The following is a 288,358-nucleotide window of genomic DNA, read 5'->3' as shown; positions in this document are numbered from 1 at the left end:
CGTTCAGGCCGCCACCTTTCACTTTTTTTCTTTCCATGCTCTTCGTTTGCTTCGCCCTATTTATTTACTACGTGCTCGCTGCTTTCGGTTTGGCTTTGCGCGCCTTGTTATCTAAGCTTCCTTACCTTACCCGTCCACTCTTTCGCGTTGGCTTTGTATTTTTGTTTTTTTCGCAACCTTCTGCTCCCCTTATTCCTTTATCGTGCTTTTCAGATTCGTCGGGCGGCCTGCTGTCTCGGTCGCTTCGGTTCGTTCTCCTTTCTGGCGACCGCTGTATAGATTGCATAGACGTATCCGGGAGAGTGGAGTAAAAGCGAAGAAGAAATAAAGCACGCCCTCGGCAGAAGAAGGGAGGGGAGAGGGGGCTGCTCATAAGAAAGGGTGAAAAGGAATGAAGAAAGGAAAACATGGGAACGGTGTATAGAAAGAAAATCCGAGAAAACAGGAAAAGACAAGCGCGAATAGAGGGCGAAGAGTGCGCGCGAAACGAGAGTTCTTACATATAGCTACGTGTTTACCCCGCTAGGAGGCTTCGGAGGTGGGGAGCGGAGTGTGAGGACGTTCTTACACAGCCATAGGCTCTCACTTCTTGCTGAAATAAGTAAGGACGGAACGAAACGGGAGAGAACGGGAACTCACCTAGTGAACGGAAAGGCTCAAAGATGGCGGCGGCAGCGGCGAATTTCTTTCTCCCTTCCCCTCTCTCTCGGTTGGCTTGTTTGCCTCCTTTCAGAGCGCCACCACATTACCCTTCGTACTCCCTTGCTGCGTCCTCCCTCCTGTCTGTATATATACTCTCGTCCGGTTTTTGCTGACGGCCGCCGGCGGCGCACTCGAAGAGATATATAAACGCGTATGGATAGATCCTTCCACGCGCCGCCGCGCGACGTCGTCTAGTTGGATATATCCGCGTATATCTCTTGCGCACGCACTTCGCCTTCCCCTTTATTCTCCGTTGCTGCCGCCTCGTCCCTCCGTCTTTCATTTTCGTCCCTTTTTACTCCCCTTTTCGTTCCTTCTCTATGACTCCTATTCGTTCTCTCACTCCCCCTGCTCTTGTTTCTGGGATCCACCACCTCCCTTCTTGTTCCTTCGCTTTTCGTGTTTCCTTGTCATCTCCATCTTTCCTCTTATTCGCCTCCGCCGTAGCGGCTTGCTTTTTTGTGTTATCCCTTTTCTCGAGGGAGCGATTTCTTCGTGTTTTGCTTCCCCCGTTTCCTCCCCACCCTTCTTTTTTCTTTGCCGGAAGTTCCCGTCTTCGAACTCCGTCCCTCTCACCGTTCACCTATCTATCGTTTACTTTGTTCATTTTACTTTATTTCTCTTTTCCGCGCTGGCGCTGAAGAAGCGGATCAATACGAGCGAGGCCACCCCTTTCGGAAAATTGATATGATGTATTACTGGACCTTCCGAGCGGGAGGAATGCCTTGGTTGCAGTGACGGGAAGAAGGGTTGGGGCTCACAGCGAATTGGGGAGGACGTCCGAAGGTGCTCGGATGGTCAGACACTCTTTCGTTTGAGCGGCCGAGTAGGCGGTATTACTAATAATAAGGGATGCTATTTCCCCCGTACTACCTTCTGGCCTGAGAGGAACGCCATATATAGCGTGCTGGCGTCTTGGGTGACTTTTGTCCTCCTGGTGCTCTTCAGGCACCGGTGTTTTGCCGTTTTGTTTGTTTACATTGGGACTTGTGATGCAGCGCTCGGGGCGTTCAGTTGAAGTTGGCCCTAAAATGCATTTGCCATGACATTGGCTATATAGTGAAGAAAAGTGGTACCGCCATAAGAGATAACATGAAAGGGGAAAAAAGATGTTATGCTAAATTTTTTGTGTGTGAATTGCGGACTTTTGGTAGCATCAACGCCGCAATACCTGACAGGTATTATTTTAGCCGTGTACCATACTGGTTATTCTTGTTCAATTCATTATGTGCACGCATGTTTAAGGCCTCTTTAACTTGCACCGGAGTTCGGCACTGGGAACTGGCGTTCCATCAGCGGTGGCTGCTATAGACATTTTCCATTTCGGAGTCACGTTGCCGCGATACGTATCACCCTATAGTGATCGTCGCTATGTAGCCATTCAAACGACGAAATGAAATAATTATACAGTAATGACGTCTTTCTGGCGCGTTTTACGCCATTACCTAAGTGGGACATCGCTGGTCTCCGCAATGTTACCTTTCGGTGTACTGGCTGTAGTCAACCTCAGAAAATGACGTCACTGGTTCCACTTCTCACATCTGCGTCACCGTCGTTAGGGAAAAGCGCTAATTACGCTTCGACCATTTCATATTCGAAGACCGGTACATGAACACCTTAAATTTGTTACAAAATTCCACGCCACAGACCTCCATGTTGGTGAAGTTCTTGCTAGTAATGTGAAAAATACTGGGTGGCACTAGCATGAAGAGCAAAAGCATCGTCATAGTCTCAGTGTAAAGAACGTCCGCCCCACTTGGGACAAGTGATATACACAGAAGGAGCGTCGAGTATGGTAAATGCACCTTTGTCACAGCGGGTGGTGTAGGAATGGAGCAGGAACCTTACAATTTGGGTGACATCTGTCGAAGTTGCTCCTCATCCGTGTCAAGCACGTCGAGTTGTGACGCCAGAACACTGACAGTGCTGATCCTCGCATTGCCTACCGTGCAACAGTTTCCCCTGTTGCCACAGAATCGAAACGATTGACTTTCGAAATGGGCCAGTTGATCCAATCTTTTGTTTTGCCTGAATATTTGTCCGAATACGTGAACTGTGAGATCCACACCCTTAAAGTAAATAAGGGTGTAAATGTGTCGCTAACTCACAACCTTACACCTTTGTCGGGTTTGACACATATACACCCTTATTCACTTTTTGTGGTGTAATTTATTTTACCATGCAAAAACATTATTTAAAGGCACGGATATGCTATTGCGCCGTTTCCAGCATGTCATAAGGATTGGCTGGCGAAGTCGGGATATGTCATTCAGACGGCGCCAAAATTGCTGAAAGTTTGCCCTCCTGTATATTTCGGCAAGTCGAACAGCTGTTGCCGCAGAACATGCGCACAAGTGCGCGACGAGCAAGTGCTTTTTAACGCGATAGCGTTAGGGAGCCCGCGTTGCAGAACATCCGGCGTGCGGCGTCGTTTCGCCAAAAGGATGTTTGAGCCACCCATACCCAAGCCATCCATGTGACGTAAGAAATTTACTGAACCAGTCGAATTTGTGAAGCTAAAATACGCGGAAAAATCGTAAACTACGACATACACGCAACCTACAGTCAAGATAACTCTCGGATTGTAATTTGACTGTACAAGAAGACCTAATTCTGTTACGCAAAAACTCAAAGAAACCCCTTTTCAGGCGTTTCTACAGTTCACAGACCGACCGCGGCGTGCACTATTTGCGCGCGTCGGTGCGTGGGTGTCTCGGGGGCCACGGAGCGCCGCGCCCGGTTCCTTGCAATACCACCAGCTGGCGCTCGCCTTCGCCGCATCGCGGCCCACGCAAGAGGCCGCGTTTCTACCAGAAAGCCAGCCTTCGTGCGTAGCGTTTGCGGCCATCGTTTCCTGGTAAACGTTACGGTTACGTTACGCTCCAGTTGCGGGGAAGCGTGAGAAGCAGTCAGGGATATTTGAAGGCTATCGGGCATTCCACTCTTAAAAACGAAGCTTAAGCGTCCTCCAATTTTTTTCGTCTGTGCACACGAACAGTGCACCCGAACTGTTAACCAGTAACGGTTAGCCAAGATAGCGTGCGATGCACTCTGGTCTAGCGGCTACGGCATGGGATGATAGGACACGTTCTGTTCGTCGCGGCGGCCCCGTCGAAGCACGCCGTGTGCCGCATGACACGCTGACGAGACTGTGCGGCTCTAGACTGCATGCCTGCCAACCTTTACGATTCCATTGTAAAATGCGCGGAGGTAGAGGTTGCTATCGATTGTCATATTGACGCCAATTTCACGACCTTTCATTCGCGTCCTATTAGGCGCAATACTAAACTGACCCTAACAGAAAGCAAATGTACTGATTAGCAAGCTTCAGAGGCTGACGTGTAAACCCGCTCGGGTCTTTAGACCTATTGGCAGCAGCGCCACAAATAAAATGGCAGGTGACATTCTGGGCGCCGTTGCATATGAATAATTTACGAATAAATATAAGCATTTATGCGATGAAGATTCTTTTTGCGGCGAATATGGAGCAGCGTGCCTGTTCACAGCGTCCGTGCACAACTAAGTCGAGCGTTTCCTGTTTTTTTTTCATGACCAGTGTATACGTCCTGCGCAAAAAACAATTTTCGTTATATCTCGCCTAATTGTAGTATTTTATTTTTTGTCTTTAGTGGTATCGCCGGCGTATCGTAAATGAGTCGCACATCACACCCATCGCGCGGACTGTATCGGTGCCTTTTTCTGTAGGTTTCACAACGTTGAGCCAAACACGCCTACGACGCACGACTTTGCCACGGCGACTGCGATCCGCAAACAGAAGCGCTTCCTATGTCGCGGTTTCTCACGCGTGACGTCGTGACTGTTGTTGCAAATCTGCCGTGGCCCTTTTCATACGTATACACGACATTTCGACGTTTTGAAGATTGAATTTTGGAGTAGAAAACATCGAAATGCTCTGATGTTCGGAAGTGCTGAAATCACCTTTAGAGTGACGATTTCCCTACAGATCGGAAGCGAGATAACAGTTCAATGATACCAAATGCGGAGAGATTGACGTGAAGTACATTCCTTTAGGCAGCTACTCCGCGCTGAGGGAATGGTAAGAGGAAAAGGAAGAGTGACATGGTGGATGACGATGACGACAGGAGGAGTATGCAAAGCATGTAACAAGCAATTAGGTCTACTCAACACCTACAGTCTAGACCCGAATTCTGTAAGTCCAGATTGAGCATTGCCGTGGGCATGGGTTTTACACTACATGTGCTCTGCGACTGCACTCGGGGCGTGGAAAGGCGATGAAACTTGACTGATGACCTTGTTTCCTTCGGGAGCCCACCGTGGTAGGAAGACGCTACTTTAAGCCATTGGCGTGACGTTAAAGCTAGTCTTAAGGCCATCCAGGTCTGTCCCTTTAAGCTTCTTAAAAAAAAAAACGAATTGTAACGTCGATGGTAAGACACGTCAATGTGGGTAGCCTGGCTATATTTTTGTCAGAAATGGGCTCGAAGCAAAAATAATATACTCTGAAATATTGTTTTGTTTCCTTTGTTTTCAGCAGAAACGGACTGATTAAGGTTACTTCAACAACAGTTCACTGTTGCACTAGGTGCTAGCAAATGCGAAAATTAGTCACCGCTATTCGTGGATGCCAAACGAAAGACGTAGATTTCGCATGAGCGGCTGTCGCAGCTCAGTAAAACCGCATTGCAAAACGGCCTTGTGTGATACAGGTAACGCATACAGTAAACCGCTAAAAATGAAATGGAATGCATCAGCCAGCTTCTGGCAAAATAGGCGGCATTGCGGAATCATCAGAAGGCTGGCTTCGGCAGTCTTCAAAATGGCGCCGTTACCGTTAAAGCCCGGCAGGCGCTCAGCGGCGTCTACGACGCCGCGCCGCCGCGCTATGTAGGGAAGAGAGGGAGACGCCGAAGGGAGGAGAGGGAAGGAAAGGAGGCGACGACGACGGCCGGGACTCCTCGGGGAGGAAAATTGTGAGAGAGAGAGAAAACGGAGGGGGTGAAAACGCTCCCTAAACGGGAGAGAGGCGCGGAAAGGAACTCCCGGCAGAAACGGCAGCGCCTAGGGAGAGGTCTGCCAGACTACCGCGCATGGCGCAGGGAGGGCGAAAGCAATCGATTTAAAGAAGGAGAAACGGAGGAGAGTTCGAAAAATGAGGATGGGCCCGGGGAAAAATGGGGAGGACAGGCAAAAACGGAGGGGAGGATTTCTCTCTCTTTTTATTTCTTTCCTCCCGGCGCGGCTCCACCATCCCGTGTTGCTGGCACTGCGGCCGCTGCTGCTGCCTCGCAGGGAGACGCCTGTTTTATTGCGATCGCTGCTTATTCTTGTGTGTCTTTTTCGATATGGCGTACACCTCGCCCGCTTCCCCCGTTGGCAGGCTGCCCCTATATTTGTACCTAGCTCTTGTTTAGTTCTTCGCCTTCGCTGCGACTGCTTCCTTTGGTCGTTCTTGGAGAAATATCGAAGAAGAAACAAACGAGGTAGAAAAAATGGCGCGCGCGTAGGCTTTGGGGGTAAATGCTAAAACAAGAAAAAAAAACAGAGAAAAATTGTCGCGACAAAAAAATGACGCAGTAGAGACTGCGCGCACGCAACAACCTTTTGCCGTGTTGTTTTCCGTTTACTCCCTGCTCCGTCATCATTTTTGTGTGATCTGATACGGTCCTTTTTTGTTGTTCTTTCGTCCTGTTCTTGCGTGTTCAGTACATCGCGCCCCTTTTCCTCTCACGTCTACAGCCTTCTGGTTTGCTTGCGTTTATTTGGAAATTGCTTTCGGTCGATAAAATTCACTCGCCGCCACTGCGTTTTGCTTATCGTTTTTTTTTTAGCTTCGCTAACTTGAACTTTACATTGGCCTTTTTCAAATCGACCTCTGCGTATGTGGAGCACGAAGCGCAAGGCCGTCCGAAGGACTTCTCTCTCTCTCTTTTTTAAATGTCTGATAAGTTCAATTGTTTACTTTTATTTGACTTATGTCTGGAGAGCTTATTTTCTTTTTCGAAATGGGTTTGGGGCGTATCCCTGCTGCTCTGTGTCTTCGTTTTGTTTGTCGTGTCTCGTTGCTTGGAGATGATGTAAAGAAAGAAGCCGTGGAAGGAACTCGCGGTTGGTGGTGGAGGTCGCGAGGAACGCAGTTTGAGGTCCTATTCGGCATGAAAAAAAAAAGACTTTTCGAGCCAGCGTTTTCAATTTATATGGCTGGTATTCTATTGACTTGATTCTTTTCGTTTTTTTGAGACCGAAGAAGCGGTGTTCCTGCCAGTTTCTTTTGCCCCTCCGTGAGGCTTTTCCTTCTTTTCGCCATCCTCTTGCCTTTTTGGTGCTCCTTCTCGCGTGATGTGTTTTTATTTATTCTTTTACGTGTTCGGAGCCCCGTGTACCATCGCTTGCTACTTTGTTTTTACCGTTCACCTGGTTTCACGGGGATAGAACTAAGAGTCGAAAGGAGTGTACTTCAAGGCCGTGCTGTTGATTCCAGCTTTGAGGGGATCAGCATTAAGAGGTAAAAAGGCCAAAAAGAAAACACGTAAAGGTAGGATGGAGGAGGTGAATGAACCTTGCTTTCCAATCCGTACATGGAAATACATTTGACTGCTAAAGGAAAAAGAAAAGGGCGTCAGTGAAAGTTACGAGGAGCCGGAGCACATGGACAAGTTCGTAAAGTAAAACGACCTGAGCAGTGAAACGTGAGAAAGAACTCTGAAGGTTCCAAAATCAAAGATTCAGACACGAAGAAAAACCCGCCAACAAGAGGAAGAAGAGGTGAAAACTGAATAAAGAGCGAACGTGTTAGAAGACGGAAGCGCAGGCTGAGAGGAGTGGGGAAAAAAGGGGAGGATCGGGGAGAGGGGTTCCCGAGAGGGCTGTATCGATCGCTCGGAGAAAGGGCGCGTTTACTGAAAAATCGCGGCAGCGCCGGCGTCGCAGCAGGGCGCGCCGCCGTTTTGCGCAGAGTTCACATAAAGTGAAATTTTTTTACAAAAGCGTTTCGGGCGGCCTTCACGAGAGGGCGGTGGGGGGGGGAGGTGAGGAGACAGTGGTGTCTGGGAATGCGGAAGCCGGGAAATCCCTCCCATCTGCTCCGCCAGACGGCGTCGTTGTCGCGGACATCTCCAGCAGTCTCGTGGGTGGCGGCTACTACTGTTATGTGGATTTCTAGTTTTGCGGCTTTTTTTTCCCGCGCGAACTGAAAAACGACGCCTGCGGGTGCCAGACGCCTTCCCCGCGCATTTGAAGAAAGGGGAGCCGGGGGGAAAGCGGAAAGGGCTTACCGTAACTGTTAGTGGGAAAGAAAGGGGACTGGGGAAATCCCCGTTTGATTTTTTAGGGATGGTGTTCCCCTGGTACCGTGCCGCTCCGGGCGCCGCGTATTGAATTTTTTTATTGCAAACAGGTTTCTTTAAATTGTGGATTTTTTTCTCCCACTTTGATTTCTCTCTCTCTCCTGGTCGTCGTCTCGGCGGCGTCTTCCGGCTCGTCTGTCGGCGGAAGTGGGAGGAAGGTCGAGGTCGTTTTAAATTTAGGTGAAGGCACTTTGTGACGTCACTTTTGGAAAGGGAGGAGTGGGGCGCGCTATAGATTTGAGGGGCGGGGCGTTACGCGGCCCGGCGCCTTTTTAAGAAAAGGCTTTTCAGTGGCGGTGGCTCGCGTGCGGCGGTGTCGGCGGCTTCGACGACGTTTGAGCGGAGAGTTCAGGCGGGTGTAGAGAGGGTATTGTTGGCGCGCCCTGAGGGAAGCGCTGGCGCTGGCGTGCGTATCGATGTGTGGGCTCGCGCAACCTAGGTGACGGTGGCCCGACGCAATTTGAAATTCGAAGACGCGCCTCCCGTCTCCGCGTCGCGGTGTGAACGTTGATGCTTCCGCTTGTTTTTAGGTGCTTGAATTTGTGTCTGTGTGCATATATAATATATGTACTGAGGATGTGTGTTTGTGTGTGTGTGTTTGTGTGTGTGTCGGGGATTTTTGAATGGTTTGTAATTCCGCCAACTACGCTCATGATGAAGCTAGTATTGATCCTAATTAATACAATGGCGATAATTAACTTTAATCACGATTAAGAATGGCGCTGATTGCAGATGTCCCTATTCGATGAGTACAAGCTTTGTTTGGAACGCAAAGTTCATTTTCATGAGTTTTGCAGGTACTAAATATTTACGCCAGGACGCCAGGTACGCCAGGACGGCGTATTTGGCATATTGGCTGCTGCCGCACGGTACAGCTGGAATTTTCAGTCACTAATTAGCATCGACTGGCAGCACATTTGCTCGCATTTCTCATCAATTAGTGATTATATCCACCGCGGAAGACTTGTTGACTCAAGCTGAAAATTTTAATTCACTCACGGCATGCTTTACCACTATTGCACTTGCGATCGATCACTAGGACAGGCAAAAATGAACTGACTTGTAATACTGTGATAATGGTCCCGTGGCTGCACTCGGCTAGCCGTCACGAATCAAGAAAGCGCCCGCCATGCATTTGTCAGTTGTTTATGATTGTCTGTGAGTTTCGTGCCGTTTTGCTTTGGCCCGTTCTACGTCAACGTGCAGGCGGTGAGAGGAGACAAACTGCTACATTGAGAAATCTCGCGGCATCCACGTGCTCAGGCTTAACGAGCGGGCTTTCATCTTTTTTCGGTCGTCCTGTATTGGTGGCGACAGCATAACGAGTCGGAAATGCTTAGTTTGCGATCACCTTCGTCGCGTAACGACGATTACCCCGCGCCTCTCTCGTCCGGCGTCAACGCTCTCCTCCCGCTCCTTCGTGTCTACCATCGCGACTGCTGCTCCAAAACCGTGACCCGCGGCACGTTCCTCCACCATGCGGCGCTGTGAGACACGCCAAAGCAGGGGGCCTTTGCCGTGCGAAGAACGAACTGAACCGTTGTCGTCGTCGTCTCAGTAATAACAAGCTGCGCGCGCGAGCGTATACTGTCGGCCTTCGGCGAGACACACGCAGAAAGCGTGCGGCCGCAGTGGTGTCTCTGTCTGTCTAGTTGTTTCCTGCTTCCGCGCGATATGGCTTCCTGATTGGCGAGCACGGACGCTCGTGGAGACATCTCCTTCTGAAAGGAAAGAAATGATGAAAAAAAGAAGAGAAGAAACACCGAAAACGTGAGTGAGGAGAAACGTAGAGTACAGAAAAGAAAGGGGGCACCCCGAATGTAAAAGAAACCCAAAAAACAAAGAAACAAGCGAGAAGACAGACGTTCAGTCCAGACAGACGAACAACGAAGAGCAGACGAAGCCAGCGTGGTAGGAAGGAATATAACGAAAAGTGGGAGATAGTCCGTGCTCGAGATGAGAGATGTCCTCCTCTATTTTTGTTTTCACCTTCTTCTTTCCTTCTCTCGTTATCAAAGAGGGTAGAAACGGTGCAAAACCTAACGGGGGAATTGGGGAGGGGGGACGCGAGGGTGTACTAGGGAGAATAGGGGAGAGAAAGGCGGCAGAAATGAAAAGGGAGCGGCGAACCGAGGCTTCTTCGGCATCGAAGAAGGTGGGGGGAGTAGGGGAAACGCGTCCAATCAAAAAGCTCGGGAGCGCCACCGGCGAAACGCGAGGAAAATACAGATGCAGAGGGCCGGCGCGATACGTCGAGACCTTTAGCGGACCAGACTCGGGGGTGCAGGAAGAACATGCCAGGGAAAAAAGGACTGGGCTTTGGGGTACGAGTCGAGGAGTGGTGTGTATACCGCTAGTTGGAACAGGTTCTTCAGATCTGTAAGCTTTCTTTTTTTTCGTTGCTTTTTTTTGCTCTGCCATGACTGCTTTTGACCGTCCGAGGATCCGCGCATAACAATTTCACCGGGCGCGTTATTTCGCAGGGATGACCTCGCCAGCTCGCAGTGCGTCGAATGAACGCTACCCCGGGCGTTCGCAAGCTAACGCCCCCCAACGTTCGTGAACGCTGCTCGTGCTGTATATAATTCTCGGATTGGCTTTGCCATCCAGTATTATAGAGGAGGGAGGCTTTCTTCTTGCTCCCTTTTGACTGCCTTTTTTCCCTATCCACCCTGTTTCCCGTTTACCGCGCTATTTTTCTTTTGTGCCTGAACGCGTGCGAGGGGCACCGTTTCTTTGCGTTCTTTCATTTCTGCTTCGGCTCGGGCAGGACGGAGGCCGTTCTTCATTTCGTCGCTGCTTGGGTTTCTGGCCTTTGGCTTGGGATACGGCACACGCTGCTTTGATTTGGCTTGAGGCTGCGGCACTTTTCTTCTGCATGCCTCCTTCCCGTGGAGCTGCTCCGCTTCGCGTCTTTGCTGGCTTTCCTCTACGTTTCCTTTTTCTCCCCTTATTTTTTTCTTCAAGCCCTGTCTGGTGCCGCTTGTTTCGCGTCAGCAGCGAGAGACTGCCGCTTGCTTCGTTGTTTTGTGCTAGCTGCTATGAACAGCCGACTTCTCATACGACTGGGTTTCCTGGGCTACCCGCTTTTGCGCGCTATCTCACGGACAGCATCTGATTGCTTCATTGGTGGCAGACGTTTGTTTCAAGACCAGCCCGACTGAACTAACACGAGCAAAAGAAATAAGGAAATGCGACAAGATAGAATATGCTTTTTTTCTTTTTCTTGGCCTTTCGGAGTGATATCTTGGAGAAGTTGTTGCTGCGCCTTCTCTTCCTTTCGCGCGTGCTGCTTTTTTCTCTCCCAGTTCTGTCCTCGTCGCCTACTTAGCGAGCAGGATCGGCTTTCTTCAATCACACTCTCTGAAAACGAGGTTCACTGGATCCGCCAGGGTTCATCAGGGAGATGAATACCGGCCCCTCCGACCTTCCCGCTTTCCTGTCACTCGTTAGATTGAGATGGAAGCTGCGTCCCTTTGCATCGTGTTTCCTCGCTTCCCAATTTTTTCTTTGAGTGCGACTTCCCTAAACTGTCTTTATTTTTTGTCGTCTCTCCCATACGTGTTGGCTCGGTGTCTCTTTGCATCCCTTGTCGTGCTCGTTTATTCGGGAACTTCTCTTTTCGTCACTCTGGTGAGGCTTTTTGAAGTGTATATCGGAAGTCTATTATACATATCTTACAATCCCGGTCAACCCCGTCGTCTTATATTCACGTCATGGTGGCTGAATAAATGCGTGTGCCCACTATAGTATAGACACCACAGAAAAAAAAAGTTCAAATGCGACGCAGGTTGCATGCCTGCAGATTCAACTTAAACGTTTAAAATCAAGTTCATTTCCGGGAAACACTCTGGAAAGAAATGTGGACTAAGAGCTTAATCAACAGATTTGCCACTCCTATAAACCCCTATAATGGAGTAGCGCACAAACAGGAAAAAAGGCTTCGCGTGAAAAGCACGTTAACGGCTTCTTATTTACTTGAGTCACGATTGCTGTAGTCGACGGCCTAAATTTGAGTACAATCAGGCAACACTATCCGTATTAAGTAAGTTTAAGGACATCGAACAAGCAACAGTCGCCAAGTACACCATATCATCTCTAAGATTACGCAGAGATGCTCAGCTGGGATAGCAATAATATGGTACAAATTAAATAATAATCCGAACGAGATGACTGTGTCACAGGAAGATGCAGTCGTGAAGTGTCCGATCGAGGGAAGCCTCAGCATGGAGCCCACATTTCCACGAGCGTATTGACGTCACGTGCAAGAGACCAACCTCGAGTAACCGCGTTCCTGAAATACAGGTCCTTTCACCGCGTGACTTATCGCGGTGGTGTTTCAACTTTTGCAAGTCTGTCAGCTTAATGTCATCTCTTTCGCCGACTGCGCTTTGGTTTGTTTAATTTGGTGAAATGGCCTTAATTTCTTTCCTTTTCTGTATAAAAACAAAAAGTGGCTGCTACAAACCGCTTTGTTTTCCAATGAACTGCCTTAGTTAATATCCATTGGGGATTACTTTTTGCATTACCTTCATCGTGAACAATTGGGTATCTAAAGTCGAGATATATTTTGTAAGTCTGACCAACTATGTATGTATGTATGTATGTATGTATGTATGTATGTATGTATGTATGTATGTATGTATGTATGTATGTATGTATGTATGTATGTATGTATGTATGTATGTATGTATGTATGTATGTATGTATGTATGTATGTATGTATGTATGTATGTATTATGTATGTATGTTTGTTTGTTTGTATGTATGTATGTATGTATGTATGTATGTATGTATGTATGTATGTATGTATGTATGTATGTATGTATGTATGTATGTATGTATGTATGTATGTATGTATGTATGTGCGTACGCACTGACTGGCGGAAGTAGGGGCCGTTAAGAGAAGGAGCCATGAACTTTTTTTTGTCTGTATACCTGCACGGTCGTGGGCGTGTGTACGTCCTCTCCTTTCGGAACAGTTGTTCACCCTGGCTCTTTTATTCCTTCTTTATTCTTTCTTTCTTTCGCTCGAGTGCCCGTTGTCCAACGACTGGCCCTGGACGCCTGTTCGACGCGCTGCCTTTTCCGAGCCGACTGACACACGACGCATGACAGGGTGCAACGGCCGTTGAGGAAAAAAAAATCACGCTTGTGTACGTTTGTCAACCAGGAAGCGGAAGTGCTTTGACCGCTCGGCCACGCTCTCCCTAATCGGGATTCGACAGCGGGAGAGTGAGGGAGAAAAACTAAATATATACAGAGGATGAATATAGGGAAGAGTTATGTAAACGCAAACGTTACCGAATGTAACGAAAGCTCTGCCAGCACCAGCTCGCCCTCTTTATTTTCTTTCTTTTTTTTATGTGCACGTTACTGCAAACACGCACGCGCACAAGGGCGTCTTTTATATTTGCTTATGTTACTCGCACAGCGGCAGAACGGTGAAAGAGGTTGGTCGGGCGATAGGAACGCGTTTCCATGTCAAACGGGTTTCCTCGAAACAACGTCAGTGAGCGAAACGTCGTACGTCATGCCTCCTGCCAGCAGAGCCCGCTGGCGTTGGTATTAATTCATCACGCTGGATGGGGAGGTATGCAACGAAGCTAAAGCGACGTCGCTGTGGGGTTTCTCTGGGAGGGAAGCCACTGCACAAAGCGAGGTACATGTTTTGAAAGGTTGCTTGATGATACAATGAACGGGGTACCGACGAATGTCTGTCGGGCTACAACAACAACAACAACAAAATGGAACCTGCATGATGGTTGTGTACAGCAGCGGTAAAAGGGAGACGAAATTAGGGAAAATTAGACCCCGCTAGGGCTTTCGGCTGGACCACTACGCTCGCGATGCTCTGTGTGTTGAGGAAAGAGTGAAAGAGAAGAAAAAGACCAAGAACCAAAGCCTATGGGATGATCATTTTCAAGTTTTATGGAATAAAAAAAAATTCTATATTGCATGTAACATAATCATTATCCTCGAGGTAGATTTTTCAGAGAGGCAGACATTATTTGCACAAAAAATAGCAATATATATTCAGCCAAGTAATAAAACGTTTAACTTTTAAGTAATTAATTTGAGGCACACTTTGCCATTCGCGAATTGTAGCCTCCAAGTAATGTCTCAACAAGAGACCTTTGAGGAACTAAATAAATAAATAAATAAATAAATAAATAAATAAATAAATAAATAAATAAATAGGCGGTGAGTTTGCAAGCTGGTGTCCTGTTGGAATGAATTCCCACAATGACACCAGTTTGGTGATATGTGCCATCAACCTCACCGTAAAAATGTAGTGTTGTCTCACTTACTTCAATAAAACGCTCGTCTATGCTTTTAAGGACGAAAGTAACTGCAATGCCCATGTACTATCTCCCAAACTTCGGGAAATAATATCTCGCAACTGCTGTCATCCTGGAAATTCATTTCAAGTGGATACGTCTTGCAAACTTACTGGGTGCAATTCGTAAATTGCAATATGCGCCGTAAATAATATAAGTTCAGTAACTGATTTTTGTAAATTAGTTTAATGTGTTTCGATGCCTTCATGCTAGTAATGTCCTCCTCTTCCAGTGATCCAGCTGATGGACAAAAAGTATGGAATCTGCCACAGGTGATCTTTAAGTGTTTCGTAAAACTTAGAAATGATCATCCCGCATAGGAGTTCTAACAAAACCGCATAACATGAAAGCTATCGGCAGTGCCATGGTAAAGTAATTGAGGAATTCAGGCTAATATCCTCTAGTCGGCTTCGTCTTGTCTTGGTGAACTTAGAAGTCGCAAGTAGTAGGACGCAATGACGTTATTCCAAAACTCTTGGTCTCATACAGATCGGGCCATTTTCATGAAATGGCTTTATTAACGGTTATATTCATTACCAAAAAGAGGCGCAATACTACTCACCAGGATTTGGTCCCATTTCCGCTAATTTCGACTCACAAGCTCAAGAGTGTGCATTAGTGAGAATTGATTGATTCACTCCCTATCTATCAGTCGATCAATCGCGAAATTTGTTCTCGCTACCACTCCCATTCATTCTACCACTCACTCAGTGAATCACTCACTCCCCTTAATTACCGTTAGGAGTGGGCAGTACCGCAGCGACTACGTGACGTCATACATTGCAGCTCGTCTACTGGTAGTGCTCAGTAAAGCGGAGGTGGGATTACCAAGCCATAGTGCAACTTAAGTAGATTGTTCGCGTTGATACCGCGTTTGGCGCTTCTGTTTTATTGCCTATTTCGTCAAGATATATTCACGCTGAAGGCGAAGAAAAACAACATGGCGCCTTGTGCAACGAAAATCTTCCTGAAATGTAACGCTAGATACAATTCACAAAGCTGATGGAAGCTTATATGAGGCAATGTTCTTCTGGCATTATTATTATTATTATTATTATTATTATTATTATTATTATTATTATTATTATTATTATTATTATTATTATTATTATTATTATTGTGGTTGTTGTGTTTTCATCATCATCATCATCATCATTTCGACACCCTTTTTAGGCCAATCTTCAAAGTCGCTGAGCGCAATTGCGAATTTGGAAAAAAAAAAAACTCTTCTGTCGTCAGGTTCTTTATTTGCGTTCAACGACTCCTGGCTTTTCCTCGCTAATCCAAGCCCCTCGTTGCAGCCGATAATCTCGCTAACCTTTCGATAAGCAGGTAGCGCAAGATGCTATATGCTTGAGCGACGTTTCTCCGACCACGGTCGTTTTAGGAGTTGTCACCGCACTCCGCGTTATCGGAAAGGACGTCCACTTAAGCGAGGTTGCGCAACAACGCCGACGCTAGCGTCCTCAGTGTTCCGTCATGCTCCTCAGCAAATAAGACGGAATGGCACATTCGAGTTGTATAGGGTGTCCCGACTACCTTGCACCAAGATTGAAAAACATGCAAATGCCACGTAGTTAGACAGAGCCAAAATAATCCTGTTTACCGTCGCTTGGATATACTCAGATTATTATGTTTTTGTTGCATTCTGCCGAAATGCATAATTAGTCCTAATTAATTATAGAACTTCTGAAATATTATAATTAGATGAAAAGTGTCAATGAGAAAATTGTGAGCGATGTGGAAAGCTTCCGATAGAGCTTTCTGTTTCTAAATGCGTGCTACGTAAAATTGTTTTTCGGAGCGTGAAAGAGCCCCGTGAATACACGCAAAGCGCCTCGAGCGGCCAGACACGCGGCAATTATGCTCGTATTCGCGGACTTCTTTCACGCTCGGAGAAACACTTTTGTGTAGCACGCATTGAGCAGCAGAAAGCTGTACTAGGAGTTTTTCATGTCGCTCTACAAATTTCTCATTGACACTTTTCGTCTAATTATAATATTTCAGAAGTTCTATAATTAATTAGGACTAGTTATCCATTTGGGCAGAACGCAACAAAAAAACTTTTCACTTAAATATAATATTTCAGATGTCGAATAATCAACTAAGACTAATCATTTATAGTTAGGCGGAATGAAACAAAAGTAATCCGAGTATCTCCAAGCGACGGCAAACAACACTACCTTGGTTCTGTACAGCTATACGTGTCAGTCGCGTATATGTTCTTCTGAAAATCTTGGCGCGTGGTATAGTCGGGACACCCTGTAATGCCGTAAGGTTGGGGTGCGGCCATGCGAGACTAATCGCAGGTACGACGTCGTTGTCGCGCGTGAGGATTGAAACGTCGCAGCAGACGCTCGCGCAGACGACACCGCGAGCCTCCGAGACTAGCGCGGAGACGAGCCCGAAGGCTCTCCTTTAATGCGACCCACTCCGTCATCGTCGCGTGCATCTGGCATTCGTCTTTCCACCCGCGGCCGGCTTTTGCCGTTTCCCTCTGCCGTACCGACCGCCAGACATTCGCAGCAGGCTTCTTCTTTTGCTTTGTTTTGTCTTTCAGCAGGCCTCCCTTCTTATTTGTCCTCGTAGTTCTCATTGCTCTTGCGAATTTACGTCTTCTTCTCCTTCTCCTCGTTTTCTTTTTCTTTTAGAGCGTGTGATAGAAGTGGTCTGGGCAATTTAACTTTTCAACCGCACCCTCGTGTTGCCTTCTGCTCTCTAGCCTTTTCCGGTGATGAGAAGGAAGAAGAGGGGCGAAAGAATAAATAGAAGGAAAAGGAAGAAAAAAGAGAGAAACATTGAATGAAGGAAAGTGGCAAATGTATGCATAAAAGTCTTTATCTGCTTCTGAATGTCAGAGCTTTTAATGCGAAGCGTTGTGGAAATAGCTCCCTGGAGTGTTTTTCTTTCTTTTTTTTTTTCGTACGTGGGGCCGGGAAGCGTTAGTCGCTCTGCCTTATATATAGCGTAGTATTTTGACAGACAACATCGTTCCAGTGAGCGAAACCTTGGATCTGCGTCATCAAGCAACAAATCGCAACATAAAAACGTGCACGTATAATTAAGTTTCGTGGGTACTTATAAAAGTACACATACCTCTGAATGAAACAGCGCGTGATATTCAACAGCTTTGATTTTTTTTCATAAATTTGATACATTTGACCTATCCCGATCTTTGACCACTGCGTGTGTGTGTCACGTGGTATGTGTTCATTCACGTGCAATGCCCAGAATGTGTGTGCCGAAAACACACACACACACACACACACACACACACACACACACACACACACACACACACGCACGCACGCACGCACACACACACGCGCGCGCGCGCACACACACACACAAACACACACACACACACACACACACACACACACACACACACACACACACACACACACACACACACACACACACACACACACACACACACACACACACACACACACACACACACACACACACACACACACACACACACACACACACACACACACACACACACACACACACACACACACACACACACACACACACACACACACACACACACACACACACACACACACACACACACACACACACACACACACACACACACACACACACACACACACACACACACACACACACACACACACACACACACACACACACACACACACACACACACACACACACACACACACACACACACACACACACACACACACACACACACACAAGAAGTAAAGAATTTAAATTTACACGCGCGGGTGTTGCACTTCTCTATGCATATAGCTTTTGTTCACCATTATTCCTTCCACAAGCCTGTAAAACGCGCGAAACGTCGCTGCGTCAACGCTTCACGCCCTGTGCCCGCCTGATTCGGTGCGTGCGTTTTGGCACAATTCTTGGGAGAGCCACGATCCATAAACATTGTGTGCCATTACGCGTCGGAGGAAAAAAAATAAAAGAGGATTATAGACGTGGCATTTACGTGTTTGTAATTTAGCTAGCCGCCTCGCGGAAGCTTCACGTCACATAGATCCCGCAGTGCGCGTCAGATGTGCGTAATAAGTAAAGGCGTGGCCACACGAAACGTCAACGACGGGAGGAGCTCTATAGGTTAAACTTGATAAGATATGATTCGGTCTGCCCGATCAGCGACTGCGCCCCCCGCTGCCATCTTAACCACTTCCATGCCAATCTTCTTGGCACCGCTATGGTTAGACTCCAAAATTGGTAATCTTGTTTTCAGTTGCATCATCAGTGGCGAACTGATCAGTGGCTGCACCTGAGCGACTGCGACGCAGTAGCTTGATTAGGATGCTCCTGATACTTGAATCTTCGAGATTCTTGACAGTCACAAAAACGATTTGAGAACGATAATACGTCAGCACCCTTCTTCGGCGTTCTTTGAAAGATATCCGGGGAAAAAAGAAGAATTTCCCTGCAGTCTATGAAGCAATGTTGTGTCGTCTCTTCACGCGGACGCAACCTACCATTTGTTGACCATCGGACATAGCAACCTCTTGCCTGCAACCGTGTTCCAACTAGGGGGGTTGCTTTGTGCATTTTGAAGAGAAACGATTCAACGCCTGGCGGTCTTTGTAACGCTGGTCTTTGCAACAGCTTAGAGGAAAGGGCAAGAAAGATAGGAAGCAGGTAGGAAACCATAATGTGTTAGGGCTGCCCGCGCTCCTAACTTCCTACTATGTCGCTAACTCCGTTCCAGGCGCTCAAGTCTTCGTAATGTAGTTTATTTTAAAAAGGACACAGGAAACAACACTCAGTTACACCCCCTAAGCAAACAATATCTCGCGGATTAATGAAAAATGTAACTCTCAAGAATTCAGGTTCGGCCCCATTGGCATCCATCATGCGAGGTGTGATGCCTCCTCCTCCTTATTTCTGGGCTATAACCCCTGGCATCTTGTGGTTACTGGCATCCCCTAATATGTGACACTATAATACCTGAGAAAGCAAAAACAAAAAAGAGAACGAAAAAGAAAATAAAACCAGCTTGTCACTCCTGTACTGCGCCTCCGGAAAGCGGTAGATCTGGCCTCTTTGTGGACTCCGTTCAAAAATCCCCAAACGCAACCATACCTATTAAACGCGCCTTTCTGTTCGAACACGGAAACAACCGAAGCTGTTCTGCATCTCGCACGCTTCGACGACATCAACGGAAGTCGAATGCGTCGTTCAACGTACATCTGATCTGTGGTCGGGTGGCGTAGACCGACAGGCTGACAGATGTCACTGTCACCGTCTTTCACGACGCCTTTCTTCGTTTCATTTGCTCTGCACTTATTTTTCTTTCACGTAAGGCCGTTTCCTTTCATGGTACGAAGTCGCATCAGCTCCACACTCGAGTGGTTCAAGCCGGCGGCATGCCCTGAATGCTCGGCCTTTATGCGTGACACGAGCCACGCGAACGAGTAACTAACGCGTCTCCGTGCGCGGGTGGAACGCTGTGAATGGTTCACTTTATTTTTATTGAATCCGCTGGCGGAGCACTTAGGGACACTGTGCAGCGTAAATCTGAAGCCTTGTACTGACGCTCGCTCGTATTGGGCATGCCTGGTTCCGGCTCGACCGTTTTTGCGAAGATTTGTTTTCTGTTCGCGAGTGTAAGGTTGGGCAGACGATACGCTGTAGTCGAGAAAGAGCGACTCCAAGTTCGAAGTATGAATACTTTGTTTAGCGCAAAACGACAGACACAGGAAAGACGACCGGACAAGGCGGGGTCGGGTACATACCGCCTTGTCCGCGCCTTCGCGCCTTGTCCGCACATAGCGCCTTGTCCTGTCGTCTTTCTTGTGTCTGTCGTTTTGCGCTGAACAAAGTATTCATGGCTTCGCACCAACTAGCCCGCCAACGCATTGTGCTGAAGTTCGAAGCAGCTTTTAAATCTCAGAAGCGGGTGTCACTGCTCCAGGGGCAGAGAGAATGAAAATGGCAATGAGAGTCACATCGACGTGCGGAGTCACTGCTTCACTAAACGTAAACAAGTACGTATACGTTGTTAAGAGGAATCCCCTTTAGGCTAACGTTAGGGAATATCTCACTAGAAAGTCTGGAAATGCGCAGCCTTGCGGCAGATGGCGTGCGGAAGATGGTTTTTCTCTCTGCAAACCTGCATAGTGCATCGACAGCAGTTGCTCATGCATCATTAACTACGGCAGCCTCAAGAATAGAGCCAAGAAGACGTGCAGCTGTCTTCATGTACCCTCTAAAAATTTACCTAACTGCACACGGCTATCTTAGGAATGACGCACCTAAAGGGCGCTCTACATTGGTGTAGAACGTCCTCTATGACACGCTTGGCATGTGTTGTGAAACATGGAGAGAAAGAACACATGTGGGTGGTCTTCTTGCTTTCATCGAGAAGCAGTGGTTACTCTGCGACTGTGTCGTAAATAACACACGTTGAATAATGGTAATCTTTAACACACAGCCCTACAGAAGATATGCTATTACCCTGGGGTGATGAAGTGTTAATGATTGATGAGGCGCACGGTTTCCATAAAGTACACCGGCACAAGCCCATTGCGCGTATATTCGCGGTTGGATAATCTCGGGAAAAGGGTGTAGTTCTTACTTAAAAAAAAAAGGTCTGAAATGAAAAGTGCAGCTTTGAAACGTCTTACGAGTGGCGTCGGCGAAGTCATTCTGTACGTATTTTGCCGGAAACCCTACCCTACCCTGATGGTGACCTTTACGCCGCGAAGTCTTCCCCGCTGAGTCTGTCGTTTGCTTTATAGCTTGTCGGCTGTCACGGGAGTCGAACGCGCGACCTTGACGTCGACGGTAGGACAGCGACGCGGACTTACGGCGACATCGCACTTTGAGTTCGCGGCCACGACTGCGGTGACGGAAGGAGAGAGGCAGAAGAAAGGAAGCCGAGTGCAAGAAAGAAAAAAGACGCGCGCAGGAAACTCGCGCTGCGTGGCTGCGCAGTGTCACTTAGTTCGAGGAAGCGACAGCCAAGGAAGACGGATGGCCTCTTCGAAACGCCGCGCGCGGTGGAATATGACGAGAACCAAACGCAAGTGTAAAGGAGCGGGCCAAAGTGAAAAAAACTAAGAAAGAATTCCGTCGCCGATGTTACTTAAAGTCGACTGCACTGTGTTCCTCATAACCTTGCGCTTAAGCGGCGTGCGTTATGTTCTCGCTATCTGCGCTCTTTGGCTGATCTCAGTTTGTCGAGAGACGGGTGGTATACCAGAGTGCGTATAGCATGCGCTCCGTGAGATTCTTGTTTTGAAAGTTTCCACCCCCTCTTCCTTAATGGAGGGGACGACGAGATCGTATGGGCGCACCGGCGTGGAGGAGGGTGGGGAAATACGGTAAAGGGAACAGTAAAACAAAAGGAGTAGTTCCGCTTAAAAAGAAAAAAGAAGCGAGCGCGTAAGAACGCTCGCTTCTGGATGCCATGCTTGACGTCCATTTTTGAGAGATGAGTACAGTGACCCGCGCTTCGTGGCAGAGTGGTGGTTCCTTGGGCAGGCTTTGTTTCTTCTGCCGTTTGCTTCCTTGGTTTTCTTCCGTATGCAGGTTATGCAGTTCTTTAACGGATGGAGTAACGAGGCAACGCGATAGTCGCGGCCTGCGAATGCGTGCTGTGGTACAATGCAGGGGGCGCCATTTTATTTAACCGTCTTTTTCTTCACGAGTTGTTTCACCATTGTCCTCGTTATCTCACAAGTAAACGAAAGGACAAAGAATGGTGTGCTTGGCTTCCAAACCGCTTTATAAACACAAATCGCATCACCATTTATTTTAATAATGTCGTGTCTTCATGTTCCTGTCATTCGTACGGTAGTAACTATTGTAATAAATTTGCTTGAACTGCAAGCGTGCCTATATACGATTCCTCAACCAGTTAGTTGCTCAGCGGCAGTGGGAAAGTGCCAAACGTCCAAGACCTGAGGCGTAAGTAATTTTTTAGTATTCTTTTCAATACGCTCCTCGAATTGTGTTTCCTGCGCGGAAGCCTCTTCGCTGAATCTGAAAGCCAGAATGTATATTCTGAGCTTCGCCAGTGCCACAGCCTGTCTCACGCGCACTCCAACGGGCAGTTACAATGGCGCCTTTTGTCCGAGCTGTTATGGTAACGTGTTCATCAGAGCGGCAAAACGAGCGTGACCTTGTTGCTGTCGAAACAATGAAGCGTACGATCGTTCCGCGATGGGCACCCGAACGCACGCGCGAACACGTGGCGACAACGCTAAATCACACCGCTTCCTGCCGCAGAAGCAGCGTTCAATTCTGTAAGTTCCCAAGCTCCTCCCTGGGCGCGAACTGTTCCGTGGCTGATAAACGGGCTCCAACGGCGTAGCCTGTAAAGAAAACGAGAAACAAAGAAACGTCGTAGTGCAGCGTAGGGGAAAGCGCGGGAGCAAGCTTCCCTCTTATCGGCGCACCTTTAATTCCGGACACAGTGATTAAGGTCGAAGGGAGAAGAGGAACATGGTCGTGAGAGAACTCTGGTGTTGAACCCCTCTCGTAACGCGTCAGTGTATCTGTGCTGTGCTCGAATGAGCACCGTCGTGTGAGTGGTCCGCACACGCAGTCACTAGACTTTAGGAGCGTGCAGTTTACGGACGCATGCGCTCTTGCGCCTACATACTCGCTTCAGCGCCACCACCCGACAGCGGACGTCATAGGGGGGTCGTATAATACAGGGTGGACTAACAAACCAGCGCGCTGTGTGCTTACCACCGCTCCGGCACAAACGAAAGGTGTGCGGGAAGAGAAAGAAAAAGGAAGGGGGGGATGAAGGGGCGGGGGTGGAAGTGGGCTAGTGGGAGGTGGTCGGTACTCTACGGGCGGACTCGCCCGTTGAATAATGACTGACCGTTCGCGGAGGCGATATTTCAAACCACTTTCGCGGCGCCCACTCTCTCTCCGTTCGCATCCGGACGTCATACGCGCTCGCGCGCGCGCGTTATCTTTTGTGCCACTGGCTACCACTGCTCCCTAATACTCCGGGCACTTTTTTATCATCACGCTATATGCCGTTCCCTTTTCTTTTACCTTTATCTTTCTTTCCGTTCTTTTCCCCCCTGTAGATTTCGGGAGCCGTGTTGGTGCGGTAAGCAAACTGCTACAGAGCTGAGGGTACCGCTAGAAGGCGCAGTCGAGGGGAGTGGGGAAGCGTAGAGAGGGAGAGCGTGAGCTGGGTGCTCTTTGGACGTTGTCTGTACCTAGCGCAGCGCAGTTGTAGAGCAGAACGCCGGTTGCCACTGCTGCTGCTGCTGCTGTTCCTTACTGAACAGGGACAGCAGCGCAACTTCTGGCGCGCTCCAACAGCCTTTCCTCCCCACCGAAGTGCCGGTCGCGGGAGAAGCAATAATTTGGCCGCTTAGCGCCATAAATTTCCCGCCGTCGACTTCCTCCCCATCACCTCCTCTTCCCCTTTTCCCCATCTTTCTTTCTTTTTCGAGCTTTTGGTGTGTAGTTCTGGTTTCTCCGCGAGTTTCTTTTGGCTTGCCTGCGGCGTGTTTGCGTCTTTATTTTTTTTACGCCTCCCCGCTCGGTCTCCATCGTTCACTCCTTTATGGTCGCTTACGTGTTCTTCCGTTGAGAGATAGCCGAGCCTCGTCGCGCCGAGTTGCGTCGTTGGTCATTGCCTTCTCCTTCGGCGCGTGTGAGCGGGACGAGTGTCCAGGCGTGCTGCTGCCCCTTACAAAAAAATTGTTGAAAGGTTATTGAAATATCATTGGTCAACGTCAACAAATGACCTTGAAAGATCATTGGGGAATTGTTGAAACATCATTGAGGAAATTGTTGACAAGTGTTGATAATTGGCCCGCGACATTTTGTCGAAACATCATTGTGGCCTCTCAATTTGAAAGATCATTGGCATATCGTTGAAACGATGGTGTATTTCACTCTTGAAAGCCCATTGAAGCAGTGTTGAAGATGTGTTGTTTGTCGATGTTGAAAGCCCATTGGGGTATTGTTGAAATGTGTTCTTTGTCAATGTTGAAAGCCCATTGAAGCATTGTTGAAGCTCGAAATTGAAAGCCCATTGAGGTATTGTTGAAATTTGTTGTTTGTCGATGTTGAAAGCCCATTGAAGCATTGTTGAAGCTCAAAATTGAAAGCCCATTGGGGTATTGTTGAAATGTGCTGTTTGTCAATGTTGACAGCCCATTGAAGCATTGTTGCAGATGTGTTGAGTCTCAATTGAAAGCCCATGGAGGTATTGTTGAAATGTGTAGTTCGTCAATATTGAAACCCCATGGAAGAAATGTTGCAGATCTGTTGAACATCAACACAAATTACGGTGAAAGCCCTTTATGCCCCACTGGGTATTTAGCAGTTTAAACCTGCACTTACCTTAAAATACTGCTGAGCTATGTTGCATATAATTACCTTTGATGTCACGGTGGTATGTCTGCTGTGAGAGGATAGGGATAAAATTTAAATAGAGGCATTTTGTACCGCAGGCCTCTGTCACCTTGGGCTCAAAAGCATGCTCCTATATTGCCTGTAATAAACCATATTGTAAAACTGCTAGCAGTACTGTTATGCCACTTTTTTCAATTGTCAGAGTGAATGGTCCTCTGAAAAATCAAGAGTGCTGAACTGATGCAGACAAAAACCATTTTTCTAGGTGAACTGTTTATTTGTAACCACACATCTGTGTAAATGTACAACCATTTGTAGTTTGAGATCAGAAACTTCTTAAAAACTATCGCACAGTACAAACTTCCTGCAGCTTGACACCATAACAAAATTGAATACTGAAGATGTAGTCAGTGTGGCTCTCAAGTAAAACACATTTACCAAAAGAAATAAATTTTAAAAAATAAATGCCTAAATAAAAAAATGTACAAGCAGACTGACATGACTGTAAATAAGAACACTCAAAAAAGGTACTTGCTTTCTCTATTAGGTAGCCAGTGGTACTATAACCATGGCACAATTTGCTTGTGCCCACAGCACTCAACTGAGACCTGATATGCAGGGTGGTTATCTTTAAGTTTCATGGAACTGAAGACTGACTGTTGCAGCTAACATAATTCTAGATACAGAGTGACAAACATTACTTGCATGAGAAACAAGACACCATAGTCAGCTGATTAACAAAAACTCAGTTCCTAATAAAGTTTTTACGAATTGTAGCCGGTAATTTTACAAGGTGTATGCACTTAGAATGAATTTCCAGAATGACACTAGTAACGAGACACATGCCATCAAACTGGCTGTAGAAATGCACTGCTGTAGCACTTACTTTTTTTAACAAAACGCACTGTTATGCATCAAAGCACAAAAGTAACTGGAATGCCCATGTATTTCTCTCACATTTATGGAAAAATTTCGAAACTGGTGTCATCTTGGAAATTAATTTCAAGTGAATGTCTTGAAAACTCACTGGCTACAATTTGCAAACTGAAATATGTGTTGTGATGTTATAAGTGAATTAATAAATTTATGACAATCAGTTTAATGTTTTCATTTCTTGTGCTAGTAATGTCCACCTCTGAATAATCGAGCTCAAGAACAAGAATTATGCTACCTGGCAGACAACTTAAATATCTGTAAAACTGAAAAAGGATCACTGTACAATCCTTATATGTTGGTTGAATGGTGTGCGCCAATTTCAGTAAACCTTACATACTTTTGAAACATGGCAATCACAATAAGTGATGCTTATGGGAGCAGTTTATTATGCTGCATTGCTGTTGCATGATCCAGTTATGTTTTCTGCCATGATAACGTTCCTGCACAGGTAATTCCAAATCAAGCAACTTATTCATATTAACCGCTTCAGATTTTCATATGAAACAAGGACAGCTATTAGAGATGTGCTGGAATACAGCAAAATTGCTCCTTGTGCGAGTTCCATTTCAATTTTATTCGCTGCCACAAAAAATAACGAAAGAATTCAGAAGATATGGTTTTATGTAAACATGAAAGGCACATCATCGCCATTACTGGAGATGTTTCGTTGCATATTAAATTTAAGCCGACTTATACCTATTAATTTTACTCATGTATTTTAGATAGCAATAAACCATTTTTACAAAGTTATGTAAAATGCCGTTTTTACTGAACTCTAAAAATGGCACAGATGGACTTGCAGGTACACGATTCCATGCCGAATTGACAAGCATTTTTTTGACACCGCACATATATCTGAAACATTGCCACATGTTTACTAGAGTTCGAAGCTCGTTACCCACTTTATTTATTTTTGCCAGATATTTTGTAGCATTTTAGGTGACAGTTTAGTTTTACTGTTCAGCTGAGCTAGAGGACATCAAATGTCCTCTAGCTTTTCATTTTTTTTCAAATGCTTCAAATACTTTTTTTATTCATATGCACATTGTATTGATCGAGGCCTTCAAATGGTGTGCGTGGAAATACGGTGAAGTGATGAAACTGCCAAAATAGCCAATTTTTCAAATATTTGAATACTTCAATTGCTTTTGGCACCGGCAAAAATGAGTCAAATTGCAATCCGTTAGTTTTTTTTTTCGTCAGAAAAAATTCACAGGACAGAAATTAAATACAGTATGGTACCCCAGGTGACATAGTATAGCAGAAAAATATATGAAGCTCTGAAGGTTCAGTTGATCGCCTGTAAAAAAAAAAATTCTAATCTTTTGCAAGAAGCTTCATGTTCAAGGAAAAAACAGCCTTCGTAGTTGGCGAAAAAATGTGATACATTATTGGATAGCTCTACAAGTCTGCTTTGCATGTGTGAAGTTAAAAAAGGCATTTTTAAATGCGAGAAATTCTTTTTTGAAATTTTGTCAGCACCGACTTTTCTCTGAGGTGCACACAGCTTGCTGGCCGGGAATGCAGACGACAAAGTCGGCTTCGTATGCAACACGGATGACAAAGAAGCGGTGTTAGGGTCTGCATTTGATTGCCAAGGGACACATGCTCTAATGCAACGAGGCTTGTGTTTGGTGTGGGCCAGGCAAACCATACAGCCATTGCACATAAAATATCGATACGAGGTCTGTTAGAAGAGTATCCGACCTTTGGCTGAAGAAAAAAAACTGGCATAACTGAAGCGTTGGAAACTTAATCACCCTCAAAATAGTCTCCTTGGGAATCCAGCCATTCCTCCCAGCGGTGCTGCCATTGTTAGAAGCATTCCGAGAAGGCCTCTTTCCAAATGGACTTTAGCTCAGCTGTCGTTGCAGCCATAATGTCTTCTCTTGCCTGAAATCACGCTTGTTTCAATGGCCCCTTGATTTCGGGAAACAGCCAGAAGTTCAGGCCGCCATATCAGGAGAGCAAGGAGCCTGTCGAACTACAGGAGTCTGGTTTTTCGCCAAAAAAGTCTGAATCAAGTGCGAGAAAAGCATTGTCGTGATGGATGTGCCAATTTCCTGTTGACAACTTCGGTATCATGCTTCGGTAACATACAGCATCACATAGGCCATGGAGGACATCCCTGTAGTAGTCTTTAGTGATTGTTTGACCCTGTGGTGTGTATCCTTGGTGTACCACACTGCGGGAGTCAAAGAAAGCAGTCAGCAACACTTTGACGTTGCTGCACACTTAGCGGTCTTTGGTTGGCGACGTGGAATGCTTCCACTGTAACGACTGGGATTTGGTTTCCGGGTCGTAAACATACACCCAAGACTTGTCACAAGTGATTATGGTGTGGAATGCTTCCACTGTAACGACTGGGATTTGGTTTCCGGGTCGTAAACATACACCCAAGACTTGTCACAAGTGATTATGGTGTGGAATGCTTCCACTGTAACGACTGGGATTTGGTTTCCGGGTCGTAAACATACACCCAAGACTTGTCACAAGTGATTATGGTGTTCATGAAGTTGGGGTCACTGTTTGTGGAATCCAGCATGTCTGTGAGACTTCAACACGAAGTTGATTTTGCTCCACCATGAGCAGCTTGGGAACGAATTTCGGCGCAACTCTCTTCATGGCCAAATCTTCGGTGATAATGGAATGTGGATAAAATGTGCTGATGCCCACCTCTTCCGCAATTTCTTGGATAGTTACACTACGGTCCCGCATCACCACGGGGTTCACTTCGGCAATGACCTGGTCATTTCGGCATGTTGATGGCCGACTGGAGCGTGGCTCGCTCTCAACCGATGTGTGGCCGTCTTTATACTGGTTGTACCACTCCTTAATCTGTGTGCTGCTCATAGCATAGTCACCGAAAGCAGTCTGAATCTTCCGGATGGTTTCCACTTGGCTGTCGCCCAGTTTCTGGCAAAATTTGATGCAGTAGCACTGCTCCAGTCGCTCTGCCATTTTCCTTGCAATAAAAAACCGACGAGAGCACTGTACTACCTCATTCAAACGCTGCGTCTCAGCAATTCACGATATTGGCAGGTGGGAAAAAATTCGTGCATGCGCACAAACGTTCAAGGGCGGCTGATGAAAACGTGCTTGTTTCATATTCATCAGGTGTTCGCAAAAAAAGGTCGAATACTTTTCTAACAGACCTTGTACGTAATAAATATGTGAGGGAATCCTGCAGTGCTAAAAGATATGTTCCATGCAGTTTAGAAAAAGAAATATCAGCTATTATGTAGACAGTAAATCCAGAAAGAGCACTGATATTGTTCATACAAAGCATCTTAAAGGGCATGTCGCATTGCAATGCAACATAGAGGGAGCAGGACATTTTGTGCCCTGCTCCCTGAAGCCCAATGATGATGCAAGTAGAAAACACCTTCATAATTCAGACTGAAAACCTACATGAGTATGAACAAATTCTTGTGGTGTTGTTTGCTACCACTGTTTCAGAACTGGAACATGCTCATCTATGAAAGTCATATGTGCCATGTTCAGTCTGATGTGGTCAGACACCATTGGCGACCACTTTTTGCGTTCATGTTAAAAAAATACGAGTTGAGACTGCAGCAGCAGCGCTTGACGTCACCTGCTTTCGTAATGATAAAAAAGGCAGTCAGTTTGTTGAGTAGTTCCTGTGGCTAATATATTAACAACCTTTCCTTGCTAGATGACATGGCTTCATATATTTATGCTGTGTGTGTGATCCACAAATGAACATTATAAAAAATAATATATCGCACTTAAAGAATAATAACTTTTTGTTACTTGTCACATGCATAGCAGACATGTACGGCTGTGTAGTGATGGGTGACACATTTTTGTGCCAACCACCAAAGCTAATTTTTTACCTTCAACACGAAGCTTGCAAAAAATTTCAACTTTAGTTTTTTTAGCTGATCAACTGAACCTCCAAGCCTTGAAATATTTTGCAGCTATACCAAGTGAACCAGTCTGATTTTATATTCATTTTGTGCCTTCTGTATTTCCCTACGTTAGAAGAAAATTCAAACTTTGCAAATTTTGGCAGTCACCACTTCAGTCTCTTGACATGAACACCATCTGAATATCTGGATCATACAATTTCCCTTTCAGAAGAAACGTGTATCAGTGGCTTCTAGCTTAGCTGGGCAAGAACAATAAATTTTTGCCAAAATTCAAAAAAATTTTTGTGAAGGAAAATAAATGGGGAGCAAGAGTTCGAAGCTTCAACTATATCTGTGATGGCCAAAAAAACGCTGGTTGGTTGCCCTGTAATGACTTAAGAGTATGTATGAAAGCAAATTTTCTCGAACATTTTCTCGCTGTACCTACTCAAAATCAAGCAAACTTGAAATGGTTTGCCATAATGGAACAGTTCTTGAAAAAATTGTTGGGTGGTTTGGCATGAAATGATTTAAGATACTTAAAAAATATATTAATAAGGAAACACTATCCTTAATGGAACCATATCAAAAACTAACATAAAAATGTAGTGAACTATAACAAAGCACAGCACTTGTATTCTGGATTGAGCAATCCAATGTGGGCTTCTCAGGAGAGTAGCATAATTAACATAAATAATATTAACATAAAAATGTCAAGCCATAGAAAGGCACAACATTTGTATGCTCATATGAGAAATCCAAATTGGGTCCCTCAGGAGACTAACATAAAACATTAGAATGTCGAGAGTTACAAGAGCACAACACTTGTGTTTTGGTTTGAGCTGTCCAACTTGGGCTCTTCAGAGGTGAAGGGGCAGGGGCAGTTGCTTCAGGGGCAGGGTCCCATGCGAGAAGCGAGGCCAGAGTTCTTTACATAGGGCATGTTGGTACCAGGAAATTTGTGAAACGTGAAGCCTGCAAAAACAAGCCAGAACAAGTTTTAAACAGCAACTTCCACATGCAAAAGAATGGCATGCAATATGCCCTCGTTATAATGAAATTGATTTATGTATTTGTGTTGCTTTATTCCAATTTTCCACGGGTACAGCTTTACAGCATGACCATTTAAATTTATTTAGTGTGGCACAGGACTCCACTAAGTGTCAAATGCAGGAAAGAGCAAAGAGGAACAAAACACTGTAGCAATATAACTTTATGAATATCTTCAATGTCAAAGATGTGAACTTTGCTTGCTGAGAAAAAAATGGTGAAAAAAATTCATGTCGTTCATAAAGAACCCTGAACTGACAACTAAAATTATTTCTTGTAACTTCATAATTAAAATGTGCAGCACTTCACTGCTTTTCCATGCTCCTAATACAATAGTGTCATGTCACTAGAATTGAGTGTAGCTTCATTTGATGTTAGGTTTCCTGAGTTCACATGCAATCGGAACGTACTTCTCGCCTTACAATGACTTAGGACTTTCTACATTAAAGAAGACACTGCTTACAGCGAAGTATGTTTTCTGCCTCAACGACTGAATTACTGTTATAATGAGGATTCCGTGTAGTTGTGCATCAGGCTGCTTAGCATGACACATGCAGAATGTGACAGATACGAAGAAATGCTGTCTTTTAAGAGCCATATGCCATAGGACTGACTTCTTTAACCCTTTTAGAGTTCACTGCCAAACATCTGTGGCTGTGACAGAACGTTCTGAAAAAATTTGTCTTTTCAGAACAAAGTGTTGCCTAGCATCCCACTGGAGGTGCTGCAACCTTCTGAGACTTCTAGAAAATATTCTTATAGTGCTGTCGCTCCTTGGGCTTCTCCCAAACTGATCTTTCACTTAGCTCCTTGGTGTCTGTCATTGCACTAATTTGGGAGTGTTGCCACAAGTTTTTGTAAGTTTCATTACACAAAAAACTATGCTGCTTTATCCAGCATAAAAAATAAAACATGTAAAACTGCAAATACTGAAATGGTATTGCCACTTTATTGTTATTTAAAAACATTATTTACCAGTTTATTTTCTCGGAAAGTCGCCCTGAAGAACTTAAATCTGCATAAAAATATTAAGGATGCGCGAAAAGTGATTTTTGAGACTGAACCGAATAATGCCAGAAGCAAATCAAATATTGGATAGCTTCTGAATAATGAACAGCTGATATCACAATTAATGTAAGATGAGGTTCACATACTACTATTCTTAAAGTTAGCAAGTTTCTGTCATTGTTATGTTATGAAGAGCTGTTTATTAAAAACACAAATGGAGCAGCAAAAAGTTTCTTCACATGCACAGGACTCTTCAGTAAGCATAAATGATTGCTGTACAGCCTCTAAAGTATAGCTACTTTAGTAACGTAGCCTGGTCTGCTATTCTTACAAGTTCTTACGTTTTATGTCTATACTATGTTATTGGAGGTGAAAATTTACCGTACTTTGGCTCAAATTTCATGTTTTATTGGTGTTTCAAAATATTAGAATAATACTCACATTTACAAATAGTGACCATTCAAAGACTAAATTGAATAGGACACTATTCAATTCGAAAGTTTTGAGTATGTGCACACCACAAAAGATATATAACTCCTAAATTAGAGGCATATTTCTCCCCAAAATGTGATCCTCAACGGGCTAAACAAGAGCGACAGAAAAGCCCATTCATCTTTTTGATAAATTTAAGCCCATAATCTACTTGGCAATGGTTCATAACCCTGTTATAACCCTGTTAACAGGTAGGTGAAGTAAGGAAGCAGGAAACAATTCTAATAATTTCAGAATGGGAGTAGTGGACATGTCCGATGGTCTCTAAGAAGCTTTATACATTAGGCCCCAAGAGCCTATTCTCCATTTATTGAAGTATATGGGGAAAAGCCACATAATAATTTTTTCATATCTTAGAATACAAAGTGATAAAGTGCATGTTAATAAATACGAGTCATAGGTTAGGTGCTTAGAATAAGTAAGCATCCACTAAACATAGTACTGTTGACAGTGAAGCTGGCAACTCTGTCCCTGTTGTTTCTTTGATTGAAACTACCAGAAGAAAATTGCCACACCACTCAGGTTCCCTCTGCTGAAAGGTTTCGGTGTCGGATCACATGGACCTCCTTCAAGATGGGAGCAACTTTGATTTGATGTGGTCTGTTAAAATTGGTGAAACTACTGTTTCACATCTCAGAACATGGAGAGCTGTTTTGATTTCTGCAATTTGGTGAACGTGCTCCTGCTCGAGCTGAGCTGTAACCACACTTGAGCATAGCTTCTCCACAATTCGTGTATTAGAATAACACTTTCAGGCTACTTAACCATGTCCTCCATGCCAAAAGATTTGGAGCGTGCTTCACAGACTATTCCTTGCAATGACAGCCAAGTAGCACTGCTAATGCACAAATGCAGCTCATTTTATTTGGTGGAGATGCTAAAAACTTTCGGCAGTGAAGGCAGCTTTTAAATTTTAGAAGCATTTGAGTATGGCGGCATTAGGCACTTAAGATCATATGAACAGTCATTCCAAATGGTAGGCTATTGTAGCACACAACTGCACACACGGGCTACATGAAAGTCGTTTGTTATGCCAATGGCAAGTTCATAATTTTAGAAAAAAAATGTGAATGTAAAAATGCAACCGGAAAGGATATATGGTACTTGCCTATAACAGCACTGACCCTGATGGGGTCAAGAGCCTCTGTTGCCCCTTGGTGTTATTTCCAAAGCCCAAATGGCCCATGAGCTCCTCCTCTGTGAACACATGGTGAAGCAAGGCCCTTGCAAACTTTCCTGGTCCACCATGGCAGGCCATAGTAAGCTGGGCCAGGATAACCTTCTGAATGTGCACTCTTACAGCCTATGTGAACCTGCATGTTTAAGTAAATGTTAGCAAAACAGTTTTAAGCCTTTCAAGTACATTCACACAACAGCCCTACTGCAAATAAATTACAAAAGTACCTGTTGCAAATCTAGAACGCTAAACTTGACTTCTTACAAGCTTCTGATACTGTCTGGATGCCACATGTTTCAAAAAAACAATCCAGCACAAACAAGAATAATAAACCAAAGTATCCAAACATCTAGTACTTGAAAAAGGGGAGTACCAGCGAAACACAAATGACACGCACACAAGGAAACGGCATTAGACATGGACGGACATTGGGACGGACCAGCGTTTGTCCCTGTCTAACGCCTTTTCCATGTGTGCGCGTCCTTTGTTTTGCTGGTACCCCCCGTTTTCAAGTTCATCATGCACCAACTGGCCCAAGAGCTTGCGTTAATGCACATCTAGTACTATTTATTGTGATTACCATTCTTGGGATACTTCATATTTTCAGGTGTTTGTCTCGATTGTCCCATCCATTTGTGTGAATATGTAGCCCATGGTCTAATGGGGAGATCGGGCTGCTATGTTTAGGGAAGAGTTCAATATCAACCGTTGGAACAGCTTAGGTGACTGGGTATGCGACCCTGGGCATATGCCACTTTTCAACGAATCTCTTTCACGCTATCTTGAGCATATGCTGCTGCTTGTGTTGGCAAGCAGCATTAGGAGCTCGAAGTGGGACATGATTGTCGATCATTACTAAGATTACCACTACACATCACGTTCGCTTGCTGTGCTCCAGAAGTAATGCGAGATTCCACTCCACTGTATGAAATGTACATAAGCCGCAAGGACAGTAAATTAAATCTCAATAAAATTATTCTACACGCAACGCACAGGCTGCACAAGATCACGGAGTGAACTCAGAAGTTTGTGGACAGTCAGTTGATGTCCATGTCAGGGACCTCTAGGGAGACTCGGTCATTTCCTCGATGTGCATCATCGTGCCGTCACACATTGTATTACAATTCTGTCTCGTTGTACCACTAATAGTCATCACGTATCACAGAATTCAAAATATAAATAGACACTTATATCTACTGTTTATTTAATCTTTACGGAAAATACTTTGAGCATGAGTTTTTGCAGAGATCATGAATTCGACCGTTTAAAGGAGCACTAAAGTAAAATTAAATTAATTAAATTTCGGCGTTTTAAGTGCCAAAACGACAATCTGATGTTTAAGCTTGTTTCACATGCAAGCGATTCAGCGAATGGAGCGAACAGCGGCGCGGCGCTGCGAAGCTTTTCGCCAAGTTTCGTTTCACATGCATTGCCGCCGCGCATTTTCCGCTGCTGCGAATAGCAATGTTGCTGGCATAAAACACAGCACTTTCAGCCAGTTTCGGTAGTTTGCGACTACCAACATAAGCATTGCTTTGTCCCTGCCTCTCAAATTTTTATTTTATAAATACATATCCTGCGCTTAGCAATTTAACAATTCGTTGAAAAGCTCTCTTGGCATGTTGCCTGTACCACGCGTAGCAAGTAAATAAACATCGTCCTATGCGCAGGCTTTCCAGAACTAATCCTCCGCTGGTCAAGTGTCGAAGTGGGCCATTCGGAAGCAGTGCTGCCGCTCTGCCGCTGCAATGAAATTCCAACTTGCCCGAACCTTGCCGCTCCCGCCACCGCTTGAAACTGATTTCTGCGGCGCGGCGGCAGGATTTGCAAGCATTTTCGCTTGCATGTGAAACAGGCTTTAGGCACGCCATAGTGGGGAACTCTGGATTAATTTTTACCAAATCAGGCTGCAAGGTACATGGGCAGTTTTGGATTTCACCTCCATCAAAATGCGGTTGTTTGATCCTGTGACCTCGTGCTTAGCGGCGCTGTGCCAACACCCCTAAGCAACTATGGCAAGAAAGCACTAAAGAGAAAAATTATTTTAGATGTATCTGTAAATGACCTTTCTACAATTCAAGAGATTCACTCGTACCGTGACAAGAGGCTGAGTAAATTGTAAAAGCAGCTAGAGGAAAGATTGGTGGCAGAGCTGCCTTGAAGTTACCACACCCGCTTGCTATGACGTCATGGATTTTGATGATGTCTGTTCAGGTGCAGCAATTTTTTTTTACACATAAATATGTTCTTCATCGTATTCCAAAAACTTAACAACCGTCAGGAACTTTTACTGAAACAATACAACCCAAGTTTGTAAAAATACTTGAAATCCACGATGTGACAATGAGATGTCGGCACAAAGATTTTGGGGCGATACTCAGAAAATTGAACGTTGAGCTTTATTTTCTCCAATAATCAAGCAATTACCAAGAAATTTACAGAAATAGATATTTAAAATGATGCTTTATTTTAAATTCATTTAGGGTGTCATTAGTGTCCCCTTAATACAAAACAAGGAATGCACTTGGCTGCGTAATAGGTTAACATGCATCACTGGTTCTCATTAAGGCAGGATTATCAGTATAGCAAAGGGCATGCACTGGCTGCTCCAGAGGGGAGCCCTTCCACTTCCCCTCAACCTCCCAATTTCCAATTTATGAGCAGTGACACAATTTCTGTATCTTAACAAGACATAATGCCAAGATAGAGCATGTGGTGACCGGCACTTCGCACCATCCAGCTCGGCATCAATCTTTTTGGAATTTGGCCCTTGAAATGCAGAAAGCCCCGATCATTGCTCGTTCTTCAGCCAACTTTCTCAAAGGGTGCTGCTGTTCTGGTTTGATACCTCTAGCAGTGCACTGCTGTATGACATAGGTCATTATACCTTCGTTCTGGTAAAACTATAAAGATGTTCACTCATGTAGACCACTAACGTCCACACTAAGTTTCATGTCAGGCATATACACTGAAAAAGACACATTCTGCGTTTAATATGTTCACAAGTGACACTGAAATTCACTCCTAGTCCCGGTGCAGTTGTTAAGTCTTTCAGCTGAGTGCTTAAAGGCACCATGTCTCCTAATGAAGGCACTCTGCACCAATTGATCACTGGAGCAATTGCCTTGCAGTTGCATCAGCAATGTTGTTTTTTTTTCCTGCTTCCTGCAATACATTTTCACAGCATCACTGTATTTGATCATGGTGACGCTACAGAATGGATGACCAAAGAATTCACCTTTAGCGTTCCGGCTGGGGCGTCTACCAGCTCACTTTGAATCTGAAAAAAGATGTCAGTATTAAAACGTGAAGCCACGATGCAGCAAAAGCGACAATCAAAAGAGCTACATGGACCATTAGGCTGACATAAATGGACGGATACAAATGACTAGTCATCGAATACACGAAAGTGTGGCCGCTCTTGCCAATGGCAGTGTGAGCTTGTCAAATAATTTATTTCACATTCCTCTACTTATTTTAAAAATTATTTCCACGCATCTACTTAACTGTTATGGCCACATATTAAAGGCAGCTCCTTCATATAAAGCCACAGTGTTACATTCTTTTACTCCCCGTCTACCTGATGCTACTGACGTTTTGCTTACACTCAAAGAAAGAATTTCACAGACCTGCTCTTTCGACAAAGCATAATTCCAAGCTTGTGGCAAAGCGTCGTCATTTAGTTCACAACGATGCGCTCCCCTTTCAATCTGCTCACTGTGTAGTGCTCGGATTCAAAGCAAAAATGGCTTTTCGACATAACTAGCTACTTCTATGGTCACAAGAAACAATGCTAATTATTGATGTTTATGTTGCCGATAACATATACATGCCGCCTCGAAACACAGTGGGACGACAAGGCAGATATGCCAGGCATTTATCTCGTTCCTTTACTGATTTTAAAACTTTGTTACATCAATCAGTTACTAAAGTGCGAAAAGCTGAAATTTCACGCTGTTACATTTCTTTAATGTTCTATCCCAGTAAAGTAGGACCTGGAGTGCCATGAAATCTGCCTTTCCGTGAATGCAGAGCGCCTACGCGAAGCCGTTTGGGCGAAGCACTCGATGGCACCGAACGGTGAAGATAAAAAAAAGAAAGTTGAATGCGCGCTAACAGGTGGAAAACAAAACACACGCGGTTGGCAAGGCGTATAACTCGGCGATTTCGCAGCACTCTAGCATCACCCCTATTGTATGTCACGTATCGCATAGAATCGCATGTACACACTTGAAATTTTTTATTATTGCGAGACAGCCTCCTCTGTGTTTTCCGGTCGCGCGAACGTCGGCCGCACGGCGTGACAGATAGTGGCGTTGAAGCACCGCGGTGTCACTCGATCATGAAGGGAACAGCAGGGAACAGCGCAACAGAATACATTTTCGCTGATCCCACCGCCCCCCCCCCCCCCCCCTTTGTTGCTACAGCTCACTCACACGCCTTGTACTAGCGTGGCGCAAACGAAATATCTTCGATTACAGTACAGATCGGATGGTTTCACGTCGCATTATTATGCGCTCATTAATAAGGCTAACTCAATCGGTGCTCGAACACCGTATCAGAAATCATGGCGTACAACAGCCCTGTTTTAGCTGGCACCACATAGCTGCCTTACGTCACCACAAGCGGAGAGTAAAGTTAAACCAGGACAAAGCTCCACGTTATATATCACAAATCTGGTGCTGTACAACCAATTCTCGCAACGGAAGGATAGTGCTAGGAATGAAAACTAGAAAAGAGGCGCGCGGAAAACACGCACAGGCGCTAAACTCATTTCCGGGCATTACCGCGTCGCAATGGACGAACAAGGGGAATTCGAAACACTCAACTCACCGTTGATGTCGCTGAGTCGGAGGCGATCATGGCGATCTTCGAGGCAACAAGCCCATAAAAAGCGAGCAATACGCAGGAATATTCCAAAGATGTCACAGCGAAGCACACAAAGAACGCAGAAAAGCAGGAAGCTTTCAAGCGAACAGCGTACACGAACTCGCCGGAATGCTCCAAGCATCAACACCGCAAACGCGCAATCATACATGTACACTCATACAAATACACGCTTATATTATCATAAATTGTACCATTTGATAACAAATTCTGTGATGTCATGTTATTACAGAACAATTGTTGCGCTTTGCAAGTGTATGAAAATTTTTTGCTTCACTTCTTTGATGAACTACTTTCTTTAGCGCAGTAACGCGGTGCACCGGCCGGAGCTAATGGAGTGTGCGGGAAAAGGCGCCAAATTCAAACGTCGCAAACGCCGTGCTAATTTGTGCGCGCACAGTTTTCGTCGTTTGGATTAAAAAAAAAAAAGTAACGCGTGCTGCAACCATGCGGACTGAACTGTTGACCAGAAAAGTACAGAAACGTCGCTGTTTGTGCTTCTTATTTCGACGTCACAGCAAACTGCAGGCGGTCTGTCGTCCCATTCTTTTAAACATTTGTGTGTGTGCTTCTGCGCTGTGCGATTTGTCACCGAGAACGTATAGCAGCGCACATTCTGCTTGGTGGCTGAGCAGATTCCCAACACATTCGCCAGCACCCCGTCTACGTCACAGAAAAGAATTTGGCCTCCATGTGAAATATGAGCACGATGACATAGATATCAGCCAAGCTTTTCGTTTCGTTCTGTATCGTGCTAACGGGTAACATCTAAGCGATACGCACTCTGTAAAAACGATGTTCACTCCTTTATCCGCCGCACCCGCCGTGGTGGCATAGTGGCCTGAGGTGTTGCGCTAATAACCCGAGTGCTTGGGATCTAATGCCGGCCGGGGCGGCTGCATTTCGATGGAGGTGAAATGCAAGAACGTGCGTGTACTGCGCGTTCGGTGCAGGTTAAAGGACCCCAGATGGTGAAAATAAATATGGAGTTTCTTACTACGGTGCGGCTCATAATCAAAGCGTGGATCTGGCACGTCAAACCCCAGACTTGAATTTTGTTAACGTTCTCCGCCGCCTTGACCATATTTAACATGGAGGCATGCAATGCCGTTTCCTAACACACAGCCAGGGTACTGCCCCCTTATAATGGACGCCGATGGAAATGCAGGATGCGTCCAATCATCGGTTGTTTGTCACTGCTTGTAGGGACGTTTGTCTTCTCAAACTGCATATATATATATATATATATATATATATATATATATATATATATATATATATATATGTTTCTGCTAACTTTAGGCCGAGTGTAAACTCTATGCCCTCTATGACGACGCGACTAAATGCATGTTGCTCCCTTTGGTATGTAGCGTGTCGCGCTATTTCTATATATTGCTTAATTAGCTAATTAGTCAAGGATAATTAACCAACTTCTGAAGCAAGGAAGTTAGGAAAGAAATTCCAATTAGAAAGTTGCAGAGCAGTCGGCAACACGTCCGAATAAGCAGTTTCTGTCTTTCTATCTGTTAAGTATTAGTGTTTTTCAGCTTACTGCGGATGCTCGCGAAATACAAAAAGCACCACGTGACATGCCCGCCTGCGAGTCATGATTGCACTGCTCCTAAGCCTTCTGCGCACAAACGAAAACATACCATTTAACCGGTGTGAACACCCGTCTGCTTATCGCCATCATGAACCGCAGCGAGGTGGTGGTGGTAGAAGCAAGCACGTCGCTGGCGATCAATACTACAGCCAACGCCTTCGTCACTGCCCTGTCGCCTTTTAAGCGGCAACACACCCTGCTCGATGGTATGCTCGTTTGGAGCGCTGCACGCACGGCGCGCAAGCGGGTATGTCAGGTGATATTTTTTTGTTTTTCTCGGGCATCCGCAGTAAGCTGAAAAACACTAACACTTAATAGATAGAAAGTTAGAAATTTCCTAATCGGACGTTTTGCAAAGTGGTCTAGAACTTTCTAATTGGAATTTTTCGCCTAACTTTGTTCATTCAGAATGGCTAATTTTCTTGACTAATTAGCTACTTAGGAAAAATACAAGAATAGCGTGACACGTACAAGAGTGAGCAACGTGCATTTGGTCGCATCGTCTTATGGTGCATCGGCATATTTTTAAACTCTGAGTAAAGTTAGCTGAAACACGTGTATATACGTATATGGTTCAAGTAACGTGTAACAACACCCTGTATATATGCAATGGTGATCAAGTGATCAGTAAAGCAACATATATGTGCAAAAGACGCACACATACATATGTGCGTGTGTTTTTCACATGTACTTCGAAACTCAATATTGCTCGTGACTCAGTGTTATTCAACAATAAGTTAACAGCATTTAGTCAACGACTTTATTGTTGGAAACTACTCAACAATAGTTCAATACTCAATACTTTTCAACAATATGTCAAGAGAATTTAGTCAACGACTTTATTGTTGAAAACTACTCAACATTAGCTCAATAATACTCAATACTATTCAACAATATATCAACAGAATATAGTCAACGACTTTATTGTTGGAAACTACTCAACAATGGCTCAATAATACTCAATACTATTCAACAATATATCAAGAGAATTTAGTCAACGACTTTATTGTTGAAAATTACTCAACAATGGCTCAATAATACTCAATACTATTGAACACTATACCAACAGAATTTAGTCAACGACTTTTTTGTTGTGAACTGCCCAACAACTTTACTGTTGAATTAGTGCTCTGTGGTTTCAATAATTGTTGAGGTATTGTTGAAAGGCTATTGAGTCAACAGTTCGTCAACAATATCCCAACAACATTTCAACAGTCATTTTCATAAGGGGCTGCTGACGCCGCGGCTTCTCCGCCTCTTCGTCGCTGCTTCGTAGCGTTTGTTTTGTAACCAACTCGTGCTTTGTTCGTGCGCGCCTCTTTTGCCGGTAAGACAGTGCGAAATAGTGGTATTGGAAAGGCCCAAGAGGTTTAACGTATCATTTTTGAGAATCCGAAAGAGCCATACTTCAGGTGGCGTCCTTGTTTTCCTCAAAATTTGTGTTTTTTCGCTTTTAACGCCGCGTTCACAAACGAGGGAATCAAGGAAGAGCTTCGAGTCTAGCTGACGACGGCGGTTATTTCTAATGACATTCTCTTTGAAACAGGGTGGGAACAAATATTCATCTAGCCTTCTTGACCTAGTCAGGTTTTACGAAAACTATTGAAGTGCAGCTTTTTGCCCGTTTCTCCTTTATACGCTGTCTCTTCGTTGACAGCTCTATCGCTATTGTGCCCGACCCCTGATCCTTGTCTCCCCTGCTTCCTTTTTTTCCCCGAATGTAGCGCAGCGCTACCCGTTGATTGAAGGAGACGCCTCGCTTCAACGCTTCTCAGCGTTTGTTCAAACGGCGAGGATTGAGAAACAAAGCTTCATTTGCAGTGCACTCGCGCGGGCGTCGAATTGCCTGGTCAAGAAGTACTTGCTCAGCTGTATCGACGTTGAAATGTCACTGAAACGCAGCGACTACGAAATTAAGAGGGGCGGAGCTGCCGTCCACTTTCCTTCGAATTCGAAGGGGCTCTGCTTTTCTTCCAGGGCCATGTACACTGAGAGCCTAGCAAAACGGCGGGGTCAGGAGTCGGCGGCGTGGCGGTGAGGTCAGGAATCCTTCCTCGCTTCGACGCCGACCGCCATGTTTATGCCACCGGCCCGTGTGGTGTGCGAACAAACAGGTGAGCGTATGAGTACGTGCGAACTCAAGCATCGCACCTTGAAGGCGAAATAGCGGAGGGAAACGGCAAATAAAGTTTAACAAACACAGTGAACGAGGCTAAGGTGTTCGATAATAAACACATGATAGGAATATGCTATCGTTTAAAGCCATACACAGGGTGCCCCCGTAACTTGAGCTAATCTTGGGAAATATGCATATGCACTTAGGTCGACAGAACCACCGTAATGTTGTTTGCCGTCGCTTCGAGATACTCAGCTTATTTGTTGCGTTGTGCCCAATTACATAATTAGTATTGAATAAGTAATCAACTTCTCGAATATTATAATTTGATGAAAAGTGTCAATGAGAGAATTGTGGAGCAACATGAAGAGCTCCCCATATAGCTTTCTGTTTCTCAATACGTGCTATAAAAAAATGTTTTTGTAAGCATAAGAAAAGGCCGCGAATTTAAGCACAAATGCTGCGCGACTGGCCGCTTGAGGCAGTTTGAAAACAATTTGCCCTTGTTGGTTCAACCTAAGTAGAGTGAGATTAGGAGTGTGTAGAAACGTGTATAGGCGCAAGGCGATGCGAATGTACCGTGTCAAAATAAACGGTATCAAAACGGAGAAACAGGAGCGAAGCATTGCGGCGCTTAGCCGAAAGGGAAGCACGCGGCGCTTCCAGCTTTTTCCCTTCGAATCAGGGGAAAAGCGTTTCGCGGCTATGCCGGGGCACAGACGGGAAGGAGAAAATGCCTCCACGTCGGTGCTGATGAGTGCTCCAGCGCCCCGCGCGAAAGGGGTTGTCCAGCGGCGGCGGCTGCTGCCGCATGCTACTCGGACGCAAAGGGCCGGTCGGCAGCGGCTCATCCTTTATACAGGAAGCACCGACATTTGCTCGTTTGGCTCTAATAATGCTGTAGCGCGCTCTCGCTCTAGGCGCGGCCGTGAGCGCGACTGGTCGCTTTGACGCGATCTCCGAGCGCCACGCAACATAAAAGCGCACACAACACGCACACGTACGCGTGCAAGCACGTTTCCAAAGCGAACCCATCCTTTCCTTCCTGACCGTCGGCACTCCCCTTTTCCCTATTTCCCTCGATACGTTCGTGCTATACTTTTCGACTCTCTCCCCTTTCCCGCTTTCTTTTCGTCTTCCTGTTTAGACTTCCCCAGTTTTTCGTGACAACGGCTGCGACACAACACGCTTGCACTTTGCTATTTCGCCTTCTCTCTTTCTCGAGTCCGTGGTGTTCCCCATTTCCCCCACCGTGGCACCGTCGCTAGTATTCCCCAATATTCTCTCTTTCTCACTTTTCACCAAGCTGTTGTTTCCATCTGCAACAGTGTGCGCACACAACCCCATCTCCGGTGTCTGTCCACCCTCTATTCTCTCAATTTCTCTCTCACACCCCTTCTCTCTCTGTCTCATGGACTAATGCCCTTTCCCTTTAACCTTTATTTCTCTTTCCCGACTCCGCGTACAACTAGGCTTAGCTCGACTATCGCGTGACGCTCTTGCTTCCCGTGTTGTACCGCCTTCGCTTCCCTATTTTTACTTTTACATCTTTCGCTCTCCCGACGCGTCGCTTTCCCCATTTTCTCTGCACCCCTCTCTTCCTCGCGCTCGCTCGCGCTGCCTCCTGACGCCTCTGCCCATTTGAGTCTTATAGCTCATGTAAGCGCGCCCGTGTCTGCCGGCTGTGGACCCCATTAGGACACGCTTTCCTGGCTGCGACTTCTTTGCTTCGATTTTTGTTCTTCCGTTTACTTTCTTTTCCCTCTTTCCTTGCGTTTTCCCTAGCCGCATCACTTCGCGTCCGGCGCGCTTCTCCTCGTTTATCTTCCTTCTAGCAGTCCTCCCTCTCCTCCCCACTTCCCACTTTCTCCTTCCCGATGCGAAGGAAAATCGTTCTCCTTGTCCTCGTATAATGAACACACGGTCTCGCTTAGAATATTGCCCTTCCTCGTTTTCTTCTTGGAGCAGCGGCCCCTCTTCGCTCTGTTCGCGTGTGCGCGCTTGTGGAATTGACGCGGACGTGGTAAGGGGCAATGCTACGGCGTCCTTGGGGAGCTGGAGTCAGTCCTGAATCAGTCCTACCGTGATTGTTCCTTAAGGAGATACTGAAGAGCAGAATAACTTGAAATGTATCAGCGAATGAGGCTCCTGAAATACCCAAAATTGACCACGCTTACCGTGAAAGTAGGCTTGATGAGCCTATCAAGACGTTGGAATGAAAGGCGTATGACGTATTGGCGCCTTGAAGTGGCCGCATGCGCCATCCTGCTGTGACGTCACATTTCCTGCCTCGTGCTTGTGCCTGGTCAATTTTTGTTCGTGTAGATGGGGTAGTTCTTATTCTAAATTAAGGAAAGAGAAAGTGAAGCCAGACAGTTTAGAAAACCTTTGTTTAGAAAATACAAGAAGCTCTAAATTTGTAAGTACGGGCGCACACTGTCACTGCTTTGAAATATCTAACATTGTTGTCTGAGCTTCTGTTGCGTAATTTTACCGAGCACTTGATATATTCGCAGCTTTGTTTATTTTCAAATTTCATTGCTGTCGCTATAAATTGGAACAATATACGTTGACTGGGTACACTGAGAAGGCTTCTGACTAATATGTATATATATATATATATATATATATATATATATATATATATATATATATATATATATATATATATCGCTCTCTGTGTGATTTATCGCTGATCAAGCTCGCTCAAAAAAGTAAACAGTAACATAGTAGCCTATGCTGAAACAATTGCCATGTCAGTGCGCATTTGGGGGTCATCGCCACGAGACCGTCGGCGAATAGCGCGCAGGTGAAACCGGACCCAGCCACGTGCCTCAGGCGGCGTTAATCCCGGGATTAGCCGTCATTAAACGTGCCGCGTTGCTCCGCCTGGCTTCGCCAGAAAACACGTGGCCTGCTGGATAAGTACTTCGAACGCGCACATGCCCCGACAAGAAAAAAAGAAAGAAAAAAAATACAAGCGAACCTATGTTCTTCTGCTTATTCTCTACAGTTTCCTCCAACTCCGACATTATGACCTCCTTTCTGGTTCGTTTTCTTTTCCTAGCTGTTGTTTTCCTCCGCTTCACAGTAGACTCCGCACCGCCAGGGGGCGCGCGCGGATGAACTGAGGCGACATCTGGCGCACGTCGTGCAAACTAATGCCGGCCCGCTTTTGAGAGTCATCCCGCCTCGTAAGAAAGGTATATAAAGAAAACGGGGAAAACAGCAGTGGCGAACCTCCGAGTCTACAGCCCCATATATATATATTGGCCGCAGAGAAGAACGAGGGGCGGAGGTGGTCCAGAAGGCGGCGCATTTCCTGATGACCGGGCGGACTCAATTAGGTCTCGTTAGACTTAAGCCCAGGACCAGACGCGCGCGCGCGTACATATACAGTGCCCGTTCTCTGAGCTCGCTTTTGTTTTTGTGTGCGTATGCGGCGCCGTACGGGGGTGGCCTCTATAAGCACGGCATTCGCGTTCTTTAGGAACGCCTGTTTCGATTGTTGTCTTAGCGCATTTCGTTGCTGGCAAGGTGGCCGCTGAAGTACAGCACACAAAAGGAACAAACCGCGCATCGCTTCAAAGCGGAAGCCGCGGGCCCTCCGACTGTTGCCACTGGCCGTGTGCGTAGTGTAGGAAGAAGGGCTGGCATGGGGGCTGTGTAACGTGCGGCGAGGCGTGCGGTAGCCCGCGCTATTTTAATTGCAAACTACGCGCATGCTCGCCGAGGCCAAGATGGATCGCGCGTCAAAGGAGGAATATATACGCAAGAGGAGAGAAACGAATGGCTGGAAGGAACAGAGACGTTAAGGGCGTGGCTAGAACGATAGAGACGCTTCTTTGGGACGAGAGCATGGTGTGTACGGGCAAGAAGTGTTATGTACTTACAGGCCTTTTCATCTAGGTTTAAAACATACAGGCGTCGGGTTATAGCGCTTGCAGTGAACCAGCTGCCCGAAGCCCGTAATTTTCTTGAATTCTAGGAATTGGCGCCTTGCTGGTATTCGGCGTATAATCTGTCTGGTTATTCTTAGCTCAACTTTTTGCTTCTTTCTTCTTGTGCGGCTTACTTCAAGTAATTGTAGCTCGCCCAGTCAGCCTAGTGCGGTCGAGTTTTCGCTGTTGGATGAGCGCGCACGTAATTTGCTAATGTTGAAAGCCAGCAACGAAGACGCCCGAAAAATACGCCGAAGGGCAATCGTCCGGAGTGTTATTACGTCGCACATAAAAAATGTGATTTTTGGAGGCTGCCCCCGCACAACTAGACGTGTTACGCGGGGACTGCACTTGGCGATACTTTCATGGCGGCTTTGCGAGCGCGGGTAGAACGTTACATCAACATTTTGAGCTTGCCCGCCGTGGTTGCTTAGTGGCTTCGGTGTTGCGCTGCCAAGCGCAAGGTCGCGGGATCAAATCCCGGCCACGGCGGCCGCATTTCGGTGAGGGTGAAATGCAGAAAACACTCGTATATTCAGGTGCGCGTTGAAGAACCCCAGGTTTGCGAAATTAATCTGGAGACCCCCACTATTGCGTGCCTCATAATCAGATCGTGGTTTTGGTATGTAAAACGCCACAATTAAACATTGCGAGCTTCTTGTGTAATCAAAGTCAAGAAAGAGGCTGCAAAACGTCAACACGCTCACTCTAGTTACGTATTGCACGCTATATATGCCATGCACGCCCTATACGTATATGCACAAACACGTGTTCAAACACACTGGAGAAAAGATACTAAGACCCGCACTCGTCGGCATCTCGCTTCATTCATTCATTCATTCATTCATTCATTCATTCATTCATTCATTCATTCATTCATTCATTCATTCATTCATTCATTCATTCATTCATTCATTCATTCATTCATTTTTCAGCACGTGCACAAATGTTGGCGGCCCCCTTGCCAAGAAACACAGCTTAATACCTCCTATAGGAGTCGCTGGACGAACGCGGAACAGTCACAGCCTTGCATATGGGGTGTTTGTTTTTTAGCTGCACCAATTTTTAAAAAAACATTGCCTGTAGCAAATAGCACAATTCTAACCCTTAAGCTAAATTACTCGATAAGACGGCCACTACTTGTAATAGAAATGAAAGTGCTTAATAATAATTAGGGTAATTACACTATTAGCTGTCTTCATTAGTTACTTTACGGCAGTTATTTCAATCTACGAGTTGTACCTAGTGCACTTTGAAGGTATATCGACTTGGAACGAATTATGACGATTCCATCGGTTTTGAAATATTGGCCATCAAACTTGCGGTAAAATTGTACTGTTCTTCCTCTTCGTTTCTTACGCTGTTTTCTGGATTGATCTGCAAAAGTAACTGGAACGCCAGTGCATTTTGTTGGACCCTCTGAAAATTAATATGTCGAAAGTGGTGTAGTTCTGGGAATTCGCTTGAGGTGGATAAGCGCTGCGGGAAATCACCGGTTGCAACTTGTAAATTGAAATAACGCCGTAGATGAATTAATTAAAAAGGCTAACAATATAGTTCTTTAAATATTGAAATAAGCATTTTCATTTGTCGTAAAAGTAATGGCCACCTCATCGTGTAGTTCAGTTCAATAGTTGGAATTGTGCTATCGGCCATTGGTAACATTGAAAAACTTGGTGCAGCTAAAGAAATCAAATAAAGAACACCTGGTGTGTATTCACAAAGTACTAGCTGAATCATCGCATGTATATCCGCAAATCATAGACTATACTCACCATATTGCACCGGTGCACTGAACGGCTTATCAGAATGGGAGTTTACGCAGGGAACCCGCCGCGGTTGCTCAGTGGCTATGGTGTTGGGCTGCTGAGCACGAGGTCGCGGGATCGAGTCCCGGCCACGGCGGCCGCATTTCGATGGGGGCGAAATGCGAAAACACCCGTGCGCTTTCATTTAGGTGCACGTTAAAGAACCCCAGGTGGTCAAAATTTCCGCAGCCCTCCACTACGGCGTGCCTCATAATCAGAAAGTGGTTTTGGCACGGAAAACCCCATAAATTTTTAAATTTACGCAGGGATACGACGGTCTGCGTGTGAGTTCGTGGGCAACTGCTAAGGAATCTCCATTTTTTTAACTGGATGACTACTGACCCCTAGTCTCATTTTATCCTTCTGCAGGGAGTGTACGTAGTGTCAAACTCCGTCCACCCAGCTCTCGACATTACGAAGTATAGCCCAACAATGGCTCAAGAATGGAGCGGTAACAATTCGGCCGGCCACGCGTCTCCGTGGCTGCTTTTCTTTCTTTCGCCCGAAAGTCGTCCATTTCGCTCGCTGCTGAAACGCTAGTTCGACGCAAGGGCGGGCTAGGCGTCTCCTTTAACCTTCAATTATTACCCCGGCGTATTGACGGAGAACACGCGCACGCATTACAACCGCGATCGTCGTTTATGGTTGCGCAAGCACGCGACGGCGGCGGAGGCACGGCCTGCACCTCGCCGAGGGATAAGGTCCCGTGGTCGTTCCTGAGCGTTGCACCTTTCCAGGATTTGTGGATTAGCTTTCTTTCTGGCTTGCTGGCTTGCTTGCTTGCTTACTTTCATTTCTCTTAAGCACGCCGCTGTCAACGGGCGTTCGTTATGAGCCGCCCGTTGGCTCGTGCGGCTCGTGAGTGGCACGAGCAGGGGCCAGTGTTTGGCCAGCTGCGGCCGCCTCGAAAATTGGCACCGGTGGCCGTTTTGTTTCCTTTGTCGCCCCCGAAACCCGTAATTACTGACCTCTTGGCCGGCCGCCTGCGCACCCTGCCTACCGCTGGCCCCCTCGATCTTTTTTGCAAGAAGGAAATACTTGCCTCTTTTGTTTTTGTTTTGCTTCGTATGTTATACCTGTCGAAGCATCCAGCGAAATCATTTCGTTGTTTAGGCGTTATTCATTGAAGCGTTCCTCTTCTTTTTTTTCTGTCTTCATTTTTCCTCGCCTTGGCCTGCGCTTCCTGTGGTCAGGCTCGCGAATCCTGTCAAGCTGTAACTCTCGGGCCAGCTTTTCGTTAAGTCTACAGCTCATACAGCCTGCCATGCCAGGCGCCATACTACCGTGAAATACCGCACGTAGTACCCCTGCCCTGCTTCTCCTCTTTCTGTTGTTTTGACGCGTAATCTTTCCGTCTAGTATTATGTTCAGGTCCTCGAATGCTTTAGGTGTTTCTGTGCATTAGTTGATTCTTTTTTTATGTGACACAAAACGATACGTTTTGAGAGACGTACTCTAGGAGAAGATTCTTATCACTTCTTTGGCTTGCGGCCCCAAGGTTATACTTCTATTTGTACATTCGGGTTAGCATTACACGCGAAATCTTACGGTATTCTGTTTCCCGTGTGTACTCGCTGCCTGCGTGTACGACCATCCAGCTTCCCTTTCCTGTTCTACGTTGAGTACGATCGCCGTGATTCGCTTTTTCGCGTTGCAGGTTGTGTCCTTCATTGCCCGTACGTTGTTCTCTGTAGTTGCGGTACTTGATCTTGCATCTGCAGCCGCAAAGGTGGACACAAACAGCCGGCTCGCCGTTCATTCATTTTGCACGGGATAACTAGCTGCCGCTTTGACTGGACCTCGAGTGTCCTGTCTTCACGTAACCACTCCCCTGTACACACCTTCCTTCACCGCCTCTCCCTAACTCGTGCTCCAGCCGCCCACCCTTCCCCAGTGTTTACCTCATGCCTCCACCGCCTACCCTTATTCCTTCTTTTTTCCTGTTTTCCTTTTTTCCTGTTGGATCTCATGTCTTCCGATGTCCTGTTTCAACAAGCCCACCCCCAGCGTCTGGTATAGGTGAGACTCTCGGCTTAGCTATTATGTCTGCTTTGATCCTCTGTGAGAACGTAGCAGCGAATTGGGAAGTACGCTCGCATATACGTCGGCGCACGTGGTCGAAGCAGTTTGGACTCCGTAGTTTCCGGCTGTGACGACAGCAGCGGTCCAACCAGCCGCGGAGCTGACCACTTCCGACCCCCCGCTGGTGTGATGATGGGTCGGGGCGCAGGCATCTGGCTGAGAGATGGCGTACTACACACTCAGTTCGTGTCATTTGGCAGAGCGGCGGGTCTTAGTCGTTTGCCGACTGGAATCGATCTGGGGATCAAGAAACGTTCGGGAAACATCTGCGGGGAGTTCATATTGCATATTGTTTTCTTTGGTATCGCTCTGTTTTCATCTGTGTGGCTTGTGAACGCATAGAGGCTTGGGCGAGTTGCTAAGTCGTACCGAAAGTTGAGCATGGCGGAAGACAAGGACGAGAGTAAAAAACCGAATCACAGCGTGTTTTTTTTTTTTTTGCTATATAGACCTTCTCCAGGTGACGACGTCGTGCAGATAGCTATCTACCTCGAGTCTGCTGGTTTGGCATATGCGCGTGTTTCTATTGGTCGTCAGCCTTTTTATCGTCGTCCCACGATAACTAGCTAAGCCGCCGATTATTGTGGCCACGAATTGAGGTGACTCGAGGAGAAATAACAAGAATTGTTTTTTGATTTTTATTGTGCCCATATACGCCTCTTTTATACCGACATCATTGGTTTGTTGTTTACAAACGGGAAGTATGTTTGCGAGTGCGGCATCATTGGTTGTTGCTATCACCCTTTCATCGCGGGGCTCACCCACCATAGGTTAGGAGCCCCCCTCTTAAGCAGAATGTTCGGTCAGAATGTTCGGTCTTTCGTAATAATAGATGACAATGTGGCTACAGTCATCTTCTCCTGGTCCTGATCCGGGGCGAATTTTTCCTCAACTGCGAGGCGTTCTTTCTGAGAAACACGTATGGGTTTCCTGTCTGCTTCCGTGCTACAATTCGGGTGGATGACCATTTTTATCCTTTCATGATACTTCCTGCACCTGGCGCGATTCCCCACAACTGATTTGCCGTTAAATGTCATATGTTGAGCCCTTGATCCCATTGAAATGCAATATAGTTATTCTTTACCCATATCTTTCATCTTCATCCATTAACATTGTATAATTTATTTGTACTCTTGCCGCCTCCTTTTTTTTGTTATTCTCTGTATCCTCCCCTCAATCAATACTCCTTTGGAAGCCTGTGAGATAAGTTAATAAATAAAAATACCATAACGAGATCCGTGTATGGACACTGTCAACGTTAATAACGTTACAGCCAACTAGTGCAGAAACCTCGGTGTGGCGTCATGCACTTTCTTTTGTATTTTCTGGTTTACAAGTCTTGTTATCAAGGTAACATCACCTGCTTTGCTGTTTAGGAACCGTAATTTACCAATACAACCTAATGTTAATTTTAAATAAACAACTAAGTGGCAGTGCATGTGTCCTGTTTATTTGTTTGATTTATTTATTCATTATGACTACTTTAAAGAAGAGGTTGGTGCCTTTAGGTGGCACCGGCTAAGCCTCGCCCCATGACAAAATAAGTAAGTAAGTAAGTAAATAAATAAATAAATAAATAAATAAATAAATAAATAAATAAATAAATGCTGAAAACGCCGAAAAATACTGAACGCAGTCAAAGACCACGAGCACATACAAAGTTCTACGCACGCAAACTTGTCCAAGCACTTTAGAAACATGCCCAGTTCTATAAGTACACACAATTACTCTGAATCATCCGAGAACACGTACAGAAAGAAGTTCGGTTTAGCAGAGGAGCGGATCAACGCAAGTGCACGTAATTACGCATAACGTACCTCATAACTCCGCTTCCTTTGCCGCGACGATGGCCGCCATGTCGGTTGACATCCGCGTCCGCGTCCCGAGGTCAACGGTCTTCGCACCTGGCCCGTCAGAAGGGCCCGTCAAGTTGCGTTCCCGCCGCGCTGTGGACGCGTCGCGGTCCCGCCCCCGCTGTTCGACCTGCCGTAACCACCGGTTCTTGACGTCGACCACGCGCCGCCGCCTTGACAAGCAACACCTGGATGCACGAAAATCGAGCGTTGTTACTTTGCAGCCTCTTAAGTGGGCGGAATATCTTTTTTGTTTGGTCTCGTGTGCGTGCGCGGGGCGCGAGAAAGCGCGAGGTTTTCGGCACTCGCTTCGGCTCCCTTTGACGGATAGGCCTGAGTTTTCGGACAAACTTAGTTCGTGAAATAGCCTACAAGGGGCACTGAGTGCATCGCACTGAATACTGCTCAGCCAAGGCTCAGCACACGAGTCTATAATTTGCTCGTTGTTTCATTACTACCGCAAGGCATCGTGACATAGCGAAGTATGCATGGGCAAAGCAGAAACTTCGTACCACTAAACATGGTACAAACAATACGTAAATTAGCTGTCAGAACAGAATATAATTATTAGGTTACGCTTGGAGCATTTCGCATTCATTTTCAACAAACGTCTTGAGAACACAAAACTAGGCATGTGCGAATATTCGAAACTTTTGAATAACGAATCGAATAGCGCCCCATTCGATTCGCTTTTCTAAGAAAATAGTCACAATTCATAAATACGAATATCTTTCGAATAGTTTTCGAATATTGCAGAACGTCCACTGTGCTTGATCGAATATTAAATTCGAACGAAAATACGCTAAATTGCATCCGCGCCAACATAATATCGACGAAAAGCAAGATACTTTACGAGCAGGCTGAATCGGTCAAGGAGAGTGACTTTAACTACCACATCGGGATCTCTAACGTCATTGCAGCGCTCTTCGAAGAATCCTGTGCACTCAAAGAAACAGCTTGATTGTTCCTAATGCTACATTTTCACCTTTAATAAAGAACGCTTCATAAAGTACAATGTAATGGCAGAAACCATCTAACGTTATGGATATTAGAATGTGAACGTCGTTTTATTGAAGTGTCAAAAACGGCAGTTTGTTATTCGACAACTATGTGAAATGTATTCGATTCGTATTCTTTTGGTCTCAAAAATCACTATTTCCACGCCCCTAAGCAAAACCGGGTAACTCAATCCGACAAAGCCTTAACGATTGTTCAACGTCAGACATGTGACGTGTGTGCCAGTATCAAGGAGGAACGTGCGCGCAGAATAAATAGGCCTGTAAAGTTGGAAATTTCCGGTTGGCTCGGTTTAGGGTCAGGGCCACGTGACCAGCGAATTCTGCGCGGATCAGCGGGGCAGCGCGAGCGGCATCGAGACGCTAATCCGCATGAGTCATCAATCAGGCCGCGCCGCGATGCTTAATCCCGGTCGAGAGATTATCCAGGACGCGCGGAATCAAGGATAAATGACCAGTGGCGAACCACCGCTGGCATTTTGTTGCCAACAGCAGCGCTCTGCTTCACTAGTTGTACGGCGAAGCGCGAGGAGAGGCGAAGTCGGCGTACAGTGCATCGCACGGGTGCTAAATCCACGTTGAAATCCTCGTTGCCTTCCCTCAGAAATGACGTGGGAGCTGGAAACTCATATAAAGCACGGTTCCGGGCGTCGTGCGCCTTCGTAGCCCGACCGCGGCAAATTAATTGGCAGCGAGGATTCGGTCTGCGTGTTCTGCTATACGTAAGCCGCAAAAACGCGATGTTCGAGGAACGGAAATTGATTGTTCGATCGGAGGTATTTGTATTCGTTTGCAAGAGGATCGCTTGCCACTAGCCGCCATCGGAGTTGACCCAATATGCTGCCCTTTATTCTGAGTTTCTACGCGCGCGTTTTCCGTAGTCTGCGGGTAAGACTACCTGACGTTAGGCGCTACAGGTACCTGGCAATGCGACGTAAAGCGAGGCATCAGCAAATAGCCGGAGTACGTGTGCATGGGAAAGGATGGAGAAGTACAGTGAACATGGCGGCAGCGGGACCTGGGAGGGACGCAGGATGGTGATGGAATCTCAAGTTGGTTCATAAACCACGCCACCTGAGATCAGGCTCTGTAATGTGTGTTCTGCAGCTCCTACTGGGTGTGTCTCACAAACTTCCGCTACTTGTCAGGTGTTACGTCTAAAGAATAGGGTCTCCCACTGGTGTAAGCTACAGTACAGACACGGTTTTTGCTTGCGCCGGCAGTAGGTTATTGACCATCTGTCCGTGATGTTCGCTACAATGTGGAGTGCCTCATGGTGCGATGAATGCGATATGTCACTTAATGTCAGCAACAGTGTTCAGGTCACCTTTATCAGGAAGCGCTGGCGCTGTAACAATTATTATACTGTAAACGATGTTCTTATTGACAACGCGGTAGAATATAGATCTCTGGGTGCATTGTTTACTGCTGCTTTAAGATGGAGTAGGCACGTTGGCCACATTAGAAACAAAGCAATTGGGGGTGTTTAAGATATAATTTTAGCCGATTACCAAGGAAGCTTAAACAACTACTATATTTCATCCATGTGACCGGCGTAAAGAAAAAAAGTTAAGAAAAGAAAATTCACCTTGGCCGGCGTCTGTTTCCCGTTTTCGACGTTTGCTAGGATCCGCGGGCTGCTGAGGTCTGAAACTCAAGAAAGTGCAGAGCGGTTGTCGTTGGTGGATATGACAAGACGCTTAGTATGGCGGAAAGTAAAGAAGTGCTCAACTGGGAGAAATAGGAAGACCACCGTTGAAGTCTTCGATTAAAAATTTTCCGTGATGTCTGTTACTCTAAAACTGGAACCGATAGAAAGTTGTATTTTGAGCCGCCCACCTACGTCTCCCGAAGACGAGATCATGACTATAAAATACGCGAGATTCCTTTTAGAAATGGCGCCTTTCGCCGTTTTTTTTTTCTTTTTTAGTACGATCAATAAGGGATTCGAATGTTCTGTCACCCGATCTTATTAACATCACTTCTAATTATGATTTTTCCCCACGTTTTAGAAAAATGGCGTGTTTAATATTCCTAAATTGTACACCTCAACTCCCCGCCCCCCCCCCCTTCTGCTGTAGTACCTACAGTGGGGAAGCGGTTACCAAAAAAATAAATAAATAAATGCGAAGTGTCCCCTTCCGAGTTTACCGAAAAGAAGAAAAAAATGTTGAACCGCTCTTGAGTGTTGCAACATACGATTACTCGGTGGCAACAGCTACGACATGAACCACCCTAAACGTACTTTTTTTCTCTTGTAAGAATAGCGTTAAAAGCTATTCGCTTCGAAAATGAACACGAGTCTTTTCGGATTTCGCGCTCTAACCGCGACACTTTTGTGTATGTACACTTTTAACTACCGCACTCAATTTGTGAAAACAACTCAGAGTGGGGAAGCCACGCGCGAGGCAAGGCAGATTTTTCTCCGATTTACATATTCCGAAAGAGCGTTCTATCGTACGTCGATAACGCAGAAATTATGAAGCCATTGTACGCATTCGCCTCACATTTGCAGGGCACCTTACTGCGTTTCGTGCGTTGCTTGCTGTTGACGGATTCTGATTAGGATGGTGATCCTCCGAAACATGGCGCGCACCCACAATCGGCGATGGGCCGCAGATCGAGTAGTTGTGCGCGCATATAGTAATATCAGGAACGAATGAACCATTGGAAAAGATAAACCAGGAAACAAAAGGCTAGCGTGTAATTTACACTGACGTCATCTTCTTCCTCATGGCGGCTGCCATCGGTGCTACGGCAAAACTTGTGCACACGGCACGCTGTAACTTCCCTCACTGGCGCCACAATGTGGCCTGCAGAAAAGTTCCGCGTATGATCGCTAACTCGATTTGAACGGAAGGCAAGACAAGATAAAAGCGCGCGTGACAGGCAGCCATACAACTCGCAAAAGGCCAGAGGGATCGAGGCACATGGAAACAAGCGCGCTCGGAAACAAGCACAGTCCGTATACGGGGCCAGTAACGTCCCGGACCCAAAAGATCACGTCAGCCGACTGTCAAAACATTTGGCGTTCGCGAACTCGGCGAAGATCAGTTCCGCTGACGAAAGAACCTTCGCCGGGATTTGCCTTTTTCTCTTTCTCTTTATCTCTTCGTGTATAGCGCGAACGCGGGGTTTCTCACGCGAGCCCCAGTTTGCTGAGCATCGTAGATCGGGCCTTGTTGTTTGCCCAGTGCAGCTTTATTCTGACTCGTCGCCTTCGGAGTTCTTCCTTCGTCTCGTGGCCTGTTTTCCTTTTTTTTCCTTTTGACTTCTCAGACGTCGCTCGCTTGCTGCTGATTCATTCAGGTCGAGCAGTCTCTTGCTTTATGCTGCTGTGTTCCAGCGCTTTCCTCTGGACTTCGAGCTTGCTTTTGTTCCTCAGATATAAGTCGTGCATTGGTAGGTTTCGATCTTTCGCCCATTCCGCTTGTTTTGCATAAAGCTTCAATTTCTGGTTCGTTCTAGTTCCGGTTCGTTCGGTAAAGTTTCGATTACCCTCCGGGAAAGCCCAGTGGCTATGGCGCGTCGCTGATGAGCTCGAGTTGGTGGTTTGGTATTGCGCTCTAACCCAGAAGCAACTGATGCTGCGTTCGAGCGCGTTACCACCTGTAGTGCTGCCGAAGGAGGGGGGGGGGGGGGGTTGAGAACTCACTTGTCTACAGTTTCGCTCCTTTGACGTGTCATTCGCGGGATTAGCATTCATCTGTGAAATACCTCTTTTTTTAGACGAGTCAGGTTGAAGTTATTCGCTCCACCATATTGATGGAGTCAGCTTGTCAGAGTCGCTGGCGGCGGCGAAAAGAGCGATTCGTCTCAACAGGAACACGTTCTGACACTGAAGGATAGCTACTCGTCTATGTGTTTTTGTGATGGAAGACGGAATACAACGCTAAACCACGGGAACAAAAGCGCGGTGCCTGCACATTAGGAAAAGGGCACATGGGGAAGAGGCCAATGTTTGGGATCCAGATCCATTTGACAGTGTTTATTCGGCACGGAGGGACGTTTACCAAGTCGCAAGACAGCCAGGCAGTCAGTCCACGGTTCGGACCAGGGAGAGGAGCCAGTTTCGGCCTGGATCGGCGAACATGTCGCCTCCTTTGTGTTCGGTTTTGGCTGTGCCGCGGTGGGCAGGGATCGTATTTTCCCCCTTGAATCCGGTTCTCCGCTTCGTTCTTTTCTTTCTTTCTTTTCTTCTGCCGTCTTCGACTCGCAGTAGTTCCTTGGCTTTGACTTTGTCTCCTTGGCTGTGTGTCCCGAGCCGGCCTTCGTTCGCCCCAGTGTCAACACTATGATGAAATGTCGGGACTGGCCTGCGCGAGAAAGTCTCCGAGATCGAACGAAAACATGAGCCGTCGAGCGGACCGCGCTATAGCAGGAGCCGGCTGGGCACTAAAGCAAAAGCCTAGGAAACAATCGGAGAGAGAAGAATGGCACATAAAAAGAATACAGCGTTATGATCGGTCCTACTACGGGCGTTATTGCCCAAGCTATTAAGTCCCGGTGAACGCGGAATCAACTTATCGTGTATTTTATGTGCTTGGTGTTTTTTTTTCTGTGTGTGTGAGTTCACGTACACAACACTACGAATATTAGGATATTGGTCCGCTCCTGATAAGTACTTTAGCCTTCATAATGGACTGGCATCTCTATTCTCTGCAGGCAGTGGATCTATGCAAACATCGCGCGATTTCGGGTATTTTGACTTTTGTGACAGCCGCCCAACTTCAGCTCGACTCTTGCACACGTTGTTCGCCGTCACCCGAAGCTGCCTTTAAGTTTGGTTTTCAGTCGCGCCTTTACAATTGAGCATATTATTCAAGATAGTCGAAAAGCTCAAAACCACGTCTGGAAGGTTTCGCTGCTATAGGGGTGCCGATTTTAGTGCACGTTTTTCTCTCGGCATAACGCCAAATCAAATGCTACCGTCACTGGGTCACCTATTCTTTTTTATTTCTGTTTCTTGCTCTGCGCGATTACGCTCCCCGGTGTGGCTAATGCTCTTGGGGGTGTGCCAGTCCTATTTTGAGGCCGCAGCAAACGCCTCGACGGCAACGCCCCAAGCACTGGCGTCATTTTGCCCCCTTTCTGTTCGTCCTATTCGCGGCAGTGTACTTCTAGTTTGAATACCAAACACGCCGAAAACACATGTTACGCTACTCTTGTTTGGCTTGAACGAGGGAAACAGAGGGACTCGACATAAGCCGACTATATAAATCCAGCAAGATCTATATGTTCGGCTTAGATGTTTGGTTTCACAGCCGTAGGTTTGCTGATGACATTGCCCTTTTCAACAACACTACGGATGAATTGCAACAAATGATCGAGGACCTTAAACGAGAAAGTGCAAGACGGGGCTCAATATTGATATGCAGCAGACAAAGGTAACGTTCAATAGCCTGGCAATTAAACGAAAATTCATCATTTCTAGTCAGCCTCTAGAGTCTCTACAGGAATACGTTTTTCTGGGTCAGTTATTCGCAGGGGACCCTGACCATGCGAGGGATTTTTACAGAAGAATAAAAATGAATTCGATTGCATACGGCAGGCATTACCAAATGCTGACTGGGAGCTTACCATTGTGTAAAAGGAAAGTGTAGAGCATTGCATTATACCGCTGCTAACATATGAGTAGAAACTTGGAGGTTAACAAAGAAGCTCAAGCACAAGTTAAGGACTGCGCAATGATCGATGGAACAAAAAATGTTAAGCTTAATTTCAAGAAACAGGAAGGGAGCGGTGTGGATCAAAGAACATACAGGGATAGCTGGTATTCGAGCTGACAAATAGAAAAAGAAATGGTCTTTGGCAGGCCATGTAATGCGTAGGATGGATGACCGGTGGACCATTAGTGTTACAGAGTGGGTGCCAAGAGAAGCGCTGTCGAGGACGGCAGAAAACTAGGTAGGATGACGAAATTAGAAAATTTGCAGGTGCAAGTTGGAATCAGCTAGCGCAAGAAAGAGGTAAATAAAGATCGCTGGGAGAGTGCTTTGTCCTGCAGTGGAAATAAATATGACAAAGCCAACAGGATTTATATGCTTAGATTATATATTCGGCTTGCCATACAAGCTCGTTGCGTTTCCTGGCGACAACTTAAACCTACTATCCTTCGGAAAAGCGTTATCCGTCTCGAGAATTATGTGGCGCAGTGACTGCGCGAGGTTGTATAAAAATGAACTAGAACACTCTGCGTCCACCATCGAGCCATGCTTATGGAGAAGATTGAACTCCCTGCTACTGCTTATCTTGTAGAGGTACTCCTCCACGTCGAAGTTGTCTTTTTCCGCGCATCGCGCCTTCTTTTCTAATTTATACATTGCACTGAACTTTTCTCTACATTATGTATTGCATTCTCAGGTCTATATTTGTCCCCACCGTAATAGCTGGCCTCTTTTCTTCTTCTCCAGTGCTGAATAGCCGCCCAGAACTTTGATATAGAGAGGGACCTCTCGGTTCTTCCTTCGTAATTACTTCTTCCCGCGTTCCTCTTTTCCGCTGTGCATCAAGAATCTTGAAGCCAAACATCAAGACCGTAGCATCTCAGTTCGCCTGCGTATACGGAATGAACCCGAATGTTTACAATGATTATTCTCCGCCCTGAACAGACAAGGTTGCCACATACTGTTTCAACGTGTCTGTTCCTGCCGTCGTTTCCCCATTCAGCCAAGCACCGTCCTCGTTTTTTCCCGCTTCCTGCAGCTCCGACGTGGGACGGCTTTTTCGTTGGAGCGCCCTGGGCCTGCCGCTGGCGCATGTGCCAAGAAAGCAGCACTTAGTGACACCTCCCATGATGACCACGAGAAACGAGGAAAAAAAAGGGGGAGATATTTAGGCGAGTGGTGGAAAGTAGGGAGCGCGCTCCCTATTCTTATTTTTTTCCTTCCTTAATCGCATCAACGTTTTTCTTGGACGCCTAGGACAGGGTGTGTCCTGCGAGCCGACGTTTGCACACATTTTCTCCCTTTCTCCTCACGCTTTATCTTTCTGCCGTGTTACGACCCGCCTCTGTCGCCGACTAAACCCCTCCGACCCTAAAAGAGGAAGAAGACGCTTTGCTGGAGAAACGCGGAGGAGCATGTTTTGCTGCGAAAGTCTCCCCTTTCGCCTTATATCTTTTTCCCCAGCTTTTCTTCCCTGTCATTCTCTGTCGCGAGAGTCGCCTACAGGCGCGTCCGGCGGCGTGCTGGGGGACGTTAGCCACCCGCGCCGCCTCGTCTACGTCTTTCACCCCGCGTAGTCGTCCCTTTCGACGCATCCCGTGTTTCGCAAGTCCCTAAATGACTCCCTTACGCGCGCTCTATTTTTCACCCTCCCCATTTCTCCCTTCTTTATCCCTCTTCCCCCCTCCCCCCTCACAACTTCCTGTCCTTTTGACTCGGTCGTGCTTTTCGCGACAGTTTTCCCTGTCACGGTTTCGGTCTCTTTACGTTATTCTCTCCTTTCTTTTTCTTCTTCGCAACGTGTCTTGGCCAGCATTTACCTGCCTTTCCCTCTGCCACCGTGTCCTATCTTTTCTTTGTCATCTGGGTGGTCTAAGCTGACCTCTTTACGTGCGTGCCGTGCCAAGCTCAGAGGCCTTGTGGAGGCGAGGTTTGGCTGCTTGTCGGTGGTTGCGCCCTTTGCTGGTAATCTCTTCCTCGCGTGGCCCTGCCCCCTTGCTCCATCACTTCCCAAAAGAGATGAAGCATGCGGGAGGTTCGCACAACACAACCTGCGGCGCTGCTCCACTATCTAGTCACTTCCAAACATCCTGTGGAGACACTATGTAGATGTTTTATTGTTTGGTCCACTGATTCTTTTAAGACAATCTATTATATATATATATATATATATATATATATATATATATATATATATATATATATATATATATATATATATATATATATATATATATATATATATATATATATATATATATATATATATATATATATATATATATTGCGGTAGTCTTTCTGGGGACTTCAGCAGAGGGGTTTACAAAAAATACAATGCTAAACCAATTTCGCATTGATGCAAGTTATCAATAGACCTCGGAGGTTATTTCTCCTCTGAGCTCGTTTAATACGACGGCAGCTGGCTATTTCACTGTGGACGCCACCATCTTCCCAAGAACTCCTTTGCATGGATGAAGGAGACCAACTAAGAGGGACGTATTGCGCCATGGAACCAGCCTTGGCAAGTCAACTGTTCGTGAAGCCCTTCCCTTTGCTTTTTTGCCTCCAAAATTTATGTCCAGATGCGTGAGATACGTGACCTCTGAGACTCGGCACATAGATGATGGCTCGCACTGACGTCATTCTGAAGAACGATCGCGGGAAGAACCTGCCTCGGTTTACCTTCTCGCGTCGTCGTTGTGCAGGTTCTTCAGTGGTTCCGGCACAGGCGCCAGCGGCCTTCCGAGCGTGTTTCGATAACATTGACGAAGGTTAACCGCGAGAGTAAACATGACACCCTGATATCATCCTGGCCGCCACGTTGGCGAACCACCACTCTGATAATCTGCGTACGTGGACATCACGTGCAAGCTATCTTGGCCGTGTATGTTTGGTTCCCGCTGGTTTCTAATCGATAGGCACTTGTTCGGCTGCCGTGTCCCTACTCAGCCTGCCATAGAGTTTCGTACAGTTACGACAGGGAACTGTGGCGCTGGTCTCCACGGTAGCTGCAAGCAGGGCGCAGTTCAGACAGCATGGGAATGACGGGTAGAACACGGATTTGCCTGGAAGTACTGCGTTATAGATTATTGAACAAACATTATTGAAGTTGTCCCACGGCAAGATTCGAGCACAGGACCTCCAGCTCAGAAGCCCGATAATAGAGAATTTTAGTACGTCCGGTATTCCGGCAAGCGCTGGTAGTTTGCCGGATAAGCGGGGGCGTAAACGTGAGCGGCCAGATAGGTGTCTGCAGCTGGTGGTGCAAAGCTGAACCACATAAACACAGAGCCAATTACTATTAGGTGTGAACTCAGTTACGCCGCTGTCGAAAATTTACACCAGCAGTGAAGCAGGATATAGTAGGTTACTGCAATTTTGCCACTGTGTTTGCCTGGCTGAGCTCACTCGCGGCTGCACCGCTCCGGTCGCTCACGTTTGCGCTCCCGACCATCCGGCAATCCGCCCAAACCGCCCCCGTTTGCCGGAATACCGGACACGCTTAAAGTCCCTATTCAAACCATTACGCCACCGATGCATGGACAAGCGGAACCACTACAATTAGCAGCGGTTATGAGTGCTTGTAGAGTCTTATTACCTTCGGCATTAGGAAAAAGAAAAGTGTAAATTGCTTATAAATTTAGGCCAATTTAGGCCCAGGTAAAGCGTAACAAACGAAGCCACAAGAACGTGTGAAGCCCCAAGCATGAAAATCAGACGAATTCGTGTATCATTCCCGTGGCGACTGAACGTTCACAGCGCCGGAGCACCTTCGAGTAATTGTAGGGAACTCTGTGCTGCCGGCACAGCGCGACCACTAAAACCTACCGCGCACTTTGACGTGGCGATCACGTGTTGGCTCTACTTGTTTGGCATGCAGGAATGTTGTTTGGCTTCAGTCGTGTTGCGCGAGCTCCCTCCATGCTTCTTTTGAGATGAAGGAAGGAAGGAAATCAACTTTATTCAGTTCCTGCAGGCCATGAAAACTTTGGGCTCTCACGGAGTGGGCGTCTCCCACGACGGAACCGGGAGGTTGAGTTTCCTGGCGGCGTCGTGGACCTGCTGGACGGCCCAGAGTTGGGGAGCGAGTCCTTCGCTCCCCAACTTGCATGAAACGCATTGCATTGCATGAAACGCGTTGTCCTTCACGTCAGCAACAATGTTTGCTAGTGTCGTGGTCTCCAAAATACGATTCACGCTGAGATGTCGTTGCACTCTCTATCTGTGGCGCTTGAAACCTGCATCTGCGCTACCCTCTTAATTTTGATTTATCCATTTGTCATTTCAGAAATAATGATCGTCAACCTAAGGGAACGCCGCCGCACCCGGCGGGTGCGACCAGGTCCACATGAACAGCCAAACTTGGAACTGCGCGCAAGGTGAGTGAGTGAGTGAGTGAGTGAGTGAGTGAGTGAGTGAGTGAGTGAGTGAGTGAGTGAGTGAGTGAGTGAGTGAGTGAGTGAGTGAGTGAGTGAGTGAGTGAGTGAGTGAGTGAGTGAGTGAGTGAGTGAGTGAACGGCCAAGAGCTCTTGCCTCTCGGCGGCTTCCCTGGCCCGCTGGACGGTCCACTGTTGGTCTTCCAGGTTCGAGCTGAGCAACGCGGCCTGCCATCGCGCGCGGAGGCTGTCGATGGAGGCTTCGCTCTCAGTGTTCCCTATTAGTCCCTGGCATTCTCAAAGCATGTGTTCTAGCGTGGCTCTGGTGCCACACACTGTGCATCTATCTGTTGTGTATATGTCTGGATAAATAGCGGGCATTAGTATCGGACTCTTGTATGACTGCCCGCAGGGTTTCCTTCCTTCATTATTTATTTATTTATTTATTTATTTATTTATTTATTTATTTAATGAAGGCAACTTCAGAAGATTCGGCTGAAGATCCGACGCTGTTCTTCGGTAAAGCAAGCGCCTCGGTTCATACCAAGCCATGCCAAGTCGTGGCGGCGCGATCGCGAAGTTTCTGACCAGAAGAGCCGGCTTGCCGCCGCGTTTACTTCAAACAACCCTGTTGTCCCTGCGATGCCAGTGCTTCGGGTATACCAGCCAACTCCCAAAATTTCCGTTATGTTAAAGAATTTGCACAAGTGTTACGATTTTTCGACCGTTGCTTCAGGTTTTGCGAAAAACAAACACTGTTCGTGAAAACATCTCGCTCCTCAGTCTCCGAACATTCAGTTAGGAGCTTTCTGATGGTGGAACGACGCCTGTGTGTGTGTGTGTGTGTGTGTGTGTGTGTGTGTGTGTGTGTGTGTGTGTGTGTGTGTGTGTGTGTGTGTGTGTGTGTGTGTGTGTGTGTGTGTGTGTGTGTTTGTGTTTGTGTGTGTGTGTGTGTGCGCGCGCCCTTGCGAGTTCTACGAGTATTGATTCCTCGAGCGCTTTCCTTTGTGCAGGAAGCGCGTTTTGGTAAGTGTAAGCGATGAAAAAAAGACTTGGATCCTGCTGGTTTGCGACGGCTCGGGGAAGTGCGTGCTATATCAAGCTACTGTGCGGAGCTACCCTGGACATGAGGAGGCGCCTCTTCAGTGATCGGCACCAGCACCTCGTGGGTAAGTCGTAAGTGGGACACGTTCTAATGTCTCGTTGATTAGCTTTGAGCTAACGATTTAATAACGATAATTAAGGGGAGGGGCAGAACCCTGCACGCAACGTTTCGTGAAGCTATAGGCGATGGCAACAGCACGCAGGCCTAGAGAGGCTTGTTTCAGGACCAGCATTCAGATGTGAGCTGTGAATAGACTTGCGTGCAAGAGGGAGAGAGAGAGAGAGAGAGTGGAACACAGGAAGGCAGGGATGTTAACTAGTCAATAGTATGGTTGGCTACCCTACGCTGGGGGACGGGAGAAGGGCAAGAGAGAAGGGAGAGAGAAGGTGTAGATACGTGTGCGGACAGCACTTGAGTTAAAGCCGCTCGCGCAAACCAGAAGTTCGGAGAAAACACAAGAGTGCCTTCACTACCTTTTGAGCCGATGATCGGTCGGGACGGTGCTCTAGTATATTCTGTTCACTCAGAGGACTCAGAGAACTTACGTGCAAGCTGTTCACTTCTGATATGAACGTGAGGTGGGTATATTTTCATCGTTCCGCTAGTGAGCTCATTGCAATGCACTAGTATCAGATTTTATATGAGCGTCACAGACGGAGGCTGTGCATCTGAAATTCGACGTTGTGTGCGTTCTTGGTGATTTTGCCGGAGATGCTCCGAAAAGACCGGAATGTGTTACGTGTGTGTATAGCGACGGTGAGATGAGAGCCCAGCTGTATCTGAACACGGCGTTTAAAGAGAAAGAGTAAGGACACGAAAGGCAAGGAGGTCAACCAGACGAGCACGCGGTTTGCTACCTCACACTGGGTGGGGGCTAAAGGGAATAGAAAGAGGGAGAGAGGGAGCACTGAGTGCGTGTGGAAGGATGCCCACGGACACTATAAACGGTCTCTTAAACCGGTGCACTTCAAGTTAACGTAGCACTTGCGTTGTGTTGCTAGCAGTATGCCTACGCTTCAGGTGAATGATCCGCGTTCTTTGGGATGTGCTGCGCTCATGGGAAGGCGGGAAAGTTGAAATTAAATGACTGAGTAGTTTTTATGACACTGTTTTTCAAGCGCTTGCTAGAAAACGAAAGCAGAGAAAGAAAGTGCAGTACAGTGCGCACCAAAACATACGTGGCGCCGTAAGGTGGGAAAGGACTTTAACTTGATTATTTGCAACAAGGCAGCTAGGTAACAACTACGCCATGAGGCAATTCTCATAAATTATCTTAACGGCTCTTAAGGTCTTTTACGGTGCATGAAACTCTCACCGAGGTGCATATCTTGTAAGATATGCCTTTTCTGCTTGGTGTTGGTGGCGGTGGGGCCGCATTACGTGTTCCGTATCAAGTGGTAGCTACTGAACACTTCTGTATACACTATAAATTCTTTGCGTTCCTTCAGCTTAGCGCTCTCGCGTCTGATACTGATCAACCATGTAGCCTTTATGCACAGATTACAATTGTCTAGAAAAGCCAAATGGATATTTTTTTATGCGAAGCATATTACGAGGGCTCAACCCAGCTCCTCAGGCGCGGCGGTGACCATGAAATCACGTGACACCGTGACGTCACGACAGAGGAGAAGTGGCTTTGGCTCAACTCTTGCCAGACGGGCTGGGTGGGAATCGAACCAGGGTCTCCGGAGTGTGGGACGGAGACGCTACCACTGAGCCACGAGTACAACGCTTCAAAGCGGTACAAAAGCGCCTCTAGTGAATGCGGTGTTGCCTTAGAAACGCGCTGTTTCTAAGGCGTGCGTCTCTTGCTCAGGCGCACATTTCGTTGCCGCGCCGAACGCTGCTTTGCTCGACGCTCACCGCGTCCAATGCGGGGCGCGTAGTCGCTGCCCTGTAGCCCATTGTCTTACACCCCTTGGCGGGTCGACGGGAACGCTGTCGCGTTCCACTCTTGAAGGCGAAGAAGTAATGCATGAGTTGTTTCTTCGTCTAGCCGAACCAAATATAGCCAAGCAACAGCAGTTCACCAGGCTAAACAGTGGTTCAACAACTAAAATAAAGGCTAGTATGCTTCGCATCCTGGGCTTAACCTTACCTAAGCCACAGCCATTTTTTTATATCCGAAAGCATCAAATGGCCCATTACGTGAAAAAGCCTCACGTCTCTCATTCGTAGCACCGAAATTGCACCTAAGCGCCCATTGCCAGTGGCTGCGACGCCACATCAGGCGCGCAGCTCGACGGAGTTGCCATTGGCTGCGACACCATCACACGAGCGCGCCTGGACGAAGCAGAGCGTGTGAAAGGGGACACCTGCTGGGGCGTTAGCGTGAGGGGAGGGGGCATCGCCGCGACGCCACGTCACACTCGCTCACGGAAGCCTGTGTTATCCGCGCGTTCCTTGTCCGCGGAAGCTCTCGCCTGCCTTCTAAGTTCGCCTCCGTCAGGCCAAATCAAAGCGCGCCAAGCGCCTCAACGCGTTCGCTTGCCCGCGAGAAGTTCATAACTCGAAAGACCGCTCAGCGGCGTTCATTTGACCATTCAACGCTTTCACGTTCACAACGCATGCGTAGGTGACCTCGCATTTATTTTTGCTATTCTTCCTCTCGGTCCTCCTATGTGGCGGCTGCCGCACGAGGCTTGCGCGATGGCGCTGTCCAACCCTGGATTGGCTTGGAGCCTGGCTGGGGACTTGGCTTTGCCCATAGCCGGCTGGATGGCAATCCAGCCGCCGCAGTAGTGCGCCGTGTTAGCGCCCCGTGTATTTTGATTGATGAAGCGCAGCTGGCGTGATTGCACCGCCAACGCCGAGTCGGGGGCGAAGCGGCGCAGCGGTGCGCAAACGACGCAGTCTTCTCTCAAGTGGCCCCCCGTGCCTTGATTTCTGCGGCAGGCGATGAGGGGGGGGGGGGGGGGGGGAAGAGGCATATCCGAGAATTCCGATGACATATTGTCTCCGAGCATAAGTGAAGGAGTGCCGCGTTGTTTGTTTACTGGGTCCTCACTGTTCTGTCCCTTGTCTGCTGTGGATACTTCGTTACCCTTCGCTTTTGTGCCTCAAGTTTGGTATTCGACTATAAAATTATCCTATAGCGATCTGTTAAGAGGATACCAGTAGCCCAAATTTAGAGTTGCTTACGAAGCCGCTCCGAATTGCACACGTAAATCAGACATAGATGCACGTGCTGTCTTTAAAGGGCTCTTAAAGAGAAAACGTTTTTTAGCTGTATTGTAAATTTATCACGAGGGGGTGGGCTTGATCACGGCCGCATCGGCTGCATTCCAGTGGGGGTGGAATGCAAAAAAAAGAAGGTGGTGTTCCGCGCATTGGGTGTTCGTTAAGGAACCCTAGATGGCCAAAATTAATTCGAAGCCCTCCACCATACCGTGTCCTCCGTAACCTAATGTACAGTTTTGGGATGGTAAAGCCCACTATTTAATGAAGCGTCTCGTTAATTGTCTAATGTCTAATGTGATGTCTAATGTGAAGACCAGTGTCTCGCAGAACAGCAGGCCGTATTGACGTGGAATCGGCGCCAGCACGGTTTAGAATGACGTCGTCGATCTGCATACTGACTAATTTTTGTCATTATTCCGTCGCAAGCATTCGAACAGTGCCGCCGGCAGTTTCACATCGCTAACACGAAACCGCCTCTCGATATGCGACGAGCAGCAACGGTTATCAGCAGCTGCAGCTTTGAGTCACGCGTGGCGACGATCGTTTGCCGCGACGCAGCGCTTCTTCGGGCACGAAGGCCGAACAGTTGTGCTCCCTGCAGTGCCGGACATCGGACAAGAAGCTGACGTCGAACATTGTAGAACCCAAAAAGTTTGAGGTGTCCTGCTACGCCACCACCAGTCGGGTCTCTCTTTTGCAAGGCTCAAACCTACGATGTCTGACCCACATGGCGCGTTAACCCAGACGTTCTCTTGTTTGCGAAGCCTCAAGTCGCAGCGGTAGCGCCTTTGTTTTGCGATTGTCTGTGACCGTTGTTTGGAACTGTCGGTCCTCTGGAGTCGTTCGGTGAAGGCGACTCAGGTCGACGTCGCACTCGAGTCTGCCAGAGGACTGGTCGGAAATCAGCTGCGGAGTTTCGACACAGCGACAGCGTAAATGTGAATGAAAGCTATGTGCCTCGCTGTGAGGTCGAATTGTTTCAACGGTCAAGCGGCTAATTACAATTGGCAAATTGGGTGTATAATTCGCAAACCAGGTACGTTTCGTTTCGTTGCCTTTCAACACTAGGTCGACATATCGCGTGTATGTTCTCAGTATGTTTGTGTGTGTAAAGAAATTGCTTATATAGACGTTAGTTTTTTCGACAGTTCTTGAGTCATGCTACGCGATTATGTGTTTCGCGATGGTTCGTGCAAAATACCGAAGTACACCCGCGGACAACATTATCTGACAATGAAGCGCCACCTATACGGTGCGGAGCTTCTGCACATGCGTTAGCGCGCCAAATAGTCCGGTGGCGTTAAGGCAGCGCTTTTATTTTCTCGAATCAAACGCTGGATCGACGCAGCAGCCACGTGCGACGGTTAGGTTTTGCCCGAACGGTTTCAACGCTCAGTCGTGTGTTTTGTCTTTTTAGCTGTTGTGAATAGGGGTTTGTGTGTTCTCATTCCCAGCGTAAACTAATGCGGTAGAAAATGTTGAACGCTCTTCTCGCACGGAAGAGGTTTTTTTGAATAAGATTATGGCCAACGCTGCATACACACCACACATACTTGAGAAATGGCACCAACCCAGACAAGCTACGATTACGAACAACTATACCTGATGCACACATTGCCAGGAGTCGTGCAGAGCAGACATGCAACACCTCATTTGGAGCTGGGCAGCTTTCGCTAGGGACATCTAACATTAAACATTTACTACACGGAGATATTAAAACACTAGGAATTGGAATACAAACTAACCCTGAAACGAAGAAAGCTATTGCGACATATCGCAGACAAAGTGGCTTGTTTCGAATAGTGTAGAGGGGCTCGACCAGCCCATGCGAGAGCGGCGGAACTGAACATGCACCTGAGTCTGCATAAAGCGGAAGATCAAAGACTGCGATGATGTGCTTCAGCCAACAATCCGGGAACCCATATTCCTTTCCCACCTAATCCCCAACAGTGGCCTAAAGCCGTCGCCTTCCTAAAGTAAAGGCTTTATTCATTCATACTAAAAGAACTCTCTCTCTCTCTCTCTCTCTCTCTCTCTCTCTCTCTTATGCGCGCTCTGCTCCCGTAGCTTTCCCTTCATTGCCTCGGAAACCTGTCCGCGAGTGAAGTGCGCACGGACACATCTTGAAAATTTTCAACAAGTACTAAACGAATACTGGTGAAAGTCAGAGACAGGAAATGTCCGGGAACTATCGTAAGAATGCCAACCGCGTTAAAAGTTTTGAGCAAACGTCGAAGCATTGACAGCGATGGCCAGGTTTAGCGTTTCGCTAGGTCTTCTCGAGTGGTGTTCATAACTATACGCGGTTGCGACATGTCGCCGCGACGCAGCATGCAAGTGAGGAGGAGGAACAGCGCGCTGGTCAGCTACCAGGTGTCTCCCAACGGCTGGCGTGAGGAGTGTCACCAGTGGCGTAGAATGCGCCGCACCTGGATGGTGCACGAGGTGACACCGACTAGAGTGAGCGCCCAGTGAAATGTTAGCTAACGCTAGCTTGACGTTTACTGCTCGTTCCGCTGAGACCAATGGGTGCACAGGGCAGCTAGACAGTAACACAGTGCACTTATATAGTGTGCGTGCGCTCAATGATCATGCCAGCAGCAGAAGGGAGAACGCTGCCCAGGACTGCGATACCACCGAGGCGATTGAGCGTAGCGTCGACCACGCATTGTACATTCCCGTGGAAGCTGAATGGTATTAGCTAGAGTTACCCGTAGCAACTTTAGTGGGAGGAGGAGGGAAAGAGATAAGGAGAAGGCAGGGAGGTTAACCAGAATAACGTCCGGTTTGCTACCCTACACCGGGGGAATGGGAAAGGGGCAAACAAAGATAACAGGGAAAGATAGGAGGGAAGGAAAGAAGGACATTGCGGTGAGTTCGCTGACGTGTGTGGCCTTACAGAACCAGAACTTTAGTGAACTTTACAGAACTTTAGTGGGAAACTGTACGGTTAGCCAGTGACGTGGTCCAAACGCCGCGCTGCCTCCATGTACGTCTTCGGATTTGTCTTCGACTCGCGCGCCTTCGGCCTTTCTCGTCTACCGTCCAGCGTAATACTTCGGCCTCTCCTCCTCGCCCTCTACCGCTTTTGATCCGCGCTCGTGTTTTCGGGGGGGGGGGGGGGGGGGGGCTGTGAACGATGACCCAGATAGCGCGGGGAACCTCGGCATGAGACCTAGAAGACGAATGCGACGCAGTTTTGTTTCTGCCGTCCGCAGCTCCGCTTTTCCATCACGTCGGTCGACGGCAAGTGTCTTTCTTTTTTTCTCTCTCTGTATCTCTTTCTATGGTTCCTGTCTTCTGATAGAATCCGGCCTCGGTGACATGAATCTTCGCGATGGCTGACAAAATTGTCTCTCGCGCTAGCGTCAGCGGGAAAGAAATTACCCGGTCCTTCTCTCGGCTCCTTCGTATGACGGAAAGGTCACAATGGGAGATCCAGAGGTGCGTGCCCTCTTTCAATCTCGTTCCTCATTAAGTGGAACGTGTTTGCGAAAAATGTGTACCTATGTGGTCTACATGACCCTATGTGGAACGAATGTGTTTGATCGTCTGCTCTTAATTCCATCGAGGTCTTTTCCGCTTTTGCTGTATGTCACTCTTAACATCGTTGCAGTTAAGTTTCGCAAGTGCAGCACCTCAATTTCGTTCCAGATATTCATCAGCCTGTTGTTATGTCAACTGCAGGGCGAAGGTCTCTTCCAGCGATCACCAATTTCCCCTGCCTTGGGCAAGCTGATTCCAAGTTGTGCCTACGAATTTCCTCATTTCATCGCATGGCCCAATTCTTGGCCGTTCTGGACTAGGCTTCCTCCATTCCAGATTGATTCCACGAATGAAATAAAACGTATTTTCAAACATATTCAACTCGCCTTGGAAAACTTGCGTAGGATGAAATTAAATGTAAACGCGTTCCTAACAAAGGTCCAGCAGGCGTAAAAATGGTTTGCACGTGAGTGTCCGTACATATCGCTACCAAGTTTCCGGTGATCCGCCGTGGTGTCTTTGTCTACGGAGTTGTGCTGCTGAGCACGAAGTCGCAGGTTAGATTGCCAGCTGCGATAGCCGCATTTCTATGGGAGTGGAATGCCAAAAAAAAAAATAAGAACAGATAAACCGCTCGCGTGCGTATGTTTAGGCACACTTTGAACACCAGGTGGCCAAAATCACTTCGGATCCTGTCTGTTGTCTTTGGCTTTATGACAGAAAAGCAGGGAGGCCACAAACAGAGGCGTACAACAATAAGGTCCCCGATTGTGGTTCATAAAGTCACATTAGGCAAAAAATTGGCAGTGGCTTAGCTCGGCTATGCCAGGAAATACGTAGCGAAAGCTAAGGCATAGCGTGGTTAGCCTTGGTTAATCTTGATTGCAAGTCCAGGTTAGTCTGGTTGTCTAGCCATGTTGCGGCGTTTAGCCAGTCCTTCGTCGCGCTGCTCGTCTGTTTCCTGGGCGATTCGATTCCTCTTCATCTCGTTCCGATGTCGATTCCAGGCCTCCTCCTGCTTATCAGAACTGTCGCCGTCCATACTGCCGCCTCAACTGTGACTGCGGTGCACGCGAGCTCTCCTTTTCAATCTTCCGACTTGTTATCAGGCATGCGACGCAGCTGGCGAAGCGAGCGGAGGCGAGCGCAACGACTAGGAACGCGGTGTGACGTCATACCAAACGGTAAAAGCGGAAAGGCGCGGCGCAGCGCAATGGCGGAACGCCTGTGGCTCGGTGCTACTAGTGGCGCATGCGCAGTAGTGACTAGGGAGCGAGAGAGAGAAATATCCGCGGCGAGGCGCGTGTTGTGACGTCATGTGCCTCCTCGGGACACCGCCACGGCGAAATCGCAAGTTCGCGGCCAGTAAAGCTTTCGCTTTAAAAGACAGCTTGGTGGTGCAGACCACCCACCGCCCATATTCAAAGGGCACGCTCACACCATCTATGCAGCCATCCATCCCTCCACGCACTGCGTCCCTCATGACACATTGTGAAATTTTGGGACGGTAAAGGGACATTGAAGTGAGGAACAAGTTAAACTGCGTTAGTTTACTATCTACAGCATCTAAACATATCCAATTCTTACCGCGAAATCAGGGCTGGTAATCGAGTAATGACGGGTGGTGAGGCCTCTTTGAAGTTCCCGCACCATCTCGCCGTGATGTCATGAGATTCTGTCGGCGTCTGCGCAGGCCCAGTTATCGGAAGTCTTTATCGGTAAAGGTTACCCTATGTCCTATTGAAAAAGAAACAAAGACTGAACTTTGCAAGTATTTAGAACACCACGCCGACGCAAGTACGATAAAATGCGTGATCCCTAACGCCACACTGATGTAACGGGACGTGGCGTTTCCGAGCGAAATTAGAGAAACGGAAGTTTGATGTCAGTTTTCTCTACGAGTAGTCAACCTCATACCGCGAAATTAAGAAAAACAGACTTTTCAAAGAGTAGCTTAGTAGTCTAAACTAATAAAGTTTCTCTTCAATCCTTACAGAGTAAATAAATGTCTGGTCTCTAGAATTTTAATATCTGCTCTATAAGTTCACGACAAAGTTTGCTAGTTGGAAGTCTGGTGCTTGCCTTTGCAGGAGCTGTAAGCATGGCGGTCCAGCGAGCTTGGGATTGGTGGGTAGGACTTTCGTACTCCTGGCTTCAAACGACATTGTGCGTCTGAAAATTCGTCATATTAAACAAACTATCGAGTTTTGCATGCAAGAGTTTGCAATCATTTTACATGTGTCCAAAGTCTCATATACGGGTGGTGTTCAAAACAAGGTGACCGTGACGTGTTTCCGGCTTCTGCTAGCTGTTCCGCTTCTGGCAGAATACCGATGCATGGCCTTCGAGATTAGCTTCAGTTACTCCGAGGAACCCGTCGCTGGGGGTGCAATTAGGACACTACCCATTGCCTTTCGTCCTTAGAAAAATAAATGTACAGTCGCAAAGCGTTCGAAGCCAGGCGCATGAATACTAGACAATATCATGTCATCCTCATCATCATCACGATGACACGATATTGTCTATTATTCGTCTAGACAATATGTGCTACTCATCGTTCCCTTAGCAGCTCACAATAACAGCGTTAGAGTTCCATCTAGCAATTTTACTAGGAAACTGCTACCAACAAGCCCGGGATTGGTTACGTGTGGGTTTCGCGGGCGCCTGGCTTTAAATTACAACAGTCCATGTTTCTTCTCCAGGGGCTTATGAATCAAGCTCCGGCGTTGGGTGGGGTTTCATTCTTAAAAGGACCCCGACCTTCTTTTCAAGTCGCCCTCTCAAGAAGGCTACTTCGTATTTCCGGCCGGATCTCTACATTGGACGTTGAGCGAGGCAGTCCGAAGAATAACGATCGCAACGAGTCCATCAGCGGGTCAGTTCACGGACCGGGGGGAGGGAGAGAGAGAGAGATCGTTTCAGCATTCGGGGTGATTTGTCGACGAACTTCACTTGAGAAGTAACGTGCGAGACTCGGGGAGTGATCAATGGAGTCTGCGCCTTTCTTTCCCCTCTTTACGTGGCTGCTGATTCTGCTGTTTTCCTTTCGGAATCGTTCTCTCCTTGCCCAGTGTTCTTGCCTGAACACAAAGGGGACTCTTCTGGAACCCACCGTCGCGCGAAGATAAAGAAGAAATAAAAAAAAACGTGCAACGAAAACTGCATGAGAAGAAATAGCGAAGGGAGAATGATTTCGCGGTATCGATGTCGAGTCCGCGCGGGCCTGTCAGGAGCAGAGTCGTGTTCATATTTCATTGGGAACTTCTCGGGCGGGTGTCGGGCGTGGTGAACTCCTCCGCACTCCAAGGAGGCAGTCCTCTTCTTCGGTCGTCGCCGCTAGTTGATGATGAAGGAAGGGGGAAGAAAAAAAGATGGCCGTCATAGAGATGCTCGCTTATTTTATCTTCATCCGCGTGGCCAATGACGGCTTCTCCTTTTACGGGTTTCTGCCCCGCCAGCAAGCTCGGAGGCGACGACAGAAAGGGCTCGAGGGAGCTCGCTGACGAAGCATTCTGCTTGTTTGTTGCCAATAACTGCGCAGATAGAAAGAAATGGCGACGAACAGTAGGCTGTCAATGCAACGTGGCCACTTTGCGGACAGCATCAACGAGAACAAGGACAACGAAACTATAAAGACTGTTGGCATACAACGAAATCTGAAAGAACGAGCGATACAACGAGCGACAGCGCCTTGTCTGTCGTACATGTGTTCTTTCGTCCGCGTCTTCGCAGCGCTCATTTCATCAAGTATGCATAACCAACTCACCCACATCAAGCTTCTGCGACTTCAGATTTCTTCTACATTGGGTTCTTTCCTGTCTTCACAAGTTCAACCATGTCCCATCGCCACGTGCATCAACCTCATCGCAATCAAAAAGCGCCTTGTCTGTCGTACATGTGTTCTTTCGTCCGCGTCTTCGCAGCGCTCATTTCATCAAGTATGCATAACCAACTCACCCACATCAAGCTTCTGATACAATTTCGGGTCACCCTCGCACACTGGGCGGTTGACGTACCCTAACTTAACCCGAACAAAGCCGTACAAGGTGGATTAACATTAACAAACGCACTTTGTAAGGAACAAACATGGCGCACTTTGGCAAGTAGTCACTCTCGGATAGCACATTCAAGACACCGCAACCAGAAATCTGCAAGGAGTAGCTGGAAGTCGCAAAGCATTTTCGGTTTTGAGAACGACGGTGGTGGCTGTGCGTGCTTTGGCTGATAAATGGTAGCTTCAGGTTGAACGTGTCGAAGAACTCGCGCTGTCAAGGCGCACATAATAAGCGCCTTTTGTGACTTAGACGCCCGTATGACTTAAGCGCCTGATTTAAGCGCCTGATTTAAGCGCCTGACTTAAGCGCCATAAGCGCCTGTGTCGGTTGTCAGCGCCGCGTTCTGCCTTCCGCTGCAGGCATGAGCATTTGGTCGCGCGCCATGTGCTTATAGCACGCTAGCGTCAAAGATACTGATGGGCTAGTTGGTGAGCCATGATAGCGAACCAGCGCACTCACATCTGACACGTACATACGCGCATAGAAAGTGCGTGTGTATGTCCTTTCTATGTATGCGGGTACGTGTCAAATTAAGTGCTCTGCTTCAATACCACCTGGCGTGCCTGCTGAGCTGCTGTGTGTATGCTGTGCTCTGCGTGGTGCGGCCAGAAGACGTCAAGCCGACGTTTATCTAATATTTTCACGCGGCGCCAACTAACGCGGTCGGTTTCCCCTCCGTCTCATGTCGCGCACCATCGAGGATGGATGGATGGATAGATGGATGGATATTATGAGCGTCCCCTTTGGAACGGGGTGGTGGGTTGCGCCACTAAGCTCTTGTTATTATACTGCCTCATGTCCTACCTAGGTTAAAGAATAATTAAAAATAAACAATATCAACTCTCACAACCAAATTTTCTGATCCCCTATAGTGAACTGTGCTCTTGTACGTGTCCGTTTTTTTTTTGTCGTTTCCCTACTTTTCTTCCACCAATCCTCCAATTGCCTCTTACTATAATCCCTATTGCGGACATGTTTACTTTCCACTGCTCTCGCTGAACCCAAGGGCTTGAAGGAGGCCACTGGTGCCTAAATCGAGGGGCGGCGCCTACAAGGCCCCCTGGTGACACACCTCGTATTGCCTCTAAAAACTATTTTGTTGTTTTGCCAATTAACTAGACACTCCAAGCGAATTTTCGCCGTCGGCGTCGCTATGGGGGTTCCGAATATGTTTAGGTATATGTATGCTACTTGCTTATACATCCTGTATGTGCGGGTGGTGCTTCTACACTATTCGATCGCTAAAGTTGCTCATATCAGGTCTTACGTGTTTCACTGTATTCAAGAGCTTGAAGTAAGGCCTTGTGCAACCCGCGAAACGTTCTCTAACTGCTTTTCGGCGCCAAAATACGTATCGTAGTTAGGAGTAGTACTTTTGCATAAGTTGTTGAAAAACCTTGGGCTACAGTTTTTGTGCAAACGAAAAGTTCTTTTTGAGTACCAATCAAGCTACCATGGTTCCTATTACTTCGACTCAATTACAAGCGATCTTAAGTGGTGATCAATGAAGATTGAAAAGAGTAGCGAGGTAATGTTAAGAGAAAAAATATTAGCGCCATTCCGCTTTGTGAAGGGGGATGACTAGCGGAGCTGTATATATAGTGTTAAACATTTTAATAATAAATATGTTGAATGGAAATAAAATACACATACCACAATGAATTCACTTCTTTCATGATTTTTTGTTGTTTGGTTAAATTGCATACTTAATGCTTTTTTTTCTAATTTTTAACCTTCTTCTCTTTGCCTTTTTAGATTTATTATTTGGTCACGAAGCTAACTATCGCTTTTTGATCGCTATGACGTAGGGCCAGTATCTCTGTGGCGACACTGGAAAGGTTCTTGGCCAATGTAAGGTCTTTACACGACGAATGATGCGTCGTGACCACACTGATGTTTTTTTTAACAGTGAATGCCGATCCCTTCCAAGAGAAGCGCCACGAACTTCTACTATAGCAACCGAGATAGCTCAGTCAGATAACCCTGTAGGCTGCAAAGCCTCCTTATGGTGCAGAAGACCAGCCCAGAGGATCCTATATGTCTAAAGACTCACTTGAATTACCCGCGATAGACGCATTCGGGGTACGTACGGAGACAAGCCATGGGGACACACCCATCTGCCTACTGGCGGTTCTAGCTGCCTCATTCGCTGTCGCTATATAATTAGGAATATTATGCCTCTTAATTAGTTACGTCAAACGCGTCTGTCACCTAGACGGTGTCATCAGTCAAACATGGTTTGTACACTTCGCGCACGGGGACAGCCGTGCAATAAATGGTTACCAGAACAAGTCATGCGCTACATCGGGGGCCGAGCCATCGGCCATGACTTAGATGAACTGGAAGGACAAAGCTGTAGGTAATTTATGCTAGAAAGCTGTGCAAAGCTAGCGGAGCGCGACTTAACGCGTTAGGTATCAGTGTGTGTAGCACTATTTCCAAGCGGTTCTAACATCGTGGTACCGAGAAGCACGTAAGCAGGCGACCATGAAAGCGGCTAGGTGTACTAGACACTTTCGACAAGCTTGAACAACGCTTAAAACGAGTAGGGAAGGAAAGTATGGCAGTGCGGTTCGCCTCGCTCATTCGAGAACCACGAGCCACGTACGCATGGGGACACATCATGAATTCATCATGAATTTGTACATCAACATAGGCAAACAACTGTTGGGCCCATAGCCAAGGCTAGTGTGGGCCCATGTGGTATACATGCGTTTGTGCTGCGGCGATCAGGACAGTGATGAACAAATGTATATTGATTATACATAATTGTACAGGATGAGAAACAAGAGGGAAAAAAGAAAACATACATCAGTGCAACAATAGAATAGTGTTACAGAAAAAATATCACCACAAAGCAACATTCTTAACTAATTTTTGAGAAATATAATCTTTTTATGGAAAATAAAAAGTTACTGGCACTCTTCACTTCTATTGGTAAGGCGTTCCATATCTTTGTACCATGATACTGAATTAGTCTTTGACCGTATGTGTTTCGGGTAATTGGTAAATTGAAATTTATGTTAGTGGCGTGTCTAGTATTTCGTGTAGGAATCGCAAATATACTAAACGACAATGAGTGATTGCGACATATTATGTTATTCACTAAAATAGCAACTTTCATTTCGGAGGATAGGGTAAAGGGAAGTATTTTCAACCTGCAAAATAAATGACTGCTGGATTCGAATGGACAAGAAAACGTCATTATCCGCACCGCTCTCTTTTGTAAGCGCAAAATTGGATCCAAATATGTTTTAAATGTGGACGACCATGATTCGCAACAGTATGTCATATGACAATGAAAGAGAGAAAAGTAGATTATTTTCAGTACCGAAATATCAAAGCATGCCCTCGCCTTTAAGAGCCCATAACACGCTGACGCTAGCTTCGAACATACATTATCAATGTGTGGTTTCCCGTTTAAACTGCTGTCTAGTGTCACGCCCAGATATTTAATTGTGTTCACCTGTTCCAGAATGCTATTATCAAGATATATTTGCAGGGGTGCACTGTTAACATGACTGTGTCTAGAATGAAAAATCATGTAGTGAGTTTTAGCTTTGTTAAGTGTAAGTTTGTTTGCTCCAAACCACGATGAAACACAGATTAGTTCTTTATTAGCAATCTGTATGACTTCGTGAAGTGTTTTGCCTGTAAACACTAGTGCAGTATCGTCCGCGTACATGACAGCTTTGGCAGATGTGAGAATTGAAGGAAAATCGTTGACATACAAGGAAAATAAAATTGGTCCTAGGACAGAACCCTGTGGCACACCAGTTTTAACAAAAGAACATGAAGACGTAAAATTAGTAATTTTAACAAACTGCTGTCGGTTGGTTAAGTAACTAGCAAATGCATCTGCTTATGGATGTGTCCATAAGCAGATGGATTGTCGACTGAAAAACTGACACCGTTATAATGCAGCCGAATAAAGCAATAAAAACGGCCTGTTCCGCGTGAAAATATGATTGCGCATGAGCGCTAGCCTTCCGGATCTCCAATTTTTGGTTAATGATTCCCTGAAAGCCAACAGGGCAGCGCGCTTAAATTTTCATTCGCGCCAAATGTATTGGCTCGAGTTCAATCACTGTACATCCGGATGAACATATGAGATTCAAAAGTGAGATGAAATGGCTGGCGGCGTGTATGAGAGTGTTCACCTATATTTTCGCTTTAGTATATTGCTGCAAAACTATTAAAATGGTAGTACGGCCTTTAATGTCACACTTTAAGTATGCATGAAAGCACTTTAAGTAAGCACATGAAACTGAGTCTGAAGAAAATCGACGAGTACAAATAGTCGCGCCATCACGCTTGATTCGATCGGCTGCGCATCGGAGCTAGTGCAGTGTACCGCCTGCCGCTCCTGACATGAGCAATGTGCACACAAACACTGTGTCGCTCCTGCTGCGCAGCTGTGTACATACAGTGGCTTGAGCAGAACACAGTATACTTCCAGCTACAGAAGCCGACGGCTTTCCTTCAGTCTCATTTCGTGCACCATCCAGGTGCGATGCACGGAACTCTTCTGGTCACGCCAGCGTTAGGTGCCTATACTCTATTTCGGTAGTTTCATGCAGCACTGTGGAAGCCAGAGGACATTTTAGCCAATAGGAAGACCGAAGGTCCTTCGCGATGTTATCTGCGCCGCGTCGTCTGCTAGTCGTCTGCTCTGCCATCCTCCACGGTTGGTGGATTGACGCAATGAATGCTTTGGCAGTGTAACCATGGCCGCGTTTACTTGAAGGCGTCAGCGGGACTCCACCTCATCTACACGTTTTCTCCGTAGTTAATTGCAGCCTCCTTAGCCAGTAGTAAGGGGGAACGCCCTTATAAATGCCGCGTCGTACGTTAGGCGTCTATTTGGCGTTTGTCATGGTCATGGCGATGACACAAACGTTTTACATTTGCCACCATCATCATGTACCGTACTAAAGCGGAGTGAGTGAGTGAAGTAACTTTATTTTGGTCCAGAGAAGACGCAGGAGAGACCCCGCGCCACCCGGCTAGTCCCACGTAGGGACCGCCAAGCCGAGCTTGACGGCCCGATCGCGGGCACTCTGGACGGCCAGGGTTTGGTCGCTGAGTTCGGGGCTGCCCAAGAGCGCAGCCCACCTATCCTCGCTGAAGGAGGAGCCGATGGCTTCACACTCCCACAGCACATGGTCCAATGTTGCCCTTAGTCCACAGGCAGGGCAGTCCGCACTTGGATATCTTTCGGGGTATATGGCATGAAAAACCGCGAGGTTAGGGTACGCACGGGCTTGTAAAAGTCGAAGGGTAACCGCCTGCGCCCTACATAAGGCGGGGTGCGGGAGGGGGAAGACCCGTCTTGAGAGATAGTAGTGCGTGGTGATCTCATTAAACGTAAGCAAGGGTTCCCCGCGGGGCTGAGGAACTGCTGAGGCGGCGCGGTCAGTGAGTCCTCGCGCGGTCTCGTGTGCGCCCTCGTTAGGGTTAGAGGGAGAACCCTCAATCGACCCCAAGTGAGCGGGAAACCAAAATAGAGAATGCGGAGAGATACCTTTGGCGCTTTGGAGAATGCGGAGGGCCTGGGGGGAGACCATACCGGTTTGGTAGGCCTTAATGGCTGCCTTGGAATCACTATATATTGCCTCTCTGCGACCATCGAGCACAGCCAGCGCGATTGCAACCTGTTCGGCTACCACGGGCCTTGAAGTGCGTACCGTAGCGCAGCAAGTGAGCCTTGAATTGGAGTCTACGATGGAGACGGCGAATGCCTCTTGTTGGACATATGCCGCGGCATCCACGAAGCTTGCCTCAATGTGGTTATTCCGGACATGCTCGAGTAGAGCTCTACCCCTGGCCCGACGTCTGCCGACGTTGTTTGCGGGGTGCATATTGCGGGGCAGGGGCGCGATGTGCAGTTGAGACCTGATGTCGCTGGGAATCCGCATGGCGTCAGGGCACTGGTCGACAGGATTGAGGCCCATCTCGTCGAGTATCTTGCGGCCCGTCGGGGTGCCGGATAGCCTGAGCAGCTGTGAGTGCTCTTGGGCCTCGATAATCTCTTCGAGCGTGTTGTGGACTCCGAGCTGCAACAGGTTTTCGGTTTGGGTGCTTGCAGGCAAGCCGAGGGCAAGCTTAAAAACCTTTCTGATGAGTGAATTGAGCTTGTTCCTCTCAGCCACATGCCAATTATGCATGGCCGCCGAGTATGAAAGGTGGCAGAGAACAAAAGCATGTATAATGCGGATGAGATTTTCTTCCTTGATTCCCCGGTGCCTGTTGGCGATCCTCCGAATGAGGCCGAGAGCACTCTCCGTCTTGGCGGTGATCTTTCTGAGTGCGGTTCCATTGGAACCGTTGGATTCGATATACATCCCCAATATTCGGAGTGAGTCCACTCTAGGCACCGGAGACCCGTCACCAGTGAAAAGTCGTATTTCGCTTTCGGACGCCGGTTTCCAATCACGATGGCCGCCACCTCTGGGTCTTTTCTTGTAGAGAAGTAGCTCAGATTTTGATGGAGAACATCTGAGCCCAGTGGGGCGGAGGAAGCGCTCGGTGGCATCGATGGCGCTCTGCATGGCGGCTTCAACTTGACCGTCGCTCCCGCCGACGCACCAGATGGTGATGTCATCTGCGTAGATAGTATGGTTGATTCCTTGAATCTTCGCGAGCTCCTTAGAAAGCCCGATCATTGCGATGTTAAATAATGTTGGCGAGATGACTGAGCCCTGAGGCGTGCCGCGTGAACCGAGGGTGATCTCTTGCGAAAGGTATCCTTCGATCTTGAGCTTGGCAGTTCTCTGGCTGAGGAAGGATCGGACGAAGTCGTAGACCCTCTTCCCGAGCCCGAGGCCGGCAATAGACTGGAGAATGAACTCGTGTGAAATATTGTCGAATGCCTTCTGCAGGTCAAGTCCAAGGATGGCTCTGGTATCTCCCATGCTCCGGTCGATGATCTGATGCTTTATCAGCTTCATGGCGTCCTGTGTCGAGAGGCCGGCTCTGAAACCAATCATATTGTGGGTGTACATGTGATTGGCCTCGATGTGCACCTTGAGCCGGTTGAGCAGGGCATGCTCTGCAACCTTACCAACGCAGGACGTCAGGGAAATTGGTCTTAGATTCTCTATTCCTGGTGCTTTACCGGGTTTGGGGATGAGTACCGTGCAGGCCGCCTTCCACTGTACTAAAGCGGAGCAGTAAATTAATGTTGCAGTGAACCAATACGCCTTTATAGAGTACCGCATCGTAATCGCATTACTAGTGCTGGTGCTGTGGCGCCATTTGCTGGCTAAAAATGAAATCTCTTTTATGGCTTGGCATTATCTCTGTTATCCTAACAGCGCCAAAACAGCTTATCTTATCTATAACAACCAAACATGCCTGATACTTTGCACTCATTGAGCGATCACACTAAGTGATGGCTTATTCTACTATTTATTTCTTGCTTTCAGGGCAGGAAGGCAGTAACAAGTGCAAATTAGCATCGATTAATCATATCATTATAATAAAAACTTAGAGCGCTAAAAACACCCAAGGACGTAGAAGAAGAAACACACCACACGCGCTCGATTTCTTCTTCTACGTCCTTTGTGTTTTTAGCGCTCTAAGTTTTTATTATAACGCGCTACCAACTAGCCCACCTATCCATCCTTTTGTAATCATATGACGCCCAGAAGGCTTCATACATGACAGGAACTGCTGTGAGCGCTACCGGCTATCGAAAGTAGAATTTTGCATGAATACGCACCTGTGGCGATGAGCAAAACTTGAAAGATAAGTCCGCTCGTCGAAACGTCGGCTCCTGCTTTAATCTTGTTCTCGTTTTGCTGAGCGTCTTAAATTTCCATCTCCCGCATTCTCCTGTTTTCCCTCAACATCTCGGAGACGCACATGACACGTAAAAGGCTTCAGACAAGTCTTCACGAATAGGTGAAGTGAGTCTAACTTTCTGTCGCAGTTACATGGCATGCATTCAGGTTGAGTGGCATGACCAGGCACGTACCCAGGGGGGGGCCCGGGGGGGCCCGGGCCCCCCCCCGGAATCAAGTGACATACCCCCCCCCCCTCCCCACCTACGCCACCACTCCTCACACATTCCTAAAGCGCCACCAGATCAATGTTGAGACTTGACAGCTGTTCATCGGTCAGCATTATGCTGCCTTTTTCACTCCTTTTAGACGGCGGTAGTTATCGGCACCTCTTGTAATGTGAAGGACAAGTTTCTCATAGATTCCGCACCCGCGCGATTAACTCGAGATGCGTTCAGTTGTCACCATCTATTCAACGGTCACGCGCATAGCTGTTGCTTTTGTTAGTTCAACCCTCTTTGTTTAGGCTGATCCTGGGACCAGGAGAGGGATGCGGCTGTTACTCAGCTGGTCTGTACTCTCATGAAACGAGTTGCGGCCGGAGAAAACGCCAATTGCGTTTAACTTTTACCTTTGCGTCATTATTTTCTTGAGTTACGGCTCGCCGTGACGCCGGCAGATGCCCGGAACCATGTACACGTGATATGGGTTAGATAAGGTGGGAAATAAAATAATGTGAAAGAGCGTCCATCATTAAACCCTGCAATAACCCTTAAACGCATAAGAAAGATGACTGTCGCCCGTTACCTCGTCTGTTTTTCCCTAACTGTATAGCACTTTTCGTGCAAAATTGGCAACTGGAAACAAAAATCGCAAGGAGTTGAGAAATTAAGCGATATACTAAGGGAGAGAGCCAAAGCAACAACCAAACTGCAAGCAAAAGCGAATAATATAAAAAGTTAAGAGTTGTTTATGAGACTATTTATGGATCAACATCTTTTTATTGAAAAAGGAAGTAGAGAAAACGCCGCCGGAAGTGGAGAACAATTATTGTTTTGAATGACGCTTCTACAGTTATCGGTCGAACCGCCTCACGTAGCCACTTCTCTGCTGTGCTTATGTGGGTGTTTTTCTAACCTTTCGCGGTGAGTGCAGTACGCCTAGAATCGCAGAGTCCTGCGCTCTAAGCGGTTGTATGGGACTGGCGGCCGCACAGCGTTGCGCAATTCGCGGAACAGTCAAAACTGATCAACAAGGCGAAAATAACTGATACTCGAAACTATAACATGAGAAACACTGAAGAAGCCGTAAAAAATGAACGCAGCCTGAAATCAGTAAAAAAGAAACCTGGCATAGGACAAACCATGATGTATGCACTAAAAGATAAAAAGGGGGATATCATCGGCAATCTCGAAGATATAGTAAAAGCAGCAGAAAAATTCTAAGCTGACCTGTATACAGTACCAAGAGGAGTCACGATACCTCACTGAGAAACAGTAATGAACAGGATACAGAAACTCCTATTTGACAGAAACCAGATTTGAAACCCACAGAAACCCAGAAACCCACATTTGACAGCTTCTCCAGAGTATAAACACCTGGCATTTCCCTGGCATAGCGAATCTTGTTACACAAAGATGCTTGAGGTCTGCCTCACCAAATTACGCTGCCGCATTCCCTCCGTAAATTTCTATTTATACAGGTCGGGTTTGGTTCCCTCTACCCTTTGTTCTTTTTGTGAAGAGGAGGAGACGATACAGCACTTTGTTCTATCTTGCCGCCGCTTTGCTGCGTTAAGAAAAAGATTGTTGGAGATACCTTTTCGAAGAATTGACCTGGACTTGACAGAACCTGCAATTCTTTCGTTCGGGGCGTCCACTTTGGAATTCAGCCACAGGGATGCATGCTTCACTGTCAACATTCCTTACAGAATCTAAACGAATGCCCTGCTAAATTCTATTTTTTTATTACTTTTAAATTAATTATTCCTCATTCAACAGCACCTTCCTGATTTTATTTTAGTCGGTAATTCAACCCTATTCAATGCTATATTATATTCTATATTATTTTGGAATAATCCACCCATTTCTTGGCCAATCCCCCATCATGGGTAGGAGCCACACGTGCCACAGGCTACAACATCAACAAAGGAACAAGAGATCAGGATCGCCAGTCGGCCACTAGAGACTGTGAAGGGGCACGTTTACCTAGGTCAATTAATCACAGGCAACCCTGATCATGAGACATAAGTTCACAGAAGAATAAAAATAGGTTGGATCGCATACGGCAGACATTGCTAGCTCCTGACTGGAAGCTTACCATTATTATTGAAAAGTAAGGTGTGCAATCAGTGCATTTTGCCAGTGCTGACATATGGGGCAGAGACTTGAGAGCAAGTTAAGGACCGCGCAAAGAGCGATCGAACGAAGATTGCTAGGCATAACGTTAAGAGAGAGAAAGAGCAGTTTGGATTAGAGAGCGAACGGGTATAGACGATATTCTAATTTACATCAAGAGGAAAAAATGTAGCTGGGCAGGTCATGTAAAGCGCCGGTTAGATAACCGTTGGACCATTAGGGTTACAGAATGGTTACCAAGAGAAGGAAAAGTCAATCGAGGACGACAAAAGACTAGACGGAGCGATGAAATTAGGAAATTCGCGGGCGCTAGTTGGAATCGGTTGGCGCAGGACAGGGGTAATTGGAGATCGCATTGCAGGGAGAGGCCTTCATCCTGCAGTGGACATAAAACAGGCTGCTGCTGCTGCTGATGATGATGATGGTGGTGGTGGTGGTGGTGATGATGATGATGATGATGATGATGATGATGATGATGATGATGATGACGGAGGTGGTGGGCCCCCCCCGAAAAAAAATCCTGGGTACGTGCCTGGGCATGACCAAAGCAAAAGTCACCGTATAACGCAAGGTGTGTCCTATATGGAAAAAATTCTTTAAGATAATGTTATCGTAAGCACTTTCTTGATTGTTACAGCCACTATCAATGAATAAAATGGATTATTGAATGGCCTGGATGATTATGTTTTGGCTTGGTGCCAAACCAGGTCGATCACTTTTACCCGGGCGCAGGTTTGGCGTGCCATAGAAGGTAACGCGAGACCTGTGGCGACGCCGCCTTGAAATTTCCGCGCAAGCTGTCCTTGACGTCATACTACAAAGCTCAACCGAGTCTATAGCACTTGTCTTGTGAAAAAAGTTTGTCGCCATTAAAATAAAACATCACCCAGCTTTCTTCCGTTAATTTGCTATCTTTCTTTACTGGGGCAAACGTAAAATGAGTTTTCAAGATCAAATTTAATGTTTCTAGTCTGAATAACTGTTTATTCACCTACTATATAGTATATATCAGCGTTACTACATGCGTTATAATCACAACCGAAAGAGCAATCTTATAGTAAATTGCAAAACATTGCTCTTTTCCGCTTATCATTGCGAAAATCCTAGAAAAACAAAACGTACGTTTGTGACTGTGTTGACACTGCGTCTTACTAAACGCCTAATACTGGTCGAAACTAGCCCACAAACACATCTCTCTCATAGACATTATATCGCTTCGGGGTGTTGAATACAATCGGAATTTTTTTTTTCCGCTTGGGCCGGAAACGTTCCCATTTATCAAGTTTGTCATACTTGTCATCCACGTGTGTGTTGTTAGATACGGGCCTTTTTCCTGGCATCCTTCGAGTAACCAGATCACATCGAATCGCCGTCGCACCTAATTAATGTGCGCAGAAGGTCATCTAACACGTTCCCAAAGGGCAGCACGTCCAGACAAGTTGGCGACCTCCACCCACTTCGTGCGTCGCCCGTGGAGCTATTGTCCTACTGCTTGACTCTTACCTAACGTGAGACGGGAGCCTGTCACGGCTCCAGGTAATCTGGGTCCCAAGCGAAGTTGTTTTGCAGCTCTGAAAGGTCGCTCGAAAACATCCCGTCTCCTTCAGCTGAGTGCTTTCAGACAGGGATGCAACACCAAGGCAACACCGGCTGTAAGTCACCGTTAAGCCCTCGGAGCCACACCATCTGCCGATGTGACGGCAGTTGCAGACCAGGGGGGGTATTCTGCATGAGTCCACCTAGTGGACTGTCCATTTCGGCCGCTGCTGATTGGCTGAGGCCGCGCGGCTCTTCCTCTCTCGTGCAGCTGCATCCAATCAGCAGCGGTCGAAATGGACAGTCCACTAGGTGGACTCTTGCAGAATACCCCCTCTGGAGGCAATACCGGTGGCAAGTCATCCATCGCATCATGGAGCCATGGACCATCGTCCATGGAGCGACCCCCTGAGCCTAATGTGACTGCACTCGCACGGGCGCCTACCATTGGAGGAAAATGACAACTGAGCGGGCTCGACGATTGGCCGAAAATGACGTGACGAGACAAGGAGCAGAGAAGAGCATTCATTCCTTCATTCATCTCTTTCGGGCTTCTTGCCAAGGTTAACAGCGTCCGATTTGCTGCCGGCCATCACTGACTTTATGACTGTTAATTACTTCATGTTTTTACTGTAAATAATGTAAATAAACCGCCAGTTTTCTTCTCGAAATCTTCCTCAACGTCTGCCAACTCCCGCACTCAACGGCAAGATCCAATAACTGGTGGACAGTGGTGTGATTATCCTCCAGATTGAATAGTGTGCACATGAAGTGTGGTTTTCGAAGTCTAAATACTACTAATAAAGAGCGGCGTGTTAGGCGAATAACTTATTTTCTGTGTAGTGAATTATGGATAGGCTGGATCAAACATATTTAAACATATAAACATATTTACGTGCAGTACATCATACCTATTTAAATTTCATTGGGGATCCATAGCGTTGTGTTGCACTCCGTGTGTCGCTGATGCGTCGGTTTCTTCTAGTGCAACTGTGGATCGAAACGTTCCAAGCGTCTCAAGACGCTGGCTCGGTCATGAGAAAGGATGTTTTGTTCTATGCCGCTTGTCGAAGCATGCGTCTGTGGCGTTCGGCGCTATAGGCCAGATACGTACGAAAACGTGCCTGGAAATCGACAATAAAGCTTTGCTTTAAAAAGGGTCTTGCGCTAAAGTTGATTTTCAAGAGCGCGATGCCACGCTTTGGTGATGTTGAACATAGCGGAGGCGACCGGCCATTATGAAACGGCACTTAAAAACGAAAAGCTTTCTGAATACGGCCCCAGGTTCTTGCATTTTTATATTTTTTATGGGTAAAGGAGAGGTGTAAGTTTCACTTCGTTTGCTATTTATTAGGCGTTTCGAAACCTGCGTTCTTGCCCCCGCGATGTTCCCCGCTTCTCTCTCGCTGTGTCTTTCCTGTGGGAAGCGGAAGAGTCCAGAAAGAGATGGGGGCCCGCCCTTTAAGCTGCCGATTTGTATGCGGTACAAGCCGCGGCCCATCCTTTCGAGAAGGAGCCCCCATTTGTGTAAAAGGTCCCGGCCGGCGCGATTCCGTTGTTTCGGCACCCAACAGCCGAGGGTGCGAAGAGCTTTGAGAAGGGAAAGAATGAGTACGCGGCAAAGTGAAGATTTGGCTGGATGGCGTAGAGGAAGAAAGTGCCGTATAAGGAGTGCCGTAGGAAGCTGCGAAGAACGCGCGAATTCAGAGAAAACAAGGAATTGGAGCAGTCGGTTCCCGAGACTGAAAGAGGCTGGCGATCTGGAGAAGGCGTAGGGAAAGGAAGCAATGCTGATAATAGAAAGATGGAGCATGCGGATGAAGAGTGGGAAATAAGGACGGATGGGCCACCGTAAGCGACGCTACAGAGAACAGCGGAGAAGGAGGAAACGCAGCGTCAAAATGGGAAGCGGGAAAGCGGCGACACTGTACGACAATGGGGAAACATTGCTTCCCGATTTTTCTCTTCCCGTCTCTCCTAGCTCCCGCGTATCCCGCCGGTCCTTTTACACCATTCTCTCTATCCCTCGACACCCGTCGGCTTCTCAGGGAGCGGTCTGTACGCGTTCTCAGAGGGAACGAGAAAATGAGCCAGACATACGCGGACATGAGACGGGACAGAGACGCAACGCGGAAAGACAGGAACGACAGCCGAACGAAAAAGACCGAGATAGAAAGGAAGCGAGGACGGCCGCCACCGTTGGCCCAGACGCTCCGAGCGCACAGCCAAGCTGTCCGGTGGGCTCGCTCTCATATCTAGTATACCCAACGCGTGCGCGCTTCACTCGCGACAAACGCGTTCGAGGGAACGATGAAGGTTCCTTTTCCACTGCAGAGATGGACAAGACGAAGGAAAGCTGAAGCGGTCCTTTTCAGATAGACAGCGAGGAAAGAAACAAAGGCCACGGGACGGTAGGAACTGGACGCGTCCTTATATACAGTGTGTCGCAGTCGCTCTGCCGCCGACGTTCACGTCTCGCAGGGAAAGAGGAAGGAACGCGGGACGGACGACGTTCGCTCGATGAAAGTCGTCGTCTATGTCGTCCGTCCCTGCGTCATTATTCATAATAATCGCGTCGAACGTCGTCGCCGACGCCAGGAGACGGCGGGCCACCCACTCTCGGACACGCTTCTGTCGGTCGTGCCTCGGACGCGGCTTCGGCGCGGCGCCTCCGTGGAGGTTCGGAGAAAACGAGGGAGGTTGTGGACGCGACCGAACGTTCATAGCTGTGGGTGGCGCGCCCGACGTCTTTCTTTGCTACGACGCGCGAGCGGGCGTTCGTAACTGCGTCTCGATCCTGCGCGACGTTGTTGTCGTTGCTGTCGTTGCTGTCGATGCTGGGCCGAGGTGGCATGCAGGCCGCTTCGATTTCGATCGAGGAAGCGAGACGAGATTGTCGGCGTGGTGCCGGGTGTCTGTTCATTTGGACTCCTTTTGGCAGCGGCGAGGCGTTTTGTCTTCTGGTTGCGGGGAGTGGAACCCGAGTCTCGTCCCTCCGATATCTGCGGGTGTATATACACCATTCCAGATCAGACGGTGTGGTCGTTTGTTTGGTTGCGGTTCCTGCATCTAGCGTGCTTAGAAACGACCTGCGATGTTTCGTGCTCGCTTTCAGATGACTGGTTTCATTCAGGGCAGAAAGGTATAACCAGATATAGTCTCAAAGACCCTATACTGGAAACGACTCAAATGTTTGATCATTCCCGTAATAAATTGCAATTTCCGTAAGGTTAATAATTGGTTCAGTGCGTTAATAGTTATATCCGCCCCCGCTCCTGATACTATAATGTATTGCCGAAGAACAAAATAAAAGATTTCAGCGCACCATCTTTCAAAAATGTTTTTCGAGAGGGGCCCTAAGAGAAGCATTGCAAGAAGCTAAAACAAGCAGCAGCGAACATGCCCTAACGGTGAGGCCATTTCTTTCTGAACTGTGTACTCTATACACCGAGATTGCGTGCAACCTTATGCAGTGGCCATTAACAGAAAAAAAAGAAGAACACGGGCAAGTCTGCTAACCATCTTTCCGTTCCGATGTCTTGCTTTTCGCCCGCGCTGGACGACTCATTTAGTGTCTCACGCAATCGCCGCAATGCCGTCTTAACTGTGTAAATGGCATAACGGCTAAACCAGGGTGGTAAGCGTCGGTACAAGAACCATTAAGCTCGCTGGGCGTCAACATAAAAAAACTGTAACGACTACGACACAATGGGAAGCAGTGTAGATCTCTGTACCCAGCCGCTATCTCTACCTAGTTCCTCTCTGCGTCCCGTCTTTCTGTTTGTTTGTTTGTTTGTTTGTTTGTTTGTTTGTTTGTTTGTTTGTTTGTTCTATTTGTCACATCGTGACTCGTACGCCTCCGTTCCCCGCAACACATATCCCTGGCCAGACCTCCGCACTGGACGGCTACCGTTCATGGGCCTTGTGAGACTGGACGTCAATTTGCAGAACGAGGCAATCTCTGTGGGCAGTGAAGGCTACGTTAAGCGTAACAACAACACCTACGAAGCAGCGGCAGGACTGCAAGGCGAATGACTATAGACTGGCGCAGTGCCTGTATTGATGCTTCCGCGCAACCTTCGTCGCGAAGAAATGTCATCCCGTCTTCCCACCCGGAATCGATGGTTTATTCTTCCTTCTTTTATTTTGTTCTCTGGTTCTCTCTGTCTTCCCTCCTGGGCTCCGAAAAGAGTCCATTGGACCATCGGCCACGATCGTCTAGTGTTTGGTGCGTGTCGTTCGACGCCCCCTGGTGGCAAACTGACTCATCACTGTGTTGAAGTTACTACATTTACTCGAATCTAGGCGCCCGCATCTTGCGTAGTTGTTTCATCACGACAGCGCAAGTGAAAGTTGGGAAGGTTCTGAGATTTGAAGCAAATAGACAGAGAGGTGGAGTGAAAGAACTCACCTGGCGTGCATATCGCGGTGACAGAACGAGGCAGGGGTGCTTTAGCTTTTTTGCTGTCCCCTGATGAAGTGGTGATGGATGAAGTGGCATGGTGGTGAGGCTGAGGGCATGCCTATCTCTATGAAACGGCGCTCGTCCTAAATTAGTGAAGTGTCTCGTGTTGTGAAAGACAAAAACGTCAGCAGATAGATCACTGTCACAAAGTTCTATCAAGAAATATTTTTCTTAGGGTGAAAATATTCCTATTTATAGCTTGATAAAGACGGTGCTGCGGATGAGGAGGACGACGCCATCATCGTCAGTCCATCAGAAAAAAACGAACTGATGGAGCTAGTTTTGAGTTTTGTACTGCTGTTACAGTAAACATTGGCAACTTCTGACCGACCTTAAGAGAAGAGAAAGGAAGGTGTTTCATGAAATACAAAGGATTTTGCCGGCGTGCACTAAATGTAGGCGGGCAGTGCAGTAATTCCCATAAGGAAAGGGATTGGCCACAGAAAGGGCCTATAGGGAAATAAGGGTGGGAAAAGGCAAGAAAGTATGCAATCATGACAAGTACTGGTGAGGTAATGTTGATGGCGTAGAGGTAGGTAGGTTATAGCTTGTCAATTAAGTCAGTGTCTTGAGGAGACGCAAAAAAAAAAAATTCAATGCTCGACGTTGATTTGAAAGGGGCAAATAGATAAGATCTCATCTGCGTCCTGGATCTAGGGGATTTCGGAATCGGACCCCGTTGTACAGACATAACTTGTTCTTTCGTCTTTCTTTTTTTTATTCGTTAATTAAAACTTCAACAGATATGTTCGCAATGACTTCATTGATTCGACGTCCATTCGTCGAATCAGCGCGTGAGTGCTGTTGAGGAAATAATTTTGTTCGAGCTAACTTGATCGGCTTGGTCTTTGGTTGCGGGCCAGTTGCGTTTGTAGGCCGCTAGATGCTTCACTTCTAACCTTACTATGCTGACAATTTACTTTAGGGCTGTGTTTAATGATAGTTTAGTGGCTTGGGATGTCGGCTGGGTCGACTACACCTCCCCGAGTCACTCTGCCTAATTGCAGTTTTTCACTGCTACTTTACAGAGTTGCATTCACGCTTCAAGCTCTGGTGCGGTTGAATCGATACATTCACGCTCGCGGAGAGGTCGCATCAGAAAATTTCGCAACACGTTACCAAAACTGCCTCGTAAAATGCCTTCCCTGCAAAAAAATCTGCAAGAAATATGCTGCGCCCTCTTTGTTTGCTTTGTTTTTACAACAGCAAGAAGCAATAGCACGGAAATGTGATTCAGTAAATGATGTATGCCGTGGGCATTAAAAACAAAGAAATGCTACGAGTGAGCGCGCGCGTGATCAGTTCGTAGAAACAGCGACCGGGGTGACCCCATAAAAATGTGAAACAGAAGTAGTTTGTTAAAACGAAGAAAACCCATTAGGGATACCATTAAGACGACAAAAACAAAAAGAAAAAGACCCGAGCGGTGGGTGAACTTTGGGAGAAAAATGAGAGCCGTATTATAGGTGCGTCGGGCGGCGATGAAGACATCTCGTAATGAAGACTCGCTCGAAACACGGCAGCCCCGGACGCCCCCGGTCCGGGCCGCACGTTTCGAGTTCGCGTGTTTCGCCGGTGTCACCAGCTACGCCCCCCTCCCCCCTCTCTCCCCCTTCGGTGTACTACGCCTTCGCTTCCCTTCGGTTCGCTTCCCGTGTACGAGCACGTCGTACACAACAGGCGCTCGCTTGGCCGCTCTCAAAACGGAGGGTCGTGTGAACAAGAAGAAATGGGTGCATCCCCTGCCGTTATGGTACATACTCTACTTTCTATATTCTCATTTTTCTAACTGGTGCCGAACTTTCTTTTTTTTCTTCGGAGGTTTTGGTTTGAGGAGTTGTGCGCAAAGTACTATGAAAGAAAGAAAAAGGGTGACGATAAAAAAAAAATAATGACGAGGGATGGAAATAATAAAGACAGATTTGCAGCACTGCGCTGGTGGTTGCCGGGAAATGCAGATACAATGGATGAGCGTTGGCTGAGCCAATGACGTCGGTGCTGCAGGAAAAGCCGAGTCATCATTAAACTCTCATCAAAATTTAACGCTCCCACGTTGTGGAGCTGCTTGGATTTTAGGATGCGTGTAGCAGCGCCGCGTGGGGAATTTTGTGAAGCTTGGCTTGGTTGTTGTACCTGTTCTTTTTCTGCTCGACTTGCTTTGCCTTGCGTTGGTTTTGCTTTAGCGCGAATTGGACAGGAAATAAGACCACAGTACCGCCTTTCACGGCTTCGTACACAATCGTTTTTTATATCTAGTTCGCGGAGTTTGTCGACGAAGAGTTGAGAGACAGCAAACAATTGAAGGAGGGCACCATTCACCGAGTTACGTAGCTCAGTCAGGGGAATAAGGCAAAAAGCCCTCCATTTCCTCGGACTTCTTGTGCCTTTCATTCGCCACTTGGGCTTCCGCGTGGCATAACTTCAGAATGAAATTGAGTATAAACTCGTAGGCTCGTTTCATGTAGTTGTATACGGCGAAAGCCTGGTATAGGATGGATTGCCCATGTTGCATCGTTCGTAGTCTTCAGATTGGTCACTTCTCAACTTCACACCTGCCTGCCAGTGAAGACGCCAAAGACATGGAGATTGATCCCCCTCGACGTTACCCGCGTGACCGTGCACTATGTTTGTCTCCATGCAGAATTGGCCCTCTTTGCTGCGTCACTGCATCCATGCAGAGTCGGTACGCCGACTTGGGTGGGCCGTTGCTGTAGATACTGCAACAAGAGCCATAACACTACGAAATCAATTCAGGCGCTTTAAAACGTTCATATAATATGTCGACATACCGTAACTAGGATATTGTGTTAAGTAACTAAAACAAAGTTCTGAATTAGCAAGTCGGTCACTTTTACATTAAGAGAATTCAAAAAAAAGTTTTAGCAAGCCAGAGAAAATGAAAACTGTTACTCGTCTTCGTCACACGCTCGCTAGACAGCAGCGTAACCTGCATCGTTCCAGATTTCGATGCCGTCTCCTCGAAGCTTTCTTCATTGCGCTCTGTAGTTCAGGATTCGAATAGGACATAAGATGGCGACAGTCCGGCGAAGTCGGAGAAATAGCTGCCTCCGCCTATATTTGGAACAAACCCAAGAGCCTGCGGGAAAACGATGTTGACGCCACACCATATTTATTCTCCAAATTTCGTAGTCGTTAAACCTCTCGAAATGACAGATCCTGAATTAATTTGAAATCAGTAGTTGAACAACATCTCGCCTAGTCGGGAAGTAGATTCCTTTTAGAAACAGGAGAAAGCAGAACACCGGGCAACGTTTTGTCAGAGGGCTTCGACGTTTCGACTTCGCAAGGTTTCCCTGTTCACGAGGCTGCCGTGTTGAAGCCGAAACGTCGACCCAACCTTCATTTCTTTAATAAAGATGCAGACCTCAGCGCCGATGCCAGTTGCTGCCTCCTGTCCTCTTTCTTGGGCTGTTTATTTCGGCTTAAGTCATCCACCAACGAACCCAAATGTGCACGATTATGCTAACCTCAGTGTCCGCACGTCTCCCCAACTTTAAGGCTTCTTCTCGGCACCGTACGCGAAATAGTGTTCCCTTTCAACTGAAGTGCCCACTCTGCTTCGTAATAATGGAGGAAGGAAAAAGACTATGAAAAGACATGACGCTAGGCAGGTGGCCTCGAAGCCAACCTCCTTTGACGACGACGCCTACTTTCCACAGGGGCCCATCTGCGCCTTGACTCTTGATAAAGGAAATGAACCCTCCTTGGTTGCCGGACCTCAAAAAGCATTGTTTGGTTTGCGGTAGGCTATAGCGGCACCCTGTCACGATCGCTCTCTCCACCAGTTCCAAACCTCTCCGCTCTCTCTTCGCGCAACTCTCTTCGCGCTCGGGAGCTAGAAATTACCGCGTGGCTCTCAAGTGGTTTGCGGTTCCTTGCTATGAGCCTCGCCTTTACAATTTCGATGACTAGGCTTCAAAGTCATCACGGGGTGATCCCTCCGAGTCTCTTTTTCGTTCCTTCATGTTCATTAGTGTGGTCTCCGATACTGGGTAGTTCGCGGGTTAAACCTCGTGTTCTGAAACATCACTCCACTCGACATTCCGTGTAGACTCCGTGGATGGCTGGATGGATGGATGTCATGAGCATCCTCTTTGGAACGGGTCGGTGGGTTGCGCCACCAAGCTCTTGCTATTACACTGCATAATGTCCTACCCAGGTTAAAAAAAAAATACACTAACTCCCGCAGGCAAGTTTCCTGACCTCCTATTGTGAACTTTGCTTTTCTACTTTGCGCTGCCATCCAAGAAGTAGATGGCAGCGCCGCCTGTCGACTTGTGGGGTCACTGTGCTTCCGTTACGCGCCGGGATATTTCTGAGCGCAAGATTTGTAACCACGTCTTCTGCGGCGTCCAGTAGGGTGCACTGAAGCGAGGGCGCGCATCCTCTGCAATCGAGCAGTGGCGCTATTCTCCAATCAGAGCATCTGTTCAGCAATATGTGTGGAAGCAGCATAGGCTTGACCACGGTGTGAACATCTCTTAACCTTCTGTGAAGACTGCTAAAAAATAGGTGAAAGATTAGTAGCACAAGGAAACGGTGGTGGCATGAGACACCTCTGGTTTCAACAGTAGTTATTCGTATGATCGCCATCATGGAGTCGTGGAAGAGCTTCGAGTCGAACCCTCGACCTTAATAGCCTCGCAGCACCTCTGAGCGCGTTCAATTGGGAACTACAGTTTTACGATGCTAACTGCGGCATGCCAACGGCCAGAAAAACAGGCATTGTGCGTGAACTACATAGAAGACGCACAAAATTGAATTAATAATCGAAACCGAGCCCTGCAGTTGATGCGGTGCTGCAGCTGCAACCGCACAGGCCGGTAAGCCTCGCTGCGATACCCGTGGCGACGGCGCGTTACGTCGCATTTCGATGAGCCCTCCGCGACGCCCGCGTGTGCGCGCGTTCAGCCGTAAGCTCGCCGCGGAGGCGTGAACTGTGGCGCGCGCATTTTCCTACAGGGGGCGGTGCCGCATGCAAAGATGGCCGCCGAAGCGGCTCAGAGAGGCGCCTGCGGTCCGGACGCTGTCGCTTATATTATATAAACGTCGCCAGGTGCGAGGGCGACGAGTTTACTTTCTTTTTTTTTTTGCTCGCCCAGTTTTTGTTTTTCCACTTGCGCGCTTCACTTTACCCGCGCCAAGTATTTATGCTTCGCGTTGGTATATTTATTTTTTCTTTCGTTTCACTTCTATGCGGAGCGCGGTGGTGGCGCGTTCGAGCGAGCACGAACGAACGCACGCACGCACGCGCAGCGTTCGCGCCGTGTCGCAATGAACAGCGACGACTTTTCCATTTGGAAAATGAAAAGCCACTCCCCTGTCACCTTGCCTGCCTAACGCCCCCCTCCCCCCCCCCCCCCTTTTCTCTCAACCTCGCTTGTCTTTATATTCGACGCCGCCAACAGCAGCAGCCAGACCGCACACTCCGACGCGGTGCGAACGCGCGTTTTCATGTGTCATACCAGCATTTTTTTTTTTATAACCGGCACACACACACCCCCTGTCTACTTCATTTTTTGCTCTTCTCTCACCCTTTTATTTTTCACCTGGCTTCGCAGAGAGAGAGCGGAGTGCAAAGTATGAGCGGCTGGTTGATCGTAACATCTCTCTCCCCCCTTCCTCCCACATCCTTTGTCTCAGTTTATTACCGGGCGCCGGCTGTTCTATATCATCTTCATTTTGAAAGCGCCGCCTCATCGCGATGTTAGGGGGGTGAAGAAAAAAAGGCTGCTCCCGTCCGCGCTTTTTGGTAATGAAACGCGAGGGCGACGGCGAGGCGCGGATATAAAATGCGCCATTAAATCGAGAGCGAGCGAACCGGGACAGCAAAGGTTATGGAGAGGTGTACCGAGTTTTATAGAGTTTAATCCGCAACCGCTGAGGGACGGGGTTTTGCGATAGTGGGACTGCAACCGTGCGCGAATCTTTATTTTGTGCGCAGGACCTTTTCGTGGTGCGTACAGAGTTGTTATGGCGTTCTACTGCCGAGCTTCTCGCTAGCCGTTTTTTCCGGGCCCAAGGTAGTCAGTTCGACACCCGGTCGCAGAGGCCACATCCTGACGGAGGCGGAATGGAAAAATTTGCAGTTTTATCTGTGTGTCTTATTGTTAAAGGTTTTTAGATCATTGAAATTAGCTTGTTGCCCGAAGCTGCACTGCTGCCTCTGACATTATGCCACAGGACACAGACTACATGAGACTTCTGCGCTGAGTGGTACGCGCTCTACGTGGAAGACCGTGAAGACAACGCGTCTTAGTTTGTGTCGGTAAAGACGCAGGCTCAGAGCAGTTTCTAGCTGTCGGTGCGGTCTGCAAGGTGTTTGCAGGGACGGCAGAGGCATCTGGTGTTCAGTTCATGTGCCCCGTACTTCCACTTTTATGCTGCGAGTGGAGCGCATTGAAATAACCCCGAAACCAAACACTCTGTCGACACACCCCGCTACTCTTATGGTCCTACCGCTCATAGCTGAAGAACCTTCTGTGTTGTCTTTTGTTTTGTAGAAGGCTCATAGTAATACACAGGAACGCAATTTCAGTATGTGACCGTGAGTCTTACTTTGTACAGGTAATCTGTAATATCTCTTTTCTCATACCATCCCACCACTCCTTTTCTTTTTTCGGAGTCTTCGTTCTATTTGCGTGCTGCTCTTACAAACAGTTGGGCACTCTTTAACACCTGTTTTAGTAACATTTACATTAGTTTTGTCTGATTACAGAGCTAATGACGTAATCTAATTAAATCGTGAAAGGTCGTTCAATGAAGCCGGAACAGCCCTGTTGTAGGCACCATCAGCTAAGGCTGTTCATTTTATCGCTAGGCGCTGGTTGGGCCTCACAAATTAGAGTAAATGTAGCTGACGTCTCCAAGGGATTCACGATATCCTAATATGCACATTTATTAGACAAAGACATACTCTCGGAAACATTATCGTGTAGTTTAACGACCACTAATGAAAGTGGCGCAAGATGGCGGGCATTTTGAACGACCGTTGGTTCGGTACATGAAGTCAACCCACGCGCAGGGTCATCTAGAATCCGCTCATTCCACCCCTGACCTTCAAGACCGCATTCGGCCTGTCTTGCTGGACCTGACTCTGTTTCGGGCTTGACTTAGTGGTTATAAGGTCCTGCTGCTGAGTATAAGGTCCCGGGCTCGATTCCTGGCCACGGAGTTCATGTTCCCATGGTTGCAGAGCACAAGAAAAAAATTAGAGGTCCCCAGCTGGTCAAAATTATTCCGGAAACCTCTACTATGGCGTCTGCCATGGTTGCTCTCAAACGTAAAGGGTCACTGAAGATAAAGCAAAAGTTATGCACATCGAACTCGCATGTTGACATCTGAGAAGCGAAAGTTCATCTCACTCGATGACCGAGGAAACTCGCTGTCAAAACGCTGCAGTGAGGAAACACGGCAGCAGCAGCGAGCGAATCGACCTTCGTGTAACCACTGGCATCAACGCGAAGTACGCCGCGAAACACACAAGCGCAGCGCCGAGTCTGTACCCGTCGAAGATGGCTCTCGAGATACAGCGGCCCGGCCGGGCGCGCGCGGCAGCCGGAGAGCCCGGAGTGGAACGCACCCCTCCTCCGTATACGCACCTCCCGAAGCTTCGCGCGCGATTGAAGGCGACGCGCTTCCTTCCCGCTTTCCGCCGTTGCGTGCACGAGGTTGAGCCGCGATCACCGGCTCACTCTCACTCTCAGGCTTTCACTCGCACATACACCATACAGCGTGCGACGGCAATTTTGTCGCCCTTAAGAGTTTATGCGGAACATCACGGCGACACCGACGTCGACGGCAGAAATGCGATTGGAGTGTCCACATAATTGCTATCGCAATAAAAAAATGGCTGTGGCTTAGCTAAGGTTAAGCCCAGGATGCGAAGCATACTAGCCTTTATTTTAGTTGTTGAACCACTGTTTAGCCTGGTGAACTGCTGTTCCTTGGCTATATTTGGTTCGGCTAGACGAAGAAACAACTCTTGCAGGCGAGCGCACAAGCTGAGACCCGGCTATGTAGCTACGCGGCCGCAAGCGAGCGCACGAGTTGAGCCTCCGCTTTTGCAGCTGTTATGACGTCATATGGTAGCTACGCGGCCGCACGCGGCGCAGCAAGGAAGAGCGTGGTTGTGCGGCTAGTATGCTTCGCATGAAAGCCGCTGTTACTTCAAGAGCTGGCTGGGGTGGTGAGCTACAAAAGACGCAAAAGCGTGGGGTGGCTGGCGACGCCGCCGTGGACGGTGTCTCCCACTGGCCAACCGGGATGGCATGGGTGTCGGCGGCGTTTGCACGAGATCAATTCTTGTTATTGGTAACGATGGAATTCGCGTTATCTTAAAAAAGCCAAAAATGAACTCGGATAGTTTGGAGGAAATTTACCGCGCCACGGCGCTGCCCATGTAAGAGGAAATACTTCGAGATTTGTGACATCACATCGGTGTTCCGGCGTTGGGGCTTCGAAGCGAGATTTTAAAATAAGTATGGGTTTTGCCTTGACTTACTAATCAACCTCGTACAGCGAAAATATTGTGAACTGTTCTTACGGAATACCTAGTCATTCGAAAACCGATATAATGTTCCCTCTTCAGTTAGCCGTTAAGGTTATTCGTTCAATCTACCAGTGAGTCAACATACTCAATCGGTGGGCCGGTCGGTAGGGCGATCAGTCGGCGCTAGTCGGCGCTCTTGCTTTGTCTCGGCCTCCGGACGGCATCGCGCCAATGTAACCTCTTATCAGACGCACGAGCGACTTGTAAATGCGGCTTTGAAACCGCCACTATTGCTCCTATTCCTGGCGTGTTGCAGCGTATGCTTAATCTACCTGCCTTTCGTTTTTTATATGTATCTCTCTGTGCTCATCCTGATGGCTGTTACTATGCGTGATATTGCGATCGCTATCACTCGTTCCCTCCACTTTGGGACCAACTTCTACTCTCTCTCTCTCTCTCTCTCTCTCTCTCTCTCTCTCTCTCTCTCTCTCAAAAAAGTACTTCACTGTGCTTATCTGGCGTGTGACATAGCTGAGCCAGCCGAAACCTTTTGCACGTGTAAAAACAAATTTCGAGTAAAAACAAAACGACAGTACCAATATCAATAAAGAGCGCCGAGGAGAGTGCGGGAGGGCACGAACAAAATGCACCGGAGCGTTCAGCGAGAAGTTCAGTGAAACCCAGACGGTGGCGCGTCGGGTTGCAGGTATGAATACTAAATACCGGGCGCCGTCATTCTGTCACACCCTCCGCCGCATCGCCCTCTCCGTCTCCCGCTTATGCTTTCCGACTCAAACCAGTAGCGTGAAATAGAGTGAAAAAAAGAAGAACAGAAAAGATATATATAGTGAGCGCACATGCCAGTCTATACAGTTAGTCTGCGCAGACACGTTAACAAACTCGCGCGTCTGTGAAACTAAGCAACGCATTGGGTAAAAATTGATTTCGTTGAAACGTGCTCGCACTACGCGAGAAGAGAAACGTCGGGATGTAAAACGAAAGCGGAGGTGGGGGGGGGGGGTGTGAATGATTAAAGATGTAAACGAACCGCGAACGTATGGCGCGAACGACGGGCTTGGAAATAGGCGACGGGTGATTAAGAGTGCATAACCGCGCGCAGAGGCCGTTCAGTGGAGGAACGAAATAATAAATAAGCGAGGTGTGTGCAACCTCCTCTCCCTTTGACAGCCTTCTCTTCCCCTTTCTTTCCCCTCCGACTCTCACTGTACGGCTTGCCAAATAATGAAAGCGAAGGCTTGGGAGTAGGGAAGGAAGGGTCGAGCGTTGCCAGGGGAGAGAAAAGAAAAGAAAGAGAAAGAAATGCGTTAATGACTTGACGGCACGAGCGTCAATACTGGGCGTTCGCTTGACCGTCTAAAAGTGATGAGTCTGTTTGCGCCCACGCGCAGCTTTTTTATTTTTTTTGGTGGGGGGGGGGGTAGGGGGGAGCACGTGTATACTGCGGAGCTGGTGGTAATAACGCACTCGCGCGCGCACACAAACAGACTCGTCCATTTTGGCACATGGGGCGCGATCATTGTGACATGGTGTTGCCAGGCTATAGATGAGCACGAACGGGAGCCGCGCAAAGTGAGGCGAGCTTGCTGGTTGATGGTGCCGGCTCGCCTGTTGTGTGCGGCGCGTTGTGGTATCTCCGCTTGGCCCCTGGCCAGTTTTGCAGTGGTAGTATTATCCTATATGTCTTGATCAGGTGGATTGATTTCTGCCTTGAATTTCCGAGCTTCCTTTGATCCCCTCTCATGAAAAAAAAAGAAAGAGTTTTGCACGGCTGTCATGGTAGGAAGAGGTGTTGACACATAAAAGGTTTTGCAGATACAGCGCACATCCTGAAATCTGTGTAAAGTGAAAGTGGTTTTTGAAGTGAAAGCGGAAAGAGCTTGGGGCTGCTATGTTACGGGACTGGTGTTCGATTCCACCGTAGGGGACGTAATTCAATTTTTTTTTAAGTGTAAGCTATTTGGGAGGACAGCAGCACCAGCCACGGTTGGGAAAGTCCTTGTGGTTCGAAAAGAAAGCTCCACTTTGGTACGGTACTGGCTGCTACTTTCACACCAAGCGCGGTACGCAATAATAGTTCAATGAGTACCGGAGCATAGTAATATTCAAGGCCACAGACAAGCAAATCGCGCTGCAGTCACATCGCCGAGACATTATTATTTCCTTCTGACTATTAGGAAATGAACCGTGCTGCATTCTAAAATATATGTCGAGCTGTTTCCTAAAGGACGGTGTAGTGGCCGTCGGCAGAGTAACTGCGGCAAAGTCGTATAGGGGTAGTAGTTACACACTTCCTAGTTAACAGCGTTCAGCTTCCCACCCTAGCAGACGACAGGCGCCCCTAGTGGCATACCGCGGAACTACTCTGATTCCTGGGTGTGACGTCAATCCCAGAACTATGCGAAATGCGCTTAATTCGTGGACATTTGCGCAAGCCACTGGGATCGCCAGGAGTGGTACAGCTCAGATGAAAGCTATACCTGTTTTTTTTTTTCGTTGCCCCATGACGTGTTATTTGTTTTTCTAATACATATGTTTCTGCTGCAATGCATAGCGCTGCTTTTTACCAAGTGTTTTGTTATTTTGTTTCAGTGTTTATTTGGAAAATTGAAGATCTCTGCCTGTGTACTGCACTGCCAAGTTGATAAAGGGGGGCACGACCTCTGTTAAGCTTACGAGCATTTAGTCCCTTCTCCTTCTCTGTGCAAGAGAAAAATTTAAATTGAATTGAATTGAAAGTGTGCGCTCGAAATCCGACCCGGGTTCCTTGGGGACGTGTTCAGAACATGAGATGTCTCTTCTGAATCACACCGGATACGTAGCGGCAGTTCGGCGAGCCTCTGTGGTGTTTTCTGTGACTGGCATTGTGATCAGATGCGCTGAATGATCTGAGTGAGCTAGATATTAACAGTGCCGACCCGTATAGGACCCTGGAAAGGGATAGATGGAGATGGTGTAAAAAAGAAGAAAAGGGAGCGGTAGCCGTTTTCGCTATTCCTGTAACGCACTGCCCAGAAGGAAATTCAATTTCTCGGAAACTCAACTTGGTTGGCATATGCTCCGCTGTGGGCGTTTAGGTGGCGCTTCGCACACCTCCCTCAGGATAAACTGGTCGTCAGTCGAAATAAGAGATGATTAGAGCGTACCGGCGGAAGAAAAGCAGCGACAATATTGATAGAACTGGAATCATTGTAAGTGTTGCTAAAGGTATACAGTATTAGTGATAGAGGATTTAGATACGGAAGTACAGATCGGGAACAGATGGACAAAAGGCTAGCTAGGGATAAACGTAGTAAAACCAGATAAAGTCGAGCTGTCTAGGGGACTATTTGTCCGCGCCTCGTTTCAAAGAAGCTGCCAAGAAACATCATCATCAACATGAGTACGTCTGCCTCCCCCAACACCAAAATTGAACCGCATTACCTCCCTCGGTTTCCCTTCTCTACAAATCCCGATTTCCTCTTGACTCCTTGCTGGGGTTAGCAAACTGTGTGCACACTCGACACTCCCGCATTTCAAACTCTTTCTCTCCTTCAATGTGGGAAAATTCGGGAGAACAAACTGCGGCGCATTTCGGTGAGAAGTCTAAGGGAAGTTTTTTGGGGAGGGTACGGAGGAGCCGATTACGAGAGAGGAGGGAATGACTCGCGCGAGCACCACTGCGCTCTCAGAGGCAGCGCGTGGCCGCATGTGCAGCAACTGTAGCGAGGTTTGCGAAATATTTGATGAAGCTCTAACGAGAAGCGATGCTTCTTTGGAATGGTGCTGGCCTCGCGCCGCAGTAATTTTTCCGTGTTTCGCCGCCCTATACACGTGCGTGCGTTTCGACCTGTTCATCCTACGGTCTTAGGAAACAATCGCACACTCCTGTGTACTGCAAACCCCGTTTTTCGCGCATATTTTCGGTCACTCCGCGTCGTTAGATATTGCTTCGAATCGTTGAAAGGATAAAGCAGTAAGTGTAGCCGAAAGCGAAATTACTCACTGTAAATAGATTTACGTTTTAAGGGTGTTATCTGTCCACTTTAGGCCCTTACACCCGTAGGGGTGTAACGGTGGGAGTTGTAGACCGACTTGCATCCTCTAGGGTGTAGAACGATTTGCAGTATAAATGGCCTGACGAGCGCTAAGTCAACAACGACGAGGGCATCATTGCTCCGACACCACTGTTCCTAGGTCTAACTCCAGGGGGAGGGGGGGATTCTGTAACTGTCCACCTATAGTGGGCTGTCCGTTTCGGTGGCTGCTCATTGGATGCAGCTGTACGAGTGACAAGCGGCCCTAGCCAATGGACAGTCCACTAGGTGGACTCTTACAGAATACCTCCCCAGGTGTGCTATTCTCGAACGGTGATCGAATTCCGCCATCTTTATATTCCACGTACGACTAGCAGCTGACAGGGCGACTGCGGCCTCTTCGATTGCCTCAACAACGCCACCATAACGGAATTCGGCAACGTGACAGAATGTGGCTAACACTTCGTGAATGAGGACCAACATAGCGCAATTTCCAATGTGGCCAGAGGGGCGCCTCCTGCATGGGAGTATAAAATAAAGTTTAATTCTGGAGCACTATGTGGCGAAACCACGATCTACCTGCGAGACCCGCCGGTGAGGAGAGGAAGTGGGGGAAGAGAAGGACTCCGGCTTAATTTATGAGCACTTCGGTTCCTTCGGCGTGCGCCTAAATATGAGCACACTATGGCGTGCTTGGAATTCCGCACCCCGCCGGCATACGGCGCACGCGGATGGGATCGAACCCGCGTCCTCACTCTCGGCATCGCAACATCGTAGCCACCAAGCTAGAGCGATGAATCTACCCGCTACTTTGCGAGGAGTCGAGTGTTTCTGGTGGCTGTTATCCCTAGGGTTCGAATCAAGTCGGCGGTAAACCTGCAATCGACGCCACGGAAGTTTGAGAACGGTGATCCCCTATCAGAAAATCGACGTGTAATCTCAGGCCTGTATTACGCGGCGTCTTGCCCACTGATAAGACGATCTGAGCGCTGAAGTGATGCGGGAGGGGCAGTCTGTTTCGTCAACAACCGAATCGGCTGTTTTTGGCAAGTCGTTGTGTGCTTCCATCTGATTGCGTTTGAGTTCCCAGTGCAGACTTCCGTACTATATAAGGCGGTCGTTCCTTTCGCGTTGTTTTAGAGCCGTTGGGGTTAACGAGTTGTTAGCTTCTTTTTCGTGCCTTTCCTGCCAACTGCAAGCACGGCAGACGTCTCGGCGAAATGACGTCGTTTCCGGCGTCGCAACGCGGCGCGGCTGGGACGCCTGCACTCGACTGAGATCGAAGGCAACACGAACCGCCACAGTAAAAGAACGAATAATAATAAGAAAAAAAGGCAAACCAGTCAGTGCGAACCGCGCGGTTGCGGAAACAGTTGCAGCTCTGCTGGTCCAGCGCTCGGTTGCTGAATCTTTCTCGTTAACGGTACACGGTGGGAGCCACGTGGAGGCCTAAGGCGGGGGGAGTGGGTTGCGTGGGAAGGAGAGACGGTAAGAAATAGAAGAAGAGAAGCCTAGGGATGGAACCGGGAGGTGGCTAGACGTCTGTTTCAGTGGAAACGCCGCCTCATCCGCAACTCAGTTCGTTTGTGTTTTTTCGCGCGCTCCGAGCTGTACCCGGCACCAGCGGCTCAATTAATATCGGCACCGCCAGTATACTGGCTTTCGCTCTCCCTCAAGCGCGGACTCCCCCTCTCCGCGCGATAATTGTTTCAGTCGTCAACTTTCCAGCTTCGATTGTGGCTGGCTTTCCACTCTCGTCCACCGTTCTAGTAGCTTCGTTTGTTTTCTCTTTTGGCGCTCTTCTTTTCGCACCTTTCGACGCCTTCTGCAAGGAAGGCGTCGAGCTTCGCTGACTCGTGCGTTTCTCGCCATAACGAAGAAAATCGCGCGCGCAAAAAAGAAAATGCAATCCAAGTGCAGTGCGCGCGCGCGCTCTTTTGAAGCTCGTTAATGAGTTTCTGACTAAGTTTTGTCCCGATCATTAGGGCAACGCTTTGTTTCCGGATGCGGAAAGTTAAATACGAAGGGGGGGGCTAAACGTACTTGCCTGGCAGACGTACTACTTCTCTTGTTTTCCCAGCTTCCGGATCCCCGTTTTCCTGGTAGAATTTTTTTCTCCCCGTCGCGAAGGGAACGCGAGCGTTCAATTTTTCATCGGCACGAGGCGTTTCATGGGCGGCCGTCGCTGCGAAAATGCGCAAAAAGCGAAATCGCGCGCCGCATATCGGCACCCACCTCGTCCGCTCTTAATTTCCTCCTAATTACAGAGTACCGTCGGCGGTCCGCGGTGGCGGGCGTTTTGCTAATCTTTCGCGAACAAAAATACGAAAAGCAGACGCTCTGATGACCGTGAGAGTAACGGTCCGCTCTTTGACGAAGTTTTCCAGTCCGATTTGGAGCGATGCGTGCCGCGTTCTTCTTTTTTTTTTCTTAATGACTTGGGGCTGAATCGGTGACTACGCACTCGGGAGAGCGTAACGAAACATCGAATTCACTGCACACTCGATTATTGGCTGCCTTGCAGCGTGGAAACGTATAAGTTATCGCCGTGTACGAATCGCGTGGTGAAACAGGTGCAGCTAAGCCAAAAAGGTAAGAGGGTTGGGAAGCACGCTCACAACGATAATTGTGGCTGTTCATGGTGTTAGTGCATGCTAATGCAGTGAAAATTACAGTGAGCGTATGGCTAGAGGATGCAAGTACGTTAGCGCAAAAGTACGCAACACCTCGTTTTCAACTCGTGATTGCTCGGTGTCAGTACTAATACCCTGTCGGTGTTAATCCCTCAAATCTGCGCCGTCAGCTGCAGTTGCATCATGGCGCAGTCTTGAGACGTTGGAACGTTTCACGTATTAGTCCTGGCATCGAAGATGAGGTAAGTCGCAGTTACCAACTTTTGGTTAACTAAGTCTTCTTTATTAGGCGGATAAATGAAAATAATTTCTCTCACTCTCTCTCTCTCTCTGACGCCTTCCTTGTCATAATAAGCGCGGAAGACTTCGCTGAACAGTAACGAGGAGGCCTGGGGCTAAAAAGCCTCGTCGAGTATTTAGAAGGGCACACCTACGTTGTCCCTATAGGGCATTTAAGCGAGGATTGTCTTCGTTCTCGCTTCAAAACAACCTACTCGTAAGGAAAGACTTCTCACCAGTCCGCGCCAACTACATTCTTGTTGTTCCCTCAGCGCTGCGTCCAGAAGTAGTGCGTGCCCTACATGACGATCCGACCACTGGGTACCTCGGATTCTTCCGGACGCTGTCGAGGTTGCACAAAAAGTATTACTGGCCGCGCCTAACCGCCGATGTCACCCGTTACGTCAAGATATGTCGAGACTGTCAGCGACCCAAGACACCGCCGACAAGGCCAGCCGGATTACTACAGCCGATCGAGCCTCCCTGCCGACCAGTTCAGCAGATCGGGATGGACTTGTCGGGACCCTTTCTGACGTCAACATCAGGAAATAAGTGGATCGTCGTGGCGATGGACTACCTCACCCGCTTCGCTGAAACGAAAGCTCTGCCGAAAGGTAGCGTAGTCGAAGTGGCGAAATTCTTCGTCGAGAACATCCGGCTGCGACATGCATGGCGCCCCAGTAGTCTTCATCACCGACAGAGGAACGGCCTTTACAGCCGAGCTCGCCATTCTGCAATGCAGCCAGACAAGCCACAGGAGGACAACTGCCTACCACCCGCAGACGAGTGGTCTTACGGAGGGCCTGAATAAGACAGTCGCCGATGTGCTATAGCAATGTATACGCGCCGACGTCGAACGCGAGACCTGGGATGCCGTCCTGCCGTACGTAACCTTCGCTTACAACACGGCGGTGTAAGAAACAACACAGATCACGCCGTTCAGGCTTGTTTTCGACAGGATCCCGACGACGACTCTCGACGCCATGCTGCCGCACGTCGCCGACGAAGAGAATCTTGACGTTGCCACCTATCTCGAACACGCCGAAGAAGCCCGACAGCTCGCCCGCCTGCGGATCAAGAACCAGCAGAAGACCGACAGCCGACACTACAACCTTCGACAACGCTACGTCGAGTACTAGCCGGGCGACCGTGTTCGGATTTGGGCCACAATACGCCGATGAGGACTTAGCGAGAAGCTTTTACGCCGCTATTTCTGACCCTAGAAGATCATCCGACTCATTGGCGCACTCGGCTATGATGTCGTGCCAGACTTCATTTCTCTATCATAGCGGCGCCGCTCACGACCTGAAATAGTCCATGTTGTGCGACTTAAGCCATTCTACCAGCGGTAACGAACTTTGGGACTTTGCATAGTTGAACTTTGGACTTCCTTTTTTTTTTGTTAGACATTTACTTTGGGCTTTGTTTTTTTTTGTTGTTTTGCTACTTTAATAAGTCTTCTTTTGTTTTTTGCTCTCCTGTTTTAATTTGTAGCAGCGGGACGATGCTTTTTGATAAGGGGGCATAGGCACGTGTACCTGCTTATCTTACAGATGTTACAGATAACAGATGTTATTGCTCTGCGCAGAACGCGTCTGCATGTATCGGAAGTTTCTCGAATGGTGTCTATGTTTTTTTTTTTCCTGTTTTCTGTTGTCACCGAAGCTTCTGTAATCTGAGTGCGTTAGCGATGCGAAGTGTGTAGAACTCTCTGGAAGACACACAGGCGCCAGCGACTATTTCGGAACCTTCGATGGCTCATGCATAATAGCCGAAGCCCTTGACGGGCGGATCAGGTCTCGCAGATCGCCGACCGTGTTCGCCGCCATCGCTGTGCTCCAATCGTAACTTGCTTTTGTGGGCTCAAGCTTGCCCAATAAAAGTTTCGTCATTCACAGATTTGCCGCTGTGTTATTCGCGGTCACTATTACGTGATAACATATATTATGGCTAACTGCCGTAGCGCGCATTCTTTTATTTGACTTACGACAGCTTAATCTCGCATTTTCATTCATATCTTTATGGTACTACCGCCCATTTCATGGCCAACCTTCCGCTACGAGAGAATTTGTGCCATTGGGGAATGAATCATCATCAGCAGAATCAAAATAAAGCAAAAGGCGTGCTGACGCGATGGCCGTCTGGTCTGAAGGCCTTTCCCGGCGCGTATTCGACGACGCCTCCTTTGTTTCGTTGCGTGCTGAAAGCAAGGACTCCGACAGATCACGGACCACCTGCACGAACGAACATCTCCGTTCTTAATTGTTAGCCAGTTCAGTTCATTTCGAACGTTTAACGTTTACTCTGGTGGATACTAAATTTCTCTGCTGAAAATTTTATCGCACTGGGATGATGTGTCCCGGACGGCGGTTCGAATTGCCGCTGTGCTTTCTTTCTCTCTTTTTTTTAAGGCGAAACTTTCCTAACGAACCCTCCCGACCTTGGCTGAACGTGGCTTATGCCACTGCCTTGCCTAATACATCGCGCCCATATATATATATATATATATATATATATATATATATATATATATATATATATATAAAGTGTGTGTGTGTGTGTGAACATTATGAAGTGTCCAGTAGTTTAGGGGCACAAGCACCCGCCTGTGCGTCGGCCCTGGCGGTCGCGCCAAGAAAGAATTGACTCGCCATCGCGGCCGTGCGAAAATGGATGTCCAACGAAGCTGTTAAAAACCACCACTACAACTGCTAAGGGGGTTACGCAATGCTTTATGGCTTTAACGGTAATAACGGGAGTAGCGGTAATTTTGACAGTACGCCGCCGCTGGCCGTATTGCCGTCGTGATCCCTTCGCCACTCCTGGTATTCACGCTGCTCCTCGGGAGTCCTAGCTGTGCGTTGTCTACCCTTAGCCGCGCTACAACAACAGTGAAACCAGTTGCTAGGCTGGTTCATTTTATATACGAAAGGCTAGTGACGTCACTCCCCACGTCGCAAGCGGCCGCCGCCTCGGCGGCTTCGGCAACGGTAATCTTTACCGCGAAACGTATGCGAGGAGCGCTATGTGCTTCAATTTGTTACCAGGAGCGCCTTATGTCAAATATGTGGTTCGGGCGCTTGTTTTTTTGTTTGTCCTTTATTAGCACGAATGTCGTTCTGTATGTTCAATGCGTTGTCCCAAAGTATGTATACGCTTTTCGCTTCGCTTTGCCTGGAGCTTGAAGCCTGCTTCACCTCCCCCGTGGGTCGGCTCGGTTTTGCAATACCTTTGGGATAGGCCCACATTTTTTCTGCCCACGGACGATGCCACGAAGAAGGCCGACCCACGAGAGGCTTGCACTTTCGCTCTGAAAGAAAAGTACTCTAGTCCGATGGCCCAACCATTAGGCCCCAGCCGCATGCGTATACTTTTCGTGTGCCAACGCCGAGTAGCTCTTCGAGAGAATCGACGCGCGCGTTACTTCTCGTATCACGTGACCGTGAGAGAACAAATGCGCGCGCCAGTTTCCTTTCAGGCGCACGGGCTCTCGCGCGAGAGCTGTGTGCCGCCCAAGGAGGCACATGCCCTTGTAAGTGTTTTGGACGAGCTCAATTCGTCAACGCGATCTTCAATTTTGCTTTGCGCGAGGTCAGCTCGTCACCGGCTCTATATAAGCCTGTATTCAAAGTCATTTGGATGAACTAAGTACCCTTAGTTCTTCTAAACAGATGTGTCCAGTTCCAGCGTTATAAAACCGCCGTATTATCGTATTTTTGTTTTATTACGTAGATGTAACCGGTTTGTTTAGTGCCTCCAAGGCTGCGCAGATTCAGTATTGGTGTTCTACAACATGTATGGCAGCTATGTGGTCAGCACTGGAGGGTCGCGTTAATTGCGGTCTTTCTTTTATACTATCTCAATGACAGCAACTTGTCAGCGCTCAATAAAGGCTTCGTTTTTCGAACTGCGTTCTTCATGCGCCTCTTGGCAGATTTGGAACGATAGTGTCTGCCACTGATAGCTGGTGGTGGTGGTGGTGGTGGCGGTGGTGGCGCCCGAAGGTTTACATGCGGCAATCGGTGGTGGCGCTGTTTCACGTTCTTTGCCTCTTTGGCAGACGGCTGCGGGGGCGTTCGTCCCTGTATAGCCCAATGCGTCTCTGTAGTCGGGATTCGTTTCGTTTTGCCGATTTACCAGACCTTCGCCTATACATCGACTCCCGAACTGCGCAGGATGTGCAAAATTAGTTGTCGTAAGCTGAACAGACATTGCGTGAGTGCTGTCGAAACAGCCCTTTGGAGAGAAACATTAAATCAGTTTTGAGCGATAAAGTACTCTTTCAAAACTCCCTTGTCGTATATTTTCCCGTGAGAGGTTGATTACTAAAATGTGGAATGGACGCCAAACTTTCCGTTTCTTGAATTCCGTGGCGGTGCCCCAGCGCCGATACGTCAGCGTAGCGTTGAGAATTTTAAGTATATAGTTCTTGTATTTGCGCCGTTGTGGCACTATAAATGTTCTCGAAATTTGAGAATTAACTACAATTTTTGGTTCATGTACAATGCAATATATTTTATATTTACTGATCGAAGGGTAACTAGGCCTGCGCAGACGCTGTTGTAATCACGGACGTCATGGCTAACTGGTGCTCGAACTTGAAGGCTGCGTTGCGCCCGTCTTTCCCTTTAGCATATTATGCGAAGCATATTACGAGGGCTCAACCCAGCTCCTCAGGCGCGGCGGTGACCATGAAATCACGTGACACCGTGACGTCACGACAGAGGAGAAGTGGCTTTGGCTCAACTCTTGCAAGACGGGCTGGGTGGGAATCGAACCAGGGTCTCCGGAGTGTGGGACGGAGACGCTACCACTGAGCCACGAGTACAACGCTTCAAAGCGGTACAAAAGCGCCTCTAGTGAATGCGGTGTTGCCTTAGAAACGCGCTGTTTCTAAGGCGTGCGTCTCTTGCTCAGGCGCACATTTCGTTGCCGCGCCGAACGCTGCTTTGCTCGACGCTCACCGCGTCCAATGCGGGGCGCGTAGTCGCTGCCCTGTAGCCCATTGTCTTACACCCCTTGGCGGGTCGACGGGAACGCTGTCGCGTTCCACTCTTGAAGGCGAAGAAGTAATGCATGAGTTGTTTCTTCGTCTAGCCGAACCAAATATAGCCAAGCAACAGCAGTTCACCAGGCTAAACAGTGGTTCAACAACTAAAATAAAGGCTAGTATGCTTCGCATCCTGGGCTTAACCTTACCTAAGCCACAGCCATTTTTTTCTGGCTTATCAGATGTACTTTCGCGGTAAAAGTTGCGCCTGTAGTGCTTTTTAAGAAGTAATTTAATAATACAGCTCCACTCAACCTTTTCTTCTTAGTATCTCCTGAAGGGCGTATGGTATAGTTTCGAAGCCCGTAATGCATTAAATATGTTCTAGAGACCTTGAAGAGTGGGCTCGCTCTGCGGCAGGTGGCGGAAAATTGTTCAGTTATTTCAAACAGCCTTCATTTAAACTTAGCAGTTTTCTGCCGCAAAGATTACCGTCGGCAAACGATTGCACCTCGAAAGTTATGTTCTTACATCTAAAATTAAAAATATAAGAAAAACCTTGCAGGTACTAACCGGTCCCCTATCAGCTGACGATGTTCTTGTTGCGTGGTTACAGATGGTTTGCATAGATCTGGCATCAATAATAAACAGCTGAATGCTGGTATGGTTGTTTTTCATGTCTGTTCTCGGCGTTCTCCATCACTTGCTTGCGTTGCCACATTATCAAAGTACAGTGCGCGTCACACTTGTGTAGAGCGCGGGAACGGCTGCCGCCGAGGCGCTCCGGAGGCAGCCAGCGACGTCTAACGGTAGTGGCTGGGCCCGAGATTAGATATGTCCGCCGCTGCGCGCCCAGACAGTTCTTATCTCGAAACCAGCAGCTACCGTTAGACTTTGCTGGCTTCTGAGATCCTCGGAAGTCGCCGTTCCCGCGCTCTACACAAGTGTGACGCGCACTGTACATATACACTCCATGCTTTCACACGCAGGCGGTTTGAAGCCTCACCTACTGAAAAGGGTGAAACGCTACCGAGAAGAAATCAATTCATATTATTTTTGCTGTACTTTCAGTTTTAATTTCGATTTATTTGACAAGCGACGACTGTAAGAATTTTTTTCATGGCGTACGTAACATGATCACTAAACGCGATGACATTTATAGCAATACCTGACCACAAAACCGACTTGGGGCGCTTTTAACGGGAAGCTATTCCAAACTATGTTAAGCTATTGCAACTGTAAAGCTATTCCAATCAGCCTCCACGACTGGTGAAACATTTTTCGGGCCACCCCACTGCGCCTGTCTGTCATACGACGTCACCAAAATCGCGAAAACTCCTCATCTGATATGACGTGTACACTCTGATTATACATAATTAGAGTGAACAAAAAAATTATTATTTCTGATTTACACCTTTTTTGCCATTAACACTCCGCTATCGATCAAAACATTTCAGGCTTCTCCCATTTCGCCTCCATGTCACGCGAGGTCACAAAACTGCGAGAACTGGCAACGTCAAAGTGACGTGTCGGCATCAAAGATGCATTATATGCTAAACAACACTGATTTTTTTAGTAAGCTGGATACTGCCCCTTTTCGAAAGGAATTATAGATTTCGGCATGCTGGCTACGCGGGCCGTCGGGTACCATGTATTTATTTTCGCGCGGCAGTATAGCGTTGTCAAGTTGGTTCGGCACGTCTACGACATTTCCCTGCGCACTCTTCGCTGAGGTTCGGTTTTAGCGGCCCTTTTAGTCTTCCGTTGCACGCCGCCACGATTTTCGACCAGCCACTGCAAGCTAAGCGAAGGGAAGCGGGCCAATCGCAGACGCCGGCAACGCCATGCTGGCTACTCGGAGCCGTCGGGGACCATGTATTTATTAGCGTATAACAAACATTTTCGCGCGGCCGCATAGTGTTGTCAAGTTCGTTCGGCACGTTTACGACATTTATCTGCGTTCTCTTCGCTGAGGTTTGGTCTTAGCGGCACTTTTAACCTTCCGTTGCACGCCGCCGCGATTTTCGACCAGCCACCGCGAGCTAAGCGAGGGGATGCGGGTCAATCGCAGACGCCGGCAACGCCCTCTTCTTCCGGTTGTCCACTCTCACTGCTCCAGCTCGACCCTACAAAACCCTCTCCACTGCTGCGTGCTCCTCTCCTCTTACCAGCCAATTAGATTTTAAAAAACTGTGATGACATGCAATGCTATTCGTTGTCAGAGCAAACGAAAGTGACCTCCCATAAACGAGACGAGCGTTTGATTGGTTGTTTGAAACAACGCTGCGGGTCACGGCCGAATGCTAACGTTGGCAGTTACGTAAATTTGACGTCAGGAGTTTGAAATAAAAAAAAACAGATTGGAATAGGTTTACTATGTTATGGGGCCCATGATTTACGTTATTTTTTTTTCTCGGCAGTATACGTCTGATAAGAAACCACCATAAGGCTGACGTAGACGGTCAATCGTACCGTAGTAACGGTATTCTGTCAATTGTACACGTTTCTGCGGCCAGCTTTCTGTGCAGCATCGTCATACAGCGCTAAAATTGTCGTGCGAGATCCACCAATTGATGCGCGAGGAACTACAATTGGTCGAGCTGCGTTATTGTGGAGAAGCTCGTTTTGATAGGAGCATTTTATGTAGTACACCCCTGCATCGAGACAGCTACTGAGACGCATGGAACGTATAGCATTTGGAGGCGAACAGCCGCTGAAAAGAAACGGTTTGTCAAAATCATGGCGATCCCAGTGGCTTTAACGTATTCTCGTGTCATTTCTGCGGCTTGTTTGACATTTCATGCGGGAACTCCGAACCGCGCAGCCAGCGCCTCGTACTGGTAAATACCAACACCAGGGACGACGGCGCTCCTTGTAGCTTGTTGCTGACGAATACACAGATTGGAGAAACACCAGCTGCACGTTTACCCTACGAAGGGTTCGCCCCCTCGAATGAAACAAACGTACTTGCCTTGTGCCGTGTTTGGTTGCCTTACCTTTTGTGTCGCTTCCATCCGCCATTGAGGTTACCTCCAGATGAGTGTCGTCGGCGGTGTTGCAAGTTCGGAAAATGGAACAGCTGCTCCTGCCGTGGATCCCGTTATCGAACGAGCATCTCTGGTGATACTTTACGTTTTTTTGGTGTGCGAGGAATGAAATCCTAAGCCTGAAGCCAACGTTTTTAACCCGGTGGCGCGTCTTCGTCTTGGTGCTAACGATCTTAGTCACCTTGCCACCTCTTGGGCCTTCGCTTACGTACTGCTCCATGCTTTCGTTTTCCTTAATATTCACGTGAATTGTCACTGTTTGGGACGCAATATACAAGTGGGCGAAAGGATGGATGGACAATTATGCTTGCTTCCAGTTACCTTGCTTTACTTTATAATGAAAAAACAAAGATCTTGGGTTTTACGCGCCAGGATTCTGGATTGATTTTGACTTGACCGCCAGGGCTTCTTTACCTTGCACCCAATGAACGGTACACGGGCGTTTTTTGCATTTCGCCCACGCTTACCTTATTTCACTTTGCCGTCCACGTGTGCTATTAGCGCCTCAAACATTGACAGCTATGCTCCAACTTAGCCCAACATTGCACTTGGGCGATGTGAACTTCGTGCCTTGGTCGGATTACAACTATACGCAGTGTAACGTCCAGAGGAGCGCTTCCTGACAATCAGTGTGTTCGAGAACATGAAATTAACGCTGATGAGAGGTTTGTCATTCCTCCTGTCAAAACCTCGCTTCTGCTGGCTCAGTGAATAATCGCGCAGTGAAATTTGTATTCTTGAACGTGCGCCATTCGACGTAGGATTCCATCGCGTGCGCATTGTCTTTTTGTGTAGTCTGGTACTGGAAACACCGCGCTGTGGAGGCTACTGTCAGAATCAGTGTGCCCTGTTTTTAGCAGTGCTCTGTGCTATCTTGCGTGTCGTTCCCGTGCTGCCGTAAGCTACGCCTATAGGAAGACGTACTTTGAACGTCAGCCACCTGTTACGATTTCAAAGCGTCCCTTAAGTGCCCGCAGTCAACGCCAGGCGACTGTGCTACAGAGTGCAGTGTGTGTATTAAGTCAAAGATTGAGTAGTTGGTGGAGGTTCTTAGTCATAACAATATTACAGTTTTTTCTATCTCGGGGGCTATCCGGTCATTGTGGCAGCGCTGATAATGATGTCGCTGGGACGCGGACGAAAGCAACTGTCTGGCCTGCCGACGATGGAGCGCCGACATTTATTTTCCATCTGTCTCGAGTAAAACAAGAGAAAGAAACCTTGTTGGCCAGCTTACTGACACGGCGACGCTGAAGTCGATCAGGGTTCACATTTGAGCTTGTTGGTGTGTCGTTGCGGCATGCCCTAACGTGTGAGTAAGACGTCATTCTCACTTGCAAAGAAGGAAATGCATTTTTCGCGCATGCTTAAGCAGGACACCAATGTTAGAGTGACGATTGTTCTTTTTATTGTTGGCATTTTTTTTTCTTCCTTTTAGCATTTATTCCTTAACTTGGTATGTGCACGTGTTGCGTCACGTAAATTGTGGGATGTATTTTTTCGAAATACATCGCAGGGTTACCGGAATTGCGCAGTGTCTTCTGAGGGACGCTGTGTCGGGGGGACTCCGGGATAATTTTGACTCCCTCGGTTTCTTTAGCGCGCAGCGGAAGCACGGTACACGAGCGAACTTTTGCATTCCACACCCTACAGTTCGCTTTCTATGTATTGAAGAAAAAGAATATATAAATTTCATGTATTTCCGTTTCATACATATTAAGATTTCATTGTGGAACACCGCTCTATTTACGCAAGCATAAAATGTTTTCGAAAGTTTTCCGCTTGTAATTGGACCCTAACTGGTGCGGTATAAGAGTGTACGTGGGGGATCTCCAATGTTCGATCCATATAGTCTGATGATTTGGGATCTGTGCGGGCTCGCTGAGCAGATCATGCGAAACGGCAAGTGAATTCCGCGTTTCTGTTGTTCGAAATGGTTGTTCCTAGTTTGGTTGGCCTAGTTCTGTTTGAGCCTAAATAAGGCGTATTCCTGCTGTGGGACGTCGTCTTCATGTCTCGCGCAGCCAAGTTCAAGTTTATTTGCTTACGGGTTGCTTAACACACAGATACAGAGTTATGTTGTCGCCTTCATTTTTTTTTTCCTGCTTCGCATGCGTTCATACCTGCTGCAGTGTTGTAGTAGTACTAGAAGTAAACTTCAACGACTTACCTTTTCTTAAAGTTCCTTTGTAAGCAAGGCGCATTCCCCTCCTTTGCATGAAATTCTCGGCGCATTGCCAGTCTAATCTAGAGCAGTATGACTGCTGGTTTGAGGCACATCGGGAGGAAACGTTGGCGTAGTTTGGTTTATTATTCGCCTCTCCAATGACCTTTCTGGGTCTTCTAAAATGGTTGGCACAGTGAATATTGTTTGGTTTGGTTTGCAGCGAGTCTCCTTTCATGTCGCTGTGTTCTTTCTTTTTCGTTTTCGTCAAACACAACACATTGCTGTATGTCACACTTTTTTATTTGACTTCAAGAACACAAGTATGGAACACTAGGCGTCAAGTTCATGGGGGGGGGGGGAATTCGGGTACTTGGGAAAGAGGCTCGGTCGAAAGCGTCTTTGTCGCGAAAGAAACAGTCCACACTGTTAGGCATACAATCAGAATCAACGTGTAGCGCCTGCCCACTTTCCTTCTCTGCCTTTTCTCCTCCTCGCAATCCTCTCTGTCTCGGCAAGCACAATGGTCTTCAGATGCCACCTCACCAACGGCACCTCCCGTTTTCTTATCTTTCGGGCTTCTCGCCTTCACTGACGCTTTATCAGCAACAGCGAACAAATAAATAAATAAAAAAAGAGTAAATGCAACGTGGTGAGGTGACAAGTTAAATGGCGGCTGACCCATTCTGTGTTGCCGAGAGAGGACGCAAAAAAGCAAACGACCAGCCACGATCTCGCTTCCACAAAAAGCGGGATCAGCTCGTTGCAAGCGGACTGCATCTGTTTGGGCAAAGAAAGCAATGCTCGGAGACACACCCATGTGCACACACCTTTCCCGGATTCTTTGTCCGTGTGTAGCCACGTAGGACTGAGGCTTAGAACCAGAACAAGTGGGATCGGTGAACCCTCCTCTTCTGAGACAGTTATTCACACAGCATAGAAGCTTCCCGAGGGCTTATAACGCTCCTCAATGCCATTTGCACTTTTGTTATTCCGGTTCAGAGGTTCCTTTTTTTTTTTTCAAGGTTAAGGGCTTGCGGTGTAGTGGCAGCGTTTTACAACACGTGATGGTGGGCAGAACAAGGGTATGGTTGAACAAACACAGTCATCAAAATGCAACGTTATGTTATTTCACTGATATTTCTTCTTATTTTGATTTACAAAAAGCCATCGGAGGAGAGACTCCGAGGTTGAACAGACACGTTTTGCGACACTCGACGCAAGGCAAAAACACAAGTACTTTGGTAATAACTAGCTCTCGGACAAAGAAAAACAAAAAAAATGTTTCACAAAGAGTCTACACCGCAGAGGGGAAGGTGCCAGGAAGACAGACATTCCCTGGCAGCCAAAAGTTAACGTTTACGGTGCGGCTCTAAAGCGGCAATGCTTCAGTGAATCACAATTCATAGACAAGACATAGAGCGTGAATCGTTCAGTGAGTGAGAGATCAGTGGTACAAATGAGGAAAAAGAGAATCACTGCCTAACATTGCAGTTAGGACAACAGGTAAAGCCTGAATGTTCCCGTTTGCGTCCTTACGTCGGGAGGAACTGTTTAGGTGGCAACGCAATAAGGCGAGACACACGTCGAACACTTTTTGTTTTATTCAACTCTCGGTGAAGACAAATACAGCCGCGTTTTCGAGATCGCTTTCCGACGTTACACGACACGGACACTGATCTGGCGTCGAGATTTGTCTGTAAAACTGCTGACGCGCGTCTTATGAGCGAATGGGTGGGGGGCGATGAAACACGAAGTTAATATAGTCAGCTGGCTCTGCGGTTGACGCTCCGTAATTACGTTTGCTATGCTGACGTCATGCCTCTCGGTCGACGTCGCGACTTACATTCACTGGGGGATGCGACGGACAAAAGGGAAGTGAAGTTATCTTACAGAGGCGGGAAAACGTTTCTGAGTGTCTCGTGTGGTGCGCTTCTAGGTATTTTTTTTTCATGTCTGTCTGTGGTTTTGGTGTTTTTTGTCTGTGTGTATGTGTGCTGGCGTGTTCAGACTTGCGACAGAATCGCGTTTACGGTTCAAGCTTTTCAGTGGACTAGAGGGTCGGGTAGGGTTTTACACGCGGGTGCAAACGGCGATTCAAAACTTGAGGGTGAAAAAGAAAGTTAGAACTGTGCATCGTTCTCAAGCATTTTAGTTTTATACTTGTAATAGTGTAACACAGCGCGTGCTTCCTGAAGTGTGCAGTGCTCATACATTTCGCAGTAACAATGCGTGGCTCTCCTTAGCCACGCTTAAACTTTGTACTTAAAAGCACTGCGTCAAAATCGAAGCGATGTGACGTGGAAAATAAAGCCTTAACGAGAAACATCGTACGAGTTGAAGGGTGGTGAACAGGCAGGTAGGGTAACGCCGGTCACTCAAGCGGGTCTTGGCACTTCTGTTGCCTCAGACGGAGGGTGAGATACACTATGTACAGTTTATACAGACCCGCAAAAGCGCCGGCGGCAAGTTTGGATGGGAGGGCAGGCGTAGCTTTTACTTTGTAGGGGACTGTTGCAGTCTAACATCTCAGCGTAGAACCGAATAACCATGTAACGCCAGAATTCCGACGTAATTTACTTTCGATTCAAGGAAGCCTTCTGCTTTGAAAGCATCATTGCGGTGCCCAGTGGAAGCGGCTGTGAGCAGTAGCGTTCGCTTGTTCCTCTAAGTGAAGTGTACTTCTGGATAACGAGGAATTATCGGGCGCCTCATTTAAGTCCGCTCAGGACTGAGCAGCGGCTTCGGCACGCAAGTGTGTCTAGTTCCCCGAATCGCCGCAGCGGTGAGCCAAGGCGCTGCGACCAGTAGCGACGCTCCTCGTCGCCTTGAGGCAATGCGAGTCAAGCACGCGTGCCATGCCGTCTGCTGCTGCGTCACGCTCTCCTTGCGCGACGTTATAGCAGCACGTTAGGCTTAGAGATACCGCGGTACGCTGTCCACGAGCTCTCGCCCGGTGTGGTTTGCAAGCACGGTAAAAGGCAGGCGGAGTCTCGTCTTGCCCGCCCCCTCCTCGCATGGCTCTCAAGCCTGTGTGGCCGGTTCATGATGGAAACGCAGCAGACTCGCTAAAACTCCCAACACTGTACAGTATTTACAGATTTCCAACTGCTGCTCTTCGGGGAAGCTTGACATTGCCTTTTAGATTGGGTAGGCGAGGTCCCTGCTGGGTAAACCAAGTTTGGGTGAAGAAGCACGAAAGAATGAACATAATGCTTTCTAACTCGGGGGTGCATGCGGGAGTGGGGCTGTGTGTAGTAAACAGCAGGCACCAGAGTCAATCCGTGACTGAAAAGCTTGAACCGATAAGTTTTTGTGTTTGCTCTGTCAGCTCATTACTCCTGTCATGCGCTTTTAAATGGCAGGAAGAATATTTTTGTCCACAATCTTTTTTTTTTAGTTTCGCACTTTCCAATCCTTGCTGGGATGTCTCAATATTTGAAACGAGACGAAGGCTTTAACTATCACATTTTTATTTGAATTGTTCGCTCGATTTCGTACATTGTGCGCTTGATGGTTTAAAATTTTAATCGGTTTGCTTTAAGTACTTAACAGTGCTTTCATTAAACTGCTTCTATGTTTCTTTCTTTAGTCGTAGTGTTTGATGCTGCTGTCATTGTATTTTCTCAGAACTGCGTATTCTGTCGCGATGATACGTCTGTGTGATTCTGTTTGCGCGTGTTTTGGTCGTACAGCTGTTTAACTCCTGCCGCTGCGTGTCTTTTATTATTTTTTTCATTTGCTTCCAGAGAACTAGGTTCCCCTGCGTACGAAAAAGAAAAGACGGCAAAAAACGTCACGCTGCACTTTTCGCGCTGGCCGCAGGGTCGTTTATAGCTTGGCACGCAATGCCTACTGCGCATGCGCCGACCCTACTACCGTATACACAAGTTATGTCACAAATCGCCATTTTTTTTTATTATTCCTATACATTAGCGTGAGCAGGCAGAACGTTGGCGTGAGGGATGTTGGGTCGGTCAAGGCGAACGGAAGAAATGACGTCAGAGGTGTGGAGCCCGCGCACTTACACTATACTGCCACGACTTCTCTACGCGGAGAAAGTTTTACAAGGGCGGCTCTTAGAAAATCGTTGTATAGTTGCTCCTATAGCTCTTTAGTGACGTGGCCTGCGAACCTCGGCGTCCATGCTCCGGGAAAAGGGCCTGCGTGAATCACTTTCTACAGACTGTTATGCTGAGCACAGCTGACGTAGAAAGGAGCGGACGACCCGTACTACGACACTTGCGTTGGTGACGTCATCAACCGATTCGGACATGTACAAGCGTCGCGCCTGTGCACCCAGAGCCGTACAGAGTTATGACTTGCTCACTCCTAAGGGGCTGCATTGCCGATCGATTCACTTCCTAGGGTCGCATTCACTTCACGTTGGCCTCCAGCGCTACACTCTGCTGGAGAGACCGGCAGTGCCGTCAACGCGAAGCGAGCAGTATGAGCCGTGAATGTAACGCCGGTGGGATGTGTGCCATTCCTTTCGTCACACCCACTTCCGCTCGCTCATTCAATCGACTCGCACTGTACGGGACACCACCGGAAGTGACCGATCGAGGGTAACGCCCCCCGAGTAAGAGGTACATACAGCACGCCTATACAATGTAGTGCGCAATATCTCGTCAACGTATGAGATTCGGTGCAGTCAGTTGCAAGGGCCCGACGAATTTGACTCCGCTCCACCTCTGCCGCCTAAACTAAAGAGTGACGTCACGAACAAAATGAGTCGTGGAGAAGGTTGGGAGCACGGTATTCTTTCACGCGCGGCAGGGGAGGTAACACTGATAGTTCTGGTTGTCTCTGTTCTTATGGAGTGCGGTTTCGTTAGAAACGACAGAAAGGCGGGAAAAAAGGGGCTTTTTTGCTTGGAAGGACAAGGGAACACTTGGGAGGATAGATAACTTTTGATTTTTTTGTTTTCTTTGTTCGCCCAGGAGCGCCGCTGGTGCGGGCCTCTAGCCGCCACAATATCACCCGTATGGAACGTCAAAGAGTACCTGTTCCAAATTTGGTGGCGGCGCCCACACCGGGGGCCTTGGAAAGCAGCTCCCGGCGTACAACCGAAGAAAGGCATGTATTTATCCTCTCTTTCCTTTCTCTATATATTTATATAGTATATGTCTTATGTATATAAAAAACACATTCCCCTTCATCGCGAAATGGTTAAACAGACATTCACACGACGTACAATCTTTCTGGTTAGGTAACTGTGTGCTTATTTTTTTTTTCTTCTTAACTTAGCTCTAAGCGCCTCCTCGTTTCGCCTAATGAAACAGTCCGGTCCCATGCTTCGGCGTAGTCGGCGTCTTTTTTTTTTTTTTTCAAGAGATCTGAAGCATAACGATGCTGCATTTCAAATCGACCGATTGCGCCGAACCATACGCTTGCCGTGTAGTCAGTTCCAGCTTCAGTGTTATTCACTTGTTTCTGACGGCTGACGCTATCGGACCAACTTGATTTCCATACCTTGTTTTACGGTTAACCTCGAGCGGTACCGTAAATCAACGGCTCTTTACTCCAAACCATCAAACAGTTCGAGCGATCCAGGCGCTCTTGGATGGCACCTCGAGTCTGTGTGCGCCGCGAAATGTTGCCAGCAGCAGGGGACCAGACAGTTCGTGAAAGAGGGCGGCGTGAACGTGTACGAATGAATGCGAAGCGACGGGAGAAGAGACCACCGTGTGCCTTTTTTTTTTTCCCGAGTGGCGCCAATCTCGTGGCCTCGCGAGAAATTAAACACCGAAACCGTGTAAAATAACGGCTACAAGACGCGACACATCAACTACATCGACTGTACAAATTCACGGAATACTTGTTCCTTTTTCTTTTCGTCTTTTTTTTTTTCCTTGCTTGCTTGCTTGCTTTATCTCATTCTTAACCCCCTGAGTAGGTTTCGATGGCGGTGCACTGTGTGTTAACCTTAGTATCTCTGTCTACTTTCACTCCTGAAATGAATGGTCGGTTAAATAAATCAATAATGCATTCCCCTTCTTTTCGCTACGTGTATGTGTGTTTTTTACAGACAAGTGGGTTAATTCCTGAGTAGGTACTTTTGACATACTTTAGCACCGGATTTTACTCGCTGTCGCAAAAACTCGGTCACGTGACAGAATACAATTCAACAGCTAAATGTGAACAGAAGACAGGGCCGTGGTTATGTCAGGTCTTCTTTAAACCACCTGTAAGCAGTCGTTTCATCTCGTCAAGTTTTTGCTCTTGAAAAGTTTTAACGCAAACGCAACGCTTCTAACATGACCCAAAATTATTCACGTTGATTCGATATCTCAAGCAAGCCCGTGAGTGCATGACGCAGCCTCGACACAGTACCATGAATTGCAAATAATTATGCAATTTAGTATTCGAGGAAACATCGTTACTGAGTTGCTTTGTGCAAGTGATCACAAATGCTACGCCTCCTTTTCTTTCTGGAAAAGAAAAAAAAAGAGATGACTTCAATTTTTGGACTGGTCAGCTCGATGAAAATGAGAATCGAGCAATTTCTAACAATTTTTCCTTTATGGACTGCGCTCGAGTTCTGTTCTCGCATTTGCGGGCAGGCTTCAGAGTGACCTTGGGTCACGTTCTCTGTGCGCGAGCTGCGCACAGAGAACGTCATAAAACGCACGAATAAAATCATCGTTCAATAGCACCTCTGGAGACACGTTTCAACACTGTATGAGCGAGGAAAAACATGCGAAAAAATGGAATGAGGCGGGCAGCAAGAAGACTACCGACACCTTTCTTCTTGATTGGTCCTGGCCTTTCCACGCAGCGATGCTGGCAGAGGAAATGCATAGCTCTTTGTTTTTCACAGCATTTGAGTTTCCATTTCCACTGCCAACACAGCGATAATGATTTTGGTTCGGAGCACACGACATTTTTTTTTTCCTATTTTGTTATCCGTGCTCGGTAAGATCAATGAGAGAAAAAAAAAAAGAACACACACTGGAATGAGTGAAACATGTTACACGTGTTGGTTTGAGAAAAGTGGCGTCTGGCAGCGTGGACTTCTGATAAGAAAAGTTCTTGATCTCGACAGACTGCCCCGGATATAAGAAACGGTTGATGTGATGGAAATGACAGTTACTTCTGGTAGATCACGTGTGGCAAACATGTACAGTTGTCCACAAAACATTACGGGACACTGCTTCCACGGAAACTATGTTCTTTCTCTGACTAGGAATGGGCGATATTATATTAATTAATAATTAAGATATTAATTAATTAATATAATAGACGCTTGGAAGTAGAACTCGAACTTTCAAGTTCAACTTCAAATTTTGTTTAAAATTGAATTCGAAGAAATTTTGAATGCGGATGTTAATTAGAACTTTGAATTCACGGTTGTGGGTGTTCGGGCCCCGCCGGAATTCAGCCTTCTCGCTTATCATGTGTCCCGCAAACGTTTGCGGACAACTGTGCGTAGTTTCGAGTTGCAAATGTGTATGCTTACACATAAAATCTCAGTGCGTAAAATCTCAGTTTATACGTTAAGTTCTCGCCATCGGTTTCCGAGGGAGGCTTACAGAAGCACACGCTGCCATATCACCGTCAACGTACTGCACAGCAACCTAAGTGGAACAGTGGTTTGCCAAACACATTTGCTCTTTCTAAGAGCGACGAAGTTTTGATTTCACACTCATTTGAAACAAACAGTAATGAGAACAACACATATGCCCACGTAGTAGCAAACGAAGGTCGTCTTGATTTACTACGATATACGAAGATTTTTAATTTTGAGGATTAACAATGATTCGACCTTCTCATAACATTCATTCACGTGTTTTCTTTTCCGGAACGAAAACACGAGCTTATTTCCTTACGTAAACATGTATGTAAAGGTTGGAGACTGCTCTTCTATTTTGATTTTCAATGTCACTAGTTCAAAAACGAAAACAAGCACCAAAGCGCGAACACAACAGACACAGAACCTCACATTCATCGTTATACAATTCAAGACTAAACGAAGCATACATGTTACCGTCAGTTCAGCCAACTATAGAACACTTTCGCATTTGTTCAGAGAATACTGGTTAATACACGTGCACACACACAAACACACAAGCCTCGCGGCGAACCGGGACAGAACCTGACTTTCCCGTTACCGCGGCGTTTGGAAACCGCCACTCGTAAGGGTCTTGTTTTGATTTTACATCGTCTTCCTTTCTTTTTTTTAAACTGTGGCAACCACAACATGCACTTCCTTCTGCTCCTCCCGAAAGCTTGTGTTTAAATGTGAAGTTAAAATCTCGCTAACAGCGGCAGCAGCCCAGCTCACGCGCTTGCTTTGCTGCCTTACCATCGTGTTATCTACGAACAGCACAATCGACATCGACACACTCGCCTATAAAGAGTGGAAGAAGGAGCAGACATAAGAAGCTCTTTCGGAGAGGAGTGAGATAATAGGCGGGGATTCGAACCCCGAGTTGGCTCGCCCGTAACCAACCACGTGGCCAAGAATCTCTCACTCTTGAGAGAGAGGGAGCGCAACGTTTTTCAGTAAAGTGTGTAGTGCGTCTCCGGCACCGCGTCGGGTGTCGGCGGAATTTCAGCGAGCAGCGTAAGCCGGCCACCCGGGGCGAACGTCTCATGGATTCAACTCGCGTTGCATGTGCGGTTAAGTGACGCTCTTCGTCAGTGCACCGTGGAATGCAAACTTTGCCTTTTTGCCTCCTCCCGCCATTGTTTGAAGGTTGGAGAGGCAGAGACTGTGGCTCGAAGAAAAAGCAAGGAAAAAAGAAAAGAACAAGGGGCACGATGGCCTCCTCAGTGCAGTACGGTCTCGTTTTGCTCCCCTACGGCGCGTGACGTCATATAGTTTTACCAACCGGTCGATCGTGCGCGTCGGTTGGCGCGTTCTGTGAGCGTTGTCCAGCGGCAGCACACTGGACGCTTCGGAGAAAGCGCGGGTTCTCGGACGTTTTTTTTTTTTTTTGTATCGGCGGATCGCCGCCGCCCTATTCAGTGAGAAAGCAGACGCCTTAAGTATACTAACTCTTAACGTCGTCGCTCGGGCAGAAGAATATGCGTAACGTGTTGACGAACTTTCCAACGAGTACGACACACATTCAAGTAAATTAGCATCAATATTCGGCACCCTTCATGTAGTTTCAGAGCACTTACAAAGATTTGTATTGCAGCTTTTGGTATGGTATTGTAGCAATGGACAGTGTGTACAAAACATGGGGGTGTGGGGGGGGGGGGGGGAGGGCGTATATGTAGAATACGTGGGAGGTGTTGATGTCTTGGAAGTGTTGATGTCAACACGATAGCGAGTGTTCATTCACAGTGCGCGTCTCACGTCACAAGGCAGCAAGCGCATTTCTCTTTTCGAGCTCCGTAGTTCGGGTTTATAGGGTGATAACTACTCATTCCGTTCTGTTAATGTCTAAACAAGAGCGTACGTTTGTCGTTCGAGATATTAAGCACATTGTGTGATCCTTGCAGCGCCTGGCGTTGAAGTGCGGAAAGCAAAGAAAAAAAAGAACGAAGGGTTAGCGAAAGCAGGATGTACGCGCTCTTCATTCTCCGTTCTTACTCTGTTTCTTTTTTTTTTCCCCGCGCTTCAGTGCTTCGCCCTGCACAAGTCACACTACGAACGTAGACCAACTTGCCAACATAGCTATTCTTATCCACTGTTGAGCACCAAATCGGATCCCAGTGTTGTCGCTTCGCCGAAGCACTTGTCTTTATTTTAGGTTTCTTTGTGTATTTGACTGTTTAACTTCACAGTTAATCCTATTATTGTGGCAATTTCCCTGTCAGTGTCTTGCCCGTATGTTTCCTAGACACTTTTGCAAATCTGTTCCATCATTCTAACGTGCGTGCTTTATGACGATCGCATCCTTTAACAGCGCATTCTTCCGTGCCGGTCAATGCTGGTGGCTGTTCTCAACGCCATCGTACGGCTCCACCAAAACGTCACGGACGTCGGGCAAGCGCCGCATTCCGCCACTTCTCCACGAAAACGTCCCGGCGTTATCGATCGAGGGCCACTGATTTCAGACAAAAGCTCTCAAACTGTCGCCTTCTCGCGAGACAGCAAAAGTTAAACAGAAGAGAGAAAGGGAGACAAGGCAACAACACCTCCTCGTCACCGCCTCAACTCCGCCACGCGTCGCCTCCGAGCCGCCATCATCAAAGGCGAACGGCCGTTCGTGATGTCACCGGTTCTTATTTCTCTTCTTCTTTACTTCCGGTTAGGAACCGAGAACGTCAGCTTTTCGTGTCGAACTAAGAAGAGAGCGCGAGAGGGTGGACGCCGCAAAAGTAGCGGCCGAAAATGGCGAGGGGCTCTGACCAGTGGGCAAAACTGCAGAACGAAGAGAAAAGGAAAAGGAGAAAGACAAGTGGCATAAAGGTATATGAACACACACATAGATGTCTAGATGGATAAGGGGGGGAGTGCTTTTTGCGTTAGAAGCTTGTGCGCGCCGTGGAGAGTGAAAGAGGGAGAGTGGGAGTCGTGCAGAGACAAAATGGCGGACGTCCAGTCTACTCCCTCCTCCCCATCTTCCCTGGCTCCCTAAGCTTGTTCCGATGTGCCGAGCCAGCCGGTCGGGTGGATGGAGGGGGCAGGCCCGGCGGCTCGAACTGTATCTATAAATATAAAAGTTATCGATTTTTACATTGGGCAGCGGGAGAGAGGAAACAGACGAGGGGTTCTTCCTTTTTATTTTTCCTCCCCTCCCTCCTCGGAAGGAGAAACGAGGGAAGAGGGGAGAATGATGAACGGGGAGAGGGGTGGCAAGAACGAAAAATGAAAAGGAAAAGAAAGGCCAGTAAGGAAGCGACGGAGACTTCGCGCTGAGAAGGGATGACGGCAGAGGAGAGAAAGAAAAAAAATAAGCTACGGAGTGCGGCAAAAGGATAAGGAAGATATATCTGGAAAGGGAGGGAAAAAAGTAAGGAATGAAGGAGAAATGAAAAAAATGGGGAGAGGAAAGGATGACGAGATGGGGAGAGGAAACTGACCAATGGCGATTCAGAAGCGCCGCGATCCGAGGTGGTCAGCGTAGAGGGGGAGGGCGAAGGGGACTCTGGGAGGTAAGGAGCCCGACCGCACGCTCCGACGTCACAGCTTTCGGGGCGGCGGTGGCGGAGTCCACTTTGGCGGAAATGTTTTCGGCTGCGTAAGGATGAAAATGCGCGCCTGTTGGGCAGTGCGCGCCGTGTGTCTGTGCGTGTGTCTGTCGGTGAGCGTGCGCGCGCAAGGCGGCTCTCTCTCCCTCCTCGCTGGCTGTCTCTTCCCGATATTTTGCTCTCGCCTATCCTCATTGGCGCTCTTTCTCAATTTTCGTTCTTCTCTCTTCCCCATTTTCCTCCCCTTCCACCCTAGCTGCGTTCTTCGGGAATGCGGTGGTGGTGGCGGCGGCTGCTGCTGCTGCGGCTCTCGCCGATGTAGCGCTCCCGTTTTTGGCGATGTGGCGGCGTACGCCCTTTCTTTGGCTGCTGCGTCGTCGCTGCCTTCTCTTGGGCGTCCCCGGTCTATTTCGCGTTTCCTTCCCCTCGTCGGTGTTGCCATAGCTCGCGCCTCTCGAGTGACCGGCTGGTACGGAGGAGAGGGAGAAAAAAAAGAAGGGGAGGTGGAAGCGAAAGAAGCGAGTGGGGGACCGTCTCCTAAGCGACAGCTGCTGGGTTAAAATTCCCTGGCCTCTCGGATTGCAGCACCGTTCCTAACATGGCTCGGCTTCCACGCGGATTTACGCCGCGAAATCTTGCGATTTTTCAGCTCGGACCCCAAGTTAGAGGGACGGCATGTGCCTTCCCACTAGGGGTGTGCGGATGTTCAAAACTTTCGAATGACGAATCGAATAGCGTTCTTTTCTATCCGGTCTGCGAACAGCGATCATTCGCACTAGAAAGGCCCTGTGCGTGCCAAGAAACCACTGGTTTGCTCCTAATTCTCCATTCGTGCGTTTTATAAACAACGCGTCATAACGTGCTGTGTAATGATAGGAAATCGCTCACATGAGAAACACTGCAATGTGAACATCGTTTTATAGTAATCCTAATAACGGTTCTTCATTATTCGTAAACTATAGGAAAAATATTCGACATTCGATTCGCCTATGGCCCTATTCGATTAGTGCTCGACTCGGTCTGAAAAACCTGTATTCGAACACCCCTACTTCCCAGTGACCGTGGTCAATATCGTTTAATGTTTACTAACTTTAATGTTTTGGACTAGTAGAGCACGGCATCTGTACTTTTTTGCCCGAGGCAAGCATCCCTTGATTCGCGAAATGCAATTCCAAAATGTTGGTTAATCGACTGGAAGCAACAGCAGCATTCAAACAAATGAACAAGTACAGCCACATTGCTTTTAACTTGAAAGCACGGTTCAAGCCTGAGTATCAATTTTCGAAGCCTGCGTCAAGCTTTTCGAATAAAAAGAAAAACAGGAAATTGTTATTGCCTTTCATATTTCTGCGGCGGCTTTTCTGTTTTGTCAGATTGGCGATTCAAGCCGAATTACCAATAAAGCCAATGCCGCTTTCAAGCACGAACGTGCTTCTGTTTGTTCCACACAGACGCATACTTTTGGCTTCATCGAGCGGGTTCTAGAGTCGAGCGGAAGTAACCAAAGACGCTCGTTGTAGGGATAAACACAACGAGAGAGAGAGAGAGAGAAAAAAAGGAAGAACGAGGAAATTAGCGTATATAGCCGATGTAGCCGTGCACTTCTCGCTCTATGGGCGCAGTAAATCGAAAGAAACGCGTTTCTCTCCTGATGGCACGCTCACTATCGAAAGGCTTACGCACGCTACGGGACGGTGGCGTTCTCGGCGCGGTGTAGCCCACGCCGATGGGCTCTGGCGCACGCACGCACGCACGCACGCGAAATCCAGGAAAGCGCCGAGAAAGTGGGCAGCGGGCACTGATGGCAGTTAGTGCAAGACGCCCCCCACCCCAAACGAGGACTCGTTTAGTGGCGAGAAAACGAGCCCCAGAGGCGGGGTGGCAGAGAGCGCTGCGTTCGCCTTCACTGTTTGGGTTTGTTTTCTTTCTTGCTTTTTTTGTCGTCCTTGTTTCGTTCGTTTGCTTTAGCTGTCGTTTAGCACTTTTGCGTTGTCGGGCTTTATAGGCGAATGGGAGTGACGTCACTTGGCGCTCGCGGTGTGTTCGAAGTATCGTAGAATTTAGTTTTTTTTTGTGTGTGTGTGACGCGTTTAAGTGTAACGAGGTGACAGGGCTATGGGCTTCTGCGTGTGCGACGTATAGTCGGGGCCTACGCTGGTGCCTTATGGGATTAGGAAACAGACATGCAGCTTGAAACAAGAAATATGCGAATAATAAAAGACCTTTAGATGTATGTCAGACTTTGAGGAAACATATATTTTAGTGCTTTTCTTATTTTGAATCGCAGGTGACTAGCACGCATTTGGTTGCGAACTGGCGAGTGTCTGAAATATTTGACTTGTTTTTATCTTTGAGTTATTTAACAAGTGAGCGTTGTGGAAAAGCCAGCGACATAATTTACTTGTTCCCAACGTATCCCCCCATGTATAGTAAATAAACAAATCAGCTCAAAACCTAAAGGGTCTTCCACTGAATGGTTTACTAGGAAAGAAAAGAAGAAACTAGATATGATATTTAGCAGGTATATTCATCGGGTCCAGCGCTGATGTAATCGACTCAACAGCATCAAGTTTCACTAGCGCCTAAATTCTCGTGCCGCGCTGAGTATTTTTGTGCTGTCATTTCCTGACTGCTGAGTGCTTTTGTGAGTCTCTCTGTGTGTGTGTGGGTCGTTTAATACCAACCGTCTGTAGTGTTGCAATCATAATTTTCCCGAAATTCAGTTCGCAACAGGAATGAACATTCACCCTTGAGTTCGGCGTCTTCTGAACTGCATTGTTCTGCTGAGGCAGTGCGTGACATTTCTTTTCTATTGGCTATTATTTCCCACGTTTCACGCATTCTATTTCGAAACCAAGAAGGCGTTATCTTCATGCGAAAACAATGTACGAGTCCTAAAACAACACAATTGTGAAATCTCACGGGCAATCGAAAAACTCATCAGTAAGCTCCCTCCAAGCAACCCTACAGTGGCGTACACACACAGGGGCTACATAGCCAGGCGCCGCTCTTTCTACAACAGTTAGCATCGCCGACAAATTCTACGCTCCTTAGGTACGAACTGTTCGCGCTTGCTTAAGCGGGAACCCCTTCTCTCACCATTATGGCTTCGTGGCTCTCAGCGAAGCAATAAAAAGAAATAATTTCGCCAGTCGAGCTGTTCAGCGTTACGCCTAACGCTTTAGCCGGCCATCGCCGAAGAGCTCGAGCAGCGAAGAGCCCGCACGCGCTGGTTTCGCCGCACGGCACCACCGACTCCGGCTCCAGGCACAAGTGGCAGCATTTCGTATAGCTGCGCTATGGCCCGCCGTGTATATACGCGCGAGATGACTACCAACTCTCTCTCTCTCTTGACGCTTGGCGAACGAGCGAGGCTCGAAGAAGTAAAGGGGGTGGGGTGGGAGAGGTTGGGGAGGGGGAGGGGGGAAGGAAACCGTTCCCGCACTTCTCTGCGTGCAGTCGCCGTCGTTGGCCCCGAAGCCCCGATCAACGCCCTCGTCGTACCGCGTGGCCCGGCGTCTGGCACCCCGGGTGACGTTTACGACGATGTCCTCGACGCTTTACGATCTCTCTCGGGGTCTTCTGCGCTGCGCGTGCCACGCTCGCTGCCTTGAGACCCTCTCCCCCATCCTCTTCCTCCTCCCCTTGCCTTTGCTCTCTTCGCTCCAGTTGCCCTATCAGAGAAATCCCCGCCGCGCCTTGTCGAACGCGTGTGGCTGCCGCCGAGGGCGATGACGAAACAACCCCCCCACCTCCTCCTCCAAATGGTCTGCCTTCCTCGTTAATTATGTTCCTTCTCTGTTTCTTCCATGCCTCAAGAGGTACCGGCGGAGAATGCGTGTTTCTCCATGCGACTTCCAATGTTTCTCAAACTAGGAGAGACAAGCTAATTTGAACTTAAGCGCCAAAAGCGCTGACGTCAAACGAAAATGTGTCAAGAAAATAAATCGGGTTTTCCTTAAAACTTTTCGCGCAAAGGGCAACATGGGTTGGCTGTGCGTTTTTACGATGCGCAGCCTATTTTGAAGCATGAACGAATAATTTTAGAAGGCGCACCAAAATGTTCTTTGTGCCGTACTGAATGAGCCCATTTACCGTAAATTTTGTTTAATTACGTCACCTCTGCTGGCCTAGACCTAAACTTCGGTAACTTGTTATTTTCTGCTTGCGTATCTTGTGTTTGTGTGCGTACTATGTATGAATCTGGAGTAGCAGGCTAGCCGTATGGCTACGCAAACGTCTCCAGCGTCCATTTAGAAATGTATACATTTTTTTCTCTTTCTCCGTCGCTCTCTCTCTGCATAGTTGCGGAGTGGAAGATGACTGTTAATAGCCGCAGGCGCACCCAGTCTTGCGCGAACTGCCAGCAATCGCTGCACCTATGCGCCATTTATCGAGTACTGTGAAAATCGAAGCCCGTTACAAGAAACACTTATCTACTGGTGTAGATAAATGCTGGCAAAGCATATAACGACAAAGTGTAGCGCAGTGAAGCATAGTGTAGATAAACACTCGTGAAGCATAGAAACTGGTGCGGTGTATTATCGTTGCCCACTGCACCCTTCGTGAGCAAAGTCGGGATCGAATGGGGCTCCTTCCCTTTCGTGCTTCGCTCATCGAATCCTGCCGTTGTCAGCTCGTCCCGTCTATAGTAGCTGTCATCGCGAAACGATGACAACGCACGCTATTATTTTTTTCTCTTCGGTAACGCATTCAACGTGTCTTGTACTGCCGAGTTCTGTGCGTTTGTCTTGCCGACGACACTTCCTCCAGTAGAGGTTGATTTAATTGTTACCGAGCGCTGCTCTTATTTGTTTGAATCAGCACTCAGACGTACATGGGTAGAGGACAGTGCCATCGTGAGTTCAGAGTGTCGTGCGAAACTTTTTTTTTTCCTGGAACCGACGGGGATGAACAGCCGACATCGTTCCCAGGCTTTTCATCAGCCTTATGACAGGTCGCGGCTGAGTTGCTTTTTTACTGGTTACTTGGTGAATTGGTACAGGCGTTTCCGAGCTGTGCACAATGCTAGTGGTCGTTTCAATCTTTACGCCAGCGAACGCTCGCTCTTGTCTTCCTGGTAGCTGAGCCAGAAGTTGGGCAGGGCGCATAAGACAGTTGGTATGATTTGCTGACGTTAGCGTCGCTGATCTCACGTAGCTCCGCATGTTCGGTGCTGCTTGGTGTTTGTTCGGTATATGCAGCATGGAGATTTGCAATTTGAACCGAAGCGATATACTTTAGAATCAAAATACGGCTCAGTATCACGCAATACGTGATTGGCACGTGCTATACGCTTCGTTATTTTTGCGCAGAAGCTTTTTTTTTCTAAGGCAGACCAGCTATCTTTGTTACGTCCTTCGCTTCCCCACTTTAATGTCCTTAACGTTGCAGTCTGTTTTGGCGTTGATTACCTAGGCAGACGGTTGGTTGTCTTTAGACCTATTCTCGCAACTAAAGTAGCTGCTGCGCCATAGTTTCCCTTTGGTCCAAGCCTACATCTTTTCCCTTGCTTGCTGTCTATTTATGTACGAGCATTCTTTCATGCTTAACTGTCATGCATAATAGCTATGCATTTTTTTTTCAGAAAGTATCGCCACATTTCTCGGTTAGGAGGCACAAGTAATCAAAGGGTACTTGATAGCGTTTATGCAGCAGCTTTTTGTAACCAGCACCTGCGACAATCTGTTCCCCGGTCTCCCACAGAAAAAAATTCTTGACGCGAGTATGAGCAGTCATCCAGCACTGTACACATACAAATAGGCCTGCCATGCGGGCATCCAGAGAGCCTGCACAGTGGAGACGCCACTTTGATATATATATATATATATATATATATATATATATATATATATATATATATATATATATATATATGAGAGAAGCAGAGAGAGACTATCTGGGAAGAGAGGACGCCTGCGAGCTAAGGCTTTCGCAAAAGTGAGCCGGTAACGAAAAGCTTGCTTTGCCGCAGAGACACCCATAGCGTGGAGAAGCTACCTTCCTGTGTCATCGAGGCGCTTTCATTACCTACATTTTGGGCGTGGTTTTTCAGGGCGGAATGCAAAAACGCGAATTGTTTAATGGGGCCGCTGTGTTTGCCAAACCGCTCCCGCGGCTAAGATTATTTGCTTTTTCACAGCGAAACATAATTTTTCTGCCTCCACGTTCGCTAAGTCTAATTTATTGCCCTGTCATCATGTGCGACTCGGGAAAAATGGGATCACAGGGAAAAAAAAAAACGCGTAAAGTCAAAGCAGATGCGAAGATAAAAAATTAAGTCAGCAGATACGGGCCGTGCTCTCCGGGGCGAGCCATAATAATAACCCAGCACGAACCTCTATATCGTTATTATCTATTTTCAAAGTTTGCCGATGATTTATCTCTACGCACTGGCCCTACTTCGCACGAATACGATCCACCGTGTTTCCGATTGGTTTGAACACCTTATGCCTTATCTGTCTTCCTTTTATTTCGGCCGGGCGCGTCTGTTGTTATCCCACACCCCCGGTCGCATAAATCTCCGCAGTGGCGGCTCGACAATCGCCGTGGTACCGAAATTTTAGACGAATATTGCGTGTCCGACGGTAATTTATGGCCGGGCCCGGCGTCCGGTCGTAATACATATACGCTACCCATGCCGGGCGTTGCGGACGCGATGTATCCCTAAGTGATCCCTCTTTTTTTTCTCCTTTTTTTTCAGTTATTATCGCGACTGTTCTCGTTTCACTGCGCTTGCGGTGGCGCTCAATTTCCAGGGGTTTTTTTTTTCTTTTCTTTTTTGCCATCGTGTGGGTTAAATGTCTAAGCAAGTGTGTTTGGAGTAACCTTGAATAAAGTTGTTTCCATCCATTTGGAGTAACCTCGCTGTCTGGCAAAATGGAACTCGAGCTTTGTTGACTTGGTTACTTGAGACGCGAATAGATTAATCGCGATGAAAGAAACCGCCGTCTAGCCCGGATAAGATTTACTCTGTTATACCTTCAATTTCTCTTCTTTGACGACTGCAAATTTATCGGCCGTTCTGGCGTATCTAGTGACTTGGGGGCACGTTTACTGTAAGAGGAACCTAAGACGCCACAAATAATGATCGCAAAAAAAAATGGGAAGTAACACGGTTTTATCGGTAGGAAATTTCCGGAATGGTAGATTACGCGTTTTGGTACTTATAGCTTGTGTTGTCTCAAACATCGTCTCGAACTGCTTTTCCTACTCACCAATTTCACCAGGTTGTTTTCTTTACAGCACTGGTTTCAGGTAGCGTCAACTAGAAAAGGACGTAAGCTGCAACTGACGCTGGAAAGTGCAATGCTGCCGCTGTTCAATATCTAAGGTGCGATTCACCAAGAGCAAAAGCACGGTTTACTGCTAAAATATTATGCGCTGCGTTTCCCTCGCTATAATTTGTAATAAGTTTGCTCTGAAATATTTTGCGGAATCGTTACTCAATACTGCTTAACTGCCTAATACTTCGCTACGTAACGTTATCTGTAAAATACCAGGAGTCAGTTGTAAGTGCGGTTAAATAAGCTGTGAATTCTCGGTGTAATATGTGCGCATAATGGTGTCGGAAGAGCTGGCGCGTTTGGATCTCCATCTCTTGTTATGCAAACTCAAGTAGGCAAGTCTCGGGCTCGAACTTGACAGCTTTCGCCGGTGCGATGCGTGCGTGCTGTCGCAGTTTAACGTGCTGCTTGATGTGACGTCACGTGTAAGATCACGTGTAACGTGACCCGTAAGCTTGGAACAAAGGCTGCCTTCTTATTACTATCGGCGTGTCGGGTGGCTAAAGGCAAGTCAGATGAAGAACTTGCCAATTATTTTCATCATAACTAAAGCCTACGTTGTTCGTGGTGAACAGAAATGTAGCTCTCTTCGCTTCACCCCGCAGTTGTCGGTGGACAGTGGTCAGCGGCGGCCACAGTGCATGACGCAGCGGGATTTGAGAGGAGTTAGTCAGCTCGATTCGAGGAAACGGGAGCGGACCGCGCGTTGAATCACGTAAAAAATGGGCCCCGTCGAGGAATGGCGAACGCTTGAACGAGACAAGTGCGACCCCGAATGTAACAGCGAAAAGTCAATGAAAAAAAAAACAATAATAGACGCCGCTTTGATGAAAGTGGACACGAGATGACCACGCCGAATGAGGGGCGAGATAGGCACACAGTGAAGGAGCGGCGCGAGGAGGGGAAATGAGGCACATATACGTCTCCATTTTCAGAGGGTATAACTCAAACCGGGAGAAACGACTTTGAACGCGCGACGGAAAAACAAAAGTAAAGGGAAATCTGACGGGGCATTCTAAAAATGCCGGGAGGGTTAATGGGAGCAGGACATTCATATTGACGAGGCACGAAAAAAAAAGAGAGAGAGAGAGAGAAAGAACTAAGCTAAACGGGAGAAAAAGAAAATGTTACTGATGTCGAGAGATTAGGTGGCCAGCGCTTAGGAGAAGCCTGATGAACGACGCGTGTGGTCGCCACTGGATTCGAACGTAAGGCACGCGCACGGGCGCGTGTTAGGGCGAGTTTGGAGCAGTTGACTGACCAGCACCGGACTCGGACACAGAATTTGACAGCGGCGAGTATTAGGGGAGAGGGGAGAGGAGGGGTTGTCGCCGGGGTCGCGTGATGCGGAAGAGCGCAGGGAGAGGTAGGAGGGAAGGGGGGGGGGGGGGCTTGCAAGTGTGATTTGTGTGCTCCGTTCGGTGGTCCCGACAAGAGGTCCTCGCCAGCGGACTGGACAGTGGGCAGCGTCGCAGCAGCGCGGCGACTGATTTATTTGTGACGCGATAAAATGTGCGCGCGCGCTCTTTGCGCTCATTGTGCCGGACACGACGACGTCACTGTGCATGTCCGGAGGGGCTTCCGATTCATTTGGCAACGATTGGAATGGCCACAGATGTCGGACGCTTTAGGACGTCCATGACTCCCGCGTTCGTCTAGCCGGGATCGGAAAGAAGATAAAAATGCAGAAAAGTGAAGCGGCCGCGTTGCTGCCTTCGGTATCGCTGCTCCGGCAGCAGCAGCTGACGGTTTAACTGGGAACCTGCGTCACTTTAAGCAGAAGCGGCGCCTTTGTTCTCTTTACTCGCCTGTCGTGTAACACCGTGTTCAAACGGCAGTGACAAATGTTGCTTGCCAGCGCCACCTTGCGTGTAGATCGCTCGCCGGTAATGGTAACGTGAACCAAGGCTGGATAACCTGCTGTTTGAATGTATTTTGCTGTTAAGTTCTTTCTCTCTGGCATTTATTCTTTCTTGACTTGTTTAATATTGTTTTCGAAATGAACGAGGCTCAGTGTGCAACGTGGCAGATTTTTGTAGATGGCAATTTCTAGCTCTTCAGATTAGCCAGTGATCCCACTCAGACGAGCCTCGTCAGTTGTTCCGCCCGAGGCCCTCGTTAAGGAAGTTCGCCCAACAGCTTCGTCTTCACCCTGCAACCACACACGCAATACATTAGTTCAGGAGAAATCACGCGGTAGTTTATCGTTTGCTCCGATTCCCCTCTAAGCATATGTCCGCTGCCGACGGCTACCGGCGACTCGTCTGTGTTGCCGACTCCTTAAGCCGCCTCCCAGTTTTCCTTTTTCTTCTTCTTCTTCTTCGGATAACCAGCAATTATCTACTTCCACTGATCAGCGATAAGTGCGCAAACGGCCCGCCCTCTATCACCGGCGCCTCCTCGCTTCTCCTGCGAGATAAGGCCGGCCGAAGCGGCGTCATTTTCGCTACATTTCGCTTACCCCCACGTCCGCCCACTACGTTTCTGTTGCCGCTTCTGTCGCCGCCGCTGCTGCCGCCGTCGTACTTCGATCTCGGCTTCTCGTCTCGCGTTCCGGTCGCAAATGGAATCATTTGCAGGAGGCCAAGAAGAATTTCGTGGAGTCATTTCTGCCCTCTCCCTAGTCTCGTCCCTCTGAACGCACCTTCTTTCTCTCCTTTTCTTTTTTTTTTCACGTTCTTTCATTCGTCTTCGCCTCTTACGCCATCGTCTGCCCAGCTCTCCTCTTCCTCCTCTCTCCTTCCTCCTCTCTCCTTCCTCCTCGCGCTCCGCTGACCATTCGCGCTCTCTAAGCGGACCCTCCCATCCCTAACCCGCGTTCTACATGCGATCAGTGCTAATTGTCCCTCCGATTCGGCCTGAGTGGCCGCGCGCTCCGGCATTAAGCCTATTAGCCAGGCTGCACGGAGCGCGGGAAAGGGGAGGGGGAGAGGAGGCGCGGAGCGCGTTACCTTCTCCCCTCTCTCTTTCTCTCCATCGAGACGCACTTAAGGGCGCGTTCGATGCAGGAGGCGAATCCAAGAAGTGCCCGGCGTGTCCCGCCTGGCTTCCGTCCTCGCCCGTCGCTGGTCGAGCTAGACTAGGCCGCGCGTATACAGTCAACGCTTGCAGTAGGAAAAAGATGAATTCAGAATCTATGTATTTTGTCCGTGGGCACCTTGTGGGGGTGGCTTTGCCTTTTTACGGATTTGTCCTTTTGGATTTTTAAGGGTACTTAAAGGGTACTTTTGGATTTTAAGGGTACAAATAAGGGTACTCGCGCACTTGCACAGTTCTTGAAGGGCACAGGCCTGAGTGACCATTTATATTTCTCTTGTGTATACTCCCGCGTGTACGCAGGGTTCACTATCTCCATCTTTTGCTTTTTCTTTTCGCGCCTCCCTTTACCCCCGGTTTGTGGGGTAGCAAACAGGACGCGTATTGTGATCGCATCCATGCCTTTCCGATCCTAGCTTCCTCTCTCTGGCTTTACTTTTTTGTTGTTGTTGTTGTTCCATTGGAAGCACTATAATCCGTATACTGTCCACGGTCAAAATATAATGAGCACTCGCACAAGCACTAGGTTGGAACAGCAGCAAGCATATAACTGTCCCTTTCTAGCAACGAACAGCAAAGTGGGAGGATGGTCAGGTTGTTGTGCACTGTCTATATTGCCTATAGGTAATAGTTGTTGGCTACAGGTAAACGGTGGCTATAGTGGTCTGTTATGACGCATAAACCACCGAATGTATTACAGAGAAAAAAAGAAAGCATAGGCGAGCTAGGTGGTGTGTGACGTAAAGAATATCGAACGGACGTAAGCGATGCATGATTTTCTTTTGATCAGTTGGTAGGTTTCCTTTAATGAACCGGATGCGTTGTTGACTTGCAGGGGCTAATGTCTGCCCTGCAGACGTGGCGGTTGTTAATGCCCCTGCAATCTTTATCGCATTATTTTCTCTTAGACTGTGCTTACGGAACCTTCGTTATCCGAATGTATCGAAGCACTTGCAAGGCAGAGAGAGCTCTTCTGTTCAGTGTTTATCCTAGCTGCCGTGCTGTGCATTTTGTCACGAGTGTGGTGTGTTCTGTCAACCGAACTGTCTTCTTTTTCCTTCTTTTTCATTTCTTTGTTTAATTCTGTATAAATCTGTATACAAGAGATGTAAGCTCATAAGTCAGCTGGCTGTACATACTGACAATAAATGCTTTACCTCTGTAGATGTATGCGAAAACGTGGAGTAAACGGAATCAATCGATAAACATAGAGGATACGTACGTATAATGCTGAAATACGCAGGTAGATTAGCTTGGATATTTTGCTTCGCTAAAGTCAACGGGCCAAAGTTGCCGGGTGTCCATGTCTATCTATCGTACGACCGCCATGTAACACATCCCGATCAACAAACTTCGTGACCAAGTTCTGACTCGTGGTGCTACGTACTAGCACGCGATAACGGCCGCTTATGTCATGTGATGATGAATTAAAGCTTCCGGGTGTGCAGCCCGCCAAAAATAAATAAATAAGAAAATAAAGGAGCAAACACCAGTCGGCCCTTGTCGAGAATGACCATGTGGCCCTCCTCCGAACCCATTCCTTTTTCTTTCTTTTCTATAGAGTCCACATGGAACTTCAGAAACTGCAGGCCTAGACCAAAAAGTTTGAATTGCACGCGACCGCAGCACACTTCCGTCTCGCTTATATCCAAGGCGGTGGCTAAATCGATGCCGCCGTCTTCTCTCCGTGCCATTCGCGCTACGCCTATCGCTGTCAAATGCCACGCGACTCATCTCCGCAGCGCTGAGTCACAATTCAAATCGAGCCTTTCCTCGGGCGCCTCGGACCAATAGCGCGTAATTCTTCTCAGCCGCGAATGCATTCAACAGCTGACGACATCTTTATAACCGCGGCAGCAGGAACTTCGCATTTCATTCGCGGCGAGGGGGGAGGGGGGGGGGGAGGGATCGTAATTTCCGCTGTAGGCGCCGACGCGACATGTCCGTCGTCTATAGGTGCGGACCCCGAGAACAACTTCCCGCTTAATGCGTCTCATAAATTTCGGTTTCTCTTCGCTTGCTTTGCTTTTGTAATGTCCACTCGGTCTTCTGCGTGTGTATGGGGGGGGGGGAGAGATTGTAGTGGAGGGGAAACAGAATTCGTGTCGTTCCGTATGCCACGAGAGGTGTTAAAGTGTCGCGAAATTCTAGCGATAGGTTAGTGAGACGAAGAAACAAGCGACTTATTTCTTGTGTGTGTGTGTGAAGGGGAGGGGGTGGGGGACTTAAGAAGAGAGAACGGTTATTGAATTTAAGGGGGAGGATGTTTGCAGGGAAGTACTCAGAAACACAACGGTTGGAGATGGTAGAGACCAGACAACAATCGTCCATTGTCGACCGGCGCACCGACGGCGTCGGTAGAGCGACGCCTCGTTCTCTTTGCTTTTACCGCAGAGAAGCGCCTGCGGCGTCAGTAGCTGAAGCGGCGGCAGACAGTCGCGCTAGTCGCGAAGCGAAAACTAAGAATAATAGTGATAGAAAAAAAAAGCGATAATGCTAATAACAATAACGGGCGGGAGGAGGGCGCAATAAATAAGCCCGTCACAATGCGCCGTAAATCTCGCCGAGGAAGACCGGACCGGCGCCCGTCGGCTTCGGCTTCGTCTCGCGCGGTGACGTCGCCAGTCGATTTTGCATCGCCGCCGTGAGTGTGCCGGAATATAGGCTCCCGCGCGAGTTGTTGGCCTGTTTGGGTTTTGAGTGTTTCTTGTTTATTGTATTTACATTTCGGTTGAGTGTTTGTTGGAGTGCCTTGCGTATACCACTGGTGGTGTGTGTGTGTGTGTGTGTGTGTGTGTGTGTGTGTGTGTGTGTGTGTGTGCGCGTGTATTCGACTCCGGTCGACCCTCGTGTGTGCGTTTAGGCATTTCTCTCTCTCTCTCTCTCTCTCTCTCTCTCTCTCGTCTTTTCTTCTTTTTTTATTTATTTTTTGAGTTTTTTACCACGCGCCTTTCCATTCTGAGCCCGCACTAAGCATTTCCTGTTTCGCGCTTCGCCTTGTTGCGCGAACTGCTCAGGCTTGACGCCTTGCGGTTTGTGTTCTTTCTTTTTTTTTTCGGTCGAACTCTCGTCTTTTACATTTGTCTATTTCCCGCGGGAAGATTTAGTGAGCCTCACTTTGTTCGTGTGGGACAGCAGGGTGAATGATTCACGTCCGACTCTCTCGATTCCGTTTTTCTTTCGACCGACGCTCTCGGAATACACGGGCGTTTCCACAAGTAGCTCGCCGCGCCAAAGTACCGCGAGTTGTCTTTTCCGGGCCTGTCACTTGATCGATGGCAGCGAAGGATTCGAATTTAGAAAGGGCATGTAACTCATAACGCATCGACAGCAAAGTGGCATCTGCTAGGAGGTAATTGTTGAGAACGAGAAATTGTCATAGCTTGCACAGACGTGCTCCCATCGCTCCAGTTTCGCGGCTCAGTGAAAATTTCTTTGATTGAAAATCCGCACTCGAGCTCGAAGTTGTACGTTTGTTCAATGTGTACAAAACTAACGCTACCTAAGCGAGCGTGCTTATCCGGCCGGGACAGGCATCAACGTGTTAGCCGCATATTTGCGAGGGCTGCTTTTCGGTGCTAAATCAGTTAAGTTCAGTTTATTGTCCTTAAAGACCCCTCGAGGGGGTATTAAGTAAGGCTATTACATATCAGATAAATAAAAGGGAAATGCCGTCTTGGGACGTGCTCGTTAATTACCAGTTTCTTCAACGCTATTAAAGAAAAAGTTACACCTTCAACAGAAGCATTGCCACTGTTACCCAAGGAGCGTTGGTGTCTGATATCTTTTTCTCTTTTGAACGATCCAATGCGTGGTAATGGATTACGCGAAGCATTCAAGGCGTTTTATTCAGGCAGATATTTACAGTGACCTTGACCTGTGCAGCAATTCTAGATGTTCTTAGCATCTATCTGGGGACGAATCTCCTTTTTCAAATTGATCGAATAAGGCTCCTTCGGCATAGTAAATGCCAGAGACAATTCGAATGCAGCGCGTATTTCATATACATATTGCATATGTTTGTAATGGTCACCAACTACAACCACAAAATCCTTAGAAATATTGATCGCGCATCGTGGGTCTGGCGTCGTGCGAGGGTAAAGCTGACAGCTTTAGACGAAGCGGACGGCAGTTTTTCGGTTGCTGATTTATGTAGCTGGAACGTTAACGCGTTCTGCACTTTAAAGAAAAGAAAAAAAAAGAACTCCCAATTTAGAAGTCTTGGTAGCGCGGAGGCCGGGCCAGCTGAAGCAATCTGCGTGAACGTCATGCCTGACCAGTCGAATGGAGTTCGTTTTTGCATGCCGTAAATCTAAATGAGTTACTCCACTCGCGCGCAATGTAAATGCCAAAGGAGAACGGAATTAAAACGATGTTCAGTACGTTTGGTTTTGTTTCGAATGCTACTTGCGCCGTCAAACTGTGACAGCTCCGACGCGTCAGGGAATAGCTAAGAAGTACGCGCGAACCTTCGTCCCTTCTGTGCTTATGAGCTCTTGTACCGATTTTTTTTTTTTTTTGCTTTTCTCGTCGAGTTATTTATGGCTGACTTGTGTTCAGTTGGCAGTAAAATGTCCGTTCGGGTGCGAATCTTGATTGTTGCTTGGCGAGCCGGAAGGGCTGTAGAATTTTAATGGCAGTCTTCCTCTTTGCATGTTAGACACTTGCACGATACAACGCGGTATAATCATGATTAGGTGAAAGACGCGTGTGCCATAAAGAATTTGACGTTTATTTTTTTTTCTCTTCGTGTTGAAGCCAGCTGACGACTGCCGCGACGTCTCCAATATTCATGTCAGGAGTACTGAAATATAGAACACGCAATTTTCCTAGGCACTTGGGAGCCCTCTATATGGCGCTTATTTTTGGCGGCTGGTAAAAGGAGACGTGTACACTAAATAATCGTGTCGTTACCCATCGTATTAGGTGTGATAAGGATGCGTATAATGCGGTTTCATATTGCTGCTCTCGCAGAACAATATTAACACGCACTCCTGTTAACGTTAATCTTCCTTATTCTTGTCAGGACGCCGCCGCTGTCCCTGCTTCGTTGCCCACGCAGCTGATTTCCGGCACCAGCAGTTGCCAATGTCATTCCATCCTTTCCCTTCAACTTTCTTTTTTTTTTTCTTGCCGTGCTTTCATCCTACGTTTTCTGCTTGTTACCTAACCCAACCCGCGCGGGGTTGTGTTACACCCCCAAAGATCCACAACCACAACTCGGTGAGCTGTGGATACCACCAAATACAATCCGACGTGTACAGAATTTGAATCTCAAAAGCCGGATTATTTCGGCTGCTCGCGCTTACAAGCACCGACGAAAAAATGGTGAACATCCGCCCCGAGCACCGCCCACACCCTCCCACGCACGAACGGATTCTTGCATTTGTGGGGACACCGGGAACGAAATTTGGAGGTCGGCCTGCGTAACGCAGGCGAACGGCTTTTTGCGTTTTAATCCCCTTCGTAAACCCGAAATACAGCGAGGAAATGACAAAGCAGTGCTCCCGTTACACACACAGGCTCCCGTTACAGGGGTTAACCACAAATCCTCTCTATACCCAACAACCGACTATTGTAGTCCTACGTCACACGATCGTGCCACCCCTATACCACCCTTTTTTTTTTCTCTTTCTGTTTTTCCTCTTTTTTTCTTTTTGCAGAACTTTACGCACAATTTACAGCAGGGCGAATACCAGACACCCTTTGTGGGCCATGCACTATAGCCTTATATTTTTCGTTTCGTGTTTGTTTTGGTAGGCTGTTTCGTGCGTGTGACGCCATGTTGCAGGAACCGCCAACGCTGGTGGTGGGAGCGACCGCTAAACACCTCGGTTACGTAATGCAGACGGCTACTTTGGAACCAATAAGCCGAACTGCAAAGAGTAAAAACAAGAGACGAAAAAAAGTGAAAAAAGGGGTGCTGGGGAGCCGTCGGCGGGCCGTGGAGAACCTCTCGAGAGTGACGCCGACGGCAGCCGCCGCCACGTTAGGCTTAGCGAGGGAAGCGGATCGCCACCCTGTGCCCACCGTTCCGATTTAACGTCACTTGCCCCGCGCATATTTCAGTTCTTCGTCCACCCCCCCCCCCCCCCCCCCCCCCCCACCGCGTTGATTCCGTTCTGCCGCCGTACAGCTCCTGGTTTTAGTAAACCGAAATCTGGACGCGAGCGAAGGCCCAATATTCTGACATACCACAGTGTGTACGCATCGGACGGGGTTGTAACGCGGTGATATATTTTCTCCCCGTAGGCGGAAAAAATGTCACTCCTAGTTATAACAGCGGGTACGCTTCGTAAATGACCAGAGCTTGGTTTCCCCGCCACCCTGTAGCTATAAAGGAAAAAAAGGAATAGTAAGACGAGAAGAATATTAGCAGGGTAATAAGGTAGTAGATAGAAATACAAAGAAAACGAGCAACGTAAAGGGCAATGTTAAAGCACGTAACAAAAGAAAACCGGATACTTCGTGGGGCGGCGTCGTTTTGGAGGTAGCGGAGGGGGCATGTAATAATCCCCGCCATGTGCGGGGGCGTTCGGTGGGTTTCTTTTTACGGCGCTACGGTGGTGAGGGAAGCGACTGAAGGACAAACACAACGACGGGAACAAAAAGCATAGTTTACGCGGGTTCAAGTAATGCGTAGTTTTCATCTTTTTTTTTTTCATTTTGTCTCTGTGCGCGCGTATGTGCGTGCCTGTAATACCCCGTCGTCCCCGTTCCCCGTCTCGCTACTCCAGGATCACACCACAAAAATGGGCAATACGCTCTGTTTCTTATTTGTGTTCTTCTTGCGTTTTGTGTTCAAGCCCTTTTCTTTTCTTTTTACTTTCTTTGTTTTTTTTTTTTTTCCCTGCTTGAGTGGTTGCGGGAGATTGGAGAAGACATCGCTTGGCCTGTTGGGGTGGAGGCATTTTAGGTGTCGTCTGGAACGATAAACAGCCATTCCGGCTATTTGAAATATGGAGCTGCTGATTTTAGAGCGAAGAAAATAGGGGAGCAAGATGATTAGAGAGAGAGAGAGAAGGGAAGACGGAAAGGCAGGGAGGTTAACTAGACTGAGTCCAGTTTGCTACCTACGCGTGGGGAGGGGAATGGGGAGTGAAAGAGAAAGAGAGAGAACTTAAGTGTAGGTTGTCTATAGTCGGGCACTCAAGTCCGTCGCCTTAAGGTAGCGAAAAAGCGCTCTAACTGCTTTTTGGGCCAATGAGCTGTGAGGCCAGGCTCCCAAGATCTTCGCTTCCGTGAATGGCCTGTCATCCAGTCTATTTAATGCACACTGGAGAGTCTCACGTTGATTATCGAAGCGAGAACAGTGGCACAGAAGGTGGCTGATGGTCTCTTCACACTTGCACTTAGCGCACATTGGTGAATCCGCCATTCCAATGCGGTAGCTGTAGGAGTTGGTGAATGCTACTCCTACCCACAGCCGACACAGCAGTGTTGCGTCACGTCGTGGAAGGTTCGCTGGTAATGTAAGTTTTAGTGATGGGTCGAGACTGTGTAAACGACACTTAGAGTTCTGTGGTGTATGCCAGCAACCTAATGTGATTGCACGAGCAAGACTGCGAAGCTCTCTTGCAGCGTCGACTCTGGATAAAGGTATAAGGACTGTCGGTGAGCCAGCCTGGGCACGTCGGGCAGCGTCATCGGCGAGGTGATTACCAACGATGCCACAGTGTCCCGGCAGCCACTGAAATATGATGTCATGTCCTCGTTCAGATGCGCAATGGCAGGTTTCGTTGATTTGTGACACCAGCTGTTCATAATTGCCACGTCGTAAGCTTCGCAAGCTCTGGAGGGCTGCTTTCGAGTCACAAAATATTGCCCATTTGTTGGGCGGTTCTTTTTCAATGTATTCGACAGCAGCGCGAAGAGCGGCCAGTTCAGAACCTGTAGATGTCGTTACGTGAGAAGTTTTGAACTTGATGACGACCGATTGAGATGGTAGAACAACGGCGCCCGTAGAATTTTCGGACACGGAACCATCCGTGTAAACATGAATTCGGTTAGCATATGAAAAATGTAGAAGTTCCAATGTGGTCTGCTTGAGAGCCGCGGTGGGCAGGCTAGCTTTCTTCACTATTCCTGGAACAGCAAGGTACACAGGAGGCTTCTTCAAGCACCACATAGGGGATGGCGTTCTTGTTGCGGGTGAGTGCCTCAAAGACAAAGAGTGCCGGTTAGCCGCAATCGATCTGGAGAACGCTGCCTTGGGTCTTTTCTCAGGCAAGTGAGCGAGATGGTGGTCAGGGACTCTGGATATATGGCGAACATGCGCCCGGAGTGTGTCGATATCTATATATGTCCTTATTAGGTTGTCTCTCGCGAGGGCAATTGTTGCCACGGTTGAAGCATTTCGAGGTAGCCCCAGACATGTTCGAAGGGCTTGGCCTTGAATGCTCTGTAGGACATGGATGCTAGTTTTCTTAGCATTGGACAGCACTGGTGTGCTGTATCGCAAGTATCCTAGGAAGAGCGTCCTGTATAGTTGAAGCATAGATGCCACGGATGTGCCCCACGTTTTACCGGCAAGAAACCTTAGTATATGGGAGATAGAAGTAAGCCTCTTCTTCAAGTATGAGATGTGGGGGCTCCATGAAAGGTCTCTGTCTATAATAACGCCTAGGAATCGGTGAGTTTTTGCGTACGAAATTGGTTGGTGGTCAATAGAAATGGGGTACCAGGTCATGGGCTTGTGGGTAAAGGCGACTAAGGCGCACTTCTCGGTCGAAATGCTTAGGCCTTGCGCACGCAGGTACGATGATGTTAGAGTCACTGCTTTTTGGAGCCGTGCACGCACCTGGAGACGTGTAACTGCCGAGGCCCATATGCATACGTCGTCAGCATATATCGAGAGGTTTACTGTATGCGGTAGAACGTCGGCAAGGAAGATGATTAGGTTGTCTCAAGCAAAGATGGCCTTCCCTTCCCCTTTTGAAGTAAGACCCCTCGTTTCCCTTTCTCCCGTGTAACAAGAAAGAAAGTAAAAAAGAAAATGAAGCGAAGGAGGTTGTAACAAAGAAACCAACCAGACGCTTGTACTTAAGAGGAAGCTTTAGCTCGGGCCCAACTCCGACGCGGCCTATTCAAATACATGTAAAAACGCAAAAACGTTTTTCTGAGATAACCCTTGGACTGATTTTAATGAAATTTGTTGCATTTGAGAGAGAAAGTTAAATTCTAGTGACTGTTGGAAGCGGAATTTTGATTTAGGGCTTGAATTTTGTTAAAAGGATTTTCAAAAATTCAGGCATTTGAAAAAAATAGAAGAACGAAGTTTACAAGCTAATAGCTCTGCATCAAGAACCGATATCTCGATTCTGTAAACGGCATCCATTAGACCATTCAAAGCGGACAAATTTGATATGTCAGTTTACATCTTACGTGAATTAGTTGCGTTGCTTACAAAGGTTCTGCAAAAGTTGTAATTACACATCACTCCATTTTTTTAGGTTCATGTGTAACATATCAATTTTGTCCGCTTTAGATGTGCTATCAGGTACAATTCACAGAATTGCGATATCATTTTTTCTTGCTGAGTTACAGAATTGTAAACTTGATAGTTTTGTTTTCTGAAAATTTGCAATTTTCGCCAAATTTTTATAAAAATTTGACGACCTAAATCGAAAATTCGAAACCAACAGTCACTAGATTTTAGGCTTTTCTTTCAAATGCAGCAAACCCCGTCAAATTTGGTGCAGTGGTTGCCGAGAAAAACGAATTCTCCTTTTACATGTATTTAGATAGGAGCACCCGAGCTAAAGCTTCCTCTTAAAGGACAGCAGCGCCACAAAAAATGAAGCAGAAACGCATATGACGTAGACGGAAAACAACCTTCTGATGAGTCCCTCTTTACTTAAAGCAACTTTCTTTCTGCGTAAAGAAAAACGAGTAAAAACACAAATAGAGAAAGGAAAAGAATATGGCGTTAAGAACTTGCTCCAGATGGCGGTCAGAAATGTGCACTAGTTAGAAGGACAAACAACAACGAAAAGAAAATGGTAAAGAAGCACGTGATCCCGGTGGTGGGTCGACTTTCTTTCGGTGAGGCGAAGCCACGCGTGACAGAAAGAGATAAAAAAAAATTGTAAGCGACAAAAGTGTAGAGAGGAGAGAGACTGCGGAGAATGCCCGTCAGTAGAAAATAGACGCCGCGGCTCCCGCTTCTAAAACGCGTGTACTGGGGGAAACACGAGTTTGGGGGGGGAGGCTGCCGTCGCCCGCGGACGGGGACCTCAAACCCCTCCAAGAGAAGGGGGGGAGGGAGGGGGGGTGCAGACTCGGTCGCTCGACGGGGCAACAAACAAACAAACAAAAACAAAGCGCAGGTGGAGGCGCTACGCGATTCAAGAAGCGGAGAAAGGCTCCCAAGTTCTCTTCTTCTCCCGTCTCTTTCCGTTTTGTCTTTCTTTTTTTTTTCGGGAGGGGGGGGGGGGGGGTGTACCGGCCCGTGGCGCATACGCGCGCACGCGGGCCGCACGCGTATGGCGCACGGGGGTCCAGGGGCACGCGACCGCCGCAGGGCGAACGGGACGGATGGCTGACGACCGTCGTGTGCCGGTGCTCGGAAAGCATTTCCGGGAAGCTCGAGGACGATGCGGCGTCGTCGTCCCCCATCCCATTCCGTGCTTCTTCCCTCCGCGCCTCCGCTTTTCTTCCTGCAGCTCAGAGACATTACGAAGCGCATATATGCAGTCCATGAGAGCGGCTTGTTGGGCTAGTTGGTACATGGTTATGCTAGGAGAATGCCAGCAAACTTTAGAGTAGGAAAAAATCGAGTGGCAGACATAGACGTTCGCCCTCCTTCCTGTCTCTTTGTCTATGTCTGCCTCTCGATTTTTTCCTACTCTAAAGTTTGCTGGCATTCTCCTAGCATAAGCATATATGCAGGGGGAGGTGCGGGGGGGGGGGGGGTGTCGCCAAGCGGCGGCTGGAGATCTCTGCTCACAAGTCGCCCGCGACTTTTTCTCGGCTGTGTGCCGGCCGGTGCATTGCTTAGTGTTAATCGAAACACGGCAGACGTTCACCGGGCAGATGGAGACATTAAACCGTGAACGGTAGTCAAACGAGTGATGTCTCTGGAGAGAACGTTTCGACTTGGGGAGTCTGTCGGACAAGTCTCCCCTGGTCATAAACTCGGTCCTGTGTAAGGTGTCAATGTGATTCGCGTTACCTGACGTTCGTAAAATTTACGCGGCCAGCTTGCTAGCTCCTTTCTACGGTGCTTATACGCCTTACAATCCGCTTGTTCCTTCGATAACGTCAGTCGATTGGAGAATTCGGAACATCTTGAGGGATATGTTAGCGTCAATAATCTCGTTTTTTTTTCTTTTTTTTTTTTTGGTGAGAGAGACAAAGGGAGGGCGGGGGTGAAGGAAGGACAAATAGGCATCTTTGCCACAATGCCCTAGCTGTGTTCACTGGCGCGACCTACTGTCGGCGTGCGCTGTTTTCGAACAAAGACGGGGCTTTTTCTGCGAGCTCACTGGCGTGTCACGTGTTGCGTCGTTTATGCTTCGGCTTCAGCGGCTCTGCTTTCCCAGAAAAGGCCACCGCGAACGTTGGGTGCGAGCGCCTTGCGGAGGAGGAAAAAAAAATCGGGTCTCGGCGGCATTCGCCACTATTCCTAGCCGGAGTATTTACACGCGGTCCGGGGAGCGTTCCGCAGTCGCGTCTTTTGGGACGGTTACGCTTTCAATGTCAGGGGCGTAGGACGCTGGGAGAGAAGGCGTAGGAAGATTCTGGATGAGGATACACGGGGGAGGGTGATGGCCGTTATGATCTGCGGGGCGTTTGTGCGCTGCCAGGAAACTGTTACGAGGAGTTCGCCATTCGCTCCGCTAGCAAATAAGACCAGAATACACGGCGCGGAGGTCTGGTAGAGTGCAGTTTATGTGGCGCGCGGCGGGGTGGTTTCTATTTCGGGGTCGTTCCAAAAGTCGGCCGAAAAGCTCCAGCGGCAAAACGTCGTGTCACCGGCGCCTGTTCCGTCTCTTTTACGTGCGGCTCGTGGCACTTCGGGTGCTTTCGCTAAACTCTCACTCAGCGTATCCCTCAGCTTGTCCTTGTGCTGTTATATAGCGCAGAGAGCAACAACTGTGCGAAATACTTGAATCAAACTCGGGCAAGATCGGTCGTTTGGTTTCGTTTTGCTGTGTTCCTATGTCTTTATTACTCGATGCGATGAATCGACTTGTCCTTTTTTGTTTGTTATTTCTATTTATTCTGTTTGTACGTCACCTGTGACCTCTCGCACGATCACGGAGGTGGTTGTGCGGGTGTTAGTAATTACAATTTATCAATAGTTCTCAAAGAAAGCCAGTGATAATCACAGCGTCATGTGTGACACCGGCATTACAAGGGGCGGTTAGTTTCTCTAACCGTTCAGTACACATCGTCTTTTTTTTTCTTTTTTCTTTCTCTTTTTTTCTTACTTTTTTTTTAACGCAGGGCTGAGTGAGCACTACCTAGTGTTTGGAAGTCTAAGTAGCCTAACCTAGCTTACGAACCTTATTACATGCTTAGGATAATAAGAGTGGCAAGAACTTTGTCAGAGTGCATCTCAGGGCGACCGTGAAGCGTAACAAAGAACGCCATCGTGAGGACAGACTTTGGTCTGACTGAGGTGTATAACAATTACGCCTGTAATTTCTTGTGAGCAACAGCAATTGGCGAATGAACAATATTTTTCCAACACGAGCAATAGCATATTAAACATAAGCTAATAGATTTGACGTTGGGAAAAACGATAGATAGCACAACTGACCAGTTACACGATAAATTTTGAAGCGAATAATACCGAAGAAGTTCATCTTAACAGGTATGTCCATTCGTAGTGCAACGTTCCTGCTGCCGTCTCATCTTTCACTGAGAGCCGGGGCAGATAGAATGCGGCGCATTCACGGCAAGTCGGTAAGGCGGGATCGACGGGGCCGCTTTTGATGGGGGCCCACGAGAGTCGATTCCCTAAGCGTCGCCCCGGAGGTGCAGCTCGCACGCGAGGTCAAAAAAAAAATGCGGGGGCGTTTTTTCCTTAAAGTCTACAACACAGGGTGCGCTCAAGAAAGGGCGCCGAGAAAGGGAACCAGTATGAAGGGGGACGAAGGGGGGGCGTGTCTATAATCGCGGGGCTTCGTTGTTCAAAAACCGCGTGGCACTCGTGGGGAGGGGTGGGAGGGGGTGCAGGCGAAGGACTTCAGCTCTCGACCCCCACACCATGCGCGCGTCGTTCTCCCTCCTACTGTTCTACCGCTCCAATTTTCTGTCTTTCGTTCTTTCTTTTCGGCTTGTTTACGTCTTCTCCCACTCTTTTTTTTTTTTGCGTCCTTTAGCTCTTGCTATACGGTCCCGATCCCCCAACGCGAAGAACCCCGGGGTCTCGCGTCCCCCCCTCCCGCTCTCCTTGCTTCACACTAAACTGCCTTCACCCTGCATCCCCCTCGAAGCGCGTGGCAGACGGAGTAAACACGACCGTGCCGGCAGACAGCTACCAGACGGGAACGAGGAGAAGGGGGAAAGGTTAAAGGGAAATTACGCCCCCTTCTCCTCTCCTTTCCTTCTTGCGGGGGGGGGGGGGGGCTCCTATTCCTCCTTTCCCGCCTCCTCGCCCGTCCGCCCGCTTGCTCGCCTGCGCGTGGACAAGCTCTCTCACTCTCCGAAGAAGTCTCGCTATGAGAGAGAAAGAAAGAGCACGCGGTACGTGGCAAAAAAAGTAAAGCGGGCCAAAAAAAGAAAGACGCGGTCTTCTTCCTCTGTGTGTGCCACGAGCGAACGAGGAAGGAGAAGCAAAAGGGAGTCTTTTGTGTTTGTGGGTGCGTCTGTGTGTCTGCGCGCTCGCGCACGTCTCTGAAGTGCGGGAATCGCGATAGAAGGAACACTCGCGCCGCGATGGAAGAGAAGAAGTTGCGTAATCCGGGAGAGGAGAGGATATCGAAAGGGCCGCCAGTAAGGCACGGCACGCGCTCGTGAGGCAGGCGGGAAGGGAGGCGGTGAAGGTTAGAGGAGAGCGAGGCAGCTTGGGGAACCACCCCCTCGCCGGCTTCTCGCAACCTCTTCCTGCAACCCCCTCGCTGGCTCCCCGGTCTTTGCAAAACAAGGAGCAGGAATTTTGGAAAGCCACCCCCTCCGACTCTGTCAACTCTGAGAACGTCCTCCCCTCGTCAGGGTTGCCGAATTTCCCCGCTCGGGCTTCTTTTCTTTTTGCTATCATCTTTACTTTTTCGTCTCTGCTCTCTTGATCTGATCGCTGGCGAATCTCTTCTCCTTGCTTCTTCTGAGCGTCGACCGTTTTCTCTGGTTTCTTCGTTTCTGACTGTTCCCTCGAATTCTAACGTTGGCGACTGGACTCTCTTGCGCCCTGGCACTACTGGCATGCACTCCCGCTCTCGTCGCTTTTTCTCGTGGGGTCTAGTCGTGGGTGGTTGTTGCCGGCCAGGAGAGAGAGAGATAGAGAGAGAGAGGGGCAGCAGGGGCTCGAGTGTGCCACTGCAAATCGAAGAAGACCAGAGATATTTGGATCTCCCGCTCCTTTCTCTTGCAGATGCGTTCATTTCGCCAACGCCCGCTCTTTCTCTGCTGCTTGCCCTCTTTTCGCTTGAAACGGCGGAAAGCGTAAACAGTAGGAAGCATCTCTTGATGAAGACAAAGAGGACGAGAGGTTTGGGTGGAGCGGAGGTGGGGGGGGGGGGTGAATTGTTGGGTTTTGGCGCGCCAGAGGGGGGTGGGGGGAGGCGGAAATGGTTGAGGCTGCTGAGTGAAATGAATGCACGGGCAGATAGAAAGAAAGAGAGGGGGTGAGAGGTTTTGGCCGATTGGCGAGTGAAGTGCAAGCCCGAGTTGGCGGAGGATATTGGCCCCACATACCCCCCCCTCCTTCGAGCAGTGAGAGACCTCGGGCTGTTATTCCTCATTCCGCGGGGTCCAGCGAAAGCAAAATATACTGTTCCCCCTACGCAATGGGCAGGATGCGGGGAATCGAAAAACGGGTGCACATTTTAAGCCAGACTAATCGAAAGCGCGGCCGTGTGCAGTGTCTAGAAACTTCGGGTTAGTGGAACTCGAAACTACGCTTCGGTTAAGCGAAGTTTCGTTTATGCGAAATACCGAGTGTCACTCATAAAGTGCCAGCTTGAAGTAACAGCGCACCTTTTTTTTTTCTTTTTGCTAAACATGTTGCGTGCTTGCTGCAGAATTATTTGCAATATGACGGTGAATAATGTTAAACGGCAGTGCCCCCCTGCTTTGCAGTAGTCCTTAATGTGCGCTTCTGAGTCTAACTTCTGCTAAGATGATTTACCGTGTAATAACTAGCTCAGCATACACATTAAAGTCGGCAATCATTGGCGTTCGTAACTGCGAAAGCAGTTCCCGTAGAATTCTTGTTAAAGAAAATACTGAATAGAGCTTTTTTCGGTTATTCTAAACGATGTAATCACAGTACAGGCAGAGCACCATCCAACACTGGGCACGCTGTTCCGTTTATCCGGAAGCTTCGTTTATCCGGAGTTTAGTGTAAAAATAGGAGAAGAGAAAGAGAGAGAAAGAGATAACCGGGGCGCGCACGCGTTCTAGCTCTCGTAGACCTGGGCGACCAACGAGAATATGGAAGGACGGTAGGAAAAGCGAGGCGATCGTAGCTAAGTCTGGTAGTATGTGAGGAGGGAAAATGGGCCCCACGAAGTATAAACCCGGCGCTGTCTGAGAGCCTTCGTTATGGATGTCTAGAACTGCGGCTCGTTTCACGGCCGCGGAATGCCGGAGCGCTGCGCCAATGCAGGCCTTGTCGCGAGCTCGCCCCCCGGCCCTCACGGTAAACGGAACGTCGAATGCGAGTCCAAACACGCCAGCGCACGCGCGCGCAATCGCGGGCCGAAACCCTGAGCGCGTCCAGATGCCTCGACTTACCCCAGCGCGGCTCTTGTAGGGGGCGCTGCGGTAAAATCGTCCGAGCACCGCTACTCGGTTGCCGAGGATACGAAGTAGGCCAGATTTGGCGTCCACCACTACTCCTGTCTTAGAGATGTTCAGCCCACGGTGTACCGCGCAAGAGTGACAGACTGTAACTAACGATGTGTGTGCCGTGTTATGTGCTCCCTATCTCTTCTCCCCATCTTTTATCCCCCCCCCCATCCCGCTCCCATGTGTAGGGTAGCAAACTGGTTAAGCTAAACTGGTTAACCTCCCTGCCTTCTTTCTCCACTTTTTCCTTCCTTCCTTCAGCCCACGGCAGAGAGAGAGAGAGTAGAATGCAGAGAGGTTAACCAGAGGTAGTTCCGGTTGGCTACCCTGCACGGGGGATTTTACGGGACCCGGGTTCCGCAACAAATGTGAATTTTTGCTCTGCACTAAGGAGCAGGGGCGCATATTCTTTAAGTTATTAAAAAAAGAAAGAGTGAGACGCGTTTCTTGCACGTAAAAGGATGGCAGTTAGTATAGAAGTCGAACAATACTTTCAGTAAACGCTCGTTGTATAGCGAAATCGCTTAATTCGAAATGTCGCCTTTTTGGAACTGTTTCACTTTTCTCGCGTTACTACAACTCGACTGTAACACTTACGCTTTGAACGAATTACTGCCTATAACGATTTCCTGTCCTGGTGAGTTCGTTACAATGAGAGTGTATAAGCTGTCCCGATTTCATACTGAAGCTGGGCTCGAAATGTCGGAACAGGCGTCGTCGACGTTATCGTGACGTCATGAGATGGAGGCAATTTGCAGGCGCCGTAAAGCAGTAAGGGCAAGTACGATGGCATTGATAAATAAATTAAAAAACAAAACACAAATGCCCTGCGATTCTAGATGGGTGGAGAAGCGAACCAGTTTGCAGAAACAAGTATTACGGCAAATTATTTCGGATGCTCGGACACTTGACAACAGTTATTTCTAAGGTATAGAGCGTTCGAAAGTTAACAATGTCATGTCAGTACTCCCTTAAGGCATGGCGCTTTTATGTTTTATAGCATTGTGCAGGTGACGAGAACAATTGCAGATTGAAACTTTGAATCCGAGACTTTGATTTCGCTGGAATTCAACGTTTTAGAAAATCCTGTATCGAGCAAACGTTTGTAGGCGGCTTTGCGCTATAATTGATTGATGTTGCTCCAAAAATCCAAACGGTAACACGATTCAGGAAGCGTATCTAACAGCTCGCTTTGCTTCCAAATCAAATTAGTTTTGAACCAAACCAATGGTACATTGTGAAACAAGTTACACCCTTAAAAGTGAATAAGGCTGTAAATGTGTTTTTGAGGAGAGTCCTAGACAGAGTTACACCGTAATTCACTTTTGAGCGTGTAAATTATTTTACAGTGTAAACTGTTATCGTCTGTGTGCTTGTGCTGAAGTTAGCCTGTGGCATGGCATTACCGATTGATTATGTTTAAAGTTATTTCAATTCTGGAAATAAAGTCTTTTCGTAGTTGTGCTTTCTGTGCAAAGCGGAGTGATTTTAGTAGACAGTTTTAGTAGATAACCCCAAGTTAGGGGTCGGAAACCACCCGGTGTTCAAGAGAATGCAAGGGGAACACAAAAGTAGGCGAAAAACGCACAATGGGGGTGTCTGGCCTTTTGCGCACGCTAACTCTAAAGCTCCCAACTGAAAGGGAGAAGTGATCGTCGTCCGTTGCGTTGGTCCTTCCGCTACATATCTTTGCTTGGCTTTCAGCTTTCGCAGCAAAACAAAGATAGGGCAAGGAGAAGGTTTAACAAAATATCAACATCAAATGCAAAAAAGAAAAGAAGTAAAGCCTCTTTCACAGGGAGCACTCTTTCTATGGCACTTTCAGATACAGCGTCGCCCGTTGGGATGAATCATCGGCTGGTCAGTACCGCTTTGAAGAAACGAAAACTAAAAGTGGCAGAGCGTAAAACCGATCGCAGCCCCAGCCGCCTGCCTGGATTGCGGGAAAAAAGGGGTTCCTTTCTATGTGCGGTTCTCCCCGAAGCCAACCCCGCGTTCTGACCGGCCTCGCCAGCACTGCATGACACAAAGATGGTGCCAGCGGTTGTTGTTGCGGAAAGGAGGAAGTCAGGGGAGAGAGAGAAAGGGGGGGGGAGCGTATGAATTATGAAAGCCGTGGGAGATCTGACAACACAAACCAAATTTTGGCATTTTCTCCTGTCCTTCTCTTACACTTGCTCGGAGTGCCACACACTTATATCCAACACACCTATGATATCGTTTAATTCATGTGGATCCTGTCTGTTTGAATTTACAGACCTCCTTGAATTCGCGGTGCAAGTTACTTCGATTGCGTGGGGACATTTGTTGGTCAGCCGATGCTTGCACAATGTCACGTTTGATGGAGAAGCTGCTATTATTTATTGTTGTGCGCTGCGCGCGGTTGGAAGGCTTTCGGTTACGTCAAGCTTGGCCCATCCACTCGTGAAAGTTCCAAGATGTTTGCAGTTGAAACCATTAATTCAATATCAACGGGCACAGCTGCTTGTTATTGTCTGTTGCGACTTCATCTCGTCCTTGCTTAAGAGTAGGCAGACGTCGTCTGCCTTTCAGCCGGCTGCTTCCCTTCCCTACTGGTGAAATCCGTAAACTCCGTATGTCCTGTATCCGTAATCCTACGTGGTCATATGAGACCCGGTATGAAAACCTGTATGTTGTCGTATGGGACCATCTGATCATATAAGATCATAATAAATGGCATAGAGGTATTTTGCAATGGGGTTCTTTTTCTTTCTGTCCGAAGTAAAAGTTCAAATATACCACTGGCCCAACCGGGCGTTCGTTTTAGTTCGCTCGAAGCCGTTGACGCGTCCTGATGATTGGTGTTTTAAAATACTCGGCTGCGTCGATCAAAATTTTCTTCAAGGTGTTAAAACGTACAGTCGGTTTGCTTAAAGGCTGTCTTTGACTGTTTGCTTTTGCGTACTGTAGAGTTGTTTCTTTGTTTCGTTGTTGTAGATTTAGCGGATGTCGCAAGCGCGCAAAGCGTACAGATTGCAAGCGAGCGACGGGAAGTGGGAAGGGAGGTAGGGGTTCAGGGGGCGTAGAGGAGGCTGTCAGTAGTCCAGTTTCGACCGGATGTCTGAATGACATGTAATGATCTCTAAGCGAGCGGGGGAAAAAAATGGAGGGAGCGGCTGGATGTGTTCGAAGGGTAGGGTTGTTCCAATCTCCTCCATCAGCGCAGAGTGGGCAGCGCAGTGGTAACTTTCTCTCGCTTGGAAGGGCTAGAAATGAGCGGTCCAGCGTAAAGGACCTGAAAGGGGTGGGTGGGAACAGCGGATGCTGAAAAGGGGGCGCTCGGGAAAGTACGGGTAGGAGTTACGGCTCGAGATAAGGAAAAAAGGAAAAACAGGGCTATAGTCTGTAAGGCTGACGTCATTCATTACAGCGACCGGGAAAGCGTGAAAAAGTGTGCGCTGGGTGATGTAGAGATATATGCGCTGCGTGATGGTGCAATTCTTCAGCACGCGTTGTAGAGCGATGCCGCACGGCGACTGGCCGTAGTGAAATTGGAGACATTGCGCAAGAAAAGGCAGACCCGGAGGTCCTGGAGTGAGTCAACAACAGTGTTTCGTTAATATTGGAACAATAGTGTTTCGTTACGCTCGCTTATCTTTTATCGTGGAATGAGACGAAATGTGTTCGTTCGCCCCATAACTGGTATTCAAAGGTTAGTACTTATTCATACTCCATGTCCTCGAAGCGCCGGTGATCACTGACGCCAACCAGTCATTTCCCTTAGCTTTTTAGGTTGTAGGGAGAAAGTTTAGGTGCTGCACTTAAGCTTATATATATATAATAACATATCAACATGTGCGCATGTATTAAAGAAAAAGAAATATCTACGACAGGACTGGAAGGTTTGCCAAAACTCAGTCGGCGAAATTCCAAGGCATATTTGGCAACGCGTTAGCTGCAAATTCCCCAAAAGGCAAGGGAGCTCGCAGGAAATGCCAACGCACTCCCTAAGAAGCGACACGCTTGCGAGAACGCGAAGCTGTGCGAGCAGCAACCGTAACTTTAATTAGGAGCCTCGTTCGCCTCCGAACAGACTCGGTAAAAGGCTGTTTTGCTACGGGCGCGCGCGCGCTACTACATACCAGCGGATTTCCTCGTCCGTCGTCTCGCATGTTTCGCGGAAATGCGAGAGATGTCAGTCGATGAGGAAAGGGACGGGGAAAGGGGGAGAAGGCGAAGCGGTGGGGAAAAGTGGAAGCGCGTACGTAGGGAAGTCGGGGGCGTGGGGATGAGACGATTTCGCTGCCAGCGAGAGCGGCAACGCTGCCGCTGTATCTTGTCATTACGGATCGAGCTTTTCCGGCCGGCACATTCTTCCCGTAAGGACGCAAAAAAGGTAGGGCTGGAAAGCAACATAAGACGTTGGGGGAAAGGGGAAAGAATAAAAAGGGAACTCAAAGCGGCGGACGCAGAAGCGAAGCGAAGAAGCAGGGGCTCTTGAGGGAGAAGAGAGGGCCGAAGTGGTGGGGATGGGCTAGCGAGCTAGAGCTCTTTGTGATTGGCTGTTATTGGACGCGCGGAGATCCAATTACAAGGGAAGAAGTGGGAGAAAAGGATGAAGGAAGAAAAAAAAAGAGGGAGCTGGCTACACGACGATGTTGCGAGAGGAGGGCACGAGGGGAGGGGGGGGGGGGTGAAGTGGTATAGCTCGTCCGGTGGACGCGTATATAGCAGGCCGTGCCGTTGGAGCCGTCAAAGTTTCTCCTTGTCGGCGCGATAGGAGCCGGCCCCTGAAGGACGGACGGCCTGTAGCCGATCCGAGAGACAAGTCAAGCCGAGCCCACCACCACCAGCGTTGCTGCTGCTGCTGCTGCTACCCCGCCATCTGGCCTTTCTTTTCCCTCTTCGCGCGAAAGGCTCTTATCCAAGCACGATGGGTCCGGACGGAAACATAAGGAAAATAACTCTCCCGCCGACGACGATGCGGCTTGCTGCCGGAGAGAAGCCTCCGCTCTCGCCCTTTCTCGCCCACTCTCGCGCGCACACACGCGCTCGAGCGCGGGGTGGCACGCACTTGCAAGCCATTCCCTCGTTCTCGTCGGAACGAGATCGAACGAGAACCGAGACAGCGCGGGGGGGGGGGGGGGGTAGCTGGAAGGAATAAGCCGCGATGCAGTGGTAGATGTTGGCAAAGAACGAGCTGGCAGTCAGAAGAAGTGAGCGGATAAGAAAATGAGAGGAGTAGAAAGAAAGAAAAAAAAAAGGAAGAAGAAGACGCCCTCCTCACCAAGCGGGTAGTTTCTGCGCAACGTGGAAAACACGCCGTTGCCTCGGGATCAGAGGCATCATCCCTCGGTGACACATTGATTCATCCGCATGTCAGTCTGCACCCTGCGAGCGAGCATGCGAGCTGCTGCTGCTGTGGCTCTTGCAGCTTCGCGGTGCCGTGCTGCCTCTGTTGCTAGGATGATTAATATTACAATTGGGACGGGGTCACCCGATCGCGTGTTTTGAGATATGCCATCCCTGTGACGCCAATCCTTTTTTTCCTGCTATCTATCTGCGAGCAGTGCATTGTTTTCTGGTTTGTATTTTTGTTTGCCCTTGTTTTGTTTTTTTCCCCCGTTACCCTTTCTGGGTTTCATCCGTAATGCAACCATATTTATTTACTTATTTTCTTTCGGGAGTGCTTGTCCTGTTGTCATCGTCCTGCAATGGCCGCGTACTTTCATCGGCCAGAAGCCTCTGCCTGTCCTTTCGTTTGCTTCTTACCGATCATCGCGTCTGGATGCAGCTACTCTCTTAATGAATTAATAATACATTTCCTTTCGATACCTACTCTAATTTGTAGCTTGTATGCCACATCATCTTTAGTCCAGAGGTGAATGCACTCTGCTTATTTTATGCGCTTTGTATTCGTTATTATATTTTACGAAGCTAGAGCATTTTCTTTTTCTCTGATGTTTTTCTCGCAACTTTTATTACCAATATGTTGACGGGCGGAGTCGTTCAAGATAATTTAGACAGAGAAAGATCGAAGAAAAGGAAAATATGTGGAGGTTAACCAGATGATATCCGCAGTCAGCTACCCTCCGCGCTGGGAAAAAGAAATAGGAATAGAAGTGGTAATTGAAAACGAAACGAAATATAGGAAAGAAGAAGATGCCTGCGTGGGCGCTGCCCCACATATAGCATCTACCCAAATAATGCAAAACATCTTCCTTATAATATATTAAACGGCTTATTACAGGACCATTTATTGGGTTTATCTATAAGTACGGTCATTGCGACAGACGCCTCACAGTGTGAAGAAAAATCTGGAATTGGCATTTTCTCTCCCGCTCTAAACTGGTCATTTGCAATCAGGATTCCGGACTTTTATTCCGTATTTTTGGCTGAATTTCTAGCTGTAGTCCTAGCCATACGCAAACTAAATTTGTCAACATCGGCGGTAGTAATTATAGCAGATTCTTTATCCTTATGTTCCTCGCTAACAGCAAATGGTGTCACTAACCTTTTACGTACATTTCATTTTCTAGTACCTGCCCACATAAATTTAATTAGATTGCTTTGGGTGCCTGGACATAAAGGATTAGTCATGAATGAAATGGCTGACAGTCTCGCGAGAGCGGCCCTCAGTGGCCCTGTATTACCATTACTTCCTACCATAGTTTACCTGACGACTACTAGATTCAGGAGATATACAATTACTCAAGACTTTTTGAACCCAGCTGTAGCAAATTTTTCCGAGTATCGACACCTCCTATTCCCTTGGCCTAAAAATTCCTTTCACACAAGAAAAACTGAAGTCATCTTTACCCAATTACGTTGTCGAATACCAAAATTAAACTTTTATCGTCACAGGGCTGGTCTGGTGCCCTCCCCTCTGTGCCCAGTCTGTGGAGAAGATGAAACAATCGATCATTTTTTCATATTCTGCCGCCGTTTCACTTCTTTAAGAAAAAATCTAGAATCAAGATTTACACAGCTTGGTTTGAGCTTTTCAATTATAAATATCCTTTCTCTAGGAGCCTCCTCTCTTGGACAGTGCCACAGGGATATTTGCTCAACCGTGGAGGATTTTATAAATGCTACGAAGAGGTTGTCTTGAATTCTTAAACATTTTATTTTTGTTATTTTCCTCCAGTTAGCTTTACCATTTTCAGTTTTTTAATAAAGATAGCCTAATTTCATCCAAATCTTGGCCAATCCCCCACAGTGGGTGTGCGCCATCGCTCAAGGAATACCATATCATACCATATAGCAAACACGTCAGATCCAAGTCGCACTGTTCACACTTTGCATTTGCTGTTGAACAACGAGACGTTGGCCATTGGCCGGTTCGCTGCCGTGCTGTTCTTGCGGTTTGTATTGATGTTTATTGATTTGTATTTTGTTTTTGCTCCACTCAGCTCTTACTACTTTTCGTCAGCTTGGGCATCGTTTTGTGCTGGGTTGGCAGATTTTCGGATAGAGAGAGAGAGACAGAGAGAGAGAGGAAACACTTTAACGGTACGCAGTCGCACCGGGCCACTGCCTGCGGGGGGCCCCGGCCGCGGGTAGAGCCCCCAGTCCAGGACCCCACAAGGCGTAACCGCACGACTCCCCTGACCCGGTCAAGCTGGTCCCCTGAATCTACGCTGGACAGCAAAGATTTCCGGCAGCAACGCCCAATAACTAACGCCGTCTAACGCAGGTAAACAGCTGACGGAGAGCTGGAACGCCGCCACTCCGGCGTTAACTATGCGCCGACGCTTTAGCGGCGGTCGTCCGGAAGCGCGGAAGTCTGCGAAGCCCGCGGCTCGGCTTCGAGCCGCTCGTCCAGCCGCGAAGGAAGCCACTCACTTCCGCGGAAGCCAAGACGGACCGCGGGCGCGACGCCACTCGTCTTGGTTAGGTGGGCGTTTACGGCGCGTCGGCGCGGCCCCTTTACGAGCGCGTAACCCGTCGCACTTAGCGCTCACTTAGCGCGCTGCTTTCCCCTCCCCCCCTCTCTCTTTCTTTCTCGGAACGAAGGAGAACGGGGCGTCGTTCTTGCTCCAAGCCGAAGAGCGGCCGGCGCTGCAGCTAAGGGCCAATTTACGCTCGAGCCGCCCAAAGCCGCAAGCCGCACCGCACGTGTGCGGTCGCGCGAAAGATTGCACGTATCAAACACTTGTGCAAAAATTTCGGTTTACAATGTGTAAGGTATACACTGTGCACACAGTGTAAATGGTAATTTGCGCACAAGTGCTGGATACGTGCAATTTTTCGCGCGACCGCACGCGTGCAGTGCGGCTGGCGGCGATGGGCGGCTCGAGCGTAAATCGGCCCTAAGTAGGCCGCTCTTCTTGGCCGGCCGGAACGGCAATGCGCTTATACTACGTACTGCGACCCTCCTCCTCCTCGTCCAACTCCTCCTCTTGCTCGACTTTGCGCATACCGCCGGCACAGACTGTGCACCGCACGCTGCCCGCGTGCCGCCTACTGCGGTGTCGTTCTGTCTCGCCAGTCTCTCTCTGGGTTTTCGTCCAATCGCAGAGAACCCTCTTCTGCCGCCGAATTGACCTGGGCCGGTATTCGTCAAAAGGAAAAAAAAAAAGAAGGAAAGAAAGTTCTGCGTTAGGTAAGCGCCTTTCCTCGTATTCGTACAAGAATGCTGGACTGCAAGGCCAACGCCGCCTGGGTGTCCTGTAAATGCTGGGAAATGCCGCGTGTTATACAGGCGTCCCGGCAAATTCTCACGCTCTGTTGTAGAATTTGATGGCACACCGTCTGACGTAAGAAAGCGTGCCAACAAATTCTACAACATAGCTTTTCCCATTCCGTTCTATCGTCACTGGCCGACGTTCAGGTGCCCGTTCTTCGTGACAGCGGTCGGCGTGAAAAGGCTATCTCAGACAGCACTTGCAACATTTACGGACACGGCTACAGTGTTTGCTTTTGCCCAGTAAACGTCTTCGAGGGGAGAGTGGATACGTACCAATTCCTATTTGGAAATCAATCAATCTTAAGATGAATAAAATGAAGTCAGTCTTCAAGTAATTACTGCAACTGACCGTTGCTCAAAGGTTCATTGATAAAGCTATACAAGTTTCGAGCTAATTCCACGGAACGACGAAAAAAACCGAACGTAACAGAAACGTGCATGCGGTATAGGGTCCTGGATGCGGTACGGTCCAGTAGTTGACAGTTGAGATCGACGTTTTATAGAAATCAATATTCCTTCGTTTCCTTTTTCCTTCTCTTCCGTCTTTGCAAACCACTGCGCAAACATTTCCTGTACAAATCGGATAAAATGGCGCGCCTCTGTCGCACCACGTGACAAGAATTGTTTGCGAAGGTCGCTTTTAATAATATCCGTCGGTAGGGGGAGGGGCGGTAAGGCAGAGGAGGCAACGGTCAGTCATTGTGCCACCGGAGCTTGCCGTGCAGGAAGCTTCTGGCGACGGTCAGCCTCTCGAAGCCGTGCCCGCCGCACGCCCCCTCGCTGTCCGCGTGATCCACGTTGAAGGCGGCCAGGCAGAAGGACCAGTGCGGCTGGGCGGACAGGGACAGCGCCAGCTTGGCCGTGCGCAGCTTCTGGGCCAGGGTGTCGACGTCGTCGAACGTGTCCAACAGCTTGTCCTCGATGCGATTGACCAGCACGCCTTCGCCGGCGACCTTTAGCGTCCGTTCGGCGACGTCGATGGACGTGAGGTTGTGGCCCTCCGCGACGCCGGTGCCGTTGCCGCAGACGTCGCCGTACGCGACGGCCGAAGCGCTCACGCATTCGGCGCCCAGCTCCTCACCCTTGGAGGGGGCCCTCTTTAGCGAGAACCGGTGGACGCTGAGCGCGATCGAGAGGCAGATGTCGGTGGTGAGACTGGGCTGCCGAAAGTGCAGCGCCGTGTCGATTGCCGCCACGCCGTCCTGCGTGGCGGCGTGGACGTTATTGGCGCACTGACATGGACATGGACATGGACATGGATTGGACATGGCGTGGACGTTATTGTAGCACTGACGTCTCAACTCCTAGTACGGTTCTCTGGCTTGCATATCGCCTTAAAAGTTTTTTTTTTACTTCTCGACTAAAAGGAACTACGCACACTTTGCCTGATTGACCCGTATACCAACAAGCGAAATAAAAAAAGAAATGAACGTGCTTCGCTATACACTACTGCATCGCGGCAGTTAAAACGGGTTGGAATACGACAGCCGTCAGAAATTGCTGGCTTACAATGCTGCTTATCTCGTTTCCCTTACTGCGAAGTAACAATACTTCTGGTTCTTTTTTTAGTGATTTGGTGCTCAGAATAGCGGCGCTTTGCACTTTGTTGTCTCTAGGTGGCACGACAGTTAGCAAGTCCACTCCCTGCGGCGATGCTCTTTCGCCAGTCACCGTGCCCAGATTCTAAACTTGGAGATGTGACGACTGGTACGAGTTAAGCACTGCCTCCGAGATGGTGATGACGCGTCACTCGATCTCGGACGCTATATAGGACTGAAAGATCTCCCGATATAAACAGCTGCCTCGCCTTACGCGACCGCGAACCAATTCACCTGCATCGTCTTGTCCTCCTCTTTGACCTGCTCGAACCTCGGCGACGGGAACCTGACCCAGCACTGCCCTTTTGCGCTGTCGTTCTGCGCCGGCAGGTCGAAGTGCGCCCGGTAGACGAGCACGTGGGCGTGGTCCAGTATGGCGGCGTGCCAGTGCCAGAACTCGACGCCGTGCGTGCCGGTGTCGAAGTCGACGCGGATTCCGTAGACCAGCGCCACCCGTTTGCCCTTGGACAGCTGCTGCCTCGCCGTCGAGTTTAGCGCTGCGGCGAACGTCGCGTACGAGGCGTTGCTGACGCCGCCGTCCTGGCGAGCGTCGAGCATTCCCAACGCTGTGATCCCCTTGTCGTCGACCGCCTTTCGGACGAACGCGCCGAGCTGTCGTTCGTCGACTGGCAGCAGCGAATCGGAGAACGAGTAGCCGAATCTGCCGAAGGAAGGCGAATGGAACGCATGCGTTTCTGCCCAAGTATTGCCCCCCTAAAATGTATTTTTTTATTTAGTTTCGTCACAATTTCTATATTTATGAACATACATAACAGACTTAATATAGTAATCAGGGTTGTTACCAAAAAAAAAGAAATATATACATTAAAGGGCCATACAACAAAAGGAATGAATGCGCAGCTTCTCAGGAGGAGCGACGAATGGAGCGAAAGTGATTGCGCGTTGGTGGACCTGAAACAAGGTACGAATGACAGATCTTCGCGGTGAGTGAGCGAAATTTGAGTAATATAAAGGAGTTGTTCAAATGTGATATGCCATGACGTGCCTAAAGTAAGAGATTATCTAAGCAGTCAGGTTCCAAAACTAGTACTAAGCTTTAAAAAGATTCACTGGATGACAGGACCGTATACGAAAAATACATTAGGAAAACTAAATTACTCTGTTACCTGCATATTGAGGAAGTGACCTAAGTCGAATTGAAGTGAACGCGACGTGGTGCAAACTGAAAGTAACTAACCTGACCGAACGTTACTTAGTCGAAACGTGCTAAGTGTACCAATTTTGGCTCGTTTCAAACGGCTGCTAGCCGCACGCCCACACGGGTACAATCACGAACCCGTTATGCACACTCGTAGGTCGAGAGTTCGCTTAGGACGTTATACCGCGTATCATTACTAAGCTTACTGCAGCCGTAGACATATGCGTCCGCTAGAAAAGATGCGGCGACCGTTGGCACGAGCGAAGCCAGGCAAAAACAAAATGGCGAACCTGGTTTTGACGGCCGTGCTCGCGCGGGTCCACAGAGCTCGCAGGTTGTCCGACGCCCCCTCGTCGAAGTCGGCGCCGAGCGACTCCACGTGCGTGTACAAGACCAGGTCGCACAGGCCGTCCGGCGGCAGCGACTCCGGCGAGGCGACACTGCGGCGTTCTCCCAGCGTGCAAACCAGGAGCTGCGGCCCGTAGCCGTGCCACGAGCGGCCGCCCCGGTAGATGGCCGTCTGGAGCGGGTCGTCGTCTGCCTGCCGTCCCGTCGCCTTGGGAACGCGGCCGTACGCCGAGTTGAACATGGCGACGACGATCAGGACGACGACGACGACCACCGTGGCGAACGCGGCGATCTCGATCAGCCTGCCCCTGTTGCCTCCGGGAACGGTGCCGTCGGACGAGGCGGGCAGGTGCGGCGCGACCGCAGCGCCGCCCGCGGCGCTCGGTTCAGCCTTGAGGTCGCGTCTGCTGCGCGCCTCGGCCTTGGGCCGCTCGGCGCTCGGCTTTCCGCCGACGTGCTTGCCTCTCCTTGTCGATGCGTCGCACTCGGCGCGGATCTCGGGTCCTGTGCGCTCGACGCTCGCCGTCTTCCCGGCGCGCTCGGCTCCCGTCTCGGAGGCAGCACGCTCGGCGTCCGGCGCCGCCGCGTGTTGGTGACTCGCGCTGGCCGCCTCCTGGTCGCCGCCGCGCGATGCCCTGGACGCTGTCTTCGCCCCGTGCTCGGCGTTGGCTTCCGCGGCGCCGTGATCGCTCGGCGGTTCCGTCGTGGCGTGCTCGACGCTCTTGGCTTCCCCGCCGGCGTGGGGCGCCTTCGAATCGGTCTTTGCTGGCCCCTCGCTCATGACTGCGTTGCCGCGTCAGCAGGAGCGAAGTGTGGTTCGTCGAGACGGGCGAAACGAAGGCTGGAAGGCTGGAGGCGCGTGCAGAACGGGGCGTGGGCACGCGATACGCGAGGGCGAGCTGGTGGTGATGATGATGATGATGATGATGATGATGATGTCCTTGATGAGTTTGGCGCTTACCCACTCGCGGGGATTGGCCAAGAGTCGGGCAGACTTTGCTTATGTGTTTAGAAAATGGAGGTAAAAATCTACAATTTTGTTACATGAATTTAGGCGAGGGAAAATCGAAACGGTTCAGTAGATTGTCATGCTACGTAGACGAAAAAAATAATTATCTTTCTAGCGAGAGACCGAAGGAACGCGCGACCCTCAACGCAGCTGATGCACGTGGCCGTTTTGCTGCCACTGAATTACCTCGGTGGTTGAAAGAACGGGTGTACGGAAGTTGGAAGGACGCTAATCTCAATGTGACCGAAAGGAATCACTAAGTAATAAGGTAACCTAAGGAGTAATGGGGTGGGGGTAAATGGAATGAACGAATGCAAGAACAGCCCGCCTTTCAAAAGCAAGAAAAAGAAAGAAAGAAAGGGAACACGAAAGATACTTGGTGAAAAGCAAGGAGAGAAACGGAGAAAATAAGTACCACACGCTTTGTCCATGAGTATGAAAAGTCACAATATTGGAAAGGCCCAATATTGGCAAAAAGATATATAAATAAATAAATAATGAAAGAAAGAAAGAAAGAACACGCGAGTTCGCAGCGCGTGCTCCATTGCCGACGTATACTGGTACTGGCCGACGTATACTTCCTCGTGGCGCATAAACGCACTCCTGACCAATTTCCACAGTGTACGTACAGACGATCTCGCAAGAAAGTACACAAGCCTCTTTTAGCGCTTAATATAACTGCGGACGTGCATGTTGTTACTGCTCCCGTTGCATGCGATGTCAATCGGTTAGCGGAGTCAAATTCAGAAGCGTTAATTTTTTAATTTAATCCCGTTGGAGTTGGTGATTTGAGCGAGTTGGGTTTTCGCGGTGAGCTTGTGTTGGCGCTGACGGACACAGACGAGCGCTTCGTTTGTTTTGTGCCCCGTTTATTAAGTGTCTGTCGGCTCCAACACAAGTTCTTCATGGACCCTTAATCTCGTTCCACTTGAGCTATGCTAAGTGAAACGTATTTTTGAAAAAAAAAATTTTGATGATCCTATGTTGAATAAATGTTTTTTTGAGCGTCAGCTCTTCAGTTTGGTGAATATTCATTCTATCTGCTTACTATGCGTCGTTCTTCCACTAAGTAAACGCGAGTTATTCGTAAGAACGTTCCACTCACTCTGTGGGAAGCTACGTGGAGCGAGCCTAAGAATTTACATATCGCGTTTCTACGCCTGAACCTCACCGCTTTCGGTTGAACAACAGCATAACCCCCCTATGCAGAAATGCAACTTAAGTTGAAGCCCATGCTTGACTTGATCCGAGTGACGCCTATCGGGAACGCGCCGAAGGAAACGCAGTGAGCGTCTTTTGGCACGTTAACGCCAGGCGTCATCTAAATCAAGTCAAGCATGTGCTTCGACTTAAGTTGCATTTCTGCATACGGGGGTAAGAGCGCCCGACTTTTCCGCGAAGTGGCCAGCTAAACACAACACAATGATAAACGGCATAGCCGGTCTACCCGGGAAAAGTCCCGGGTTATCTTTCCAAGAAGTAAGCATGGACTGTCTTAACTCTGAGCGTCGCCGATTTTTCCTTCGCTTGGGTCCAATAGGGATGAGAAATTGTTGCGGTGATGGCGCATCAATGAACAATGATCTACGGGTCCTCGCGTTTCGTCGTGTCCTTCACGACGGTTGAAGCTTCCGAAAATCGCCATCTTTATTATCCTTGGCGGCGGTTGACATTCGCGCGTGTTGGCGTTGAGCGATGCCACGCGAAACGAGAGACAAAAAAAAATTACAAAAGTACGAAAGCGAAAGTCGGCAATCTCAGAGCGCTGTAGCTTCGGTATACTGACGGGGATGTCTTAGAATAATGATCTTTTTTTTTTTCTCTTCCCGCCGGAAACCCGAAACCACGAGGCGCGGAAGCATCGTCAATGGTGTGGAAGTGCCGAACGTCGTCTCTTTCCTACGTCGCCTGTACGTATACCGCTGTTCGCGCTCTCCCAGCGCCCGCCACTCTGTCGTCACCCTATGGAGTTCTCTTAGCTCTCCTCGTGTTTTTTTCTCTCTTTTTTTGTATTTTTGTTCCCTTGCACTGCGGGCTGTCTCCGCTTGTCTACTATCTTTCTGACAGCTTGCTTTCTTTTTCTCTTTCTTGGGAGTCCGGACGTAATTCGAAGCCGCGCCGGTCAGCGGTGGTCACGCGACGTTTCTCGCCGGTCACTCAGACAGACCTCGTATCGTGTGCAGCCAGCCTCAGGCGCCGTCACGAGTGTGCCGAAAATGACAACGTCATAGATGGGATTGTCAGTGGAAGAAGAAGTGTCAGAGGACGTCGCATTTCGAGCGTAGGCGAGAAAGAAAGAAAGAAAGAAAGAAAGAAAGAAAGAAAGAAAGAAAGAAAGAAAGAAAGAAAGAAAGAAAGAAAGAAAGAAAGAAAGAAAGAAAGAAAGAACCTCATGGTTACTCGGCAAAAGACAGAAGTCGGGATACTCTGAAACGTCTTTTTTTGAAACGTGGTATCTCAAGCGCAAATGCAGAAACGGGAAGTGGGCTTGGAGGTTGTAAACATTGTTTTGTGGCCAGGCAGAGCACTGCGCGATGAAGAGCACTGCGCCACATTAAGAAGCCAGCCGCTCAAACGCACTGTTATTTCTTCCGTGTAACCTCAGTCACCTTCTCGTATTAGCATTTTCTGTTTCGCGTTTTACAATATGTTAACAGCCAATAACTAGTTCCGCTTAGCGCAGTAAGATGCCGGTAGCGCATCTCACTTTCTGCTCGACGCAAAAGCCGCCGCTGGGCGCCGACTGTATTGCAGATATCACCCCCCCCCCTCTCCCCATCGTAGTAAGACAACTCCAGTAAAGTTGCTGTAGTTGTAAAGTGATGAGAATGTAAGTTCAATGAAATTTTGACATCGTTCCGTGTAGACCAAGGGGCGCTAGGAAAAGTTGATGCAGTATTCTAACTATGCAATTGGGAACTATTGGGAACTAACTTAGCAATGTGAGCAACATTGTGATGCTTGCACTCATTTCCTCATGCATGTATCCTCAGCGCATCACGAACAGCTGTCGGTAAAAATTGAAATTTGTCCAGTATTTGGCAACGGTCCTAGCCAAAGGTTTTATTTGATGACGAGAGTGCGGAAATGATTAATTCAAGGCGTTCGTCATTTTATTTTATGAAACGTCATTCGTCATGCAACCAAGATCGATACGCGCAAGTCAAACCTCGTGTAGGTGACGCAAAAGATCGAAATATCCCCCCCCCCCCACCGCCCCACGTGATCTAACTGTGAAGGGTTAGCAGAGCTTGCAGCTTTTCGACTTTCTCTTAACACGTGGGCAGCGTACAGTATGTGTCCATGTTGAGTGAACATCGCTACAACAAAGCGCTAACGAACGCGTTCCCAGAAACGCCGTGAAATAGGTTAAAAATAAAACGGAACAAATTCCGTGTGACGGGAACACGATCTTGGAAACTCTCCCTCCTCCGACTCGTCGTCTGTCGCGTGCCGTCTGGTCTTTTGTGCTCGCATTTTATTTTTCTCTCTGGGTTGCCGCAGCGCCTTGGGTAGAAGCGGGAAGTTTCCCGACGGAACGAGAATAGAGAAGGGGGGACGCGCGGGTATTCAACCTTTCTTCGGCCACTCCATTCCGGAAGTAGGAAGTCTGTTTCCGCGTTAGCACTACCCCCCTTCTGGCTCCCTCTTCCGTCTCCCACTCCTCCCTGCTTTCTTCCTAACCGTGACAAAACACCCGCTTTCACCTTCGGACGCGCCGCCACGGCGCTGTTGTTGACTTTAGCCTCATCCACCCAAGCCGACTTCGCGGATGACGACTTTCTATTTCCGAAACCGCTTTTGGGGAAGCGGGCGCAGGATGCGATTCGACTTCCGGGTTGCCCCCACGTGCCACCGGTGTACCGTCTCCGAAGGGGACCGCCACCCGGCTTTTTGAAAATCTGACGCGGCTCTCAACGCAAGCGAAGGGAGGCGTAGGGCCGGCCGCTGTGGAAGCGCTAAGAATCCGAGCACCGAATGACAGACAAAAAAAAAAAAGGAAGAGAGGAAGCCAGTCGTAGGTTATTTCAAAGCTGCAAGGTGCGCGAACTTTTCCTCACGCGACTACTAGTGTCAGGTTCAGCGGGGAGGGAGAATACATGAAATTGCTAGAAAAAAAGGGGGGGTGGGTGGCACACAAATACCTTTTCTCACCCCCCTCCCTTATTTTTTCTTCGCTTTTGTCAAATAAACCGGAAATGTCTGCTTGGGTTATATTCGGAACTGCTCTCAAATAAGCAAACACACACACAAGTGCTGAGACGGAGAGGGGAGTTGATCGAAGAAGAAAATAAACCACAGGGACACCCTGCTCCCTAGCGTCCCTCGTCAGCCAGCCTCCCTTGAAGCCGCGGTCACTTGCTAGGAGCGTGTTTGCGAATTGTCCTTCATGCTTTTCTTTTTCTTTTCACGCTACCTCAGGTATTTATCGCTTTTCTTTACCATTTATTTTTTCATGTTTGCTTTCCACTCTGGAGTTTTGGATTCATTACTGGTTTATTTCTTTAAGAAAAGCTTATTTGGAGTAAGGCACTGGCGGGGTGCAGGGGACAGTGGAACTCTTGAGGAGGAGGCGGAAGCTACTTCCGGGATGGCGCGTGGGCCCTTAGTTCCGTATTTAGAACTCCGGTCGGTCGCGGAGGCGGTGGAGGGGGGTGGGGAGGTTGCACGGAGAGATGGACATTTGGTGCGCTTATTTTAAAGAAAGAGAGGGAAAGAATTGGGGGAACACAGGCCGGGAGGGAGTCAGACGGACAATTTCTTTTTTTATTATTTTCTTTTTTCATATTTTTTTCTCTTCTACCTTATGTCGGTGAAGGGGAAACGTCGTCTGGGGGGGAGTGAGTCGGAAAAAAAAAAAAGTGGCCTTGCGACGGGCGCCCGACCGAAACTGAAAGTAAATGGAAAAGAAAGAAAGTGTGACCGAGAAAATGAGCTGCGTTCGACGGCACCGGAAGTGGGCGAGAGAGAGCGCAAAGAGAGCGGAGTGAAAGGACGATTGCGTCACCTGCCGTCGCTTCCTCGCGTGCTGTTCGCGTGCCCGGCACGTGTTCAACTTGGGACGACGAAATCGTTCAGCGTCCGCCATCCCTGCCTGCATCTACCGCGGCGATTTCTTTTTAAATTAAAAAAAAATTTTTTTTGCAAGCGTGGAATGGCCTTTGTTCCATCCTAACCGTCTCGGACCCAACAAAAGCCCAATGGAAACGATACTTTTTTGTAGTCTGTTCGTGTCAGCAATGTCACGCTATTTCAGGTTTGTTCAGGTAAAAACCTTATTTTTGGTTAGCTAAATAGAAGCCGTGAGGCGATTTGTACAGCATATTCTTTTTTTTTATCCGGGATTGCAATGTAATCTGATATGATGACCTCATTTTAAAGTAGCGTAAATTTCCACGCATTACCTGCAGCAACATGATAGCTAAACCATTGCCGCATGCATCCGGCTTCAATTAAGAGTACGTTTTTTTTCGCTTGTCGCTAATGATCTCATTTTGAAAAAAGAAAAGAAGTCCAAAGTCACGAGGTTGGACAGCGAGCTTGAGGAGGCTATAGCGGACGTCTAATATTCTTCGTTTTTCTCATATCTCAACTTTGAATTGTGCCCGGAAACTGCGGAGCTGTGAGGTCGAGGATTTCAAAGCACTTTGCGAGTTTGGGGCGCACCTTTGTGGGAAAAAAAAAGGGGGGGGGGAAGAAGAAAAATACAGAAAAGAAATTTAAGAACTAGTTGGTATGAGCTCTTGGTTCGTTTGGAAGGCTATGTAAAGCATCGTTTTGATTAAACTATTAAGTAGTCTCTCACAGTGGCCGTCAAAATCCATGACGTCACAGGAGCTAGTGACGCCATGACGTCACTGGAGCTAGGTGGCGGCGCCCTTGTGTTTCGTTTATCCTATACTTCTTTTCAGGCTTGCAAAGCCTCCGCTTACGGCATGACTGACATTCTCGCCAGTGAACGAAGTGTAGTTTACCGCTAGAAGCTTAGCCTATAATATCGTTAGAACCTCTTCAAGAGGCTTCTTTACTTGTTTCTACCGATGCTGCAGTAGCCTCAATAGACAGGTGTCCTTAATGAGTTGTCCCACTGGTGTACACCATTATTCATGCCCGATTTCGCTGCACCGTTATGGGAAACCGTAGTGGGATACGGCAATTAATCGAACTCTCTAGAAGCGTTTCCGCGAACCGATCCCTGATGTTTCCAAACAGAGGAAGCGCCCGAACAACAGGTTCCGCGGTCGGCCGGCAGGAATTACAAAGAGCCGCGAAACATTTAGTGGCTTACCGCCTATCACGAATCGAAGGTCAGTCGGCTCCCACGGCGGCGGAGTTTGTGATTATATACGCGGACCCAGTATTCGAAAAGCGCTTTGATTGCGAGCCCTCTCTCTGGCAGCATCCCAGTAGTGAGAGAAGAGAGTGAGAGAGAGAAGGAGATTCTCGATGATGGGAAGGAAAGGTTAGAAATAAAAGGAAGCCGACATGGCGGGAAAGGGTACGGGTATGTAGTTGTGGAGAGAAAAAAAAAATGGGGGTCTCAGTAATTTCGATGCCCGAAGGACGCCCTGTGTGTGCCAGTACGGGACAGAAAATGGCTCTACGAAAGCCGTCTATTACGTCGGGCGACGCAACGAAATGAGACGACGAGAGGAAGACGAGGCTGACGTTGGGAGTACCGTCACATCTCGCGTATAGTGTACGTACTGGAGAATACATCGGACGATGACGAAGAAAGGTAAAACGTAAATAAGCGCTGATCCTTCTACCTGTCCTCATGCAGCGTTGCGGGTCGTGAGGTCATAAACAAGCAATTAGCCAAATTATTTAGCAGCGGGAGGTTTTGTTCTTGATTTCGACCCGTCGAGTGTGCTTTTTTTCTATAGTACTCGTGTACCACAGTTTTTAGGTGTTCTCTGTGTTTCTTTGCGGCTGCTGGCGGGGGGACGGGGGGGGGGGTTGCGGAGAGGGTAGGAAGGTAGAGCGTTTCGCGCTATCCATAACCAAGTTAACAATGCGAACGAGGCCAAAAGCTGCAGTTAACAAGGAATGCACGGGAAAGTGACGGCGAGTGGAGGAAGGCAATGACCAATCTTTTAAAAGGTATGATGTTATCTAGCTCATTCTCTAGTCTAGCTTTTGTCAAAAGTTTCAGTGAAACAGTAACAAAGCGCGCGCAACTTGAAATGTGTACGCCATCTTGCTCGTGCTACATCGTGTTTTTTTATATTTTTTTTAGTCCTATTACGTACGGATAACTTCACGATATACATCGCAGTTCCGATTTGGCCGATAGTGTTTTTATTCGGCATGTCGTATTACGCGCGAGATTCCGCGGTATCTGGCGGGCGAGCGCGCGCGCGCGTTTTTTTATTCGAAGCGAGCGAGGAAGGGCGCCGCTCTCTCTCAGTATATGCGTTTCACCCTGGAAGCGTTCGACCTTTCGGCGTTCGATAGGAGGCGAGGGAGGCCATTGTTTTCGGCCGAAGGCTGCCGACGCTCGGTCACGATCCGCCCGGAGGCTGTGTGGCTATTCGAGCCGCGGTGATGACGGCACTTGCAGCGCGGGTGGCAATTATATTTCCAAACCCCAGCGTTTATTTATTTACCTTTATTTTTTTCTAAATGCGCTGGCCCCGTGCGAACGGTAGAAAAATACGATATGAGAAAGACGGAGAGAGAGAGAGAGAGAGAGAGAGAGAGAGAGAGAGAGAGAAAGGCAAAGGAAAGACAGGGAGGTCAACCAGAGATTATCTCCGGTTGGCTACCCTGTTCTGGGGGAAGGGAAAGGGGACGCAATAGGTGAGAAAGAAAGAAGGATAAAAAGAAAAGGAAAAAAAAACCTAAGCACACACACGCAAAAGAAGAAAGGCGGAGAAAAGAATGGAGGACCTACGGCCCGGGCAAGGATGCGAGTTTTGTAGCAAGGTCGAGACGTTTCAGCTTTCCGTCCGAGCGGGGTCTGGTATTGTGTGTGCGCGCGTGTGCGTATGCGTGTGCGTTAATCGGATGCAGCGGCCCACAGTTGTCACGGGTTGAAAGCGACGGTGGTTATTTGGCAGGTGTGACAATATGTCGCTTTCCAGTGGGAGTAGGTCGCGGTTCTTCCTTTCTAATTGAAGACCTTATCATTGTTATCTTATCGTGATTATCTTACTTATCGCTCGCGACAGTGATTCGCGAGGCGTTTGTAGTACCAACGTCTATTCTGTTGCGGTGCCTTCTCCGCCAGTTGAGCAAGACGCACTTGCCTAATTAAGGACACATTATTACGTTGTCCTTCCAGCTTGAAACTTGATATGAACGATAGTCTCATCGGCATGTCTTTAATTTGTTGCCTTGGTTGACCCCTGTTGGTCACTTCTGGTGTCACTGAGGTTGCCTTGTCATTTTTGTGCAGAGCTAAGCCCGCGACGCGGTCGCAATTATTTGTACGTGACGTACACACGATGTTAGTCAGTGTGGACTCCTTTGCAGACTAAGCTCAGTGATATTAAAGCCCACGAAACGGCTTTTGATATACATCATACATTTCGGAATGCCCCTTTCCAACCAACCCATAGAAATTACTTTTGCTTTTTCTTCGCGTCCCCTCTTATAGGGAGGCCAGCCCAACTTGCAGTATAACAGGAACCAAATGCACCCGACTTGAAATGTCTGTGTCATTCGTCTATTGGCTTCTCACTCGGTCATTTGAAGGCTATCCTCGGCCCATGGCCTGACACTGCAATTTCAATGCGTGCAACAAAAGTATTGTTGAACTTCCTGCAGGACACCAAGCTCGACGAGCGTCTCTAGCGAGGCAACTGTCTCGTGTACATAAGCACTCGCCACTTCTCTTATCATCATCATCCATCCCAATACTTTCAGTCCCCTTCCCTCTTCCCCAGTGCAGAGTAGCAGACTAGGGCGCACTAGCTCAGGTCGACTTCTCTGTCTTTCCTATCAATAAATTCTATTCATTCATTGATTTGAAGGCGGCGCCATAGGTGTTAATGGTCTGCCTTCGCAGCGCCGTGACGCAACGCAACGATGACTTAAGCTACAACCGACTGCCCTTCGCTACAGAAGGGTCGAGCACGCAAGCGCGACGCCCGAGTGCTTTAGGCGGTGCACTCGTTTCTCTGCTGGAGCAACAAACAAAACGAAAGCTAACGGAGAAAGGCTCGTCGGGCCAAGTGACTCGATCGAGAGCGCTTACGACACCCAGGCCTACGCGTCCGGCAACGTTCGAGCAACGCTGAATCCCGGAGAGACCGGCTGCTCTTCCAACGCGTCGAACCTCAAGAAGGATGCCGAAGGATTGGACGCGAAACAGATTGGTAGTGGCAGCTCGCTCGGCTGACGGCAGCGAGCCAAAGAAAACCGGGATGGTGGCGGCGATATGAAAGGGTGGTGGTGGGGAGGTGGGGCGAGCACGGGAGAGTGAAGTCCGCGTTGAGACTAAAGCGTAGGCGGCACAAGAGCGAGGGAATGGAGTGTGATTGGAGACGGGAAGAAGTCCGGTGGCAGCCGGAGGAAGTCGCATCAAAACGCATTTGTCACTTGCCTCGTTCTCCCCGGCCCTGCTTGTTCGGACACCCCTCGCTCATCTTTTCTCCTTTGAGGGCTCCGATTTTGCGCTTTCCTGCCCATCGACTTCTGTCGGTAAATGCGCTGACTGTGTTCTGTCCTTTGGTTTGTTTGGGTGAAACTATCGCTGTCTCGGCAATGAACGGATATCCATATAATTTTTCGTTCCATCTCAGGAACGCCTGCAGAATTGATATCGCGACGTGGCCTTGCTTCTTGAATGTTGTCCCTTGTAATTGCGTTTTCCTTCTTTTCGCGATCTTTCGGGGAAAGAGGTTGCGGAATTCGGTTGCGGATATATATTTTTTTGTTATCTTAATAACGTCGTAAGAACTAAGATCGTTACCTGACCGTGCCCCTTGTGCTTTTCCCTTCTCGCAGCGCCTCGATCACCATCCCTCTCGCATGCCATTCGCGTCTCTTCTAGATTTCCCATTTTCTTCCGTAACGAATTCGCTATCAATGTCTTTTTCTCGTCCCCTTCTCTACACTAGGTAACTTTCCCGTAACGCGACGTCAGCGGCAGCATTCAATTCAGCCCACGGGCCTTAATCATTCACCTCGGACCTGAGTGATGTTAAAGGAGAGAATCACTGGTCTCGGCTTAGTCCGTACAGTCAGCCCGCCGTTCCTCCTTCGTCTCTAAATGCGTTCTATTTGACAATGCCTGGACATCTCCGACTTCAACGTTGAGTTTCAACAGCGTTAAGCGTGGGAGCACCAGCTATGCCGGATGCGACAAAAGGGATTGGGGAAGTATCGAACGAGCTGAGAAGACTACGTAACCAGACTTGCCGTTGGGCGAGTCAATGAAGGAAATGGTGAAGGGTGAAAAGGGGGGGGGAGGCAAGTCGAGTGGAATTGTTTTACGACGTGTCAATGCCGCGTCGCGCGTCCGCCGCTAGCGCTCGAGTGGCGCTGTTTGTTTTCTCTCGCCGTTTGTTCTCGCCTGTTGGCGCCATCGATCGCGGCGAATCTTCCCCATTGACGTCGTTCTTCGTCCTGCTGCTGTTACTGGTGCTGTTTATTTTTTCTAGTGTACTTTTTTGTCTTCGTTTGTTGTCCGCCTAGCGTCGCCTGCCTTTCTCTAGAGTCTCTTCCGTTTCTCCTTGTGTTTGTAGTTCATCGAATCAAACTCGGCGTCCGCTCGTTGCCCCCTCCCCCCCCCCCCCCCCCTCCGAGAGTCAACGAGGACACCGCGGGAAGTTGCTCATGTGTGTGTGTTTAAGTACGTCGCGTGGCGTGTGCCAGCTCTCATGCCTCTCTCTCTCTCTCTCTCTCTCTCGTCTGAGAGCCCCGGTCGACTTCGCAATTCATGTACGTAGCGTTGTTGTGTGATGGCTGCAGTGCGGGGGTGTGAAGGAGAAGATTGCGAGGGCGTGTGACAGCTTTTGGTCGACGAGGACGTGGACAACGACGGGAAGACGGTCTTTCTTTCTTTTTTTTTTTCAAGTTGAGAGAGGGCCGCCGATCGCTTCCTGCTGCTGAGCGCCAATATTTACAATTTTCGCGTCTTATTATTTGTTCAGTTGTTGTGTCCTATGCTTGCTTGTATTTTGCTTTTTGTCTGTTCTTTTTTTGTTTGTCCAGTCGTTCGCTTAGGTTGATTGACGTCACACTTTTTGGTGTATGTGAGTCATCAACCCCATCTCGAATTGAATTGTTCCGATTTCACTGTATTCTGTTCCAGATGGTACCAACGGACTCCCGAGTAAAGCAAACTGCTAAAATTGTGACGTGTGCTACCATTAAGCGTTCTAATCTATACTTCACTCTCTGATTGAAGATTAAAACGCGTCTCCTGGTACGTGGAGTTGAATTGTGGGGCTTAAGGTTTGGACAGTACAGATTACAGATGTTCTGTTGGTTCCCAAGTTGAATTGACACTTAGCTAAACAGGAAATACCTTGTAAACAATAGTGTTCTATACTTGTGAGCTCTCATCGTTTTTCTTTTTCTTTTTTTTCTCATCTCGCAACCGTTTCTTGCCGAGTGGTGTGACGGATTGCGATTGCCCGTTTAACTTAACTTTCTATATCAGTTGCGCTAGTTACGTAGTGTTCAATTAAATATTGCAATGCCCTTATTGAACTCATAGTTTCGCTTTCCCTTCTCTCCCCTCCCCCGTTTCACCCCTTTCCCCGCGTTTTTCGTTGTACTGTGTCGTTCCCTTCATCGTAGGACCCTGCCTCATTTCAAATCTCGTCGGCGAGCAGTCCAGATTTCGCGACTCGGCCGAGTCGTCGCGAGGGCAGACCGCCACGGGACGCGTCACTGTTCAATCTCAGCTCGCGGCGCGTCAAGCGTAAGGAGAAGGCGGCGTGCGGCGGCGGCAACAGGATGGCGGATTTGATGGTTTCCTCAATTGTCTCTCGGCACTGTTAGCAGCGGCAACCGGAGGTCTCCCTCCCAACGAAGCCCACTGGCCTCCTAACTTAATTCGCTCCTCTCGCAACTGCCGTTTAGTGCCGCGTTTTGCGTCCTTTGTGAGTTCGTGTTTTGCCCTTGGGCACCCGTTGAGGCCTCGTTGAAACGATTTGTCGTCTGCTTGCCGGATCTTCTCGGAACGTCTGTCTTCTGCCTCGAGTGAACGCGCACGAGCGTTGAGGGAGTGTGCCGCGGCGTCGGTCGCGATGCGTGTGATGTAAATTTGTCCCCGTGTCGTGACTGTCAACCACTGTCGTCGCGCGACTCGTGGCGTTGTTTCTGGCCCCCACATATGTGCTGTGCGGCAAAGCTACAGGCGTGAAACGTCGGGCTACTTCGGGAGCGCTGTTTTTCTTGAAGTATGTTAAACCAACTCGCCCACATCAAGCTTCTGCTTGAGGAGCTTTAGATATCGGTACCCGAGGTGGTTCAATGTGCTCCAAAACCTAAACGAAAGCCCGGATGTACTGCCGATAGCGTTCCCTAGATACGGGTGACTTCTTTCCAAAGCTCCCCGCTGACAAGCCCAGCGCTTCTTTGATGAAATGTTCTGCAAAAGGTTTTGCTCATTTGGTGCAAAGGTGTCTACTCTTATCATATCTAATCTAACTCTTACGTGACGCCTCCGGACCCATGAGAAACGAATAAATGAAATAAACTAAGGGTCAACGAAAGAAACAAAAAGAAGTATACCATGCCTGGATCTATACAGGTACCCAGATGTTGGTTAGGTTGAACAAGCGTTGCTGGATGGTCAAATATTACTATGCCAAGTTTTTGGAATTCTAGACTCGCACTGCATCGACTTAATTACGCGCTAATTAACGAAAAACAACGTTCACGTGTTTATGAAATTATTACCGACGAGCTGCCTCGATTGGTGCATGCTAGTTAATGCTGTTTTTCCACACATTCTAATACGTTTTGCTAGGAGATGAGATGTTAGATTTTTTTTCTGAAAACGAGGTAGCGTTCCGAGAACTTAATGCACTCTATCGTTAATTTTATGTTTATGTATATTTACTCAAGTTCTTACGGCGTCGGTAAAGTTGAGCGCAGGCTTACAGAAGCGTTCGCTAAAAATTCCAGTGCACCCTGTTGCCGGAGCCGCTTTTGGGATGTTCCAAAGCCGTGCCGTGTAATTTTCACTCATGTTTAGGTTCGCTAACTTTCGCGCTAGCCCGTGAATCGCTCGGCCCTAATTCCTCAAAGTCCCCGCATTAGGTAAGAACGGCAAGTTAGCTTCTTATTATTATTTGATTCCAGCGTAATCACCCTGCATCTTCGCTTTCCCTTCAGCGCGTTTCTTTTTTCTTTCTTTGACAGTTCTTCAAATGCACTACACGTTGCAGTTGTTCGTAGGCGGTCCTATTTCGCGTGTTGTCATTAGCGTTGGCCTCGTAAAAATCCGCGACGGCTATTTGCGAGTTCTTCTTGAGCCTCTGTGTCCTGTGGGTAATTTGAGTTCGCGCTCATTACCCACATTTTGGCTCGCCTTTCGTGGACTGATCTAAACCCCCCTGTAGTTCTAATGAGCGGTACGCGAAGTTCGTTCTTGTTTTGATTAATCGTTCTCGAAGTCGCAGTCGCTGCACGCCGTTTGATAATTGTTGCTAACGATGTAACCGAGCTCGTTACGTGCGAGTTGGAAGGGCGCCGCGGCGTGATAACAGCGACAAAAAATAAATAAAAAGTAAGGTCGAATTAACGCGGGATTACTTGGTCGCAGTGCTTTCTTTCGGACGGTTGGGAAATGTATCGCGTGTCTTATATTTCCTCGTCCATATATCATTCCGTGTATGCACACGTAGTAGTGAGCAAGAAATTAGCGTCGTAACGTTTCCCCACACTCTCATCTTGTCTCCACCTGTACAAAGTGCAAAGTCATCTCTCTCTCTCTCTCTCTCTCTCTCTCTCTCTCTCTCTCTCTCTCTCTCTCTCTCTCTCTCTTCGATAATGATTCGGTACTATGATCTTGCCATTGGCGAGATTCGGAAGGTACATTCGCATGAGTACGCAACTTATTTCGAACACTTCAAAATGGCGTCGCTCTCAGAGAATGTTCCTTGTTAGGACGCAGGGTCATGTGCTAAAACTGAAGATAAATTTCTGTCACAGTTTTGCAGAGCCCAGACGACAGCAGTCGTACGGGAACGGCTTCAGGTGACGCCGAATAAGAAGTGCTCGACCACGCGCGATTGTTAAAGGTGTAGCCTTTGAGCGGATCTTGCCTCCGGCTCCGAGCACGCTTCCTTACAGCAACGTTCATCCCGGTGTAGTGACGGCCATTTCATGGTAAAATATCATTACGGCGAGAGTCCTTGCTATTTGTGGTGGTGTTTGGCGTGCATCGGAAGCACGGGCATCATCCATTGGTTTATTATTACTTTTTCCAGGTCCAGCGGTATTTTTGCCGAGTAATTCTAATTCTTCACAGCACTTTCACCCATGCAGGATTACACGGTGTTGTCTCTTCTGCGTTCGTCCCTCGCTTCTTTCCTGCTTTTATTAGGTGATCATGAAATAGAGTAGCAGGAAGCACATGCATGTGCTTCCAGTTTCCTCACCTGGTCACAAAGCTAAATCTACCCATCTAACGAATATGTGCAGAAGTGTGAACTGACCTTGGCCTTGGTAAAGTGTTTTCGGACCATGAAATAGGGTAGCAGGAAGCACGTGCATACGCTTCCAGCTTCTCCCCCTGGTCACTAAGCTAAATCTATCCATTTAACGAATATGTGCAGGAGTGTGAACTGCCCTTGGCCTTGGTAAAGTGTTTTCGGACCCTGCTTCTCTAGCGATACGAACGGTGCTTTTCTTTTTAAAGTTAGTTTCCTCGTTTCTTACGCGTGGGTTTCGTTTTCTTTCGCTCATTCAGCCGAGTTTTGAAACGTGTGCGAGAAAGGTTTCGTTCAAGATGAATCAACAGGAGGTGAAAGCACTCGAGAAAGAAGGAGAGAGAGAGTGAGGGGAGCGAGGGAGGTCACGTGTTGCGTCTAGGGGCGTGAGCTTCAATTTGTAGCGCGCTACAGAAGACCGCTGCGGTGCACGCAGGTGGAGTTTAGGAAGTTTGCCACTTGGGATTTCGCTTTTATCTCGCCGCCCAAGTTTCGGATTTAGTTTTGTCATTTCTTCCTTTTCCTTTTTTTTCTTTTCTCTTTTAAGATGCGTACGAGACGCTGAGCGAGCTTTTGATAGAACTTAGCGCCTCACTGTTTACATCGTCTTCTCCTCTGGAAGTTCATTCATTCATTAAGTTTTGTTGCTGCTTTCTTCTTTTTTTTTCGAGGTCAGCCGCAGCCACTGCTATCTTGGCGTCGTGAATCAGCCTGAAAGGGGTGTGCGCGCTTACTTTTTGATTGCCGTATACACTCGCGTATAACGACCCCCACTTCTTCTCATTTTTCTTTTTTTTTCCTAGTTTTGACGGGGTGTGGCCCTTCCGTAAGAGCGAGCCATTTCGTTTTAGCTTAATTTTTCTTCCGGCTGTGCGCAATACACGGGATGCAGAGCGAACACTATTCTCCCAATGACTTTATTTGTTGGAACATAAACGGCCACGCAAACTGGTTCAAGTCTACTGCTCCCTGCTGTCGCTGTCGCCGCTGATCGGGGTCCGTTGGGCAGCGCACTCGTGGACACAGTCTTCCTTCGTGCCATCCGTGACGTTAGCTTTGCCTCGTTCTTCAAAGCTTTTCACAGCAACGTCCGAAAACACTGAGTACCACGTGCTCAGAATCAAAATGCAGACCAGGTGCGGCGACGCCCTTACCTTATACTTTGTTGTTGTTGTTGTTGTTGTTGTCAGGGTTCGGGCTCCCAAGTTAGCAAGGTGCCGCTCTTACGTGAGTGCGGCCCGTACTCGCGTGTATAAGGTATATTTGTCTTTCTTTCGCGTCTGTATTTTTACTTTCTGTCCTCGCGTTCACTCCGGTGGTCTTTCGTCAGCCCTGCGTGACTAGGCATTTAGCATCTGCAAAGAGGGCGTTAAATAAATAAACAAAAGGAGTGGAACAGTCGGTTGGGGAGGAGAGAGCCGGGTGGAGGTGGGGGGGGGGGGGCAGGGAGTCGGCGCCCTCCTCTTCTCCTCCGAATTGAAAGTCTCGAGAGTGGAAGAAACTCGGTGAATGGTTGTTCACAAGGGTCTCGGAAAAAGAAAAAAAAAACGTAGTCGCTACGCCGAAAACTGAAAGAGAGCCGACGTTGGCGTCGTGATTAAATTTTACGTTTTTTTATCTTTTCTTTGCATAATAATTACCGCGTTTTACCTGCTCTTAGGCGTCATTTTTGTTTCACTCTTACTTGGCCGTTTTGAACAGTTGCGAAAACGTGACGAAGCGAGCGGTGCGTTTTTGCCGCGTGTGAGCTTGGAATATGCAAGCTAAGGGAAGAATCGCTAGCTTGCTACGAAGATGGTGGTGTGTGTGTGTGTGTGTGTGTGTGTGTGTGTGTGTGTGTGTGTGTGTGTGTGTGTGTGTGTGTGTGCGTGTGCGCGTGCGTGTGTGTGTGTGTGTGTGCGCGCGTGCGTGCGTGCGTGTGCGTGTGTGCGCGCTGGGTAAGGCTGGTTGGAAAGTGGGGCGGGGGGAGGGAAAGGGCCTTCTGGCGCTTGTATACCGCGTCTATTCTTCCTGATGCTGTTTGTTTTTGTTTTCTTCTTTGTTTTGTTTTTCCGCAAGCGACAGAAAGTAATCTTCTTCTCGAGTGAGCACATAATGCTCAGTGTAAATAGCGAAAAAAAATTGCATGAAGTTTGTTTTATGTTGGGATCATGTAGTTTTGCTTCAAGTTGCAGAAAATGACATTTCAGTAAGATATCAACGTTACCGTTCGTTATCATATTTCCTCTCTTTTTTTTAAATATAGTAAACCTTGCCCACTAGTTCCTTTTTAACCTTCATAACTTGATACAGAACCAAACACAAATTACAGAGCGTGTTGTAGCCACGGGAATGCTGCATTTGCAAATTTCGTTTGACTTACTCCTGCGTTGCGTGCACACCTGCATTGCACTTGTGCTTTGCGGAGCTGCGTGCTTTCTGAAACTCGTCATCAGTAAAGGAGACTAAAGCCCAGCCAGAAATCTTGCCGAGAAGACTCGCTGTAACTAAAGGGCGTGTTCCCCTGCGATTTATTCGGTGAAGTATAGAAATTGTCGGCGAGAAAGCTTGTGAAATTTGCGAGAACGTCAATCATTGCGAGGACTTGAAAGAAAGCGCGGCGCGAAAATTTCGGCTAATCATAACGTGAGTTAGGAGTCTTTCGTCGTTAGAAGTTAAAACCCTTTGACTCATTGTGTTATTTGAGTCGCCGTAAAATCAAAGTTTCTCGTTTCACTCCCGATTTTCATGTCACCTTTCTCGATTACGGTAGCCCAAGCAAAGCTTGCAAACACGCTATGCAAATTCCTGCTAAGAGAGAAACATAAATCGTATTCCAGCACTGGTTGCAATTTGTTTCCTTTAAGTTCATTCATGCTAACTTCTAAAGTAGTAGATCTGTTTGCATACCTGCATTTACTTGTGAAATACTTGGTCTGCTTCATTCTTCAAACAAACAAAAGATACGTTGAATGTATAGACGTTTGTTTAGGGCAATCTAGATTAAACCCCTAATTAGGTACTTCCCGACCGCGTCATTACGGAAAATACAGATAACCTACGTTCAGTCCATTGTCTGCGCATATCCAGACCGTTAGATTAAAGCCAGGCGTGTTTTTAGTGAAGCCTCACGTGCGTACGTAGGACACGGAAGAAAGTTCGTCAACGCTTATTTCATTCCAGCCGAATCCGCCGTTATTGAAATGCGCAAGCCAGATGCATCCAAAAGAGCACACGCGCTCAGAGATGAGAGTCCACTGAGGGCTGCCGTGGATACATCGACTCGATCCTTCACGTGCGAGCAGCTCGAAAACCGACTTGGCACCCAACTTCACTTTGAGAACGGTATATCACATTTGGGCATCGGCTTCTAACTCCACGCGGAGGCGAAGGACTGTAGCCGAGAGATCACCAAGACAGGCAACCCGTAAGGACAGTTCATGACTATAGACACACATTTTTTTTCCCCCGGTATTAATCGGCGACGTCACGATACAGTCTTATAGGGGGCAAATAATCTAAAGCAGGCTAAGTTTTGTTTGCCTGCTCACAGGTGAAACTTGATGTGTTTCATCAGTGTCAAAACTTATTCTTTTTTTTTAGAGAGAGATTCTAATCGCGGTACGTCTTCTGCTCGGTGACGACTTTTCGCTGGAAAGTGTAGCGAGCTGTGCGGTAAGCAAAATCTTTCTGGATTGGCGTGTGCAAGTGCTGCTGCCACCTGTCAAGTCGCTTTACTCTGTTTCTTCGTACAACAACGTCTAAAGAAAACAGCACGGAGGAAGGGTCTCACACGCACAAGCACGGCATTATATTTTTTTAAAGTCTTTCTCACAGTCACACACGCACACACCAAGAAACATGTCTAAACGTTTAAGGCAATGTTGTAGTCGCTCCTGAGAGCCTTCAACGTTTATCAAAAATAAGTTACTTTTTTTCTCGACGTCCTGCAGTTTTCTTGTACTCTGGGTCGTGCGCGCGCGCGTTAAGGGTTCGCCTCGGCGAACGAGAAAAATAAAGAAACACATCACTCGCGCTATGTATCCTTTCACTCCACAAAAGAGAAAATAAAAGAAAAGCAAACCGAAGAACAGGCGCCATACACACGAACTTCTGCTACTTGCTGCAGCTTCTACGCTGTGAACGGTGCGCGTTATGTCGTCTGCTTCCTGGCCTTCGTGAGAAGCGAAAACTGGTATACGCACTTGCTGAGCAAACAATCGCAAACGGCAGCAAAACACGCGTTGAGCGGTTTTGAATAGTTTTTTTTATTATTCTTAGGCACGCCACGGTGAAGCCTGCCTCGTTGCTTCGTGTATAGCTCGAGCAACGACACCTGTCGGCAGGAATCACCGACCTCCTCTTCTCGGTGTGTGGACTGCGAAGCGCTAAAGAAAAGCACGTGCCGACGACGCCACGACTTGAGTAAATAAGCCTCGCCGGCGACCGCTACGGTTGCGGCGCACAACGGCTTCCAAGTTGCGGTGGTTTCCACACAGTGCGGCGCTGCGGTGCCTAGTGGCGCGTAGGGGAGCAAAACGGCGTCGAATCTCGTGGATTCGCAATTGTTTACGCCCATGATGGGCGTCAGCCCTGGAACGTCAGTGCTACTTCGGCACATTGACTACAGATCATTGTTCTGATGCGCTGTTTCGGAACATTTGTGAACGCATTAGGCCTAACATGTAGCGCTAGGCCTAACGTGTAGCGCTAGGCCTAAAACTCATTCGGTTGTCATACGTACACATTTCAAAATTGTGATTGTGCAAAATAATAATTCAGATCTTCCCGTGTGTGAACGAGCACTGAAATTTTAGAAAACGCCCATTAATTGAGATAAAAATGTTAGCCTTTGCTTCCCTTTTTTTTGTTTCACTCGTTACTTCAGAAAACTTACCGAGAAGCAAAAGAGGCACCGTTATTTTACCTCTGTATACCACCGAGCAGCAATCTTTTTGAATGGTCGGCGAATTGAACACTGACTTACCTTTTTTCTCCGTGCTGCATTTTAAACTGGAAGTACATAACACTTCGAAGCTTCCAGCGATGAATAGGTTTTACTATCGTGCGACGATTAAGCGTGTATGTTCAAGCCACAGTCTCGTTTACCTCGTAACGAGTATATCGCGACGTTCGAGCCGGGCGGGCGGCTTACCAGGACGAGAGTCTGCGGTGTAATATTTTGGTCCTCTGGGTTCGACTCCCGTCCCGCCCGAGACCCTGCCGACAGCCGGGGGTTCGAATCCCGTTTGCGTGCTGAGTTCCACCGTCGTTTCGTAGCGTAGTTGTCTCGCATCTCATCGTGTCGCCTTTGCTTTTGACGACTCGAGCTACAGATTGTGCTTTCGCTCTTCCGTCATCGAAAGCTGCATGTTTTCCACTGGCATTATTAGGCCAGTAGTATGTGAAGTGGCTTACGCTAGACGTTGTAGCATTGTTTAAGACAATGATATTGTTCGCATCTTCTTAATTTAACGTCTTCTTATTTTTGTTTTTTAGGTCTCGCGCTCAATGATGAGCTAAACTCGCCGGGAACTTAATTGTCCATCAGCCTTGAAGCATTAGGGCTAACCTCTAAACCAGCAGCAGTAAAAGATCTATATTGCATCAATAATATATTACCTTTTCTGTGAGACTAGGCGCAATTATTCAATTAGCCAGCGTCCTGACGGCCATTACCTGAACAAAAAAAGATAACAGGCTAGTCTTTGTAGTAGTACAATAGTATTTAACTCAGCTAGTTTGTTCAAAGGTAAGACAAGTACGAGCAGCTGAACCGAAAAACTACTAAAACAAAGGATTAAGACTTGTTAGTACAGCGACGTCCTTCTCCGTCTCCTTTAATCCTTTGTTGTTGTTGTTTTTTCGGTTCAACTGTTCACTCTTCTTCCGAAGTATGACTTCTTGAGAGAAGACTCCGCTGTCCTTAAAGCGCACGTTTTCTAAGCTTGGACCTTCCCGATGTTTCATTCGTGACAGAAAACTTCATTAGTCGCTCGTCTTTGCCTATGGGACCTCCTCCTGCACCCTAAATACTTGTAATTTGACCCAACTTCTGATTTTGATTCTGACTTCTGAATTCTGATTCTGACTTCAGTGACACCCTCACCACTTTGAAGCGTGCGAATTTCGTGCCATTTCTTACGTTTTAATTCGAAACGCAGGCGCCTGCCCTATGCCAGCTGTGCAGCGGATGACGTAATTCTCCGGCCTCCGTCCCAGCGAAAGAAAATATGTACTTGGCCACACCGAACTGGTAACTATGTTATCCTTTTTGGTTCCACGCGTTTAACATCGGTTAAGCTGAGTCACGTTGCCAGGTTCGCTCTAAAGATCCGAGTGCCCCACACGGCGACGGTGGTTCTTGCCGACGTCAGAGTCGACGTCCCGACGTCGGTGAAGCCTTCGTCCGGGTGGGTTGTCGTAGCGGAGCTGAAACCGCGACTGGGGCGACAAGTAGCATGCTGCGAGCCAAGATGCATGACATATACCATCCAGGTCACGCTGTTCTTTTTTTTTTTCGCAGGCAGACTGAGAGAGTTCGTGCATCCAGAAGCTCAGTGGTCGCGTGTCAGGCAAGAGCATTTCACCACCTTTTTTTTTTTGCTCGCCTTAACGGACAGCGGTGGACAAGGTAACTCGTATGCAATCTCGCCGGCAACATGCAAAACTTAACGGGAGAGCGAAACAACTATATTTAAGAAAAAAAGGAAATAAAGAACCAAAGGTACCAGGTCACTCCATGGCTGGTCTTAGGCGTTTTCTGTAGGGCGAACAGGAGCACTTGCACTCTATCTTAGGGTGCGTTCTATTGGGTGAACTGGATAGCTTTTATATCCCCCCGAAAGCACCTTCGCAATTGTGCGCTGTGGTGTAGGCGTCAATGCCCGTGCTTGTTTTGCAGTTCATTTATTTGCAGAATGCCCTAAAAGCTCCTTAAGAAACCTTGAATCGAGGAACATCGAAAAGCAGTACTAGATAACCAATAGCGCTTCAGTGTGAAGAGAAGCAACGGAATTTGAAAAGCAAAAGGCAAATACACCAATCAAACAACTGCGCGAATATTCGGCGGAGCGCTTTGGAGCGCTTCATATAGCACTCCACTTTCTATAATGGAGATGTTTGTAACACGTAGCACCGCTCCTGTTCGCCCATCCGTAAACTGCCGTTAGAAGCAAGTAAATAAAAGACACCGAGACAATTTTTTTTTGTGGTTCAATGATTTTCTTCTCCTTTTTTTTTCCTTCGGCGTGACGATTTTATTTATAAAAATATGTATAATATGTATATAACACTCTCTGTGGGTTTCGGCGTCCTTCCTCACTTCGGAGAAAAGGACGCGAAAAAAAAATATCGCAGAAAAAAAAAGAAAAGAAGAAATATGGGGGGAAAGAGTGCACTGGGATTCGTGAAAATACTACATATGATCTCAGACAGACAATAATAATATAATAATAATAATAATATTCATAAGAAGGGTGTATAGCGCGTTGGTTGGTCCTTTCTTTTGATTCTGTCACAGTAGAAACAAGCAACTTAGGAAAAACACTGTAGCCAAAAACCGTTAACGTTGCACCGTCCGGTTTTTGAAGTCGCGAAATAAAACAGTAAGTCACAGTACAAGCATACGCACAGACATACGCATGGAACTAAAGAGACAACAACAAAAAAAATGCAGGCACGCATTCAAGATTTCTTTTTCGCTTTCGCGTGCTTCCTATAATAACATCCAGAGCTGTCAAAGGAGGACAGGTTTACGACACAACAAACAAATAAACACAAGGGGGGAAAAAGTGGGGGAAAAAAAAGAACAAGACGTCAAGATTGAACACATGCACGCAAAGCGCAAGAAAAATGTTCAGGGCAGAGTGCTCATATGAAGACGAACTTGTACATAACACAAACACTATAATCACTGATACAGCGCGAACAGTATCAAAGTAAACTTCACAGGGACATCGTTCCACTCCGGCTAATATGTAGTTAGGCAGACAATACGATCCTATATTAAAAAAAAAGAAATCTTTCTCTGTACACGCTATCGTAGATCCTCTCAGTATAAGCACTCGGAAACTAACATAAAATGCGGGTAGCGTTTTCTGCAAACAAAGACATGCGGTCGCTCCAGGCTCGATGCGTTTGACACGGCGCGGTGTAAAAAAAAAGACGTGACAAACTTCCAAGCATTGGACGCATAACAAGGTCATCGGCATGTGTCGGCAGCGGCCTTGCATGGCTATGAAAAATAAAAAAAATAAAGAAAAGCAAGGAGTGTTTTCGCAATCAGCATGACGGGAAACATCCACGGGTCACCCGCTACTTAAGACATGCGCTTCTCGCATTTCGATTCGCCTTGTACGATAAGCCCGTTCCCAGATCAATAAGCCTGAGACGAGGTGTCCGCGCTTGGCCTAGCCTATCGCACGCACTTGCAGACGGTGCCCATCATGGGCAGCTTGGAAGCGAAGCGTTGTAGCCTGTATACAGCGGGCACTGTGTTCTTTACTTAAAGCCTACGAGTGAGCGGAAGTATGCGGGTATAGCTTCATACAGTTACGCTGCTCTTTTGGTAGGTGAAGACTAGATGACGTGCCTACAGACCGTAACACAAAACATGCCAGAACGATGTGGAATCCTAAACTGAGGAACAAATTGGAAGGGGGGGCCAAGAAAAAGCGGCTACTGCCGTAAACACACCGGACGTTGTTGTAAGGAACACTATGGATGAAAATGGGTATAGTAAAGGAAGAGTTACTCCGCCGATCGAAGTGTGAGAAGAAAAGAATTCTACGATTTGACACTCGTACATTCTTCGCACGTGTCCTTCCATATTTCGCGTACTCGAATGGGGCATGGCGGTTGTGGTAAATAGTTTACGACTTGGCTGCACCGAGGGTATCGGTCGACAGCTGGCGATTACGAAACTGAACTTGAATACAGAAGGGCACGTCTAGCGTACAGACATTTCTAAGGTATCTCGCAAGAAAAGAAGTGTCCGAATAAACGAGGAGGAACAGGGAGTGGGGTAAGAAACTATGTACATGGGTCTAAGGGAAGACAACCAAACGAAGAAAAGATGGGACACGAACTCGAGACGTAATGCCGTGGTATATAAAATATAATAAATAGGAAATATACAAAAAGTGGGGAGCTCGTGTATGCGCAAAGGGTATGTATGTTGTGTATTGTGGCTGGCGCTGTGCACCTGCGATGCAATAAAATAACATTACTCAAAAGGGAAAAAAAGAAAGCGTAGCGCGCCATGTACAAGAAATGAAAGAAAGTTAGCAGAAAAATTGCGTAGTGAGTGCTTGTGTGCCCATCACGTGGGATCAAGAAAAACAATGTTTTCGCATAAAGTGAGAAGGAAGACATCCTAAACTAAGCGCAGCGTCAAGAAATGTTTAAAAAAAGGTGTTTATTTCTTCAACCGGGAATGCAATATTTTTTTGTTAGACTCCCAGTGGCGGTGGTGCATTTGTTCGAGAACCGCGATCACTGTAAGCGTTGTCTTCGTCAGCGCAATAAAATATTACTAAAAAAATGTTTATGTTTTTGATTAACCATTTCTAGTTTCACTTAGGCCAGTGTTTCGCGATGGTACAAGCTAAAAGTTGAAATAAACCATCGTATCTTTTCTTTCCTTTCGCGTATTTCCAGCAATAATCGTTAGAGCTTCTCAATACACTGCGATCTAAACTAGCATTTTTATGAACTCAAGTTGGGAATCGGCAATGGGAATGTCGATGCATTTGCGTTACAAAGCTACGTCCATATGCACTCTAGTATATGCGCAGCCTAACTGGTGCCTGCATGCAGATAATTTATTCGAACCAAGGAATTTCCACATCGTGTGGCAGAATGACTGCACGGGCCAACTCATTCTTTCAGAACTTTTCCTAATTGTGTTTCTAATGTTTGACTTCATTAATGTCTGCAAATTTCAGTTTTTTTTTTCTCATCCAGTAGGCGTTCTCAAATTTCTCGAAGGCTCAAGATTCTGACCTGCGAATAGCTTTTTTTTCAACCTCACGCAAAATCTACATCGGTTATTAACGTCCTGCGTGGAAACACGATCGTACGCAAATTTAAAGAAAGTTCGACGCATCTGAACAGAAGAGTAGGATTTTGTTGAGTTCCTACTTAAATGGGATCAAGTAAATGTTGACGCAGACGCTCATCGAAGTCGGGGCAGGGGAAAAAAATATATATATATATATTCGCGATTTAGCGTCACGTCGTCAGCACAAGAATGTCAGGCCATCTACGCGCCCGGCGCCACCTGCTGGTTTGTAAGGACTGTAGCAACAGTAAGTGCAAAAGTTTGGAAGTATAAAGACGGGTGTGTGGAGGGGAGCTATGCGGTCACCTGCAAACATCGCCAGCCCTTTCTTGCAATTTCTTTCAATACAGCAACGCGGAACAGACAACCAAGATCACAAACTGTATAATGAAGGAATGGAGGACAGCTCAAACGCTTACAACGAGTTAAGACACAACGGGAAATGGAATAAAGTCAACAAAAAAGACAAACGAGAGACCGCAGCCCTCCTTCAATCTGCCGCTCTCTCTCGTTCTTGGCGCGTCTGTTATAAAACTCTCCTTTTGATTGGTTGCTCGCGGCTGGGCCGCCTCTACGTGATTGGCCAGCCTCGACACGGCTCGGCCTGTCGGGCATAACGTTGATACACGAACGAGTAACATAAAGAGCGAAGTGCGCGCAATGGAGGAGGAGGAGGAAGAAGAAGAACAGGCTTTGTCCGCCTCTTGCCTCTTCTCTCTTACTCCCACTCTTGCGACTCTATTTTTATTACCTTACCCTGTCGCCTGTCCCCCAGTCGACGCTCTGATACTATCCTTTCTTGAGTACACCGGAGTTGGGTGGGGCGAGGGTAAGTCAGAAGCAACTCTGCCGGCAATCCGCGCTTTCCCTCGCCGCATAATCCCTTTTGATTGGTCGTTTTGATTGTTTCGATTGCGACGCAGAGAGAGAGACACACACGCACACTCACAACACCTGGGCTTCTACAACTTTTTTTTTCTCTATACGTGACCCCAACCTTCGTCTTACTCCCGTCTTTCTGCTTGTTTCCATCATCACGTTCGTCGATCTACGTGTCCCGTATCAGCAGCAGCAGCAGCAGCAGCCGCTGGCAAAGGCATTAAGAAGTCGCGCGCGCGGCGGTGGCAGCATCTGTTTCTTGAAAACTGGTTGGGCCCGCATATCGGCTGGCGCAGCGCCCATATCTTCACGTTTTATGCCCGTCTGCGACGTTTCTTTATTTTTTTTCCTTTTTTTTCTTCCGCGCCCCCCTCCCGCCTTCATTGCATCCCGTGTCGCCGTCGTTTGTCGAACCGATCTCGGGGACTCGTTTCCACGATATATATATGTACACTCGTTTGCGTGTTCTTTAGATTCGTCCTCGCCTCCTCATTGGATGTCCAATGACACCGCTGCACGATCAGAAGACGTCGGTTCTCGTTTTATTCGCGTGCAAGTAACCTGTCGAAAGCGACGACGAGTCCTGATAGGACGCGAAGTTTGCAGCCGTCGAAAGCACCGCCTCGAATTCTTTTGTTTCTTTTTCAATTTTTTTCTCTTTATCTTGTTTTGCCGGGGTTGCTAAACTCTGTGATTTCGCGCTTTTTTTTCTGGTCACCGTACGTTGACTGCGGATTCGTAGGCCGTTTTGAATGCATAGGAGGCAGCGTCTACTCGCAGCCAGTGTTAGGTTACGACGTTTCGTTTGCGGCAGGTCGCGTGTATGCATCAATGCCGAAAATCGAGTTCTATACCGCGAGGAACAAACAGATAAAGGTCGCCTCGAACGCAGGCTACGGAAGCAGCAGTGGAAGAATGCAGTGTATACGTTGTTACGACGTGCACAGTGACAAAAAAAAAAATGCTCGCTCTGACTGAAACGTGCCGCTCGCCTCGTGGATACATGCGAAAGGCCGATCACACTACAGTTTTGTATTTTACTCCGTGATATCATCGACCACCGATAAGCGGCACATTTAGACCGAATGCGAAGCAAAATGGGGAAAAATAAAATAATATATAAAAAGGCTTTCAAGGGAGGGGGCACAGTTAAAGGAGCGAGATGGTGAAAGAGTTACCCCAGCCCTTCACGCGTGCTGAAGTGGCGCCCAGAAGTTTTCGCTATACGTCGGAGTTTTATCGACGTTCGTTCGCATCTGAGCGGGGGACCCCTCCGACGATAAGCTCTCGGCAGCGCTAGGGGAACGTTATCTACTGCTTATTTATGCGGACTGCCGGCTATTAATCATAATGTCTGTAAGTGGGCATGACGTTTTGAGAACAAAGAAGCGCATAAGGATAAACATTTACCATGTTGCACTGGGACGTGAGTCTGCCCTCAACCTTACAAGTGCTCAACGTTCGCAGACGTTGCGAATTCTAGCGGCTGACGCTCGCACTAATGCGTTTGACATTTACGACCTTCGTCCCGTTTTTTTTTTTTTTTCGGCTGGGACCACACAGCTTAAGCGACGCGGACAGACAAGCACGTTGTCTTGTGTGTACTTCGTCTTTTCTGTCCTTGCATGTCAGCGTTGCTTAAGCTGTATGCGGTCCCGGAGTCAGTGCCAGAGCACCTATTCCGAAAGTATGTACTTCGTTTCTCAACGGTCGTCAAGGTTGCCTGCAACAGGCCGTGAAAACCGTACGTATTTGCTACTGAGTGGAATTAGTTTTTCTGTTTTAGCATGATTTAAAATCTAAATGAAACGAATGATCAGGGAGGACGTTCGGCCATGGGGGTGGGATGTGTTATGTATTCGTCAAGAAGACGCTGGAATACGAAGGTTTTCTTTTCGATGCGCACCACTCCTTAAACGCCTCGTCATCGGGAGCACAGATCTTATTAACAAAGACACATTTGTCTTCGTGAATTCACGGTGGAGGAAAGATGTAAACACAGTGCGAGGTCTTCAGGCAAGAGGGTCCGTTCCGCAGACTTGGCCGCCCACGGGCCAGCCAGCGCTCGCCTATCGGGTATATAGCGGAGAGTGGGTCGGAGGGACGGGGATCTTTATGCGCTGTACCAGGGGCAGGAAAACAAACAGCGGTAACCTATCGCCCGGAGACAGCCAGTTACAAACAGCTGAGGAGAGCGGGACAAGCCAGGAAATGAAGAAAAAAAGACAAAAGAAGCAGAAAGCGTCCGTCGGTCCATACGTCTGTTCTGTCCTGTTTCACGCTTGTAGCCGCGAGCCGGTCTTGTAAACTTCGCGAAACCAGCGTCGTATCTGACGTCGAGCGTATGTAGCCGATGGAACCGATGCAAAAAAAGAGAAAAAGAGGCATGAACGAGCGAAGGAGAAGCCTGAAACAATGAACGAGCGGCGACTGAGAGGAAATGAGAAGCGATGTGCGATATATCTTTCAGAAGGACAGACAAAGGGGAGAGGGAGAGAGAGAACGCGGCAAACGAGACCGACATAGCTTGTCCGCCAACGGAGCGGAACGGACGTTTACTGGAATCGGCAAGCTGCGTACAGCGCGCCTGTGCCGTGGTGTTGCCTCCCGCTTACGCCTAAAGCAACGGCTACAGCAAAAACGAAAAAAGAGAAGAACGAGCCGAATCCATAGCGATCCGTATGGCCGGCCGGCCGAAGCCTGCCAGCTGACGCTCTTCGTCTGCTCCGATGTTTCTTCTGTTTCCCTTAAGATGTAAGCAGACAAGCGAGAGAGAGAGAGAGAGAATCGAAAGACTTTTGGGGGGATGCGATGTCGATGCGACCGCGTGGTTAGGGAACGTCGAGGGGGCTCGTTTTCGGAACGAGGTCCATGCCGAATGCCGCACGTTGCGGTTTTGGGAGACACGGGCGGAGACGAAGGTGGTATACATCGAGAAGACGCCCGCTCGCGGAGACAAACAGTTTAGTCTGGCTTCTCTCAAATTGATGAGAAACGGGCCGAAAGAGAAGTGCCCCCAGCGCCCTCTTGCGTAAGTACGCGAACACTGCGTCGACCCCCCCACCAGCCGTCGAACCGCCGGTTGCCCTCCCCTGTCCTGTCAGGCTGGTTCTTTATCCTTCAGACTTGCTTTTTTTTTATTTCCTTTTTTTTTGTCTATCCATGCTTTTACGGTTGCATCGCAGATTTCGCGACCTCTCGGTTTCTGACAAATGTTTGGATTGCGCCCTCCGTCAAGCCGGACTCGCCTTCCAGACTACGCGCTACCAGCTACGGCTACGGCGCTTCCTCAGCTTTCTCCTTTTGTTTCGTTTTCGGGTTTTGTCTTGCGCGCAGAGCCCGCAAGATTCTCGGGGAGGAGGAGGCTTTCGGTGCATATATGCGTCAATGGCTGTAGGCAAGACGGAGGCGACGGCGCGGGGGGCGGGAGGCTTCGAAAAAGGAAAGATGGCGCGCAGGAACGACAGCGGATTGTTGACGATATGCCGTCACGGGTGGTCCCTCCCGCTCAGCTCTTGCAGAGAAAGTTAACTCTCTGTCTTAGAGAGCAGCAGAAGCAGCACGGCTTCGTCCTCCGCCTTGTCTCGTCCTTTTACGGATTGTCTTTAGAGCCGCAGTTCTGCTAGCTCGGCGTCGCGAGGCCAACACGAATTTCGGATGCTTCCTTCTTCGCTGGCTGCTCGGTTACCGACATGCATTTGTTCTGCGCCGGAACGCGCTGTCGGAGGTTTTCTCCTGCCGCTGCAGGAGGAGGCGGTTAGGCACACGCCTGTACCGAGGGACGTTTGCGAGGCGAGGCTCTGTAGATGGGTACATATTTTCGGGGACGTCGTCCTTAGCCGGTGTTTCCGACGCAGTTGACAGGCGCCTGCCCAGTAAGTGAATTTCCGTCTGACAATTTATTTGATCGTTTGACTCCTTTCTCCAGGCGCCTTTCTGTTCCGTGCAATCCATCGATGGATTGCGCCAAGAGCAAATCGATTTCATGCCAGATGTTTGACAACGGACCGGGACGAAGCAAATCGCTAGTTATAAAAAGGGAGGCACGGCTTACACCATGGAGTTCATGTCTTTGACTTTCGTGTTTGTTTTTTTTTCGCTATAATTACTGTTTTTATTTTTATTCTTAAGAGTCACATCGACGCCGTTTCGAGGGTTCTGTAGCGCAATGAATTCGAACGGACTAGAGGCGTGATAACTTTTCCAGGACGAGTTACCTTTGTGGTCGTGAGGGTATAATAAATGAAATGAAATACTTGCGCCTACTCGTTTGTTTAGTGGATTAGGAGAAGACAACGCTCGCTACATCGTCTCCGGCGCAGAATCCGCTAAACAGCGCCTCTGCCAAACGTCATCCGAACTCTGCGGCCAAGGAGAACGAAATAAAAGGGGGGGGGGGGGGGGAAGAGAAAGTGGTGGGGCCCGTCAGGGCAAAAGAGGAACGAATGTCGGTAGCTGCCACCGAGATGTTTTCCAGCTGCGGCGACACTTAGAACGAAAAAGTATCCCCTCCCACGAGAGAGCGCGAGATCGAAGGAGTGGAGCATGGAGATGAGGAATGCGACAATCCGACAGAGCGACTTGACGACGTCGGCTGGGGAGAGGAGAGGAAGGGGGGTGGGGGAGGGCGAAATCGAAATGGAAACTCGAAGGGGGGCGGCGCGTGAGAGATTGAACGCCGACCGCAACCTTCGCGGCCTTCCCTCTCTCTCTCTCTCTCTCTCTCTCTGAACTCCATCGAACCGCTTGTCTGTGCGAGCGGCGCGTCAAACAGGTGGTTCGCGTCCCCCGGGAGGTGGTTGGCGCCCCGTGCCCGATCGAAACCGAGCGTCTACAATGTCGCGCGACGCCTTTTGAAGAGCCTCACCCTCCCCCCCCCCACTCCCAGCTCTACGGCTCGTCTTGGCCCGCTTTTGTCGTGAACAGGAAGATGGTTTAGATATCCGATGATAGAAGTACGCTTAAAGAAGAGAGTGTTCTTTTCTCACTGCTCTCATTTAAAAAGAAAAAGAAGATGCATTTCGTGTAATCGACTTCATCGAATTACTAAGAAATAGAGCTCATCGATGCTGTGAATTTCAAAAAAAGTGCTTAAACTCTATCAGAAGTACTTTTGTTTCCTGTTTTCACTTTGATGTTTGCTTGCACGCGTGATTCCTGCTTATTTTGGTGGTCTATATCATAGCCATCGTGTAGCCCCTCTGTCTCACGCCGTCTTATCAAATGGCATTGTCTTTCAATAAAAATAGATTGCATGAAGTAAATGCTGTCTGAATAAAATTTTAGTGCATGCGTTCGAGAAGTGTTATCAACTGCAAAAAAGTTTTTAAAGTTCCTTAGCCTGCTCATCACTACGGCACATCGATATAATTCGTCTTATGTTTAATCTGTGTTGGAAAACGCAATACATATTTCGTTAAGGTTAATGTCAAAATTCGCACTCTACAGTATTACTGTCCTCAGTCTCTTATAAATATTTTTCTTGTTGCAGCTTTCTCTCCTCGTGCAACAAGATGCTTTCGGTTCGCTTTCAAAGGCTGGTTTTCTGATTTTTCGCGAGTAATTAATGATGTGTTATTTCTGCGAGAATCCCGCTTAAAGATGGGCTAACGCTATTTCGATCTTACATTCGAAGATGAATTACGCATATTAACACACTCCATTAAAGTGGCTTTACAAAAGTTCGTTTAAACGATTCCAACAGCGGATAACAGAGGCTGTTGGGTCACGTGAACTAACCCTTGAACGAGCACGGCTGTTCTCTAGCGCCGAGCAAGTTGCCGCAGTTCGTGTATGGTTAACTGCCTGCGAACTAACAGTTAAAAAAAAAAGAAACGGCGGTATGGCAAAATACCACGCGGTTCCTTTGCCACCAGAACGCGACATATGGCGAAGGCTGTACGGAAAGAGACCAAGATGTTCGCTTTCTTTTTTGTTTTGCTACGTGTGTAACCAATCTCGACGTAGACTAGGCAGTTACCCAACTTTGCACTCAGACCTCCCAAACTGGAATGCTTGACTCGCGTTCTATCATTTTTTTTTTCTCGCGCTTGTTTCGAGTGCCACTTCTTTTTCTTTACACTTTTTTTGTTTCACGTAAGGTTTCCCTCTAACCTTGGTCCGTTCGAGACGGGCATTCCGAACCACGCCCCGACGTGGTTGGGCGTGCGAGTAATGGAGGAGCCGTTTATTATTTCAAGGTTGCCCTCCCCACACGGTTCTTATAAATTTCGGCAGCTGTGAAAACAACGCCACGTCGCCCGCTTCTGTCTGCCCGCGGACAAGCGGTCCCAGTCTGTCTGCGTAACTCAAAAATATATATATATAAGAGAGAGAGAGGGGGAGGAAGTTAGTACGGAGACACGGAGATCAAGAAACAGGAAAACGAAAGTGCGCGAGGCATTGGCGCAGAAGGACAGAAAGAAAGAAGAAAGTAGACTAGATGAAATAATATTAAGGAAGAAAAAAGAGAGTCGGCATTGAAAAGAGCGCGCGGCCGTCCAGTCGAGAGGGAGGGGGCGCGTAACTGGAAAGGAGGTTGGGGAGAGCGGGCCGGTGGGTGGTACCACATCAGTGCTCACCGATGACGCTATTTCTCGCTACTAGATGGCGCTGCGATACCGCGGCGTACGTGGAGGTAAGCTGCGGACGCATATAAAAAAATGCGGAGGAGGTTGGCGCGTAGCTTGCTTAGCAGGCATTGCCGCAGTGGGCCCGTTATAAACGAACCTCAGAGGATTGGTGGGAGAGTTTGACCGTGGAATCAGGCTGAAGCAGCGCAGGAGCACCAAGCCAGGAAGACGCCAGATGAAATCAATTCACTTCAAATAATCTAAATCGTTAGCTTTAATGTCCTCAAACTGCGCGGAGAGCTACGAGGGAAGTCGTAATGGAGGTATCCAGCGTAATTTTGAGCACCTAGTTTTGCGCGTGTGTGTGTTCTTCTAATTATTAACGCCGCACTTATTACTATTATTTAGCCACACGGGCGTGTTGACTGTCCGTCGGCTTCTTGCCTTGGCGCTGCGTGTTTGATTTCTCCGAGATAAGGAACAATGAAAAGCCATCAACATGCTTTGTGGCGTATGCTGCCTGTAGCGGATATCAGAACCTTCTCTTAATATATCTGCAAAGATGTTGCGAATAGCAGAAAAGCTTTTTTTTTTCGGCTCCGCCAGGGCGACAGGTTGCCAGTTTCCGTGAACGCCAAGCTGAGATATCAGGATTCTTACCGTTTACGCAGTCCCTATTTTCCTATAACTATACACATATAGCTATTTCTTTTCCGTGTTAGCTTTTCTACCTAAGCCTAATTTTGGTACACTGTCCCCCCCTCCCTCCCCCTGCTACACTATTTCCGTCTCCCGCCTCTTTACTGCCAGTTTAGTTCTTCCCTACACTCCCGTCGCATCTCGGTGGCGACGTGACGCAGCTGGTCCCGCGCGTAACAGTCGGCTGCCATTTTCTTTATCGCGCGCAGCGGAGATAAATTTATGCGCCACTTATCGGAAATCGGAGTGGCTCGCCCTCCTCTCTCCCGAGCCTCTATTTGCTCCCTTTAATGGATTTTCAATGAGACTGGCTCAAGCCTGTCTCAATTATATCTATCTTATGTCTTTCTTTATATATACATTCCTATTCTCCTTGCTTTAGCACCAGATCGCCTTTCACTGCCAGAATCCCACCCCGGTGTGATTCCTTTTTTTTTTTTTTTAGATCTCTCTTCTCGCGGCATTTCTTTACAGCGCACCGACCTCAGTAACGTGAGACACGAGAGCCAAGAGCGCGTAGCGGCTTTGATCACCATTTCACCGCGGCCCGCGTGAATTGTGTTCCCTTTGCCAGGTGCTTTTTTTTTCGTTCTGTTACGTTTCTTTCCTTCTCTCTTTTTTTGACAAAAGCAGCGCGAGCAAGTAGATTAGCAAACGAGATGTAGGAGGCAGGGAAACGATGCGACAGTGCTGCTCCTCTCTACATTTCTTCTTTCCTCTCAAGTTCAGTGTTATTCTTTTTTCCCACTGTTGATCTTCCGAAGAGAACTTTTATTTTTTATCATCTTTCTCGATTCTTTTCCGACCCCCCGTCCTAATGCCCCGGTCGAGAGGCGGCTTTCCCGGCGTTCCCCAAAATCCCCGAAGTATATATTTTACAGCGCCGCAGACCGGGCGCGAGCTCTTTTCACATACAACCTGGCGCAATTGGAGTGTTTAGTCTATTTGCACTTCTTTTCCTCCTTCTTCTTTTCTTTCTTTCCTTTTTTTTTAACTTTCGTGGTACCTGTCTGCGTGTCTATATCTGCCACTCACCATTCGCTTTGCCTGCGAGCGTTCGACCGTCGCCCCGAACTCCCCCCTCCAATTACTCCCCTCCCCCTCCCTCCACCCCTCCCCCTCCAACACCGGGCACTGCACGCTGTGTGTGGAAACTGGCGCTCTGGGGCGATGTGCGAAGCTTCGGACCTTTGTTGAAAGTTACATCGACAAAGGAATACGCGAATTGAGCTCGCTTGCAGGTTGCGTGGTGGCGCGGGGAACGAAATTGAAAGAAAGTAAAGAAAGAAAAACGAAAACGATAAAAAAAGAGACAAATTGAAAGAAAATTTGCACCGCGTACATTCGGAGGAGAGCAGACTTGTGTATGGTTGGCGCAGCTTTATCCGTGCGCCGCGTAATTTACACCGACGCGGTTCCTCGGCTTGTCTTCATCAAAAGAGGGAGCAGGCTTTTTTTCAGTGCCGAATGAAACGGGGATTCAAGAATAAGAAAAAAATAATTCGAGGCAGCGAGTGGTCCGGCAACAAAAAGAACCCCTGTGAGGGCGCTTGCATTGCTTTTCTTTTTGTCCTAATCTTTTGTCCTCGCTGATAAAACTGTATGTTGCATTTATTTAGCTGTATAGCATGAGCTTTTTTGGCTTCGTTGGACACCGTCTTTATACTACTTATATTACTGTCTAGGAGGCTGGTGAAGACGCCATTTGGAAGTCGTCCATTTTCGAATCGAAACGCAAACGAATGAAGACAGCGGGAAGGACAATAGGACAAGCTCTTGTCCTCTGTCGTCCCTGTCGTTCTCGTTCGTTTACACGCCGATATAAAAGGGCGTATTACGTTGTCGGACAAGATTTTATTCACTTTGGTATTCGTGCTTTCAAGGCGGTCTGTACACACATGACGGGGCCACGTTGCCTGTTTTTATAAAGTGACTTGCATTTAAAGTGTGCGTATACCAATGGCCTTCCGCTTCTTTTTCGGAATACGTTGAATCAGCCAGCGCTTATTAAGAGTACATTTCGCGGCTGCAGACTTTTTAGTGCCTGACTCGGGAGTAGATGCGTGAACATGCGAATTAAAATCGGGGCGTCTTCTCGAACGGCGCGTATGAGGTATGTTTCACTTTCCTCATCGAAACGAAGCAAGTGGATTGGGCTCCTGCGTGCCTGCTGCGCGAACTTTTTGAAGCGGGCGCTCTGTAATTGGAGAGCGAGACCTTGACTCGGTCGGCCTCGCAGAAATTCGTCAGCGAACTCCAGGGTTACCCCAAGGTTGAGAGTGGGGCTATTTGGTGCTGCATAATCGATGTTTTCCCAGCGCGTTACACACGATGAGGCCTCCACTGTAAGGCCTGACAGAAAAAAAAAAAATTGTTGTAGGAATTGCGTTGTGCTCCTAATACGTTTTATGGCATTCAATATGCTTTCCGTTGAAGTGCGGTTGAATGTTAACGTATGCCCGCACAATCGGAAATGCGTGTAATAAGCCCAGGCTAGTAGTGAGTGCGTGTGTGTAGTCTCTCACAATCGTCGCAACCAGCCGCACAGGCTGGCGTTGGAATGATTCAGTTTGGGAACAAACATCATTACTACAGTGCACAGACTAGCTTACGAGAAAAAAAAAACAGAAACTGTCGAAGTAAAGCCATCAAAACCGGAACGCACTTTTGTCAGGCCTTAGTTCTCGGGCACCGGTAGAGGTGTACGGAAACAGCCTATCGGCAAAATATACAACAAACTAGAGGGACAATCGCGATACAGACTCGGCATTCAGGTATAGAGGGAGAGAGGTTGTGCACGTGCAAGAAGAGGGCATACGCAAGACAGGCAGCAGTAATCCATCATACACAACATGCGAACAAACAGGTTCAGTCCGAAATGAGAACACGGCACGTATGCATAAATACAACAACAATGTCGCCGCCAATCGCCGTGCACGGTCTCAGAGCGCCCGCCGCACTTCTCTGCTGGCATGCCGAGACGAGTGATTAATGACGAATGTCGACAGCCGGCGATTCGGCTTAAAGCGAGATGTCCCGATTGCCGCGATCATTTCGACGAATAGCTAGCTCTTCTCGCTCTTTTTTTTTATATATATACCGACGTTCCCTTGTGGAATTGTGACCTTGAACTAACCGTCTCAACTGGGCAGCATCAGCGATACGTCATAACGGCACGATACTGTCGCTGAGCTAAGCACTTTAAAAAATAAAGGCGTATAGCTGGTCTTGTTTTACATGTACTATAGTTGGTTAAGCCTTCCGTTGTCGTACTAATCTTACAGTTACAGAATGTTTCCATTGCCAAACCTATATGTTACTGTACGCTGATCTCTAGACTCGACGAATTTGCGATTCAGCGCCCTGAAATTTGGACAAGAAGGTGTAGCAAATTGCAATCTGTTTTATTTCGAGCTTGACTGAATCTGTACTCTATATGTACTTGTAGCAATACGTTAATCTCTTTCTGAGTGCGATATAACTTACGAAAAATGTCGCAATGGCCATCAGGTCAGCGGCGTCATAATGTAATGAGTTCGTCGATTAGTTAACATGGCTGGGACTTGACAACCTTCTCTTGTGTATTCCCTTTATTCTAGCGATACGTCTTATCTCTTCGACCAGTCGGAAAAGGCAAAAAACATGAAATACTCTGTTCGACTAGCTACGCTCACGGCATCTTCATTCTTTGCACACGTCCTCAGAGAAGACGTGCTCGCGCTTTCGACGTTATTGCACTTCGCACTAGAGCCTTATACCACCAATCTTGGAGGCCTTTCCTTTTTTCATACGCCCTTGTTACTCAGCTTAGACCGACGCGAATGCAAGATAAGCTGCTACAGCAAGTGCCATTTCTAATTTCCAGAATTTAGCCGAGTCACAAGTGAAGCTTCGCCGGAGGTCGACGCCCGCGGTGCAGAATAAACGATAAGGAAATAATAAACGAAGCGACTTTTAGCGCAAGTCGTAACAACAGCGTGTCTCTTTTGATTTGTGGCCTGCTCAACGGCGTGTTATCACAATGCGACTAAAGTTTTGATTCTCAACGCGCCACCTCACTTCCACGGTGGCACAGGTGCGGGCATCGACCGACTCCCGCAGCTCGGCTTCCCCTCAATACATTCTGGATGATCCCTGTTCAGCAGACGCGAATCCGAGGTTCGAAACGCGTGTGCCACGTGATACGTCGTTTCGTTAAAAGTCAGCGTTATTAGAATATGAAATTTAGACTGCCGGGAAAGCTTATGCGGCCCAAGGGCCGCGCTCGCAATTAGGTAACATTTAGTTCGTGGCCCGGTCTGAGGGCGATGAGTAAAACGATAATTTGTTCACAAAAACACTGCTGGCTCTCTTTTCGTGACGCGTATTACTGATCCGCATTGCTGAGTTTTTTCCTCGACACTCGCGCGTAATTGAAAATCTCAGCGTGATTACATCAGGCAACTTGTCTGACACCTTGGGGATGGCATGACACGTATCATGCCATTCCCACGACAGTCAAACGCCAAGTCGATTTTGGAACCTCGGAGTGGCGCCGCCGATCAACTTTCGGACCGGAAAAGGGCTGTGCGAACAGAAATCTCGGACTGGGCACTTGCATGGCGCAGCGATATACCATCCTTGTGGTCATCAATCTGAACGTCGTCCCAGAATAGACATGCGAACTTCACGAGACGAGTGATGGAACGGGCAGAGACTGACCTTGTCAAAGTCGCCGCAAGCACATCCGACGCACAAGAAGACAATGCGGGGGTCAAGGTACGAGGACAAACAAAGAACAGAAACGAAATTAAACGGGCGCGCCGGTTAATCCCAGGTCGTCTTTAGGAGTTGGAGGAGGCTCGCTTGTCCGCGAGCCCCGCTGACAACGTGGCACAGCGGGGCGACGGCTCACTCTCGAAGAAGGCTGACTCTGAGGTGCAGGGTCGGCGACGACCGCTTCTGGCGTAGACGGACGCTTGGCGACTTTTCCCCGGGGTACGGGGAAGATGACGCTCCGATGCCTTCGTCCTCGGTGCGGTTGTACTGTCGGGTCGAAGACTCGCTCGGTGCCGTCGAGGCGGCCAAGAACAACGGGAGCTGTCGTCTTCGTCGAAGAAGATGCGAAACGGCTACGTTACGGACACGGCGGAGCGCACAGGACGCACTGTGAAACCGACGAACGTCGGGGCACCTCCGAAGCGAACACTTTCCGGAGGCACACACAAAAACACACACCTCCTGAAGTGACGGAACTGGTGCAGCAAGTTCCGCGGAAGAAGTAGTAGTTCCGGAAGAAGAAGAAAAAAAAAAGGATATTACGGAACGCGCATGACACGGGAACGTCCCGCACTGTTTGCAGCGAAGAAGCAGGTCCGACGCGTCACCGGCCGGTGGACCCCGTTGTTGTAGTATTGTCTTGCATCCCTGTCGGCGGGGCGCGGCCGAAGGCGCGAAGGCCAGTCTTCTTCCCTCTTGTGTAGGCTGCGAATGATGCTCTCCCGCAGGGGTCCGGGACAGGGGACGAGAAAAAAAGTTCACGTAGCGCGCACACACGAAACTGTGACGAAGACACTGGCAACGGCCGTGTGCCGCCGCTGCTGCTGATCACTTGCTTTGTGGCTGCTGCTGCAGGTGTAGCTGATATGCTGTGTTCGGTCCTCCCGAGCGAGACTTTGGGAGGACCCGAGGTCGGTGCCTGCCAGGCTTGCTTCTGCTTCCCCTTCCTGTGTTCGTACTTCGCGGAGAGCGACGACGCGAGGCCTGCCGAGGGGCGACGGAAAGAGAAAATTGCACGTGTGTTCAAAGGAGGGAGGGAGCAAGGGCGCGAACGGCGCGCTGCCATCGTCGTCTTGCGTCTGGTGGTACACCAATGCGTGGCTGCGTCTCCGATGTATTTCTTTCGCTGTTGCCGCGGGCAGTCCTCGGGCGGCGTGTGTCTTCTCTGTTGTGTCTTTGTGTAGCGTGTGACTTTGTGGACCCGTCGCGAGGCTCGCGTCGAAGAGCTTGCAGCCGACACGCGCGCACCCTCTCCGGGAAGGAGCGAACTACTGTGATGACGTCTCTTCGGGTGTCCGCGTGCCGTGCCTCCCTCGTCAGTGCGGGAGCGGGGGTACAAGTCTTCGGGGGCTCGCCTTGCCGAACAGCGGGCCCGGCTCAAGCGGGCGTCAGCGTGAACGCCACGGTCATGGGTTGGGACACCTTCTGGCAGACGGGCAGGTATACGAGCGACGGCACGAACGTGTCGTTCTTGGTGTCCTCCGACTCGGGCTGCGCTATTAGGAACGGTTGCATGATGAAGGTGCCGGCCGAGGGCGGGCTCTGCGGCATGGCGTACGTCATGGGCAGCTGGCCCGCCGCCTTGGTGGGCGTCGGCGTCCTGGTGGGCTTGCCTTCGTCGTCGGTAGTGCTCGCCGCGGCGGGAACCGAAACGTCCGGCTGGCTGCCGACGCTCTTCTCTTCGGCCGCCTCCTCCTGGTGCTGCTTCATGATATGTATCTTGAGGATGTTCCAGGCCCTGGTGGCGAAGCCGCAGACGCGACAACGGAACGGTCGGCCGCTCTTGACCGGCCTTTTGGCGTCGTGCGCTGTGTAGATGTGGTTGAGGCAGAGCTCCCGCGAACGGAACTTTCGGTTGCACTTGCTGCAGCGGTAGCGCTTCAGCTTGGACGGCTGCTGCTGCGTGGGGGCGGGCGCCGCGGAGGAGGCCCTGGCGGGGTCCGCCGAGGACAGGTCTTGGGGCTGCTCCTGGGACGTCTTGGGCAGTCTGATCGAGGCGGCGGCACTGGCGAGGCTGGCCGAGGCGAGACCCGCTGCGCGGTGATTGAGAAGGTGACGCTGCAGCGAGTGGTTGTAACGGTAGGCCCGGTGGCAGATGCGGCAGACGAAGCGCTTCTCGCCTTCCAGATTGACTCCCGTGTGCCTCTTTTCGTGCGCGTAGAGGTTGGAAAGCCATCGCGTAGAATAGACGCAGTAGGAGCAGTGGTAAATGCGGGTGCTGCCGCTGCCGCCTAGCGCGGACGCCAGGCCGGGCCGCTTGAAGAGGTGCGCGGCCCTGTCGGCAGGGTGCGGCGGAGCAGCGCCGTTCAGCTTCACCGTGTCTTGGGCCACGGCAGCCAGGGATTCCGAGGCAGCGGATGCCGGCGAGCAGTTCATCAGGCCCAGCTCCTCGCTCGTGGTGCGGTGGTCTTTGATGAGGTGAATCTGAAGGGCCACCTTGTCCGGGAAGCCCTGTCCGCAAATGATGCACAGCTTCGCTGCGCCCGGAGGAACGCTGTCCATGCGGCTGTAGACGTTCTCCTTGAGCATGTCGCTGTGGTCGTTCACCATATGCGTCTTGAGCCACTTGATGCTCTTGAAGCGCCTGTCACACAGCGGGCACACCTCTGTGTAGTGGTTGAAGCTTCGGTTGCTGCCGTCGCTCACTTCGCCAGGCTGGAAGGAGGTCGGCATCTCTCCCCTGTCCGCACTGCTGCCTCCCGCTGAGCTGTGGTTTGAGTTCTCCTTGGCCGGATCCTCGATGATGCCGTGCGTGTTCTGCTTGTGAACCTTGAGGAAATACTTGCTGCACAGCTCCTTCTGGCAGATTTCGCAGGTGACGCCGCCGATGACGCTGTTGCGGGCCGCCTCGGCAGGGTGTTCGTCTAGGTTTATGCCATGCATCTTCAACATGTGGGTCTTCATGAAGTACTTGTTGCACAGCTCCTTGTTGCAGATGTTGCAGTAGTTGCGCCCCGTCACCGAGCTCCTGGCCTTGTCGGGCGTCGGCACCGAAGGCATCGCCATGGACAAGAGCGGCGGTGGCGGCACGGGAACCAGCGGGCCACTGACCTTGCTGACGGCGTTCTTGGCTTGGCCTACGTCGTCTTTTTTGGGAGCCGAAGCCACGTCGATATCCATGTTGATGCCATGGATGTTCTGCTTGTGGGTCTTGAGGAAGTACTTGCTGCAGAACTCTTTCTGGCATATCTCGCAGAAGGCCTCCGAGTCGAACACGGGCGACGGAAAGGCGACCGCCGAGAACGGCGGCGGCGGAAGGTCTCCGGGACCCCTTTGCTGCTGCGTGGAGGCAGCACTCGCGGGCGATGAGGAGCCCGGTGCCAGACTGCTGCCGTCCTCATTGAGGAGAACGCCGTGTTCGTTCATCATGTGCGCCCGTAGGAAGTACTTGTTGTCGAACTCGGTGCGGCACACGTTGCAGACGACCTTGTTCTCGTTGGCGATGGAGGCCGTCAGGTCGCGTATCATGCTCTGCAGCTTCTGCAAGTCTTGGCTCGCCGCGTCCTCCGTATGGCAAGAAGCGCCACCGCCGGAAGCTTCCGGCTGCCGGCCCAGCCGCAAGACGTCTTCGCGTGGCGTGGAACACAGGGCCCTGACCTGGATGTTGCTGCCGCCGCTGATGGGCGAAGGCGGCTTGGACTCCTCGTCCTCTTCCTTCACGTACGGAACATTGTGGGTGTAGAACTTGTGCATCTTCAGCAGGTACTGGCTGGAGAAGGGCCTGTTGCAGATCTCGCAGGTCAGGTCCGCTGTCGGCTCGAAGTCGCTGGCGAAGGTGGACTTTAAAACTGCGGATTCCGGACTGGTCCCGCCTCCCGCTGTTCTTGAGGGAGTCGTCAAGTTCTCGGGCGTATCTTGAGGAGTCGACATGGTGGCAGCGGCGCCGACGGGCGGTGCCATGGAAACTGCCGGCGGCATCAGGTGGTGTGACATCGAGTGCTGATGATGCTGTGGGCCCAGCGGCGGGTTTCCCTTCGGCGCATCTGTCGCCGGTATGCCGTGCTTGTTCTGCTTGTGGGTGCGGAGGAAGTATTTGTTGCAGAACTCCTTGCAGCAAATCTCGCAGAATGCCTCCGCGTTGATGACGCCCATCTCTCGAAGCTTCTCCGGCGTGAACACGGTGGTGGAACCGCTCTCTGTGCTTGAAGACGAGTTCTGGTTGAAGAACGCCGGAAGCGACTTCGGGTCGCCGCATACAGAGGAACTGACGATAGGCGAGTTGCTGGACGCCGACGTCACCATCGTTCCTGTCGGTGGCGTGAGACTCGGCATGCTGAAGCGGCCGTTGACGCCCGGATACAGGCTCGAGAAGTCCATGCGGAACGGATCGGAAGGCGGCTGCTGCTGCTGCTGTTGCTGTTGTTGCTGTTGTTGCTGCTGCTGTTGCTGTTGTTGTTGCTGTTGGTGCTGCTCAAGGGGCATCGGGCCACCGTTCTTGTCGTTCCCCGTGCCCGCTGCCATGCCCGCTGGATCTGTGGAGGTGGAGCCCGTCGGTGACGTGCTCATCTTTCGCTCGACAATATTATCGGCGGAGCTACTCTGCTGTGGTTGCTGCTGCTGCTGTTGTGGAAGTTGTTGTTGCTGCTGCTGTTGCTGCTGAGTTGTAGGGTCCACAATGCCATGGATTTTCTGCTTGTGCTTCTTCAGGAAGTATTTGTTGCAAAACTCCTTCTGGCAGATCTCGCAGAAAGACTCCATATTGATGATACCTTGACGGCCGGCCATGCTTGGATCAGACATGGGCCCCTGAAGCATCAGTTGCATGGACGGTGGGCCACTCAGTCCCGGCGGAAAGAAACCCGGTGCGTACGGGGAGCTGACCAGGGACTCCACCGAGTAGATGCCGTGCTTGTTCGCCTTATGAGTCTTGAGGAAGTACTTGTTGCAGAATTCTTTGTTGCACAGCTCGCAGAATGCTTCCGGGTTGAAGATGCGCATGCTACCCGAAGGCGCCGAGCTCCCGTTCGGCATTGGCGTCGACGCGTTCTGGCCTTGCTGCTGAAGCACGGGAAACAGGAACGGCGCCATTGGATTGGGGAACATGCCGAGGGGGACAGGCAGGCTGCCGGGCTTGACTTCGTTGCCGCTCTGTGAGATCGGGATGAGGGGCGGCATCGCTGGGAACGGGAACGGGTGATTCTTGGCGAACTCTGCTGTCTCGCTGACCGTCGGCTTCCGGTCCAGGAACGGCGGCGGGTTCTGCATCTCCAGCGAGCTAGTCGAGCCAGAGTTCTTGTCCCCAGCGGCGGCCGCAGCCGCAGCCGCGGCGGCGGCGAACGCTCGATTGTAGCTCGCCTGTTGCTGGAGCTGCTTCTCGAGGAGCTTCTGCACGTGCTCTTCCTCGATGTGTAGCCGGAGCTGGTCGTCAGTGGCGAAGCCGGCGTTGCAGTGGTGGCAGCGCAGCGGGCCCGCCGCTTCCGAGGGCTCCCCGTTGGACTCGTCCCTGCGGCGACGCTTGCTGATCTCGAGGTTGAGGACGCCCGAGTCGACGACCGTGTCATCGCTCTGCGCCGCGGGGCTTGTCGCCGAGCCCGGGACGTCGTCGATACAGTCGTCGTCGGTGGGCGACCCGACCGGGTCCGTTGCCGCGGCGACGACCAGGTCATCGGGGCCTTCCGGAAGGACCACGGGCGACGTGTGGTAGCGGACGGGGTTGCTTTGCTTGCGCCGCTTCTTGGCGCGGGGCTCGTCGGCTCCGGTGCGGCCCGGGTCTGTCTGGTAGGCGAGCGGGTCCTCGTCGCCGGATCCGCCGGCTACGTCGGCATGGCAGGGCGCGGCCGGTGGCGACACGTCTCTCGGCGGTGGGGACATTCCCGCCGTCCCGTCGGCCGGGTAGCAGTCAAGGTTCATGGGTTGCAAGGCGGGGGCTGCGACTAGCGGGCCTTCGCAGTCCCTTGTCGTTTGTCGATTCGGGGACGCCTTCTCGCGGTTAGTGTGGTTGCCTGCGGACGACACGACCCAGCGACGACCCTCTTGCGGTCGTATGTCGGTTCGGAGAGCGCGAGGGTGGCTCTGGCCGGAGCGGCGCTGACTACATGGCGGTCACGACCGGCCTCGCTGGCTCTGGGCGGATCGAGTGCGACGCATCTTGGCTCCCTCCCGGTCCCCGAGTAGACTGTGCTCGCGCTGTCGCTCTCTCGAGTGTTGTGCTGCGGTTGTAGTTCTTCGTCGTCGTTTTCTTGTAGTTTCTAGTTTTTTTTCTTTTTACGGGTGCTGCGAGCCTGGCTTGTGCTTGTGTGTTCTCGCTCCCTCTCCCGTTCTTGCAGGCCTGCGCATAACGAAAGGAAGAAAAAAAAAATTCACACAATAAGTTCTCGTAACTGAAACAAGGAAATGCATGACATAATATGTTCACAGCAGAATTTTCTGAGACAACATTGTAGGAGCTTTTCTTGATAGACCAAATCGTGGCGGTAAATACTGATAATACAGGAAGAAGTACGCAGACATATGTGACGCGGCGATCAAAACGCTGTCAAGGCACAACATTTGTACAAAAGGGCTACGCTGTACACAACGGGGCACTCAGCAAGACCCAAAGGCTTCTTGGGTCTTGCTGCGACCCAAGTAGCTTGCGATATCCAAGCGGAAAGCAAGCCTTTTGGTTCCTCTAACCTAAAGCTCTTTTACGCTCTGGGGCGCTCACATTCACGGCACCGCGCTGTCACAAAAACTTGGCCGTCATACTGAATAAATAACGCCAGAACACGCTGTGCTGAAGCGTTGAGCTTCAGCACGGTTCAGTTGGTCTAAATCCCTTGCACATTACGGTTTTGTCGATGAAATTTCAGACACCGTGGCAGAGCCGACATGTCCGTGCTACTTTCGCCTGCGGCCACTGCGGCCAATTCACACAACTATCTCTAAGCTACAATTAAGCTGCGCGAAGCAATATATCATTGCAATACAGGGTACACGAGATAGAATACGCCCCACTAGGAGTCTTATAAGCGGACACCTGCGCCAGAAATCAGACTGCTTAGCTTCGTTACCCGACAGAGATTCCGAAAATGTGCAGTAGATCTCGCTGCTGCAGAGGTGGAACTTCGTGACGTAAACGCAACCTGTTCCCTTATCCGAACTGCCGTAACAGAGCGCGTTGGTAACGCTGCACGCGATCTGTTACGGCGACGGAAAGAACACATTCAAATACCAAACGAAAGGAGCGTTGTGCGAAGAAGCCTGCTAAATACGGGAGCTGTAGCTCTTCAATAAGTTAGAACGTTTCGGCACAGCTCGGAAGAGAAAATGGTGACTCAGATGCATTTAAGCAGTACAAACGGTCGCCATCTTTAATAGCCCTGAGGCGTGTGTGCTGCTAAAAAAATGTTAACTGCACTCAGTTGAGAATTCCAAACAGCTTTATGTTTCGCTGTTCCAAACAGTTCTGAATGTCGCATGGAACCGGTTCGAATTAGCCCGCGTATGTACACCCAGGCTGCTCGTCAGCGCTCTAGTGGTGCTGAACACCGGTATACTCAAGATCAGTGCGAGAACAGTGTCATCTCGTGGCTGGTGACATAGGCATTCTACTCGAGAGAGATAGCAAGGATAAGAAAGGCAGGGAGGTCAACCAGACGAGCCGGGTCCGGTTTGCTACCCTATGAGGGAAAGGCAGAATAGGAAGGGTAAGATAGGGAGATAACACTGCAGTAGGACGCACAGCAGGCCCACAATCGGTCACTGAGGCTGGCGCACGTTCTTCCAAAGATAACATTTTCTGAAACGAAAGTTCTTGGACCCTGGCAACATTCTATTTGAGTTTTGTGTTACACGACAGCCTTATTCGCAAACGTTCGTCGACTGTAAGCTTCTCATCTCCTCCACCGAGTGTAAGGCGGTGCCCTTCCTGATGACTGGGTTTGCCAGCGTATTCAGAGACGTGTCTCAACTTGAAGCCCACGCTTGACTTGGTCAAAACAATGCCAGGGGCGGACGTGCCCGAGATGCTCATTTGCCTTTCCTTGGGCGCGTTCACGTCAGGCGTTATAATGAGGAAATCAGGCACGGGCTTCAAGATGTGGCGTGTTTCTGAGATCGGTAATGAAAGCACATTCGTAAACGTAGTTTCCTATAAGAATTATTACACTGAAAGCCGGAGCTAGTGTTTATAGAAAACCTGCAAGCGTGGCGGTTTAGCTGGCACTGGAATGATGGCCATAGTGCACGAATTTCTGCACGCTTCATCCCGCTGGCTTCAAAACGAGTTTGTGGCTACGCAAATTGATTGCATTCAACAATATATTTCGATGTACATCCAATAATTTGCAATGCATATGCACGTTCCCATTCCCATTGGCGTCACGCGTTTGGAAAACAGCGATTGCTGGGAAATTTGGACCAATAAAGGCGGTTTAATTGTGACAAGTAACGCATCAAGAACGCCTGAAGCTGCAAACAGGAAGATAAGACAAATCCTTGTTACTATATCTGTCGTTCCCGTGTTATCAAACCGATTCGCAGCGCCCTCTAGTAACTTCAGTGTGAATTAAATTCCATGCCAGGAAAGGAATATTGCTCAAGCTATGCCCCTCATCAAAAGAATTGCCGGTGGCGTGTGCAATAGCAGCGCAATGGACACTTGTGTCTAAATGCTGCCTGCCACAGCGTAGAAACGATAGCGGATTTCTTGTAGACTTGCGTGCCTCATAATCAGAAAGTGGTTTTGGCACGTAAATTCCCATCACTTAACATTTGTGGTAAACTCCTTGTCTTCGCGGCCATGTCAGTCTACGTAATGCCTCGATACAAACGTCACTTGAAACTCTTATTACCTCTGACCTATTGCGGTTCGTAGTATTCTGATCAGTTCATTTCCAGACAGTTTGCGCGCATTATTCTTATCGGTTATATCAAAAAAAGAAAGAGTTTACGCACATTAGAAGACGAAGAAAAAAAAGAAAAACTGTGAGGTCACGAGCTTGTGGGTTGTCTATTGACAATCTATATGCTTCACCAGCAAGACGTCTATAAACTTTCTGTAGAATGTCCGAATAATGTTATTTTTAATCTTTTTGCGATTGGTGAAGTCAAGAGTATCAATCATATCGATGAGTGCAGCTAAGCTGAGTTTGGAAGGAAAGAAGCGTGATTTGAAAGCGACCGCTCGGAAATGATGACTGGGACCGACAGTCCCATAGCCCAACAATGAAATCAAACCCTCCGCGGAGGCTCGGTGGCCACTGCGTTCTGCGAGTGAGCAAGAAGTCGCCGGTGCGACTCCCGCGGTCTCGGCGGCCGCATTTCGACGTGGACGAAATGTAGAGACGCTTGTCGGCAAGGCTAATCCCCGTCTATGCGTCATTCGTAGCCCGAGCGTTGCTTTGGGACGTTGAACTATGTAAATAAAGAAGGTCGAATACACACATCGTTTTTAACTATGCAACGGCTGTTGATTAGCTTCTCACACTGACGTTTCAGTAGATGTCACATGGCTGTGTAGAGGCCTAAGATCGGTCGCTGTACAAGTGTGCAAGACATATGTGTGTTTTACAGTTACAACAAAGACTAACCTAGCGAGGTGTGTTATCAACACAAAGGTTATGCTATGAAAGGGTTGATATGCTAGCTTGATGTACTCGTAGAAGAGTCTGTTGCTGGGCCTGTTGGTACATACTTTCAGAAACGATGGAACTTAGCCTCTCCTGGTGTTTGCGTCTTAAAGGCTGGGTTTTATTGTTGACATACTCTTTGTCACTGACCGCACCATCGACTACTTCGTGCCATTTCATGGCGCTATTCGGCCATCCCCAACATTTGAGCCACAAAACCCCATATATCGCCATCTACATATCAGTGCAAGTATTTCTCGATTTATATATATTCCAGACATATAAATCACGCGGTGAACAATATAGAACAGGTATAATGAAACGATTCATTTAGCTCAATTCTATTCCCTTCCTATCATCCAGCCTTAACGGCTGGCAGATCCCAGTGATAACGTGGGCACAGCGCTGCTCGGACCACTGAGAAAACGCGGAAGAGAATATGTGACGTCTGAAATATGACGACCATGACGTGTTTTCGGCTCTGCAATCACTCCCGACGTATGAAGCCCGCTAAAGCATAGCCTTTGGTGTCTCGTTCTCTTACCCAGAGGCAAGGGTTGCGGGGTCGTGGATTTGGATACCTCCTATAGCACTGGGATAGAATCGTTATGTTATCCCTGCCCAGGGAGTCGCAAGGTGGTGCGAGCTTGTTCCCCCACTGTGTGACGCAACACTCTTTTGAGGGAAGAGAACGGTTCCCAGCGCATCGGTGTGGGACTTAGTGATATTTGCACTCATTGCAAATACTTGAATGCTTACTTCCAGTGCGACACACAGCCGGACACAGTCAGCTGTCGATCAAACAATGTAGCAGAGCGACAATCAAATCTGAACACCCGAAGTGCGAGAATCATTCACAGGAAAACTCAGTATCTCCTGGCCTTTTAATCATCTGACGTTTCGCTCAGAGCTCGAATGCGTTTAGAACCGATACAGTATAACGCCGAGTGACTGACGGTTTATCTTTGCTGCCACTTCGATCTTGTCAAACAAAAGAGTTGGAGCTCCGACGCACATTGAAGGGAATCCCAATACACGGAGATTTCACAATATTTGCGGTTCAGAGTCGAACACGATAATCACGCAGGCTTCACATTTGTATAAGTACGCCTCTATAGCAGCACTCAGGTAACCCTGCGGGAGTAGTTTTCGTATTCAGTATGCACGACGTTGAGAGATGACGTCGTATGACGCCTATGCGTTACGATGCAGCGCCCAGCCAACCGAATCATCGATGCTAGATTTGTGCCGAAGAGCGTCAAAACTATTATGAAAACTCTGAAAAGTGACATTTTGAATAGACTTATGACACTCGGCCACAAGCGGTGGAAATAGTCTACGAGTGAGCCGAGCGCTTAGGCTTTTGAACCACGTTGAATCTCAACAACGTACACCAGGCATATGAGAGGTGCGATGAGAGTCAAAGCCAACTACAGCGTTACACGAGGTTACTGCCACGCCAAATAGAAAACTCGTTTATACCCAGTATGACAGGCCGCTTTTCGCACTTCAGAAAAGCAACGTCTCTAACGTTTTAGCTTGCTTAAGTGACGGGAACTGTAGGGGCATTTCTCGAGCCCCACTGAGCACTGGCCATCAAGTCTGAACGAGCAGTAAAATTTTTTGCGTCGACGGGATTACCGATTTAGGAATCGAATGATTGACGTAGCCTACATCTACACACAAAGCCAAGTATGTACTTGTACAATCATTGCTTACAAGTAGGAATACGTAAGCCAAGCTTGGCACGATGGAAGACACACTTTGTGTGCTACGTTTCATCGTAGCTGCGTCCGCAATCGTTCGACCTAACAACCATCGACTCTGCCTCATCATGGCGCCCCAACACAGTTTCTCCTTTTCCGTTGAGATTGCAAGTGTAATTATAGCTTTATCAGCCGATAACGTAAGTGCTCATTTCAAAGAACAAGGAAAGTCTCGTATAATAATAGTTCTGTCCCGCTGTCCTAACAATTCGATGCGACTCATCCTCGACCGTACCCGAAATAGAGAAGAGCGCGCCGCGTTCGTTTCACTTACTATGCGATTGCCTCGCGCTCAGCTCGAGGCAGCGTGAATCACGTCGCCGACAAGTCGACGATGTCAGTGGCTCTCGCGTGGCACGACGCCTCCTAGACGACGCTGCTGGACGGTGCAACCTCGCGACGCAATACGCTCAACGAAAACTCCCGGCGACGACGACGACGAGGAGGAGCAACAACAACAGCGCACCCCCAGCACATCGCCAACACAGGCAGCAGGAGCGACGAAAGCGAAACGTCGCAACGCCGGCGCGACCGGCAGCGTCAGCGGTCCCGCTTCGGCGTCACCGTCGGGACACATTTCTCACGCCGTCGCCTCTCTCGTGCTCTCGGCGGACGCCAGGTCGCAGGGATGGTTATCCGTTTCCCCGGAGGTGTGGGACTCGCTCGTTTCGAATATCCCGCTGGGGCCTGCGTCGGCCTCGATGGCGGCGAGTCCGAGGAAAGCAACGTGTTTGTTCGTTGTCACCTTCAGCGACGCAGAACGAGGCGCGCGCTCAGCGACGTCGTAAGCGGAGAAAACGAGGCAGCACACGCGCGCAGACGCTCACACGCGCACGCACACACACACGCACGCGCACGCACGCGCAACACGGTGGGCGCCCACACTGGCGGCAGCCGCGTATCGCGTTGCTTGACACGCGCTCTCGGGGCGCTTGTGAAAGCGGGCCGCCGCCGATCTGTCGCCTTTCGCGCGGCGTCGCCGCCGTTTCCAGGGGGGTGGAGTCTAGCGCCACACGGGCGGAGATGCACGAACGGGGAGGTGGAGCGGCGGCGGGCTGCTGCTGCTGCTCCCGCCGTTGTCAGAAAGAGAGAAGGCCTCGCACGGCGAGCGCGGGCAAAGCAAGTAAGCGAGCAGGCAGGGAGGCCAGACACACGCGCACCGTCGGGCTCTCGTCGACAAACTCTCTCTGGACTTTTCCCCCTCCTCTTCCTCTTGCGGATGTAGGAAGATGCAGAGCCCGCACGTGGTAAGAAGTCGGACGCCGCTCCGCGCTCACAGATACGTCGCGCTCCGGCCCACACACACACACACGCCACACAGCAGACACGAGTCTTGTCGTTTCGCACAGTTCGTCCCCAAGCGACAAGTAGATGGAGTCAGGTACAGTAGTGACGGTCAAACCGGAGAGGAGCCGAGTTGCTGGCGACCGGTGTCGCAAGAGCCGGTGACTTCGAAGAACAAACACGTCGTGAATGAAATAACCACGCGCGGGCAGTTGTGAACGGCGACAGTCCCGGCCGGGCCGCTTCGGCGGCGAAGCTCCCCTGCACCGCGGCGGCGCAAGGAAATGACGAGTACGGCCGCTGCTGCCGCTTGCAGCCAGCGCGAGCGAGTGAACGTGTGCGTGGTGCTGCGAGCGAGCGAGCACGCGACATCGGTAATGGCACCCCTCCTCTCTTCCCTCTCCCGCCTCCTCTCTTTACGCGGCGAGCCGCTGTAACCCGGCGGCCCTTTCCACGTCGTGCCCCCCTTACCTAACGCCGTCGTCCTTCTCTCTCACAGCCGTTGTATTTATTTCCCTATTTTATACACACGCCGTCGGCGTTTCCTCCTCGCCTATTTTGCGGTCCTCCCGCTCTCTCTCTCGCTCTCGCCACATCGGCGTTCCCTTCTCTACGGCCTCCGTTTTTACGAATCGGCATTTTGAAGGGGGGGAGGGAGCAGAAAAAATAATAATAATAAGCGACGTGGTGCGCGTGGGGCAAAACACAAAAAGAGAAAACATTGAGAGGGGGTATGACGAGTGATGCGGCTCGCTGGTGCACATACTGCCAAATGTGGAGAGAGGGAGACGAGAGAGAGAGCACCGCCGTCACCACGCCTTTGGATGAGAGTAAAGCGGAAACCGACAAAACGTATATGTTAGGAGTAGAAATAAAAAGAAAGACAAGGCGAAATAAATGGAAGTCGAAAAAGGGCCAGCCGCTGCTGCAGAGTCCGTCCGTCCGTGGCTGCTGGGGAAACGACGAACGAATAAATCAGAGGGCGAACCGAACGAACGAATGACTGGGTGTGGGGGGTGGAAGCGCTGTTAGCTGGACGGTGTGTGTTCTTTTGTTGTTCCCCGTTTCGTTTGGTTCATTTTTCGGTGGCGCCCCTTGGGCGCTGCTGTGTGTGTACTTCTTTCTTCCAAACCATTCCCAACCTTAACCCGCAGTTTTGTGTTTTTATGACCCGCTTACGGCCGAACCCCAGTCTTCTCCTCTCCTCGATTCCACCCCCTTCTTATGTATACAAATTTCCCCTTTTGGCATACTGCGCGCGTTCCTTTTAGATGTTTACCGGGCCGTACGCTCCCAGCTCGTTCGTTCCTAGCTCGCTTTCTGAGCGCGCGGATGTACGGTACGGTTGTACCAAACAAGACCTTTGTAAGTCTCTCTTCAAGTCGAGCGCTCTCCCTCTCTCCGCCGTGGAAGGATAAGGACGCGCGATTTTGCCAGAACTTCGGCGATGGCGACGAGAAGGCGGATATTTATTTTACCGGGAAAGGAGGAAAGCTCCTCTCACCCGCGCGTGCACGGTATACCGCGTTTGCGGGCGAAAACCTCTGTGAACGCTTGCGCATAGGAAAACAAACACTCTTCGTGAAAACACAAGCAACAGCGTGCGTGCGCGCGCAGTGATCGGCGAATTTCTCCCTCTTTCGGTGTTATCGACCGAATATCCTGAATAAATCTCTAGCGGTGTTCGTGCTTGTTCCTAGATGCACCCACTGGTACACTTAGTAGCGGGGAAAGCTCTGGAGAAGATGTTAGAACTAAGGCTACATGCTTTTAAGCGACAAAGTTTCGACGAATGCAGTAAGAAGTTCCGCGAAGCCAGATTTACAGGGGCATCGATTCAACGTTTCGGCCGTGGAGCGTTCGGGCGATGCCGGAACCCTGACGTGTACTCATTCTTAGGTAAAAGCCATCCGTATAATGTCGCGTGATATCCTCGGTTTCAGCGTCATCTATGGTTGGGACCAGCCAGCGACGACAGGAAGTAAGCTCGTGTCCGTTTCTCTCTGCTCAAAAACTACTTCTAGTTAGGTCGTCTACAACAGCTATATAGGTCAACATCGCCGCTGTAGCGGGTCCCCGAAATAAATGGTGAGAAGCTTTAGCTCGGAGTTAAGATGACTAGTATACCTTTTAGCGCACTTCGCCACGGACGGCGTCGCTCACTCGCAAGGGCACCTCTACAGCGATGCCAGCGAGCCCGTCGGAGGGTCAGGCCAAGCGCCCGAGGGCTAGACGAAGCTGCTAACAAACGAGCCGGCCACAGCCAAGACGAGCCGGAGCACCGCGCCGGATTTTTGTTTGTTGGTTTTTTTCCCCTTCGCCTTATTTCGTAGCCTTAAGTTACCGGCGCCCATAAGGCTCCGCTCGCTTCTCATGGCGTGCCCGTCAAAGCAACAGTAATCCATATATCATACGTGCCAGGCAGGACAGGCCGCGCTCCCACAGCCGCCGCCTTTGTTTTCACAGGGCCACCAGAACAGATGCAGCGGAACGGTGGGGAGAGAACGAGAGAATGAATGAAAAGACGGTCATAAAAGGGAGGAGAAAGAGGAAGAGAAGGAGGAGGGAATGCTGGAGCAATATTAAGCGCGGGAACAATTGAAGAGAAAGAAGAACAACAAAAGCCTGAAAAGGAAGGCAACGTAGAAGAACGCACAAAATCATGGTTATGAATTAGGCTTTTAAGAATACGTCGACGACGACATCCAAAGAAAGGCTACGGGTCACGCAAAGAACTGGCGACAGAAATGGAGGTTTGCAATAAGACGTAGAAAAACGAACACGTATTGAAGATACGATTGATTCAGTAAACAGAACGACGACAACGCAGCAAAACAGTCTACGAATCGAAGGCCTCACAGAAAAAAAAAAAAGCAAAGACGAAAGTTATGAAACGAGGAAGAAAGCGAGAAGATCGCAGTCAGCGTATGAACAACGCTTTCAGGGAAACACAATAGCAAGACGCGAATACATAGCAGTAAACTGACAGTAGACTGGCGAAGCAAGGCTACGGCAACGAAATAACACGAGCAATGCGAAGTAGGCCTGGGCAAACCGTCTTCCAAGTCGTGGGCGAGTCCCTTGCTGTTCAGCGCTATAGAAGTACGCGGATGGAGGTTAAGGGGCTGCGGAGGAGAGCAATCGTCGAACAAGACGGCGGCATTATGTGAACCGACTCGTGCCCGCTCGGGATAGCCGGTATGTAGGCGTTAAGCTAACGCTCTGGGGACGGCGAGGGATACGTTCGTAGCCGGCATTTAGCGCAGCTTAGCCGAAGCTAATCCGGGGCGGTCGTCTTTCCTCCGCTGCCTCGGTCTGCACTGAGGCTCCCTTGTCTTCGCGGGCAGTGAGGAACCGGGCGAGCGCCGTAGTAAAATGAGATGTCACATCGGGATGCCTCTCGACGACGTCTTTATAAGGCGGTCGTGTCTGCGTTAGCTGCCAGGACGGCGAGGGCGTGAAGGCGTAAATTTCAGCGCGTCGGAACGAAGGAACTAAACAGAACGGTTCGACTTATTCGAGTTGGTTAGAGTGGACGCTATCGTGAGCTTACAGCCTCGCGTGCGTTGGTTATCGTCACCGCATTACCGTGACACCCACACTCATTTGGGAACGGCAGCGCTGCTGGCGACGCGTTGCAGCGCTACGACGAGCTACAGTGTTTGGCGTTCTTGACGTATAGGTTATTGAAAATTTAGGCGGCGGCCAAAACACCTGCGCCAGCGGGAAAACAGTAAGTAATCTTATGTTGAAATGAGCGCTGTGCACGCATTGGTTGCGCACAAGCTTTCTAATACGGGTGTCACACGGCACACTTTCGATTGCGATCGAGCTCGAGCGGAATCGAATTTCTCTGTGGCGATTGGCTCCTTCGTGCTAGTTTCCGGAGAGAGCCAATCGCGGTCGAGAAGTTGGATTTCGATCGGGCTCGTTCACGATATATATTGTGCCATGTGACTTAGGTATGGAATGTAGACGAAAGGGAAGTTCTCGGCTGTGTAGGCTTTTGTCCAACGTCTTGGCATCACTCGGTAGTGCGACAACACTGATACTTGCACTGCACAGTTTAAAACTCTCTCTTGGCGTCACATGTCCTGAGCTGCTGATGATTTACTCATCGTCTATCGTAAGTTTAAATCAACTAGCCGGAAACATTTATTTAATTATCATTATTTACTGGAAGAGGGGAAAAGGCTGATGACGTACTGTCTTGCTGTGTCGCAAGAGTACCAAAATTCGAATTATGTCGAGAAATATAACTAGTCAACAAGAAGAACCGAAATACCCAGGGACCGAGCTCACAAAGCATTTCGTTCGCAATTGCTATTGGTCATTGCCCAGCCGTCTTCGCCCTAGTAAGTCCAGCACGCATAGTGACTGGCTATAATTTTCTCTCACGAACAATTCTAGCTCAATAGGCATTTTTTTACACACGGGTCCAGATTCCAGCTACGAGACAAAGGGGCGAAAAGGGCCGGCATGAATAGGCGAAAGGAATTTCAAACATCCCAACCTTTCCCCGCCGTGTTTTCCTTCGCATCCATCCCACCACTGCGCCGCGGAGTCGTCCATCCGACTTCACAAACTTCATTCCGGCCTCCCTTTCTCTCGCTTTTACCGCAGGCCGCGGCGGCCGGTCTGTGTGTGTTAGCGCGTGATGTATGCAAACGCGCGTCGTCTGGCGTTTACACAGACGGCCGAAATGCCTATGTGTGTGCGTCTGTACGTGCGTGCGCGGGCGCCGTCTGTTCGAAGCGACCGCAGCAGACGGACGCGTAGCGTACAGAAAACCGCCGCACTGAGAAGGGAACCGCCGGTCGGCAAAGCGTCTGTTTAAAATCCGGTTTGAGGGCAAGGGGGGAGGAGTTGGGGGAGGGGGGGGAGCAGAAGCGGTGTGGCACAGGGGTGTGTTGGGAGGTTGAGGGGGCACGGTTGTCCGGGTGAAACAAAAGCCTCGTATTCTTCCCGCTCCTTCCCCCCTCCCCCAAGCAACCCCCTCCCACTCCCGTGTCTTTGCGTTCTTCCTCCATAAAAAACACGGAAAAAGGTGAGATGAAGGCTGAGGCCAGGAGTTTGGAGAGAAAGAGAGAGAGACGCGCGGAGAAAACGTTAAGGCGGTGAGATATGAAACAAAAAAGGAACTTTCTCGAGGAGCATCACGGATTGAGCCCGCGTTATGGCTGCAAAGGTGGCACGCAGCGGCCTGTTCAAAGGCGGCGACGACTGCGAAGGGACGTGAATGCGTTCCAATCAAATCGAGGAACTGTTGTCTGGCGCCGTAATTTGCGTTTTCAACGGCGCCGTGTTGCTCGGGCGCCTTGGAAGACGAGATGCTGCGGGAAATGGAAACGTTGAAGAACCGTGCTGCAGCACTGATGAAGGATTGCCGCCTTAGCGGGAGACGACGTACGATCGGCATAGACGTTCAGGCGGTGGAAGCTAGCGGAAAGGTCCGGAATACGAGGCGTCGCAGTCGAGATTTGGTACAGCCGGTTAAAGCGGAGTCCCCTGTTGTCAGAACACGTCTGCAGACGATGCAACAGTAAGCTAAGAAAAAAAATAAGCCGTGAAGCGAACACGATACTGGTACTATATGTGTATTTCTCCTAATGAACAGTATGTCTCGAGGGGGCTAAATGCAAGAAACCCCGTGTACCGTGCATTGAGTCAAGGTTAAAGAACCCCAGATGGTCAAAACTAATCCGGTCACCCCCACTACGCTGTGCCTTATAATCATAACGCGGTTTTGGCACGTAAAACCCCATAATTAATTTTGTTATGCCTGGTGATAATTTCATCGGGCGATATAATGCATTCGCAAACCTCGACGTGGTTTAAAACGTGCATGTGTAGCTCCCTGAAAGGCGTTCGTCATAGCTAGCTTCCCCACATCATGGGTCATTGTGAGGCGAAGCCCGCTTCTGTAATTGCACAATTACAGAATTCGCCTTGCAGATGATGTAACATTGAGTAAATATTTTAAGTATGTATTGTGCGTGGGAACAGCGAGCATTACCATAACGATCATAAGCGTTGTTCGAAATAAAGTTTGTTTCATTTGCTTCGAATTTGGGTCCTAACGATTTCTGCATAGCCATTTATTTGCCCAGAGTGATTGCTAGTAAACTGATATTGGTTTTTCTCGACTTTCTCTATGTAATCCCTTATGTAACTCAAAAAAGCAGCGCCGTCATGTTCGACGATTCGACGGAACCCCCGACACGAGATATATTCTTCGTTATCGCAATTTCCAATACAGCTACACTTGTTTAAGATAGCGGTTTTCGTGGAAGCAGCTCTTACACATTATTCGCCAATACGTCTCGTACTGCTCAAATAAAGACGCGCGCGTGTGCGTTCGCGCACGTGTGCGTTCGTGCGTGCTTGCGTGTGTGTGTGTGTGTGTGTGTGTGTGTGTGTGTGTGTGTGTGTGTGTGTGTGTGTGTGTGTGTGTGTGTGTGTGTGTGTGTGTTAGCACGCGCCCGGCGTTCTTTCATATTCGTACACCCTGCACAATACGAGCCTGCGAGGTGTGGTGCAGGGACGTTCGCTTGTTCCACGTCTCTTCTTCGGAGACCGTGCGCCAGCCGTCTCGCTCACACGGCAGTCCACGGAGCACGCTTGTAAATACAGATGGATCGACAGGCAGGCAGACAAGGTGGAACATAACAAACCTGTAGGGATCGGGTCCTGTAGCCTACACAGCCAAGAAAGAAAGAAACGAGGAAGAGGAAGGACAAGCGGAGAAGGAAAAGAGCAAAGCTGGGCGCGGTGAGAGAGAGAGAGAGAGAGAGAGAGAGAGAGAGAGAGAGAGAGAGAGAGAGAGAGAGCTCGTGTGTGCGTGCGCTGACGGCGCCTGAACAGCGGTGGAGACGGCGCAGAGGTTATTGAGATTGAGAAAGATGCCGAGTTTGGAATGATAATTGCGACGCGACGCGAACGGAACGAAAGAAGAGAAAGGAGGCGCGAGTGAAAAATAAAGAAGCAGAAACGTGCACCGCCAGAAGCGAACACGATGGCGATGCTGCTGGTCGGTCGGAATCGCGTGGACTGTCTACTTTCTGCTCCTCTTCTTCTTTTTCTGGTTGAGGTCGAAGTAAACGGCGAGGCCGGAAACTTTCGACCCGCGAGTCGAATATGAAGACGAGGAGGAGGAGGAGGAGGAGGAGGAGGAGGAGGAGGAGGAGGAATTGTGCGAGGAGGCAACCAAAGAAACGGAATAAAGTATGGGAGGAGGGGGCGGGAGGAAATGAGAATCGAAATTTGATATTTGTCTAGGGGGTTCAAATGGATCTGCCCAGTGGTATACATCTCTACACTGTTGTCGGTCCTTGAGATTGGGAGGAGTTGTAGAAAGACAGTGAGAAAAACTGGCGAGGCGTAAAGGAGTTAGAAAAGAAAGAAAAGTTGCCTGATAACTTTGCGTGTATGATGTTCCTATATACTCTAACCAGCTGAGCGGTAAGGGGTTCGAGTGAGTGGGAAAGGGAGAACGGAATTAGAGGGTAACCATGCAATACTAGTGCGAACGTTAGTAATCCGTTTATTGAACGGCATACGGACCGTGCACAATTTGAACAGCACCACCAGCCCTATATTAATGTAAGCATCTCTCACAAAACAACATTAGAGAGCTTCAGAATAGCGTTTGCAACCAAACGTAAGCGCATTACCTAGGTAAAGGAATACCTTGTCCTCTCGAAATTAGCTTTAGCTTCCTCTGAACTTACCCAAAGAGTTAGTTATGAGTGCATGGCGCATCCAATCTCTGAGATCGTTTGTCGATTCCAGCGTCAGTAGGCCTAACGAGATGCGTCGGCATAGAAACGAGAGGATGGTTGCTAATTCTTCTTGACTTGGCTTGGACATGTTTGGCCTCTTGGACATGTCTGGTATTTTAAGCTCGTCTTCACGTTTGCGTTCCCGTACGTTGAACTAAAAGCCTTAAAGAGTCGCATACCGTAAAACCCGCCAAGATCCTTGCGTTTAACGTGCGTACCGCGACAAACACTATTCTATAAAACTGTCTGCTGGCCGAAAACGAGAAGAACTGTTCAAAGAAGAGTTGGTAAATTTGAGTTGTCTAGAGGTGCAAACGGGTGGGATAGGCACGTGATGCAAATACCTGTCCCATCATATATTCAGAGAACAACGTAAACAATGGCAGAGAAAAGTATTGCTTGCTTGCGAGCTTCAAAGAAAGAACAAATTAAATAAATAAATAAAGATAGATAGATAGATAGATAGATAGATAGATAGATAGATAGATAGATAGATAGATAGATAGATAGATAGATAGATAGATAGATAGATAGATAGATAGATAGATAGATAGATAGATAGATAGATAGATAGATGCGTGGATGGATACATGCATGCATGCCCGGATTACTCTTTTGAAACTGTGTTCTATCAGTCTATTGAACTTTCGAAAAAAAAGACAGGTATGCTTGTATATTCAGTCGCGGAAGAATACTTCAAGGCACACGCGCACATTTGCCGAAACGTCCTCGCAAAGGAAAGCGCGCGGCGTAGGTGCAAGGAGCTCCGCGTACAGACAGAGCGAACCTCCGCATAGCTGTCAGAAAAAAGAAAGAAAAAAAGTCATACGAATGGGAGAGGAGGTGGTGTCTGTGTTCGCGTGGCGGTATTACTCCTAAGCTTCTTCCCGTCGCGGTTGGGCGATCAAAAGAGCGACGCTACAGCGCCACCTAAGTTTCGTTCGTCCTCGCGTACTTACGGCAGCCAGCCCGCGCGCCTACCGTCTTTATTATATCTGCCGTATAGCTTCCTTTTCTTTCTTTCTTTCTTCTTACGCATTTTCTTACGCTATCTTCGCACAGAAGCGGCGGTGGCGGCAGTCCCGCCGTCGAGCGAATTGGGGGCGAGGGGTGCGAAGGAGGTGTCAGTCAAAATGGATTGGGTTGCCCGAGACGGAGCCGACGCCGCGGTGAACCTCGCGTCTCCTGCTTCTTCTTCTTCGTGCGGAAAACGTTGCAAAACACAAGAAAGGGACGAATTGAGAACGAAAAGGAGGTGAAGAAATAAAACACGAAAAAACTGTAAGAACGCGCGCGAGCGTCATGCGTGCAGGGCAAGAAGCGCGCAATCGAAGATGCGAGAACCGTGTGTGAATGTATGTATACGCGCGGCTCTGTTGCTGCTGCTTCCCCGGCGCGGCGCAGGAGAGCACGCCACACCACCTCCGGCGCAGTCGTCGACTGAGCGGCGCCGACGGCGACCTCCCCGCTTCTTTTAATCGACCCGAGAGTATATTGAGAAGTTTTGATATCTCAATTTCCTCCCCCCCCTCTCCTCCCCTCCACCACCCCATCCCAGCAGTGGCGCGTGTTCCTGGAAGACCCGACCTTACGCATAGATGACGCTACGTCGAGAAGGCTCCCATCCAATCGAGGCGTCTCTCTCTCTCTCTCTCTCTCTCTCTCTCTCTCTCTCTCTCTCTCTGCTAATGCTGCTGCTGCTTCTTTCTCGGTCCCTGGTGTTGTACTTACGTAGTACGTGCGTGTGCTTGCATCGCATTTTCGTCCGGGCCCGCGGATTGAAGGGAGATGGAGGGAGAGAGAGAAAAGGAAAATGCGGAGAAGTGACAAAGACGCACGATGCCGTCGATGAAACGAGGTGGTGTTGCTCGGAAGAAGTAGCGTCATTTCTTTCGCTGCTTTTGTTTGTTTGTTTGTTTTCTTCGACCATGGCGTGCTCTGTTGTTTGTCTGCGTACTGTGCGGCGCGGCGTGGGGGTGAATTGTGTGCGTATACGCGGAATTGAACCTGAGAGATAGGTGGTCGTGATATGCTGCGGTGGATGGCGGCGGCGGTTGTGCATTAAAAGAAGGAGTCTGGAATTCCGGCTTCGTTTGGCGGCTCCTATGCACGAGCTTTATATTCGCGCACGCCTCTCCCGTCTCCTGATGTGCGTAGCGGAGGATTTGCAGGAAGCCAACAGGGCGCAGTAAAAATAAAAATGAAATAAGAATGCGAAAGAAACTATACCTAAATGGAAGCGTATACAGGAAGGAGACGAAGGGATTTGGGCGCCTTCTTCGTCTGTGTATACTGAGTGATTCGAGAATGCAATCCGTATTCTCACCGCATGTCATCTCTGATGCGTTATGCTCTTGCAATCTTGGCTCTCTTGTGCCGGTATACTGGCTACCCCCCCAGCCCAATGTCCCCCTTTCTAGTCGACTTTTTTTTTTTCTTTCCGTCGAATACAGCGGCGAAGATTGAGGCGGAAGCGCAAAGCTGTTTTCGTTATACGAGAAAGCCAGAAGCGCAATCTCGACAGGTGTAATATACACGTGACCTTCCAACTACGCGGAAGGACGAAGCCGAAAAGGGCGCATTCTGCTACTTGAACTACCCCGGACGAGGTCGCCGGTTCGGTTGGCTCGTCGACGGCAGCGGCGACGCCTTGTCTCCGCCCCGAAAGGCAATAAGCGATCGTGCAGTGGCATTTAAGGATAGGCCTAACGGTCGCGCAGTGTCATTTAAGGCCGTGCATGATAGAACGAGCAGGCAACCGCAATTGCCGATGGTGTCTCCCGACGCCGCTGTCACACGAAGCACGCAGTAGTTTGCAGGTAGAAAAACCCGTTCTGTCCCGCTTGTCTTTCGGCTACGTTTTGGGCTACGTGGGCCTATCCGAACGCGGGATGCCCGTAATGATGCGTCCTGATACAGGTTGGGCTGAAGCTGGGCTGAATTTTTTTAGTGGCCCTTAGTGTGTTTAAAACGGCTCACTCTGCGCTTCAGGGGCTGTAAAGAAGCACAGTGTGCATAAACGGTTGACAATCATTGTTGATGTAACGTTGAGCCGGACTGAGCGAAAGAGAGCGCGAGCATCACAGAGAGAGAGAGAGAGAGAGAGAGAGAACGAACGTTTGACGAGTGCGCCCACCGAACAAACCACGAGAACGGCTCGAAGAGCAAAAAGAAAGTTATTCGCTTTAAACATTATTAAAGCTGTATTAGTAGATTACACTTCCAGACTGCCAATAACGCCACTCTTATCGCGTAAGTGGCTTTTCTGAGCCGAGAAAAAGATTCAGAGAGTACAGAGACGAGGGGCACCGCCGCCTTGTGAACTCCTGCACCAGATCGCCGTGACGTGACAGATTTCTGCGGCGTCTGATCGAGCCTAGTTCACTTGACATTAGTAAAGATGGGACTACATTGTACTCTAAAAGAGCCAAATGCAGAACTTGAGTAGTGTTGAAGAACGTTTATTGAGCGACAAAAAGAAATATAGATACGAGAAATTACTTTCAAGTCCGCCTGGCGTGACGCTGACGTACCGGCGCTGCACTTCCGGCGCGAAATTCAAAAAGCGGAAGTTTGGCCTTCTCTTGCAGGTGATAAGCCTCTCACCGCGACATCATCGAAATTAAAATGTTGAAATAAAACTTCGCGGGCTTAAGCTATTTGAGTTTTTATGTTTAGTGTTGCTTTACGGTGTGACAAGTTAGAGCAGTTTAAGAGGAACTGCGCTATTTAGACTATGCATTCACGCCTCTGTTGCCGCGGCGGATTAGCAACTATTATAGATGGCGTCCTGCTACAATGCACCAGTCTGGTAATATGTTCCGTCCGCAGCGATCCGGTGAAGGGTGGATGTCGAATCATGCTGTTAAATTATCTGCGCCTTAAAAAAAAAGCTGGGGAGTCTATATCAACCTACCATCTTTCATGTGCAGCGTCATCTGTAGACCACACTGCATTGTTCGGCGTTTAACATTGCCGTTTCTATATACGATACGCCTGGCGGCCTTAATAAATCCAAGTCATACATACTATCCGCCATCACTTGTCCATCTTCTTCTTGGTTAGTTTGATTCGTTTCTTCATCGCATTTAGAGAAACTCCCGGGCGCTCCCCCACATTTTTCTTTCCCAACGAAAACTTTGGCGACTTTAATGCAGTTGCCGTATAACACTTGATCACAGAACGAGCTCTGTGGCGAGATCGACCATGCCCTACATTACCGCTCCGCCAGTAATGGGTTCTTCAGATGCGTTCTCTTCATGCACTCTTCTTCTCAAGTCATCCGTCTTTTTAAACTCTATACCTCGCGACACAAAGTGCAGTTTTCAGCGTTTTATTTTCGATACCATGACCTAACGCGCTGGAACTTCTGGACATAATGGCGTGATAGTTCATATATCTCCAACGCATACGGTCCCGATAAGATTAGCATCATCATCATCATCATCATCATCATTAGCAGCAGCAGCACGCAGTCTGGCTACGCCCACTGCAGGGCAAAGGCCTCTTCCATACTTCTAGAGCCTCGAGGAGTAGAAATCGAGGTCCATCGTTAAAGCATGTATTTTAGCTGTGGCCCGTTTTCCTTTCCACAAGGAGCCGAGGAAGCTGTTTTGCGTTTCCTTTCGTCCATACACTATGCGCCCTCGATTTGATTATGTGCATTACAATTGCGACGCCTTCGATTCACGCACAATCACGGTAATATTTACAGCCTTATTTTCTTTTCTTAACGTTATTATATTTCCGTCACACCCTGCTCGATCCTTCGCTGTCCAACGATTCGAACGAACGGTCGAGGCAATTGGGGTTACTTGATTTTGTTTCCTTCGCCGGTGTTACCTTACTTTCCTTTTCTTTTTCTTTGGGGTTTCCAGACTTCCAGCTACGACACAGTCTATTCAAATCGCAGACAGTAGAAAATCAGGCACTGTGAGCTTCGTACTGATGCTAATTCACAAATTCTCGATGAATTGCGTACATGCGCTGTTTTCTTGCAACCGAGCATTCTCCGCAACAGTGAACGACCGAAAATGAGTAGCGCTAGCGACGGTGTCGCAACTTGTGATATCCAGAATATATATATATATATATATATATATATATACAGACGACAAGGGCGGCAACGATATGTAGTCGCCGAGCCGTTATCGATCAACGCCTGGTAGGTCCTCGGGCGATATTTCCAAGGCGCACGAGGGACGGTGGTCGCGCCTCACAGAGAGCGCAGCTATGCACAACCATGAATGAAATTTTGCTAAACAGGTTTCCGAGCGCTCCACAATGGTGTCGCTCTATAAACCCCCACCCCCCTCTGCAAGATCGGCTCGCCGCGCCTATATGGCTCGCGTCGCGCTGGCGAAACACGATTAAAAAACCCGTAGGAGTCGTCAAGGCGTGATCGCCCGAAAGCCGCGCCGAAAAGAAGTATACACGCGCTCACAGGGAGGCAGGGCAAAACGCATTTACTTACTCCACGGGCCAGGCGAAATGACCAGCGCGCCCGAGCTATAGCTGTTCGCGATCGTCCTTGAAGCGTCATTCCCTCCAAAGAGACTTTACGCGCGTCGTCGAATTAATGCGGGACACATCATTTTTCAACCGCCGGGCCGAGGCGTTGAGGCCCCTCACCGGGCCGAGAAGCCGAGTAATAAAGGAGCGACACCTTTTTCTGTTCGTTTTAAGACCCCACTTTTTTTTTGGTTGCGTGCGCGTTCTGTATACGCGCTACACTGTGCGGGCAGCCAGATGCCGGTGGGACACGCGCCGAACCTCGATGAGAGAGATATACCGTAGCCGGACTTGTATTACGCACCTTTGTTGTCCGTATGCACGAGCGTGTGTGGAGCAAGCGAGCTCCGCGCCGTATACACCACGATGACGTGTGCTGTCGCAAGCGTGTGACAAGCTCTCGAAAGGTGAGCTAAATGTGGGAAGGGCAGCTATATTACCGCAAGTGGAGTTGGCAGCAGTCTTTGTTGTTCTCGTGTGTATAGCGCAGAGGTCGTGGGTGCGAATGGCACCTGAGCCACGTTCATCTGCGCTCGGCGCACGGGGTTACGCTAGATTTTTTCACTCGCAGTTCTCACACATTAGCACGCGTAGAAAAACAACGCGCTCGGGCGGATTCTCCGGGTCTGCGGAGTCATGCGCGAATGAAATGTAAAAGGAACAACGCAAGTATGCCAATCTCGATATGCCCGAAAATGAGAAACATAAGAGGGGGTTACAAGTAACATTTAGAAGCAATAAGCCCTCGCCGTGGCAACCAAGTCCAAAACCGACAAATTCTTCATTAGCACACGCACAACCGCGCTCGCACAGTTCCTGGATGGACAACGTTCGACGTCAAGAAGCAACATACGCGCGACAATCGGGCAACGTAGCTTATATTGTGCTTCGACATAATCTTGACCACCTATAGAGTCCTCGTAACGCGCACCAAAGTTTGATACGAGCGGTTTAGCATTTCCCCCACAGACGGATATGAGGCTGCCACGTCCAGGAATCGAGCCCGCGACCTCGCTCTTAAGCGATGGACACCATAGTCGCCGAACCACGGCTACGGGTGCACACACGCGCGCACGGTGGGAGTCGCCAGGTGGGGTTGCAACACCCCGCTGGTACTTTGCGAGTCTTACACAAGCACACGTTCTAAAACACGCTAGAAGCTCGTAAAATCTGTATGAAACTGTCATCTCAGAAATGGGATGTAATTTAAGCAAGAATAATACACAAAGAATTTCGACACAAGAAATACAATCTTAATTACCCAATGTATACGCAGCGTTAATAATGCATCCATATGTATTTGCGTCAGGACAGTGATTTCGTTGTAAATTGCTCTATATTTAGCGCCAGCGTATCGTTAAAAATACAGCATCCTTTTTTTTTTTGCAAGCTCTTCAGCACTACTGGTCTCTGCGTGCAACAAAACAATACCGGAGTTTAAAATGGTCATGAGGGCCCGCGGGAACGTATACCATCTGGAGTGCTTCGCCTGTCAACACTGCAATCACAGGTGCGTTATCCACAGTTGGAGTCTCGGGTGACAATGCGTATAGGCGAAGCAACTTAAACGCTATCGAAGCGAAGGGTAAAGAACACAAGCGTAAGAGTTACGTATTTTAGTGTAGCCTCTTGGCGAGCTCACATGAAAAAAAAAAAAATGAGTAGGTATCTGTCTTAGCTCTACATTAGCTCTGTCTTAGCTTAGCTCTGTGACGGCTGAGCGTGTTTTGAGACGGGTGAAAGGCACTCGGCAAAATAAAGACCCCGCCGTATACGCTCCGTATGCTAATACTCCGTATGGTAACATTGAAGAAGCCCGCTCCCCCGAAAGAAACAAGGAAAGAAAAGAGAATGGAAAACACATATACCACATCGGTGTCGCATTGAGATGCGTGTATAGGGCGCGAGTCTCTCCTGCAAACACCGCGATCTGGACTCAGCGGCGCGTGGTCGCCGCCGCGCGCGCTGCTGATGCGATGAGCAGGCGCGAACACAACTCGTGCGGCCGCTGGATTTTCTTTCTCTCTCATGCGCATACCATCTTAGCAGTTTTTTGCGCGCATGCAACCAACAGAGAGAGAGAGAGAGAGAGAGAGAGAGAGGTGAGATAGGCAGACAGAAAGAGTAAGCGTGTTAGGCTGCGGCGGCCGGGTGCTATGGCTTATTGTTTAGCACCGTCAGAGCGATGCCGCCGCCTCCTACTCCGAAGAGTACTTTTTTTTTTCCCCCCGCGCTCCGTGTGAGCTCTTTGCGCGCGAGCGAATCGTCCTTTCAAAGGAGGAGCCGCGGTGGCACTCCCGTGTCGCCATAAATCACGCGCCGGCCCCTAACGTAATATTTAAATTGGTTTTTCGCCTACGGGGCCGAGCTTGCTTCTTTTTCGGCCGCCGTGGCGGCCAGCTGGGGGCGCGAGGCGCGAAGCGATCGAGTCTCCGCCGTCGCAGGGAGCGGCCGTACGGCGCGATGGCGGGCCTTTGTTCCGAGTCCACGTTGCCCCGTGCGCCCTAAGAACAAGGTGTCGTTAACTATTCGTGGGAGTTCTGTGACGAAGGATACGTTGGAGATGTTAGCATGGCTGTTCGCCTGACACGCTAACCCCAGTACTATGAGGTACAGACTGTGACTATGAGCCATAGAGTGACTGTAACAGCAGCTATACAAGTGTATAGCGTTGCAGCGTTTCGCCAATATTGCCCCTAGAGAGAGAGAGAGAGAGCAAATGATAAAGGAAAGGTAGGGAGGTTAACCAGGACTGAGCCCGGTTGGCTACCCTACACTGGGGAAAAGGAAAAGGGGATGGAAAGATTGAAAGAAGAGAAAGTCTACTGGGTATATCGTTCGGTCACTCAGTCCGGATCACAGACGCTGACTCAATCCAGTTGCCTTCAAATATTGCCCCTAAATGACTGCTAAGCCAACCCGCAAGAGAGTCCGTGGACCACAAGCATGCCGAAAGAAAGAGACATTCCGAATAAACGAATGTGCAATGTAGTGAAGAGGAATGCTGGGCGCTGCAGCCACATTGCCAGTCTACGGGGAGGCGCGAGCTCGAGACTGCCTGCGCTGTCCTGGTTGAAAAACGCTGCCAACGCTTCCCACTGCTCTCGTGTCCTGTCCTTGTTCGCTTAAGAGTTCGTCTACTCCTAATCAGACAGTGCCGCGTATCAGGTCGGATGCTATCATATCGGACACTATCACAAACTTCACGTCATGTCACGGAGACGTCTCCCAGAGCGTTCCACGTCCGTTACGTTACTCGGGCTCGAAACTGTCTTCGTACCTGTCAACGTGGCCTGTCCGCAATGCTGACCAGAACTGGAGCATACCCTAGGTTTCCCTTCACGACGAAAGCAAGCCTCCTCGTCGAAACGTTGGCGCCGACCTGACGCGTCCATTGCTCGAGACAGGGACATGCGGGCGCCGCATTTGTACGCCAACATCTTCCCTCTTTGTCTGGCCGATAGAAAGAAAGAGTCGAAATTACGAGGCAAGAACGTCGTTACGAAAGCTGCGTCGACAGCCTCTAAACGCTTTCTTCGAGGCCGCGTATGTGAAGAACAGGCGCACGTTCGCTCCACCTGCACTGATCACGCCCACCGTCGTGGCGCCCACGCGCGCGCCCGTAGCGGCGGCAGCAGAGAGCAACAGCAGCGGCGGCAGGAGCAGCCACCATTGAAAATGAAGCTCACGCTGCGCGCGACGCGCCGGCCGTGCAACAAATGCGCTCACTGCCCTACGCGCGGGGGCGTCGCGCTTTATATTCCCCGCCGTCTTCGACAGCGCCTGCCCCCCCCCCCCCCCCCCCCGCCTCATTCCCTTTCGGTGCCCTTCGTTATTTTCTCGCCTCAACACCGCGTGGTTTCGGCGCGTCGTCGAGCGTTTTCTCTCTCTCTCTCTCTCTCTCTCCCTCCTGGGTTACCTCCGCTCGCCAAGGTTCGTCGTTTTTCAACGTGACGCGCGAACTCGACGACAACGCCGCTTTATTCGTCGCGGTAGCCCCAGGAACGGCGGTGGAGGATGCCAGCGAGGAGAGACAGAGACGGTCCATGGCTAAATCCATGGCCTGGGGAGTAGGGGGTGCCACTTCTGCGTGCCAGTTCTACGCCAATGCGAGCAGGTGGAGCAGGGACGAACTTGATCTCTAGAAGAGCAGAGTGATCGGACCCGAGCTCGTGTGCTCTAATCTGCCACTATGGGCGTGAGCAGAGTTACAGTCTAAAATAATTTCCACCCTTAAAATTGAATGAGTGTGTAAGTCGAGCTATAAACTCGCACCCTTTTTTGAGTGTAGGGGTGTGTGTTATAAGCCGATTTACCTTAAGCGTGTAAAATTATTTTACAGCGCAGGTTCTTCCAAACAGGCATTCAAGATAGGGAATCAGCTGGCTGCAGCAGTTTCTCCGGGTGGACAAAGCTTCAGTCTTGTTTGCCGTACGGTGAAGTTGAAGCTGAAAATGGATAGGTGGCCTGACCCAGATGACATGACTATGACGGCGGGAAGAATATCTTGAACTTTTCTTCAGCCTTTCGTTTCTTTGTTCACCCTGCATGCAGAGTAGCACTACCTGTCAGTTCCCCCCCCCCCCCCAAAAAAAAATAACCCCCGACCATTCGAGACTCCTTTAGGGCTTCTCCGTAGGGTGTTCGACCAGTCTTCGACACGCTTACGTCACTCGAATCCCAGCCACCGACACACGCAGTAACGTGCACTACACACACCTATAAAAGCTATACGCAAGCACGTCCGCGTCGCCATACGAACACGCTCCGGGGCTCTAATTTCTTTCTTTTTTTTTCAGCGAGATGCGCCGATATTCCGTACGCACACACAAGCGCGTACGCGCGGACTCGAAAGGACTCGAAAAGGGGTGCTTATATTACGATCTTCGCGATACGTATAAAGAGTATTCGCAACCGCGCGCATTCTGGAACGGCGCCCGCCGACTGCTCGGGCTTTCTTCGCAGATGATGAGCGTTCATCACGCGAGCCCAGCGCCGCGAGCGCCCGAGCGCGGTGCGCATACAGCACGCATGTTCGCATGTTAAGTGAATCGGCAACGCAGAATCCTCCATCACTCATTCCTCGCCGGCGGGAGGAAGAAGGCGCCGCCGACAAAGCCGCCGCGCGCATTTCTTCGCGCTAGTGGCGAATTTCTGCCCGCTAGTAGCGAATTTCATCCATCCTTGGCTGCGCGCGCCATGATTCAACCGAGTTTTACATACTGTATTTCGTCCCGTTCTCTCGCGGTGTATGCCTTTTCGCCCGCCGTTGTTCGCCTGAATCCTCTGTGCGGTTTCTTTCTTTCTTCTTTTTCTTCTTTTCTTCTCCAAGCGCCTCACACTCAAGCGCATCTCTCTTGAAAAGAATATGCCGTCGTCGCATTCGCGTATACCCCTTGTGAAGTGGCCCGGTGGGAAGCAGGTTTTGTTTACGGCGATATTAAGTCTAACTTATTCGCATTTCATCGCCGTCACCTCCCCCCCCCCTCCCTTCTCTCGCTCCGCCTTTGTTATTCGAGTCTTTCCTATGTACGTATCCTCTCGTTTTATTTAGATACCTCCTTTTTCTTTGTCGTTTGAATAAGAGCTTTTTGATGTAAGATTCTCCTGTAGCTTTATGTAACTTGTGGTTCTTTGTTTTGCTTACCGTCTTCTTTTCGTTTGAATAGGAGCGTTTCTCCCTGACGGGCTCTCTTCTGCACTTCACGCAAGGGTTTTCTTGAACGAGAGCCCGCCTCATGAATGGGACGCGTTCATACGCCGCGCAACCGTTAGTTCGAAGCAGTGGGGCATAGATGGCACACGTGCGACGAACACACCGAGCGCGCGTTTTCCTGTCCCGCCCGAAAGACCGCTCGACTGCCAAACTGATGCACCTTACTAGCGTGTAAAACGAATAAACACAGTTTCCCGAACTGTATTAATACACCAGCACTTCTGGAGTAGTATAGCCTGTATTGAGATGTCGATCCGACGAGCTGTAGTTGGATACTACCGAGCGGACCGTCGCTGACCGCGCATTCTGTACGCACTGCACATAATTATTGGGAAATATGTGGTACAGCGAGGTGCGTGGTCCCGGATCCTCGGAAGCGAATGGGACAGTGACTGTGACGTCACGCACAAGCCGGAGGCAAGGAACGAAAGCGCGTGTTTGGCTCCTGGCTGAAGCGCTCCAGCAAAAACATTCGTGGCACAGAGAGGTGTGATTTGCGAGAACGAAGGTCTTGAACATGTCTTGCTTTAGGAGGAAAAAAGACAATAAAAAAACAACGAGTGCGAATTTTAGTCAACGGCATATGCATTGATCTAGCGTTTTAGTCTAACAACTTTAGAAGCCGATTCTGCGTTACTTGACGCTTCCTTTCCGCTTAAAATGTTGCATATATAATATTGTCTTCTTGCCCAATTTGTGCAGAATAGAAAAGAAACCCATATGTGGTCATCTTGGCATAGAAAAGCGAGCTCTTGTACAGACGTGTACCAATATCACCGCTTGTCGGCAGCTGCAAGTCCATACAAATCGGAAAAACAACGATGCCGACTCTAATTTGAAGACGAGGCCCAAACAGCGCAGTCTTGTTGTGAAATATAGGCAAGATTAAAGCAACGGTAAGCCGAGAGGCTCGTTTTAAGGTTGTTAAGAGTAAAACACAGGTCACACTATGTATAGGTGCACGCGGTCTTCTGCGGGCCATTCATTGTTTCGGAGAAGTTGTCGATCGGCGCCCGCCTGTCTTTCAGCGTCGAGCAGTCCGCGTTTTTCGATCGCAAATTAAGCGCAGAACACGGTTCGCAAAGCGGAAGGAGTTGGAAGGGCGCAGACCTCAGCCCAGATTATTTTGAGTGTACTACACTTTGATCTTAGCCAAAAGGCCGAGCTCTACACTTTAGCGCAAGAAAACGGCCACCACATCACATTTCAGTGGATCCCTAGTCACTGTGGTATACAGGGCAACGAACTGGCCGACGCCGAAGCGAAGAAAGCACTCGACGAACGAGAGTCGCTGCTTTCAATTCCTTTTTCAAGAGCGGACGCCAACTGTCTCCTCTCCAGTGTCATCCGAAAATTGACAGCAAAGCACTGGGACAATCCGGATAATCGCCACAGACGACTCCAGAGATTGGACCCCACCATGAATTTTAGGCTACCACCAAAAATTCAACGAAGCTGTGCCAGTCTTCTGCACAGACTAAGGCTGGGGGTAGCGTTTACGCGCGGATACGTGCACCTCATGCGACGCACCGAGTCTCCACACTGTGAAGTGTGCAATGTGACTGAGACTATAGGTCATGTGCTTTGTGACTGCCCTAAGTTTGTGGAAGAGCGTGATAGGTTGGTCAAGGACCTTAAGCGTCTCGACAGCGCACCGTTGTCGGAGGATGTTATTTTAGGCTCTTGGCCAGACGCTCAGTCTAGTTTCAAGGCCATCAAGGCATTACTGAACTTTTTAAAAATTACGGGCCTGGACTGCAGACTTTGAGCATGCCAAACTGCTTGCCATATGTTCTACATCTTCCTTCTATCGTCATCGTCACCCATCATGCACCTCTTTCTTCCTTCTTTCTTTCCCTCTTCCCCTTCCCCCAATGCCGAGTAGCTGGCTAGAGGAATATACCTCAGGCCGACCTCTCGGCATTTCGTGACATTAAACTTCTTTCTCTCTCTCTATTTTGAGTGTGTCGTTTTTTTTTCTAAATCGTCTTTTTTTTAATGAACGGTTGAGAGAGTCAGCATGAGCAAGGTGCAACAGACACATATATCCGTGCATGTGAAAGTGCGGTATAGACACGTTTTCTCTCCCCCCCCCCCCCTCTTTAACTCCCCGTTCCCCCTCCCCATGTGTAGGGCAGCAAACTGGACTCAAACTGGCTAACCTCCCTGTCTTTCCTTTTCCCTTCTCTCTCTCTCTCTCTCTCTCTCTCTCTCTCTCTCTCTCTCTCTCTCTGTCTATGCAATGTAACAGGGAGTGAAAACACACATCAGAGCCCGAGACAAATCTCTGGAGAAGCGAAGCACAATACGGGCTGTTTCACGTGACTTGAACCATAGGCGTATCTACCACCCACCCGGTAGATACACAAGTTACGTGAAACACCCCGTATAATCTAGTAGCGGTTAGCGCCTCTGACCGAACCGACTGTATGCCGCAACTGCGTATCGGCCACACCAGCACAACTCAGCGGCCGCGGCACCGATAATGCAGCAATGGACGGGAAACCATAACGGGCTCGCAATCTTTGCGCCAGCATCTGCACGCACTGTGGATGACGCCTTCGAGGCGTTGAATTGGCCGACCTGGTAGTACAGAGATATCGATGATTCAGCGTTAAGGAAAAAGAAAAAGAAATGTGAGAATGCCGCGTGGGCATACACCTGCGAAGTCCGAGAGAGCAAAGAAAGCGGCAGAAAACAAATAAAGCGCGGCATGAAATGTAGGCATAATTGACGGTACGCGACCGAGAACGCCACAAGAGAAAACCGCCGGCTCGAGAAAGAGGAGCCAAACTGAAAATAGGTGAAGGAAAACGGAAACGGGGAAAGGGAGAAAGAGAGAGAGAGAGAGGAAAATACGTTGAGCGTCTCGAGTCGACGGCCTAATCGCGTCCCAATCGTAAACGCATAATTAGACTTTAATGGCTGTCCGAATTCAGGACAACTGCTGATCGCCGCTTTGAAAAGAAAAAAAAAAGAAACATTTGTCGCCTGCCCTCCCCCTGTCTAGCACCGCTTGCGGGTTCGTCAGCTTTGTTTCTTTTTGTCGCGCTTTCCTTTTCCCTTCTTCCACCTCAACATCGTAATTGTCTTTGATCGTGTCCTCACTTATTACACGGGTCGGCATTCTGATCGCCTCGATCTGCATTTTATTTGCTATCATGCGGGGTTAGATGACAGCCTGCGGTGTTTAGGTGGCACGCCTGTAGAGGCAAGGACGACGCCGAAATGAGAGATGGCGGCAGCAAAGGAAGAAAGAAAAGCGAAACGCCCAAAGGGAAATTGAAAGTGGCAAAATTTATGGCGCGCACCTAGAGGCATGGCCCCATTTCGACCGAAATCTTCGCGGCGTTTCCCCGTATACCTACGCGTACATTTTGGACGTTCTTACGGTTCAGCGAACGTTGTGTGGTTGTCCCCGTCTGGCGCTACGGTGTCTTGGTGTGCGCGTCGCATTCATTAAACAAAATCGGGGCCCTTCGCTTCTACGTGGCGTTCTATAATTAACTTTTTATTTTAAATGTAGATCAGCACATGCTGTCGCTTGTTGTATAGCTGGCGTTTCTTTCTTGCCTTTCCTGTTAAAGCGAATAGCCTCATCTGCCTCTTTCGCACGTTTGCGTGGTTGGTCGACGGTCCGACTCGAAAAGGAAAACCGTTCGTTCGTTCGTTCGTTCGTTCGTTCGTTCGTTCGTTCGTTCGTTCGTTCGTTCGTTCGTTCGTTCGTTCGTTCGTTCGTTCGTTCGTTCGTTCGTTCGTTCGTTCGTTCGCTCGCTCGCTCGTTCGTTTGTTCGTTCGTTCGTTCGTTCGTTCGTTTGTTCGTTCGTTCGTTCGTTCGTTCGTTCGTTCGTTCGTTCGTTCGTTCGTTCGTTCGTTCGTTCGTTCGTTCGTTCGTTCGTTCGTTCGTTCGTTCGTTCTATTCGCTTGCATTGAGAGTGGTCGTCTGTGGTTTCGGCTCCATTTAATTTCGCAGGACTTTTCACGAAGGAACGATAGCTATCAGTCGCCAGGTAATGCATTGTTTCCGTTGGAGATTTCAGCAGTTATACACAAGCACACACACCCGTGGCACTGCGCGACAACTTGACGTAACTGCTGAAGCGTTGCACACATTTCCCTCCTCGTTCTAAAGAAAGTGATACGTAATTCAGGGAGTCGTAATCGATTCCGTGCATGGTACAGTAGTTACGAACCGCATGCGGAAACATTTCGGAGCGGTTGAACGACCTCAGCAAGCGCGGTCAGGACCTTTGATGTCATCAATGACATCATGAGACATCATGACATCAATGACAATGAGAGGAACGCCTCTAAGCAGGTGCTGTCCGCCAACTTCCATTTCTTTGTTTCCTTGTTTAATAATGCCGATTCCCACCGGAAATTCAACGATATCAGAACTAATCTACACTTCACCAAAAATATATCCAAGGACTGTAGACTCAGTTTTTTCGTCAATGGATGCCCGTATCACTCTTAAAGTCGGCTTCTTTCCCTCTTAAAGCGAAGATGGAACAGTGTCGTTACGATGTCTTGAACATAGACCAGGTGTTTCTCCAAATGAATTTAAATACCTGTGGTGGAAGACCTGCGATGGAAGTGAACTGAAACTCGAGGTCTTCAAAAGAAGCTCACCAAATGTCATCATGGTCAGGTGCATAACTCAGCAATTGATTCTACCAGCCGATTCCGTAGGTCCTAAACATACTCAAGGGACACATGATTCGCGGTCACTACATTAATCGATATTTCATTGCGCCGTTTTAAAAAGCGAGCTTCACCAAAAGGACCACGGGACACACGTAGTGCGCACGAAGAATCGCGGACCTTCACCTTGCGCCGTCTTCTGAAAACATATTATTTTTCAATCGCGGCCACTCCTTCTAAACCGTGAGACGCGAGACTCCATCGAACACATCGAGACGGTTCTTTCTTTATTCTTTTTCTCTCACTCTCTCGCTCTCTGCGCGAAAGTTTTCGTCCGCCCTTCAATTCTCAATACTCTCGTCCGCGTTGTTTTATCTCTGCTTCTCAGGTTCTCCCAACACACACACACACACACACTCGGTCGGTCGGTCGGTGTACACCTGCCAACGAACTCTCGGGGAAGGCCAACTTTACGATTTCTCCGCCGCCGTGTCGGCGCTCAGACGTTCGTTTTTGATGGAGCCCCGTGTGGCGTAAGCGTGTAATTTGTCGCGATTAGGAAGGGATGCCCGTCTCCCTTCTTCCATCTTTCCTTTTCCTTTCTCTCGGTGCACCCCTCCTCTCTCTCTCTCTATCTCTCTCTCACTCGTTGTCCTCGCAAAGCTCGCCACGCCATCTCTGTTAGCCTTTTTTCATTTTTTGTTTCACTCCCACCGTCGTACCGCCCTCCCCCTCCCCGCCCAACGCACCCTCTCCGCGTTTTGCGTTCCTTCAACAACTTCGTTCGGTCGTTTTGTTTTGCGAGATGATTCGGCGGCGAGCGCGAAATGCCACGACGCGCCGCCGACGAACTCTGACGTCTCGAGCGCCTCCTTGAGGTGCGCTTGTTTTTTTAACTGTTGTTGTTGTTGTATCTCATCCTTTCTTTCTTTCTTTTTTTCTAGCTGGCACCAGCACCAGATCTCGCCCGTATATACTGTACGCGCCACCATACACATTCGATTCCTTTCCCGCCTCTCTCACTTCGTCAACCCCCTCGCCGCCATCAGTGCCTCTGTTAAATACAGGTTAGGTTCGGGTTATAACCTCCCCAAAAGGCGACCCACCCGGTTTTCTTATTGCTTCCTTTTTCTTCGTCTGTTTTCATCGGATCAGCTTCGGGCATCTCCCACTCTACACTCCCGCGGACTCCACCACGCATTTCATTGGCAAAGCCGTTTATATTCATTCTCTCCCAAACTGCATGCTCCGGAGAGAGAGGCGAGTCTCTCTCTCTCTCTCTCTCTCTCTCTCTCTGTGGACGTATCTGCCATTTCGCCGCCCATTCCAGCCCCCATCCCCCCTTGCTTTTCTTATTTTCTCTCCTAGGAATGTTCTTTATTTCTGTTCCTCTCTTTGAACCGTCTCATCTTTCAATGCAACTTAAAAGAATGCAGAACGAGAATTACCGAGATGAAGCGGCAGGCGTGTACGCGCCGAGACTGGAAGATGACCGAGGACTCACAGGGGAGGGCGTTTCGAGCGCTATCGCTGGCGCGGAGATCGACGGACAGCACAACAAGCCAGCAACTTACGAAAATGCGAACTAACACAAACTAAGAGTGAATTGAAAGAGAGGGAGATGAGAAGGCACGCCGAGGCGGTTGTATTGTGAAGGGCTGTGGAACGAAAGAAAGCCATTGTATAAATGCAGGGAACGACTTCGCAATAGGGAGGGGTACGACGCATCGGAAGGTGTGCCGGCCATGCCGCGGCAACGCTCTTCATTCCTAACGTGTATGGCGTGCAGATGCAGGCTGGGCGCGCGTTTGGACCGCTGCGTCACCTGCTTCGTTGCTTCGCTTCGCTTCGTTTCGCTTGTCCCTCGGTTACTTAGATGGCAAGCTTCTTGCTTTTGTCTCTCTCTCTCTCTCTCTCTCTCTCTCTCTTTCTCTCTCTCGCCGTATACTTGTTAAGTCAGGTTGGCTTTAACTGCATTCGCGGTTCCTCCACACGCTTCGCTCGCGTTAGGCTAGATTAACCGAACCCTGCAGTCGGGCTGCCCGCAGACGCGGTCATCGGGTGTACCGCACGCAGCCCCGCCAGTGATCTCCCGCGCGGCGTGATTTGCGTGGATTATCCGGAACGTGGCCTCTGAGATCCACGCTACGCGCGCAATAACCACGGCACGCGTCGCTTGATTTTGGAGGCCGTGTTACCTGGCGCATAGTTTTTTCCTTCAGAAGCTACTTGGAGGAAACTCTGGCGCCCTGGTTGTTCAACTGTACCGTGGGAACGGTGACTAGCGCGTGCATTTGTCTAGTCTTAGTGCTGGCGGGGCTTCGAAACATTCTTTTGGCGTTATTTATTGCGCCGCGATATATTTATGAAGTTCCTAGTAACCGTATTTTCTTTATTTACAAAGGTCTGCGCCAGAAATCATTGCGCACATTCATAAACATTTGCTAATCGCTTTGTTTCTGATTCAAACGTATTGTTGAAGATGACAGATTTACAAAGTCGTTTGAAGCCACACGGACGAGGTTCAAACAATTCCACGTAATTACCGATATTCCTTTGCTGGCCGCACAACCATACATACACGCGGTTCCCCTAGACACCACCACAAAAGTTACCTCTAGTAATATATTCTAGGGCCGTTTATGACCAACGAGGCCGATAAGGCAGGCGTGCCGTGAATGGGACTTCTTGTACGAGCTCGTCTTTACAGCACGCACGCAGGAGAGATGGCCACGGCGAGTGACCGCTTTCCTGCCGTGAATGAATAAGGCTGCGTGCTCACCGGTCGGCGATTCGCATTCTCGCACGCTTTCCTCGATCGCTCCTAATTTGGAGCGTAACTGGTTCCCCGGTACGAGACTCAGCTATAGTGCCGGGATCCACGGCGCCATTCGGCTCACCTGTAGTCACTCCCGTGGGTCGCTCATGAGGAATTAGAAAGTCTACAGAGTGTGCACAGACGTTTTGTAGACCGCTTTGACTGAAAGGCGTTCACCTATAAGTTCACTTCGATGCGTTTCTTAAAAGCCGAACTTGGACAGCCTATACGGGGTGTCCCAGCTAACTTTAGCCAGAGTCTAAAAATATGACGATGCACTCTAAGGCTGCGCGACCAAATGCATGTTGCTGGCTATTGTATGGCGTAAGTGACGTTAGTTTTTTTTATCTTGTTCTGCTTAATTGCGTAATTAGTCGAGATTAATTAACGAACTTCTGAAGCAACGAAAGCTAGCCGAAAAGTTCCAATTAGAAAGTTGTACAACGGCTTGGAAAACGTCCGATTAAACATGTTCTAACGTTATATCTATTAGGTGTTAGTGTTTTCCTGCTTACTGCAGATGCCCGCGAAAAAAGAATACCACGTAAAAATACCAAAAATACTTGGCTTGCGAAGTTGGATAATCAACCTTGACTAGTTATTCAATTACGCAGACTACAAAGAATAGTGTGACTTACTCTTTACATTAGTCCACAACATCCATTTGGTCGCGTAGTCTTAGAGCGCATCGGCATATCTTCAAATTCTGGCTGAAGTTAGCAGGGACATCCTGTATATTGCCAGCACGTTCATCGTTGACAGCTTTGCCTTCTATCATTTGGCTGAAAGGGCCTATTTAATAGAAATCTTAAAAATTAATGGAGGTAAGAAGCTTCCGTTCCCCTTACGTGCGGAAGCCGTTTGAGTCCCAGCAAATGCCGTGGCGCATGCTTTTGATTCTCGAGTACGGAAGCCGCCATCGTACCCTAATCAAAGCATATCTATATGCCTGTATATAAAGAAAGGAACCCAACAAGCATACTTGCTTCCTTTTATCGTTGTCTACAGATTTCCGCATGAACTGTTATGGACATTAGCCGACAAGAAGTTTAACGTTATATATAGTTCAGAGGCTGTCAATAAAGGCTCTAATGACTCCTTGCTGAGGCCACACGTGTGCGTGATCAAACTCACCGCGTCTTTCCTTCACCCCCCCCCCCAATCCACCCCTTCCTCTATCTCATTTTTCGATTCCCCCTTTCCCGTCACCCGGTGTAAGGTGGCGAACCAGACGCATATCTGGTTAACAACCATGCATTCTCTTTCTTTCCGCCTCCTCCTCCGCTTCGAAAGAAAACGTATATAGTCTAGGCATACTGTCCAAAAAAAAAATTTTTTTTTTTGGGGGGGGGGGGGGGAGGGGTCAGCGTGCCATCGACGACCGAGCACGAACAATGATCGTGGCCATTCGGCTTGCACTATAGCAAATACGCAAACAATGGTTTCATAGAAAAAGCATTAATTATTTTGATACTAATGTACTTTTATTTACAATAGACATCTGTACCTCGAGGCTTCCCTACTATTGTTCGTATAATCTATTCACGCACCTTTATAGAGACTGCCATAGCCCACAGGCAGTCGATAACAGGTGTACAAAAGCCAATGCAGGTCGCATATCCGTAAGAGCCCCGACAGATAGCCCTGCGTTTTCAACAAACCATTGTTTTTTTTTTATTTAGTCATATTATTGGCCCAGAGGCCGTTACAGGGGCGGGGTACAGCACAGAAAATGAAAAACATAATGTCGTGTGCCCAGAGCTTACATCGTGTCGCCGAAAAAAAAAGAAAGTAAATTCTCGCAAAACGATTTCTCAGTGAAACTTGGTTTAAATGTGCAACTCCACAGGGGGTGACCGTTGGCATATCTCGCACATATCATGCACATACTTTAGGTGGCGTGATTAAATGGCCGATGAGAAACCAGGGACTTTCATTTGGTTGGAATGTTTCTGACATCATTTTACTCGCTGCGGGAGATAAGCGTAACACTTGTGGCAGAAAGGGGGAGGTGGTGGTGGTGGTGGGGGTGAGTGGGAAGCGGCCGATATCTGTAAAAAGGACTTCGCTGACATTCGCACAAATTAAAATGAAGCCAAACTGTAAACGCTACAGGCCGCACGCAATTAAGCTCTGTGTACTCGGGTAGCGCCGAGCCGCATCCTCCAGTTCCCTCCCCCTCCCTTACCCTCCTCCCCTCCTCGTAACCCAATCGGATCTCGTCCACGGCTCCTCTTGTTGCGATGCTGAAACCCTCGCAGTTGGCCAATGCCGAGGCCACGTGGCGAAAAAGAGATGCAGTTATTTAGTAAGTTTATCGATCGCAATTATGCGCGTGCAATGAATTCCAGGCGCAAACTGATATCGGCCGCCGCTCACTCTTTCTTTTCTTTCTTCGCAAGCGTTGAAATTGTCCCCATTCCGCGAAACCTTTCGTCCACTTATCGACCCGGAGACGCGTTGGCGGGGCTGTGCGGTGACGATAAAGAAACGATAAAGTTTTCGGCTGCCAGTTTATCGCTATCGTTTAAAGTAGTTCGCGATAGGCAACTATCGATGGCGACTCGAGGGAAGATTTTAGAGCCTGTCGACAGGAGGGACGACACTTTTTTTCTTTCTTTTTTCTTCTTCTTCGCTTCCGTTGTCTTCGAAGTGCTCAGCCTTCGTAGCTGCGGCCTCAAGTGCTGCTGCTGCTTGCTGCAGCTGCTTTCGTGTCCACACGGACTAGAAGTGCGCATGATTCTAAGAATTCGCGAACACCGCGGACAGCAGCGGCCCACGCGGAGGCGGTTAATCGCTGGTGCGGTTTCACCAGCTCCGGTATTTCAAAATGAGAGATAACGCTAAAAGTTGAGGGTCGCAAATACAATAAAGAGATAGTGGGCGACCGGCCCAGAGAGAGAAAGAAAAAAAAAACAAGAAAAGGAAAGTCGAGGCCGCCGGTGCTTGACACGTGGAAATTTCTCATCGCGCGCAGTATCTTCCATCGCCTTTCCACAATTCTCGCAATATATCCTTCGCGAAGCAAATTGGCGCGGCAGCTGTTCAGTGAAAAGCGATGCGGCCTCAATTGCGTCGGGGTAAGTGCTGTATGCAGGTTCGAACTGGCCTTCTCTTTGATAGCGTTTGGGGTGAACCCGGCAAGAGACTTGAATGGCGTAGGCAGGTTCGGCAACCTACCGGCGTGCGACTCCGGATTATTAAAATGAAATAATTAAAGTGAATTGTCACGCTGAAGACTAACGAGACGAAAAATAAATTGTGCACAAACCATCGAAGACGACGACGACGTGTATTTCTTGCAGCGAGAAAGTTTAGGTAGCGCTTTTTATGCGTTGCATATTGCAATCACTCAGTTCAGCCCTTGGGCGCCGCCGGGCAGCCACCACTGAGGGTATGAGCCATTGTTCATTGCTGCGCGTCTCATATGTGGGTCTATTCTCTTTTAAGTTTGCTATGTTTGTTATTAAGTTGCTTCTATTTTTATGCGTTGCATATTGCAATCACTCAGTTCAGCCCTTGGGCGCGGCCGGGCAGCCACCAATTGACCTTTAGCGAAACCACGTAACGTGACGTCACGACAGCCGGAGGAAAAGCTGGGCCCCAACTCGCGCAATATGCAACGCATTCTTGGCTTAATCAAGCTAAGCCTGGCCATTTTTTTTTTGTTTCATCGCGTAATTCTGCGGGTGATGGAGCCATTAACGGGCGCATGTGTATACCGGTAGAATAGCTGCGTAGAGGGCACTCGTGTCTCAAAGAGCTGCAGTAGTAGGCGTTCGGCCTCGAATGTGCTGCTCGCAACTCCGTTGCTCTAGAGCTCGCGCACGTTGCTTCGGCGCCATCTTGTACACCGGCGGTGCAGCTCCGACCGCTGCCCACCACCTTAAAGACGGGTCAAAGAGCCAAAGAGAGCGATTCGCTTAAAACAAAGAAACACAGTGCCATTCCACTCTTCGAAGGTGGATGACCAGCGAAGCTGTCCGTGTATGTGGGCCCCTTAATGGCGAACTGTCCATTGCCGTGCTTCAAACGCCATACGCTCGTAAATGGCAGGCGAGGCGCGACTGGTCGCTCCTCCACGATGTTGAAACTCGGAAGATGATGAGGCACCGGGGAGGTGTACATACCCGTGTATTGTTGCAAAACGAGGTACGACGCCTTTTAATATCGAATCCCGGCACGTAGAACATACGTGCACCTCATCGCACTCCGAGGGCACGCACTGCTTCACCGTAGCCAAGGCGATCGAGCGTTGGTCGACGTCCCGCAGTGCAGCAATGGTTTTGAGGTCACTCAAAAACCACAAGTGGTCACGCATAACACAGGCCACACAAAATTGGTTCTCCACAAACTCCCCATGAAACTTGGCCGTTGCTCCCGTTTTTTCCGAGTTTGCGGGATCGGAGCCACATCGACGGTTCGCATTTTTTTTTCCCGCCTCGCGGTCCTGGCAGGTAGCACGCTTACGGGACCGCCACCACGGGGTAGGGGAACGAAAGGGAAGCGCTTGGAACGCCGACAATGAGAGGGTGGTGCGAACGTAGACATGGCCGACGCAAGCCAAACTGTAGTATCTGCTTTTATCAGCTGAATACCTGTAGCGCGTTGTATTTGACCCTAAGATTTCAAAGTTATGTTTGCAAGTTGGCGGAGTGCTTAAAGCCTGCTTCACCTCCGCCGCGGTCCGGCCCGGTATTTGACTATCTTCGTGATCGGCCCACGTTTGGGGAGAAATTCTCCATCTGCGCGGCTCGATAGACGCGCGCAATTGTTCAGTGCTTACTCTCTCCCTTTCTTCCTCTTTCTATTCCCCTTTCCCCCACCCGCAGTGTAGGGTAGCAAACCGGATGCTGTTCTGGTTGACCTCCCTGCCTTTCCTATCCTTGTTTTCTCTCTTCCCCAGAACCTAGCCACACATGCAGCTTCGCCGGAAAAAGGCCTCCCGCGAGAAACGCCATTCCGCAGACACGGCAGCACGCTCGGACCTTCCTAGCGGGAACACGTGTAAACGTCTCGAGGGAAAGGCCGCGGCGTACAACCAGTTCCGGCGTCGTTCAGGCATAACTGCGCCTTCGTTATCGCGACTGCCCACCACGTTAACAGCGCCGTAACCTGAAACAATACGCATTCGCAGCCCATTCTTCCCAAATCACCCCCGAAACTAGGCACACAAACACGCTCGCTCGTCGCCCGACGGGTCCAGTTGTCGCGCTTCGACGGCTGCGCCGCCTCGGGCGACATACGAGCTCGCTGTGTGTAGGACGCGGCTACATTGAATACACCCACTGCGCGTAGCAGGCAATGACACTTGCCTCAGGTTTTTTTTTTTTTGGGGGGGGGGGGGGGCGCTCCTCGGGAGGGGGACAGACACGCGACGAAATGAACGCCTCGCAATTGTCGCTGGGCCACTTTATGCCGCTTTCTTTCTTGAGAGGCACCGAGCCGAAGGAAACTGCCCGTGTATAGCCCCAGGATACCTCATTTTTTTTTTTTTCGGAGGAATTCAGCTGCGATTTGTATAAGGAGCTATAATGGAGCAAAGCAGTCAAGTGAACGAGGGCTCAGGGGTTACAAGAAGGAGCAGAAACGGAACGAAGCACGTCTCAGTGGCATTTGGAAGAGTACTATTCAACAGGGCGCGTTGAGAGGGTAAGAGTGGAGGAGAGGTCAGTAGGGAGTGCGAAGGGAGGGGGGGTCTTCGAGTTTGGCCCCGAGAGAACGCAACACACGTACACAAACTCGCGCGAGTTTGTGCCTTCTCCTGCCTCTGAAAACGCGCCGCCGCCGTCGTCGTCCCGCTCGCTTCGCTGCAACCCGTAATCGGCGGCAATTAACGTCGCGAGCACAACCCTTTCGGTGCCGACTGTGCGTGCGGCGAACACGAGCAAGGGCTTCTCCCGTACTCCACACTCCTTCCATCCTCCCGCACCCTGCGCGGCGTCTCGGATTCTCCGCTGCGTTTCTGCTTCTTCTCCGCTTGTTGTCTTTCTTTTTTCTTTTCGTGCGTTCGTGCGTCTCTTGCGCGTACTGGTCGGCCTTGCCCGAGCGTTTAGATTCGTAATCCGTTCCCTTCTCTGACCCCGCCACCACCGACTGCTTTCTGTCTGCTGTTGCTTCTGCTGGCAGTGTTGGCCTCCGCGTTGCTTGCCTCTGGCGTGCACAAGGCATCGTTCTTTTCTCTCTCGTTCTCCGTTCACTCCTCCTCATCCTCCCCCTTTTTTCTTTAACGAGAGCTTCACCTCGTTCGTTGAGCTCGTCGTTCGTTCGTAGAGCGAACGATGACACCGCCCGTGGCGGCAGCGGCAATCGCTTCCTCGAAATCGCCGCGATTTTTTTACTTCGCTCATTAGTCTTTTTCCCTCGATGTTTGACTTCATCACAGTTTGTTTTCGCCCTGACAGGTGCGCTCTGGTCGGCAGGGTTTTTAGACAAGGAACCGTACGTCACAGAAACGCATAGGTCGTTGTCTCGTCTACAGATTCGCGAATTGCTATGGAGTGCTTCCACGCAACAACTTTTGCACACAAAGTCTGTGGGCGATGTGACGTCGCAGAGCGACACTTGCGCTATGAGAGGCGCTTCAGATTAACCACGGATAAGGTTAACCGGGGATGTCTTAAGCGTATCTACGAAGCAGTGTACACGAGCGTTCCTGCTTTTCGCCCTTCATCGGAACGCCCCCGCCGTGGTCGGAAAGCGAACCCGCGACCTTGAGCTCAGAAGCAGAACGAAGCAGTCGTGCTGCAGCAGCGCCTTACAGGTTATGGCCTCGCGTGATGGATTCATTGCTTCAATTTACCTTCTGTAAACTTCCACGATCACCTATATGCGAGAATCCGGATGATAGCGGGGTGGTCTAACGCGGGGTGGTCTAACTCTGAAGAGGAACACGATGCAGGCAGTATCGGTAGTAATGAATGGAATTGTGGGGGACACCGGTACCAGCCAGTGTAGACGTGTTTTGCGTTGACACTATACAGCGCCACCACGATATATTTACCTACACTTCCTGCGTCCTCCGCTGCCATCGCAAGGCGTTCACCTGAACTACAAACGTAGGCCGATTATAATCGTTTATAATGGGCCTCATTACTTCGGTACCATTAGGCCTCTAGCCTCCGATATTTATAATCAACCCTGCGGGAACGACGTTACGATTAAACTTGACGTATTGGGCCAGGTCGTGACTTTCTATGGTGCGTGCCTAACAACGCAAATGCTAGGTATGCAGCGCAACGTTTGTCCTCGTCGCGTGACCCTGTTGCGTTGCTACCATTTGTTGTCACCCACGCACCACGCACCTGTTTTCTTTCCTTTACTTTTCCTTTGTTGCCCTGTCCGGTCCCAAGCTGCGTTTTTGTGCTGACATGGCACACCAACTATTCAGGCCTCGCACCCTGTAGCGTTTGCGTTGTTACCCAAGTTAACATTGGAGAGTTTTAGGTTAGGGGACGCAAGCGGCTTGCGTACGCAATAACTACGGGCGACGGTATTGCGCATGCGCAGATCCAGACGTAGGGGTCCGCGCGTGCGCAGTACCGTGACCCCTAGTTCTTGCGCACTCAAGCCGTTTGCGTCCCCTAATCTAAAACTCTCTATTAAGTGGGGTTCTAGCTGGCGCTTGGGATCAGATGCATTTTCGGACCAGCGCGAAGGAACTGCAAATGGACAACCAAGCGCTCGTCCTGTCCTCCTCGTCCCTTGTTCGTCTTCGCGCTGCTTCTAAGATGCGCTGTGAGTGTAGACGACGCCGCAGGTTTCCTTTCGGACCGGCAGAAGTTGCTCCCTCGCGAAAAATGCGCTACATACTGCGGGTGGGCGCCATTGGCGAGTGTTTAAAAAAGGACTGCTTCTGTCATAAACGGAAAAAAAAAATTCGAAAAGTGCCACGCCTCCGAAGAGAAAAACAGCTACGCGCACAGCATCAATTAGACGACTCCGCGCGAAGAAAACCTTGCCGGGGTAAATGGCAGAGCCGGGAGGAGGGTGACCGTAGAAGGAGAAAGAACAAATCTAAATTGGAAAGAGGACACAAGTGCGCAGGCGGCCAGCGCACATGCGCAACCACCACAGCCCCACCCCCCTCCCCGACACACACACTCTCTCTCTCCCTTTTCTCTAATTCCAGGATGGTTTTGAGACAAGAACGAAAAGAAGCGAAGAAAGCACGGTTCGCCCCCATTTGGACGGCGCGCGGTTGCTTTACCGATTGTCTGGCAGTATTTTGCCCCGACGCTCCATGTTGCTCGTTTGTAGCCACTTTCATCCGGCCATTTCTCGCTTTCCCTCGTCTTCTAAATGATGTCTTCCTTTTCTTTTACTATTTCGTTTTGCCGTAGTTTAAGAAAGGCTTCGACACGGTACGTTCTTCCGACTAGTTCGACTGAAGGCGTCGTCGTGGGCCACTCTCCCCCCCCCCCCCTTCACCCCCCAAGCAAACACACCTTTCGGAGAGAAACGAAAAGGAACGAAGCGAGACGTTTAGGCGAGGCGAGCCAAGCGAGAGAGGCGTTGTGTGATGGATCAGGAATGGAGGTGCTTGTAGGCCTATCGATTACACTTTTCGGACGACGCGCAGTCGGATTAATTGGCGGGGGCAGGACGAATAAGCCCAGAGGAGGTGCTGGAGAGGGGGGGGGGCGGAAGTCGGCAATGCGAAATGCGAACTAGCGGGCAGAAACAAGTCGGTATCTTCTACCCAGCGGCGATTACGTCCTACAGACGGACCTCCCTCGGGCGGCAACGCTCCCGAAACGAACCAGAAAGACAAAGAGAACGAATAAAAAAGAACAAAATAAGGTTGTGGACCGGAGGAACTGCACGAAAAACTATACCAACAAGCGCGCGCACGAGAGGTGCATACCTACAAACCCTTCGCTCTCTCTCTCTTTCTCAATTCGCATCCTTCTTTTATTCCTTCCTCGCCATTCTCGACTCGAGGGGAGAAAACGACTCCCGAGTTCCATTTGTTTTGCGGCGCTGCCCGTCGAGTTATCGCAGCGTTGCGCACGTTGATTCGCGAGTTCTTTCTTTAACTCGGCGCTTCTTGTGAGGCTGGTTTTGCACTCGCTTGTCTTCAGCCTTTTCTTTCTCTCCCTTCCACGGGGCGACCGAAACGATAAGAGCTGAGCAAGGGTATCGGAAATAGGTGAGGGGGTGCAGAAAAGGATAGGCTATTCGCTAATTTGCACACTTGGCAAAAAGGAAAGTGAGAAGGATGAAAATAAGAGCTAGAGAAGAGAAGGATGATAGGTGTGTGAGGCAGTGCGCGCTTCTTCCCCCTCTCTCTCTCTCTCTCTCTCTCTCAACGGCGCCAAGTTCTCCGGCAAATCAAAAACGAATCTACCAACAGAGGAGTCGAGCCCCTGTACGGTACGCGGCGGACCATCAACGCAAACAAGAAAAAGAAACAAACACACACACACACACACACCCGTGCGAGGTCTGTGAACTGTGCTTCAACAGCTACGTACCACTGCAACTCTGCCGCAGAGGCACTCTGCGCTCTTTCCGTCTGTCTGTGCGTAAGTTTTCAGAGAGAGAGGGAATGGTGAAAAACATGGAGAGAGAGAGAGAGATAGAGAGAGAGGAAACAGCGAGCCGAGGCGAAGAGGAATCGCAGTCGGCGGCGAAGCCGCGCGGGTCAAATTTAATGCGCCACTTGAATATGAGTAATAACTTTAATTGCGCGCCGGTCGCGGCGGCCGACGTCGGGGGGTCTGTATCTCTCCGTTTCTCTCTCTTTGACTCGGTCCGCGGTGCGTGCGTGTGTGTGTTTTCCGAGCGGGCGCAACAGTGACCAGAGCGGAGGAGGGCTACGGCAGGAGCAACCCGAGCGGTGCGTACACTAAGAAGGAGCAGGTCGGAGAGCTATACGAAACGGAGATCCTGGAGGTACAAGATCGTTTCTACTCGTACATCTGAACGCGTAAATCGTACCCCCCCCCCCTACCCTCCTTCCAATCTTTCCTCCGTCTCTGTTTCTTCTAACTGGCCAGCAAGGAGAACGTCTGGCGTATGACTGAAGATGCGCATGATTACGATTCGCGAGCGTGGCTGCGCGGATTGGGGCCCCCACGTGCGTGCATGAATGCCGAGCGCGCGCTGTTTGGTGGACCGACCCGCCGAAGCTATGGCTGGCTTATAGAAAGAGAGAGAGGACAGCTAAAGAGCTGCTCGAATGCAGCTATAAGAACATGACAAAGAGGCCATGTTTCTGGTTCTGCGTTTTGCTTTCTCCTTGCATCATGTAGCATTAAGGCGTTGCAATCAAGAACATAAGGCACGCGGCGCGCGTAGCCTGGCAATTTTCTTTTTCCTCGTGGAGGCGCATTAGGCATCTATTTTGCGCCCCGAGAAGGGTGCGTATTGGTCGCGGGATCGAGGCCTGTCGTGTTCCAGCAGCGCGGCCCTTCGCCGGAGCGAGCTCTCGGAGTAAGGCGATGCCGAGAGGGTACTACTGTAGTTCGCACTTTATCACCTGAACGCTTCCCGAGAGAGAAAAAAAAAATGCCAGCCTCTTCGTGATTGATGGCTAGAGGCCAGACGTTCAATTGAGCTTTTATGCAGATTGAGCTAAATGTCTCTTCCGCTGTGGGAGAACTTCCGTGTCGCTAACTGAGACCTCCTCGACCTTGAGTCATTTGAACAGACTGTCATGAACACCGCTTACAGCGCTCCAAATATGACGTGGTTGGGATGTAGAGGTAATTTCAGGTTTATACATTCACACTGAGACGCGTAAAGACATATCCTCTTCCGAGTTTTAAACTTTACGCGTATTCCATTAGCCACACGATCGCTTCCCCGCGGACTATGCACGCATCCCTTGAGTAGGGGAACGTTCGACAGGCTACCAAAATTTCGTTCACAGAAGACTCCAAAAAACGGCCTCACCTATCGTCAGCACAGAAAATGGTGTGCGTCCTTTGGGCGGAACTGCCTGTGCAAACGACTGGGCACTTAAGCTTGTTTCAGATTCCGCGCCGTGAAGTTTGCCCATTCTGATGGTGTGGCTTCTCTGCTCCTCTGCGTTATACCTCTCTTTCCTAGTGCAGGGTAGCAAACCGGAAGTTGTGACGCGGTTAGCTTTCCTGCCTTTCCTTTCATTCCCCTCTCCCTCCATACAGACGAAGAAACGTACTGGTACGTTTCGCTCGATTCGTCGACGAGCAAATGGCGGAACCCGAAAAAGCCGTCGGCAACGTTGCGCCGAACACGTCGGCTTTCGTCAAGGCTCCGAGGCTGATAAGCAACTTCGGGCTCGATAAAGTCTTGGACGCGAGAATGCCTGGGAACACTGCTGGCACCACTTCTGCTGTCATCTAGCCCGGCCGATACAGTTGGATTTTGGGCTGGCGCAGCACAACCGGGGTTTGATTGTGTTGTTCATATAGGAGGTTGTGGCCAAGTACTGCACCAGGGTGGCCAATCTTGCTCTGGTGAGGGAGTGCGTTACCGGTTCTGGTCACCGGGACCAGGCCACACTCCAGGCCTGTTTATGCAATTTTATCAACACGCGGATTTTTTTTTTAATCCGGTGGAAAATTGCCGGCACCGGGTTTCGAACCACGGACCTCTTGCACGCGAGGCGGGTGTTCTACCTCTACGCCACCGCTGCATCAAACTAATGACGCAGGACAACGGACGCACACCGCCGTAGCACGCAGTTAAAGGCGCGGACGAGGTAACGAATCCATTCCAACGGGACGTTCCTTTTTCAGCAGACGTTTGGGCGAGTTGGTAAGACATATTTGAAACAGAACAGCGCAGTTTTCACGGAGACAAGCAGGGAAAAAGGACATGGACCAGCGCGGTCCGTGTCACGGACAGCGTTCGTCGGTGTCGTTTCTCCCTGCGTGTCCCCGTCAAAACCGCGCTGTTCTGTTTTGAAGTTCCTTTTTCGCAACTTCCGGTCTGCGCGGTGCTCTGCCTGTGTACCTCATCATCGGTATCAGTAAATCGAGAACGGTAGATAATGAGAAAGGAACAGGATCAAGGAAGACGAATCTTTACCTGCAACGAGTTGGCATAGCTGCAGTGTCTGCGACTATTCAATTCTCTTAAACCTTCTTCTCCAGATAGGACTGAGTTAAGCCTCCTACTTCTAGAGATAGGACTGTGTTAAGCCTCCTGCTTCTCGAGATAGGACTGTCTTAAACCTCACGAACTTCGAGAATTCGACGAAACAACGCGACGATCGGGCGTATACGCATTTCGCTACCGCCACGTGGCCCGACTGGATCAAGTGGAACTCTTCTCCTTTTTTTGAGAGCGCTCCCCATACGGTGAGCTCATGTGTCGACCTTCGTCACCGGGGAAACAGCCATTCGCTCGTGTACACGTATAGTGCAGTTTCCTTCCCCACTCCGTATACTCGACTGTGATAACGCTTTGACCCACATGAAAAGAGTTTTGTTCCACTTCTTACTTTCCATGCTCTCCACGAGAACACGTCTCCCCCTCTCCGAAAACTGCGCCCCCCTCCTCTCACCTCTCTACGCCCTCGCAACTTTCTTTTATCTTGCGCCAGTAAACAAGGCCGCGAGCTCTCAACTGCTCGTCGATATGTGTGTGCGACAGCTTGCCTGTGCCATGCCGAGGGCTGAATCGCGTTTTGAAACCTCTCTGACGTCAGAGGCCGGGACTGAGACACCTGTCCGCGTGGGCACCTGAATGAGTTATGATTGAATAAACAAAATTCGCTGATAGCGATGGCTACCTTCCTTCATTCATTCCTTAATTTATCCCCCGTCTTTTTTTCTTTATCCGTGTGTGTCGTTTCATTGCTTCCTTCAGTGCAGATGCATGTTTCACGTAGTTCTCGCGTTGACCTCCCGTCACACCTTGTGGCCGAAATTGCGTCATTACAGGCAGACACGAATTTATATCGTAGATGTGGGCTTTATGAAGGTATTTAAGAGGGACATTAAGATAACCTGTATTCGTGGTGTATGCTTCTGCGATATCAAAACGGTGGGCTTGTTAAGGCAGAACCAATGGCGGGCGTCGACGCCACGCTGTAGTTCCCCGCGCTACAAATCACCGTGACGTCACCGACTTTGAAGGCGCCAACTCTGCTCCGGTTTATAGGTTATCGGTAAGGAAGGACTGCGTCCCATTCTTAAAGGGCAGGACACTGAACAAGTTCTGATAACTCTTCCTGTGCCAATCTCCCTTCTTTTAATGTCCGATTAGACTGTTCCTTATCGCTCCCCACCTGTAGCACCACCTGGTCTTCGGCGTATCCACAAAAGAAGCAAGTAGAAAAGAGAGTGGGAAACAACCACTTCGTCTGTCCGCGTTATGTAGAAATTGCGTCAGTTGGCGCTCGCGCGCCCTGGTGCTTGTGAACTTATCTCACGTGATTGCGCAAGCCCCTAAGGAAACCATATGCGCAGGAAACCATGTGCGGACGTTCGAGTGGACAAAGTGCAATCGATAAGTCTACCTTGCCGCCCCCCCCCCCCCCACTTGCCCACTACGCGTACTGCAAAACACTTTACGTCCACGGCGGGTTTTATTAGTTGCACGCGACGTTCTAACCTTTGACGCTGTCTCCACTCAACAGGCATTGAAGCAAAGGTCGGGAGTTGGAGAGACGAAATTGGAAAGCCAGCAAATTTGTGTTGCGTAGGCGCAACAGTCAAATGCAGCCAATAGCATTTTGCTGATAACGACATCCTTTATGAGTTCGTTCGTGTGCCCGCAAACTTATCGGCATTTGCTGTCCTTTTACACGCCATAGCAAGTTATACGTGTTTGCAGCAGTTCCTGAAGCGTCTTGTGTGAAGCATATTGTATGTCATATGTGCCTCTGAGACGTAACTTAGGATAGCCAGCAATAATGAGTGTTAGCGCTTTTTTCGGTCGACTTGTCTGATAGATCTGGTATGTCGCACTCGCAATCAGAAAAAAAAAGGAACAAATAAAAACGATGGAGGAGGTTTAAGCTTCGCCTTTAAGAGTGGAATGCGATAGCATTCGAAGATCCCTGACTGCTTTTCAAGCTTCCCGGTAACTCTAGCGTATGTAAGCGTAATGTTTACCAGGAAACGCTGGCCGCGAACACTCTGCACGAAGGCGGGCTTTCTGGTAGAAACGCGGCCTCTTTCGTTGCCCGCGATGCGGCGGAGGCGAGCGCCATCTGGAGGTATGCAAGGAACAGGGCGCGCCGCTCTTGGTCGCCAAGACCCTCGGGTGCCGACGCTCAATATGGCGGACGCCGTGGCTTGTCTATGAATGGTGAAACACTGGAAAAGGGGTTTCGTTGAGTTTTCGCGTAACAGAATTATGTTTTCTCGTATAGTCAAATTACAAGCCGAGGCCATCATATCTGTAGGTTGTGTGTAAGTGGTACTTTACGATTTTTCCACATTAGCTCGAGAAATCCAATTAATTCAGTAGCTTCCTTGGGCCACACAGAGAGTCTCGGTACGGCTGGTTCAAAATCTTTTTTTATGCGAAGCATATTACGAGGGCTCAACCCAGCTCCTCAGGCGCGGCGGTGACCATGAAATCACGTGACACCGTGACGTCACGACAGAGGAGAAGTGGCTTTGGCTCAACTCTTGCAAGACGGGCTGGGTGGGAATCGAACCAGGGTCTCCGGAGTGTGGGACGGAGACGCTACCACTGAGCCACGAGTACAACGCTTCAAAGCGGTACAAAAGCGCCTCTAGTGAATGCGGTGTTGCCTTAGAAACGCGCTGTTTCTAAGGCGTGCGTCTCTTGCTCAGGCGCACATTTCGTTGCCGTGCCGAACGCTGCTTTGCTCGACGCTCACCGCGTCCAATGCGGGGCGCGTAGTCGCTGCCCTGTAGCCCATTGTCTTACACCCCTTGGCGGGTCGACGGGAACGCTGTCGCGTTCCACTCTTGAAGGCGAAGAAGTAATGCATGAGTTGTTTCTTCGTCTAGCCGAACCAAATATAGCCAAGCAACAGCAGTTCACCAGGCTAAACAGTGGTTCAACAACTAAAATAAAGGCTAGTATGCTTCGCATCCTGGGCTTAACCTTACCTAAGCCACAGCCATTTTTTTTTTGCCAGAAACGACGTCCGGCACTGGACGCGAGCCGCCAAGGCCGCATTTTCTGCGACATGGGGCCCTTAACGCCATCGCGTTAAAATAAAATCAAAACGAGGTAGAGGGAGCGAGAAACACGATGAAAGGCGCACGCGTTTATGAATTGTTAAAAGCAACATCGGTCATTCGCTGAGTATACGTCAGATGGAGCCACATACACCATACGTAAAGGCTTTACCAGCTTGCTTACGGTATCTGCGCCTGGCCAGTGAGTTCCTTAAAGTGCACCCGAAGCGGCTTTCATGACCAAGAAGAAAACCTGCGTCAGTGGCACACTGTGCAAACGAAAGAACTAGCGGTAGCATGTTCTTTGAGTGGCAGTATTGTGCGACCTCATATTTGAGTGGCAGTATTGTGCCTCATAACGTCGAGCGTACCGGAATCTTGGAAAAACGCTAACATAATCCTAATCCATAAGAAAGGGGACACCAGAGACTTGAAAAATTATAGACCGATCAGCTTACTGTCCGTTGCCTACAAACTATTTACTAAGGTAATCGCAAACAATGGCTGTGGCTTAGGTAAGGTTAAGCCCAGGATGCGAAGCATACTAGCCTTTATTTTAGTTGTTGAACCACTGTTTAGCCTGGTGAACTGCTGTTGCTTGGCTATATTTGGTTCGGCTAGACGAAGAAACAACTCATGCATTACTTCTTCGCCTTCAAGAGTGGAACGCGACAGCGTTCCCGTCGACCCGCCAAGGGGTGTAAGACAATGGGCTACAGGGCAGCGACTACGCGCCCCGCATTGGACGCGGTGAGCGTCGAGCAAAGCAGCGTTCGGCGCGGCAACGAAATGTGCGCCTGAGCAAGAGACGCACGCCTTAGAAACAGCGCGTTTCTAAGGCAACACCGCATTCACTAGAGGCGCTTTTGTACCGCTTTGAAGCGTTGTACTCGTGGCTCAGTGGTAGCGTCTCCGTCCCACACTCCGGAGACCCTGGTTCGATTCCCACCCAGCCCGTCTTGCAAGAGTTGAGCCAAAGCCACTTCTCCTCTGTCGTGACGTCACGGTGTCACGTGATTTCATGGTCACCGCCGCGCCTGAGGAGCTGGGTTGAGCCCTCGTAATATGCTTCGCATAATAGAATCAGGAACACTTTAGACTTCTGTCAAGCAAAGGACCAGGCAGGATTCCGTAAAGGCTACTCAACAATAGATCATATTCACACTATTATTCAGGTGATAGAGAAATGTGCGGAATATAACCAACCCTTATATATAGCTTTCATTGATTACGAGAAAGCATTTGATTCTGTCGAAACCTCAGCAGTCATGGAGGCATTACGGAATCAGGGTGTAGACGAGCCGTATGTAAAAATACTGAAAAATATCTATAGCGGCTCCACAGCCACCGTAGTCCTCCATAAAGAAAGCAACAAAATCCCAATAAAGAAAGGCGTCAGGCAGTGAGATACGATCTCTCCAATGCTATTCACAGCGTGTTTACAGGAGGTTTACAGCGTGTTTACAGAAGAAATGGGGATAAAAGTTAATGGAGAATACCTTAGTAACTTGCGATTCGCTGATGATATTGCCTTGCTTAGTAACTCAGGGGACCAACTGCAATGCATGCTCACTGACCTGGAGAGGCAAAGCAGAAGAGTGGGTCTAAAAATTAATCTGCAGAAAACTAAAGTAATGTTTAACAGTCTCGGAAGAGAACAGCAGTTTACAATAGGCAGCGAGGCACTGGAAGTCGTAAGGGAATACATCTACTTAGGGCAGGTAGTGACTGCGGATCCGGATCATGAGACAGAAATAATCAGAAGAATAAGAATGGGCTGGGGAGCGTTTGGCAGGCATTCTCAGATCATGAACAGCAGGTTGCCATTATCCCTCAAGAGAAAAGTGTATAATAGCTGTGTCTTACCAGTACTCACCTACGGGGCAGAAACCTGGAGGCTTACGAAAAGGGTTCTACTCAAATTGAGGACGACGCAACGAGCTATGGAAAGAAGAATGATAGGTGTAACGCTAAGGGATAAGAAAAGAGCAGATTGGGTGAGGGAACAAACGCGAGTTAATAACATCTTAGTTGAAATCAAGAAAAACAAATGGGCATGGGCAGGACATGTAATGAGGAGGGAAGATAACCGATGGTCATTAAGGGTTACGGAGTGGATTCCAAGGGAAGGGAAGCGTAGCAGGGGACGGCAGAAAGTTAGGTGGGCGGATGAGATTAAGAAATTTGCAGGGATGGCATGGCCACAATTAGTACATGACCGGGGTTGTTGGAGAAATATGGGAGAGGCCTTTCCCTGCAGTGGGCGTAACCAGGCTGATGATGATGATGATGATGATGATGATGATGATGATTGTGCGACCAGTACTCACCTACGGGGCAGAAACCTGGAGGCTCATGAAAAGGGTTCTACTTAAATTGAGGACGACGCAACGAGCTATGGAAAGAAGAATGATGGGTGTAACGTTAAGAGATAAGAAAAGAGCAGATTGGGTGAGGGAACAAGCGCGAGTTAATGACATCTTAGTTGAAATCAAGAAAAGGAAATGGGCATGGGCAGGACATGTAATGAGGAGGGAAGATAACCGATGGTCATTAAGGGTTACGGATTGGATTCCAAGGGAAGGGAAGCGTAGCAGGGGGCGGCAGAAAGTTAGGTGGGCGAATCAGATTAAGAAGTTTGCAGGGACGACATGGGCCACAATTAGTACATGACCGGGGTTGTTGGAGAAGTATGGGAGAGGCATTTGCCCTGCAGTGGGCGTAACCGGGCTGATGATGATGATCGTGCGAAGCGTCTGTAACGAATAGCGCGGTGGCGACGTCGCCTTCAAGTTTGCGCCCCAGCGTGCCGTGACGTCACTGTGACACGGCAGCCCAAGCATGTCTTAAAAAAAAACAGATAAAAAAGAAAGCCCTTGAAATCTGCGAAGTCACGCTGATGTATCCGCGCTTGGGTTTCGGCGCGAAATTCAGAATTGATTTTTTTTATTCTGTCTCATATTTCATTTAGTGTCCCTTTTAAGAGAAGCCTGCAGGTAAATGGACAGTTGGATCGCTAAGTGGAATACTAATGACCAAGCATGTGAGCAGTGAACATTGATCAGGGAACACTGGTGGGGAAATGCAGGGAAATTTCCGCAACGTACGCGCATAGTTCAAGCCGCACCGCGCAATATGATTGAACATCGAGAGTCCCGTCACCGCCTCTTCTTGTACGTAATGAAGGTAATTTCGGATTGTGCCGTTTGTGCAGGTTTCGCAAAGTTCATAACGAGGCCGCGGTTTGCGGAAAGCGGAAAGAAAAGTAAAAAAAGAAAACCAGTCTTATCGGCACACAATCGTTTGTTTCGAAAGCGCAAAGCGCTGACCAGTGAAGTCCGGCCGTGCCACTATGTAGTGCACTGTCCATTTCTGTATTTCCACTCGTTCTTGTAAGTTTTTTTTTTTTTGAAAATGTGATTCGGGCAACACTGATGCACAGGGCGTCAGATACCAGGACGATATATTGGCCCCGGCGGGGAGGACGAAACAAAGAATAAAAAGAAAAGAAAAAAAAAGGGGGGGTCCCAGTTCTTGTTGAGATACCTAAGGCTCGCCTGCGGGCTTTAGTCACTGTCGCGAAAGTTGAGTAATTTTCCGAGTACTCCGCGTTTACGAAATGTTCCACTACAGACGCGAACCGCCAGTGCAGAGGACACTCAACTGTTCGGGCTAACGGCACATCTAGATTCCTCAAATCCGGGTACAATTTTTCGACGTCATCAGGTGCCCTTCGCTCTGTCACAACACCTTTTCCCAGAAGTACATGTTCATTTTATTTCTTCCACTTTGTTCTGCCACTGAGACTGCCGTCGTATCCACGGGCCTGTGTGAAAAGCACCGGTGAGACAGAGACTGGTTACGAAACTGGCGCTTTTAAGATCGATAAGAGCGCGAAATGTTCCAAGGTGTGCGCCGTTTGCGGTGTCATTTATGAAATACCCAACGCGGGCGGTTCAAGCGCGCACCAACGCACAACACTTAAAGGTACGCTAAAGAAGAACCCTAACGCAGCTTAGACGGATAAAGCGTTCTTTCAAAAGTCTGTTGCCGCTAATTTGGAAATGATAGGTTGATTATTATAAGAGAAAAGGGAGGTCAGAATTTCGGTACTTTTGAATTTCGCGCCGAATCCCCAATGCCGGTACGTCACTGTGACCTTTCTTTTTTAATTTTGGGAAGCTGCCGCAACCAAAACGCGAGACTTGAAGGAAGGGACGGGGACTTCGAGTAAGGTCCCTTCTTTCAAGTCTCGTGTTTTGATTGAGGCAGCTTCCCACAATCATGAATCACCAACTGGCCTGCACCCACACTCTGCTATGTTACGTCACTCTGACGTCACGGATTTCAAACCTTTTTTTGTATTTAGGCTACGTTGGCTCAGCAAAATGTTCCCGAAACTCGCTATGTTTAATCTTGGGCTTCTCTGGAACATAATGCAGTCTATATTGGTACTACTAAAGAATTAACTGGGCCCTACAAGGCGTTGTCGAAACCAGTGACGTCACAGCGAGCTGATACGGGGTGTGCAAGGAAGCGTCGCCACCTGTCTCTTGTTATTGAGCTTTTTCTGGCTTACCGAGCGTCTTATCGTGGTAAGAGCGGTGCCTTTGACGTTGCAGAATAGTTTGCCGATACAGGAGAAAACAATTTGCTCTTTAGTCTCTAAAGTTGGACAATAAAGTTTAGACTAATAAAGTGTTCTTTCAACTATAATTTCGTTAATTTTGTGGTAAGAGTTTAATTACTAGGAAAGGGGGCTTTAAGGCTGACCTGCAACATTTGTCTTCTTTTTTTCATTCTTTTTATTATTTCGTGCCGAAATTATGGCGCCAGTACGCCAGTGCGAGGTCACGTTCGGCCGTCACGTTGCAGCGATACATTAGCACACTTGCTAATTTCTACCTCTGGCTATTTTATAATGCCATGTACTGAAGTGTACAGACCTCTACACTTTTGCTTAGAGCGTTTGAGTATTGCACTGAGAGGCGAAGACAGCGATATTTTCAGTTGCTGCTTGGTTTTACAGACTATGTTCGTGAAGCCACAATAGTGTCACTTGAACCCGTGAGTACCACAGTTTTTACCGCGGTTTACGCAGTCTATTCGCTGCATTGGTATTTACTACTGTTTTTATTCGATGGTGTCGGTGAAGATGTGCTCCGCATTTCAGCCTGTCCAGGAATGACGAAAAAATATAACGGAACACAGAAGAGCTAGAAAACGTGCAACATTCTGCAGCATCTATCTGATTTCTTCTTTATTCGTATCTGCTTGTCTGAACGTGCGTTCATGACCATTTTAGTAATCTTGTCTTACTTTATTACTACTTATGGAAATGAGTATTTGGGTATTTGCTGTGACGAGAGCACGTGTTTGTAAAAAAGTCTTGCTATGTCACTGCTGGCCACGCTTCGCCGCCTGCCAGGTGAATCACACAAGTGCTTTGCGGTAAGGTCGACCAGAAACGCAACTCTGAAATGAACTGAAACTGCTTTGCGGTTCTCTCGGCAAGAGCGTCAACGCCTGTGCAGTGCTAGTCGCTGTCATGAGTTTAAAGGTCGACATGTTTAAATATCTAAACGTTCTCCTGTGGGCATATTGAGTCAACCGGTCCCAATTACGCCCCACTGCGTTCCCTACGGGCAGCAGTTTCGCCATAGCTGCGCATCGCTGGGCCACGTTCGAGCTTTGTGGCGTTTATTAACGCGACAGCGTTAAGGAGCTCGTGTCGCAGAAAAGCCGGTGTCGTCGGCGTCGGCGGCGTTGGTCGTGAGCGATAAATCCCAGCAGGCACTTCATGAATAAAAAACAACTTGCAAGATGGGCTGGGTGGGAATCGAACCAGGGTCTCCGGAGTGTGAGACGGAGGCGCTACCACTCAGCCACGAGTTCGCTGCTTTTGTTTGAACAAAGGGGCTATCGTACATTTTACAAGCGGCACGCCCTCTCCCAACTTACGATAAATGCCGAAAGTTGCGATATTGCCACGTGTTCCTCAACATCAGTACACCGTGGCGATATGTTGGATCAGCCCGCGCTGCAAGTTGGTGGTATACGGTTACGCTAGGAGAATGCCAGCAAACTTGAAAGTAGAAAAAAATCGAGAAGCAGACACGGACAAAGCGACAGGAAGGTGGCTTTGTCAAGAGTTGAATATACCTTTCATTAGGCGTGCTGTGCAACAACGAAAAGAAAGAAACGAAACGTCTCCGTCCGCGGCCAACGTTTCCATAAAGGGAGTTCACGACACGCTGTACCCAGGATGATGAATTGATCAAATAACGGTCACCAATCAAATTAACATCAATTATTCCGACATGTTCACAACGGGCTAACGAGATGTTACAAAATGAGGCAAATACTGCATACCTGCTGACAAATCTAATTTCCAGCTTCCTTTGTATCCTGTTTCTTGGACAAGGAAGGAAAGAAAGAAACAAAGCAATCAAGCTTCACAAAGGAAAAATATGGGAATGGGTTATTATTATAATAAAATTTTTGTGTATATTTCCTCGTACGCTATAATACCGATCCACCCTAAAGCCGCCGATCCATCCTAAAGCCGCGCCACCTCAGCAGAAGGCTCCGGACTATCAATGACCATGTGCCGTACTTCAACGTGGCAAAATTTGCTGGACAGTCTCTAGAAATCATGCAGATGTTTTCATAAGACGTCTACAGAACGTCGTGAGAGAGACGAAAAAGCACGGTTGTTAGACAGCTTGGCGCGTGGTTGACTATACTCGGCACTTGTAATGTACGAAGGGTGGACAGCGCGATTAGAATACAAATAGCCCGGGCGCGCATTGCCTTTCTATGCATACATTCGCAATCCCTATTTCTTGCCCTAATGCTTTTCTCCGCAAGCTTGGCGAGTGGTACAGCGAAGATGGTGCGGGTCTCGGGATTCCTAGCAAGTACACGTGCCGTACAAGCACTGAGGAGCTTAAGTTACACAGTTGCATCGTGTGCTACAAGTAATAACTGCAGAATTGAGCAGTATATGGTAGGTAATTAGGTATTAAGTGATTATCGCACACTTATTGCTGCCTCTAATAATGTGTGCCGAGAAAAAGATCTCCACGGCAGTGTCTTGAAGAAGATTGGCTCTTTCGTCTTGAGCCATATGATATAGCGTGAAGATTTTCGACAGAGCATAGAGGAAAACCTGGCACCGCTGTCTGCGCAGGCCATCAGCGTATATATAACGACTAAGTGTTCATATAGAATGGTGCGTAGTACAGGGGTTTATCTAAGATTAGTCTTTGTGGCTTCGAACATCCTTCACAAAATCCAATTCGCCAGCCCGATGTTCTTTGTGTGACAGTGATAGCATAACCAGAAGTTATTTTCTTTGAAGAAGCTTTAGTTCCGCCCAACTCCGGCCGCCTATTCCAATACATGTAAAATGCAGAAATGATTTTCTGAGATAACCCCTGGACCTATTTTAATAAACTTCGTTGCACTTGAGAGAGAAAGGCACATTCTAGTGCCTGTAGGCAGCAAACGTTTGATGAATGTCTTGAATTTTTCCGTAAATATTACCGAAAATAATGAAGCTTGAAAGCTTCTCCGCTTTAGATTTATTATGAAATGCAGTTTTCAGGATATTGATATCTTTTTTCATTGCTGGGCTACATAGTTGTAACCGTGACGCATAAGCATGACGCAAGACGGGAAGCTAACAGCTGGCCCGTCTCCTTGAAAGGCGCTGCAGAAAAGTACGCTGACCACAACGCAGTTTACAGCGACGTCGGCCAAACTGTCAGCTGCCAGCTTGCTAGCTTTTGCCGTTGCTTGGCGAGAGAAGAGAAAGTTTTTGTCGAGATAGCGGACGACCTGGTGGGAGGGGGGGGGGGGGTAGCTGCGCAGGCACTCCTGGCTATCGCACCGTTGAGCGCGGCCGCTCTTCAGCGCCACAGTCGAATGTTTACGTTTTGCTTCCGCGCTTTTTTTTTTTCAGAGATGTTCTTCCTCGTTGCGTTCTACTTTCGCGCAGTTTCTTGCTGCACTGCATCCGGCTTGTTATTTTACACAGACAGCTGATAGCTGCCGTGACGCAGGTGCACAGTTAAGCGAGCTCGAACATACAGTGGATATCAGCCACGAATGCGGCGATGCGCTAGAGCCACATTCTTGACGTCAGCGTAGCTCCTTCGCGGGCGGCTTTGCGGCAGCGATCGAAATAACATGGTTACGACGCCGATTGCAAATTGCAACTTTAAATAGATATACGTGCCCAAAAGGATAGGAAATATGAAAATATGAGCAGGCACGGGCCATATGCTAAGTATGGACAGCTGGGCTAGTTGGTTATGATTAGCATTATGAAACATAGTTCCAGCGCACATTTGGACGCGGACGAGGAGAGAAAGACAACACGAACGCCGGACTTTAGGCCATATGCTACTCTAGGACGGATTGTTCGTGCAACGCTTATTTTTTCTTCTCTATATGTGCGCATCCTGAAAAAGGATCAGAAAGAAAAGTAAAGAAATGAGAAATTCCTCTTCCCTAAAAGAAACCCGCCGTGGTTGCTCAGTGGCTATGGTGTTGGGCTGCTGAGCACGAGGTTGCGGAATCAAAACCCACGGCGGCCGCATTTCGATGGGGGTGAAATGCGAAAACACCCGTTTACTTAGATTTAGGTGCACGTGAAAGAACCCCGAGCTGGTCAAAATTTCCGGAGTCCCCCGATACGGCGTGCCTCGTAATCAGATCGTGGTTTGTGTCAAAGGGATTGAGGGACGCTCCCAGTAGCTGTATCGGTATGTGAAAAACCGAGCAACACATGTTTATTTCCACGTTCCAGCCTATATGAAGGGAGGGCGGTCCTCGACCGGAACGTCGAAATAAACGTTTTTTAACGTGCATTTTGGCTTAAATGCGTGGCATTCAACTTTACCTGCTCCCACGAAAGTACAGATGCTGTCATGCGTTTCGTACGAGAGGCGTAACGGGACAACTATACACGACCTCCAGCGTGAGAGTCAACGTTACCACAACAATGGATTCTCGATGATTTCCAAACGGCGTGTCATTTTTTTTTTTTTTGTTGGCCACGCGATAGGGACTGCTGCCAATGCTTTTCCTTTTTTTTATTTTCTCAAGGCTGTTCCAGACTGCACTTGGAGATGTTGCCGTTATTATAGGCGCGGGCGTGGGTGAGGGAATGATACCGAAGCATGCCGGGACACGGCGGTGCCTGCGGTTTCCCTCCTCTCCACTTGGCCTTGCGCCCTCTGGTGTTAAAACGCCTTGTCCCTGGAGTGTTTTTTTCGGCGAAACAAGAATGCCCGCCATTTCCTCTGCGGCAGAGATCCGAGCCCCACTTACCTCGGTTTACGTTATTATTAAGCCTTGAAGATAAAAAGGTTTGGAGCGCCAGATAAGATAGCGCCCTCGGTTCCGCTGCTTTGCGAGTAGGGACGTGTAGAAACGGTTTTGAAATGGTGCGGAAAAAAACCGAGCGGTTGCGCCAGGGGGTTTGGTAGCGCTTACGTGGTCCTGTTATGCTTTTCTAAAGGAAGTGCGTAGATGTTTACGGGTACAGTGATTGTGTAGACCAGCTATACGCAGCACATTTTTTTTAGCGCATCTAGTCAATAGATGTTCTGGTCTAGTTACCGGCACGTGGCTCTACACGCTTCATCGACTATTGTCGCAAAGATGTCCGCAGATTATGCATAGAGAAAGAAAAAATTTATAGACAAGCAAAGCAATGTATAAGACATCTATAGACGGTACAAATATAGACGATAGAATGGTGCACTTAATGGAGTTTGGTTTTTCATGTTGGACTGCAGCACGTCTTTCGGAAACTGTTTCTTTCGAGCGAACAGCGAGTAAATTAATCACGAAGGTGGCGAGTTATGAATGAAAACGAATAAGCAAAATGTTGCCGTGGCAAACTCATAATGGTATGTGGTACTTCTATACCAGCTAAATAGCTTTGGAAAGCAGCTACTGTACCGTTCAGTGACTTATGCAACACTTATCGCGTCATTCCCGAAGTTGTTGTTTGCCTTCCACACCAAACAACCAACTAACCAATCAATCAGTCGGGGCCTTTGGGAACTGTTAATCTAGCCAGCTTACAATGGAGCAGCCAACCGCTGTAATATTCTGCAGTTATTCATTTATCTGTCAAATAGAGGCGGTTGGGCAGCGTGGTCAGAATGGCGTGTTGCTGAATATCGTTTCAGAGTGGTATATATTTGATGTTATCGTAGTCATGACAACAGTCACGACCTGCCGCGGAGGCGCTGCTAATTTCAGGAGGTAGCGCGATCAAATCCCGGCCGCGGAGGTCACAGTTCGACGGGCATATGAAAGGGGGAAAAAAAAAAAACGCGCGCGTCCCGTGAATTGGCGCGTTAAATATCCGCTAGTGGTAAAAATTAAGCCGGAGTCGTCCACTGAGGCCTGCTTGATGTTCAAATCGTGGTTTTAGCTCGTAAAACCCCAGAATTCAGACGACGGTCACGATCGTTACTCCAAGAGCAGACGGAGCGCCGGAAACTCAAGTTGCTAGTAAATGCTGAAAGTGCCCTGTTAAACTTCGACAGGCATTGTTATCGGTGTCGACGGTGTGCATTAGAGTAGACCGAAAGTGCTTCCCTCAAACGAACGCGAGACTGCTCGAAAATAGCCATGCATGGGACAAATAGTTTACTTCCCCAAGAAAGGTGCATGCATTGCCTGTCGTTCCGGAAGCCTACCTACTTGCGTCACATACTACGTCACACACCACCCTCTCACGCGACATGGTCTCGCTATATAGTATACATATACCGGCGCTATCCGGATTCGTTCGAAAGCTGTCGCGGTATGGTAAGTATACTAACTGCGGCAAATCGCTCTGAGGACACATAGCCGCGCCATGAAGCAAGAGAGACAAAGAGGCGGCAATGCACCCACGTGCCTGCTGCGCTAAGTCATGTTATGTGTGCGCAAAATTCTCCCGGAAACGGCCTGTTTACAAGCGATAAGGAAAGTGATCCGGAATGCCACGGCGTGGCAAGCCTTTATCTGTGTGCGCAGCCCAGGAGAAATTCTATAAGTGACGAGCGAAACAATGAACTCAACTCGGAGAATGTGGACACGTTGCTTTGAGACATCGTAAAGAATGTAAGAAAAAAAAAGAAGTCGCAGTTTCGCCCGAAAGGCGAAGCATCAATTACGATAGCAAATTAGTAGACAGCTTTGCGAAGTAAGGGTGGTAGTTTTATCTGCTTATATGCGGCAGATAAAACTTCGATACATTCGCTTACTAACTGAATTAACAAGCATGGTGCCAGCGTGGACAAGCCAACATGAACACTTCGCAATCGATGAGCGCAGACACTTGCTGTCAAAACGCTAATGAGGGATCAGGAATCAAAGACGAGTCGAAAAGGATCTAGCTGCGATTGCGAGGTAGAAGTGGAGCTGCAGATGTGCATGTAATGAGCGCAGAACAGATAGCCGGCGTTCCATTAGATTAACAGCATTGTTAAAGATCATCGAGGCCGGGTTTCTAGACGCATAATTAGATTGTTAAGGCGTTTACTAGATCGGACTAGGAGCAGCCCAGCGGCGATTGTCGAAGCGGGGCATGGACTCCGAGCGCCAGCGGTATTCCCAAGCAAAAGCGCTGGAGAGGACGACCCACCATACCGTTCCAATCCTTGTCTCCAAGATTATGAATTTTTTCCCGCGTAATGTAGTTTCGATTGACCCGAAACAAGCTTCTATCAAGATTACATATCTTCTGTATTACATAATCTTTGTAATTGTAATAATGTCTAATAATAACAAGTTCGATTGATTGATTGATTGATTGATTGATTGATTGATTGATTGATTGATTGATTGATTGATTGATTGATTGAGATCGATCTCCGGGTTTGACCATTGTCGGCCTGCACGGAACTTAATTATGCAGATGTTAAATAACTTCAGTATAGTGCAAGGCTGTGCAATACGCGGCAGGTGATAGAGCACGCGAAATGCGGCAGAGAGCCAACGTGCTTGAGACCCCCAACTGAAGCAACGAGTCATGCCTGAAGTTTAATGAGAGTGCTATTGATAGAACCCTACCTACGTTGTCAAAGTTCGTGACGGCATATGTGAACGGCAAGATTTTAAAAACCTAGGAAATGTTAATTTGTCTACAAGCGTAATCAGCGCGTCGTACAAAACACCGCAGCCAAATTTTTTTAAACCATGCGGCAGACAAGGTCACATGGCGATGTACAGACAACGAGCAATATATGCTAAGCGTTTGTCGCAACGAAGGCAGCCAGCCGTACAGCTATCTTGCGCGTTGTTTACGTTCCAAGAGTCGCTAGCATAACGCCACGTTGCGAAACCATGTGCGCTCATCCTGCCGTAAATTACTCGCCCCCCTTCGATTAACAAAAAGTTGTGCGAGAGATGTCAACGCCCACTCGTGCAACAATAAGTTCGTTCACATAATGGTCGGCTAATGCAGCGTATCGCTATTACCTGGCAAAACTGAAAACACCGGTTTCAGTGGCACACAAAGGACGCTGCGCGAACGGAGGCTAGTAAAGAATGTTTTTTAAAGAATGTTTCCCGAACGAATGTGTGCCGCACTCCAGAGGATAAGCAACAACAGCACGAACAAACGAGAGACACACAGTATACAGTGAGATTGCCGGAAAAAAGTACAATAAAAATTTACGTATCTAAATAAATTAAGAAACGTTGCCAAATATCTACGTAGGGAGGCATAACATATCAGTATTTTTTTTCTCGTGAATAATTTATGGCTTGAGTGCCCATTAAGCAATCAAGTGATCTGATAAGCCCAATCCATTGCTCGTTCTAAACGATGGACAGCTAGTTGGGAAGCAAAAAGAAAATGCACAGGAAACGGAAGTTCTACAAGTCCAGGGCACTGGCGCATACAATAAGAAGACAAGCGCTCAGATACCTGTTGTACGCGCAAAGACTAACCGGGTCGGTGCACGTGCCTGAGCAGCACAACATGGTCACGTCGTCATCGCGTTACACGTCACCCCTCCCCAAACACTTGCCACGCCCACAACGGGAATGCTCGGGCCCGTTGCGATTACGAGGTGCCGTCCGACACACGGGGAGATCGAGCAGCAAGAGAGCGACAAGCGCGGCGACAACACGAAAAGCCGACACCGGAACAAGACTCACGATAGCTTGATAGCCGCCATTCACTCACTCCTCCGCGGTGTGGACGAAGCTCGGCCGCACAGTGCTAGGGGGACAATCCATCGCGACGTCAAGGCGATATGCAGGTTGTGTATACAGTCAACACACACGCACAAACACACACACAGTCAAATCAAGTCGCAGTCGAAACCAAAGTCGTTACGCGAGAAAAATCCGTGGCGGCTGCGACACCGTTCGTCGCGCCGGGCGTGTAATGCTTCGTCAGGGATGCTGGATCACACCCGACGCACGTGGTCCCAGCGGTCTTGGCGATCGAGCAACAACGCGAGCCTCTCTCTCTCTCGTTCGCTCTTTCCCTCTCTCTCAGGTCGGGTCTCGTGGCCTCCTTGCCGAAACGTCCTCGTCGCGTACGCGGGCTCCAGGGAGTCCCCAACGGCGGCTCATCGGAGTCGGTCGCGTAACGGTCTGCCCGTCGACGTACGTCCAGGGCGAAAGAAAAGAAAATGCGAGCGCGACCGAACGGAGGAGGAGAGAACGAAAGAGAGAGAAGGAAGGGCGCGAGGAGTTCGCGAGAGTGCCACTACGCTCGAAAGGAAAGGGATTCTTCTACAGTAGGCGGTGGATACGCTTTCGTACAGCTTTCAAAAAGGACGCGTGCGGCAAAGCGGGCTCAGGAGAGAAAGGAAGAGAACACGAAGGAGCGAAGGAGAGAGAGAGAGACAGTGAGAGAGGAGAGAACAACAGCGAGGGTACGGCGGAGGAGGACGGAGAGGTTGCGAGAGCCCCTCTTATCGGAGCGCTTAACTCAACGTTCTTCTTGCTCAAAAATTTTGCTTCTTTATTTTCATCGCTCTCGTCTCCTGTATGTTCTTTTATTGCTGCGACGTTTCGTCGTTAAGCTAGCTCGCTGGCTGGCTAGCCGGACTGGCGCAAGGCACGCGTGGGTCCGAATTAGGCGTCGCAGGGTCGCGCGGCCGTGGAGTTGACGTGTGACGGAGCCGAGAGGTTTTTGGTAAACAGCAGCGCGTCGGACAGAGTTTGCCCACGAAAACCCAGCGACTGGAGAGGGGGCATTTTTTTCGGGTCGCGGTGAAAGCGAACGCGCAGGGGAACGTGCACGCAATTTAAACGTGGAAGAAAAATATGGCGAAATGCGCGAGAGGCCCTCAGCGGGGGCGGAGGCGGAAACATTGATAACGCGTGAAGGAGGGAGAGGGAGAAACGGCACGGGGATGGAGAGACTGGTTTATAACGCCACCGTTATCGGAAGGACGCCAGGCGATAAGGATGTTGGTTTAGATTGAAAAGTGCGGATGTGGTGAGGCGCTTTCAGAGCGGAGAGAGAGAGTAAACAAAAAGAAAAGAAAGAAAAAAAACGCCATAAGTCCCTGTGGTAACATTTGGTAAGGCATTGTTAGGTTAGGTTAGGTTAGGTTAGGTTAAGTGTCCACGCCTATTCGAATGCGAAATGAAGTCGGAAGTGTAAAATGCTTCCAGAAGTGTCCCCACGATCCCCACTTCAGCGTTCTCCGCCGAGTGTCATGCTATAGGAGGCCTCTAGCGCTCTTGATTCTAGGTCATCAATTATCGGTGCACCGTAGCGGAAGACAAAGTTTCCTGTAGTGAGTGCCAGTACTAACGCCCGGAAAAAGGGTCGATCTCCGTGTACTGAACGCACACTGACTAGACGTCACCTCTACGTCACTGTGTGCACACATGTAGAGTACTCGGAAACCGATCCCTCATTCTCACTGAAAACTAATTCAATATCTGGTTGTTTCCTGTCTCTTATCTATCAATCGCAGTGCAGTGGGCTCCAGAAAGATGTAATCAGCTCTAAGTGACGATCAAGCAGCCTGTTGGCCGGATGTGAAAGCGAAAGAAAGCAAGAAATACTACTATTTAATAAACGTTTTGATATATACCGCTATCGCGCTCAACGCTGCTGATGTCATGCCAGTATCGCGGAGAATGAACAAACAAGTCGAGGTGATCTGAAACAAGGTAATCAGTTCCACATAGCACGAAGGCTATTCGATGCGATAAAGACTTGTCAGCCGGTAACATTCGGTTGTACAACATGGCCTTCGAGGAGATCAAAAGAAACGTTGTTTTAATTTATTTGTTATTTCCTTTTTCTTTTCTTTTCTTGCCATGACTACATAGATTCGAGTCCACTGCCAGTGATCAAAAATACAGCGTGGATAATATCGCGTCTGAGAACGATTCCAGCTTCCGAAAGTATCGTTCGACCCTCAAAGAATTTCGACAGTCTGTGCACCGTCGTATATACCTTTGGAAAGCCGTCTTTTTTTTTTCTTCTTTTTTTATGGATTTGTCTTTTTTGCTAACTAAACTATATGCAATCTCTACAAAGAGAAGTCATTAACAAGCGCATTTGCTTTGGGCTATGGTGGTCTGTACAATTCCTGAAGGGTTGTTCACCGCAAGTCTGTAAACACAACTCGCCAAAGGTGCAACACCGCAAGCCCGAACGGAGCTTGCGCGTATAGACTAAACTTAGCAAGCAGTAAACCGGCTACAGACGTTGCACAGACCACGTTGCATAGACAACTAACTATAGCGAGAAAGGAAAAGGCAGATCTGTTAATCAGATGCGAATTCCCCATTTTGCTATACCTGCAGGTGGATTGTAGAAAAAGGGTTTTAGGAGGAAGGGGAGAAAGAAACACAAAACAAAACAAAAAGCGGGAAGTACCATCGGTTGTATTTTGTGCCAGTGCCCGCCGCATTGTGTGTTCAGACGGTTGCGCAATGCTGCGCCTAAAGAGTTGGAGTATGGACCGGCCTCTGACGGAAGAGATAAGCCTTCTGAAACAGACGTGCCTCGTCATCTCGACAAAAGACCGCGAACTAATTATCGTGCTTTCTTTTCCGATATACCGAACTCCGTAAACTAAGTTAACTTTTTTTTTGCGAGACCAAAGGGGGGTTCGAACCGCCGACCTTAGTTAGCGAAGAGCGGATCAACATTTGCGCATGCCCCATTGCCCGCTGCGCAGAAAGCACACGAGGCTTGGCCAAGTGCTCGCGGCGCAGATGGGGGGGAGAAAAAAACAAGGCCGTAAACAAACAGAAGTGCGAAAAAGCAAGCAAAGGCAGCAAGATATGCCCAAAGGGGGGGGGGGGGGGATGGCAGTGGACGGGGGGTGGTAGGTCAGAAAAGAAAAATGGAGCACCTGGCATGGGAAGAGAATGTAAAAGTGTCGAAGCCAGACAACAAACTCGCCTTATCTGCAACCGAGTTAGCGCTCGGGCACCCTCCGAAGCGAGATAAGAGGCGGCACTCCCCAACCGACGCGAGGGTCGACCTACCTATGCGCTCGTTGTGAAGCGCGTGGTCGTAGAAAAAAATGAACTCTAGGAGGCCGACTGAGCCCGGAGCTCCTTTTATGAGGTTCGCGGTAACTTATACCGCCGACGAAATTTCTCCCGTTTCTTTTGTTTTTTTCCGGTTCGGGTCATTTGCAAGCGAACGTCCCGACACATCGCGAACTGCCTGCACAGGCGGCTGGTTCTGCTCGGCAAATTGTTTTGCTCCCGGGGTGCTGAAGCACCGAACGGTTAACTTGAACGTAACTCAGAAAACCATTAGCGAGACACTTTGAGGCGTGACCTTTGCGGCAAGTGCGCCTTGCGGTATGTTCAGGGCACTTGGTTCTAGCTATAGCTTTGGCTGGCGTTCTCGGTATACGCCTTGTGAAATCATCCGAAAGGGTCAGACCAGTGTTGTTATCAAGGGACTTTGGCCGAACTGAGGTTTCCCGAGACACACCGAACGTCACATCCATATCTAAACGACGCAAGGAACAAGAAATTGGGGTCTTTCGAACCGATCGGAAATTTTTTTTACCACGAAAGTAGATGTTGTGACCATTGGCGGCGACTGCGGCGGTGTTAGTGCCGCCCATTCTCGCGTCTTGTCGCCCAGTCTGCGCTTGCCGTCGTCAGCGGTTGGTCGCAAATAATCGAGAATGGTCGCTTCTCTCGAAGCGCGACTATTTTGGGCAAGTCGCTCGCTGCTCGATTTTCCATTCGCACGACCGTATACATATATATACAGTCGCAAAATTGGTGAACCAATCAGATGTGTAGGGAAAAGGATGTGTGTGTTACGCTGACGCTTGTTTTACTTGGCGATAGCATTGCGAGCAGACTCCAATGGCATATCGGGAGAAATTACGGAGTGTGGCGACTTGCCAGTCGCACTTGCAAGTGTGAACACCGTTCGCGCGTTGAGTCGCTTTTCAGCCGCCAGTCGCAATCGGTCGCGCGACCTCCTCAAGTCGTCGGTGTGAATGAGCCCTTAGTGCGCGGCTGTGGCGTTGATCGAGCTGCTAAGCACGAGGTCGCGGATATCATTCTCGGCCGCGGCGTGCTTCATTAGCGTATCGTGGTATCGGCACGTAAAACCCAATGATGTAATTAATTGTCATTTGCTAATCGTAGAGCATGCGCATCTACGCGTACACGCCTCCAAGGAGGAAGCTCTCACCCGGACCTGTAAAGGGAGGCACACAGGCGTCGGAGGACACGAAATGCAACATAGATTACATCGTTGCGTTAGGCGATGCGGACATAACAAGGGACATAACAACAAGGGACATAACATCATCTACCAGTGGATACCGGGTCACTGTGGAATTTCAGGAAATGACAGTGCGGACGACGCTGCCCGGTCGGCTCATGATGGCGCCCAGATAATACCCATACCACTGTCAAGAACAGATGCAGCCACAAGTCTTCGCTCCCTCGCCCGCGAGCTTACACAAAATCTGTGGAACACCAGTGACTTCACGAACGCACGTCTCCACAAATTGGATCCACGTCTGCAACTCCGCCTACCACCAGGGTTGCCACGAGCGGAAGCAACACTTCTGTGCCGCCTGTGGCTCGGCGTGGCGTTCACGAACTCATATTCATTCCGTATCGGAATGGCCGACAGCCCTACTTGTGACACCTGCGGCTGCGAGGAGACGATTGAACACCTCCTTTGTGACTGTCCCCATTACGCAGTGCGAAGAACAGTGCTTGTGACCGCTCTCGCAAAACTGGACAATCGCCCCTTTACAGAGGAAAAAGCTCTAGGACATTGGTCCAGACGGGCTTCGGCACTGAAGGCCTTAAGGGCTTTGTTGAAGTTTTTAAGGACGTGCGAATTGTGTGACCGCCTTTGAACGTTGTAGAGCGTAGTTTCGCGTTACTCTGTGAATTTTCCTTTTTTTTCTTTTGTTTTCCTCTTCTTCTTCTTTCTCCTTTTATTCCCTTTACCCCTATCCCCAGCACAGGGTAGCCAGCCGGTACTTACACTGGCTAACCTCCCTGTCTTTTCCCTCCTTTGTCTCCTCCTCCTAGGCGATGCGGCCTTCCAGCGCGAACACGTGTGCATAGACATAGTTTTACGGGCACAATACTAACGCGTGCGTAGTCCCAGTATAGGTGCAACTCGACGCATTCAAACACGTAATAAATTTATAGTGAGCGTAACCAAACGTGTGGGAAACGTGCAAGAGCGTGCACAGACACAGTGATCCCAACGACATATCGGGGTGCTGTTATCTTCCCTAACGACTTCGCTATTTCGCACTCTGCCTTTCTTTACAGCTTCTAAACTTCAGTGTACGGGCCACTTATGAGTACATGCAATGCCTCTCAGTAACCTTGGCGTCAATCACGAAGGGGTGAGCCGATGACACGTACAATCGGGAACTCGAAGATTCGAATACTCACCTCCGAATAACACAGCCAAGCCTTTAGAGCAAGAATACAAATAATTGTGCGGCGAGTTCGGGAACGTTCGACCTATCGCGCACCTGTGTTTCGATTCAAGAAGACGTTTGAACCCGCGTACATGAAAGGTGAGCTTTCAAAGTCGTATAATATTTCCCACATGCCCCATTGTGCTGGCGAAACTGAGGAACGAGTGAATTTTTTTTTCTCTCGCTTTATGCTTCTGCGCCTCAATTGACCGGTCCGCCGTTAACTGTAGCAGAAATCGTAAACCAAAGTCTGCAAAGAATGAGCGCTCATCGGTTGATATAGCCAGAAGGGCGTATATATTTGAGAAGTGGTTCAATGAACAATTTGAAATTTAGGTTAGAGAACGATTATGGGCACGACTGGGCCGGGAATGAATGCTGTCCACTGTATTTCACTAGCACGAAACTTCTGGTCACCGTGCCCCGTGTTTCAGGTGCGCGCGGTCTTTCATTCCTCCCAGCCGCAGCGGCTGTGTGGCTGTGCATGGCGCTCTGCTGAGCTCGACGTCGCAGCTTCGATGTCGAACCGCGGCGATCGCAATCCGGTGGGGCTCAATGCAAAGGACGTTCAGTCTATATCAAAGGACCTCAGGTGGTCGATATTAGCCTGTTCCGTGCATTGGTCGAAACTGGGCTCGCCTATTTTCCTCTGAATGCTTGGCTGTGCTTTTTGTAGATGACAGAAGACAATAGACAAGACAGCGCAATCAACAGCGAAGTCGTTCTTTCTCAGGAAATAAAAAAAAATATATATTTACAACTGGGGTATGGCCATTTCTTGCTCAAAATTCGAGACAGAAGTGCGGCGTGGAAGGGGGTTAAATGCGAGCCCCTCATTATATGACGTGTGCTGTACCCCAAAGGTTTTGGTTGGGGAAGTGGAGTTGGGTTGAGCGAAGTTGAGACACTTCGGTCAACCCAACTCCACTTCCCAAACCAAAACCTATGAAGAAAACCTATGAAACCATGAAGTGCAGGCTAGCAGTACGCCGGAAACTCTCATCCGGTTAACATCCCTGTGTTTCCCGTCTTTCTATCTCTCTCTCTAATTTGCACAACCCGAAAAAAAAAATCTATATTCCATTGTTTCGTAATTGATGCCATTCAACAACTGGATGCTGCTGCATGGGAGCGTGGAAAAGTGATGTGATGAACGGCAGTGTGTGCAGTACAACGTTTTTGGCTGTTTGTTGAGTTTCATAGCCTTTCGTCGTTTTTTTTTTTATTTTTTTGAGTGGTCAACAGCATCGAAATGGCCTCCCGCATCTGCGCCTGCCTCCTCTCCATCTCTGTGTGTAGATCTTCGAGTTCCTTCGTGGCCTGCTTCACCGGCAACCAGTCATCTTGTGGCCGTGTCTTCCGTAACTCAGCGTGGCGTCCCCCCCCCCAAAAAAAAAAACAAAAAAAACATGCCTTCTGCGTTGGCATCCCCCACAGCCCAGTTTGTGAGGAGGGACGTGGTTGCGGTTAGACGATGGCACATCCAGTCTGCAACCGCCTTCGACGGGTTTTGCCGAACAGAAGAGGCAGGCGCTTCCCGACACCCTAGAGATAAGGTTGACGAGCGTCATCTTTATGAACGAAGGGCTCTCGGCTGCTTGTCGGTCTCGACGTGCAATTGTTCAGCAGGCTTTAAAAGCCGAGTTCCGCCTGTTTATTTAAAAGCCGGCGAGCGTATCTGGCAGACTTTGGACGTCCTAAATGTCAGCGTCTCACCTCTCGTTCTTTTTTTTTTCGTTTCTTTCTTCTTTCTCTTTAGATCGTCTCTGCCGGCCCTTTACTTCGCGCGCACGCTTGGCGTCAGCACATTTGTTCCCCGGTTAGTCTTCGGTCTGCCTTCCTTCATTGCTCGCTTTGATTAACCGATCAGTTGATTTATCAATATGTTGTTTCATTTCTTTGTTTGTTCGCTTAGTTATTTACTTATATATCGCCTGCTTTTCCAGGACAACTGAATCTTCACATACGAGCAGCTTTTCCCGTTCGTCGTTCTGTCTTCCAAAATCGGAATCGGCTTATTTCAGAGCACGTGATAGCGATTACAAGGGAATTCATGTTTACTCGCTACCAATGTACCGTATAATTTCTTTGTACTCCTTTCTTTTTGCTAATTCCCTGCATGCCCCCCTCACGCAATATTCCTGCGGGAGCCTGTACGGTTACTGAATGAATGAATGAATGAATGAATGAATGAATGAATGAAGAGAGTGGGTTCCATAGTAAGAAATCGATTACGACATTCGGCCGCACGTTTGCTTCGACAAATACGCATATAAAGACTCATCGCCGCAGACAAGAAAGCCACCATCGTTGGTAGTTTCCTGGAGCGGTCGATGAGGCGCAAGCACGTTTACAAGTATATGGGTGTGAAAAATGAGGAATGATAGGAACGCAATGCCGCAGGAATTATCATCCGCGAATGACCAGATTTCGCTGATTGTTGGATGCGCCGCGCAGAACCCGATCCTAGCTAGAGTCGCTTGGAATGAACGGGAGGAGATGGAGAGAGCGAGAGAGGCAAGGAACAGCCGTGTAGGCGTAAGGTGCTGCCAAGGGGCACGTTTTTAAACGAACATCCCTGGAGGTAGCCGGGAGTAGACCCGCATTTGCACTCGGCAGCGAGACGGGAATTAAAGCGGTCATCCCGACGGAGAACATCCCAGGTGAAGAGGGGGGGGGGAGGGAAAGGAGGCGAACAGTACGCGGCTGTGCCAAACTCACTACGGAGGCGACGATGAAGAAAGCGGAGCGCGTAGGAGGAAGAACTCGTGTAGGCGACGGTGTAAATCACGCTTAATGGCGGCTACCACGGCGGCTCCAGCCGAGCCCCGAGCCGAGCCAAGCCTTCTACCGCCGCCGAACGAAGAAGCGTTCGGCTGCCGCAACAGCGCTCGCTTCTTATGTGCTTTTCTCTTTCTCTCTTTCTTTCTTTCTTTTTTTTCTTTGCATCTGTCTGTCTCCAGTTCTCCCAGCGTTCTTCTTCTTAGCTTCCTTCCGTTCATCCGGAGGCGAGGCCAACGCCGCGAGCGCGCGGAAAACCAGATTTGGACTCCCGTGCGGCAGGAGAAGAAGCTCCTCTCTCGGGCGTCCGAGGAGCCGTCGCGAAAAAGAGCGCTATATGCCGTGGCCGCCGATGAGAGCGAGGGACGGAGAAGGCGTAGAAACGCGAGAAGAAAAAAGAAAAGAGAGGAAGAATAAGAGAACAGAACAACGAGGAATTCTTCTTGCTCCTGCTTTATAACCCCCCCTCAGCATCGCTGTGTTTTGTGCTTTGCGGTAGCGCCTCGTAGAAGAAGAGGGCACGCCAGGATACTGCACCCCATTTAGGAGCGAATAATGAAAATCTGCCACCCCCCCTCCTCCGCCCAGCAGTTTCTTGGGAGGCGCTGTACGCTCGTTCCTCCTCGTGCTGCGGTGGCGGCGTTGCCGGTCTCTTCATCTGCAAAGTTTGCGGCCAAGCCCAGCGCGGCGGTGACTGGTGATTTATAGCTAAGTAGCTGCAATTTCTCTTTATTTCATCCCCCCCCACCCCATTCTCTCTCTCTCGCTCTCTCTCCTTCTCGCCCTCTGCTTTTCTGTGCCTTGCCATTTCCGCGCCGTATTAACGCGCGCCAGGTTCTTGCGCCGCGGACCGCCGCCCTTCCCTCATAGAGTCGCCTGCCGCCCACGAGGTGGAGTTGTGAAGTGGTGGGGGGTGAAGAGCTGTAGGGCTGTTGAGAAATGGAATGAACAAGAACAACGCACGCTTGCGTGCGACCGTGGAAGGAACGAAGGGAGACAAGAAAAGAAAAGAAAGAGGAGGGACCAAACAAAATGTTTTGGGCGAGTGAAGGGACGCGCGGCAGCAAAGGCTGCCGAGAACAAGGCGGCGGCGGCTGCCGCAGGTTTGCCACTGAGGTGGCGCGCGCGCGCGCTCCGCTTGTTCCCGATAACGAGCTGCTAAGGGCCCCGCGGTTGCCAGACTGCGCGCCGCGTGGGGCCCGCGCGCGTCTCCGCGAGCTACGTAAACTCTCGACGACCGCTGCGGAAAGTTGACCGCCACTTCCGCAGTGTACCACCGGTGCTTTCTCTACAGCCTTGCACGGAAGCCTGATTACGTCGGTAATTGGGCTCGTTGGAGGCGTTATACCGACGTCTCTGAAGTCCATTTCTCGCTGCTGTGACGGAGAAGAGGCTCACCTTCGCCTGTTGCCATGTTTGTGAACGACGTGAAAGTAACGCTGACGCTACCTTACTTAGGAAGTACCGTCTGTGTAAGTACTGTTAGGAACACTTCGCTGTCACAGAGTACATGCGGAAAGCACGAACAGTTATGCATGCATATTGCTGGAGCGCCAACGATTGTACTGCACGCTGGATAGATACCAGATAGACTGAACAGCCCGAAGAAAGAAGAACAACTGTGTGAAAGCTCATAGTCACCCAGCTACTAGCTTACGCTAAAATGAAAAAAAAAAAAAATCAGAATCTTACGCAGTACGCGAATCTGTGTATGCGAAGCTTCCTTTATGTACGTGGATGCTCGGTGTTGACGCCGCGCCGTGTTGAGGTTGTGTGATGTCACATCAACGTAGATAATATGCTACGTTAAGCAGATACCATTTCTACGTTAATAAATACTCTATCATGCATATGTGATGCCACTGCTCGCGTGGCAACAGCCTACACAGCAATAAGTTCGGTTGACCTTATTTCTTCGACGAAGCGAGCGATCGTCCCTGCTTCACAGTCGAACGTCGATTGCACGTCCCTGTCGAGACGTTGATAAACATCCTTTTAGGCTATGACTGAAAGCGAATGTTTTCCTTGCCTAGCCCGACTAATGATCATCGATGGACTATAGACCGACTATGGACCGTCGAGTGACCATCGACCAACCACGAAAACGGCCGATAGAGCCGAGGAAAGCTATTCGCTTTAAAACCGACACGACGGCGATCTTCAGCGACAGCTTTCACGCAGCGCACCGGCCTTCTAGCGCAGCGGAGGGCCGAGATCTGCACGTGCTGAGTGCGTGCTGCTGTATAGTGCGCTGCGGAACGCCGTCAAGGCGGCGGCGGCGGCGGCGGCCGCCGCCAGGCAACGGCTTACAGCGATCGCTCAAAAATAATACGCCAATGAGGAGGAGGTTGGGGGAGCGCTGCGGGTGGACCAGGAGGGCGATGGGTTGGGGAGGCAACGAACAAACAAAACAAGAAACAATACACCGAAAACAGCGGCGTATGAGAGAAGATGCGACAGGGACGAGTAAGGCGGTTGCGCCGCCGAGCGGCGGCAGGGGGATCCTCGGGGATTTACGGCGCGCCACGCACGCACGTACAGACACGCACACGCGGGGCTTCTGCCGCCGGCGTCGGCATTCTCTTCTTTCTGCATGAATTTGAAATGAGTTACGCGCACCCGCAAGCGTGCTGCCGGCCATGCGCTCTCTCTCTCTCTCCTCAAACGCCTCCTCCTCGCGACCACTTCGTTCATCTTTACCTTTCCCTGCATCTTCTTTTCATATTCCTTTTTTTTTTCCATCTGGCCCTTGCGCTAGCAACCGCGTCTGACTCTCCAGCGCTGCCTCAAGCTTTTTTTACTTACCCGCAATTTTTTTTCTCTGTCTTTTATTTTGACGGACTGGATTTTGGCTGCAGACCGTACGCAGTCTGGCTTCTGAAGAGACGGCGCACGCGGTGTACACGGCCTCGTAGTTAGGCATGGCTCAAGCAGGGGGTTTCGAATTGTTCGCTATAATTCCATTATACACTGACATTCTTTTGCGTTCCTTTTTTCGTTTTTTCCCCCCTACGCGAATATATTGGGCCTGCAGTGGCTTCAAGTGGAAGGGAAGCCTGTGATGAACATCGAAGCACTTTTCTTCTCGTCGGTCTTAATCGGTTCACCTATCCTTGAGCAAGCCCGCGGTGAAGACAGACTTCGGCGGATTTGCATACGGCGCCCCCAGCTAGCCCAGCTTGCTGTGGTTTCACGGCGGGTTGCGATGGGTTTCATCCTACGTCGTACTCGGCGCGCGGATATAAGCCAGAGCGTGAATAGAGAAACGTGCCGAAGGTTATGTGCTTATACAACTTCACGTATGCGCTTTGCTTTGGACTGAACCATTTTAGCCTCCTGCTTGTTAGCGGTCGTGCGCTCTTTCTGCATCACGCACGATTTGTACATTCCCAAGTTTGTCAGGTTCCTCATACTTTTCTAGTTTGTTGTACGCTTCTTTCACTGTGAGCGATTGTAAGAATTTTTGATTAACTTATATTTGTTCTCCGTTCAGTGTTTTGTTCGTTTTAAGCTAAGATTTTGGAATAGCGCGTCCTTCAGTAGCCAAACTTCCTACACTGTCACAGTTAGTAAGCAACAGCAGCGTACTTCGCGCGTGCCTACTCCGTGATACAGTGACAGTCGCTGTCCATCTATGTGATTTGCAGACGCAATCAGCAATCTTCTCAAAAAGTCACAGAGGTCTCATATACGAAGTGTTGTGTTGACCAGGCAGCGATCCTCAAATGATTCTCGCGACAGAGCCGCTCAACGTTTGCCTTACAGTGTTGCTTCTTGTGTTAGTGATCCCTATGACCTTGCGCTCTTTTCCAGCCGTCCTGCAATTCAGCTCTGAGAGGCACAATTTGTACGCTCTGTTTCCGTGCACTTCCCATGAACTCACCGTTATACGAATGAAAATCTCACGTCACTGTTGTAATGCGCTCGTGTGGTCATAAACTCTTTCAGAGCTAACAAGAAACCATCTGGACACCGGTGGTCAACTTTATCGCGTAACACCACCAGCAGTAGACAATTGTCTGAATAGGGAAAATGAAAGACTATCGTCTTAGAAAAGTCGCTGTAGTATGTTGCCTGTCTTTGAGTTTTGTTGCCCTCAATAGAGTTTCTATTGAGATGTAATTGAATTCAATGCATAATTTTTGTGACGGTATGTCAAGTGCCATCAAGAAAATGAATGAATTAACGAAAGTTCGCAGGGCACTGCATATAACATCATTACGCCATTCCGCAGCACGTTCCCATGGAACGCATGTACTTTTTACGAATTCTTTTTCTCCTAGAACCTCCTCTGCAAAAAAAAAAAAGACAATTTGTGCATTAATGTTGCGCGTAGAGTCTCTAACACAATCTCACCTTCAAGACAGAAAACAAATTCCATTACTTTTTCGCTACGCTTTTAAATAACGGCGCGCCCCCAGGTGCAGAGAGAGAGAGAGAGAGAGATAAAGAAAGAAAAGAGAGAGAGGGCGCAGAACAAGGAAGATCACAGTCAGCAGTCGTCGCGCTACAAGAGCACACCTGTCCTCTTCCAGCGCAGAATGTCAAGCGACAACTTCGCGGACCAGTTTTCTTTCTCTTAAATTTTATCTGTCCCCTCTCGACACGTAGTGTCTCCGACGCCGGCGTTCAACTGCTCCAGCAATCGCAGCCACAAAAAGCACACGCACGCACGCACGAACACACTCCCATCTCCGCCCTCCTCCCGAGCTTCGTCGACCTTCCCGTTTAAAAAGAATAAACACGCACACGCAACCCGACGGATCGCGACAACTCGAGCGTGGTAATTTTATAGCTCGAAAGCGTCCCCTCCTCTTTGAACGGCAAGAAGTACAGAAGAAGAAGGGGAGTCGGCGGAGTTGATGGGAAGGAAAAGGCGACAGGCGTCGCGGTCGCGTACAAAGGAGGCGGAAGACACACGATCTCTTAAAGTGTCCTCGAATCACTTTTCATGCCGACAAAGACGCCGGGGGGAAGCGCGACGCGTCGTAGTATATACGAGAGCCGAGGAGGGTGACAGGCAAGCAGGGAAGAAAGGCGGCGCGGTTATCGCCAGGAGATGAAATTGCGGAAAAGTGGAAATAGGGCGAAATGGGGTGGGGGGTATATATATCCGCTGCGGTTACCGCAAGAGAACGTTTTGGATGAAAGAAGTAGGTACCGTGTTTAATCGTGTAAAGGACGCGCACCTTACCGATGAATGAACACAGCAGTATTGCATTGTGCGCGTCATTGTGTGAACTCATTTTAATGAGAAACGTTCTTTGTCGATTACTAACACTGCAGCAGGTAGGCTTCTCTCTCGTTTGGTTTGGCGCCTCATCGTTGAAAAAAAAATGTAAGGAAAGTAAAAAAAAAAAAAACGTGTCGCTCGATGGGATACGAGCCAGGGCGCCCCAGCGCAGTAGCTATGCTCCAGTGGTAGATTTCCGGGCAGCATTCTTTTGATTACGTTTATTAATTACCTAATTCATTAATAAGATAACTATTTCTGCAAATAATCCAAAATCATATGAACCATCTTAATTACATTTCTGTGAAAAAAGTAGTAGATGCCAGTACTATAGTGTGACTATAGAGCCGCTATAATGTAAATATTCTTTCCATTCTTACTTTATTGTATAGTGAAGCTGTATCTGGATAGCCGCTTCGTCCCTCCGTCCGTCGCCTGCGCGCCGAAAACTCCTCCGGCGCAAACCCATGCGCATGCGCGAAAAAGAGAGAGAGAGAGAAAGATGCGCGATTGGCTGCGCCATTAGCGACGTCGTTGCTGTACGTCACAACCGATCGCGTGCAGTAGTTTCTCTCCGGCTTCGAAATGGGTAGGCCACGCGTCATACGTACTCCCGAGGAGCAAGCAGCTTTCGATCAGCAACGCCGCGAGCAGAACCGGGAACGAGCTCGTCTACGCCGCGCGGATGCTGCAGCCCGGGCACAAGAACAGGCTCGTGCAGCCGAGCGCAAGCAGCAACTTTTTACCGAGGATCCGGCAGCCTACCGAGCCATCGTTAAATTAACCGTCGGGCTTAACCCACTGATAAATATCGGGGCCGACCGTTTCAGCTTCGCTGGTTAACCATCTGTACGGGGTACTTGGGCGGTGATAGTTATTATTTTCTTTGCCTCCTTCGTCAATCGTCACTGATTGGCTTACAGGACACTACGCCTACGTTGTTGCCGGTATTAGGCACTTGTTGCTATGGGTGACAGCAGAATGTAACCTGAAAAAAAGAACTGTTGCATAATACGGCTCTATCGATCTCTTAAAACCCGCGTGGGTTTCCTTCGTAGCTTCGTGCTACGATCCGCTGGATGACGGTATCCCTTTCATGTACTTTCCTTCACCTTGTGGGCTTCCGCTGAACTACTCTGACATGTTCAGTGTCTATGCGCCTTCAGTTGTCGATTAATGCGCCTTCGCTACGCGATCTGGTAGCCCCTTCGTTAGCTAGATGGTAGAACGACAGCTCCGGAAATGCGTCGGTCCCGGGTTCGAATCCCCGGGCATCTCTGCCTGAGAAACCCGTACGGGTTTCCTTTTGTAGCTTCGTGCAACAATTCGGGTGTACGATAATTTTTTCCCTTCCATCTCTTACTTTAATTTCGATAAATGAAGCGAGCGTGTGGATGCGGTATCTGACAAACTCTGACGATGAGGAATACAAAAAAATAAAAGAAATAAAGTAGTAATGAAATGGCGTGAAGAGACAACCTCGGCGAATAAGTGAAAGAGCAGCTCAAGCAAAGAAGAAACTCCCGGCGCAGAGGGAATCAAAAAGCGGCCCTGGTAGGCTCGGCAGGAGAGAGTGGCGAGCGGGTGTGCGCGGTGTGTGCTTGCAAGAGGGAGTTTGGAGAGTGGAAAGAAGATGGCGGCTCAAAGGGGAAGGGGCTTCAGAATTTAGCGGCGGCTGGGCGCGTTGCTGTGGCCGCACTGTGATTGCCGCGATGAGCCGGCAGCCGGGCGCTGAGAGGAGTCGATGAAAAAGAAAAAAAAGAGAGGAAAGCGCCTTCGCGTCGTCGTCGTCGCGGGATGGTGTGTCCTCCTGTCGGCGGCGCTGACGTGGTAAATTACGCCGCGACACTTTTACGACCTTTATACGGGCGCGGACGACCGCGTGCGGCGCGGCGGCACTTCTCGTCTGAAGCGCCGTTTGCCGCGCTTTGCCGCCGTCGCCGAGGTGACGTCCTCCCGCGGCGACCGCGGCGGAAACGCGTATGCAGTGACGTCATCGAGGCCGCCATATTGTTGTACAGCCGGCACGGTGAAAAGTGTCGCTCTGTCTCAACACGCTTACCCCCAGCAGCACACTGGAAGCTGCAAATAAAATTGCAAACCGGCGTACGGTGACGTCATGTGAATAATTTCTATGGAATAGAAGAAAGGAAAGGGCGGAACGGCTGTGCGGTCGATTGAAGGGACATTAAAGAAAAATGTTAAGCCTAATTAGATGGACAGGTGATTCGTCTGGAAGTTTATAGTCGTTTTCTGTATGCCGATAACTATATGAACAGCTTGCGTAGACTGAATCGCCACTAAAGGTCGTTCTGCGGCTCCTCGATTTGGGTGACCCGCGCCAGAACGGACGGGCTGTCGCAATGCTCGCGCGACTTTCCTCTTTGCCGCTGTCGGCGAATCAGCCAGCGCTGACGTCACACGAGAGGTTAGCATAGCTCGAAACTGGTGGTGCCACTCAGATATTCCTACTTTCGTCATTTTTTTTCGCTTACGAAATCTCTGTTGTAGCTACCAATGACGAATCCGTCATAACAACAACGTAACCTTTCTATCTAGCTCCACTTAATATTATCATTAAGTGTTTGGTTAAATATTGGACGTCGGGAGGGCTGCGTTGTAGCAGTTCACACTGTGTGCAATATTCAGTGCGCTTCCACCAGGCTGCAGGGGCTTGGAAATACTTAAAACATACGCGGTCAGTTATAGTCGCATTTCTTACGGGAGTCTTAATAGAAAATCTGATGTTTTATCATTGACTTTTTGTTGCCTTCAGTATACATACTGTTGAGATTCAACGTGTTATCGTGCGTAACACTGTCGCATTCCTCACGGGAGTCCTAATAGAAAATCTGAGGTTCAACGTGCTATCGTGCGTAGCAGTGTCGAATTCCTCACGGGAGTTCTAATAGAAAATCTGAGGTTGCATCGTTGACTTTTTGTTGCTTTCAGTAGAAATTCTGTTGAGATTCAACGTGTTATCATGCGTAACAGTGTCGCATTTCTCGTGGGGGTCCTAACAGAAAATCTGATGTTGTATCGTTGACTTTTCGTTGCCTTCAGTAGATATTCTGTTGAGATCAACGTGTTATCGTGCGTAACAGTGTCGCGTTTCGCACGGCACTCCTAACAGGAAATATAAGGTTGTATCGTTGACTTTTTGTTGCTTTCAGTAGACATTCTGTTAAGATTCAACGTGTTATCGTGTGTAACAGTCTCGCATTTCTCACAGGAGTCCTAATAGAAAATCTGAGCTTGTATCGTTGGCTTTTTGTTGCCTACCGTAGAAATTCTGTAGGGATTCAACGTGTTA

General features: G+C 48.9%; 3 protein-coding genes, 1 long non-coding RNA gene and 1 pseudogene across 6 annotated transcripts in view; 3 read left to right on the top strand and 2 right to left on the bottom strand.

Annotated features, from left to right (window-relative positions):
- The first annotated feature begins 62,513 nt into the window (after positions 1-62,513).
- On the top strand, positions 62,514-188,102 carry LOC135906536 (uncharacterized). Of its 2 annotated transcripts, XR_010565759.2 has the most exons (5): positions 62,514-62,604; positions 63,615-63,770; positions 121,172-121,307; positions 187,124-187,215; positions 187,486-188,102. It is a non-coding gene; the product is annotated as an uncharacterized lncRNA (long non-coding RNA). The 2 variants fall into 2 exon arrangements; XR_011508565.1 differs by lacking the exons at positions 62,514-62,604; positions 63,615-63,770 and adding an exon at positions 67,497-67,922.
- LOC135906537 (uncharacterized) lies at positions 162,584-166,255 on the bottom strand. The gene is made up of 3 exons (XM_065437988.2): positions 165,296-166,255; positions 164,081-164,507; positions 162,584-163,450 (listed from the first exon to the last, which is right to left on the bottom strand). Exons 1-3 carry the CDS (start codon positions 166,132-166,134, stop codon positions 162,941-162,943), a joined length of 1,776 nt encoding a protein of 591 aa, XP_065294060.1. The 5' UTR covers positions 166,135-166,255; the 3' UTR covers positions 162,584-162,940.
- Positions 188,103-200,305: 12,203 nt separating the features above from the next.
- LOC135906459 (uncharacterized) lies at positions 200,306-271,484 on the bottom strand. Of its 2 annotated transcripts, none has more exons than XM_070525097.1 (2): positions 271,273-271,484; positions 200,306-210,198 (listed from the first exon to the last, which is right to left on the bottom strand). In XM_070525097.1, exon 2 carries the CDS (start codon positions 209,778-209,780, stop codon positions 205,308-205,310), a length of 4,473 nt encoding a protein of 1,490 aa, XP_070381198.1. In that variant the 5' UTR covers positions 209,781-210,198; positions 271,273-271,484; the 3' UTR covers positions 200,306-205,307. The 2 variants fall into 2 exon arrangements, with proteins under 2 accessions (XP_070381198.1, XP_065293912.1); XM_065437840.1 differs by lacking the exon at positions 271,273-271,484 and adding an exon at positions 215,522-216,825.
- Positions 247,551-247,730, top strand: LOC135906564 (U2 spliceosomal RNA; annotated as a pseudogene).
- Positions 271,485-281,042: 9,558 nt separating the features above from the next.
- Positions 281,043-288,358, top strand: part of LOC135906461 (uncharacterized) — a 541,800-nt gene continuing 534,484 nt past the window's right edge. Inside the window, exon 1 of the mRNA XM_065437842.2 lies at positions 281,043-281,284. The gene's annotated coding sequence lies outside the window, so the exon portion shown is untranslated. The remainder of the gene's footprint in view (positions 281,285-288,358) is intronic.

The sequence above is a fragment of the Dermacentor albipictus genome, chromosome 9 (assembly GCF_038994185.2).
Source record: "Dermacentor albipictus isolate Rhodes 1998 colony chromosome 9, USDA_Dalb.pri_finalv2, whole genome shotgun sequence".
In the NCBI taxonomy this organism is placed as follows: Eukaryota; Metazoa; Arthropoda; class Arachnida; order Ixodida; family Ixodidae; genus Dermacentor; species Dermacentor albipictus.
Note: the sequence above shows the minus strand (reverse complement) of the source record. Positions and strands in the feature narration are given on the sequence as shown.

Bases quoted from the DNA above. Each gene is read 5' to 3' on its own strand.
- LOC135906537 (XM_065437988.2), bottom strand. From the start codon at position 166,134: ATGAGCGAGGGGCCAGCAAAGACCGATTCGAAGGCGCCCCACGCCGGC. The intron at 164,508-165,295 runs GTTCGCCATTTT...TTCCTTCGGCAG, and splicing joins AGCACGGCCGTCAAAACCAG to ATTCGGCTACTCGTTCTCCG. The intron at 163,451-164,080 runs GTGAATTGGTTC...GCCGCCACGCAG, and splicing joins AGGAGGACAAGACGATGCAG to GACGGCGTGGCGGCAATCGA.
- LOC135906459 (XM_070525097.1), bottom strand. From the start codon at position 209,780: ATGAACCTTGACTGCTACCCGGCCGACGGGACGGCGGGAATGTCCCCA.